The 288,358-nt window shown below is 35.0% G+C and overlaps 10 protein-coding genes across 12 annotated transcripts; 4 read left to right on the top strand and 6 right to left on the bottom strand.

The window, feature by feature from the left end:
* Positions 1 to 57,286: 57,286 nt before the first annotated feature.
* On the top strand, positions 57,287 to 64,515 carry LOC129264941 (uncharacterized). The gene is made up of 3 exons (XM_054902910.2): positions 57,287 to 57,337; positions 59,059 to 61,128; positions 61,571 to 64,515. Exons 1-3 carry the CDS (start codon positions 57,287 to 57,289, stop codon positions 61,670 to 61,672), a joined length of 2,223 nt encoding a protein of 740 aa, XP_054758885.2. The 3' UTR covers positions 61,673 to 64,515.
* An 11,622-nt stretch (positions 64,516 to 76,137) lies between these two features.
* LOC129265496 (BTB/POZ domain-containing protein 9-like) lies at positions 76,138 to 97,533 on the bottom strand. The gene is made up of 10 exons (XM_054903484.2): positions 95,018 to 97,533; positions 93,055 to 93,204; positions 89,852 to 89,966; positions 87,242 to 87,461; positions 86,662 to 86,781; positions 85,098 to 85,207; positions 84,281 to 84,470; positions 83,769 to 83,876; positions 82,482 to 82,560; positions 76,138 to 81,860 (listed from the first exon to the last, which is right to left on the bottom strand). The coding sequence occupies exons 1-10, from the start codon at positions 95,072 to 95,074 to the stop codon at positions 81,615 to 81,617; spliced, it is 1,395 nt and encodes a 464-aa protein (XP_054759459.2). The 5' UTR covers positions 95,075 to 97,533; the 3' UTR covers positions 76,138 to 81,614.
* A 6,062-nt stretch (positions 97,534 to 103,595) lies between these two features.
* On the bottom strand, positions 103,596 to 122,340 carry LOC129266001 (BTB/POZ domain-containing protein 9-like). Its single transcript, XM_064101953.1, has 4 exons — positions 122,268 to 122,340; positions 118,420 to 118,577; positions 116,575 to 116,680; positions 103,596 to 106,701 (listed from the first exon to the last, which is right to left on the bottom strand). The coding sequence occupies exons 2-4, from the start codon at positions 118,496 to 118,498 to the stop codon at positions 106,533 to 106,535; spliced, it is 354 nt and encodes a 117-aa protein (XP_063958023.1). The 5' UTR covers positions 118,499 to 118,577; positions 122,268 to 122,340; the 3' UTR covers positions 103,596 to 106,532.
* Positions 122,341 to 127,494: 5,154 nt separating this feature from the next.
* On the bottom strand, positions 127,495 to 149,884 carry LOC129265497 (L-2-hydroxyglutarate dehydrogenase, mitochondrial-like). The gene is made up of 10 exons (XM_064101952.1): positions 149,729 to 149,884; positions 144,901 to 145,043; positions 140,745 to 140,896; positions 140,297 to 140,428; positions 139,214 to 139,376; positions 137,345 to 137,382; positions 133,000 to 133,164; positions 132,168 to 132,325; positions 131,028 to 131,159; positions 127,495 to 130,315 (listed from the first exon to the last, which is right to left on the bottom strand). The coding sequence occupies exons 1-10, from the start codon at positions 149,842 to 149,844 to the stop codon at positions 130,120 to 130,122; spliced, it is 1,395 nt and encodes a 464-aa protein (XP_063958022.1). The 5' UTR covers positions 149,845 to 149,884; the 3' UTR covers positions 127,495 to 130,119.
* Positions 149,885 to 166,045: 16,161 nt separating this feature from the next.
* LOC129266003 (phospholipase B1, membrane-associated-like) lies at positions 166,046 to 180,130 on the top strand. 2 transcript variants are annotated; one of them, XM_064101950.1, is made up of 14 exons: positions 166,046 to 166,269; positions 166,930 to 167,057; positions 169,820 to 169,886; positions 170,767 to 170,825; positions 171,182 to 171,249; positions 171,737 to 171,780; positions 172,353 to 172,461; positions 172,861 to 173,059; positions 173,420 to 173,508; positions 174,831 to 174,906; positions 176,092 to 176,196; positions 176,606 to 176,701; positions 177,625 to 177,693; positions 179,251 to 180,130. In XM_064101950.1, the coding sequence occupies exons 1-14, from the start codon at positions 166,188 to 166,190 to the stop codon at positions 179,407 to 179,409; spliced, it is 1,350 nt and encodes a 449-aa protein (XP_063958020.1). In that variant the 5' UTR covers positions 166,046 to 166,187; the 3' UTR covers positions 179,410 to 180,130. The 2 variants fall into 2 exon arrangements, with proteins under 2 accessions (XP_063958020.1, XP_063958021.1); XM_064101951.1 differs by having other exon boundaries at positions 166,091 to 166,269; positions 166,933 to 167,057.
* Positions 180,131 to 181,550: 1,420 nt separating this feature from the next.
* Positions 181,551 to 203,542, top strand: LOC129266005 (phospholipase B1, membrane-associated-like). The gene is made up of 14 exons (XM_054903894.2): positions 181,551 to 181,721; positions 183,044 to 183,171; positions 188,831 to 188,897; positions 190,879 to 190,937; positions 191,544 to 191,611; positions 191,977 to 192,020; positions 192,537 to 192,645; positions 193,689 to 193,887; positions 194,826 to 194,914; positions 196,198 to 196,273; positions 197,009 to 197,113; positions 199,418 to 199,513; positions 201,388 to 201,456; positions 202,116 to 203,542. The coding sequence occupies exons 1-14, from the start codon at positions 181,643 to 181,645 to the stop codon at positions 202,269 to 202,271; spliced, it is 1,344 nt and encodes a 447-aa protein (XP_054759869.2). The 5' UTR covers positions 181,551 to 181,642; the 3' UTR covers positions 202,272 to 203,542.
* A 21,302-nt stretch (positions 203,543 to 224,844) lies between these two features.
* LOC129264942 (synaptojanin-2-binding protein-like) lies at positions 224,845 to 234,165 on the top strand (the record flags this gene model as incomplete). The annotated part of the gene is made up of 4 exons (XM_064101949.1): positions 224,845 to 224,935; positions 225,879 to 226,015; positions 227,370 to 227,483; positions 228,678 to 234,165. Coding segments are annotated over 4 exons (471 nt in total), but the record flags the coding sequence as incomplete, so codon positions are not given.
* Positions 234,166 to 236,115: 1,950 nt separating this feature from the next.
* Positions 236,116 to 241,234, bottom strand: LOC129265500 (sensory neuron membrane protein 1-like). Its single transcript, XM_064101412.1, has 5 exons — positions 241,215 to 241,234; positions 240,752 to 240,825; positions 239,422 to 239,473; positions 238,466 to 238,654; positions 236,116 to 237,956 (listed from the first exon to the last, which is right to left on the bottom strand). The coding sequence occupies exons 1-5, from the start codon at positions 241,227 to 241,229 to the stop codon at positions 237,840 to 237,842; spliced, it is 447 nt and encodes a 148-aa protein (XP_063957482.1). The 5' UTR covers positions 241,230 to 241,234; the 3' UTR covers positions 236,116 to 237,839.
* Positions 241,235 to 241,244: 10 nt separating this feature from the next.
* LOC129265498 (scavenger receptor class B member 1-like) lies at positions 241,245 to 252,723 on the bottom strand. The gene is made up of 8 exons (XM_064101366.1): positions 252,688 to 252,723; positions 248,393 to 248,550; positions 247,526 to 247,667; positions 247,082 to 247,312; positions 246,504 to 246,555; positions 244,961 to 245,030; positions 242,843 to 243,024; positions 241,245 to 241,333 (listed from the first exon to the last, which is right to left on the bottom strand). Exons 1-8 carry the CDS (start codon positions 252,721 to 252,723, stop codon positions 241,245 to 241,247), a joined length of 960 nt encoding a protein of 319 aa, XP_063957436.1.
* Positions 252,724 to 257,670: 4,947 nt separating this feature from the next.
* LOC129265502 (scavenger receptor class B member 1-like) lies at positions 257,671 to 282,315 on the bottom strand. 2 transcript variants are annotated; one of them, XM_064101947.1, is made up of 12 exons: positions 281,725 to 282,315; positions 273,125 to 273,282; positions 271,562 to 271,703; positions 271,072 to 271,302; positions 270,292 to 270,433; positions 266,152 to 266,221; positions 264,400 to 264,581; positions 262,782 to 262,900; positions 262,326 to 262,399; positions 261,010 to 261,061; positions 260,044 to 260,232; positions 257,671 to 259,533 (listed from the first exon to the last, which is right to left on the bottom strand). In XM_064101947.1, exons 1-12 carry the CDS (start codon positions 281,911 to 281,913, stop codon positions 259,417 to 259,419), a joined length of 1,665 nt encoding a protein of 554 aa, XP_063958017.1. In that variant the 5' UTR covers positions 281,914 to 282,315; the 3' UTR covers positions 257,671 to 259,416. The 2 variants fall into 2 exon arrangements, with proteins under 2 accessions (XP_063958017.1, XP_063958018.1); XM_064101948.1 differs by lacking the exon at positions 281,725 to 282,315 and adding an exon at positions 279,393 to 279,863.
* Between the last annotated feature and the right edge of the window lie 6,043 nt (positions 282,316 to 288,358).

The following is a 288,358-nucleotide window of genomic DNA, read 5'->3' as shown; positions in this document are numbered from 1 at the left end:
TTGCGGTATGAGTCACCAGCTTTTCAAGATTAACAATGACAGTCGTCTTCGAGATATCTGTATGAATGCTTTTTCTTTGACAATGGTTAGCCATATACCAACCTCCATTAGAGCTGAAAGATGATTAAGACTGATTCTGAACCAAATTCATGGCTAACAAATTAGAGCTTTTTGATGGTATATGCTGTGTGAGGGATCCATTGTGATCCATACATGTTTATGATGTCAACTCCAGCAAGTGAGTGGGTATAGGAGTAGGAGATTAATGATAGTAGTTTGAATTAGATACACAGGCGTCTTATGGATACCTCTTTCTCTTTCAAGATGGTTTTCATTTCATCAGGCCATGTTGGTCATCAGATCGGAACATGGGTAGATTGTAGTTTAAATAAAACATTGCCTGTCAGATTCATGGTAAATTTGGGGCTACTTTATTTGATTTATGTTATGAATTGTGTTTTTTTTTTTACTTTGATGAATGCTGCTGTATCCATTTACATTAAAATTCAGTAATGGAATTTCCAAATTGAATCGAAACAAAATCAAAGGAAATAAGGTAAGCAGGAGAATTTAACTCTTTACAGCAAGGTCTTGAATACAAATCATCCACTTCTATTCTGATAGGTATCACAAGCTCCTAATTTTGTTTTCAGACTTGATAAAATATGAAAATAAATTGAATGGAAAATCAGAGAGGTATTAAAGACTTCTTTAGGTAGATATATAAAGTCTTAATCGAGGGGAAGTATTCATGAATGTAACTAGAGATTTCCAGAACACACTTTTAGAAAATGTCAAAATGGCTAGATTATATTGGTCAACTGGGGCAAGTGGGCAACTAATATATTTCAATATTCTAGTAAAATGCAACTTAAACAAATGCTCAACTGTGACTAGAATAACAGTTACAATTAGCTGATCTTATCATTTTCGATAATTTCTTTTCAGAATGTGTCATGTAATAATTGCAACATTTGCTTGGAAATTAAATTTGCAATATTCTGGATACACATGTAATATTTTTCTTTTTTTCAAGGTTGATTTGGGTTTAGTTCATTGAGAATAGTATTAGAGACAACAAATCACTTTTACAAGAGCAATTTTGATTAGTAGATTTTTATCCCTGACTTCGCATCATTTGATATTTATCTCAAGATCAAGATAAATATTTTGTTTCATGTTGATGGATTTGTTCCCTAGGGGCTACAATGTAAGTATACTGCAATGTGCATTATCAGAATCATTTTGTCATTTAAAATAGCCTTTTAAGCAAGGTGAATGGGGGAGCTTTTACATGATCTTGTATGCCAATATAGATTATTTCTTATTATGATGCAGCATTCATACCAGAGCAGAGCTTTTATGAAATATTCATCTTTTCTTTGGTACCATTACAGTTTAACATGTGTCCTGTTGGCAGAGCCTTTCAAACCAACTCTCTGGAAGCTAACCATTTATAAACAATTGCTTGCATTAAGAGTAAACTCCACCTATGCAGAGTAATGGTATTACATGTTGTAGTATCGTAAACAATTTACACATTTATAGTTCACAGTCACACTCAAGTTTCGAGTTGTATCTGCTGAAACAATTAGCTGACATTTATGTTGTCGAATTTCTCATCACCGTCATTGTTAACAATATTCAGACAAACAAAGTATCATGATAATTGCTCTGCATAATTATTTTATGTTTATAGTTTATACTGTACATGACTACTCTAAATTTTGTTTACTTAATGTTGTATCCATCACTTGCAGCATTTTAGGGCAGCTTTTCTGCCCCCTATTGTTTTGTCAATGAAAAATTGGGATGATTAGAAAAGAAAAGGTCCTGAGTGGTAATAGTGCTATAAAACAGGACTGTTCCATTGCTTTTACCCTAACACTAAACTTCTTCATGTGAAAAGATCTAATATGAATAAAGAATATGAAATCATATATCTGAGAGAGATATCTGATATTGATGTTGGATGGTTTGTAGTTTTGATATTACTTGTTCCTTGTGGATGCTAGCTTGGATTGCAAGATGATAATCTTTTGAAGAATAATGTCTCCATGTTTTTGTTTTGGAGGCATCTTGTATCGGTATTGATTCAGTGTCGTAAGTTCCTCAAGCCAATATCATATTGCAAGCTATCACATACTCATCATCGGCATGGAGCAAGAAGGGGTTAGGGGTTAGTGTCATCATGAGAAATCATGAGGGTGGAGGCGGAAGGGTATATCTCCACACAGGGTTTACATCATCATGTCTCGCACTTGAATTTTTCAGTTCATTTGAGTTCATGTTTTCTTTAACTTTTTCAAATAATCTGCATAACATGAAAATGAAAATTAAGGACTAATGAAAAAGCAGAGCTTGTATTGGTAAGCCCCTTTTAACTTACATTCGCACCAAAGCAAGTGACTCAACAATCAAAGCCATTTCATTTTTTAGACTGACATACACCATACTCTCTGCATACACTTTACAATGAACAGGAAGGAAGATTCTAGATTTTTTTTTCTTCTTGTAATTCATAGAAAAAATAGAAGATAGCGGCTATAGCTTCCATCTTCCTTTGAGGGATAAAGATGAGACCTGGGGGCTGTTTCATAAAGCTGTTGATAAGTTAATACTTAAAGAATGACTGGTGAACCTTTCTTACGCGCTTAACCATTGCCAATGAATATACCAATACCACAAGAAAGGATCGCCAGTCATTCTTAAAGTCGCTCTTAACTTACGAACAGCTTTATGAAACACCCTCCAGAATTTCTAGATAAAATACATTTTCACAACTTCAGACCAGGGTGCACAGTGGCTATTCACACATTTTCAGATGTGCAACATACAGTTTTGTGATTGATTACATGTACTTTTTCCACATGCCAAATTCATCTGGAGATTGATAGTAATTATTATCAAAGCTGTCATCTCGATACAAAGGGCTCTCTGGAGCGTAGTCATTGGTGGTGTGCCTTGATCAAACCAGGCCATCATCACCAGACAAAAATTTAGAATGATAATGATCAGTAATCAGTGTTACAGATGCTAAAGATGTGATGATTACAGCTTCATATGTTGGCCAGCCCTAGGTACAGTGATTGGGAATTGGTAGGGGGCATTGATTTATTGTGTGTGAAGGGGGGGGGGGGGGTAGGGAGTGAGAGAGAAAAAAAAAGAGAGATGGGGTGGGGAGAAGGGGGGGGGGGAGAGAGAACATAAAGAAACAAGTAATTACAATGTAAGTCAAATATATATATTTTTTAATAAGCTATGTTAGTACCAGCTCATTTCATATCAGTGATATTGAATGCTCCCCAACAAAACCATAATCCCAAGTAGAGGAACAAAACAAATTTTGTTTTGAGCGAAGGCACATGAAGATCTGTGAACAATAATGATATTGAAAATACACAAGTAATTATTTGTATACAAAATTATAATGATGTGCAATTATCTCCCTTAAATCCCGATGATAGGACTGTTAAACTAATTAAAGTAAGAGATCCTCTGTAATTGACCACTATGTAAGTGCGTTCACTTGAAAGTTTCCGCAGATATCTTTTGTCCTGGATAGCCACATCCTGGAATTGCAGGGAATTTATCATGTTATATGCGGGCTCTTCTTGTTTACACTTTTACAATGAAAATACCCTGTTCTCGATTGCTATCCTTGACTAAGGACTGACCCACTAAACCAGTCCAGGGTTATACTTTGTTTCTTTTCATGACAAAATCAAGCTATATCACTCTTGTTGCTATTGGAACACTTTTATTAAAAAAACACTTAATATACAATGAGGACAAACATTTTTGTGAAATTTTAAGACCTAAATATTTATCATGGCTATGTCCCTTTACACTTACAAATGTCCACATTACACACTTTAATACTACTGTAGGTGGAAATCACCTGTTTGAACAATTTCTGTCCTCATTACATTCTGAATCGTTCTTTAAAGTTAAGCGATCTAGGGGACCGCATTACTCGATCATCTTCTGGTTTTCTGGATTGCTCTGTATGTTCATATTATCCCACTGGACCGGTCTAAGAAAGGGAATGTGAACAGGGTCCTGGTAATGATGAGTAAGATGTATACCAGACAGGATCTCTTGAGCAACATTACTAGTTGTTAATGATTCTTGGTAGTGCAATTAACAAGTCTTATCACCATTCTGTACTTCTCACAATTGACATTAAGCAAAGAGGTACGCTTTTATCAACATGATAATGGTCAAAATGCAAAAAACAAACAACAACTAATAATAAAGAAGGAAAACAGAAAGAAAATATAATAATTTAGACCTATTGTAATAAAACACTTTCTCTTGTGTTGAATTATGAGTCTACATATCTTTCGAGTAATCACCATCAAATTTACAGATAAATGCACCAATAAAGCATGCATGTCTATTTATGAACTTAGTAACGAATTAGTTGCAACAGCGTACAGTAAATGCCATATGCAAACCTGTATTTTTTTAAATTGAACTGTAATTGCATATGTATATCCAGAAAATAATTACCTTTGTTTACAAATTCCATTTTGTAATTTGATTTTCCTTATAGATGTTTGTTCAATATAGGAAGTGGTGGCTATGCTTCCCCCCAAAACAAAATGATTCCAGGAAATATGAGAGGAAACTGATGAAGATAGTTTGTAGGTCTACTGGCTATCACTGAGCAAGACCTTTCCAAATTTTGATTTCTTCGGGGAAGAGTAACAAGCTTTCAGCAAAATGCCTAAGATGGTTAATGCAGAGTTAGTGCATCTGCTCCAGAGACTAACTACTGAAATATTCACTTATTCTTAACAGAGAATACAATGTATAGATGATCTATTTTTGAAATCTTACATGCAGGTTTAATGATAGGGAACCAAATAACCATATTTACTTTGCCAAAGAATATTATGATTACATTTGACCTCCTTTCTTCAATCTCTATAATATGGCTTAAAGTGAAATAGTAATTCTAGTTTTCTTGTCCATTTTGAAATATATCATCAACCTTGCAGAATGCATTGTGAGTGGATGTGTGTTTTGGGGTGTTATATGATCACCATTCCTCTTCTTTGTTATTGTGTGTTTTTCTAAGAATATTAATCTCTTCCAACAACAAACACGATGTATATCTTTTAGAAAAGCACACATGCACACACATCCATGTTTACTTGTGTGAATTAGAGATTTCCTTTCCCTGAAAATCTTATTATCTCTTTAGAAGATTACTTCTTGCTGCGAACATTAATTAATTTGGTCTGGTTCCAGTTTTGATTTTTTGGGGTTTATCTTTTTCTGCTAATGAAATATGAAATGTTGGTCACCTAGCTGGCAACTGATGAAATGATGAACTGATGAATTTTTTTAAAGACATCTGTCATAAGCTACTGACACTCTTATATCTTATTCATTGGCTATGATCAGTATTTCAGGGAAACCCACTTAGAAGGTGCGTTATAATACCCCCAATGATTTTGTATCTTATTAGTTTGATAGTGATTTGTAGTAGATAGAAATAAATATTACAGAAAGTTAGCAAATCACAGAAAATTATCCATCTTGAATCAGTGAACAAGCTTGTGTATGTAAGGGCCGTCTGCACCATCCCGAGTTTTCAAATTAGCGCGCTATTTCTGATCCGGCAAATTATCCCGATCTGAAAAATCTCGAGATAGTTGGCGGTGCAGACGCAATTATCGCGCTAGTTCGTAGGATTAATCTCGAGATTGCAATCCCAAGTCAAATCGGGTTTATTTGCAAAATAGCGTGCTATTTTACGAATTATCCCGCTAATTCGTCGGTGCAGACGCACTCGAGATTGGACTCGGGGTAATTTATTCATGACGTCAGTCCATAATGCAATTCGCGTTCCACTTCCGCCTTGGTCAAAACATAAACACGTGCGAAAGTCAACTTTATACATGCGAATAGCGTTCATAAGCGACGATGGTGTCCCACCAGTGAATGGATTTTGGGAGAGACCAGACCGTAGGGGGGGTAGGGGGAGGCGCTCATCGACGATGGTCATATTCAATAACAACACTGACAGCAGTGTTGTCTTATTCCTTCGAAAAATGTGAGCAAATAGCATTTCTTTCCTCCTTCTCTCCCTCTCTCTCTCTCTCTGTCGTTGCCTCCTACTCCGCCATCATATTTAACGAAGAATACATCACTTCTTCACTCGCTGAGCTGAGAGGATTGTTGCATAACACCGGTTGAATTCGGCGAAAGTGCTAGTGAAAGGAGTACATTGCTTGCATATCGCGGGAAGTTATTCAAAAGCGCGGGCCGTTGAAACTCCAAGATCCGAAAGTGCGCATGCTCGTAATATCGGGCTTGTTGCCTCGCTCGAGCAGGAATCGCTCTTCGTGGGATGGTGCAGACGGGGTTTCTTGAATCTCGAGATTAATCGCGAAGAGGGCTGATCGGGCTAAAATCTCGAGATTGAGCAAACTCGGGATGGTGCAGCACCGCCTATTGTCAGGATCATGCGTTGCATTTCTAAGCCTTCAATGCATCCCAGAGAATGTTACCACTCCTATTCTATCCTTTGGTTGAAATTGGTTTCCTTCCACTTCCTGTCTTAGTTTTCATGATTTTTAAATTGACTTCCGATTCTATTCTAGTGGTCATGTGACTATAGGTGGTTTCAGACCGCCTCGAAGTTCGTCATTCCAGGTATTTTCTGATCGGGAAATTTACCCCGATCAGAAAATACCAGGTAATATTGACAATGTAAAAGCAAATTACGTGTAATCTCCCCCAAAGAAAATACCCACTAAATAGTAGGTACTTGTCAAAATTACGAGAACTTTCGCAGGGATTTTTCCAAGGTCGCAGAGGTATTTTAGCAATGTGAAAGCAATTTACGGGAACTTTTAGCCCAGTGTGTAGTTGGGTGCGGGCGCCGTGGGTGGCTGCTGAGCTAGTGATTTTGAATCTCGCGCCTTGCTTGCTTATCAGACCGTACTGCGCATGCTTGTCACTTCAGGAACTTATCCCGAAGAGTATGTTTCAGGGCGGTGTGAATGCAGAAATAATTAATGGGTATTTTTTAGCCTAAAAAGTTCTTGTAATTTAATGGGGATTCTTATGATCGAGGCAGTTTGAAAGCATGTTATCCTAGAGGGCCGGAGATCCTGAAAGGCGTCAAGGTCAGGTAGAAGATTTGCAGATTATGATAATTGAATGGACAAGTGGAAAGCAAGAATGGAGCCAATTCTCTAGAAATCTCAAGCTGCTAAATTCCCTCTTGCACACAGCTGTTTAAATCTAGTTGGCCTTACTTACTACCACTTCCACTCTGATTTGTAATTATTTCTCATTTGATTTCCGATTGAACTTCACTGCTCATGTGACTTCCCCAATACTGTATATCAATTATGACACAAATAGGTCAAGGACAGGTTTGTCTGGTTGAATTTTAGTTACTTTGGTAATGTGGGCAAAAAGGGATCATATTCTCTAGGAAACTCAACAAGCGCACTGCTAATATCTGAAATACAATTTTTTAGCATGGAAGAAGAAATCATGCCTATGTTATTACTATGTTTATCAAGCTAATTGATTCCAGTTCACTAAGTGGTACATGTATGTTGAAAAAAGAAATATGTTTCTTAATACTATTGTCTTTCCCCAAAGCATTTGTACATGAATGTACACTTCATTGTGTGATGGCTGTAAAGCAAATTGCAAAGGAATAGGCTATGTCCAGTGTATAGATGACATAGTTGGTTATTAGAAAACCCAATTACCCATGGAAAGCCTGATGTTTATAACTTACAATGAGAAAGTATCTCTGAACTATGGTTTAAGATTGATCAAGGCAACTCTTTACCCGCAAGGCATTGCATGGTTAGAAATCTAAACTCATTTGAAGGCTTTATCGGGATGCTCTGTTGTCTTATTAGCAGCGAAGCATGCATCTCACCTGTACGTAAAGAAGGATTTGGAGTCCCTCAGGCCTTTACAGCTTGGCAATCTGTTTAAAAATGGGCAAGAATCTCACGACTCGATTCAATAAAGCCTGTCAAAAGCCCACACGGTTGATTTTGCCTTCTTTTCCCCAGTGGTTGTAGCACCAAGTTGGAACTTCAAAGTTGGAGAATAAAAAACCCCAATATATTACTGTGAAATTCCTTTTAACATCTCCCTCAGGTGTGGATCGATTCTGATAGCATTTCATGACGGCGATTCAAATGTTCTTTATGTTTAGAATGGTGTTGGGAATATTGGTTTGTTTGTGTGTAAAATCTGATTGATGTTCTTAGGGCCTTTTTTTTTCACCTGTCACCTGAAGGGAAGTATTGAAAGTACATGTCGTCCGCCGTCGCCGAACCGTCGTATCAAACATACGACGGTGCGACCCATTTCAGAGAAAATCGACTTCAAAGTTTACTATAATTTCACTTTTTTTCACTATTCACGTGCGAAGTCAATGCAGTGCTGATGGCCGATACGACAGTTTGGCTGACTGCGCGCATTGAAATCGCGGTAAGTCAAAATGTTGTATTGCTCTGCTAAAGTACACGTTTCCAATTGGATTTTGCGCATTTTCTTAAAAATTTTGTATCGCCGTGAAAATCCCCTCATATCTCAGAAACTAAAATAAATTGCTGCCTAGAAATTTAGTTTTTAATAGAATAGGACTTTTACTTTCATTTTCTGCAAAAATATCAAAATCGATTTTATGACCAAAATTGACTGATATGACGATTTAGAATTATGGTAGTCAATAACAGCATCGCAAGTCAACTTCTTGTGACAAATCTTTTTTGTCTGGATATTATTCTGTTTGCCATTCTCTAGTTCACTGTCTTTGATATTTAACTTATCTTCTCTTCCTCATGATTATCACTATGTAGTATTATTAGGAGCATGAGCAGTAGTAAATCCAAATGTTAAATCCATTTTTTTCCTTGAACAGGGTTGCAGCAGTTGTCTTTATTTGATTACCTGGTACAGTATATAGGCCTAACCTCACCCCAAGCCCCAATCCAAACCCCTCTACTAAAATTCAAATATAATTAATTTAATTATTATATGCTTGTTTTTGGTTATTTTATATGTTATCTTGCCTTGCTCCCCCTCCAGGGCTGTCAAGTTTTCAAGCCTTGCTTTTGTCACACCCTTGCAACCATCTCATTAATTTTATTGTGTAACAGAAAATACCATTCAAATTGTTTATTTGTGTATGATAAATTTGATGATTTATATACCAAATTATTTGTTTATAATGTTGATGTCAAATTTTAGATATGTATTTTCTTGTCCAGATTTTTGTTTTGAAAAAAGTTGCAAAAAGCAGTAAATGAAGATATCATAATGAATTAATCATATATGATGTATATTTTTCTTCTTTGTTGCTTTTCCATTTTTGCTTTCTATATCCAACTCTTCTTCCACATGTTTCTTTGTTACTTTAAATATCTTTTCTTACTTCCATCCCTCTCTGTAATGTCAGAGCAATTAAGTTTTTCTTTTCTATCTACCAGTGCAATGCTAGAGGCCTGAAGATACACAATTCAAGTGCTGTTTTACACACTTGAAATCACTGAAAGAGGGCATAGGAGAAGGGGTTATGTTTGAAGATTCTAAAATTAGAATCGTTAAGGACGGGTCACTCATGGTTGATTCTTATTTAAAATACCTTAACCACTACTCATTCTTTTGAATATGTCCATAGATTTCCATACCTGAAGGTTTACCCCTTTGAATGATGCCCAATGTTTTACAGTTAGTGTGCAATTTCACATAATTTTTGGTTCATTCTATAGTATCTTTTTCAGTTAACTAATGGAGAGATATTTTTTATTACTTTACTGATAAGCCTTATGGCTAATAAGAAGTCTTCTTTAGATATGGCTTCCCAAAACAAATAATGCATTTTAAAACCCTTTTGGTATATTGGTCAAGCAATGAATGTATTATATTTTTATATTTTATCTATCCTGACATAATATTTTTATTTCTATTTGTCCTCAGTTGAAGTACTTGTTTGTCCATAAAAATATACAACAAATACAATGCTGGTTATTCACTAAAATAATAACGCATCTTCTGCAATTCAGTTTTAAATCTTTCTGATTAAACTTCAAAACTGATATGAGATCCTATTTCTCCTTCCAAGTCTTTCAATTTAACATATGTATCATTGTACTTTTTTATATGATTTTTAAAGGATGAAATAAAAAAGTGTTTTCATATAATAACATTTTTTTTTCATTGATGACAATATCAAAATAAAAAAATATTCTGAATAAGACATTCTGACTTTCTTGCATGTCAATCCAGTCATAGTATAAATTGTAACAATTATTTCTGGATACCTACTTTTGGAATCACTTTCAACAGCTCATTATGGTTTCGCTTATCAATCATTAAAACCTGCAAAGCAGGTCGTAAAGAACAGCCGCAAGATGAAAAATGATATAAACTACTGTACGTGCAAAGAGGCAACACATCTTCCCCTCTTTTGTAACAGACTTCACGTTCGTGCAAACTTCAGTATTTTTTAAATTTGAGTGAGAGGTGATGAAACAATAGCCTTTTAGATGTTTTTATGACCTCGTAATCTCTCGGTGAGAGAAGAGTGCGTGTGAGAGGTTTGTACAGTATGTATTGATTTTAGCGTAGTCGGGAGCAAAGAAGTTTTATCAGCTGACTCATGTTAAGTGCGAATCATATGCGTCTATCCTTCATTTGTAATGTGAAGATCAGGGCGAAAAGTGCTGCTTAATTATGCTTCCTTCATGCCTTGCTCAGAGGCATGTCCGTGTGATTAATGGGTGAAATCGTAGGAAATAATGTTGGAACAATCACATTAAAATAAATGTAATGTAGCATATGATGTGTGTGAGTGTGCAAAGATGAAATAATATTGGTTTAAGTGATTTCAGTGTCAATTTCATATTGAAAAACCAATACTTGATGTGCTCATTGATTTGATGGAGTATGATGTGAGTGGTGAACCGATTTGAACAGTTCTACTGGCAATGCAGGGTATAAGCAGAGAGAGAGAGATAGATAGAGACAGACAGGTAGATTTAAAAACGGGGGATGTAGAAGGTATATGGAAACATGATTTTCAGAGAACATGGGAATATTATTTCTATCCATTTTCGTAATTAAGGTCATATCAAGGTTGTTTTTTGCACCAGTTTTCATCTCATTGTGTTTTTTTTATTTCCAGCAACAAATAGAAAAAAATTGATTGCTTTTCATATACTGTGTATATCAATGCAATTTAATATGATAATGATACTTCTCTTTACTACTTTAGAGAAAATAAATGCATCATTGCCATAGCAATATGGATGAGTCATTTCTAGGTGGAGAATGAAAAAAATGCAATCTTTGGTATAATTGCTTGCTGTCCTTGAGTCAAAGATCATACCTCTCATTTCATGATCATATTGGGTAGTTATAGGAAGATTGACTTTTTGTGTCATAATGTGCTTTCACACTTGCATTATTTGGAAAAAAGCATCCATTATTTTCTGATTGGAGATTTTACCCTGATTTGTGAATTCTAGGTACTTTGCTGGTATGAAAAGGAAGTGCTTCTATCGGTACTTTAAAATTACAAGAATTTCAGTAGGAAATTCTTTTAGTTCTCATGGATATTTAAAATTTTAAAGGAAATCATGAGAACTTTTGATCCAATGGAAGAAATAACTTTCATCAAAATAAAAACACATTTTTTTAATGGCCAGATGTGAATATAACTAATGGAATTCTATTCTGAAAGATCTTTCTTGCTAGCACTCCTGAGTCATAATGAGGATTTTTTTAATAAGAAACTGTCATTGTACTTTTTCATGATATAAAAATGTATTTTCCAATCAAATAATTCTATTAATGTACAATGGATAATAATAACAGTGTTACTGCATGAAAATGTATAAATACTTTTTGTGTGTTGTTAGGGTTAGTGCAAATAATATTCATGATAGTATAAATGAATGATTGTAAATGGAAAATATCTACAAAGGTACATGTACTTATTGTAGTAAAAAGCAAGTGTACAAATTTAATGAGTAATGCTGTTTGAATGATTCATAATCTCTGGAAATACCTGAAAAGTGCAATTTGATTATTTTCTCACAGAAATAGGGCGATTCCCTTCATTTGAGTGATTCATCTTCGTGCGTGCGGGCACACAAGTTTGCTGATGCATGTAATCTTTGTATTGTAGTGTCGGAAATTGTCATAATGTGGTTCTAGGTTTACAAAAGGGGAAATTATGACTTTTGAAGTTGCTTCGAATTGTGTATATTTAATATGAAATAATTATAACAATGTGATGTACTGAAGCTGGATATTTCAAGGAAAATTTTCAATTTATACACACTGAATGTTTACATTACGTTTTTTAAATAGTATATTTATCATCGCATGTCTGTGGTCATGGTGGTGATTCTTTTATTTTTATTATGCTTTATCAAGAGAATTGCTTTCATTATAAAGAATATTAAATAGCATTATCAAATAGTCCAAGCAGCAGTAATGTTATTGCTCTAACATATTTTCTTTCTGATCATCATGTATTTAGAAATAGATATATGCTGTGGTTTCTGGTCTTTATTCATTACATTTATTTCGTTTTTCAAATCAATTTTATATGATTTTTATTTCAGAAGGTATACTATAGCTTAAATTGAAATATTTTGGGTATAATGTTCACTAGCAGGGAAGTTTTTACTTTGAGGAATATCCTTGATAATTTATAGTCTATGATAATAGGTGTCTTGTGAGTGGTGACCATAGTAACCCTATTTGATTAATTGGGTCTTATTGCTATTAGTATTGCCTCTCGCTTACATAACTTGCAATTAATTAATATCTGTCATGATTTCTGCAATCAATTGCCAGATGCTATTTGATGGCTGTCTGCTTCTTGCAACAAAAAATATGAAATGGTTTCGTTTTAGTTCAAATTGAAAAATACTACTATATTACAAACTTGTGACGGATATTTGAAATTGAATGTAATTATGTTTCTTGGAATGCCCCTTAGAACCAATTTATCAGAAGGAACATTTTAATCTTCATCAGTGTTGATGTACGTTGAATGCTTGTTTTTTTATCCGATTCACACAAGAGACAGTTAAATGTTTCAAGTAAACCCCACAATAAATGTAATAAAGTTCATTCACATTAAAGACAGTAAAATGGGCTGATGGGGTCATTAGATCTTTTTGTACATAACGCCTTTTATTTTTTGTCTTTTTATCTTTTAATACTCATTCAATGAGTAAGAAGAGGGACTATAATTAAGTGCAGAGTACTTTCTCCAAGGTACTGCCTAGAAAAGATTTTGTACTTATCTCGGGGGGGGGGGGGGGGGGGGGGGGTTTACATGTAATTTCTCCAAGTTTGTCTGAATCGACCCTTCCTCAATGACCATGTTGTTTTAGACTTATTTTGCACATGGCATCATCTATCAGCCATGCACAAGTGTAAAATACATTTAAAATGGCAGGAACATTTACATCATAGCCATCCACTTCATGAATGGATACGCATGGTGGAAGCGAGTAGATGTCATCCCCCTAAATTGATTTTGTAGCCCCTACCAGTGGTAGCCAGCTTGAGGATGAGAGTGTTTCCGCATCATTAGTCAAAACGTCACATTAATATTCACCTGGAGGTGACTCATGTTCGCAACTCAAGGCCAAAAAACTTGTCAGCATGTGAGCTGGTACATTGTAATGCCATTACAGTCATCAGATTCATTTACAGTAAGCCTTGGCTCGAGTGTCGTAATTGGGCTTTGACTTTGTGCACGGGTGCTGATGGGGAGGAATGCTTGTTATCAAGGGCAATGGTTTGATGAGTGGAATTAATACTGGGTGTGCATGGCAGAAATCAGGAGGAGGAAAACTCATGAGTATTGTCATTGTTGTAATCCTGCACCAGCATGTTAGTGTATATATGACAGCCTGGAATACTCATCAGCGTAGAACTGTGTCTGTGGTTATTGGTGTGTCCTCATCATCTTCCTCATCAGTGCTACTTTCATTATGTTCAATCAATATCACTGCCTGTAGTTAGTATGATCTGTCTCTATCATCATTACTTTTCTTAATTGTGCATCACGGCTATTATCACCAGCATCATCACCATGTACCATTTGTACACATCATATACCATTATCACCGCCATTACCACCTCTATCACCATCATCACCATTACCCCACCATTACCACTACCACATTTCATTATCACCAACATTATCACCACCATCATCATCATTATCAGCATCACCAATAACTTTATCCCCACCGCTATCACCTTCATCATCATCACCACAGCTACAACCTTCATCATCATCACCATGTACCATTATCACCACCGCCACCTCCTTTATCATTAACATCAAGTACCATAATCACCACAGCTACAACCTTAATCATCATCACCATCTACCATAATCATCACAATTATCACCATCATCACCACATACCATTATCACCACCACTACAACCTTCATAATCATCACCATCAACATATTCCCCACAGCTACAACCACCATAATCAACATCACCACGTACCATGTAAACCATTGTATCTTCATCCAACACTTTCATCATTATCACCTCTAATCATACTATTTATCATTTTACTGTTTTCGCCATGACCATCTGTTTCCTCCACCATATCCACCACCGTTACTGAAACTACTACCAAAACTACTGCTAGCGCCGCCACAGCTACAACTACCATTAATGTTTTGAATTACGGCTTCTTTACATTTTTCTTGTCTGAGGCAACTGAATATCTTAACTCTTTAAATGATGATTTTATCAGGTTTCCCTTTTCCAAATACACTATGTTACCATCTACTTTAGATCACATAGCAGTTTACATAAAACCAACTACTTCTGATTCTAAACTTAGCTGTGTATTCAACTTTATCTACTTGTGATCACCTTGTTTTAACTACATTAGAAATCATAAGTGGCAATCTGACAGAGGGGGGGGGGGGGGGGGGGGTCATGGTGTAAACCCCACTTAGTCCATATTCATTTGGTCTATTTGAAGACCTCTAGCAGACCAAAAAAGTCTTTGTAAGAATCTAGAAGTATAAGTAGACAAAGTTGGAAAGGGGAGAGTTAGTTTTTAGTCTTGAGCTGGTGCTGCTCAAAAGAGCTGTAGTAGGCCAATATTGTTTTTTTTTAAGAAGGATTCATTTTTGCAGGCGCTAATGTCGTTTCATCCCGAGTCTGCATGAGATTCTTTTCAGATTCTCTTGCTGTTGTGTTAACTCTTACTCTGCCAGGCCCAATACCCCTCTACTGCCAGGGATATTCGAGGGAATCCTAAATTGACCGAAATGTGAGCAGCGACTGATTTTAAAACGGTCATAATTCTTTACCCGTACGTTGTATAATAAAACCTTCTACACATGAAATGATGCATGGTTCATGGGCTTTATAGTCGTGTTATTATCTTTCATATTCGCGTTTGGAAAAATTGAGAAAAGATGCAATATTTTACATCGGTTTTTTTTCAATAAGTAAAACCTAGAAAATTATGATTTCATGAACATTTCAAAGAGTAAATAACCTGATGAATTGTAGAGATACCAAAAAATTAAGAAGATAAAATGAAAGTTCAATGTTTACCCTTTCAAATGACGTATCTATTGATGAAATTGAACAAACAGAAATAACGAAAAATAATGCTCTTTTGAATGAAATACTATTTTGCTATTCAAGTTATTTCCTCTGAAGTACGAGAAAGCGACCTGTTCGAAAAAAGGGCATTGTCGCCAATCAAGTGACCAATCACAGCGCAGCTGCGATCCCCACGCAAACACACACAATAATATATTAGAGCCATGTATCTTCAAAGTGCGGCCAACCGTACCCTTTCATTCGTGTAGTCTTCAAAATAAGACTCTGTAATTTTTTTTATTCGTAGTGTAACAAACAAAGTTATTGCCAGTCAGAAGGAGACAAAATATAAAAGAACTAAAGATGATATATTGAAATATAGATAAAGAGGGGTCGGACAGATTCAATACTTTCAAGTTTGGGGTATAAAATCCCACAAAATAGTATGGGCGTTCTTGGCAAAGTGCACAGAAGTAAGAAAAACAAGTTTATTTTTCGTGAATCAAAGAAGAGGGAATGCAAATCAGTTACAAACAAAAAAATCAATACAAATTTTCAAAAAGAAAATAGGCCTATTTTTTTCTGTATTACTGGTCTGACCAAAGTAGCCACCTGTTAACATTATACGTGACTACATTCTTTTGTTCATGCCACCAAGTCATGAACAATAGATGCCCAGACTCTCTTTCATGAGGAATCTCTAATCTGCGCTCCCTCCTGACCTATTATCTAGGAGAGTAATTTAGCACAGGATGTTCATAGAAATCGGGGCTTACGCGCGTCTTTTGATTTGACTTTTGAATACTTTCAAAGGTTCCGGTATTGATTTCTTATGGGTGACCCGGGTAAAGAGAAAACAATTTGCCCCCCTACAGAAAACTCCTGCATCCGCCCAGGGCCTCCCCAGCTCGTAGCACTATCCGTGGTAAAAGAAATAATTTGTTCAGATAACATAGTGTACAATAATATGCATGGTATAAAGAAATGTAATATTCAACCCGTTATCATCGTTATCATTTTCATTTCTACTCTCTAAAGTCGTTTTAAAATCCCCTTGATAGTGACGTCAATGATGCAGCAACTAACAGGTCGGTCTGATCGGTTTTGTTAATGTATCCCTTTCTTTCTTTTCCTCAAAACATCTGATATTACTGTATACTCCGTTTACTTTTTCTCTGACCAATGGTTTGATTTAGCAAAGGAAAAACATCCACCTTGAAAAAAAAAAAATCTTGAGACGAATAAAGCGGTATTATCGGCCGTTTTAATTATCACAATTATTTGTTTTGCTTCTTCTTATTTTATTCGAGGAGAATATTGAACGATTCATATTTTTGTGAGAAGTTTGAATATGATATTGATAAGCATAACAATGTCAATCATTCTTTTTTTTTAATGGTTTGGGCTATAAAAACACAAGCGAATATGAACCGTTATTTACCTGATCTTAAGTTTATGAAGAGAGAGTTTGGCTGCAGAAGGAATGCAATTGATATGATTACAACAATTATTTTTGAATAATAATCATAATGATGATGATGATGATTCTGATGGCAATAACATTAATAATAAGAAGGTGAAGGAGAAGAATAATGATAATAATAATAACAATAACAATAATGATAATAATGATTACGATAATAGTAATACTAATAATGATAATAATAACAATAATAAATGAATAAATAAATAATGAGTGTGATGATTGCAGTGCGATGAGAGTTGGAAATGACAGCCTTCTTTACTCATATATTTATAACGAGAACAATTTTGTGAGAATGCTAAAAAAACAAAGTATAAGACCTTTCCCCCTACCCCCCCCTCCCCCAAACCGTGCACATTTGCAGGCAGAAAAAGGCATTGACACAAGAATACTACCATACAACTGGGCGTTGTGGCGTGCGCCTGTAATCCAAGCTATGCGGGGAAGTTACAAATTGATGCAGAGGTTCGAGCCCTGGTCACGTCTTTCGGATGGTGACGTTAAAGGTCGGTCCCAGACGTAAATAATCATATCTGATTGATACACGTCTGACAAAACTCAAATACACACACACACACACACATGCAAAAGAACCGATCAATAGCTCATGAATATTCATTAAACAATAGCGAATGGGCGAGTAGCGTTGGGTGAGAGACATCGTACCGCTCTGTCATTGGTCAATTCTGAGCTGAATGCCTTCGCACACTCGCCTTTGCTCTGCCCATAGAAATATGTGTATTGCTACACACAACCTTTATATCACACGTGTCTATAGGGGAAATCTTGATTCAGATCGCGGCAATATCCGAAATCAACTCTTCAAAATAATGATGCAAAAATGCCATTTTACTCAAAAAATGTCTATGTAAACCACTATTTTTTATATAACAAAATCAATTGTGAATTCCTTGCCAATATAACAACATAACAAACACAGAATATGGTGTTGATTTTCTGGCTGTAAAATTGGTTAAACAAAAAAAAGTTACTTGGGCAACTATAGCTGCCAGTGGCACTAGAGGGCTATGGGCAACTATAGCTGCCAATGGCTCTTAAAGAGTTAAGGGATCTGTCTATGTGGGTGTATGTTAATTCCTTAGTAGGATAGGTTCATGGAATAGTCAAGCCTTTTAGGAAAGCCATCAGTAACCCATCTAAACCCTTGATCGATATACATCTTTCCAAACGCCCTTCTGATGGTCGATATTAATGTGTTCTTCCATCGAGAGCCTTGAGAGCTGTTAACTCATTCATCATCTTCAGGCAGCGAAGAATGCTTAGTAAATATTTTACAAAATCCAAGTACAAGATTGTAAACTTACCAAGCACTTTTTGCAACAAGCTTTCCACATATTGTCTTTTTTGCAAAGGTTTTGAATTTATATAGAACCCTAAAATATGAATAGTGCTTGAGTGAAAGGTGCAAAATTGTTGCACATAATCATTTCTACCTTATGCGATGCATCCGTAATTCAGAACCCCCCCCCCAAAAAAAAAGGGTTGAAATCCTTAAATTGGCAAAAATTTTGAGATAAGAAGAAAAGAGTCATTGCTATCTTTAATAAAGATTGAGTTTGAATTTGAACAAGTTTAAACGGTACATGTATGCATTGTCTCATGAAGCGTACCAATCTTATTTGAAAGATGCCGTGGTGTGAGAAATTTTATTAATGCTATATTGAAGACATGAAATTTGCCCAAGGGGAAGTCTTGTTCGGTGTAAGATATAACATACATAGCCCGAGAAAATAACTATCCATTTTAATGATCTGATTGATCTTCAAATTGACATTATTTTTGCCAATTTGAAGAATATGAATTTGTTGAAGAAGAATTTTATGTCTGAAAGAGCTTAAGTGTATGGAATTAATGCCTCTCAATGTCTCAAAGGGAAATATATGTTATGTGTATAATGTCATGGTCACATCCATGATACTACCCATTAGCTGAGCTTATCCAAGCGAACGAGCACTACACTTAGTAATAAAAAGGAGATGTTAATAACATACCCTGCTGCCATTATCTCTCTATTGAGCTCTATCGATCCATCTTAGCATTTCTTTATTTCAAGATCTAATAGTCCTCTCTCAGGGTAGGTACTTTGTAAGGATGTAAAGAAGAATGAAGAACTGTCATTTAAACTTAAGGAAGAAACATCATGACCATAAATTCAATAAATTTGAATTTTGTCAGTTTTGTTTTATCAAAGAAGATTTATCTATGAACATTATTCACCCTTTTTGTTGTATGCTTTCACTTAAAATTTTGTAATCAAAGTATTTAATAATTGTTATCTCTATTTTTTTACTTTCATATTTGCCCCGGATGCTGCCTTCTATTCATTGTGATTTACAAATCAGGTAAGAAGAAAAAGATTTTTAACTTCTATTTTCAAGCAAGGATATCAATGTTATAAGGGAAGTGATACAGAGAGAAGGAACGAGAGAGAGAGAGACAGGGAGACAAAGAGAAAGGCACAGTGATAGAGGGTGGGGGGGGGGTGGGGTGCGATAAAAAGGAGGTTAGTGATTTAAAATGAGAGTTCCGTACGATATTACATAGATGTATACAGCAAAACAAAGTACAACAAGCATGAATTTTTGTTCAGTGTAATCAGCCAAAATGAAAAATATATGGAATAAAAATGATGTAGTATTAGTAATTTGCTTTGTCTTCCCCTTTTTAATTAACCTTTCACCTTGTCATCATTCATTTTAGATTTTTAATATTTATATACGAAGAAAGGGAAGGTTTTGTTGTGCTTTGTTGAAGTCCTTCAAACTGGAAGATTGATCCCATTCAGCAGCTCCAAAGCAATCCCGGGATGAATATCCTTCAATATACAGAGCACAATCCCAATCTTCCTGCATTTCCATTTTGGAAATGATGGGCTAATTTATCAAGTTTAAAACTGATAAATTATATTGAGCACACCCTCTATCAAAATTCAGGAATTCCATTGATGGGTTTAACCCCGGATAAAATGCAGATCCACTTACCAATATTGGTAAATGAAAAGCTAAATTTGAAGTAAGAATGAGGGAAACCATATTCATCTCTCCCTGAATTAATGGAGGGGCCCCCCTGCTGCGCATTCAGATTTTTCCCAAGTCATATTTTGTTTTGATGAGTCATCGTGAGAATATGTTATTGATTTGCAAAAGCTCGTCTTGTGGCATGGGATTTGGGGAGGGTAGAAAGACACTTTTACAGGATTATTACTTGATTCACTTCACACGTTATAGGTCATGTTAACATTGTCCAAATTTTATGTTCCTTTGGATTGAAGTGATATATCTTAGCCAGATTATGTAAAATATATTTAAGTCAATTTGGCTTTTACTATCACTTATTTCTTTGATATTGAATTTTTCTTGCTTTGTGTCAGTGCAAGAAAGCGTGGTGCTTAGTGCGTTCTTGCACCGACACGAAGAAATATGTGTATATTTTAACACAATTTGACTGGTTCTTTTACTTTCAGATTTCAATTTTGTCACTTTTCAAAATGAGGCTTGAGTTTCTGTTGAACAAAAATGGATCTGAATGAAATCTGATATACCCATATTAAACATAAGCTCCCAAATCACATGATATTGATATTTGTGTGACATATATGATCATAGCTGCAAATGATTTTATGAATAGGAGCATATGCATACACTTCAAGCGCAGAGCAAATATGTTCCTCCATTCACCCAATATGTACATAGTTCATATATGGTTGAATACTTGGTATAAGTACTCTGTTGTGTAGATTTTGGATGATTAGTTTTTTGTTCATTTTGAAGTGTCATTTTGATGAAACCATATAGATGATAGTGAAAATGAATGCAAATATGAAAAGGATAGAGAGAAATGTAATCCTCTCATAATGCATTTATTTTGTCTGAAGAGGTGTTTATCGAATCAATGTCATATTATTGAATACTATGAAGCATGCAGCTACAATTATATATATCAATGCGATGTGAGTATTAGATGAAATAGAAAGGGAGGGGGGAAAAATTGGGAAAAGAAAAATACTGTGAGTTCTATGGATATAAATAGAGAGAGAGAGACAGAGACAGAGCGGGGAAGAGAAGAGAAGGAAGAAAATATTTCTATTGAAGAAAGAACTACTGTGGAATAAGAAGTGACATGTTCATATCTACATATGATTGAATGAAAGAGAGAGATATAAAAAGAGGGTGATGTTAGGGAGAGAAAGAAAGACAGACAGTCAACCAGTGGCAGAGAGAAAGAGAGTAGGAGAGATAGTAGTATTTTCTTTCATTGATATAATTGAATTCAGTCATGTTCACCTGGCCAAGGTGATGGAACGTGATGAAATGAGAGATGTCCATCTCATTTGGCCCATTTTCATTAGCCGATGTTTCCAAAGTAGCAAGCTAGCTCTGATCGGTGTCAAACATACCAATAATGACTACCCTGAGCGAGCTCATAATTATGTTACAATTTAGTCAGTTTTTCGTTGGCTTCAAAGTTTCAATTCCAATCAATCTTCAATGATGAAACGATGGGCTATTCAGAAAAATAGATGAAAGTTCACTTTTAGTTTCAGCGTAGGTTAATTTATTCAATACACCAGATCATTTCACACTATTCAAAACAGTCTATCTAGAGTATGGATTCTCTGTAGCCGGAGTATGCACTTCATGTTTGAGTAAGAATCCCCCCCCCTTCAAAGCCAAGGTTGTCAAAGGTAAAGTCTACTGGACCTGTAGTTGTTTCTAAAAGATCAGAAAAGGTAACAAATGTACAAATTATTACTGAAATTTTGCCAAAATCTTAATATAAGATAGCTGTGATGTGTTAAGATTTATTTTTGTGACATCACATACAAGTTATTTTCAAATGTGTTTATTGTAAATCCCTTTGATTTTGAATGCATTTTTTTTCATATTCATTCTTACGAAGATAGTCTTTTCTTTCATCATGAACAATAACAATGACGTCATATCTCTTTTAATGTTAAAGTTAAAAATTAACTGGATGTCACCTTCTTGGTGTACTTCCCTTTTAAGGCATGGAGTTGATCTGATCATGATCAGTTCTGAAACTAATACAATATACTATCATGGGCTGATAGAAACATGCCCTTTTCTATTCAATACAATTCTGTCATGACCATCTACCTTTGAATAAATCCAATTTGTCCTTCCCATTTTGGTGACAACTCATGGCCTTGGTTTGAGCAATAGAAATTACACTTGGTGGATTGAGGAATAACTATTTTGTCATGCTTGGTTTTTTTAAGATGATAGTAGGCCTATTCTTATAATATTTTATGGAAGGGGACATAAGTAGTGAATGCAAAAAAATAATTAAAAAAATCATATTATTAATTAGTTGGTTTTGTTGGTTTGTGTAATTGTGGTTTTGGACCTTTGAATGTGTCACTGTAACATTATCCATCAGGTAAAGCACTTGAGTCGTTCAAGTACCATAATTGCTACTTCACCAGTATAATTTCAGCAATGAAATTCAATACACAGGTGGAAAATATGAAAGTAGTATTTGTGGTTGTGATGAGCCCTGTTATTTAGGCAGTGAAATTTAATATGCTGTTAAAGATTGGAAGTGGTGCTACTTGATTCACTGATTTTCCTGTATGTTACTGGGTTAACCAGATTCACGAATTCTCCTGTATATGTTTCTGGGTGCATGTTAATTGTAAGTGTTTTGTATGTAAAAAAACACATTAATACAATCTTTAACACCATCTTCCAGCTAAATCACTGTATGGGAAATAATTCTCACAAGAGACAAGATTCATTTTATTATGATTTTAGTTTAGCCAAAGTTTGAGATGTTCATATCTGTTTGCACAAATCAGACTGCTGTTGCCATGGGAGAAGAGCAACAAAGCATTTATTTCTGACATTTATCACTCATAGTAGAAGGTTTGTGTACTTCTACAGTATTGTTCCACAGATATTGTCTTTCTTTAGATTATAGACAGCCTAATTCCTTCTCCACCTAGCCTTACAGAAGTAGCCATTTCATCTTTGGAAATCTCTTCCAAGGATGGGTAGCATGAATGATATGAAGGAGGATGAATAAGAATGATACCGTGATGCAGTTAAAAGGCTCCATCACAAATTGAAATGATTTGGTTCTACTCCAGAAAATTTGATACCAAATGATGAATTAGATATTACACAAAATACATGTAAATAATGCAAAGAATCCTGTTCCTCAATTTTCCACATTCTAAAATTCATCCTCATATAACATGGAAAAGCATAACCATGACACACATAAACAAGTGCCGATATCTGGCATCTCGTACGCCAGGGGCAGGGTATACCTAGGCGTCAGGATGTCGCTATGGTCAATCTCTAAGAATAATTGAAGAGTGTTAGAGGATGAGGGGTGAAGGGGGCCAGGATTACTCATCCCCTCCTGTACTTTACATCTTCCAGATTTTTCTTAAGGATGGCATCTTTCTCAAGCACCGGTAGTGGTGATGGTGGTGATGATGCTAGTGGTGATAGCGGGGATGGTGGTGATAGTCTTCGATGAGTTGGAGATGTTTGTTTTGATCAGGTTCACTGAATTAATGCACTTCTTTGACAGACCACTTGAATCTAAGAAGATTAGAAAGAATTTTATACACATTTGTAGACATGGGGGAAGATGATGAACATTAGTCATTTTTCGTCAGACAATCAGATGCTTACTCTGGTAGAGGAAACTGCGCCTTTTAATTGAATATTAAGGAGATATGTGGCACCTTACACATGCCGTGAGTCACCATCATCATCGTCGTCATATTCATCATCATCATCAACTTCATCTTAATCAACATCATTATCATCATCGTCATCATCATTATCTTCATCATCATTATCACCATCACTATCATTATCATCATCATTATCAACATAATAATTATCATCATCATCATCATCATCATCATCAACATTAACATCATAATTATCATCATCACCATCATCATCATCATCATCATCATCATCATTATCATCATCAACATTAACATCATCATAATTATCATCATCGCCATCATCATCATCGTCATCATCATCATCTTCTTCTTCATCATTTTTTGAATAGACATAGATGGTGTACTTCAAAAAAATCCCTAGACTCTATAATGACGTTTCTTCTCATATGTCATTTGAAAAACTGTTAACCCTCAGCTCTTCTAAGACATGCGTTTAATGCAAAATAACTGGCCATCAAGCATTTGCCTGTGATGTTTGAATGAAAGCAAATATATCTTACAAAAACAACTATAAAACATATACTTTGATGACTTTGTTTCCTCTCAGTCTGCTTCTTGAAAGTAAATATTTCCTATTAAAAGTACAAGCATCAAGCTGCAAATTATACAGGTACATACAATCAATACTTCAAAGAATAGTCTCGGTGTACATGTAAAGTTCAATGTACATTTACAGTTACTTGTTTGAGATATCGCGAGAAGGCTTTATACGTGTATATGTATATGTATCTGGACTGTTGGGAAACATTTGATGTGATGCAATTGTGGTTCTGATGTAGCATCTGATTTCTATGTAATGGAACTCTTAGAGGAAATAGGTTAATAGGTCAATAAATTGATTTCATGTCACTTAAATTGAAAATTGTAAAAGGTAGATGGATGGGGAAAAGTTCAAGATAAAATCTGAAACACTACAGAAATGCATATGCTGCCTTATTTAATTTCTTCATTTCATCTACATTTTGTTGAAATTGTGAAATATGACTGTTTCATGTGTGTTAACTCAACAAAATGTTGAAATATGTATATGAAGGACTTTTTTTTCAATAATGTTGGGGGGGGGGGGGCTTGAAAATTGGGAGGTATTTTTACAAAATTTTTGTTACTGAGATTTTCTTTTCTCAATTGAAGACACTTCAAATTCAAAGCTGGAGAGATTGGCTAGATAATATACTCATATTTATTGAGAAATTTGAGAATGGGTAATGATTATTGTTCTAGACAGTTAGATGTATGAACTAAAAATAAATGTCACCTTTTGATTGTTTCATTTATACCAACCTATTATAATATATTTCTTCTCTTGCAATTGAGCGAGCAACTTGGCTAATTTCCATCCCATTAACTCCAAAGAAAAACAAGAAAACATAAAATCACCTACAGGGATTGCATCATTAAGCAAGCCCCTCATCGCCATGGCAATCGGTAATTATCACTAACTACCGTCATGGGATGGGTGATAGGAGGTCATAGGTGATGCTCTAGATCGAGGCTCCTCGTTTGATGAATGGCCGACTGCGAGGAAAATTAGCTGTCAACAGGATACAAAATCTATTTTCGGATGTTATGGATCCGTTCCCCATCATAGTACTGGTGAGAAAATATCCATTATCTGAATATTATAGAACCCCTTCATTGCACTTTTATGTTAACCTTTATAGATCAACTTAGATTCTAAAGTGCAAATCACTTGTTCATGATATGAATGTTTCCCCATGATCCACTTTTTGATGTATTTAAGGTTCATGAAAGAAAACGTTTTCCAGGAAATTTAATATCAAGTTGCGTTCATTTTTGGATTTCATGAAAAGTATTGTTGTAAAACCTGTTTAAACATTCTTATCTGACAAAAAAATGATTATAAATCACAAAACTACAATCAGATCATATTTTGGGATTTTCTGCCCATTCTTTAATTCATAAATGGTTTTATAGTAAAAATTCAAGAAGAAAATACACTCCAATTGTGAGCAAAGGGGTGGGTTGAGATTAAAAAAAAAAAAGGAGTTGCAAATGGTGCAGAAAAAATGAAAATGTGTAAAATTGGGTTAATTTATATATTAACATGATCTATTCCTAACATTTGGCAATGGAAAGAGCAGTTATTTAGATTCCCTACAAAATCTGCAATTTCACCCGAGTCTCAGAGGGCGGTCATTTTGTAAAATCTAATCTAATTTTATGGTACAATGTACGTCCCCCAAAACCACCTGGGCCGACCCAGTTCTCACTATTTAAAGAAAAATAAAAGGCAAATCGATATTAATGCAACTTGCATTAGTCATACCAGTCTTAATATTCCCAGGTCGAGCATAAATCTAGTAGAATTCATCTACAACTGAGCTTGGCATTTTTCATTTATTTCTTTCGGGCATGGTGAACAATTCTATTTGCTGTTTAAGCTTCGATCTCATCTACTGTAGATATGAAAGTAACCTGTTTTTTTCCCGAAGGGATGTCTGTTTTGATAGTAAACATAGCTGGAGTAGAGTACTTTTAGTGCTCTGGCAAGGGTCATTGGCTTATGTTCTGTTTTCATTTCTATCATGTATCGCATCTACTGTTTTTATTTTTTAATTTTCTCTTGCAATTTGTAATACAAATAAAAATGGCAAAATTTCAATTTCGTTTATACACATCTATGAGAGTAAAGTGAATTGTAAGAATGGATTATTAGGTAATTATTTTTCATTAAACTTTGTGCAATACCATTAAAAACAAGTCCTTGAAGCATGATGAATGCAACCAAAATACTTGAAATAGACTACTAATATCTGTTCATTAACATTGGTATACAAATAGTCTATATTTGAGTATTGATTTTATATGTCTGATAAGAGATATTTAATGGAATTGAAGGTGAACTTTGTAATTCAAATACAAGAACAAAACATTTAATAATTTCCTAAGCAATGCTTTTTTTAAAAGTTTTCAATTAGTTTTTTGTGACTCATCAAATGAATTATTTTTTCTTTGGTAGCACAATGCTGTTTATGTTCTTAATTCTAATTTTGTCATTTATATGAATGATTTATGTAACAATGTAAAGAGTGCTAGAATGGGTTTATCATTATTTATAGGTAATGAATCATTGAAGAATACCATCTCCAAATTGGCCCCTTTTATTTAAATAGAGTGTCGTAATGGTGGATGGGAAAGATTCGAGGCGCCGTAATTTGATGGAAAGGATACTAAATGAGAGAGGCCACAATTGTGAGGGTGTATCGTGTTTGTCAGCACTCTAGCAACAATGTTCATTTGGTATTTACATGTTTCTGTTCACTTTCATTACAGGAAAGATGTTTTCTGTGAAAGTTTTCTTTTTTCAATGTTTTATATTTATTCTTTCATACTGAATTGCCATGGAAAATGAATTATTTGAATGGTAGTAGAATGATTTTGAGTGGCAAAGCTAACAAGCCCCTTAACTTTTCTGAGATGCTATTTCCTGAAAATTCTCACTATCTGTAGCATGGAAAATTTCTAGTATTCAATTTATTGCAGAGCATTTTAGTAATTACTGCTTTAATTAGTCTGTGTGTTAATTTTATAAAGATCTCTTCTATTTTTTAGTAGTTTTTCCCTCGTGTTGAAGTTGAGGTTGACAAGTAATTGATTCTGAAGGGGATGAGATTTTTTTAAAAACTTATTGCAAAGCATTTTAGTAATTACTGCTTTAATTAGTCTGTGTGCAATTTTATAAAGATCTCTTCTGTTTTTTCCCCTAGTGTTGAAGTTGAGGTTGACTAGTAATTGATTCTGAAGGAGATGAGAACATTTTTAATTAGATATTTTTTTGCTTATCAGAAAGGAATAGATAAATTGTGTAAATTGTCTGTTCCCCCTCATTTTTTAAACCCTTGATCTTCCGTCAAGCTTTATCCACATGTATCTCTTATTACACTGAAAAATTCACTGGATATTACCAGTCAAAAGGTGGATCATAATTTCAGAATTAATACTGTAAAAAAATAACAAAAAAATAGTCTTCTTTCTAGAAAGATGACCATTCTTTCTAGATGGTTGCTTGAATGGAGGTTTTGCTTCATAAGAACCCCTTCAGCTCACAAAGAATCCAATATATATATATATTTTTTTAATAAAAGTAATTCAGAATTTTGAGCACTTTGCAAGTGTCATGACTGAAAACGTAGTTCTCTCTTGATATAGATCTTCTCTACTTGTGTATGCACATCGTGTGAAGAATGTGGGAATGACACTCAAATTGGCAATACCGTTATTAAAAAACATGGCACGTCTGGCCCGGAATTCATTGTCAATCACCTCTCAGCTTTTCAATCACCTTCTGTGAATGTAGCCTGGTGTAAATGGGTGTTCTTAACATTCTGTAACATTGTATCTCATATCCTTTCCAAGGCCAACTTTATTGCTCGGCGCTCAGTCGATCATTATCGTATAAACGAAGCATAAAATGGCAACACCACCATGCAATCTTGCGTTCCCTTGTGATTGGTAACGATGAATCTCAACTACATAGTCAATAAAGAATGGCAGGGGAAAGTTCTTTTTATGTGCTTTTTGTTTTGTTTGACTAGATTTCAGTCACATAATCACTAAGAATGTTGAGATTCTTTTCAGGATATTTTTTTTTGCTAGATGGATTTCTTTGGCTAGATTTAAGATGTGAACACATTTATTCATGAAACTGTGCACAAATGTGTTGGCAAAATGAATCATTTAACCTGATCCTAAGCATGAATATTGATGGAGATATGATTTTATTAAAGTGGGTAAAGTGAAACAAATCCCCAAACATTAATGTGTACACTATAAACCATGTAATATGAGTCCTTGGTTAAAAGGTCGATTGGTTTATGAGCCCTCCGATCATCATGACCTTGCCCCTCAGATAGGATCCAAAGACATTGGCACACGTATCAGGAAATTTGTCCAGGGGATAAGTTGGGGGCTATCTAAATATTCAAATACAGGCAACAAAAAATTATCAAAGCAAAGCTGATCATGAGAGTGTTCTGACATTAAAAAATTAAATTGAAGGGTCTGATGGACAGTTCTTGGTCCCATTTCGTGAAGACTTATCATATTAATAACAACTGCATAATGTGTATAACAATCTGCCAATCAGATTGAAGGATGTCACTACCATTTAAATGTTATTGCAAATTTATCAATGTAACAAGTTTCATGAAATGGGCCCGGGATTTATTTTTCTGGATTACTTAAAGATAAATATATAAAGTTTTTGCCCTCCCCTCTTAATGTAAAATCTTTTTATTTTTTTCATATCAGGCAAAACCATGATAGGGAAATTCGAAAATCATTATTTTTATCCCTTTTTATTTTGCTCTCACTGTGTGTGAATGCAACTACAACAATTAAAGTGCAGAAACACCATTTTGGTAAGGTAGCAAAAAAGTGATATAATGGGAATATCAAGAGAGTACTTTTACTTTCTATGTGTGGAAGGCTGAGGAGATGTGTATTCATTTATTGGTTGTACCGTACTTATCATCCCTTATACCTGTACTTTTATCAAGGAATCTCCTTGCTTTTATCAAGCGAGATGAAAGCGTGCACATGTCATATCAAAAGCCTAGATGCATTTACCCTGAAGTTGTGGTGGATCGCAACAAAGAGATGCTGTCAATTCAAGGATAACTCATCTTCGTTTTTCATCCTCTCACACACGATTGCGCAAGTTTCATTTACTCTTTCATTTTTTCTTCTCTTTTTACTTTGTATTAGAAGAGACATGTTCATTTTGTTATGTCTGTGTCTTGTAAATGGCATCTTCTTCACAGACATTTTGTTCTTTATTCATCTACTCCCATTAAAAAAAATTATTTGTTATGTATTATGTCCCTTTGTTATGTAGGCCTATTCCCTACATGTAATAGGGCCTACTATATATTATGTTATCCAATTCATTATTTCATTAAAACTCCTGTCTTCGTACTTATTGTAATTCAAAATGTTGAAATTCTTTTAAAATTTTCACTTTTTCTCTTGTTTTTGTTTCTCCTCCTTTTAAAACTTCAGAATTTAAAATCTTTACTTATTTCTCTCTTTTCTATCTTTCTACTTTTTCTTCTCTTTGCTTTTCCTCCTCTCTCCATTCTAAACCTTTTATCTTCCCAAGCATCATTTTTGTCCTTTTCCTTTCCTCCATCTCTTTCACTTTCTAAATTCTATACAGTTTCAATCACTCCTGAGGTCTACGGCGAACCTTTCCATTCATGAAATAAAACAAGGAATGCTGGGTTGAAATCCCTTCACTCAATTTAGCTGATCCCCACTTGAGCATTAGCTCTGATTGAGAGTAATGGAGAGATACAGGGAGTGCAATCCTATTCTTAGGGGTGGGTAAGCTAAAACCAGCATGTAAGGAAAACAGAATGCTTGAGTTACTGTGGCGATATACATTTAAACTTATCGTCTTTGACCTGCGTCTCTTGATTGGTTCTCTTTTTTCAGGGGTTTAAGACGTAAAGTGAAACCAGTATTGATATGTTGGGTTTCAAGTCTTGCCTTAAGCCTGCAATCTGGTATCTACCTTTTATTTAATTGCATTTAAAAGGGTTGATTCTTTTGGCATCCTTTTACTCGGAATAGTGCATTCATTGGGCAAGTATAATGAATTAGTTTAGTTATATATGTGAGACATCCCTGCTTGAGGCTGGGAGATCGGCAGTTTGATTTAGCATGAGTAACTTGCAAGAAATATCATTAATAAACCTCACAAATGTATTTATCCCGGACCAATCCTGTCTAATTTCATCACCAGTTATGCTTCATGTCTCACTTTTATTCTCAGTCCTCTTGCCTCATTAAACCAACTTGCAAGATGCTCGGAGTCGTTCCAATTTGTGAAATAATTTCATCTAAATGTGGCTTTTAGCACCCCTGTAGAATGGCCTGTATGTTTGCTTGAGTTGAGGAGCGCCCCTGCCCTGGGCAAGAGCTTAGTAATGTAATAGGCTGTAATGCTGGATTGAACAGTAAAATGACTTATTTAGTAATTGTGTTTGACTAATGGCTTTTGTCTGTTCCAGTGCAGTAGCGTACTTTTGATTAGAGCACTATTATTGTGGAGATGGTCCATGGCTAATAGCTGAAGCGCCCAATCCACGTCCTCATTGTGATTGTTAAAATTGCAAGTGTGTAAATAGTGCCTGATGGAAGATGGAAGAAAAATCATTTTGATGCTTTTGAAGACTTTCATTGTGGTCTAGTTCATAATGTCATGAAATATGTGACTTTTTTGACAAAATAAATTCATCCACATTTTCGATTCATTGCTATTCATGTGCACCAATTTGTCAGATGTGTTTCTGGGATAGGTCCATGCTAAACTGCTCCAGGATAGAGATTTAAGATGATAAATGGATTGAAAATGAAGGAATGAATTAATGAAGAGAATAAAGAAGAAAAAAAGAGAATAAGCCAATATAGAAGGAAGGGAACAAGATGGAAATGAGACAGAGAAAAATAACGGTGCAGAAGAGGGTGGAAGAAAGATGACAAATATAGCTTGGTATAGCTGTCGAAGTGATGTACGTGATGGAAGAATAAGAGGATAAATCATGAATTAATTACAGACGGAAAAGAATGAACAATTAAAAGAGAAGATGTAGTGGAAAAGAGAAACATGTTGCAAAATCTGATAAATAGAACAAAAATAGAAGAAAGTATATGGATGAAGGGATAAGAATATTGGAATCAAGAGGAAATCTTGGCAATGAGGTAAATTTGAAACACGCATTCCCTGACAATGAATACATTGTCTGGTTTGCCAAGAGGGAAGTTATGAGATGGCATCTTTTATTATAGAAGGATATCTTCATTCATCTTTTTATTCTGTGCATTGATGCTGAGAAACAATACATGTTGCCATGGCAAAATTTTATAACATATCAGTAAGGCATGTGATTGAATATGAATACACTCAACAAACTTGTAAAAAAAAGCTTTACACATAATGAAACTGTAAATCCTGTGTAAGGTTTTGCCAGTTACCCCCCTTCTTCCCCTCCTCCCCCTTCGCCCCTCATATGACATATATAAACTTAGACCCCTTTCATAAACCCATCCTCCAATTATCCGCCTAAGAGTAATGCAGATAATTCAATAAAAACTGCATTCACAAACTCCGAAAATAATCCGCACTATTTTTTACGAGCGCCCGACCTGAAAAAGGCGAATAATTGTCATGGCAACTGCACACACCCCCTCCGATGGGGTTGTGTTGGAAAAGGGTGACCTTGTGACCGCACCATGGCAATTATCCGCATTACTTTGGAAATGCGTTCATAAAGTAAAAATCTGGTCCCGATGCCGCTATTATGCGGATGATTGCAGCATCGAAATAATGCGGATAACTCTGGTCCCGCTCCGATTTTTCAACCAAATTATGTGGATATTATCAGCATAATTGGGTTTATGAAAGGGGTATTAGTTATTCATATAAATGGGTCAAACTTCATAGTATGATGCATGGTGGCACATCATAAAATGAAGGCGAGTCAGATTCATTTGAATGCTCCGCCACAACATTTTGATGTATGATATTTTTTCAATTCTAGCCTTAATAAGATAATTTATTGAATGCAGCCTTAGCCAAATACAATGAAGAGAATGACATTGCATTTTTCAAAGTGATTTAGATATTTTGTGTTTATGTATCATTACAAATACACTGCATCTTAAATGTAAGAAGGAGTCTTCAGGGATCTATGTACCTCTCAATAGCAAATGACTAGTTTTAGATACTACCAGACGATAAGATAATGACAGGTTGATGAAGAACGCTCATTCAGGAAACCTGATCATAAAGATAGATGAAGTTGATTTTTATCTGATAATCTGTCTGTTTGTATTGCTAATGAATCTCCTAAAGCAAGGTATTCACACAAAAGAAAATATATAATTAAATTCAATATGTCTTTGTGATCATGTGTTCCTCAAATTTGATACCAGACCTGTTTCTGTGCATCTATATGGTCGTAAGGAATAGCCTGTCTTCTAGTGGCACATTGAGCCAAAAATTGTGAAGGGGCCATTTCTAAAAGTTGTGAGTTAGCAAAGCAACTGAGCAAAAATGTTTGCCTTTTGATATGGAAAACTAAATTTTGTGATAGATTTTGACATCATATTCAACAATATTACATTTCTTCCACGTAAATACAAAGCCTTCTCTGCGAGTTTCACAATAATGTACTATGGGACCATGGACATGGATGTACAATGATCTCTAAAAAATCTGTTTAAAATTTCTTGATGTCATGATGGAAGTGTGAGGAAGACAAACAAATAAATAAATAAATAAATACATATATAAAACAGAAGCAGTCAATAAATGCACTGTTTTGTGTATTTTCTAAAGTTGGAAGACATTGCTTTGTCATTCATCCAGAAATGTCCTAATGAGATCCAGAGGGAAGGGGAAGGAATTTAGGATCGGTAAAACAAGCCACTCCCTAGCCCCTGATGGAAAGCAGGCATTGGGAGGGGTGTGAGCAAGAGATCAAAGAATATAAAGAAGGTAAAGGAAGGGGTAAATTAATTGGATACAGAAGAGAATCATAGAAAGAGAGAGAGAGACACAGACATACAGAATGTTGGAAATAGAAAAAAAGAAAGATAGTTTACAGGAGCAGAGTAAAAAATAGAGAATAAAGATAGAAGATAGATATAAGATGGAAAACAAGAGACAGAGCAAATACATGAAAATTTGTGAAGTATGTTTAGAATTTGTTTGATGGACAGTATATGTTTTAAAGAAAGGAATAAGACCTTATATCCAGCTTGAAAGGAAATAATCATTCATATCTACAAGTTACAGGCAAATAATGATAACCAGCTGGAATTCGTTCATTTGATGTATTGCTTTTGGAAACAAAATATATTGAATTGGAGAAAATGATTATCAGCTATAATCAATCAATCTAAATTGGACACACTCGACCTGTCAAGATGAGCACGTTTCTTTGACCAAATAACGGAAACAGGGAAATAAAGGGATTTTATTGGTCGAACTTTTGATGGAATGCTAGGAATTGATTAATGGTCAGTTACCATTCTTGGGATTCCGTTCTTGGTAAGTAAGTTTGTTTGCATGATAGTAGGCTTTCATGCCAGCAGTCACTTTCACTAAACTTTATTGATTGAAGAGACTATCATCCTCACTTGGAAACTCTGCAGGTCCACCATATATCAAGAGCTAGAGGGTATTAACCTTAGGTGAATATCTGTGTATTAATGTCTTTTTAGTTGTCAACTAAATGTTTTAAGTTCATCCCAATCACTTCCATCACCACCCCTCTTTCAGCTCGTCAGTATCCTCAGCTGTCACAATGACTTACCAAATCATTGTTACCATGATCATCATTATCTTCAGCCTCCTCATCATTTTCACCCATTTTTGTCATTACTGTCTTTATTAATATTATCAATCCTCATCCCCCTCCTCCTCCTCATCATCACAACCATCACTACCACCCCTGCATCATCATCATCCTCCTCTCCTCATCTTACCCTCCTCCTCCTCCTCATTATCCTCATTGCCATTATCATCTCCAGGGTCATCGTCATCATCACCACCACCACCCTGCTGCATCATCACCCTCACCACCATCACCCTGCTGCATCATCAACATCTGCATCATAATATATCTTCATGTAGTCAAACTTCATAATTCAAATTCAAGACATTGTTTTCTTCCATCCTACTAACAATGGAACATTAAATTCAGTTCACAATTGAGTTTTAAACCAGGAATTCCTCCATTTATCAAGGTATTCTCATTATGCATTCAGTGTGGCTAGGCATCAATCACTTGTGTCATAATAATCTTGCGGCTGTGATAAACACTCAATCGGGAGATGGAAGGGAGATTTCCCTTATGCAATTCCCCCAAACAATCTTCATGATAAATTAGTGAGATTTGATTGTTTTTGCAGAGCCATAAAGGCATTGGTCCCTGGTGAAAGATCACAAGTGTAATGTTATTTTTACCTTTTTATAGACAATCGGTTAATAATAATTATTTAAGCGAACGTTTTGTAATGCTTTTATTCAGCAATTCATCAATGAAAAATGACACAAATTCTCTGATACATTTCCGCAAGATAATGTTATTGCATAGGTCTACATGCATAACCGAATGTAATTAGAAATTTCGCTCTTGAAATAATGTATGTGTGACCTTTGGTAAATTTTACTGCAAATCAAATACTACAACACTGACTAAAAAAATATTTGATTCCAGATCACTGCAACTCCTACCAACAGTGTATGCTTTATTCCATTCTAAAGATGAAGTGCTCTTTTCCATTTCAATGCCCAAGAGAAAATGCCTCCTTGCGACAATTTAATTACCCATGATGCAGTTGGAGGCCAGCAAGGCCAAGTGGGCATACATGCATGCTGACCAAATGAAGAATGACCGCCTAATGAAAGTGACTTGATTAGATAAAGCAAGAGATGCAGAGGTCTACAGTAATTAAACTTAAATGTGAAGAAGTTCTCGAGTTACCGCTTTCAATGGAAAGTTCAGGATTGGCAGTGAGAAAATAATTGAAAATCTTGTAAAAAAATGAACAGCAGGAAAAAGAAATGCTTTTATTGGAAAAGAGAGATGGTATAAGATAAAAGCGGACCATTTCTGAATGCATAAACGCAAGTTTTATTGCCGAGCTGCATTATTTTGATCAACATTCAATCCAGACTATTTGAGGGTGAATTTATGAAAGGGCAGCTGATTACATAACACCAAATTATCTCTTTAAAGGTCAAGTCCACCCCAGGAAAACGCTGACTTGAATAAATAGAGAAAAATCAAACTAGCATAGTGCTGAAAATTTCATCAAAATCGGATGTAAAATAAGAAAGTTATGACATTTTAAAATTTAGCTTATTTTTCCCAAAACAATGATATGCACAACTAGGTGAGTCAGTTGATGATGTCCATCACTTACTATTTCTTATGTTTTTTATTGTTTGAATTATACAATATTTCATTTTTTATAGATTTGACAATAAGGACCAACTTGACTGAAACATATAATATTGAACAATGCTAATTCCATATGTTCAGGGAGGAATTAATCGTTGTATCACTTGACAATGAGGAGAAAATTAGAATATTTCATATTTCATATAATAAAATACAAAAGAAATAGTGAGTGGATGACGTCATCAGTCTCCTCATTTGCATACCAGCCAGGATGTGCATATAACTGTTTTCTGAAATTAAGCGAAACTTTAAAATGTCATAACTTTCTTATTTTACATCAAATTTTTAGTGTTATGCTTGTTGGATTTTTCTCTTTTTATTCAAATCAACTTTTTGTTGGGGTGGACTTGTCCTTTAAGTGTACCTTCAGACTACTGTAACATGTTTTGACACATCAAAGTCTGTGTGTAAAGAAAAGGGAGATGGGATGCAGTTTGTAAGAGTGACTGACTATTTTGGGCAGATGAGGAACATATTGGATACCTTGAGGGGAAAGGATGTCCTCATGTCCATTAATAAAACAGTTCTTCTTTATGAGCACATTAATCTCAACAGATGTTAAAAGTCAATTAGTGAACTCTAATGACTGCTGCCCCATTAGATTCCAGGTACCAGCAAAGTCTTACATTCTAGACCCTTGACTACTTTAGAATGTCTGTCACATCCAAACCTCTTCAGGTTCTACCATCCAGATTTAGATTTGTTGTTGTTGTTTATTACAGTGACAACTAGTTCAAAGGAAATGCCTCTTTAACACAATAAAAAATGACATTAGTGTTACTTTTGCCTGTAACCTTTGTGACAGATCATGTTGCCAATAAAACAAGGTCTGAGAAATTTAGACAAATCCGAAACCATCACTTTTTTGCCTGTCACAGATGACTTATATATATGAGTTAAAATCAACCATTGCTTCAATCTGGTAACTTTGGATACCCTAGTCTCTATCGGTCCCATCTATGTCTCTGTAGGTCCATGCTCTAACACATCCATTATCAAAAAGGATGATGCAGTAGCTTTGAAAATTTGAAAGAGGTCATTTATATCCTCTTTGTTTTGATTTATCATGTTACTTGAAGGGTTGATTAAACTCATAAATTCAGTTCTATGTACAATGACACATATGACACATTAATGTCTAGTCAAGTTTTACTTAAGACAAAAGATATCAAACATAGTTTGCCTCTTTTTTATCAAGCGAGTGGTAGGAAATAGTGATGTTGAGTTATTTTCTGGTCAACATGAATAGCATGCAGTTTTACAAACTCGAACAAAATGAATAAAGTTACTGCTATTGGTGGACCCAATCTGCTTATGCTAAAGCTGTGATGGGCTTTGGCCAGTTCCATGTCCATTACGCGACTTGACTTATTATTCCATATTAGTTGCAATGTAAGTTGTTCAAGTGTCACTGAATATATCCAGTTAAGAATTATGCTGTGATCGCCTTGAAGTTGACATGATCTTATACTCTTCAAGGTGGATCATTATTTTTACATCAATATTCGTTTATCTTAATTTTTTACATGAATGTAATATCAGTGACCAGTGGCGGAAGGGGGGGGGGGGTTTAAACCCACACCTCTGGCTCCTTGAAAATAATAAAAAAAAGGAGTGTGGGATCAAACTCCAACACCCCTTCCCCTTTTATGAGAGTTGCACAAGCATAACAGTGACTTTTCTAGGAGGGGGGAGGACGCATTATGTCACAGCTCATCGTTATTGGGTCAAACCAACTGGTCAAATCCTCTCTTAGCAAAATGCTAAATCTGCCACTGGTGACTTCTATATCTTTTAAATAATTTTGTTATCCTTTTGGAAGGTTGACTGTATTGTATAAGTCATATTTAATTGTGAAGGTGTCAATCAACATATTTTACTGAGATATACAAATTTGCTTATTTGTTTTACATATTTCAACAAAGGCCTGCACATTTTTTGGGGAAATTCTGTGTATAATTAGTTTGTATATGAAGATCATGTCATTTTGAAACTGAATTTGAAATAACATTGTTTTACCTTTTTCTTCGTTTCTTTTTTATCTCTTTCTTGCATGTTATCCTCCCTGATGCATTCACTTCTGATCGCTGTTGAAATCAGGTAAGAAAAATATTAATCGTAAAATTCTATTTCATGGATGGGGATCCACATTTTTTTTGGGGAAAGAAGGAAGATAGAAAAATATGTTGCAGGTATGTTGCATATTTTGCTCAAGAAATGAAAAAGGAGAGAGAGTAGGAGGTGGGGGAAGGAGGAGTATGGGTAGGCACAGTACATAAGAAACAGGAAAGACACCATAAAGAATGATAAATCATCAAGACTATACCTTTGAGCCAGTGTAGGGATACAGCCAGATAAAACCAATATAGATCATCCTGGGGTGGGTAAGAACGATATCTATTGAAATTAAGTGGATGACATATTGCAAGGGACAAGTTTAATGTTACCAATTTTGTTCCTATCATGAACTGTCTTGAAAAGCGCTTCATCTCTGTCTTGCTGCTTCGTTTGGAGATTTACTAGACTCTCAAGAAGACATTTACATTATTCAGAATGTTTTCTTTATAATGTTTGGCATCGACCCTGATGTCTGCAAAGCAAATATCTCTTTTTCATTCAATTTTGAATATATATATATATTTTTACTACAAAGCAATTGTTAGGTAAAAAAAAGTATTCAAAATTAAATATAATAATATCACCCGCAATTAGCAGTTGGAATGCTATTGAAATAATTTGTTACATATGACTTTATGCTCTGTAGTCTCTTAGCTCCATGGTAACAGAATTTTGGAACTCTGATTGATTGATCCCCAAGTTCTTTAAATTGGCAAGAAAATTTGCTGTATTATTCAAGAATTATATTTATTCTAAATTAATAATATATAATTCATAAATTGGCAATCATTGTACTCCATCAAATTAGTTTATACTAATTATTAGGTTTTTCTAATTATGAGTTTTATGGGTTTTGCAATCACAGACATAATCACAATATTTACATATCATTGATAAAATTAATTAAAAAAACAAAAAAGTTTACTTGGGCTTGTATTCTGAAATCAGATTTAATTTAGACCATGGTCTAACTCTGTGCTAAGATTATAGATAGCCAAAAAGTGTCAAAAATTTTCCTTACTTTGTAGGTTTCTTATGTTTACTGTGCTCTTCTAGACTGTGAATGGTGTAGAAAGCTATCTTATTTATCCTCCAAAACAGTTAAGAATGATTTGAGAGAAAAATGAGCTGATTGAAATTGAACATTGAAATTCAACTGTTACAGATTTATGCCATTATTGGCTATACATAGTTGAACCACAACTTTAAACCAGAGTTTAAATTAAACCCGACTTCAGAATACGGACCATATTGTCTAATTCATAACAATAATTCCTGGACTGTCAATGATGAAGTATTGTATATTGAATTGAAATACAAAATATTGAATGATTGCAGATGAAACTGGTTTTTTGCACTTTTCATCATTTTTCAAGTGCAACGCTCTTTTTCAGCTTGACATCAAAAAGACGTCATTGCATTTTCATGATTTTATAACATGAACTGCGTGCATTATAAATATAGAATGTGTAGGAGGAAGTTTTTGTTGATGTTGCTTGTTTTACTAATGTCAAGTGCTTTTATAAGCTAGGGATTAATATTTTGTTGGGTATATAAGGAACTTGAGAAAGTGTTTAGGCTGCCACATGAAATTCTGTTTGAAGTGGACTGGTACTAAAAATAAGTTTTATGACCAGTAAATGTTATTAGAGTGTGTATATGAGGCCGTTCTCATTACGCTTTCTAAAACTAGTTTACTGGAAACCGATTCAGGAAACCACTTTGGAAGATCGCTTTGCTAGCGTTCCCACTTGATCACACGAAAGTGGTTTTCAAAATCACTTCACGTAAAGCGCTCTTGTTGCTATGGAAACGCTCTCAGTCGGGTGACACGTTTCTCGCGAAATTCGAAACCGCAGCATAGGCATTCTACACCTGTCGTGTGGAGTAGCGCGCTCAAAATGTGCGAAGATCGCTTCCCGAAGAATGGTTGTGTCCTCACTTACGCTAAAACCAGTTTAACGAGGCAAAGTGATCTTGAAAACTACATCGCGAGGTGGTTTTCCAAACTGGTTTGGAAAATCGCTTCCAAGACCGCTTTGACCGTTCTCACTACGCGTTAAACTAGTTTCCACTAAACTAGTTTTAGGAACGTAGTGAGAACAGCCTCTATGTTCTTCAGATTTTAAGGTCAATCTCATAAAAAAATGATGGTGATATGACTAATTAATTATTAAGATAAATTATCTTCATGTCTGATTTCTGTGATTGTTTTTTTTTTTAATGATAATAAGTAGTGTTTTAGTATACATAATACCTGTTACAAATTAAAAAAACATTTATGGAGATGATCTTACAAGCTTTTTTTTTTTACCTTGAACCCTATACTCTGCATCTGAAATTTGTTTGTAGGGGGGGTGGGGGGGCTGATAATTTTTGCAAATGGACCATTTGAGCTTTTATACCTGCCCAATAAGATAATAAGCCTACCTGGGCCCCACTGGATACAAGTTTTTTTGTCTGTTTATCCTCAATTGAGGTACTTTATTGTCCATAAAAAAATCAAAACATACAACATTGCATAAAAGTTGCTATTATGGTAACTTTGCCATCCAATGGTAACTACCATGGTAACAATGCTCATCAGCCAATCAAAATCAAGGATTCCATGAAAGTTACTATTGGATGGCAAAGTTACCATAATAGTAACTTTTATGCAATGGCGCCCAGGTCTTTTGGCAGTGTGAAAGCAAAGAAATATTTTAATATCTCCCGATTCCCGACAAATAAATAGGTATTTGTCAAAACTACTAGCAATTTCCGAAGGATTTTCTCAAATGTTGCAGGAATATTTCCAGTGTTAAAGGAATAGTTTTTAGGTGATGCAAGAATAGTTAGAGGCCTGAATGATTTATCGAGGGTATTTTTTGTGATTTAAGAGAAGTGATAATGCCTCTAGATCTCACCAGACTGGACATATCCTCTTGAAACTGGTCTAGTCTGTAAGGAAACTGGACAGGATGAGAGTGGACATAGGGAAGGGAAGTGAGTGGTCAAAGTGGGGACTGCAGGTTATATTGCACATAAACAGATCCTTTTGCTGCTTTCAAATTCACCGGCAGTTGGGGAGGGGGGAGGGGAGGATGTCATTAGACCTTAATTTGAATAATAAGCTTTTATAAAATCATCATTTTCACTTAGTTCTTTGATCAGGCCACAGGATTTAAAGAATGACCTTGGGTTCAATGAGATGTTGGGTCTTTTGTGCACTTTGTTCTTTTATCACTTGTCAATCTTAATAATAGTCCCTCTCTTATTCTATTTCCAGAAACTGTTATGAAAATGAAAGTTTGATTAAAATAATTATCCATTGGATCCAATAACACAAAGCCTTGAGATTTATCATTCATACGATTTGAACTATCAATTTCACATTAGACAAACCCAATCTGTCATAGAATTTAGTCATGCTATCAAAGTCAAATGCTTTGTGTAAAGCGCTATGGCATCTCATGAAATGTATGTCAGGGGAAATGAATTGAAGGAAGGGAAACATAATGGGGAGGAGATAGAGAAGGGGGGAAGAACTCATTATTTGACCCTATTTCAAAAAGAGGACAAGAGCTGCAGGGGTCTCTCAGGACAGCTGAGGACACATTTGGTTAGAGAGATGAGCCGAGGACCCCTGTTTTCAAAAATTTGTTAACAAGGGAAGTCCACTTTGGCATCATGTTGGTCTTGAATCATTCCCTAACCAAACCTTAAGATGTTAACGTTTTACCTTCTTACACTGATTGAAAATATTTTTCATTACTCTTGGCTTATGTGATATGTGTCGGGGGGGGGGGGGGGATAGATTGAAGTGGGAGAGTCAGAGGGTTAAATTAGTAGAATGGGGAGGAGATAGAGCAGGAGGAAAGAACTCATTAGTCAACCCTATTTCAAAGAGGACATTAGCTATAGGGGTCCCAGAACATAAATATGGGCAAACCTTGTTTATAAATTATAAAGATGAGTTTGAAACCTGTCTTGTTAAATGTAGCATAATTAGTTTAATGGGAAGACCACTCTGACATTGAAAAATCACAGTGTCGAAGAATAGTTGAAAGGTTTTAATAACAGTTATCAGTGCTGGAGGAAGGGGGGGGGGCTTTCTGAGTTGTAATTGTTTAGTTGTAGTTTTACAGCTAATTTCAAGTTAGAAATGTATTGAAGGAGTAGAGGGAAGAAGATACAATTATTTTTCTCATCTCATTATTTCCTTCCCTTTCTTCGCTTCCTACCTGTTTTTCCTCATGGTTTTCATTTCAAAATGTATCTCATTACCGTGACCTATGAATTTCTTTGACTTGCTTCTCTGACTCTGTAAATTCCTTCGGGAATCCTTCCTTATTTGATCTTGATTTAATGGTAAATAACACCAAATACAACCTCATCAAAGTGCCCTTCCAAGCGTATCCCTGTCTCAAATTGAAATACGCCTACCTCTTTGATAAAGTTGTAATGGTTGATATGATGATGATAATTTATTAGTGTGATGAAAAAAAGAAGAAGCGTAAAAATATAAGGTAATTGATAAGTTTACAACACTTCCTGATCTCTTTGGAAGACATTAACCCCTTTCAAACTGGCCTCTTCATTCCCCCCCCCCCCCCCCCGCAAACTTCTGCTGCACGCATTCCTCACTTCTCCAGCGAAGAAAATAATGTACCCTTTCGCACTGACATCTCTTTCTCGGCGAAAGTCGACGGGTGATTTGCTCGGGCGGAAGTAAGTTCTCCACCTCTCGAGGTGGAGAAGTTTGCTGGGAAAGTTCTCCTGTGTACCTTTCATACTGGACACTTTCCCCTGGTGAACTTTACCAGCGAAGTTCTCCAGAGAAAGGCACAGTATGAAAGGGGTAATATAGTAAAACTGACAATTTCACTGGAGAAAAACCTTGTAGCTATCATGTTTCTAATCAAGCTTATAAGAATTTTCCTTGGCAGGTTAATTTCCTGAGGGAGATCTTGGCTTTCCTCAACAGGTCGAGTAAATTTACTTTGGCTGCGTTTATGCGACCTCAAGCCAGAAGCATGATTTGAATCATGATTCAAAACACAAACATGAATCACAATACCACAGAATCAGCGTTTAGACGACCTTCATTTTAAAGCTATTTTTTTTCGGATTCGGGCCGATCTGGATAATGCGCATCACAGTGCACAGTTTGACAGAGGAAGTTAGGTAAACTTTTTTCGCACGTGTTTTGGCTCTCGAAAAATCAATCCTTTACCTTCCGAATTCAGTCTATTATACCACATTTTGTTTACTTATTATTTTTCTTGTCGGTTTATCGAAAATGGTGTTCGGAAGTAAATTTTAGGGTAGATCCAATTTCATATTGACACTGTTAACTCAACAACAATTGATATCATTGTCTGTTCAGTTAGTTCATTTACTATAGTTCACTTGAAGTTGAAGACATGACCCAAAAAAAAAAGATGAAAAGAAGTGGACGATGCGATGCCCAACACAGTTAAATGCATGTGACAAGAAATGCATGCATATCAAATTATGTATAAATACACTGAGCATAGCGCGCCTTGAGCTTGGCAAGAGTAAAATCTCAAGAAGCCAGACACAGTGACGTCATAGAATCATGATTCAAATCACGATTGCGTTTATACGACCTTTTTCGTTCGTGATTCTACAGAAACGTCTTTCCAAACGCCCCTTTTTCCGTGTTTCATGTTTGTGATTTGAAAGAAGTTTATTTTTACTATTGACTAAACGCAATCGTGATTCTGCAGAATCATGATTTGAATCATGATTCTAGGGTAAAAAAGTGGCGCATAAACGCACCCTTTAAAAAGTTGAAAGGGTAGTCTCTATTCTCTTTGGTAAAGTTCACCACAGACCTGAAAAAAGCCATCCAAGAAAAATAAACAATAGGGAAATGTTCTGTGGACAGGTGTTAAGCCTAATTTAAGTTTAGGTAAAGCCCTCCCCCCCCAAAAAAAAAATGAATGTCAAACTTGCAATTCATTACTAGATTATATGAATGTGTGTGCCATAAAACAGTTGTGATGTGAAAGCTGTGAAGTAATAGATGTTTTATATTTGATAAGATTTGTGATTTTGCTTTGAAATTTTCCTTAATCAGTTGCCCGATCAAAATAAAACATTTTCTTTTCTTTTTTATGTAAATCCACTTCTCAAGCATGGCATGGTCTAAAAATGTAAGGATATAATCTTTGTAGCTTTTTTGGCACCCTTCACCAGATTTGAAAATTAAGTCATTTTAAAAGAAAAATCAAATCATCGCTGAGAGAGTGCAGTATACCTAGTAAACTGAAATGTTAATTTTCACAAATAATGATAGCTGACAGACTTTAATGGTTAAATATTTGATTTATTGAGTTGATGTATTTGCCAATAATTATGCTGGTATGCAAATTATACCCGAAAAGTCACATGAATGTATCAATTTAACAAACAGTTTGGCAAATTAAAATTGATATAGATAATTTTCTAATTTCTGTTTTCTACTCAAAGTGTATCCAAGATTGTTTCGGGCCATGTGGTCTGGCTATCCACCCTTCTTGAAATAAGAGACATTTTTAGAAATATGAATTCCCCTACTGTAAAAACATCTTTGCTGCCCCTGGAGCAATTCCTTTGTGGGGATAATACATTTCTGACAAAAAAAAATTATTTTAATATTATTCTAATTTTCAAAATGTTTGAACAAACTTTTGTAGTTTTATAGATCAAATATTTTTGTGTGTGCTGAACTTCAGAAATCGTATCTCAAGTTCAACCATCCCCATAAAAAGGGTGAGAAATATGTTTTATATACCTGTCTTTCATTCTGATTCCTCAAATTAATTTGAAATTTTATTGTTAAACTTCCTGTCTTGAGCAGGAAGATAAGTTTGTCTGAAAGTAATAAATCAAATTTTGGCAATCTCCAATTCAGCATTATTACCTGCCATATATTTTGATGATTCTAATACCCCTTTCATAAACCCACCCTCCAATTAGCCGCCTAAGAGTAATGCGGATAATTCAATTTTCACAAACTCCGAAAATAATCCGCACTATTTTTACGAGCGCCCGTCCTGAAAAAGGCGGATAATTGTCATGACAACTGCACACGCCCCCTCCGATGCGGTTGTGTTGGAAAAATGTGACCTTGTGACCGCACCATGGCAATTATCCGCATTATTTGGAAATGCGTTCATAAAGTCAAAATCTGGTCCCGATGCCGCTATTATGCGGATAATTGCAGCATCAAAATAATGCGGATAACTCTGGTCCTCCTCTGATTTTACGACCAAATTATGCTGCTATTAGCCGCATAATTGGGTTTATGAAAGGGGTATGAATCGAGTTTGAATGCTCAATGTTTGGCAACACAAATGTTTATGATTAGATGAAAAATGATACCTCCCAAACCATTTACCTTCTGATCTCTCTGTGGACATATTCCAATCATTTTACAATACTTTTATGACAATGAGATTATAGAGGTACATCCTTTTTGACAAATTACATTTTTGTTCCTTTTTTTATCAGGAAGTTCAATGTTTAGTAAGAAGAATTAAAGTCAATTTGATAAATTTCTTCAAATAATTTCCCATTTCTATGTAGTAATTTTCAAAATGTTACTTTTTAAATTTTTCTTCAATGAATCATAGTAAAACAAGATTGTATTCACTTAAGTTCGGATGAAAGGATTGTTATTAAATGAATGGAATAGGTAAAGTGATTCATCTTGTACTTATATGTATAGTTGTTTATAAAGAAATGAGATTATTAAAGAAATATGGATCTATAGGAAAATGAGATTAACAAAGAATTGCAATATGATTAGAATATTTGCTCATTTTGTAATTTTTTTTAAAATAATATAATTTATCAGCAATTCAGAGGAAATTGAGCAAGTAAGGAGAGCATGAATAAGCAAAGCAATTATGGGAATGAAGGCTTATTCATAAAATTATTTTTTATTAGCATCCTAAACCAAACAAAGTTTGCCAATATCCTGAATGTAAAATGTTATGCTGCAATTAGGCATGATTAAAACCCATTAAGAACCTAATGAAAATAGCGTAGACATCATGCAATCATTATCAAGGTCATATATGGGTCATGATGTCAAGTAAGGTCACTTCCCTTGTCTTAAGCAGCACCAGATGTTTTCATGTAACTAAACATTTAACATGATAGTCATTTTCCTGCACAAATTACCATTTTTAAGGTTTGCCATATAATTTTAGCCAAAGAATTTAGATTATATTTTCATAATCTAAAAGTGTTATCATGTAATTTTTGTGTATGCTTTGCATTTTGTACATTTTACAAGCAGTTTTTCTTCAATAGCAAACTTTATGATAAAGAAATTATATTTTTGAATTGAGGAAAGGAATTTTATTTTCCAAAGTTATTTGGGAGGGTTTCAATAAGAAGGGTCTGTTTCACAGAAAGAATCAAGGACTAAGCTAAATATATTCAGAGTCAAGGTTTGAACTTATGCAAGGTCTTTCATGTCCAAGTTGGGTGGACATTATTGGCTACTTGTTTGAAGTAAGAGATTAGATTAATCCTCAACCTTTTATTAGCTTTATCATGCTAAACTTTCGATTTTGGTCACTGCCATATTAATGATTGACCATTTTTTCTCCATAGTGTAAAAGTATAACCCCCTAATTAAACTATAAGTTAAATTAATTGTAATGATAATAAGTAATACTTTGTCATGTAAGTTTAGATCTATTTAATTCATTCAACTTGGGTGTTAAAACGAAATGTACTTTTTAAAATATATTAATATATTATTGATAGATTAGTTTAATAATCAATATACCTTCCAAGGCTTGCACATAGCAATTATAACCATAGAGCAACAAGGTTACCCTCAAATGTGTATGAACTAACACCCTGTCATGTTGGTTCCAAGGTTTTGGATAAGCCATGGATTTTAAAGAAAAACATTCCCAATTGAAATTAATCTGAGCTTTGATAATCAAAGAGGAAAAGACTAATTTTGGTTTGACCACAAAATATGGGTAGGGCCAGGTATGGAAAGTTAGAGGTCACCTTGAGTCTATATATTTTTTCTGATTTGTTCTAATATTTTTTTTCTTACAGATGTTTTTTGATGAAGTGTTATAAACCAAGGGCTTTTTATTCCAACTATGGAAGTACATACATGTACATGACTGAATAGATCTGTGCAAATCAAAATTTTGCTATGACAGGAAAAGGATATTTGTATATGCTCGTGTCAGCTTTAAGTAACAAATAATTATTTTACTTTTACCATTTCATGAATAGAGGTTATCAAAATAAGCCCAATGAAAAAAATAATTTTACCTTGTAAAATAGTGATAAGACATGTTTATATGATTGGTATTGATAGAACTTATGGAGACAGGAAGAAGAGATAAACCATTTGTTCTTTGTACTTTATGCCTTTTGGGTTGATGAGTACCCCAAAGTTGAATTTGAAGAGAAAATCCTGATTCATAGTTTAGGCTATTAGCAATCCAACCAAATCCACATTAAGATTCAGGCAAAAAGATGAAAGCATTATTTTCTGATTGCATGAAAATCAAGAGGATTTCTTCGGGAGATTGGCCTTTTTGACTTTTTTCGATCTGGGAAAGAATTCTTGACCTTTTGTGAGAGCTTATGAAGTGATTTTTATCCCATTTGAAGGTGGAATCATCGTCTTCAACTAGCATTCTGTTCTAGTGAACCTGTCCTAGTTTGAAAAGATACAATGCCCTTTGATATTTTATTCAAAATAAACATTGTGTAATATTTTATAGATGCAAAGAATGGTTTGGAAAGGAATTAAATGTATTCTTAATTGCTTTGATGTAAAGAAATGGAAATTAACTTGTAGATATTTTTATTTTCAGTTGGCTGATTTATTTCCTATAGATGTAATTACATGATATTTATGGAATATTTTTAGATTTGATATTGTCATATGGAAATGATACTTAATGACTCATCACAAGGCATGCATAATTGAGGGAGAGATCAAAGAAAGAAAGAGAAAGGAAAGTCAGAGAAGGAATGTAAGGAAGGAGGGAAAATAAAGTAGAAATGGGAGAGAAAGGAGAGAAGGGAAGAATTGAAGGTGGTAAGTGGAAAAGAAAAAACAAGAAAGGAAAGACAGAGAACAGCAAAACTGAGGAAAAATTAGGAATAATTTGAATTGGAATTGAAAAGTGGAGAAGATGGTGTTTTGTTGTTGTTCTACTCTATTTATACACTGGTTATTTTCACAGGTTTATAGATTTAAAATACTGTTATTAGTAGTGACAATTTGTTGAAACCTTAATAAATTAGATGCTCTCGTATCTGATGTTATCGTTGGCAGGAAGGATGCTACACAATTAGAAGTTAACTGATCAAATCATCCTCACACTCATAAATTGAACACCAGTTTCCCCTGTTAATTAATGAGGTTATAGTCTTTACAATCAGACTCCCTTAATTTATTGCATTTTAAGTTACAACAAATTGTTCACAAATTAGATAAGATCAATGTCTTTTCAATGCCCTCCAATCAAAATCGTGATTAGATTTTGATTGTATAGGCACTTGTTTGTGTAAACATTTTTTATATTTACTTCTGGAATGTCATATATAGCATGACATACAGTAGATTATAAATTTGGCAGCTTTTTGACCTGTTACAAGACTGGATGAAATACATAAAAAAGTCATAAAAAGTCTTGTGGGAATATGGGGAAAATGTAACCAGGGCACCAAATTAAGTAGCCAGACATATTGGGACATAACGATCATTGGTAATTTCCCACCCTAACATAAAAAAATGATGCCCAACGTTATGAGTTTCCCTGCCCCTTGGTGGTTCTGATCACATTCAAGCATGCTGACCTATTTCCAGTGGGTTTTCATATTTCAATGAGATTCATATTCATGCATTCACCTCTGATACTGCATGGTGCTGATGATATATCACAGGTATGTGAAGAAGGAGAATGAGAAAGTCTTAAAGGTCAAGTCCACCCCAGGAAAATGCTGACTTGAATAAATAGAGAAAAATCAAACTAGCATAGTGCTGAAAATTTCATCAAAATCGGATGTAAAATAAGATAGTTATGACATTTTAAAGTTTCGCTTATTTTTCACAAAACAGTGATATGCACAACTAGGTGAGTCACTCGATGATGTCCATCACTCACTATTTCTTTTGTATTTTATTGTTTGAATTATACAATATTTCATTTTGTATAGATTTGACAATAAGGACCAACTTGACTGAACCATATAGTATTAATCAATGCTAATCCCACATGTTCAGGGAGGAATTAATCGTATCACTTGACAATGAGGAGAAAATTAGAATATTTCATATTTCATATAATAAAGCACAAAAGAAATAGTGAGTCGATGAGGTCATACTCTCTTTATTTGCATACCAGCCAGGATGTGCATATAACTGTTTTGTGAAATTAAGCGAAACTTTAAAATGTCATAACTTTCTTATTTTACATCCGATTTTGATTAAAATTTTCAGTGTTATGTGTGTTGGATTTTCCCCTTTTTATTCAAATCAGCTTTTCGTTGGGATGGACTTGTCCTTTAAGAAAGAACTTCAGTTGGCATAGTTTGGAATAATTCCGTGGTTCAGTGATTTATAATTATTTCTTTATTTCAAAGAAAAGCAGTATACAAAGTAACAAGCACAATCTGGGGGCCGTTTCATAAAGCTGTTCGTAAGTTAAGAGCGACTTTAAGAACGACTGGTGATCCTTTCTTACACGCTAAACCATCGCCAATGAAAATTTTGGTGTACACCATTTAACACAAGAAAGGATCACCAGTCGTTCTTAAAGTTGCTCTTAACTTACGAACAGCTTTATGAAACACCCACCAGGTCCATGAACTGATACTGGTTCAAGGCATGTTGAAATGTACATAAAAAGTTAAAAAGAGTCTGAGAAAGGAAATAAATACAGAATAAAAGAGATAAAGAGTCAAATACAGACAAGATAATTGGTTGATATTTGTGAAATAAATCTATACTATCTCTTGTTGTCATGTTGCTGAACAGAACACCATGTATGTCACCTCATATCACACCATAACAGTAGCATCTTTCTCTCTGATGATTTCCTCAAAATCTGACAACCTTTCTTCCCTTTACTTCCGTCAGTATTTCCAGTTTCCCCTTCTATTCCAACTTCATCATGTCAATCATCTCTATGAAGAGCAAGAAGGGAATACAGTGATGGTTGTATTGTCAGAATTTGTCATATGATGACACTTTCGACTTTTAATTTTATTTTTTACAGCAGGTGTTTTGAATGATAACATTTCTGCCCCCTAGCCTCCGCCCACTGCCAGTTCCTAATTTTAGGCTTATGCGAATAGGATAATTTATTGGTCAATAGATTAATTTTCATGAATATTGATTGCACCACTTTTCATCAAGTGCAAAAGTTATTTATTTGTCTGGACCATTTACCCCATGCATGCCTGTTTGTATTTGAATGGTTTACTTAAATGTTTACACCAAAAAGTTGCACAATTTAGGGCTATACATTGGTTGGCTAAGCAAGATTTGTATATTGTTCTTTTCAGTTACTGTACAAAAGTGCATAATGAGCATCCAAAGCAGCCAAAAAAATAATAATGTAGAGCTGCTTATCAAGAATTCTAATTATGTGAAAAAGACATTTGCCTCTCACCTCAGCAGATAATATAAATTGCCAGTTAAGACAGGAAGCAGCTTCATCCATTTGATTCTTCATTTGCGTACAATCAGCGGAAGAGGAAAAGTTTTGTATTCATTCATTAATAACCATCATGGAGCTTTTTAATGATTTAGGATTCAGGATAGTGTTATCAGGGTTTCCTTTTAGGCCTTGTTCCAATTAGCCTGAGTTAAGAAATACCCCACGGATTCTTATGTAGGGGAATTAAGCCAGTCATAAATTGCTCAAGATCAACTTCTGCAATCAAGATGCTATGAGGGTTATTTCTTGCATTCCTTCTCTAGATTTCACACTCGAGACAAACATTTTTGGGGGAGCCAAGGGTGATTTGTTGATGATATCCAACTATTTTCTTGCTGTTCAAATCACAGATATTGGCAGATATGATAAGATGGTATGCCAGGATTCACAGTCATATTCCAACCACCCATCAACATGAGCTAATGGAAACATGGTTCTTCAAAGACTTTTCTTTTCTTGAATTGGGCAGATCAGGCATGATATTGGTTTGAGAAAAGTCAGAGGAGTAAAAACACTTATTTTTTATCACTCTGCTAATACGAGTGTTGCTGTTTTGTAGAATTTATGGAGAGAATATGTTCCTGTGCTTTTATAAGATAAGAAATGCATTACCGGAGATGAAATAAAACGTTTTAAGAAAAACAGGATTTTTTAATACAGATTCCAGGTCCCTTGATTTTTTTTGTAAAGTGAATAATAATTGAAATCAGTTATGTCCTGTTAATGTTCTTTTTATTTTTTTTTTTCACATTGAGTTTAGGAAATCAATTAATAGTTTTTTTAAAGATTTTTTTTTCTTAAAAATTGAAGCTAGTAAAGCAGCAAAAGTCTTACAGGAATGTAGATTTTGCACAAAAATAATCTGCATAACTTTCTTTATCTCTTTGTTTCCCTTTTCTGATGCCCTTGCCTTGAAAGGCACTATGAAATTAGAATTTATAATTGAATGTAATTCAAATGTAATCAAAGGACAAGTCCACCCCAACAAAGGGTTGATTTGAATAAAAAGAAAAAAAATCCAGCTAGCATAACACTGAAAATTTCATCAAACTCGAATGTAAAATAACAAAGTTATGACATTTTAAAGTTTTGCTTAATTTCACATATGCACATCCTGGTGGATATGCAAATGAGGAAACTGATGACGTCATCCACTCACTATTTCTTTTGTATTTTATTAGGTGAAATATGAAATATTCTCATTTTCTCTTCATTGTCAAGTGAAAAAACAATTAATTGCTCCCTGAGCATGTGGAATTACTATTGTGTAATATTATATAGTTCAGTAAAGTTGGTCCTTATTGTCAAATCTGTAAAAAATAAAATATTGTATAATTCAAACAATAAAAAACAAAAGAAGTAGTGAGTGAGGGACATCATCTACTGTCTCATTTGAGTTGTGCATATCACTGTTTTGTGAAATATAAGCAAAACTTTAAAATGTCATAACTTTCTTAGTTTACATCCGATTTTTATGAAATCTTCAGCATTTTGCTATTTTGACTTTTCTCTATTTATTCAAATCAACATTTTTCTGGGGTGGACTGGACCTTTAAAGAGGAAATAACTGAGGGCGTGTAAACATACACAATAAAAAATCAAAGATCCAGAGTAAAAGATTGTAAAATAACAAAAAGAATTAGCCATGTCATTGCTTGTTAATTGAAGTCAAACTTGCAAACAAAGAGAGTGAGTTCATAAGAGCTTACAGATGTTGATAAGTGGGAGGAAAAGGAGGGACCTCTTCATCTGTAACCTGGCTTCAAGACTCTTGGGAGAGTTGTCCCCCTTTTTTATTTTTTAATGTCATAATTTGAATGATACAATTTGACTGGGATGTTTTGTGCAAAGCAACTTTCATTTAAGTAACAAAATCTTTGAATAAAATGTGTCATTTCTAATATTTTTTATCCCCAAGAAGCTTATAGAAATTCAAGCAATTTCCTCACCACAATTAATCCATTATTTAGAAAGAAAACCTTTCATGGTCTTGGAGGGAAACTATAGGTGGTTTCAGACCCGCCTTGAAGTTTGTCAGTTCCAGGTATTTTGGCAATGTGAAAGCAAATTACGCATAATCCCCCCGAAAGAAAATACCGGCTAAATAGTAGGTACTTTTCAAAATTACAAGAACTTTCATGGGGATTACAGTTGCAAGTATTTTGGCAGTGTGAAAGCAAATTACTAGAGCTTTTAGCTCATCGTGTAGTTGGGCGCAGGGTGCGGTGGGTGTCTGCTGAAATAGCGATTTTGAATCTCGCACCTTGCTTGCTTATCAGACCATACTGCGCTTGCTCTTAACTTCAGGAACTCATCCCGAAGGGTATGTTTTGGGGCAGTGTTATTGCAGAAATAATTAACAGGTATTTTTGGCCTTAAAATGTTCTCGTAATTTTACTGGGATTCTTGTGATCGAGGTGGTTTGAAACCACCTCATGATGTTTGAAAAGTAGCACTCATTAAAATCAAAAGAATTAGCCATCTCATCGCTCCTTGGATGAAGCGTCACAAAGAAAAATCTGTTGATAACAATTTACAGATGGCTATTTGGTGAAAAGAAAATAATTAGTCCCATTCAAACAAGGTAAAGATGAGAATCACGATTTTAAGAAATGCTCGAGGTATGAATGGCTCAGGTGGTTAAGGAAAGAGGGGAGGGGTTACCTTGAAAAATTTGAATGTTATAAATTTATGACAAGTATTTTTCTGTAGAAGCATGGTTGCTAGAAATTGCTTGAATGCAACAAAGATCTATTTCATGATTTTATGACATAACAGAAGTGCTCTGCAAGAAGGTTAGGACATCATTGTATACAATCCAATTTGACTTTTACTTTCTGGGTCTTGGCAGAATAGTGGGTGGGCTTTAAATGAGGTGGAATCCTGCTTGATGGATATCACTTAAAAGCTTTCCTACAGATGCCACATTTCTGGCTTTGTATGTTTCATTTGTGATTCATGTTAATGATTGTAGCTGTATAAAATCGCCTGAATGCATGCATCTCTGTCTCCTCATCCCTGAGCTTTGATCAGGGATCCATCAGGGATATGCAACAACATCCCTGGATCCCCATCATCCATCCTAATGCAGGGTTGAAGGTGAGAAAAGGAAGTCAGGAAAAGCTGAACAGGAAAGGTTTTGACACCTCTTTGCCTAGTCAGAAAGCACCAAAAGGGACCTCTTAATTCATGTTTTTCTCAATCATCCCTAAGATTTAGTGTGCATTGAAATAATAAAGATCAATTGTATAGAAAAGTGATTGTATCTTGCTTGTTGAGTTTGGATAACTGACCTTCCCTTATCATATTGCCAGGTGTGTGTTTTCTCATGATGTGTACTTTATATCTCTCAATTTTTTTAGAAATTGACTCTTATCTGTTAATTTTTCTAAGCATTTCACACCCCTCTGTCTGTGCTGTATTTGATTATACTCCCCTTTCATTACATCTGCTTTTACTTGATGTTTTCTTCTCCCTCCTGTCCTTTTGCTTCTATTTGTCATCCTCGTTCCACATCAATGGGTGGTGACAAAGCTTGTAGATAAAAAAAATCCAATAGACCAATGAAAATATTTCTGACCAAGGTATGATTGTGATCTGTAAACTTGGATGAAACTTGGACTCTCACCAATATGCCACATTCAACTTGCCTGAAATGGTACCTGTCTGTCTCCATGCTTCAGCCAACCACACCAGTAGAAGACATCAATGAATCCAATCAAACTTCCCAAAGACACTTGTGTTAGGTTATTGATGGTCCCTGCTGAACCTCACATAGTTAGGTCAAGACAAGGACTGGGTGGAAATATCCCATTTCCACTATTACATGATCCAATGTACATTTAGAAATAAGATTGGGAAGGACCGATGGACAGATTTCCTTACAGGCTTCCTCTAAATGATCCAGGGGCCTTTTGCAGAAAGAAATGAGTTTAAACACCACTACATAAATCAACTGCAAGTCCAGAAATGAGGACTACGGAGTGGTTGAAAAGGAAGTTGTGTTTGATTTTTAGATTTGAATTTGATTACAACTTTTTGTCCAACAGATCCCCAGGATTTTTACCAAAATTGACCCCCCCCAAAAAAAAAAAACACAGCCCTCTCCTTATCTATTAGAAAAAAGAGTTTTATAACACATCAAATTCAAATGTAGTAAAACGGGTCATGTCCTTGTGAAAAACAAAAATTAATGGTGAACATATGCATGCATGACAAGATATATATTGCTCTTCAAGATAACAGTTTGCAATAACATTTTACATTTTTGTCATATGTTTAGCTAAGTGAATTTTAATTTGAAATGCAATGACCAGCTTCTCAATTCAAAGTCATTATAGATGATGATTCCCTTAAAGAAATAAAGTTCATTATTAGAATATGGGTTTTTGTGAGAGAAGCACTGCTTCTTACATTACAAGTCATCTCTATTAGCCCTGGATGGTACTTGGTAATGCTGATGTTGGCAATTTACACATTACCTTACATACAACTAGCGATCTGTCATCATGATACATTTGTCTTCTTTTAACACAGTGGGAGGGAATTTCCTATAACCCTGATAACAATTTGACAAATCATAAACTTCCATCCATATCCTCATTTACAACAATAATTTTAATCCAACAAATGTTGGATTTCTTCTTTAACTAATGGGAATGAAAATGATTGAGAATTTGATTTAGCGCCCAGGAACAGGCCACCAGTCAGTCATTTGTAAAGTTGTTTGTAATTTACAAACAGCTTCATAAAACATCCTAGAGGTATGCTTGTCTCTGCTCATCTACTATTTATGAATCTCTCAGATGTAATCAAAGTATATTCACTGTGTTGCTTGTTGCACACCAAGATTTGGCTTGGGGGGAAGAAACTCATAATAGGGTCACTAGAGGCCAATTAGCCACCTGAGAGGGGGCGGGATATCTCAATTTACAAGGGCGTGGCACCCCCACTTCTCCGCACTTCCTTCCCAATGAGAAACTGTTAAGTTACAGGTAGTGTGCTGGAAATGGAATGCTTCCCTATCCTAACCGCTGTCTTACGAGCTCATCTTGCTCTGACGTCGTTGTTGTCGTTGCAGACGGCTTTACGCCCTCGGGCAAGACATTCAGAGGCCGAAGGAGTGATAGAGGGGGAGGCTCACTCATGAGATCTGATTTCCTTGTGTTTAAGGTCACGGGTGATCATGATGTCTCCATGCTACTCTTTTCTTCTTGTTGGCTTCATTTTAGATTACATACTTTTTCAAGTGGCATCAAATAATGTTCTTCTGTAGTCTGTGAGTAGAGACTCTAATATGGGTTATGGGAAATACTGTGAAATTACAGGTTTTTAACTGACCTTGAAAAAAAAGCTCTCTCAATTTCATCTCTCATGAAATAAAGTCTATGGTTCAAATCCCTTATTAAACCTGCCTCACATCATAAGCAGTGCTGTCGTCAGTAATTATTAAGCCTAGAATGCATTTTGCACAAACGTATTGTGACAAACAGAAGTAAAATGTTCACTTACATTTGTTACACTTGGACATTTTGCATTATACACAATGCATGGTATTAGGTGATGTTTTCATTGGCATGGTTTGAGACCTTCATTTAATGCGGGGGGGGGGGGGGAGATGATAGCCTCGGACCCCTTTACACTAAGCAGTCATGAAAATCAATCTAGTGATCAATCACTAAGTTTCGTGTTAAGAGGCCTCATCTTAGGAAGATGTGGAATTCTTGGCATGTGTATTTTGAACATGCAGTACAGTCTACATAATACATGAGCACCTATTGGGGCAAGGCTAAATGCACGCTTAGTAACAATTAATCACAAAAATGACCATTTGTCGCAAATGAATGTCATTGGTCAAAAATGAATACTCATACACTTATTTATGCACATATTCCCCAGTTCCACACAATTGTGTTGAACACACTTGTTCTTGCCTATATTCATCTTTAGAAATAGTGTTTGGATTTGTGAGGTAGAAGGAAAATTGTTTTGGGTTTTATATAATTTATCTTTATAATGCATTATGTATTGCCCTGATGGTGAATAAAGCCCCATATTTCTTTTAAGTACTTAATATTTCCTTCAGTTTGATTTAAAAAGTAAAAATCCTGAAACACCTGCCTCATGACAGGAAAAGATATTTTGTTACAAAAGCTTCAGGAAGTGTTTTGCTCTAAAAACAATGAATAGGGAGTCTTGTGGTGTAATAGCATTGACCTTTCTGTTTGCAAATCAACAAGGGTGATTATTATATTTCTTTAAAGCCACTCAGCAGAATAATGAAAATGGAAGTTAATAGAAATAGAATGTGTTGGAGTTATACAGAAAGTAATCCCTTGCATTATGGACTAAGCTTCTAAGTGCATTTGATGTATTTGAGCCTTTTAGTAAAGATTCAGATATAAACATGTATATATATATATATAAGTCAAATGATCTGCTTGGAGATTATAAGTAGGTTCAAACAAAGGAAAGTATTAAAACTCTATGCACACTAAATTTTTAACGAATATTTGCCCTTAGTGCTTTGTCAAATTTTGACAAATTTATTAGATTGAGTAAACATAGTGCATCATAAAAATGCGCATATCCAAAATAGTGAGCGTAAGTGCGCAAAAGAGATGACGAAGGGATATGTCATTAAGGGGAAACGAGAGAAGACAGTAGGAGAGGTAGAGAGAGAGAAAAAAAAAAGTAGGGAATGAAGAACATACTGATTGTGTAATGCATTTTCTCACTTTAAGTTATTCTAACTCTAAAAGTTTCAAGATTGTTATCAAGAAAATATTTGCCTGAGAATTTTCACCATTAAGCCGAATTAAAATCATCGCTCAAGTAGCCATTGAGAGATATAAATCTTAAGAACCACTTAGCAAAGTATCTATCTCCCACTCTACATTTTTTTAATTGGGGTTTAGATATCAGAGTGGATTTTATGTTAAAGCGTCAAATCCTTGTAATGGGTATGGAGAGGGGATGAGCCTTCTTGTTCAGACTGTTCTCAGAGCAGAGGGAGAACCTCTTCCAATTGTACCTTGTTTTTTTTTATGGGTCACCTAGCCCGTTGGAAGGCACAAGTTAACTTGGACACATTAATGGATGGAGGTATGTCTCCTGTCAACCATTTCACCACAAAAAAGGTAAACCTGACCAAGAAAGCAAACTCCAATTTCAATGCTGCTTGGCATGTGGGTAGTACTGGGTACAAGTGATACCCATGCAGGATATGTGCATGTTAATGACCTCATTCACATATTTTTCTAATCGACTTATAAGTACAAATGTGAACTTCAACCCTTTTCCATAGTCTGATTTCGATGTCAGAATGCAGCCCACAGGTTTACATTTGTTGAGTATAGCAAGCGTGAAACCTACAAATCACTCTCATTTTTTAATATTATTTTTTTAATGACCGACCATCTGTGTGAGAGCAGCTTTGTCTTGTCAATTCTAACACCCCACGTCACTCTCTCCTAATTTTGTCCCAAAACTACTTAGGAAGGGAGAGAACTCTCTGCGTCCATTCAGACTACAAGAATAAGAGTTTTATGTAGAATCATACAGTTTTCCAAGGCATCAAGGATTTCCTTCTACTCTCCGAGAACAGTCTGAACTGTAGGGTCTTTATCTGCATATTTTACAGTGATTTACGAGGAGGGAAAGTAGGGCTTGGAGGGAATATGAATAGGATGTATACCTAAATAATTGATCAGAAAATGTCTCCAAAGTTCTGATTTGCCTATGGCTGACTAATGTGTTTTTGCCTCATGACCTTTTGTATGATTGCTGTTGATCGTTGGGTGGAATTTGGAAAAGGAGGAAAGATGGAGAATATTAGGCAGTTTAAAATACCATTACTTACACATCAGCTTGATAGAGATGCATGTATATGTAAACATAATGTTTTGATGATGTAATGAAAGATGTTGAAAGATTCTTATCCATCATTATCCTGATAATATTCTGGAATTATATTGTACTTATCACAGTGGAGCAATGTCTATAAGGATTCTTGGTTGTCTGCTTACATAGTATGCACAATTATATGAAACATTCTGGTCACTCAAATTGCTAAGCCAACAGCACAGACCACTTTGAATTTGTGTTTCATTTCATGGTCAAATTAAAGTTTTGTGTTTATCTTGATATGTAATTCTTCAAATAACTAGTCATTGGTATCAACTTTATAGAACATGGGCTGTATTCAAGATTTCATCATCATGGTTTACAAACAGAAAAGTATATACTTGCCAAATTAATAAGGAGCCTGGATAATTGACCAATTCAATATTAATTCATATTTCTTATCGACTGATTTACTGAGATTGCAGTGTGATGCTTTCATAATTATTCTGAAAAGTTAGTGTTACCATTTCCTCTTATTGTCTTTCAGAACAAAGTCAAGGCTGTGATCTCCAACTTCACCAGTGCCATTGATTATGCCAAACCACCCAGACAGGAGCCACCAGTCTACAGGGCTGGCAATGAGAAGCAGGATGACGACAAGTCCGAACTGATGATGCCAAGGAAAGGAGGAAAGAAAGGGAGAGAAGGAGAGACAGAGGAGAAGAACAAGAAACCAGAGTTCTCCAATGATGTCCGGTCTTTCGCTATTGTCCTGATGGAGATGATGGCTTGGTTAAAGCAGAAGCAAGTTGATCAGGGTTTGGATCAAGACAATGCTGTTGGCTACAAAGGCCATATCCTTTGGGATAAACCTGATCAAGGGTCAGTCATCGGAGCGAGACTTGCTGGTGAGGGATGTGTCAAATCAGTAAGGGGTGTCCCTAGTGTTTTTTACTCCCCTAATGTCAGTCAGGAGAGACTGGATATTGAAGCTGGTCAACTCTTGAGTGATGGAGCAGGAAGTGGAAAGGAAGGGACAGATGATAGGAATGGCACACCAAGTCCAAAGAGGATTTACTATGCAAATCAGGGTTACGCTGTAGAGGATATGCGAGCCAGGAGGGCAATGAGTGATGCTGGAGTTTATCGTAAGATTTTGAATAAGAGAATGGACCGAACAAACCTCCCTCCAAGACCCAAAAGTGGTGTTGCTGATGTTCCTTCAAGAGAAAACCTTGACAGTACATATGTTGGACATGTAAAGGGTAAGAAAGGAGGTAGCAGGGAAGATGATGCAGAGAGGTTGATAAAACCAGATGATGGTGATGCTCATGGTTACCATAGTAACAGACATGGAGGAATGGTATCTGATTACAATAAAAATAATTTAACAGGAGATGGAAGCTGCTTGAAGGACAATCCGCGACTAGCGGCAACATTTCCACGACGTTCAATGATGTCATCTGAAATCCTGAAGAGCGAAAAGCGGCACAGCTTGTGTAGCAGTGATAGCGGGATATCATCACCTCGAAACTCTATGAGAAGTACTAATAAGTGTGGACAGAGTAAAAAAGCAGATGCTCACTTGATAGAACTGAATGACAGGGTAGAATCAGCTCTCTCTGACAGTGAAGCCACTCGAGGTACAGCGGTTTCAAAGTTGAGAGGCATGTTGGATGCAACTGCTCAGAATTTGAAGGTCAGTGAAGGGTCTACTGATGGAGATTCTTGCCATGAGGATGACTCCATGATAGAATATGGACCGAATTTCAGAAACAATCATAGGAGAAAACCCAAACAGCAACACTCTTGTCCAAGTGACACAGGAAGTGATGACTCCAAATCTGATGTTGAAAAATCATATCGGTCAAGAGTAAAATCATGTGACCAAAGTGATACAGAAAAAGAGACAGATTATGAAAGTGATAGAAGGAGAGGTAGTGGAGATGGAGCAGAGACGCGCTCCACGAGTTCCCTCTCCAAGTTCTATGTCCGCAAAAAGTCATTGACGCCATTCACAGCAGGGATCCCAGAATCGCTGACCCCACCCTGCAGTCGACCTGTCAGTAGGGCCAGCAGTGCGGCTTCCCTCCTAGATGCTCAGGACTCTTGCAGGGCTAAGTCTTACTATGAAGGCTCCAAGGGACAACGTAAGTTCTCACTAGGTGCTGTTAAACATGAAGGACAAGTATATGCCTTACCGAGTGGTTCAGCCTATGGCTACTCACATGCTACACTACCCAAAGACCACCCATCTAGAAGCAGATGTCGAACCATGGATGTTCGATCAATGACTTTGTCCAGAGCTTCTAACATTCAAGACCATCAGATTGTCATGGGGCGCAATGGATGGGGATACTCCCATTTAGTAGTTGGCGGCAGCGGTGTCCGTACGCTACCACAAGCGATGCACAATGGGGAGCACTTCTTTATCAGGACAGTTCCCAGTGGAGTCACTAAACACCATGTAGCCTATAGTCAGCAGCTTCTGAGTGCTCTTCCTTGCCTCAAGGTAGGGGCAGGTCAGGATCAACTCCTAGAGGTTGGGGACACCCATGTAGCCATCATGGAATGGCTGGTAGTTATCAGGGATTCTGACAGTTGCCTCAATAAACAGGTCAGTCAAAGATGATACTCTCTTCATGCTATTTTACTTTCTGTTTATACCCTAAATGCATGAAAATTCAGATCAATTAAGGGAAAAGATCTCTAATATTGAGTGAATGAATTACTAGTACATAACCATAACCCTTTGTCTCATTTTTAGCCTCTTAAAAAAGAAAATCATCCCTTCAGTTTAGCACAAGATGCCTGACCCAGAATTTTTTTTTTCTGGTCGCGAACTTCTTTGCAAATAAAGTTTTTATAAACCTCCCATGTATGTTTTATTTTAATGTTTATTTTTGAAGAAAATTGTAATAGCTTATTGCATGTTAGTGTTATAATAAGAGGCAATAGAAATTTAACAACTCTCATATATTTGGTGTCAGCTGTGGGATTTGAAACAATGTAATTGAAATGACTAAACACAAGTATTATTCTTGTTCTATTTAACACAGTTACTGAACATTCTGAAAGCTTGTTGGAGCCGAGAGCCATGTCCAGAGGCCAATGACGTCCACTGCATGCTGGATAATTGTGTGACAGAAGTTCCACTTTGATGAGGGCAAAGGTCACTTAGCACCCTAGTTACCCCAAAAAACATTATTTTTGGATGATTATTTTAGTACAAAAATTGTCAGCTGCAAGATGGCAATTACATGCAAGAGAATGATAAGACACTTTTCCTTTAATCACCTTACCTAAATATTTCTGAGCAAATATTGATCTGTTTTATAGTAAATTTTGTATACTAAAAGTTTATTTGTAAATGTATATGAAACACTATATGCAGACATTTTTTTTAAGATTTGTGCTCACATACAACTCACTCTAAATCTTTTCAGTCCCTCTTGTACACATCTACAAAATTGATTAAAAACAATGATGTGATGATACAGCATTTCATTGAGTGATACATACACATTCCATTATTGTGTTTAGGGGGATCACAAACATACTTATTGGTTAAATTGGTATGCATGAACATTTGCTTAAAGTTCTTTTAATAAAGATCCACATAAATGCATATTATCAAATTCCTTTCCGAAATTCCCACACATTTTAAAAACATGTCTTTTTGGCCCCTTTTCTTCATACCACCTTGAGAGTACACCATATCAATCAGTAAGGAATTATATTGATTTGACTGGAATATAAGATGTGTTTTTAACTACATTTTGTTATGCTGTCTCTATGAATGTCAGCTGAACATCCATTTCCCCATGACTGGAAAAAATGACAATGTAGATATATATGAATAACATATAGATGTTTCAATGTTAAGTAAATGCCCATTATTTTTTTAGTTTAGGAGCGGTGTTAAAATGAAACTGACAAATGGTGCCACCATGTTTTGAGAATGATTGCCTATTAACACCCTGATTTAGGTCTGTAATTTGGAAGCTTCAACATACTCTAACACCGTCTGCTGTGAATTGTTACAGAATGGCATTGCTAGACATCAGTATGTGACAGGACATTACCAGGTAAAGGAATCTTATCTAAGGTTTCCAAACTCCACATTATGAGCATGAACATGATATCCCTTGTAAACATGATATGTATCATTGATGAGGATATTGCAGAATCTGCTCATATTTACCAAGAAGCATCCATCATGTATATCATTACATCAGTGGTGTCTAGCTGCATTAATTAACTCATCGGCAGTAAACCGATCTGTGAAGTCTTGTGCTGACATGGAGTGAACTCAAAGCACTAATATCCTGGAATGTAGCTCGACAGACACTTACAAGACACCCTTAATTAGTCGTCTAAGCTCTTGGAATGACACCACCTTGGAGTGAGTCATGGTGGGAAGCCACTGAAGGGGTTATTAGCCAGGGGATAGATGGGGACAATGTTATGGTCCCATGATGGAGTATGTGTATACACTCTTTAGTAAGGATGGGGTGTTGAGGTGTTTTGATGTGGGACAGGAGTTTCTAGGCAAACCTATATTTACAATTGCTTGTATGTGTCCTGCGACTATTATACCTTCCATGACATAAAACAATTTTGATTGAATCCAGGTTTCAAGATTATTAAGAATATTCGGTCCCCAGTTATGAAGAATCATATCATATATATTACTTATATCCGTTAAACTCTAATCACCGGTACATATGTATAAAAATAGAGGGTGCAGTTCTCTCTTATTGGTTTTGGAGTTAACAGTCACCATGTCGTAAAAGTATATGGTTCTTTTACAATATAATTGAAATTCTTTATAAGATTATATTGTGTTTCTGAAATACTTTCCTATCATGACATTCGATAAGAAATGGAATCGCCAGAAAGCTGAATCATTTGATTCAACATCTAGACACATGAAATCACTGTCTTTCCAATCTGTTGTCATAAAGCCGTTTGTAATATGTTGCATAACTCTTACAACATTTTTGTGTGTGGTAAAGTGGGGCAAAACAAAAACAACTCATTATTCTTATTGGTACAAAGACAAATGGGTGGTATAATGATAGCCATATGGTTTAGTTAAACATGGGTTAACTTAGACCACACTTTTACAAAGTGCCAGGTGTCAACTTATTCCAAATTAAGAATTATTGCTATACTGCTGCAAAAAAAGTTATCAAACAATTAGCTGAGCTGTGAAATGAGAAGAATATAGGAAAATATGAAAATATAATGAATTTTAAGAAATAAGTTGATACATTATAATCGCCGTGAATGTGGAAGAAATATTATGAAACCCAGCATTCCATAGAAATGTGCTTTATAATTCTAGTTTAGACTAGGGTTAAACCTAGGTTTGATTATCAGAATACCACCTGTTATGTTTTGGTCCAATTTCAGAAGTTTTCCTCATGAGGCAAAGTGGTCGCTTTGACCCATAAGAATGTGTTTGGTTATGTAGATGGTGTTTGGTAACATGAGAATCCTCTTGTTGATACAGACAGAACCCTTCAAGGAATCTCAACAATATGCAATCAAGATTTTCAGCTCCTTGATTGCAATCTCATCGGCTACAAGAATATTAGTTTCATTTACACTACAGAAAACTAAAGCTTAACTCTAAATCTCCAAAATAGTAAAAATGATATAAAGGATGAAAATAATATTTGACAAATTTATTTATGGAATTTTTTCTTTACTACCTACTACAAAAAGTACTTGAATAAAATCATTGGTTGGTGTTTGTCTCAATATTCTGGTCTTTAGAAGATTAGTGAAAATGTTTGACTTGACACTGGTATGTTTATGATTGTTAAAGCAGGTAAAATCACATTACTTGGATAAAACAAGAGCGTGACCTATACTACAGAAGTCATTTAACCATCAACATATTCTTAAACAGGCTTTTGGATTTTGAATTTTCAGGATATTTATTAGCTAAGTGGCTAGCTAATTAAAGATTTACCTATAACTCTGAAATGTACACAAAAAAATGAAAAAGAAAATAGTGGTTTTAATCCTCAGTGTTAATGTCCCAATATCTGAATCATGCCGGAGTGATATTCTTGAAGACTCAGGCAAATTGAAAAATGTGAGGACATACCCCTCTCACAAGCCACAAGGTGTTTTCACACCCATCTTGCCACAAATTTACCTGGAAATTTCAAGAACTTTTTCATTAACTCAAAATAATTCTTTTCACATTCGCTCCTTCCAAACCAGACAAATATTTATCAGCCTGCTGCAACATGATTGGCAATCTTGTTGCAAATTATGCAAAATGATTTTTGCCTGATATAGGAGCTGTGTACTATTATACCTAAGTCTTTGGAGAGAAATTGTTGTGAAAATTCTTGTTAATTTGAAAAGTACCTTCTGATTTGCTGGTATATTATTTTGGGAATATTATAAGTACTTTGCTTTCACATTGGTAAATTACCTGGTATTTTCTTGTTGGCATCTAATTCCGATCAGAAATGACAAGGTATTAATTGTGATCAGATGGGTTTGAAAGCACATACCAACCAAATAATTGTGGTTTGAAGAAGTCTGAGGAATGGATAGTGATTAGATGAGATAGGGGAGGGGGTGGGGGGTGGGGGTTGGGTGAAATATGAAGAAGAGACCATGATTTCTTACTAACTAGACAGATATAAAATCACCTTGATATTCCTCCTACTTTATTATGTTGAGAGAATAAATCAGGCTTTCTTATACCATGTAAATTATCTGAAGCTTGACAACAAATTGTCTCACTTTTTTACATTTTCTTTAAAATAAAAGTAGCTGGTTGAGCTGTATAATCTAAAGTTTGCTCATGGTTGCACATACGTTTGCAATGTCAAATAACAAAATATATTGTTGTGTTTCGTGTGATAATTCTTTTCAATCTTGTAAAATTAAATAAATCTTTTTAATCTTTACAGTATAGTCAATTGTTTTTAGGGATGTGTTTACTGATTTCTACCAAGTTCTTCATCATCTATTTGTTTGACTGTTTTCTGTCTCTCTATGTCTCTGTCTTTGTTTATTTCTGTCAATTTTTCTTCCTCTTTCTGTGTTTTCTCCTTGCCCCTTTCTCTTTCTTTCTCCCTCTCTCCTCCTGAATAACTATAATAAATTGCAAGGAAAGTTACAGAATCATAGACAAAAATAATCATTAAATTCAAGCAAATGAAGTATCTACAAGTTTGAAATTTTAATAACATAAATGAAACATTATTCTGCAATATGTAATTCAATGCCATGATAGTTTTATGCAACTGAATATGATAAAGCTGTGTTTAGAATATTTTTATTCATCCTTATGGGATTATAGATATAAATATATAATCTACTTTGCTCTAATATATTTTGATATGAATGAGGTCTGAACAAAATAGTGATAAATATTTTTAAAGACTGACATATGGAAAAAAAAATTAGTGTACTGATAATGTATATGAATTTATTGTCCTATATTTGCTCTGAACAAATATTGTATATTAACATTTTATAGTGTCTATCAAAATCAATCCACTTCACTCATATTTTTTAAATGTTAATTTCATTTTAGCAAGGTTCTTGCCATTCTTCAATTCAGTTATGTGCAAACAATCATATTACTAGATCGACGCCTCAGTTAGTGTTTCTTACTGCACATGTCTTTATTGATATCAATTGGTAGCAAGCTGTAAAATATTCCAGATCCATGGAAGGGTATGATGTCAATAACCTTTGCATGCAAAGGTTGAACAGCTTTCACTTACCTGGCAGCGAGCTCGTGACATATTTTATAACCTGCACAAAAGCAAAGGAGCCAGCACTTGTTAACTTATGGAGCACATGATCTGATTTAAAACACCAATTTTAAATTGTCTGATAATTGAGGAGATAATTCTGGGAAGTTCTGTGAACATCAAAATGAGATAATATGCAAAGGATTAAGACCATATTAAGATCAGTATGCATCTTATTATCGCCAGTATTAATTTTATAAATCAATAGTATTTCTTAATTTGAGTTTAGGAGCTTATAAATATCATAACTATTTATCCTAAACATGGAATGTGATAGCTACTTTGATTATGGCCTTTCATGTCAGCTCATATTTCGAAAGTTCTATATTGTACTTGTAGTAATAATAGCTGATCACCAATCATATTTGAAGGTTGGGTTAACTAATGCTCGAGACATGGACCGGTTAAGAGAATTAAGAGCTTAATGATGGCTGTCTGGGAATGACATTACCTTGAGTTATGCAATAAGATAGGAAAATGATACATGGCGATGATATAGGAGCATATTTTTTGGCATTTTCGCGTATTCACACCTCGATATGCATGGGGGAAATGCCAGTTAATTACAAGAGCTTGTACAAGTATCAAAATACCTGATTAAACATTGTGACACTACAGTTGTCTCTTGTTTTGGCTTTTAAATGTATACCATTTTTTCATAGATGGGAAATTCACCCCTTAGATACTCTTTGAAAGTGTCATATTGCCAAATAATAATCATTTTGATTTGGTGAATGGTTAATAAAAACAATATTGGGGCAATCAGAATGTGATACCTTAATGAAAATGTTAAACAGGATAAGAGAAGATAAAACATATGAAATTTTCATTTAAGGTATCTAATATTTTATCAATTCGAATATAATTGTTCCCCTTAATTATTTTGTAATGGCAATATTTATTCTTTGAATGAATCTGTTAGCTTGATTATTAGGAAGGCATTGTATCCTACTGTGTATGTACAGATATTTACATATGTAATGTTATTTTCCTCTTGACATACTTTCAATTACTGCATTTTAAATTAGGACTGATTAATTTTTTTTTTGACTCTGCAATAATATCGCTGTATTCTATGTGGAATAATGAACTCATTTCTGGTCAAATTAAGAATTAAATTGACCTAGCAACTGAATTAAAAAGGCGACAGTGGTTGAATTACCGATGCTGCAATAAACCAGGGTTGGCTGATATATTTCTGGCTGCTCTCTGTCTATGAATCATTTATGATATTTTCTCTGCAGCTTATTATTTGTTATGTGGTGTCGATGTGTGGTAAATTATCACACAATTCCAATAATGCTGGCACCGAGAGGCTTTGTTTATTATACTATTGTAAGAATTGATGTAGTATTGGCTCCTATATGCTCCACAATGTTAAAAGATTATGGAAGTATTAATTGTGAATGCTGAAATCAAATTCAGGAAAGTATTTGACAGTGTCACACTCAGAGTTTGTAGAGAGATACTTGTTTCATATAAATGTATTATTGGCAACTATAAATCAGAGTTGATTAAGCACTGAAAACATGTTCATGGTTGATTATTTGTCATTATTTCTAAGTAAGTGTTCATGCTTTTACCACACTTTAAGACCTTTTTTTTGCACTTTGTTTTCATATGTTTATATTTAACTATTCATGTTTTCAATGTGTTATATTTGTGTTATGTTTGATGTCCCTTTTTCTTCACAAAAGTACTAAGATGCCATTTATTGTTTTTTATTTATTGTTGTACTGACCATAAGCAATATTAATCGCTATAAGCTGCGTACTGTCTGATTTTTAAAAGTTATTTTTTTACTAAACTGATGTATATTTAGTAAGGATGGCAGATATTTCAAAGTATTTCACTAAAGTTCATTACTGAATGATACTCTCTCACATTGTAAGAAAAGTAGGGTGCAATTGTGGTTGAGGATTGGGATAAAACTCTTTTTTTTTCTTCAAATTAAGAGCTCTCTAATTATGAACAGAAATCAATTTTTTTTTACCCATGTATAATGTTGTACAGATATTGTGTACATTTGTACACGTTTTGCACATTTTCTGTATGTTTCTATCACTTGTTTTGCATATTCACTATATTCAATCTTATAATGTTCAAACTGTCTTGAATAAAATTGATTTTTTGGTATTTTCCATCAATGCTACTTTTAAATGCTTAATGTAAGTATTTGAATTCCTCCTTTTGAATTCATGAAAATCAGGTATGAGGCAACCTTACATTTCAGAAGACAAGTGTATAAGTTGTATATGATTTTCAAATTTTCCACTGAACTTAAATATGAACTCTGCAACTAAAGAGGAATTATTCATAAGTCTGACATACTTATCGTAATATGATTTATTCCACATTCTAAAATATAGTTTAAAGTTCAAATCTACACAATTTGAGGTAAAAAATAAACATTCATGTTGTTGGGTAAAGTAGTAGGTAAAAATTTGTTTCATGGGTAAATTTTCACACAACACTGAAATTTACTCAAGATTTGGCATTATTTACCCAACACACATACATGTTCCATTTAAACCCAATATTTGGTTTTTTTTTGTAGGGTAATTAATAAAAACATACAATCATTGCTGAATTATACTACTGCAACTCATCTACATTTTTCTTGCCATATTTTGGAACTTAGAGAATGAATTGCAGATATTGATATTTACTTTTTATTACATGGATGTATTCTAAAACACTTTTCCCGATGATAACGTTTAATGATTTGTTTTAGTCATTGTAATACATAGTCAATGTTCTTTTGGGTTTTTTTAAATCAAATTTTCATTATACAAATGAAAAGCAACTATTTGCTCCTACACAATTGTTGAGAAAATTTGAGTGGAAGTGGGATGGGAGATGAGGCAAGGGGTTGGTGTATTGAGGAGTTGAGAAAAAAAATGACATTGATCGTATTTGTCTGTAGGTATCATTTGTATTATGCATTCGACACTGAATCATTGTGTGCTGAACATCATGTGTGATGTTAAATTATTGTTTTGCATTAAAAAGTAACTTGATTCTTAATCAATTGTGTCATTTCATTATTTTAGTTTAGTGTTCTTCATGGACGAAGAGGGGTAGTTAATGGGGTAAAGTTCAAATTGTCTTTAAAATTTAGATGTTGATGGAGAAAGAGTAAAATATATACATTAATAACTTTTCTTTCTTTTGTAATAATGAACATGGATAAAGGATAGAGAAGAAGGGGATGAAATGTAAAGGGGAAACAAGATGGAAAAAGAATGCTAGAGAGATTGAGAGATCGCAAGCCGAAAAGAGGGAGTGAGAGAGAGACAGAAAGAATGAGAGAGGTAGAAGGGGGGTGGGAGGTAAGTAACAGAGGGAGATATATTAGTGTATAAATTGTGCATTGATTCCTGAAATTAATGAACAATATTTACCATATTTTCACTCTGACATAAGCTGATTAATGAATTATTAACCAGCTAGTGTCACAAAATGAAAAAATGGTTTGGTCTGTTTTAATAAATGAATAAGAAATCAATAATTTCAATTACATTTTCTCTCAAATGTAAAGCTGTGAGGAATTTGTTGATCTTGAAACTCTTCATAATAGTAAAATTATATTTCTTCTAAGGAAGAAGAACTAATGTTAAATTGATATTATATGACACAGACCTGACACTAACGAAAGGAGGGAAATAGGTAATTGTTTTTAGTCGGTTCATTTAGTCGTCCTTGACCCCCTGGTTTCCAAAAACAGGATGTCCTGGATAAAAACGATCCAAGAAAATGGTACCTTTTGTCTCGTCTGAATGCTTCGAAGATAAATCCTTAGGGGACTCAATTGTCTTAAGAGTTTATAAGAAGTCCCATCCATTTACTTTCCTTTCTTCATATCTGTCTCTGTCCGTAAATTCCCTTTGCATTTCTCTTGTCTTTCAACTTTCTGTTTTCCTAACATATCACTCGTAACTATTCATCCCTCCAACAAGGCAACTTGACAAAAAAGATAATTCAAATCTTTGGTAAAGCTTAGAAATGTACAAATTGGGTACTGCGCATTAACCTACATATATTTATTTATTTATTTATTCATTTATCTATTTATTTATTTATTTATTTACTTATTTATTTATTTGTTTGATTGTTTATTTCGTTTTGTTTACCCAGGGTAACCCCATCAGTGGACTAAGCAGTTTTTCTTGGGGGCCCTGCATACAAGTAACAAATACATACATATAATAAATACAAACACTGAACAAGTAAAACAAGGAAGAACAAGAAAATATGTTCAAAGAGACAAGCAACCTGCAGGACTTACACACAGACATACTGAAATACATGTGTGAATGTAGTATAAAAGTCAGCATATATATTGTGCATATGCAAATCCATATAAGTATATATTCCCTATGATCATTATGTTTATTGATTAATTTTGTGTTTACTTGATTGCTCGTCCCTGGTATCAGTCAGATAGGGGTAGTTATTTTTAATTTAGTAGTTTCTCGCTCTACAATAAGATGTAGCGAAGGATTGCCTCGAGACTGCACTACGGGTACCACTATCCAGCTGATTCCAGAGAATGGCAGCACTATGAGAAAAGGCCCTTTTCCAGCCTGCGTGTGTACAAGCGGTACAACTACACCATTGTGAACCGAGTTTCTAGTTCTGTATGAGTGGACATTACTAGATCTTACTACGAGTTTACAGAGATATATTTAGGTGCTTCCCTGTTAAGGATAGTGTTAAATGTTTTGCATTTATGGTATATCCACCTTTCTTCAATCGAAACCCATTTGAGTCTATGGAGCACCTGTTCAATAGGTGTAGAAAAATTAACTTTTAGATTTAGATGGGCCATTTGGGCCTACATGTTCAAATTAAGTTTTGTGTAATGCCTGCACGTTAAAATTGGGTATTTATATTATATTGGATGGCTCAGAATGGAATACCAGAAATATTCCAAGAGTTTGGGCAAATATTCCACGAATCGTAGATAAGTGGATTATTGGCCCTAATGAGTGGAATAATTCTGGTATTCCATGAAATAAAGCCATCCAATATAATTATCATCTATCCCACCCCTACCAATCAAAAGGAGGGAGTAATTTGATTGAACAAGTCATATCACTTATCACATAATGGCATCATCACTTCATAAAATCAAATTTGGTCGTTGACATGCGACTTGCATGTAGTCAATTATGACGTCATTGAGTGTCATTGTGCTCTTGCTGCGCGTCGCATTGCTTTCATTGTTGTACGCATTGTATATTTCGCGCATTCACACATGCGCACTGTACAGGAGCCTATGGGATACTCTACGGATTTCGGTTCTTTTAGGGATACGCTCTGATACTGCATAGGCGATTGATGCAGACTGAAATACACGTTTTTAATGCATCGCTGAAACACTATATAGATAATACACAATAACCTAACCAATGTACTCTAGTCAGGCAGCATATGTCATGATTTACCGGCTACTTCGACAAATTGGCTAAGTCTGATTTTTCACTTTTATGTGATTGGTGACATCACAAGGAACAACTTTCAACTTGGTGACAAATTTCTAATGGTCATCTTGACCATGTTAGGGGTCAAAATAAGGTCAATAGGGGTCAATTTTTTAATTACCCCAATTCTGTCAAGTGACACATCAAATTGTTTGGCTTGTTATACTGAACAAAAAAGTGTACACAACCATATACTCTTGACATCCCATTAAAAAGTTATGACCGGAAATGTCAAAGGTCAACAAACTTTCGTTAAATGGCAAATTACACTGAAGGTGTTAAGAAAGCTCATTTTTTCCTTGTTTTTATGCATGTGTGTACTTTTTTATTTTCGATTTTGATAAGTCCATCGTCAGAAGTCCTTATCCAGAAGATATAAAGGGTCAAGACAAGGTCAGGGAAAGGTCAACAAACTTTAATTGGAAGCCAAAGTACACGTCTAAAAGCGGTTAGAAGTTTATTAGAAGTCTTATTTTTCATGGGTTCTTTATTTTGAAAAGTCTATATCTAAGAAGACATTATATATAAAGGGGTCAAATGTGAACAAAATAGATAAACAAAGATAGACGTCGAATACATTCAGTGTGGTATCATGGTATTGCAGGAATACCTTGAAACGACTTGACAAACCCTTATGCCCTTAAAATCTTATTATCTTCATGATGTGATAAGTGCAACCAGGGAGTTTTTTTTTTAGGAATTCAATTCAAGTTCAATTCATTTTCAATTTACTAGTCTTTAATTTGTAAAGAAGTATTTCCTTCATTTGCTTTCTATATTCTAATCAACGTAAATTATTGTAATGTATTCATGGTACATAAGTATATAAGTATATTACTATGTTAACAGAATAAACACATCGATTGATCAGTGCTTCCAGCTCCTAAGAAAGATGCCTAACATTTCATTTGGATTATCTGGCGAATAAGAAAATGAGGTTAGGATAGGATTGAGGGTGATAAGTTGGACTCCAATTGCTCCTCAATTAATTATAATGTATGACGGTTATATTATTTCTGACAAAGAGGCAACATCATCATCCTCATTGTAGTCATGGGTTCCATTATGCTGATGTGATATATGTTCCGACCATTATACTCGATCTCTGGAGCCAAGAAGGACTACACATTTCTGGTGCATGTGCTGTTCTGAGCTCATCATTGGGACCCTTTTGCATTTTGTAAAGTGAAATTTAAGGATTTCGTGCATACTTTTGGTCAATTATATTTATTTTTCAGTAAAAATGTATTCGACGTCTATCTCTGTTGATCTATTCTGTTAACATAGTAATATACTTATGTACCATGTACCATGAATACATTACAATAATTTCTGTTAATTAAAATATACAAAGCAAATGAAGGAAATGCTTTACAAATTAAAGACTAGTAAATTGAAAATGAATTGAACTTGAATTGAATTCCTAAATAAAACACTGAAATGCAAGTTTTCACAATTTCTGGGGGCAGCTGCCCCCACTTCCCACTGCAGTATGGCAGTGGTTTACTTTAATGACATATGTGACTATTCTTTCTAGTAACATCCAGGTAGTTCAGCAAGTAGGAAAAAACAAGAATAACAAAAGAACAAAAACAAAATCTGCATCTATGCACATTACTATCGTGAGAACTGGTATTAAGTTTAGTTTCACATTGTATGCTCTGGAAAAAACACACTTGATAAAATAGTACAAGCCATTTTAATGGCAGCACATAATCAGGAATGTGTAGTCCTTCTTGGCTCCAGAGATCGAGTCAGAATATAACATCAGCAAGATGGACACCCGTGACTGACTGCAATGAGCATGCTTGCACGATGTTGCCTCTTTGTCAGAAATAATATAACCGTCACACAGAATTAATTAAGGAGCAATTGGAGTCCAACTTATCATATCATCCTCAATCCCAACCTCATTATCTTATTTGTAAGTTAATCAAAATAAGATGTTAGGCACCTTTCTTAAGAGCTGGGAGCACTGATCAATCGATGTGTCTAGTTAACATTGTGCACATATATACCCCAATACATTATACAGCGCGTCCCAAAAAAAATGTCCCTCTGACATTGGACTGAATTAATTCGAAAATGTGGTAGGGTTCTCAAATAAATGTTTATGAGTAGAAAGCTCATTTCATGATCTAACTTCTATGAAAATTTCATTAGTCATGCTTGAGCGGTTTTGAATACACACTCTGTTACGTAACAGTGGTGCGTTTTAGCCCATTCCAAGTTTGCAGCATTGATGCATAATTTCTTCATTGTCTATGGCATGTTAACCCCCATTTTTACATCCAGGATCTGAGCAGGGACATTTCCCGAATCATATCCAGGCTCATCAAAACAAACTTGAGCATGTTCAGAACTACAAGAAACATAAAAAATTATATTGGTTGATGAATAAGGAGAATCAGTGCAACAACTTGAAAGAAAATGTGAATGATGGATGAGTAAAACAAGCTGAAAAAAGGGGGAATCCACAACTTAAAGTTAATCACCCTTTGCGAAAAGGAACTTTACCAAAGAAATTTTGATTTTTTTTTCTTTTAAATAGTTACATTGAATTAACTTGACCTCAGTATGTTATTAACTAAAAAAAAGTAATGAAAACAAAAATGCAGTATTGTTGGAATTATGCATGAAACAGACATGACCCGTTGTCTCAATCATTGTGCATCTCCAGTTATCAAACATGCAATGAACTGTCAAATATTGTTTTTGCCCTTCTGAACATGCTCAAGGTTGTGATTTGATAAGCCTGGTTAGATCATGGAGATTTCCCATGTCGGATCAGGGAATTCCTTGGTCAGAACATAGGTCCATGGTCAGAACAAGGAGATATCTCCTTGGTCAGAATGGTCAAAGGGGGTTGATACGCGAGAAAGTGTAGAACACAAAGCAGTGCTGCATGCATGCAAACTTGAAATGGGCTGAAAAGCACCACTGTTACATAATAGGCTGTGTATTCAAAACCACTGAAGCAAGACCAATGAAATTTTTATAGAAGTTAGAACATGAGATGGGCTTCCTAGTTCTATACATTTCATTTAGAATAATTTTTATTTTTGGAAGTAATTTAGCCGCATATCAGAGGGACATTTTTTTTGGGACGCGCTGTACAATACTTTCTGTTGATTAAAATATTATGTACGAAGCAAATGGATGAAATGTAAGAATAAACACATCGATTGATCAGTGCTTCCAGCTCCTAAGAAAATAAAAAATAAAAAAGTACACACATGCATAAAAACAAGCTTTCTTCATACCTTTGATCAGTTTAATTTGCCATTTAACGAAAGTTCGTTGACCTTTTGACATTTCCGGTCATAACTTTTTAATGGGAGGTCAAGAGTATATGGTTGTGTACGCTTTTTGTTCAGTATAACAAGACAAACAATTTGATGTGTCACTCGACAGAATAGGGGCAATTTAAAAATTGACCCCATTTTGACCACTAACATGGTCCAGATGACCATTAGAAATTTGTCACCAAGTTGAAAGTTGTTCCTTGTGATGTCACCAATCACATAAAAGTGAAAAATCAGACTTAGCTAATTTGTCGAAGTAAATGACATATGCTGCCTGACTACTCTACAAAATCCATCCCTCACATAGATGCACTTCCCCAAAGCACACACATGAAATCCACCCCCACACACACACCCACCCACCCATCACCACACACTTTCAAAGCTTTCTTTTGAATCATCATTTTTCATCACAAATGCTAAAAGGATCATGTAGTAGAAATACTTATATTACACAATAAATCCCGGGGGGGGGGGGGGGGGGCGCTTCCATTGACGAGTGGATACCATGCGCGACCATGAGATCTCAAAAAGCACCCTAAACATGTATTTTCCATATTCTGAAAATGCACCCCTTAACAAGTATTGGCGTGTGAAACCCTACCCTTAACAAGTATTGGAAACAAAACGATACTATTGGCAAGTATTCCCTGAATTAAACCCCTAAACAAGCATAGCGATATTCACGGACGTCGGTTTTACCTTTATCTACATCATTGGGTTTAGCGCCACACTCGCGCAAATCGTACTCAAAACACGTAGTGTTGACTTGGGGCAAAAAGTACATCCTTTATAAAACATTTTAGTCTTGATTTTTTATACCCTCGCAAAATTGACCCTAAACACGTAGCTTTCCTATCGAAATAGATACCCTTTTTCATTGTTTGTGTTTTTTGACACCCTTATTACGTTACGTACGTAACATGCCCTATCTTGAAAAAGACATCCTTTTTACGTGTTTTTTTGGTCGCGCATGGTATCCGCTCGTCAATGTAAGTGGCCCCCCCGGGAATAAATCATGAATTCAAGAGCCAAGCTGTTTTAGATTTCATGCACAAATGCTGCATACATTTTATTTGCCAGATAACTTCCAGTCCAATACATACATATCATTTATGAATACACCTGAAGTATTTGTAATAAAACATGGTAGTAAAGTAAAGACAACTTCTTTTCATGCAGTTTGTTTTCTTACAAAAATATAAGTATCTAATTTCTTTGCATCTCCAGTAAGTAATGGATCATGTCATATTATCACTTTCACATTCTGCTACATGTTTTGAATAGATCATAATACTTTTGTGAAACCTGCTGCTACAGAGGAACATGCTCAGCATGGGTGAAACAAGACACATTTAATTATTATCTGGGGATGGTTGCTCAAAACTGGTTGCAAGTCTTTTTATTTGCCAATTCACAGGAACGTGTTACATAATTAACACATGTATCTTTCTACTCAATGTCTGCAAACTTTCATGTTATTTTATGGGTGGGAAGAGGCCCTGTTAAGAGTGGAAGAATATAAAGAATAAATTGGTAGATTTGAAATTATAACTGCTCAGCAACCAACACAGGGTGATTAAAAGATACCAAAACATAATCTCAGAAAGTAATGAATGAAGAATTTACATCACACTTATCTTTTAAACAATACCTTGAAAAGTAGCAGATAACGGCCACAAAATTTCATATTTTGTCATCATCCATATTTGATATTCCAAAATCTATTTAATGAATTACATAGAAAAAGTGTTGTGAAATGATAATGAAGCAACTAATTTATTTCTGATGATAGCCATTCAAACCATACCTTCAAGAATCCTTCATATGCTCATGGCATAGACACACTTTAAATGGCATTTCAAGGATCCATCAATATATTTTGTTCACTTTAAGCTGGATCTAGTGTTACACATTAACCTAAGGTGGAGATATAATTGGTTGTTAAATCTTTGTTCAGAAACATATTTAGAATATCACTGTCCCTATAAAAAACATTAACATATGGTCTGTAATGCAACCTTTTCCCCCATAAAATCATGTTGAGAATTTTATTGTTAGAATTATCACCCCCCCCTTGAAAGTCAAATAACTAGATCTTCTGATTCTAATCTATTCATACTAATAAATTTGGTATATTTTGTTGTCATAGTACATGTACATTCCACCAAAGTTTAACACTTTTAAACAATAATATCTCATACAACGCTCTACCACAAATCATAAGTACTTTTTTTATAATAAAAGTAAATACCTAAACATTTTTTTTTAACAAGCAAGCAGCATGCAGCTTTCTCTATCATCTTAAAGACATCATGCAGTTTGAAAATTTGAATGATAAACTTATGGATACTTGTATAAATCATACTCACATATTCTTGTACAACATAAAGCTACTGGAAACAACATTGAAAAAGTGAAACACCACCTAAAATATGATATTTCATCAAACTTAAACCTACATGTAAATAACTTTTACAGCTGATAAAGACTTTATTTGTACACACAATATAATTTAGTGATATATACAAGGAAATCACATTTCCTCTCTGAGAACAGAATCTTTTATCAAAGCAATATAAATCTGAATTTACACACGAACACATCCAAAGTACTAATTTTTGGTTACAAAACAAGGAACAAACCTTTCAATTTATACCGCACAGGGCTTCTATGCACACTACATGTGTTTCTTACATCTCTCTAAGAAAGTTAACCATATAAGCAGAAGTTTTAACATAATTACATTAATAATCATGATGTTATGATAAAACATAATTACATATTATAAAATATAAGAAACACAACATCTATAGCACCATATATCAGTAAAACAATTAAATTAATCAGAACAACTAAGTTTGAATGGAATACATCATGTTTTCTAAATGGATTTGGCAGACAGTGGACACATTAAGGTTGTAAGATTTTAAAGTGATTTGGGGGATTATGTAATTGTCAGCATGTAAAATTTGTTAAGAAACAATAATCCTACATTTGTAGCATAATTACTGGAAATTCATACTCTAATCATCAACCATAACAAAACAAGTAAATAATAAATTTCTGAAGTAGCAGGGTAAATATATTTGTCTCTGTCATAAAATTCAAATGTTTCCCATTTACCTTATACTAACATTTTGGTGGTCACTCTGTTGTATTCTCTTCAAAGTCATTTATTACACGATCATTGCCATGGACTGGAATTTATGTTTAAGCTGGACACTCCCAGTCATTATTACAAACATGTTTTTATGATAACATTTTACTGTTATTATAAACTATTAATTGAGCTATAGCTACTCCCATGTGATGAAAAAATATCTTAATATTTGAACATTGACAACTGAATTATTCATTGATGGATTTTCATCAACCCTTTGTGAATATGTTTCTCTCCCTTTTCTGTTTGTATAAAAACTCACATTATGTGAGGGTGGACTTCTTCTTCAGCATTATAAGCATCAATCATGCAGAAAAAAACATTTTGAAAAGTTTAATTGCCATTAATTTTTGCATCATTATGAATTCAGCCAACGGAGACTTACAATATTACAATATTGAAACGTCAGCTTTTTTCACTGAAATATGTCTAAAGATGTCAACAATGACATATAAAAAGTACAAAATATTGTCAAACACATTGTGACCTCCAGTAAGTTCATTTACATGAATAATCACCATTTTATAATGATTTCAAAATAATCCTATATTTATTTCTATACTGCACCAGGGGCTCATGAGATTTACACACATCAATATGTCTTTGCAGGTTACTTTTTAAAACAATATCATGCCTTAAAGGAATCTCATTGTGGTGGATTTTACTTCATTTGCAAATATATGACCATATGCATTGACTGTGGAATTCCTTAAATCTAGAGCTTTTCAAAGATAATACCTAAATGATAAGGAGTATTTTAGTACTCGCTATGGCTGGATTTTATGAGCTAATGCTGAAATATTAATAAGAAGGAATAGCTATATAAACAATGCCTGAGAATTTTTTTTTCACTGTACAGTATCAAAACCTTTCAGAATATTCAAATTTATTCTGCTCTAAAAATATTGGATGAAGAGATTACCCTTAAAGCTCTCTGAGATCATAGATTCCTCTCATCCCCAGCTGAAGATAAATCAGTGTTGTAGAATTACCAAAGAAGCATTAGTATTGGTTAAAATTATATAAACTTAGTGTAATTGGAAAATGCTGCATTTTAACAAAATGTCAAATTTAAAATATTAATCATTATAACTGCCTGCCTTACATGCAATAGAATTCTTGTGTCAGGCTTGAGGCCTGTAGAACCTGAATTTTCTATGATAAGCACTACACATTAAGTGAAATCCAGGAACGTAAACACAAAATTTCTTCATCGAAACACAACTTCAATCTATTTATTAAACTTCCATGGACAGGTAATTACTCTTGGATAAACTCATATAAAGATTTATTTGTAATAGTTGTAAAAATAAAAGTTTGATTAAATGAGGAGAAAAGACAGGATGAAGGGGGGGAAAAGAGATGAAGAAGTTAAACAGGGAGAGGACGATGAGGAACCACCCCAAAAATGAGGTAAATGAAGCAGGACGAAGAGAAGAGAAGAGGTAAAAATAAGAAAAATTAAAGAATACACATCCTTTCTACATGTATTTTCCACATCTAAATAACAACTTATTCTTTCATGATAATACTGACAGAAATTTATAACTGAATATCAAAATATCAAACACCTGGATAATCAAACATAATACCATTTACTGCTATTAAGTCAATCCTTTCTGACTGTAAATGAACTAATTTGGAATTAAGATGCCACAAAAGATGCACTAAAATGCGAAATGACATTTCACACACTATGTATGCCGAAGATAAATGTAACATGGAATTTTCCTCTGTCATTATACATGTCGTATGACCATAGTAAAACACATTTATGTGTGCTATGGAAAATTGAACGAGATGAAATAGAAATTCTAATAACCTTCAATATACTAGTCCTATGCACAAAAGCAATGTTAAATCTTGCTTTCCCCATAGTACCATCTTTGACTAACTCCAGTCCCAGTGTGAGGTCAGAACAAACTCCATGGTCATGATAATAGAATACATCAAAAAAAAAAAAAAAGTTTACTTAGGCTTGTTCAGATGGAGCGCGACAGAGGTTGGTAAAATTTTTGTGTAGAAAGTCAATGAGATATCAAGCAACATTATTTGTGTCACAAAAATCTGAAGACCTGGGAAGCAAACAATTCTCATTTATTAGCATAAGTGGTGCAATTTGTACCACTGTATTCTGCTGAGCTTGATGCATATCTGAACATGCCTTTAATTAATCTGTACTTACATAGTAGCAGAAATATTGTTACTTCCATGAATAATTCAAATTTCATGATTTGACAATGATTTTGATGAAAGAACACTACTTATTTCCTAAACAAGCTGCTCTGTTCCTTGTTTTGCATCTTTGATTCAATAATATTATTTGTGGTTTACATTGCATGGCCAATCTACTTTATGAAAATAGCAATGGACAACAAGCTAGATTCTGCTCTTCTGTACTGTATATTTAAATATGAATCATTGCAGCATTGGTAAAACACAGAAGAGACTTTTCATTTTTCTTCCTGTGAATTGATGGTTAAAAGGTGACAGTGGCATACCATCATGATTATTAGACTCCTTCTACTTATATCAATTAATTTTTATATTTATCATTACCTTTCATTCTTGATACCTTTCATGTCTATGAAATGACAGGGAACAATTTAATACTGATTCAGAATCCACACAGCTTCATCATGAAGCTCTGTGTTTGCTACAACAATATCATCAAAATAACTGCTAAAGCAACACATCTTAATACTCAATCTACATCCCCAAACTGGCTGAATTCTAAACCAGTGTAATTTTTACATGACAACTCCACTTGATAGAGCTTGCAGAACCATAGTATAACTTTGACACTATTACTGTGGTCCTTCAACATGTTTTAATTTCTTCCAAAGCCACATACTAAAAGAAAGTATTGGCACCTCTGCTAGAGACAACATGGTGACCTTTGGCATGTCCTTTTGACCAATGGCAAATACGTATCCCTTAATTCTGTATATCCATTTGTACTGTATAGTAATCAAAGAAAAGCTGTGGCCATGTCAGGCAAAGCTAAGAACAGACACAAATCCTGTAACCTCGGGATTTATGCTCAGTTGCTATTTTGAAACAACCATTCTGATTGCTTGACGGTGGGTTTGTTGAACAATATGCACATGTAACAAAGATCTTGATTGGTTGATGCCAATCGCGATTGATTGCAACCCTCTCTGTTGCATATCCTTATTTTCACCAACTCTAGGCAGCTGAACCAGAATTGAAGCAGGAAAGCAAGTGATCAAACACCATGCAGTCATTACCAAATCCTTTGAAATGGTGGAGAAAGCAAGAAAATATTGCAGCGAAAACTTGTCAAAACTGTAAGAACTCAAGTTTCAATTTGTTTGGTTATCAATATCCTCTCAGAGTGGTGGTCCACCCATACTCGATGTCGGCGAACTCCTTGTTGATGAGGGTGACATAGGGCTCTGCTGAGAGACTGACCTTGATGGACAATGTACAGTGCTACTGGAGGAGGTACTGGGATTGGCAAGTCGGAGGGTTGGGCCATGGCCAGATGATGAGCTGTCATCATCAAGATCTGATGAGTGAGACTCGCCGCTCTGTGTGTTCTGTGCAGGGCATTCAAAGTGCACACAGTGGAAAACCTAGATAAAAAGAAAATCAAATATTACTGTAATTAAAATACTGTAAATACACACAAAAATATGTTTCAGAGGCTTCATATAGATTCAAATGTTTATACTACCTATTTGACACAACAAAATTACATGACAAATAAAAGGGCCTGGCGAGCACTTTCAAATAGAATGAACCAATGTAATTATACTATTCTTCGCTCAAAAGCATAGGAGTAATAACCTGGCCCTACTGACGAACCAATCAATATACCAAAGTGAGCACCAAAAAGAGGATATTTTCCAAATATTACGTAACCAAAAGTATGACATAAAAACATAAACCCAAGATAAAACATGCTAGAAAAGGCGGTTCCAATTAAAAAAAAAATGCGGTCATCTTCTTGCCAACAGATTTTTTCTGCAAAACAATAATTGAAGTGTAAATGGTAGAAAATTTACATTTGCTCAATCATATGCAATGTAAAGGTGTAACTTTTATAACTTGGTTCATATTCTCAAAGATAGGCAGCATATATTGTCAGAGCCAGAAAGTACACATTTGTCTCAAATGCCATCATCAGAGAAGAAAACCCAAAACCACCTAAAAAGAGGAAATTTTCCAAGTTTCAAAAGTATGAATGTCTTTACCTCATTAGCTGTATTCCTAGTTCCAACGATCTTGATGAAGGTGACTGGTCTGCGCTGAAAATACAATGTCTGCCAAGATCTGCAAGGAAACAGTCAACATCGATGGTTTAAATGTTGGTATTGAGATGGGTAAATGACTTTATGCATGATTGGACCATGATCTTGGGTGCTAAAGCAGATTCAAAATCATTTTGAATTCCAACTTTAGCTGAAGATCTAAATATGATAACCCCAATTTTTATTTCTAATAATAATCTCATTATTTTTATTACTTCGGCTTTAGCACAGCTACCCTGATCAAGCACTCACATATTCAAGCCTTTCAAGGAAATTCTTCCTACTAGTTACCCATTTACTACACCTGGAAGGAGAGTGGCATATATAAATGCCTTGCCAAAGGACGTGAGTGCTATGGTGGGATTCAAACCCGCAACTTCTTGGTTCAGAGTTATCCACTCATTAAAAAGGATATTAGGTCTTACTTTATAAAAATCTAGGGAATATCTGAGGTATCTCAATGAGATAAAATCATGTTTAAGTAGTGGTATCTTTTGAAAGCATTACAAAACACCCCCTGATAACATTAAGGGGGTTCTGATTCTGTTTCACAATCCTCTTCATGGTTTCATCATGAGAGAAAACTCCAATATCACTATTTCTCTCTCTTGCCCATCCTTTTCATCTCAATCTATCCCCATTTAATCTATTCTGAACCACACCATCCTTCAAATGTCTAACCTGTCTTTGGACCTTAATTTCCTTTATATCGCATTTAACATTAGCTGAGTGGTAACAAATACTTTGACGTAGAGGTAGCAAGGTACATCAAATGGGACATTTTGTCTTCTTATGCTTGGCATAATGTAGTAGACAAGAGTAGCAATTACATGCTATGCAAAGTTGCTGGGGGAGCAACAAATGTGATATTCTACCATGATTAAATGAAATGATATTGATTGTGATAATGGTGTGGATAATAATAATGGATAACAGTGATGATGCTGTTGCTAATAATACCACTGCTGATAGTAATGACGATATGATGAAAACAATGGTGGTGGAAAATGTATCTTAATATATTTTTTGTCCAAAGCAATCTTTGAGTAAATGAAGTGTTCAAAAAAGATCTTTTCATCTTATGAAAACTGACAATAATTGCAATTCTAAATTCAACTATTTCAGGAACAAAGTCACCAATATGTAAATCAAACTTGCTAGCATTCCACATTAAGATTAATGATTGAAGCAAATACATAGGGTTTTTTTTATGGGGGGGGGGTACTATACCTGCAATTATCCTTTGTTTTATCTGCTACTCTCGTCCATGTTTGTTGGTCAGTAGATACATCTACAAAGTAGCTGTATGTTCTTGCATCACAGTCCCATAATAGCAACCTGCAGGGATAGAAGACAAGATTACACCGGGGTACATTTCCATGTTTACAGTGCAATAAGCAATCAATTCCCAGAGTGCACTGTCAAAGATGAATTCTCACATATGTGGGGTGTTTTGCAAGAGTGAAGTTCCACTTCAATTTGCAATCAAATTTCTAGAAGCACACAGTATACAAAAGCTCTTAAAATTACAGATCGTCCTTTGGTATTTGATAGGACCAAGAGTTACAAACAGTATACACAATGGCATTTACACAAGACATACATTCATGTGAAAAGCCCCCAAAAACTGATGACCTGCCTATCCTACATCCAAGTTATAGTTTTCAGTGTCACTATTAAAAGGATTTCCAAGTAACATCATAGACCAATAACATGGTCTCACTGGTTACCATCTTACTTACCTAATACTGCCAATAACATAAGGTTGTGCGAGTTGTACTACAATCGAACCACTGCCTAGCTGATGGCATGTATACCCAGAGTCCCAGTCATAGTTTTTGGTGTCACCATTTAGTAGAGCATTTCTACTGCGACTGACCCCTTCAATAACACTGGCACTGGCTTTGATTGTGGCTACATTCTGCTGTGGGACTGTAAAGGAAGATTTATGAAACAAAAATATTACATCACACAAAGTCAATAATCAGCAATTGTTGATAAATACAACTTTAACTTGCAGCAAAATCAAGTTTGGAAAACAGAAATATAATCTGACTTTTCTGTTTTCGTTGTGGTGAAACATCAATATATATATTCCTCTGAAAGGGATTATGAAAAGAAATTATTCAAGTCAGAATCTTTTCAGGCAACTTGAGTGGGCAATCGTATACATCATATTTATTCACATTTGTTGCAGTGTAATTTGATGCATGCAAGAATAAGCTTGATTCAATGAGAATCACAAACCATTCCGTCAGTTGTTTTCCACTACATAGAGAACCTCATAAACATTATGGCCCGAATTCACAAAGGTAGTTTTGACAGCCATCAGTTGAACCCATGGTTTATGCAGATTCCCTGTATAAATTACGCCTATTTACAGCTTATATAAAAAATGTCCAACGCTGATGTGCGCTTTTGTCACAGTTATTTTATTCATGAGTCCACTGTTTGAGGAGTGAATCCAAACAATATTGCCTCTTTCATATTCTTCATGTACACCATAGTGAAAAACAGATTCATTTTCTCATTCAGATTACAAAAATGTTAGAGAAATACCTATCAATCCACATTCCAGTTGAAATATCCTAGTCGTATGGAACGCTTCAAATGAGACAAGATGAAATACTTTGTTGACGGTGTTATGAACTCCAATGATGCGGATGTATCTAGAGAAAGGAGAAAAAAAAAAAAATTGTACATCTTATATTTATGTTAATTTGGACTAACTATTTGTACAAGTTTTTGAAAACCATTTATGATTCCACCACATTTTCATTATAATCCTTTTGTAAATTTGTTTGTATATATCATCTTGAAATGTAGTTTGTTATGCTATGTACATGTTTTTAATGAAGACGTGGGAATGAAATCAATTCTACTCTTTTCAATTCAATTAAAATCAATCAATAAATTCAATTCAATTCAATTCAGTTCAGTTCCAATCTATTAATTCAATTCAATCAATTCAATTCTCATACACATGGAAAATTAGCATGCTTTTATATGATGATAAAAGCACAGTGTCCAATACTATTGATAAACATATGACCACTACACTTATATCGCTCTGGTCATCTCTGGGGAGTGTTTCATCAACATTTTCATCCGACAAGTTGTCAGATCTGACATCTTTCTCTGATGTTGATTGGCTGAGAGGTACTGTTACTATGGTAACTGTCGGATAAAATGGTACTTGTCGGATAAAACGTCCGACAAGTCCTTTCATGAAACGCCCCCCTGGTCACCTCAAATGTAAGGATTGGAATTATAAAATTAACAGCTGAATCAATGAGTTAGTTTTTAATCCTATACAAAGGTACTAACCGATTTAACCCTAATTAGATTAGGAGGGGGGGGGTTGATCAGCCCCACCTCGACCATTTTTGTAATTAATCCGCCACGCAAAATTTTTCTGACCGCGTCTCTCGCTGACTTTTACTTTCAAGTCTCACACAACTTTTGAGACAAAAATTGCGACTCCCGGGTAAGCGCTTGTGAAATTACGCAACATTTTGTACGTGCATGCAGACCCAAATTTGCTCAAAAACGTAAATTCATATACAAATCCAATGCAAATAGTGTTTAAGCCAACAATCATATAAGTCCCTGACGTTTTCCAGTGAAAACAATAAAATACATAACAAAACAAGTGTGATGTTGAATGTTTTAAAAAATACATTTGATCAGATTCCTATAAAGAGTCTGTAAACCAAAAATTAGCATTTTAGGGGCATTATTTAGTTAATTAGAGCAAACTATTGATTTTAAACATAAATGGGATTTTTCAAAGAATGAGATTTTACACAGAATTTGATCTTAGTTTTGTAGATTATGCCATGTGTAATGTGAGTGCCAATTTTTGTCGCGACCGCGCGATCGACAACTGAGATCATAAGAAGGGAGCTCAATCAGCCCCCCCCCCCCGTCTTCTTAGGCATTGAAAATTCCCAGTCTACTTAGGGTTAAAAGCTACTAACCAATTAGTCTTCAGATTGTTATTTGATCCAATCACTAGAATTGGTTCCCACAAGGTATAGTATAGCCTACAAACTCAGCCTGATTACAGTTGAAGTTACCTCATGAAAATATAAGTGTTATATACTAGTAGAATTGTACTCACCTACAAACCCTAGCAGGAAAATGCAAGGTCTGCCATGACCGACATAAGAATGCTGAATGATCAATTACCTTGATCCAATCATTCTCATCGACAGAAGCTTCAATGAAGTAAGAATACGACCTAAAAAATAAAAACAAACAATTATATTCAAATCAACACATCAAATTACGAATATGCAATTAAAATTAAAACAAAAATAACACAAGGTGGCATAATGAAATTTGTTATTGATTATAAATACAAAAAGTTAATTTCAAACAAGGTCTAGGCATTTTTCAAGATTGGGTAATGAAATGAAACACTTACAAAATATGAAATACTTTTCCCACGTAGCTCGGAAACATGTGGAATAGCAATATGATTTTTGTTATCGAGTCAGGTGAATAAATTCATTATAGTTCCAATCAGTGACCATCTTTCAAAGGGTCCATGGTTAGCCAGAACTAAATAAACAGTGGCATGTGAATATTGTTGAAAATGTTTTACAATAAGTAATTCATATTATAGCTAATGACGATTTAAAACCAAATATGTGATATTGTGCAGCCCTAGTCACTGATGTCTGTCGTTCCATCTGTACCTGGTATCTCTATCCCAAAGGAGGAGTCTGATGGTGTTGATTATGGTTGGTTTGCCCAGGGTGATGACGATGCCACCGGTGTGTACGTCTTCAATGGGATGTCTGGTGAAGCCGCGGTCAAGGTCATAGTTCTGACAGTCACCATCAAGAAGAGATGACCGCATCTCTCCTTTGACCACCGACGCACCATGCTTCGCTGTTCCTACATTTTCCTCTGGAACTGTGAGTGTGAAAAGATTTGATTAAAAAATTATCAACACATAAAATACCCACTAATTCACCCATGGGCTCTAGATAATGAAAGTAATGCTTAATTGTAGAACTTGCAAATAATTAACTCATCCTTGAATTATATTCTGTTTTGAAACTTTTTATGTTCAGGACAGTATTCCTCATCGTGCATATAGATAATTTTAAATCCTTATTAATATTATAGTAAAATTGACCTGATAAACATGATAATATTTTATTTTCCTTGTTACCATTGCCAGTTGTTATATTGCACCATCCTCTCTCTACCTCTCTATCAGGTAACAACTGTGAGTTATAATGATGATGATGCACAGCATTTGTATAGCGCCATATATCTGTCAAAGACATTCAAAGGCGCATTGGAGGAGCCAGCCAATCTGGGTATCCAAGAAGGGCGCGCACACAGAACTGTGACCCGCAGGTCTCTCCTCCTGATAACTGGTTGGGGAATGCAGGTGGACCACTACACCAGGGTTTCCCCCTACTCTTATTCGAATAGTGCAGTGGGTTCTTAACGTGCAAAGGTGGTGATTCTCCTCTACACGGGGCCTCCATTTAACGTCCCATCCGAGGGACGGAGTGTTTTCCACTGTAACATAGCCTGCATCTATGAAACAGGGGAGAGACGTTTACACAACGCACTGGCTTTAGTCATCCGCCCGGGGTGGACTCGAACCCACGATCTTTGGTTCGACGGGCAGACGCTTTACCGACTGAGCCAACTTCGCTCTCTAATGATTTGAAGTATACAAAGGTTATGTTTAAGGTCATTTTTGTTCCTCAAATCTAAATTTCCATAGTTTCCACACAGCACATCAGGTCTCAATCAGACAGCTTGCATAAATGAAACTAATCAAATTTTATTCTTTGAACATATAATTTTGTTGGCAATAAAAAATATTGAAACCAATCACATTGTCTTGCGCGTTGAATTCAAAAGGCATCCCCCTCAAATTTGATAAAAGCATTAAGGCTTAAATAATAGAAAAACACAACATTCAATCAATCTTTAAGAATAATAGTAAATCAGACTTTCATTTTTGAGGAGCGCGATCGCGCTCCTAAAAAGAAATAAGGAGAGCAAAAAATCGCGCTCCTAAAAAAAAAAGCTAAAATTTCACATTTTGCATCTTTAAATCCATGAAATGGCCATCTATTTTCCACAATTCCTTTAAATTATTTTGATTTAGTTGTAAACTATCAGAAAAGTGAAGAATATTCACCTCTCTCCCGACTCTGATTTGAATCAACATAATTTCAAGGAATTATGGAAAATAGATGGCCATTTCATGGATTTAAAGATGCAAAAATTTTTATAGCAGGAGCGCGATATTTTGTAAACGTATTGACCCAGGCTTAGTTTCACCACAGATTAATTAACAGCTACACAGCTATTGCATATACGATGTTAAGAAAAATCTACAATTTATCATACATGTATTGTATTGAATTGATTTGAGCTCCTCAAGCCAGGAGAGCGATTCTGAGGAGCTCAATTGAGCTCCTCAAAAAAATAAGGAGAGCGATTTAATGAGCTCCACAAAATTATAAACGTGAAGGACTGGTAAATGACACAAGTGATGTCACAGGAATAGCTATCCTTTGGGATTTTAATCAAGTTTTCTTTTACTAGTATATGGTTTATTGTTAAAAGCAAATTCTATTAAAGGTCAAGGCCACCCCAGGAGAAAGAAGATTTAAATCAACAGAGAAAATTCAAACAAGGTTAGCCCTGAAATTCCATCAAAATTGGATGCAAAATAAAGTTATAAATACTCATATTTTCACATATTTTTCACAACACAATTATTTGCGCAAGTCAGTGATACATGAAAATGAGAGTCGATGACATCACTATTTCTTTGTTTTTCTATTGTTTGAATTATATAATTTTTTTTTTTTTCCTCATTTTACAATGACCATTTTGACTGAACCACATAATGCTATAACGATGGCAATTCTATATGTTCAGGGTGGAATAAAAGTTTGTTTCAAATGACAATGAGGAGAAAATAAAAGTATTTCATATCATAAAATACAAAGGAAAAAGTGAGTAGGTGATGTCATCAGTCCCCTCATTTGCATACCAACCAGGATGTGCATATAACTGTTTTATGAAATCAAGTGAATCTTTAAAAATTTAATATTTTTTTAATTTCACATGTGATTTTGATGAAATTTTCAATGTTGGATTTTTCTCTTCTTATTCAAATCAACTCTTTGGTGGGGTGGACTTGCCGGTTAATAGATCTTGAAGGCAGAGTGGATTTCCCTTTTGACAGGTAGAGTTTTTTTTTTTTTTCAAAATGAAAGCTCTCTGTGAACACTAACACAAACTATTTCTTGTAATCTACTCACTGAGCACTCCTCTGTAGTTGAGGTCTGCATTCCTACATTCTTCTTTGATCTTGAAAGCATCAAGGATAGAGTCAGCACACAGCAGGTTGGATGGTCGCACTGTGTAGAGCAGATCCTGCAGAATTACACAGAATGATTTCATTTGGCTGATGCTTGTTATACTGTCTGTGCCATTCATGGCGGGGGGAGGGGGTTAGTTAATTTTGAAGGCATGCATGCAACAATGGATGTGTGTCTTGTCTTTCCATAAACTAATGAATCACGTTTTTTCATTGACAAATGCAGGGAATCATGGGTAAGTTTGTTTTCTCATGATTAGGTAAAATACCGAAAAATCTAAACATTTGCAATCTCTGTGAGCTCTATCAATCTATCAACATATCTATTACAACACTGTCTGTTAACAGTTTTAAATAGACCCATATTTTGTCTTCTTTAACTTATATTGCAATCGGTTCTTCTTCATGAAAACCAAAATATCCCTCTCATTTTGAACTTCAATAGATTAAAAACAGGAATAAGCCCTTGTATTAATACTTCTCCATGACAATGAACAGGATGTGCCTAATTAGTGTGACAACTTTAAGCTAATTTGATGACCCCTTATAAGAAATTTGAATGAATTTTAATCCTCTTTTTGTCATCCTTGCATAACAGTGTGAAGGTAATGTGCTTCAATAGACTTGTTAACTTCAATCCCTCTTTTTTCAAAAGTAACATCTTAAGGTAGTTAATGTTCTTCTAAATGTCTTAAGGGTTAGAATCATCCAATGGTAGTGATTTATACATCATTTTAAAGCTGATAATTTCCTATTCCAGTTGGAATATTCACAACAAAAAAAAAAAAAATCATTTTTGGTGACTTTCTGTTGGTTTTGCCATGCCTGGTCACAAAGAAACAGCATTAAATTATATCTACAGGGATCACTTGTATGACATCATACCATCACAATACAAATTGTGTGAATTTTCATACTTAAAAACCACTTATGAATTTCAAGAATTACCTTCCTACTCAATCTATCTACTGCACAAGCTGTTATTTTCGTGGGAGTTTTATTTTCGCGGGTTTCGCTAATTGCCAATCGGCCGAGAATTTAACAACACGCTAAAATATTGACACATTTATTAGGCAGTGCCAATATCCCCAAAAGCAGAACTTTGCTATTGAAAACATCCTGTGTAGTGATAAAGTTGAGATATGCACCCCCTATATTTACAAAAAATAAGGTTTAAAAGTACAGTTAGTGATTCAAAAAGTCAGCTAGAATTTCACTTTTTTTATTTCTCAAACAAAATCAGAGCCTAAACTATTTTCTAACATAATTTTATCAATATTTATTCACTCACTGTAATATTAAAATGTATTTTCCATGAAATAATTTGATTTTATTGTCATTTGATTGACTCTATACTCACGTATTGGCAGCTATTTGCATACTCATTAATATTCATAAGTCACATGACCAGAGCTTTTAGAGATTTTAGATTCTGTTCACAAAATTCAAAATTTTTGCACTTTAACCAACTTTTTGAAAAAAGGAATCTAACAAAACACCAATTCCAAAGATTGCTTAACCCTCTGGATTACAGATCAAACTGTGACGTGATGAATTTTCAGATCCAAAGGTTAAAAAAGTGAAATTTAAACCATCTTTTACCATGCTTTGTATTGTAACTGTTTTTAAAAGGGACATATTTATGTACAAAAGACACATCAGCATAGGGATTTTGAGGATATATTTGCACATGATTTGCACTAGTTTTGATTCTCTGAAATGCTGTGGAAGTGTTTCGTACATCTTCCGATCGCGAATTTAACGACCCGCGAAAATGTCGGGACCCCTGTGATTCGCGAAAACTTCTTCACGCAAAAATCTTTCTGTCTCTCTATCTATCTATACATCCGTGATCATCATCATCATCTTAAGAGTCGCAATGTGAATTGAAACCAGTAACCAAGGGAATATTTCAAGGAGCAACATTACCAATGGTTTGCAATGACTGCTATATCCAGCTCCTAAAATAACTGCAATTGATTGTCTCAGAACATATTAGCCAGTGAAAGGAATCTCAGACAAAATGTTTTGTGCAAAACTTCCTAGTTTTTGTTCTACAACCACTTGTGAATTTCAATGACTACCTGTCTACAGAAATTGAAACCAGTAACACAGAAAATGTTTCATGAAGCAATATTACCACTGGTCTGCACTGACTGCTAATAATAGCTTCCTAAATCAATGCATATGAGCATGGACCTATTACGAATGGACATTCAACAAGAGCATTTTATGACCACCACCTGTTTCCAGCTGTCAAAATCGCTGTCTAACCCTTAACTCTCTCTTTACGCGGTTTTTATGACGACCGCCCGGGGCGATTGTTTACACAAGCTCCTTTCGGCCATTGATCGTCACCGATCGATCGCTGGCCCTCTTTCGACTGAAGACGGTATGTTTTAGCCCCGATTGCCAATAGGGAAAGTCCCTACATTACCTAGAATGCAATGCGCAATTCATATCCGGTTTTTCAGTACATTATTTTAGGCTGTCTATAATGTGCGATTGTCGTCTGACCATCAAGAAAAATCTCGTTAAATTTCATCAATCCTGTGGGATTTCATGCCCAAATGAAAATCAACTTCTGACCGAAGGTAAGCGCTACTATCGACATCAATACTGTCCGAAAAAGATGCATTTTTAACGTTTTTCCGCACATTTCTCCGTCGAATTTCAACTGTTTATTTGCCGTAGATATACGGATCTGCAAGGTGATGTCAATGCATTTCATGTGCGGTTGTTTGCGATGTACGTAAAAAATATGTTTATGCACGCCTGTTTTCTTGTTTCTGCTATCATTTTCATAGCGCTAACGTTTGCTGCTGTGCGTTGCTTTAGATAAAGTGAACGAACAACATCGCAATGGGTAGGAGCAGCGTAGAATTGATTTCCGCTGTCCATCAGTGAGAGCGTGTTTTACGACCGGCTTGATGGGCGTCAGCTGCCAGCGCTCTGTTTATAAAAGGATTAGCGGTGACGGTCTTTGGCCCAAAGGAGGGGATTCGTTGAATGTCCATTCGTAATAGGTCCATGATATGAGTGACCAAGAACAAATTAGCTAGTGGTACAAATCAGTGACAAAATGTTTTGTGAAACACTCCCTAGTTTCTGTTTCTACAACCGCTTGTGAATTTCAATGGTTACCTGTCTACTCATAAGAGGTAGTCTGATGGCCCCCACAATCTCCTTGTGAGATACATCTTTGTTGGCTTGGACCCAGTTCTGAACAGCTCTGAAGATATCAATCTCACTAGCATAGAAGGAATTCCTTGAGATCACCTCCTTCAGGGCACCCTGAATCAAGAATAGGTGGAAACATGGATGCGGGGAAAGAAAGATAGCATGGTGAGATTGACGAATTAAGCTCACAGCTCGCTATATGATCCGATTGCAACCTGACTATGTAGGCTACAAATCTCATTTTGCATCAAATTTGCAACTGTACAGTAAAATCAACATAATTACAGTTCAGAATAATCCCAGGAACAGTAAATTAAAATTGTGCTTTACCGCAAGCCTTATGGTGGGGGTAAATTGGCTTCAAATCCAAGCCTACGACAAGATGGCTATGACATATCTATGATTTGGAATTGATTTCACTTTTGTTTCTACAGGGAGGCTCCAAATAGTCTGTAACTTCAATAAAAGTACTCATGCCATTACATTTTTTTTTTAAATCACAAAGACATCATATTGCATGCATTGGTCTTTACATTAATCCTATCTTTGATAATAAGATTAAAGATTTACTTATAAAAATCTGTCTTTGAGAGGATTATATGAAATCCAATCTGCAAGGTTAACATATTCTTAAGTTGAATACAGATGAACTTGTAAAACAAAAGAGTATCATCAGCAAATATAAAAGAAGATTATATATATCTCATAGGAATGAATGATTATCTGAACTAAAAACAAATGGAGTTGAATTTTACCCACTTAAACTTAATACACAAACCTTCCAATCAATATCAGCTCTGCTATTAATGAAGCTTCCAATATCCAAACTAAATTTGTAAAGTAAGTGTTCAAAGGGATAATTTTAAATGAAAAAAAAAACATTACAGACTGAGGGCACTTGATTCCAAACAGTGAAAAAAAAATGCCAAGTTAGAACTCTGATGGCTGAAAAAACATCCAATGACCACTACACTTTAGTAATATTGGAATGTTAGATGATTATTCAGTACATTTCTGACCCTTTACCAAAGCTTTAGATGGGCTTACAAAAGCCATTCAAAGCACGGCTTTGAAGGAAGTTTAAAGCTACAATAATAAAATTGAATAATCTTTTCGACAAAATTGCTCAGTAGCTTTAACCCTAAGAAGACTGGGGGGGCTGATTCAGCCCCCCCCCCCTCGACATTTTTCGTGATAAATCCGCCGCGCGAAATTTTTTGACCGCGTGGCTCACTGACTTTTTACATTCAAGTCTCGCGCAAATTTTGAGACCAAATTTGCGACCCCCGGGTACGTGGTTCCGAAATTACACAACATTTCGTAAGTGCATGCAGACCCAAAATTGCACAAAAATGTGAATTTGTGTACAAATCCAATGCAAATAGTGTTTTTAGCCAAAATTCATAAATATATCATTATTTTTCCTTTTACTGATTGAAATCAATTAATTCCATCTCATTTATGGTAAAAATAAAGTCCCCGACAATTTCCATTGAAAAAACAAAGTCGAAAAACAAAGAAATTTAGAAAACAATAAAATACATAAGAAAATAAATGTGATTTTGAATTTTTTTTTTGTACATTTGATCAGATTCATATGAAGTGTCTGTGTACAAAAAATTAGCCGTGGCGTGTTTTCCTTCAGCAAAAAATTGTGCTGCACTCAACCCAGGTGAGGTGAATGGGTACCCTTGACGCTTTAGCGCCAATATGGCGGCTCAGCTATGGCTGAAGAATTAATATGATATCAAAAAATTGTGCTGCACTCAACCCAGGTGAGGTGAATGGGTACCCTTGACGCTTTAGCGCCAATATGGCGGCTCAGCTATGGCTGAAGAATTAATATGATATCAAGTGTCAAAGCGCAGTTGAGTATATGCACATAGTAACTATAAAAATGGATGTATTAAAATTACTTATGGCTTACCTTAGACAGAGTGAGGAAGGTCTCACTGTTCATGACCTCTGTGGCATAGCGATCCATGAACTGATAGCATGTCTCCTTCAGAGAACCAAGGGTGTAGAGACTGGCCACATCATAGATCAGGCACACATTGTGGATACTGAGGATGGCACGGAGGTAATCTGAGATGGAAGCTTCAAGCTCACTGAAGCCATATTGGTGGGCCAGGCCTAAGATATCTAGAAGGTTGTCCTCCTGTGTAGAGGAAAAAGACAATGGTCAATTTTCTCTTTGGGGGGACCAGAGGGTACTGAGAATTGCCACATCACAGATCAGGTATACAATGTGGATACTGAGGATGGCAAGGAGGTAATCTGAGATGGAGGCCTTAAGCTCACTGAAGCCATACTTATTGGCCAGGCCTAAGAAGTAAGATGTCTTGTCTAGAAGGTTGTCCTCCTGTATAAGGGGAAAAGAAAATATTGGTGTCATCTCTTTTTGGCAAACTTAAGAGATTGGCCACATTATCAGGCAAACATTGCGGATATTGAGGATGGCTCAGAGGTAATCATAGATGGAAGCCTCAAGCTCACTGAACACCGGGCCTACATGTACTAGTACATTATGGTAATACTAGAAGGTTGTCTATGACTATGTTTAGGGGTAAATACAGGGTGATTGGATTTTTATCATTTATCATATTCTGTTTAAGCTAATTAAACTAATCTAATTAAACAGCCAAAGACCTTAATAAAGGCTATGAAGAAAGGGGCATATGGTCCAAAACTTTTGTGACCAGCTTTACATTCTACCAGCCATATTTATGATGAAAAACTACATGTATACAACAAGAGCTGGCTGGAAACCAGAGCAAACTTCAGCAAATCATTTGTTCCCAAGATCATTACTTCAACTTTAATAGCAATGAAACTTGAGCTTTAAAAAAGTCTCTCTCCAAGACCCCTGTTACATCTGAGAGATTCCCTACCTCGGGCTGGCCCGGGGCCTACCTCGGGTCGGAAAGAAATCAGATGAAAACATCCCAAACCTACCCCGGGCCACCTTTTAGCGAACCTACCTGAGACCACATCCAGAGGTAGTCTCGGGTAGGTATCGGGCCGGCCCTGGTCCACCGATTCGTAGATGTAAATGCACACAAGCTTTTGAACCTATCTCGGTCCGTTCGCCAGCAGTCAAATTACGTCATAGTGCGCGCTATCCCCTCCCCAGCCCCGTCGTTCTTTGAATGTTTTGCAGCATGCGACATGTGAATTGCGATTGATAAAGTCTTTGATTTGAGTGGAAAGAAGGAAGCATTTTTAACGTATCCTTTTCAAATCGATCATATCTTTAACAACTGCTGGGATCATCAGCATTCTTCCAGAATCTCGGGTAAAGGTAAAGGTAAAGGTAAAGAGTCGTTTCGACTCTCTCTGGAAATGATCGGCACATGTCCCACCCTGTCATTTCTGTGTAGCAGCCGACGAGTGTAACGAAATGTAAACAACTTCAATTAGCGCGCGCAAATTATTCAGAGCCTAGATCGAGAGCGCCCTTTGGTGTCAACAATTGGATACCGCTCGAAACCGTATCGATAGGGGAGGAAATGAACGCTGTGATGTAAAACAGACTACATTTCGGACTCGGTCCGTTCGCGAAGCTAATCCACCAATATTCCAATCAAGGTTGCAAGTGGACTCGGTCGGGTCTCGGGTAGGAAACTTTCAGATGTAACAGGGGTCCAAGTATCATGTGAAGAGAGATACAACTTGTAAAAATATTGACAACTAATCTTCATTGGGATCTGATATTCATTCCTTACAAATACATGTAATATTATTACAAGATATCTGATACTACCCACCCTTGCTTTCCAAGGCTATTAATAACCTTGCATTTCAACAGGAAGTCACTGGGAAAAAATACTGGGTGTTATGAGCTTTCATTAACCCTTACTTCAAGAACGGAATGTTTACAAACAGACCCTACCCCTCAGGAGGATAGGCCTATAGATTCTGCACCCACAATATAAACCAATATCTTATTTCATTAAACTTTTGTTTATTCTTTTTTCGTGCATTTGTATTCTCTCTTTCTACCTTTCTCTTATTTATTGTTTGTTATGCTTTTTTTGATGATGTATACAATTTACATCTCAGTTGGGTTTTCCTTGGGGTATCATAACAACAATTGAGCAAAGACTTCACATTTTGTTAGTTGGAAGTGGAGTTTTGTCTCTGCAGTATGATATAAACTTTTGATAGAAAAAGAAAATAAAGACAAAGTTATCTTTAAAGGGCATTTTTTCAAAGCTTGAAATCTTTACATATTGTCAGTCTGGCTCCAGGAATTTCAAGGAGGAGGGGGGGGGGGGGCAAATGTAGTATTGGGCGATGACATTAAACTATTGAGGGCACAATGTATGATATTATCACGTGATCTTTGACAGATCAATTCTTGAAGGATTAAAGCCACAAAGTTACCCTGGATATCTGTATGTCTTTGTAATACCAGGAAGTCTTGAAGCAACATTAATAGACACAAGTCATTCCTTCAATTCCTTCAGGGGGAGAGTTTCAACTTTCAAGAAGTGATTTGTGTGACATGATTTTCACAGACAACAGTTCTACTGTAAGCTACTAAATTCCTTACAATTGACTGACTTTGAGAAAAATCCAGAAAAAATCACTGACAGATGCATGGTGTATTGCTCCCCCAGAAAATAAAGTTCTCAAAAAGTAAATCAGGATTTGTATGTATCCTTCGTGATTTGCCCATATTTACAAATCATAAAACCTGATTCTAAGAATTGTTTTATAGAAACATACTGTATTTTAATTTTCAACACATTTAGAAGAGAAATGAGATTCACAATTAAAGACAAATTCAAAGCAAATAAGTATTGATTATCAACATGCATGTACAACAAATTCACCATGGCATTCTGCCACGTTACAATTTTCTTTTCATCTGGCTTTTATCAATGAATGTATCTACATGTTTTTTTTATTGTATTGTTTGGAAATTTTCACTGGACTCAAGTTTTAAGTTAGTTTTTAGTCTTTTTGATAATGCTTGGCTTGCCTTTAATTGAAAGCAGATACAAGCACTGTGAAAGTAACAATCTTTTTATAATTATTATTATCTAAATTGTAGAAATCTTGTTGAGTAAACATAATGACATCATCAATTTTTAGCAGGGTCAATAAAATAATAGAAAGCAACTGAAATAAGAATAGTGCATGCATACATGTACTAATAATTGAAAACAAACCATATTTTATGACCAAATTCTTTCACATGTTTAGCAAACAAATGTACATTGCTATTTAAACCTTAAGAAAACTTTTCATAGATATCATAACTGCCAGATAAAATTATAAGCAAGGTTAATAAACAAAGGGATAGAAAAGATTCAGCTGAAAAAAATCAATGCGATTCATTGGGCAACTTCCCGCATTTGTTATCTTATTCAACCAGCATAGAAACTGATCACTGTAATTTGCAGTACACATGTTTTTTGCACAAAAACCAGCTGAAGTGTACTTAATATGCTTCACATGATGTATAGTGTGCATGAATTATCGCAAGGACCCATAAATCTTTCAATCCATCTAATAATTTTGTATATTCTAAACAAGCTACTTGGAGTTAACACATAAGCAAAATATAATACATTGTTCAGTCTTAGGGGAGATCGGGGTTAGTTGGAAAATTTTTTAGACAAAAATGGCTGTAAAATCCAAATAGATTTTATTTGAGAAACAATCAATATATCAGCTTGAAGCATATATCTACAACGTAAGGGTTTCAAATGTACCCCATAAAATTTCTAACTTTATGATGGTTACTGAAAAAATCCACCTTGAACAAGACCATCGCAAGCGTTCCAACTTACCCCATACAGGGGCGGATCCAGCCTTTGCCAATAGGGGGGGCCCGGAATTTTTTTTCAGCCATATTTTCCTCGATCGGCCGCTCGAAGATGATTTTTTTGTTTCTTTCTTTGAAGGGGGTAGTCCTATGAGTCACTTCTTAGCTTTATTCTATAAATCAACATAAATATATAATATCATAATCCTTATTTTGTAATGCGAGTGCGAAGCGCGAGCAATTTTTTTTTTGAAATTGTATGTATTTTTTCCTATAATTTGAACATTCTGGGCAAAGTTTTTATCCTGAAAAAGATGTGCCTGCAACTAAATAATAACTACGAACGCAAAGCGCGAGCAGAAATTTTTGATACACGTTTTGAACTGATCGAAAAGGTAGACCTAGTGTAGTAGGTTTCACGGTACACCATGTATTCTTTCTTGGGCATATGTTGGTCCTGAAAAGGACAACCTGTTAGACCTACCTGTTAATGACTGCTTGCAGTTAGCCATGAAAATGTTACATATTTCAACAATCAAATGCGAGCGCGAAGCGCGAGCTGAAAAATTTTGACATTTCTACATAAAGAATGGAAATTTTTAATCAATTTTTGTAATCGTGAACAGGATAGCTATATAACTAAACAATTGATGCGAGCGCGAATCGCGAGCGGAAAAGTTCGAGAATTAGACCTAGAACGGGACACTCTATTCATGTTTTGTAAATCATGAAAAGGATGAGAAAGAGGGAATCTTCCTACATTAATAATTTGAGTACAAAGGGCGAGCAGAAAATTTTTGATATTGTTATCTGAAACTGGATAACTGAATGAACATGCGCGCGCGTGTTTCAGATTTAGACCTAGAATCTAGGCATTCTAAATATATCTTTTATCATGAAAATAAAAGCGAGCGCGAAGTGCGAACTTAAAATATTTGATATTCCGATCTGAAAAGGGGGTCATTTTTAGCTTTATATTTCAAACACTCTGTAGGAAAATTGTAAGGTGGATATAATATTATCATTTCTTTGAGACATAGGACCGGGACATCCTTAGGACATGTTATCATATGAATATGATGACTATCTTCCTATTCCTCTTGCTTAGCGTGAGATTAAACAAACGGGACAATTTAATTACTAAATTGATATCTTATTTATTAATGCATAATGAGGGCGCGGAATCTGATGATATTATGGCCCGAACACTGTACATTTCAAGCACTTTTATTATTATGAATAGGATGCATCAGTAATCAGTTGATATATTTTTAACCATTAATGAGAGTGCGCAGCGCGAGCAGAAAATGTTAATATTTAGACCATAAAACTGACATTTTTAAAAATCAATTTGTAAATCACACAAAATAATGATAGTTCAATTTCCGAGGAAAACTATGTTTTGTATATTGACTTCCAAACTTGATATTTAAGCTCCATGTTGAACAAGATATGTGAATCACTTAATAGGCAATGCGAGCGCGAAGCGCGAGCAAAAATTTTATATAGTGACATGAAATTTTTTTTTTTCTTCCATGTCTTCCTCTCATTTTATTCACTCGTCTTCCTCCTCTTCTTTTTTCTCTTTTCTTTTCCTTTCTTTTTTCTTTCTTTCTTTCCTTTTTTTGCTCCACCAATAAGGGGGGCCCCCATGGATCCGCCTATGCCATATACACGTACGGGGTAAGTTGGAACGTGGTATGGGGTAAGTTGGAACACTGAATGGTCAATTAAGATTTATACTACATGTAAAAACATGTAAAAACTAATTACATGGTTTTAGCCGATTTGCTTTATTTTTTTCAAGTTCAAAATATCAAAAGTGGATTTGTTGAACTTTATGTTTTCTATTATACAGCCACTCACGCAAGCTGTCTGTGTAGTAGAATTCCGCTTATTTGTGTGCGTTTAATTTTTCATGCAATTAAGTGTACTATCAGCAATTTCATGTACTTCTGCATCAAATTTACATGACAAAAATTAATTGTTTATATTTTTTAATTAATTAATTATGCAAATAAGCATATGAAATTTTCCCTAATTTTTTTGGTATGTTTTTGCCTTTAACTCTATTAAGCTAGTAGAATGCAAATTTTTGGTGAGAATATCAAATTTTACCTTTATAAAAAATATCAAAAAAATATCAAAAAAATTTCTTATGTATTTTTTGTTTTTTAAATTTGTATTTCTTATTTTTTCGAACCTTTGTTTTTTATTGTTTTTTCCGATGAACTTTGTCAGGGCCTCTTTTGCGATCATAAATAGCATAAATTAAATCCATTTGAACCAACAAAAGTAAAAATAATCATTTATGATTTTTGGTTGAAAAACACAATTTGCATTGACCTTGTACGTGGAATCCTGTTTTTGAGCAATTTTGGGTCCAACATGTACATGTACGTACAAAATGTTGCGTAATTTCGAAACCGCACACCCAGGCATTACAAATTTGGTCTTAAATGATGTGCAAGACTTGAAAGTAAAAATCCAGCAAGTGGTGCGGTCAACAAATTTCGCGCGACGGCGTAGTGATGAAATTTGTCGAGGGGGGGGGTAAAATTGACCCCCCTCCAGTTTGATAAGGGATAAGTTTGCATTAGGGGCCTACAATAGGCCTTAAATGCACACTCAGACCTACATGTAACTGAGAAACAAAACAAGCATGGTATACAATACAAGTTTAGAAGAGTGTGAAATACTGTATAAATTTGTATTCATAATTATGTTTGGGGGTAAGTTGGAACATGTTCCAACTAGCCCCTTCAATTTTGTTCCAACTAACCCCAGAGGTCCATTTGACATTTATAAGCTTACAGCCATGGCATACTAATAACCTTATTTTGTAGCTTGGTACAGGTGTCCATTATACCCCCAAACAGGCCAACTTGATCTATAAACTTCTCTGAGATAATAAACGATTTCTGAAAGAGAAAAAAATTACTCAGAAGGTGAAAAAACAAAAATTCCTTTCTAACTTCACCAGGCTTGTTGCACATGTGTTGTCTGTAATATGGTGGATGGCTGTTGATAATAGCAATAAATTGAGGGCAGTATTGCATAAATTTTAAAATTTGAAGGCGTTAAAGAAAATTACAATGTTTCAACTAACCCCGACCTCCCCTAATGTATGGTGAAGGCAAAGCCATCAGATCATATTGCTTTTTTTCTGTCCCAATATTGAAATTTGGTTGCCCCTCCCCCAAAAGCAAATCATAACAAATGTAAGGAAAAATCCACTCCAAAACAAGTTGACATAAATAAAATATGACAAAAAAGTATGGTATTGAAAAATTCATCCAAAATTGAATGTAAAAAAAAAGTTATCATTCACAACACAAATGATAAGCAAATATGTGAGCTAAAAATTTAACATACTGTTTCTTTTGGATTTCAATATAAAATATTGTATTTAAATTTTGTTGTAGAGAGCAAGCTGTAGATTGAATCCTTTGAAGTTGTAATAATGTACACGTTCAAGTTAATCTTGATTTAAAGGGGAAGTACACTCTAATAAGTTGGTTTTGATAAAGGCAGAAAATTAAGAGAAATATATTAGTGAATGCTTGATGAAAATCTGTCAAAGAACAATGGATGTACAGTACATGAATTGTACAAATTTAAAGTTTAGATTCTGTGACATCCTAGACAAGCAGCTCCTCAACAATTCCAAAAATCAAATTTTCTCAAAAATTGAAAGTGATTTTATTTGTGTCATGGATATATCATTGGACAAATCATTCATGTCATACTCATAACACAAATATTTGCATTTATTATACTCCATTAAAAATGACATGATATTCAGAAATCAGAACTCTCTTGTCCTTTATTTCATCAAACCATCACCAATATTTTTCTCTCATTTTCATGATTCTATTAAACTGACTTATTGTCAGGGTGAACTTCCCTTTTCATTCCACAATGCAAAACAAAAATAATTGAATTGCATTACGGAATCTATCATGTGATTTGATCTATCAACATGTTCATATTTTTATTAGCAGGCATATTTGTGAATAAATCACCAATACATGATAATTCTATTCAAGATTAAATATCCCTAGCCATGCCACTGATGCCTTTGAGGAAGAGACCATTAATCCAAATTACCACAAATAGCTCAAACACAAACACGAGTGTACATGTAAGAGGGAGGCTACAATATGGACTCCTTAGTCCTTAACCGATGTTTACATGTGATATGATGCTATAATAAGAACACTCGTGCTTGCGGGAGAACTCAGCCACCCAATCTGCCTCGGTTCAGTGATGGAATGCTGCTGAGTAGTATTGGCAGGGGATACTGCAGATGGCAAGACAGTGAACATGCTACATGTATTATTACATTACTGAATATCAAAAATGCAAAAATACGAGCTTCTGTGTAGATTTTCTTGGCTGGCTTATTTGGGGGTGTTTCACAAAGATTTAAGTATGACTCAGAGTCGCACTTACAATGTAAATGCCGACGCGTACATGATATGCAACGCGCAAACTTGTTGATCAATATGCAGTAGTGCGCATCCTCTTGGCATGATGTGACCAATGTGGTGATGCCTTTCAATTACTATAGACATTTAGGAGCAACACTAAGTCATACTTAAATCTTTATGAAACACCCCCAGGAGTGGATGACCACACAAAATTATGGAGATATAAAAACAGAAAGAAAGAAAAATAAGTGGTGTAAATTTGGGGTTTTGTGTGTGATTACAATAAAATAATTTTTATCTACATGTAATAATGCACAACATGGGATTTCACCCCTGAGGCATTATGCATGATGCCATTTCACAGTAAAGTCATCCAGGAGTCATGATGCTGCACCAAAGGTTTTGCCCTGCTGTACAGTATATTCACCCATGCTCTTTCTTGTGAAACTCTTAAGTCACTGAGAACACTCCCACAGTCTGCTGCGAACGTTGTAAGAATGGACTATCTGCACAATCCCTTTGATACATGAAATATATTCCTACAGGATATATTGATTTTTAATGCAAATGTTTGATAAACATATTGTGTGTGAACAGGTCATTGATGAATGAGATGTCAGTGACTGGCATGTGCATGGCATCCCTTGCAGTTTGGAAGGGGATAGTTCCTCCCAGGACTTAAATAGCACACCTACATGTACAGTATAGAGCAGCCTGCTGGGACTCAAATGACCAAACATATATGATGATAGGAGGGGGTTTCAAACATTGATGTGTATAACGTGTATTATATGTAGCTCTCAGCAGCTGGGAAGTGAGGTTGAGATCTACATGTACTCTCATATCATTTTCATTTCAATCTTCTTTGGTGTAGAGATCATTGGAATATTTTCAATTCTAAACAGTAGTGGGGGTGGGGTGGCTATTATTCAATCTACACCAAATGATGATTTGATCCATATCTGTTTAAAAAGTGTCCACTGTCTAATCATTACAACAGAAAATGTATTATCTAAGTACTATTCTACTCTACATGTACATGCAGGAGAAAGGGAAAAGAGTAAAGATATATTTTCTGCCTGCAAACTATAGGCCTACACATAGAAAATCCAACATAAACTCATTCAGTAACAAAATGAAAAAAAAAAAAAAATCCTGAAGTTCTTTCAAGCTACCCCATCTGTATGCAAACATACCTCCAACAAGTGGAATGCCTCTGGCAGTCTCACCTGCATCACGTGATTCAATATAGCAGCAGTGCTGACTTTGAAAACTACTTTAAAATAATTATTCACAAAAAACACCATTCACATGATACAATACTACGTTCATTGACATTTGACCTTGATCATGTGACCTAAAACTTGTCAGTGATACTTGATTACCCTTCTATCCACATTTTATACACTATAAACTTTGAAAGTTATGACAGCAAGAAAAAAATTACCACTAAAATGGCCCCAAAGTTCAATGACCTTAAATGACCTTTCACTTTGGTCATGTGACCTGAAACTAGCATGAGATGTTCAGTTATACTTGATGACTCTTATGTCCAAGTTTTATGAACTAGACCAATATACTTACGGAGTTATGATGGTAATTCAACAAATACCCCCAACATGGCCAAAGTTCATTGACCTTTAATGACCTTTGACCTTGGTCATGTGACCTGAAACTTAGACGGGATCTTCAAAGATATTTGATTACTGTTATGTCGAAGTTTCATAAATCAGATCCATAAACTCTCAAAGTTATGATGGTAATTCAACAGATACCCCCCTACATAGCCAAAGTTTATTGACCTTTAACATTGGTCATGTGACCTGAAATTCACACAGGGTGTTCAGTGATACTTGATTACTCTTATGTCCAAGTTTTATGAACTAGACCAATAAACATTCAAAGTTATGATGGTATTTCAACAAATACCCCCAATTTGGCCAAAGATTATTGACCCTAAATGACCTTTGACCTTGATCATGAACCTGGAACTTGCACAGGATGTTCAGTGATACTTGATTACTCTTATGTCCAAGTTTCATGAAACAGATCCATAAACTTTTTAAGTTATGATGGTAATTCAACAGATACCCCAACAGATCAACCTTATATCCAAGTTTAATGAACTAGGTCCATATATTTTCTAAGTTATGATGACATTTCAAATACTTAACCTTAGGTTAAGATTTTGATGTTGATTCCCCCAACATGGTCTAAGTTCATTGACCCTAAATGACCTTTGACCTTGGTCATGTGACCTGAAACTCAGGCAGGATCTTCAGTAATACTTGATTAACCTTATGGCCAAGTTTCATGAACTAGGTCCATATACATGTACTTTCTAAGTTATGCTGTCATTTCAAAAACTTAACCCTCGGTTAAGATTTGGTGTTGACCGCCGCCGCCGCCACCGTCGCGGGAAAAGCGGCGCCTATAGTCTCACTCTGCTATGCAGGTGAGACAAAAACACAGAGATATAATTAGCCTGTTTGCAATAGAAATATGTAATACCTATATATTTTGTACAGGGATCAACTAGTTCGGGTGAGCAAAGGATTAATAGCAAACCTACATGTTATACAATTGTCATTTTTGCAAGTCACCACATTTACGAATATAGAAATGAAAATGAATCTACAAAACAACATATCCTGGATGACTCTGATCCAAAGGAGCTTGGGGGTACATTCCTGCAATTTTTCTAAGCTAGAATCACAATGTAAATCAGATATCAATAGGAACACAAAAAACATGGCCAATGACAATGAAGGAGAGAATTCAAGCAATTTTTCATCAATGCGCTTTCTCCCTCATATCAAGACCATGGCAGTAACCTGGAGTACATAATACAATGCATACCTGGACCAAAAGTAGTACAATATAATTATATCATAAAATCATGATTGCGATCTCTGTAATGTACTCTGTTATCTATTTTCAGTAACCAATAGTTCTGCATTATCACATTGAACTTTGAAGACACATGTTTTTAACTGTTTGTTTGCATGACTGTAACTGAGTTTTAGACTAAACATCTTTGTAAAAAATGATTTAAGGTGGAATATGTGCTCTGAACCCAACCCTTAATATTCTTCCTTGGATTATTTTTACCTTGAGGTATAGCAGCTTCCAGACACCCATTGTACTTTAGCTGAACTATTTTTATGACTGGCAACAATTTTTTTATTCAATATTGTGCTTTGTACTATAAAACGTCTTTGTAAACTATGATTCTACATGTAGGGTGTAAATGATCGCCTTCTTACCTTGAGGTCTAGTAGATTGAGACAGCCTGTGTAGATGTATTTAAGGAGCGCCTCAAAGGCCTGTGATGTAGTGTCTTGGAGCTCAATCTCACAACATTCAGGATCGGACTCTCGCATTCCACCGTAGAATAGGGCTCTGTAGGATGAGAGACAGAGGGAGAGGTGGTGGGGAGGGGATGGGAGAGGATGGAGAGAAAGAGGAAGAAGAAACTATAATCACATTTTCAATGTATGTTTCATCTCTCTTATTTCAATTTTTATATAAAAATACACTGTAACTATTAAATGTACCATTAAATCTCCTTTAACACTGTAACATGTGACTGATCTTATCACTTTTAACTAATTTATTCAGTCCCAAGACAATACAAGATCTAGGGACAGTGATTTTCCGTTTAAAAAAATTGCCTTTTCCGTTTCAGAAAATCTCAAATTCCGTTTCAGCATGTCAGAAAACGGAAATTCCGTTTCCCCATAGACTTTGTACACACGGAAAAGTGACAATTCCGTTTACACATTGAATAGCAAAATCACAACACGCACACTCGCACTGGTCAAAATTTGTATCTGCTACTGTACCAACAACACAATAAAATCCGTTCTAATCGGATCTATGCGGGTGCATAAAATATTTTTACACACCCATTTTGCATGCATACATCCTCACCTTTCATATTATTAGCATTATTTCACGGTGAAATGATATTTCATCGATAATTTTGGGGGTTTTTGGACATCGTTATCATCAGTCAACGGCTTTTCCCCAATCCGCCATCTTGGATTTTAAGACCACGATATCGTGCTGTTACATCTTCAAACGTAGAGGGCAGCAACACACGACCGTGTACATGTAGTTGAACGATATGTGTGCATATGTGAAGCCCAACCCGGCCGGCCGGCCGGGTACGGCTACGGTGCGGGGTACAAACGAGTGTGCTGATGTCGAGTGCAGTCACGATGTGTGAATTGTCATGATAGTAGCGAAGTGAGATCGTGTTTTCTGGGTTTTTTTGGCCATTTAATATTCTCATTTTGCTGTGATTTTGGAGTAATTTCTGTTGCTATTCTGTGTATTTTGAGGGAAAATACGTTTTCCGTGATTTTCCGTTTGAAATGCCACTTTCCGTTTCAAAAGGCCCTTTCCGTGAATTCCGTCCGTTTTCCGCGATCGCGGAAAATCACTGTCCCTAAAGATCAAAACCACATCTTTCGTTCCTTTTCTTCTTTTTTTTCTTCAAAGTGGAACATCTCAGGGGACAATCACCCCCTTCACCTCCCCCTAGTCTAGATATGGATGTTAGTAGTTATTTGTTTTGAAAATCCTACACTCACTCATACACCACCATCAGTCCTCTCTCTTTTCACCTATAGGAGAAGGTGAAAAGAGGGAGGACTGATGTTGTTGTGTGAGTGTAGGATTTTCAAATCAAATAACTACTAACATCCAGATCTAGACTCCCTCCCCATGTGGGGCTGCCCATGAATCCAATATTGTATTGAGTCTTGATTTTTTTTAATTATATACATGTACATGTACATGTATCTTTAAAATAATGTGTTCTTATGAAGAAAAAAAATACACTTAAATATCAATAACTTCAACAAATTTTACAGGCCCGATTAATACTAATGATATTCTGATTTCATAAATAGTGGTTGATAACAGACTTCGTAAAAGTGTATCTAATATTCACGAGAAACCTAGATGAACATGTACATCATACCTTATTGAACGTTTAGGTTCATACAATGTACACGTTACACTCTGAGCATTCAGACATGACCTACTTAAATGCATTATTATGAAAGGGCAATGTGCACTTTGCATCTATTAGCATTCCTACAGTGTATATAAACCTTTTATAGGAGAGTGCTTCAGTCAGTCAAACATTAACCACACTTGGTGTAAAATGACCACTAAACTTATCATTAAATTGATACTTGAAAGTGACCATCCTTCAGATAATTGCTTTTTATTTACATGGTAACATGTCAACCCCAAAACAAAAAGAAAAAGGTACATGAACCTGATGCACTAAAGGGGAAGTTCACACTGAAAATATATTGGTTTCCATGAAAGCAGAATATTGAAGATCTGATGAAATCCATCAATGCGTATTAAAGAGACTTGAGATTTTTTATCATTTCAGATTTGTGATGTCATATGCTAGCAGCTTACCTATTATATAATACAAATTCCATAAATTCCAACTTTTAATGGAATATGATAAATACAAGTTTTTTTTTATCAAAGCTGATATAAAATGTATAGATCTGACATATCCACCAATCAAATGAAATCACTTTCAAATTTTTGAGAAAATTGCTTTTTGGGGAATTCATATCACACAACACACATGGAGGAGCTGCTCGTCTGAGACATCACAATACATGTGAATCACACAGTTCAAGAATCGAACCTTGCCTGACAAATTAATGGAATTGTTCTGCAATTATTAAAACCAACTTTAATATTATCAGGGTGAACTTCCCCTCCAATTGCTGGTATATATCATAAAGACTATAAATGCCTACTGCCCTACATGTACATGTATACATGTATCTGAGGAACTACAAAAGAATTCACACTTAGAATGGGATGTCCTTCCTAACCTTCATACTTAGTTGAACCCATTGTGTTATTCAAAATAAATGATAGATAAAAATGAAATAAATGTATTTGGCAACAAGAGACATACCGTAAACACTGTTATTTTCACGGAATTAGTTTTTCGTGCTTGGCGGTTTCAAAACATATTCTCGGGTTCTTGAATTTGCGCTGTACACTCCATAATCACAAAGTCACTTCCTTCTTGCCCATCTGTCAATGGTTTTAGTTAACATTTTAGTAACGAAATTGTATTTTCTGATCATAATTCTATCTCTAAAGCGGCACAATTCAGCATTGTTTTGATCCAATCATGAGCTTTTGTGACATATAGCACAAATTTTCTTTGCAGGGTGGACATCGGGGAAGGCAAAATGGAGGCGCTGCTGGCCTGGTATGGATGGCCGAGGACCGGGTAAAGACCAGTGGGATTACGGCTATTTAAAGTGCATGGGATCAATCTACAAATCTGGGCAATCCACAAGACCTCTTCTTAAAAACTAAACAGATCTAAACACTTACCAATCAAACAGCAAAAGCAACTTATACTTCGAGCAAAATCATAATTTGAATACTGAAAAAAAATGATCACATTGGAACAAATTCTCGCGATGCATATGATTTTGGAGCTCAAGCTTGCTTGCTTAAATGTTACCCTCTATACAGGTCAAATTATGCAGTCTCTTTGCCAAAACGATACACACAATTGAACCGCGGTTCAAAACTTGCATTATAAAAATAGATGCTCATAAATTTGTGTGTTTTTAAATTCGCGCTCACCGATCTTGCCGCAAAAACTTCCACTTTTACAGTAATTGTGATCAAGAAGAAAGAACAAATCCCATTGCCCATTTCAATTGCAAAATGATCAATTTACAATGTACTTGTTAACATCAAAATTCATTGAAACTTCCTTAACTTTTATTTCAAGAACCCTTGTACATGTAGATAATTGTACACTGTGTTTTATATTTTTGTAAGTTGTAACTCTTGCAAATTTTGTGTATGACAGGTAGGCCTACATGTAAAAATGTAGGTCAGTAAAATATGAGTATCATACATGTACATGTATGCATATATATAGTTAATGAATAATCAGATCTCTTTCCTACTTATTAAAAGGTCTCAGATCCAGTCTGGACTACCGGTGTAATAATTATTTCCCAAGCTGTATACTTCTTTCTTTTCATTGTTCCTGTCTTCCCTATTTTTCTCCCTTTTTATAATTTTTTTTCTTTGCTTTCTTCCTTTTTATTTGTTTTTCTTAGTTCTCATTGTTCCTCATAACAAAAACTAAATTGAGCATTTTAATTAATATTGTTGGATCAATAAAATGTTCATGAACATGCAGGGAAGAAACAAACAGACATAACAATCAAGATATTAATTAAAATTCAAATCTTGACAAAGAATGAAAGCACATAAAACCACAGATCTATCCTTAAAATATTTCATAGGTTGCAAGCCATCTCCCTGTGGTGCTAAAATAATACATCGATTGACGTCAAGATTGATTTTATAGCATCTGCTCTTGGCTGGCAATAAATCACACACACTAATATGGCAGAAATTTTACATTTCATTGTTTCACATCAAGCAGACTAGGTAGGCCTCTAGTATATAAAAGATGTGCAATAAAGAGACAAATGCATCTTAAGCCTGACAATGCAATGCATGAAACTGAACATTCGATGTGGACAAATATTGGATGACATTTATTATTGAATTAAAGTTATATTTATATTAAGAATTTTAGATGCAATGCATACTCTCGTTTCCCCAGGTTTACTGCCAACTAATCTCTGTCACATGACATTCAATACTTGAACTTACCATAAATAACTGAATGTACATATGTAGGCCTACTATAATTCTGTAAATAATACTAACCTTAATTTAAAAAATAAAATTATATTTGTACATTGTAGTTCCAGCATCATAATTTGAAGGGGTTTCTTGAGGAAAATGTAGTCTCATGTTTTATCACGAAGTACAATCAACTACCGTAAGTAAAATTTAGAAGCTCAGAGGTACAACAATTAATGAAGGATAAACCTTAAATAACTTCTGACCACATTGTGGCAGCATTGATAATTATGTTCAGATTAACTCGTAATTCAGGAGGGCAGCTTCTATATATTCATGAAATGCAGTACCACTATTCTACTGCTCAGTAAATGATATTGTGTACATGTACATGTATTTTGTTTTACTGTACATGTATACACACAAATTGGTAATTGAATATTGTCACAATGTAGACCTGTATGAATTATGATTACCTTAAAGGGGTACTCCAGGGTGAAAATAATATGATTTGAACAGATTAAGAAAAATAAGACAAACAAAACACTAAAAATTCGATCAAAATCTAACAAGGAAAAACAGATTTTCATTATTCCGGTGAAACAGTTCTGCATGTAGGCATGTCTTCATGAATATTCAATGAGCAAACTGATGAAGTCATATCCCAACTTGAATTTATAGTATTTTATCATATGAAATTAGGTTTATTCAATTTTTCCTTCAAGAACCAAAAATATTGGAATAACAACTGATTAAGTGCACTTCATGTATATATTAATTGCTGCAACTTATCAGCGGCGTAACAGGGGTCGGTGGCCAGGGGGGGCAAGAGCCAAAAATTTCCCGGTCATATCATGGTATGAACAGGCGTAATGGTGTAATGCAGGGCCAGATATTGCATATCGGGCGGAATTTATCTTTTTAAATTATACATTTTTAATACAAAAATCCAATTTTGTGATATCCAGAGAATAATATATTCACCCTTCTCTCTTTCCATTCCCTTTTTTGTGGTCTGTACGCCACTGTGAACAGGATTCTTTGCGGCAGTAGCGTGAAGAGTAAAAAAAGGAAAAAAAAAAAAAAGGGGCGCAGTATGGCGCATGTGCTATAAAAGCTGCTTAATATATAAATCCTGAGCGAGCGAAGCGAGCGAGAAAAAAATCACCTTTTCATGAGAATCTAACTTTGAGATATGTTTTGACATCATATTTAGTAAAAACTCATATCCTACACTTTTCCTTTGCTTTCCTTTCCTCCTCGTTTTTTGTTCTTGGTTGTAGAACTTTTGGGGGCCATGGCCCAACCCTACCATACTCATATACGACAGTGCGCTATGCGTTTGGGGTCCGGGGCGGGGCCCCCGGAACTTCTTGTAATCAAAGCCATTTAAACCTCACAGATTGCCACTATTTTTAATCAAATATCGCGGGTATATACAGAATACAGCTTTTACACAACACATTTATTCAACCCAGTTGCGTAATGAACCAAATATTTTGAGGGGACACAACATACATGTAGCAACATAGCAATGCTTGCCAGCGAGCAAAGCGAACTGAAAAAAAAGATTGCCTATTGAAATTAAATTCTAATTATATGATAGATTTTTTTATTCAGCAAAATATACATTTCATTGTTTCCATTTCTTTCATTATACGTTGTCTCCTATAATTTCTTTTATTTCCTCTTGGGTGTGGAACCAAGACCCCCCCACGCCTGTACGCCAGTGATTGAATGTAAAGCTTATGTAGGAAGGGTCCCTATGGGGGGAGTTATAAAGCCATTTGAAGGTTATAGATGAAGAGCCCCTACTGCGTGGGGTCTGGGGCAAAGCCCCGGCAGCTTATTTGCATAAAATTTAGCAAGCTTATAGCATGCAATGTTGTATGCAGTCCATCTTTCTTCCCCCTCTTTATTTTCAATCCACGGCAGCCCGGTCATGTTATTAAGTTTTTTTTTCTTGTCCCTTTTCTTCGTTTTCCAATTTAGCTTTTGACTAATTCCATTCTAACTTCATTTCCCGCTATCTTTAAATTTATTTCCCATCATGCTATTGCATTTTTATTTACATAGGTAAGGCCTATCTCGGAATGATTCGTTGTTTCTCAAATGTTCTTCTTTCGTTCCTTTTCCTGCTTTCCTTCCTTCCTTTTCCATTAAAAAAAATATTTTATCTTCGTTTTCTTTTCACTTTTCCCTTTCCTTTTCCTCCTTTCGCTTTCCCCTTTCCTTTCCCCCTTTCCTTCCCCTTTCCAGAGCTGCCAAGTTGTATTTAGCATTTTCAGTATTCTTATCCCCAAAAATCAGTATTTTGACAAAAAAATCAGTATTTTTACCGTGTGAGATAAATATTTTGTATTTTCCCCCCAAAAAGTGTATTTCATAATAAAATGCTTGGCGCACTCGCCCATCACGGCGCTCAAGCTGCATGCAAGCTAAAATGTGCACTGCTCTTGCAGATGAAAAAAAAAACAACATTGAAACTTGTGTATATCTCACCCTGGTTTTTACAAAATGATTGAAAAAAAACACCATATTTGTGTACGTTTTATGAAATAGAGACATATAGAGATGATTTTTCTCAATAAATTTCGATTTTGTAAAAAAATAAATAAAAAAAAACGTACTGCCGTATTTTGGTTGCAAAAACGTACTAAATACGGAAAAATCGTACTACTTGGCAGCTCTGCCTTTCCCTTTTTTTCTCCCTCCCTTTTCTCGTTTTTTTAAATTTTCCTGGTACGCCACTGCAACTTATTTCATTACAGGGGAGACATATTATTCACACATGTACATGTATGAAAAAATTAAACAATTATGATTTCTTGTAATGACAAAAAGAAAGTGGGAATGTGACATCATCAGCCCATCTAATGAATATATTCATGATGACGTGCATATAACTGTTTTTCACAATATATTACTAAACTTTTATTAAATTCCATGGAATCCATATCTTCCCTCTCTATTATCAGATTACAATGAAATTTTCAGCATTTTGCTTTGTGAATTTTACTTTATTTATTTAGACGGAAATATTTTCAGCCCAGTGCATCCTCTAAAGGGACAATCAAACATGATGAGTTCAGCTTTAATTTTACAGCAGAAATGCAAAAAAAAGGGCAAGTAAATCTTTAAAAAAGGGAAAACAAATTCACAATTTTGTTTTAGTGATTGAGAATAGAATAAAGAGGATTTTTTTTTTTCCAATAGAAATTTGTCAATTTTCTGTAATTTATACATTGTTTGCTGCCTGGAGAGTCAAATTAACCCACATACATGTACGTGCATGTCTACATGTACATGTATGGGCATATATTGCAAAAAAATTGAGTAGATGCTTGGGTTAGACTGTACAAAATATAATCTACACATGGATACATCTACATGCAAAAAATATTGCAGTATCTCTTTATCCTATTCATGTACATGTTTCAATCATATGTGTGGAATATGAAAAAAAAACATACTGAAAGTGATGCTATTTGTTGATTTGTAAATTATAAAAGTCATTTAAAGGGGAATCCAGGCTTGGTCATAAAATGTAGTGTTGGACAGGAGAAAAATAAGTAGAACAGAATGTTGAAAATTTGAAAGAAATCAGACAATCAATAAGAAAAAAATGACATTTTAGCCATTTTATGTATCGAAGTACATGGAAGAGTACTCCTTGCCTTACATCACTGCAGCCAATTTGAAGTCTTCATGGATATCGGTTATTACCAATATTTACAACTTGTAAAAATTCATAAATTTTTATTGTTTGTCCGATATTGCTAAACTTGTCAGATTTTTCTTTTTCCTCTAAAAACAAGTTTAATTTGGGTTAGATTCCCCTCTAACATGGTACTATTTCTAAATTGACAACGAAATATAACACCACTGTTTACAAATTGGCAACTTTTGTTATTGTTATATCATGATATGCAATTTTTTCAAAGTATGAAAATAAATAGAAAATCAATAATTGTTGCCAATTTGAGGAAAGCAGATTAATCTTGATTACGGTCCTGTTTCATAAAGACTTCCTATTTATGCACAATTTCTATAAGTTAAAGCCAATCAAAGTGATTTCATCATTTCAGTAGTAGTGTTATTGCAAATTTGTCATTGTAACATGTTTTATCAAGGAGTTACATGTAACTATGTGGCCTATTGATTTAAAATTGAGTGAGAAGATACATGTAACAATGATGATGTCATAAGGTCACATGCAATCAAACTGGGATACTGAGGGATATTGCTTGCCAATATGACTAATTTTGGAACTTACATGTAGGCAAACTATTTAATTTAAAGAAAGGTTTTTTTAATACATGAAGGAGCACTGTTTTTATAGCACTGGGTGAGTGACACATGTACATGTACTGTACTGTGTATGTACATGTATGATGCTTGCAAGTGTTTTGTGGAAAAATATATATTAAAGTAATGCTGTGAGATAAAAATAAATGAAAACTCAACATGGCATTCTGTGTGCTTCCAAAAATGTGTGCAATTTGTCTTTTTTCTTTAAAACACGTATGCATCATGATAAAAAATTTCATACATGAATATTTTCTGATAATTGATGCTTAAATGCATTTTCCTAAATATTAAGGATGTTCCACAGTCAAAATGAAACCCAAGTCATTTTCACCAAATTTTGCACAGAGTTACTTTAGAACCTAAATATTTAAAAAAAATGCAAAAATCAACATGGGTTCTTGATTTTTTGCTATCCTGCTCTGAAGTTCACCAAATTGAAAGTTCTCGAGAATTATGCAATCAAAAGCACTGGGAATTTTTAGACCTAACAAGATCACAATGTTGGGTTTAAACCATTATTACTCACAAATAAAATCCATGTAAATTTCATCAGATTTTACAATTTAGTTCAGGATTGTATACCAAAGATGGCAAATTAATCTATATTGATATATCCATTTGCACTTTTAAGGTTAGAAGCACCTTCAATTCTAAAACAATGAGGTGAAAACGACAAGATCATATCCAAAATATTTGAAATTCTGTAACAAATTTGAGAAGTACAATAAATGCTGCAATTAATACAAAATCCAGGTCATTTTCACCAAAATTTGCAAAGTTGTAGAGGAAAGTATACTTAAGAGGTGTGGACATTAAAAAAATGGGGGTTCATGCACTTGTTTTCAAAGTATCAGCACTTTTGTTGAAGCAAATGTGATTTTAAAACACACCAAAACGCAGAAGAAAGTACTATGAAGTTGTAGAGAAATTTTGAAAGTTGGTCCATGGATTATTTTCAGCTAATAGCTTCATAAAATAATACATTAGATCTGCAGTTAGAGAGCATATCACGGGAAAAAAAAAAAGATGATACGTGAAGCTGATTTGATGTCACTGCGCAAATATGCGCAGATCAAGATACGCACAAACATAACTGGGGAACATCCTTAGATTTATGAAAAATTTCAATTGTTAGCAACAAGAAATTTATAAATTCGGACTTTTCCTAAGTTTTTCTGACCTCAGTTTTCTGAATACCGGATTCAGACCGGTGACCGGTCCATTAGAAACCGGGAAGAAAAATTTGACTTGACTCAGCCCTAAAATTAAATTTTTGCATCTCACCTGAAATACTGACATCTTGCAGCTAGGATGACACGGTGTGCATGGAATTTCTGATTTTCCACAACAAGAGTTATATCGCTGTATTCCTCATTGGAAAAAAGATGACCTAAAATGGACATAAGTTGAATGATTTTTTAATGGCACATGAACAGGTATGAGATAAAGTGATTCCTAGGGAAATATAACCTCCCAATCTTGATTTGAATATTGAATATAAAAACCCATCTTTTTCCATGTACCGGGATGTGACTAATTAAATAAAGTTATATGTCTAAACCATGTGTACAATTACATTACAAAATATCAAAGATAGAAGATAAACTACATACTACCCCATAAAAATTAAAAAATACAAGAAAATATAGATTGATTAAAAAATATCGAACAAAAAAAATCACACAAAATAAAAAAAAAGTATCAAAATTCCAAATAAACATCTATCATCATAAAAACTATTTTTAAGCAAATGTAAACATAGAAAACACTAACACGGATTGAAGATAAATACCAGTTGTGGTAACAATCTCAAAATAAGTTCAAACAGAATCCAATGAAATTACCACTTAAGTGTTGGTATATATAAATAAAAAATATGTGCCAAACTGCTCTGGAAGAAAATGTGTTATTGCTGAGAAATGAGCAAAATAAGCATAGAATTCCATCAAATGTGGGGTATTCTTCGAAGCAATATCAATACACTGTCCAACATATGCTTTTCTGTGTTAGTGATCATCAGTATTATCGATTTTGAGCTAAGATTTCATGATTTTACAAAGATAAGTTTACAATAATGTACCAGGTGTCCGTCTTACAGAGAGTTACGATTGATCCAATCAATCTTAACTCCATGGAAATCCATCAGTATCATAATTTTTTCTACAGGAAATTTGCAAAATGTCCTTTGTAAACAAAGGACATCGCACCAAATTGTCAAGAAATCAATGAATTTACGGATATACATTCATATATAGAATTTTGAAAAATAAAATTGCATTTTATATGTTGACTTTGCTGGCTTTCCATAGTTGCGATTGATTGGATCAATCACAACTCTTTGTAAGACGGGGCCCAGATCTAGATGTATGATAATGTGGTGGTAATAAACCTTGATTTAAAAGACTTTCTTATGAAATGATTGTTTGCTTCAACTACTGTCTTTTACCTTTAAATGCCCTCCTGTTTTTTTTTTCTCAGCATGCATGCAGGCTGAACATGATCCGATAAAAGTTCCCATAAAAATGTGCTCTCATTGGACAGGGGTGTGAGGCTCGGGGCTTGAAACCCTTAGCCATTTCTAAGGGTCATTTGACCGTAAACAAGTACCCATGTCTAAGGATTTTTCTCAAAATACAGACCCATGCCTAAGGATTTTCTTTCAAAATATAGACACATTTTCCAGATTAATTCTGCTTTTTTTAAACAATGAGACCATCACAAAATACATTATGAAGTCAGTGCTTTTCCTGGGGACACTTATAAAGTTTTTTTTTCAGAAACGGACCCATGTCTAAGGATTATTCAGTTGACAAATAGGACCCATGGCTAAGGACTTCTTGCAATAGCAAGACCCATGTCTAAGGATTTTTTTTCTAAAAAAATGACCCACTGGAGCGGCACATCCCCGTATGCGAGTACCCCCCCCCCCCCCGGATTGAACCATTACATGTAGCTCTAATTTCATAGAAAATGGAAACACAGACTATCCTTAAACCACATAAATAAATTACGATTTGCAGATGTATATGATGTACATGTACAATCTAAATGTATAGCATGTCTTATAAATATTCCATTTACTACAGGGTATAATAAAACCTGCATTTGTACCAGGGCAGTTTGACTTACCTATATCTTGTGACAGAATATTGGTGTGTTCTACTTCCCCCATCGGGGTGGATGGACTTATACGATGTGTATCACTCATGTCTCAAAGAAGAGATCAAAATTATTCCTCTATGTGTCTTGGAATAGGAAAATGATCCTTCTTCTCATTACTGCAAAGACTGAAAAGAAAGGAAGAAAAATTCCTGACATAATGATAAGTGAAATGTGCTATAATATGGGGAACCACTGGCTAAAGACAGAATACCTTGATTGCTTTGTGAATTCACTAAATTTATTATTTAGAAACAGTTCCAAATCTCATTGAATAGACAAAGAGAGAACATTTTATTTTTTTTCAACTTCCCAGGCCCCCCACCCCCTGTTCAGTTAGAACCCACACCCACAAATCCGAGTTTTCGTTCAAAAGTTATATTCTTGTATCATTTTTTACAATCTACATGTAATATCGAGTTTAAATTGACATAATTCTGACAAACGAGAAAATCTAAAATGATCATGGTAACACATTAGGTATAATTACATGTATTTTGCATATTTTCCTATTTGATCAATGAGTATCGATTTCAATTCATTTATGATATACCCTTTGTTACATAATTAATGAAATATCTTTATTCCATAAAATTGCTGATTTTATTTCTAAATATTCAAAACATTTGATGAAAAATTATGATTTCAGAATCAATTCTCTCACATCTAAGGAATTGTTGACAAAACAAGCAGAAGACCATTCGCATTGTTTCAGACTTTGTGTCAGCTGAATTTTGGGTGCGCAACAGTGACATGCCTACTTATAGACGTCTTTACAATATATCGCAAATTGCTTGTCTTCATATCATTAATTGTCTTTTACGTGCGTTCGGAACTTGTCGCTCGCATAGATTGGCCTGGATATCAAAAAGTCTTGAAATTCAAGGGGGGGGGGGGCACTCAACCACAAAGTACATGTATGTGCCGCGGGCAAGACATAAAACGGGGGCTTTGGAACAGGCTTATTGTAAAAAGGAGGGTCCTTGGGATGGGCTTCAGAACTACAAATGTTTGTGAAAAGATGGGAAGAGCTTACAGCAGTGTTTACGTCGCCATCTTGATTTCTTTGTCTTCCGCTTGGCGACAGCACGCAAACCGCGCGATTTCCGTACTGTCGCCAAGTTCAAGTTCAAGTTCAATTTATTAAAAAAACCAGACATATTATGAGTACAAATCAATTCATGATCAGATGGTACAAAAGAATACATGATACAATATGAACGGTTTTCTAGGACCCCGAAGAAGCACAGCTTGTGAGTGGGGCCCTATACCTCTAAATAAGATGTAGATTTAAATGTATAAAATGACAAAGGAGAATACATAATAAACAGATATATCGACTACAAATATGTACAAAATGTACATTAAACAACGTGTCAGCACAAACACACTCACACACACATATGACTAGGGTGGCCAACTACGAGATGGAAGAAAAACTTTCTAAATTAACTAAGATAATAGATTGTCAAAGAGGTATTTTTTACATTGCACTTTAAACCGATAAGAGTTGTACAGTTCCTAATATCAGAAGGTAACCTGTTCCACTCCTTGATACAGGTTGTTATGAAAGAATTTAAGGATACATTAGTTCTTACATAAGGTCGGTGGATAAAGTTATGTTGACGTGTATTGTAATTGTGTATCTGAGAGTTAAGGGGAAATAAGTCTTTTAGTTGGCAAATTGGAAGACAAGCGGAAGACAAAGAAATCAAGATGGCGACGTAAACACGGCCGTAAGCTCTTCCCATCTTTTCATATCATTTTTTAAATGAATTCTTCTTTAAAAATGAAATCAATATCGCAGAAATATCGGAAATGAAGTTGAACCTCATGTACATGATTTAGGGCTAGATCTTTTAGAGGGAAAGTAGAAATCTCGGGGGCGAAAGTTTCAGGTTTTGTGGCCGTACGTGCATGACTATGCCTAGTGTCCCAGGCTTCATGGCCTACGTAGTCGTAGACAGCTGGCAGTCGTCTGTTTCGAGGAGTTTTTTAACAATTTTTTTTTTTTAATTTCTCCTCATACACAGACGGCTCGCTAGCGTGCAGCCACCATTAGGGGACTTGCAATGCAAAATCCCCCCGTCGGGGCTCTTCAATTTTTGTCTTTAATGAGTAAAAATTTTAAAAATTCACGCGACCAAAATGCAAATTAATATTCCCTCTTGGCATCAATTGCCAAAAAACTGAGAAAAATCAAGTAAAAAGGAACAAAAACAGTGACTTACCTCGGCTGTCGCGCAAATTCACTTCCCCGTTTTATCCGATCATAAGTACATAAACATATGGCCATTGAGTCCCCTGTACAGATCGCGCTTGAACTTCGGTCTCTGTATTTGGTGAGTGAAGCCAACGGAGTTCAGCTGAACAACCAACATAACAGAGACCGAAGCTTTTGGTCTAACGTAGTCGTAGAGTAGTCAGTAGATGACTTTTAGTTTTACTCCCCAGAAGCCTCCAGGCTACTTCTGACCTCAGTGAGACAAAATTTTGGGTGGAAAAATCATGCTTTTGTTGGTGTGGTTTCTTTTGTCCTTTTGCAAAGCAAGTCTCCAATGTGGAAGATTGTCTCCCGGTATTGGAGTCTCCCATATTGGCCGTGCGCCTCTACTACTAGTAGTAGTACTACTACTAGTAGGGTGTCTGAAGCCACACTGAAAAGTGTCAGCATAAAACAGGCTAATTTAGGGGAAAATATGGCACATTTTTTCGGGGAAGTTCAGGCTACTAGAAAAATGTGATCTGAATTGATTATTAACTTGTGTTTGGCATGTATGGAAAGAGAAAATTCAGGGGCTTCTTTTGACAGTAAGGACAAGTTTATATGATCATTTTAAATAAGGATTTAGAGATAAATTGCAAACCCTTAATTTTGTGTGTGTTGAAATTGCCATTTCTCCATGCGTTTTCTATGGGAAAATAAAATTTCTGTTTTGCACAATTTTTTTCACTTTGTCGCAATTTTTCATTGTGATCTGGTTTCCAAATCTTTATAAAAATCATACCATCAGATAGAGCATGAAAAATCCTATTGGACTCTTTATGGACAAGTTTTTGGCATTAATAATAAATTTATAACAGCTCTCGAAAGCTAAAAATTTGGATTTGTGTGTGTCCATTTCTTAACTACACAGTCTATGGCAGAGAAATGCTGAAAATTTACCTAATTTCATTCTTCTTTTTTGCAGCCAATAATTGGATTTTTTTCAAAAATGTTACATTTCTGTCAGTCTGAAGGTAATTTCTCTTCAAATTCACAAAGAAAATGTGATATTTTCTTGAAATAAGAAAAATAATTTTTTTCTCCAGACACCCTACTACTAGAGTCTAGGCTCTACTGTCCATAGCCTAGGCATAGGCCATCATATGATCATGATACAGTACCGTAATCAAACTCAAAGTACGGTACCGTACCGTTAACATGGTTAAAATTAAGTGCATAATTTATTTGTGCCCCTTTTATTTGGAGTGCTATTGCGACCCCTAAATGTCTGCCTAGTATAATACACGGACAGGTCCTGGGCTCCGCCTCCGGCCCGAAGCGGGCCGGAGCTCCCTGTGTTAGGCTGGAGTGTAATTCCTCTCGCGGCCCCGGTCCGAATGCGGCCCACGACATGCCCGGCAAAGACGGACTGAACAACTCGTCTCGGCTCGCACTTGCTCGGCAAAATTTTGAGTCTTTTTCAATTTCAATTTCAGAGAGAAATCAATGATGAATGAATTATTTCTGTAGTGTAAAACGACATGAGAAAATATGACACGTCAGGCTAACTGTTAGACCTCTTAGTATTTCAAAAATGTTGCAAAATGCTTACCAAACGTTAAAACAAATTCAGGCTGCTAGAATTTGAACTCCGTGATCTTGCGCTGTTGTTGCTGTGAGCTAAATCGGACAAATTACTCACTTTCGCCCTACCCACTGACGTGTGATTGTAATTATTCATACGCTGTTAATGATATAGTTATCGAAGAAACTGTGCTTTCGCCCTCCATTCTCTATTTTTATAGTATGAATTGCTTACCTTAATGCGAAGATAATATTTTGTCTATACTTATCCAATTAATGTGTTTTTCACTCATTTGAAAAAGTCAGAGTGACCACGATTTTTTTTTTAGTCCTCAGTGATTCGGCTCTCCATTGAAAGATTTATGCGGCGTATCTGGGAAAAACTTGAAAGAGGGGAAATCCCTAGCTGCCTCAGCAAGATCGTGAAGGGGCAGATACCAGTGGGGGCGTTTCATCAATATTTTGTTTTGATCCCTTTTGATTGGCTAGAGGAGCGTAAATCTTATGGTAAATGTCATATTTGCCAACAATCCCTAACTCCGGAGCCCCAACTGCAGTTTGTCAAAGTATGGAAGATTTAGTATTACAAGAAAAAAGTGAGTTGTAGATTAGAATAATTCAATACGGGATTAGAATAATTCAATACGGGATAAGAATTGTACGAAGCTTCATAACTTTTTTTATGATGGAGCAAAGCCTGAGGTCATATAGAATAATGAATTTTGAGGAGTATGAAAAGATTACTGTTATCAATCCAGTTTCCTCTTATCTCTCTTCCGGGCTCTCTTAAACTTTCCATTTTATTTTCACTTTTAATATTTTTCTTACTCTTTTCCTTATTTGTCGATCACCTTTTCCCCTTTCTTTAAAAAAAAAATATCTTCTCTATTTCTTAATTTTCTCTTCTTTCCCCTTTCTATCCATTTATTCTTTTATACTTTCTTTTATTTATTCTCTCTCATCTGTTCTCCTTTTTGTTGTCCATTATCATTTTCTTTTCTTTTTTTCCCGATCTTTTATCACTTCTCTCCTGAATCCTTTTTCTAATATCCTCTCCTTATTTTCTTCCCCCTCTCAATCGGGTACTTTCTTTGACTTTGTATTGTAAATGTTGTCTTGACAACTGTGCTTTCCTCTCAATCACTATACTTTAAAAAGAATTCCAATCTAGAACATGAGCAAATCATTAGTAATGAAGTCCCAACTGTCTACATGTAAACTTTTGTCTGTATTTTTGACATTTTGGACCTGTTGCAAATGTGTAGTTAGCAATTAGAGTAAGACAAAGTCACAATATCTGCAACATGTTTTAGAAAGTAGTGGCGCAGATAAATATCTAGTTCATTTAGTATTCATGATAAAGCACTAATGCAAAGTGGGAAAATGAAACCAAACTCGAACAGAATTAAGAGACATCACAGCACATTTGGAAGCACACAAAATTTTATTCTCATGATTTCTCTGTTTTTCATTATTAATATAGAGCGACCTCACTGGATAAACCTTAAGAGCATTCAATATTTAATCAGATGTAAAATTAAATGCAAAAAAAAAAGAAAAAAAGGAGAACAAACTTTCACAACAAACATGAAACTTCACTGTTATTCCTGTCTGAGAATAGCCCTGCTTCTAAATGTCTAGAAAACTCAAACTGCCCATTTCATTCCAGTATAATGTTAAAGGTAGTTACTTGTGAGTCATGTTAGATGTTTTTATCACATCATTAAATGGCATAAAAACATAACAAATATATGTTTTGTCTCAGCATGCAATGAAACAACAACAAAAAGTAGTAAGACCTCTTTATTTGGAATAAAAATTAAGCAGAAATTTACATTTACTTTGAAATGCACAAATTCTTCAAAAGGTGATACTAAGATGTGAGATTATATTTATACATCAAATAAATGTTTCTTATATTATTGGTTGCAATGTAATGATGAAGTCCTGTTTGTTAATAATCAATTTCATTGAGTATAAAAGTAGAAAATGAACAAGACAATAATGTACAATTCCAAACAAATCATTTACCAACTAGGTTTACCAATATTATTTAAACACACGATTCTATTCATTTACATGGAACAGAAGAGTAAAAAGCAAAAACTGCCATGCAAACATATAAATGAAATACCAATGTTCGGTGCTTTCATTTTATTCTGATATTCAATCAGAAATCAAGAAAAGAGTTTTCCTGTATTGAATATGAGCTATATTTTGAAGGTCAAGTCCACCCTAGAAAAAATGTTGATTTGAATAGAGAAAAATCAAACAAGCAAAATGCAGAAAATTTCATCAAAATTGGATGAAAAATAAGAAAGTTAGGACATTTTGAATTTTTGCTTACATTTCACAAAACAGTTATATGCACAACACAGTTACATGCAAATGAGAGTCAATGATATCCCTTACTCACTATTTCTTTTGCTTTTTATTGTTTGAACTACAAAATATTTCAATTTGTACAGATCTGATATTTAGGACAACTTGACTGAACCATAAGAGGTAATACCACATGTTTAGGGAGGAATAAAACTTTGTTTTACAGGACAATGAGGAGTAAATTAGAATAGTTCATATTTCATATAATAAAATACAAAAGAAATAGTGAGTGGGTGACATCATCAGTCCCCTCATTTGCACACCAATCAGAATGTGCATAATTTTTTGTGAAACTAAGCTAAACTGAAGTCATAACTTTTTTACTTTATATCCAATTTGATGAAATTTTCAGTGTTATGCTTGTTGGAATTTTCTCTTTTCATTCAAATTAACTTTTTTTGCGGGTGGACTTGTCATTTAAGTAAAAAAAAGGAAGGAATTTCAAAATATGTTTTCTCAAGTATCAGAGCATAACCATATTAAGCTGCATCATGCACTTCACTGAAAATAATAATTTCTTTCAATGTTTTTTTATATTTCATGATTGAATAAAATTCAACCCTTCTATAATTATGGAAATTAGTACTGATTATAATTGTGGGTAACATTCACAGTATAAATATACAATCATGAATGTCTGATTTCAATATGACATTGTGTAAAAACCATGACAAAAGTCACATAATAATCACAAAGACTTCAAGTAGTGTCACACAGAAAATGTTGACTGAATGTGCTTGTTACTTCACAAGAAATTTAAAGTTTGAATTTCAAATTTTAAAAAGGAAATAGCAGTACTATCCCTGAAATAAATATTAGACCCAATGTTACACATTGCACATAGATAATTCCATACATGAAAAAATCAAGACCTTTATAGTACACTTCAAATAACATGATTTTATGAAAATACTAGATCTATTTCATAAATATCATTTCAGTGAATATTCATTTGTGAATTTTAATACACAGGCTTGTCCAGACCACGTTGTCTGAATAGATTGATTAGGTACGAACACATCATTGATGATGAGTTGGCTTAAGACTATAAAGCCAGCTTATAAATGGATACATCACTAAAAAGTGATATATGAGCTTGAATCTTTGAAATACCACAGAACTACACAGCTATTGCCAGCTTAAATTTCACAAATAAAGTGGCACAGCTATTATGAGCTTCAAATCCATAAATAAATCTACACAGCCAAAATATGATTTTTTTTTCAACAAGAGAGCTGCATAGTTTTTGGTTTCAATTTCACAAGATGGCTACATATCTTTGAGCTCGATTAGTCCTAAGTCAAGTCATAATCAATTATATATTTTGTACTGGAACATAGTGTGTATTTGTAAACTAGCTATCAAATGCCATTTAGTTTCTGATACTATAGGAAGATATATAATGGAAACAATAAAGGTAATTCATTAAAGAAGAGCATCATATTAATAACATTACATAATTTTACCAGAATTCACTCTTTTTCAAATAATGTGACATTGATAAAAGAAGTGTACATTACATCAATAACTTATACAGTGATGCATAAAGTTACAAAATTCATACAAAGTTTACTACCTTATGCAAATACATAGTCCCAAAAATCATTTGATGATATTTCTACAGGCTTATCTTTCATGAAATTAGTTGGTGAAATTTCTTTTTTTAAAGAAACATATTACGATTGTCAACAAAATTAATTTATCATTGCTCTGAGACAGTCACATGTAGGTCACATTTTCTAATTTCATAACATTCCTTAAATAAAATAACATTAAATACTTTTGTGCATGTGTGTTTGAATCAAAGGAAATACATTCTTGTTCTTGTAGACATTTCAAGTACCTATCCTAATATAATACACACACTCAACCTCACACCAATATGCAAATGACACAAAATAGTGTAAATATGTATATATATAAATATATGCCTGCATCCTACGTAAGGGCGAAGTCTATGAATGTGTTTATTCCGTCATAATACACATATAGACGTAAAGACGAAGGTAGAGGGCATTAAGGCGCATTACGAACAACGAAAGACGAAAAAATTTGCCTTAAACACAGATGTAGAGAAATATATATATATAATCATTTACATTGCTATTACCTATATATTTGTTTTATAGTACTGTGTTCTCAAATACAGTTAATATGTGTTAATATATGGCAACAGTGTGCAGTAACAATAATAAAATAAGGTGACTACGTTCATCCAAATCCATCAAGTGCCCCCAATACAGTAGTACAGAAGCCATCTATCCCAAAGCTAACATAGAGGGCCTCTTGACTACTTATCCCTAACCCAGTGCCAATCCCCTGGCTCCCCTCTTCATCAACATCTAGATTTTCCTTTTTTTATTACTGCCTTGAAAAAGCAAGGCATCACTCAAAAATGTTATACTGTAGGGGGTTGATTGAGAGGGGAGATGAGGGGATTGGCCCTGGGTTAAGCCCCTGTTACACCTTCACGGACGCAACATGGATCATGGTTGAGAGGTCATTGTTTATGTGATCCCAATCAAATTTGAATAGTCTATGATTCAAACAACTACATGTTTTTACAATCCCGGATTTGCACCGTTAAACTAATTCATCTATATTTCATCTTTGCATAATTTTCTTGACCTTATAATGACAATTAATTTCATTTAAATCTAATTATAAATATTTCAGACATTTCCACGAATTCATTGCAATTTACATGATGTATACTGTACAAACATTAATGAAATAGAATTTCACTTCTCGATGTACTGGAATGACTAATCTATCTACACTCCTTTTTCTATATCATAGTGCACCCGTCTTACTAAATCACACACTGAACCCCAAAACAAGAAATCAACCTGTATAAACTCTCTATACAAATTAACATACATCGGATAAAAGCTATTTAATGTACAGTATAAAATACAATTGTTTAATAATATTAAGTGCATTTTCCATTTTCATGAGGTACAGCTTACATCTGTATTTGTAAGACTATATGTAGGTAAGTTTTTTTTACCAATGCCACAATAAAATTTTGCCACAATTTTTTTCGTCTTCCTGCAAGTCAGAGCAGTCTAAGACTCAAAGAAGACTTCTATAGATATATTTCACTTCATTTCTTTCACAAAAGAAAAACATTTCATTTAATGAAATTCATTTGTATTTCAGATTGAGTTTGAGATTTTTTTCACCTATTATTGTCAATGAAATTCATATTGTTTGCCCAATATCATTATCTTAGTTCATAGTGAGACACAGAGATGGAATCAGAATTCAGCCATATCTGATATGGCCAGAGGCAAATAATTTTTAAAGGATGTAAATGCTATAAAATGGTCTTCAAACACTATATCTCCATCATACTTTAGGCTCAAATTTTTGCCTTGTATACAAGGTGGTTATGAAGGTCAATTATAAACAGGATTCACAAAATATTTGCAAACCATTTCTATATTTTATCAAAAATAAAAACGTTGCCACAAATGATTCATGACTTTTGTTGACATTCATATTCCAAATAAATCACCTTTGACAACAGACAAATTTCTCCTATTTTCTGTTTATCCATGGAATCAATATGGACAAGGCAGACAAAAGAAAAACAATTAGCATTACACTAAAATATCAAACATTCATCCATATCTACGTGGAGTAAATGTATATTTTGAGTTGTATGGCAGTGTGTAACTTTTCTATCTAAAAAATCAAATGTTGGCACACAGGACGAAACTCAGCTTCTGGCCACTGCAATTCTATTACCAATATAATCTATAACACCTACCTACAGATTCTGAAAATCATAAATCCATCAATTTTTCTTAAAGGCATAATATCACTTTATCACATCTAGGTACATTTGCATGGTAGAAAATGAATGAACATCACTTTTCTCAAATCATAGTATTTGAGTTTAAGTCCTTCTGTTCATTACCGGTAAGCTGAAAATATGCTTGCAAAAATAAATGTAAAATTGATTCATCTACATTGCAAGTGAATCAAGATTACATTAGGTGTGTAAATACAAAGCATTAAATTCTCTCTCTCTGAGGATCCGGAAGGCATGTTCAGACATGATATGATATCATCAACAAAGCCAAGCAACATATTATTTACAATGTAAATAGGATATGTGGCTACAATAGTTTGCCGAGTCAAGAGACATGATTTTGTCATCTGGCTAAAAAAAAAAAAAAAAAAAAAAAACATATATAGACCCATTTACATTGTCATAAAGTTTGCACAAATATGAGTAGTTTTACAATACTGGAGAGGGAAAGTGTAACCTCAGACTAAAAATATAAATTCCTTCATAAAATGCTCTGAACACACTAATTTATCAATAAACATTCATGAGATATCCATATAACCAGGGGAGGTAGTTCAAGCGGTCTCCAATGATATGAACATATTTTGAATTTTTTCTTATGTATGGGTTTCTATTTGCATTTTTATGAATTATGCTTGGTGTCCACCATAACAAATATTACATGAGTTAGAGAATTAGCTAAATTTCTTCATGCAAAAGTTCAACATTTCAAAGTTTTTAGTTTGTGGTTACATATGATTGTATTCTGCCAGTAAACCATGGCTGTGTTAATTTCTTCGCAGATTTTTTCTACCTCTGAAAATGCGTGGAACATTTGTTAAACAGTGTCCAAACGTGGACACCAAAATGAAAATGGCTGCCACATTTAAAAAAATCTATTTTGGATTGATTTTATTAATCTGTTTTTATAGAACTTTGTGCTATACAGATTTCTGTATATGGATGCAGAACACGTGTTACCATGGACACCAAATATTTCCCCTAATTTAGTACCCAGAATTTATTACATTTAGTAGATTTTGAAAGCAATTTCTCATTGTTTATCCATTATTCAAGGAGTTCTTCAAATTGAAGAAGTTTTACTAAGGTATCTCATTTGCTAGTCCACATTCTAGCTGCACTTTGGAACATTTGTTACCCCAAAACAAGGTGGACACCAAGAGTAACGCATGTTCCACTTTGGAAATGAGTAATTTGAAACCTTTAGTTACAATGTATTTGCAATTTTTGCTATTCCCTGCATACTTGACACAGTAGCAACATAATTACAACAATGAGAGCAAAATACATATGAAATATGTTGATTAGTTGCATAACATGTATACCCTGTTTGAGCATGTCGCATTTTAGTGTCCTCAACTTGACTATTTTTCCCATAAAAAGCCTTGCAAAATGAAAATGACTTTGTCTTTGGGCCTAATTTTACCTGTACTATCTCTACATCATGAGATAAGGATCCCTTTATAAGAATCAACACATTTGACCTTAAAATATATGAAATATGACATGTTCAAAACTCTGTTGGAGAATCTCTTCAGTATCATAAAAATACTCATATGATTCCATCACTTTGTCCATGAATTTTTGGAAAAAGCCTCTTATAGTTGATAGGCAAATTTTCTCATCATGTCTGAACAATATAAATTTGCATATCTTGTCATGCTGTCTCCTCCGGGCTTCATATTTTAAAGGTGTCCTGCACCTTATCAACAACCATCTTGGCTATGGAGAGAGAGGAGGTGGCCGCAGGGGAAGGAGCGTTCCGGACGTGAAGTACCCTAGATGCTATTCCACCAACTCCGATGTCAAAGACAAAGTCGTCCACCAAGTTGCCGTCTGTGTCCAGTGCCTGAGCTCTGACTCCAGAGGGACCCCTGTAAAGGAAGAACATACAATTAAAGAGCAGGGAAAATTTGAAATCTTGCCAATGAGACCAGTTGCCACATCTGAAAACTAAGAATAGGGTGGTGTTTCACAAATATGTTCAAAAGATGTGCATGACTTTAAGCACAGCTGGTGACCTGGGACCCAAAACAGATTAGAGCTTAGTGCTTGACTGTTCAATTGATTTGTATGATCCATTTATACATCTTACCGTTCTTACATTTATCCATATGTTCATTCCTTCATTCTATCACTCACCATGTGGCATCAGAAACTTTGATGTCACGGAAATAATTTTCAAAGAGCTTGACGGGTGATGTATTCACTGATTTATCTTTCGATCCCTCCATCCCTCTTCCTCTATCTAACCATCTACCTACCCATCTTTCCATCAATCTAATCCATCTAACCATCTTGCCAATGAGACAAGTTGCCATTCATCTGTCCATCCATTTATCACTTTAATCTGTTACTCACCTCATGGCATCAGATAATTTCGAGATCACGGACTCAAGGAGCTAGATCAGTGCTGTTATCAGTTAATGATCCATTTTTTTTCCTCCCTCCATTCATCCATCCATCCATCCATCAAATATCCTTTCCCTCCTTACACTGAATTATTTTATCATTTAATGATTCACTCCCTCTATCCCTCCCTACATTCATTCATTAATTCATTTATCCCATCATTCTATCACTCACCTTGTGACATCAGAGACTTTGAGATCAGGGACGTACTCCTGAAGAAGTTTGACCTGAGCTGCATAGTTGAATCCTCTGTACATCTCTCCAAGTCCATATCCAAGATGGCGGAAGGCAAGTTTTCTCAGACCACTGGAGGTATAAATTTATTATTAAAAATAGTAGAAGCATGGTTTTACTCACTGATCATGACAGCCCATTGGCTGAAATACATTCAGTTCCAAAGTAAAGAAATAAAATCATGAAACACATAGAGTAATACATACAATAAGTCACATCAACAACAACATTGCACAGAATAAGATGTTTTGTCTTCGTTATGTATCACAGAAATATTACTGTATTTTTACATAGGAATACAATTTTCTAACTTTTGAAGAGTCATTTCACTCTGAATGGACCCAGAATCATCTTAGAAATAGCATTTGGTGATTGTTGTCAGAAAATTTATGATCATTCTTATTGTTGATCTTTATATGACCAACAATAACTCTTACAATGTCAGTTAAATGGCAGTTCCATGGGATGTTTTATGTGGTTCCAATCTGTAACTTTGGCATCACTATGTTGCCAGAGGAGGTTCTCTGTAAAAAGCTTAACTATAACTTCGTCTCTAAAAAGTAAAAATTTGAAAATTAGCTCATCTGAAAGAGTGCTCTTGTTCTTCATACTGCTATAATTTGAAGTTGTAAAGAAAAGATGATTCACAAGAGTTTTTTTTCAGGACAGCTTGGAAGTTCTTAAGAGATTGCACAGTGTGAACATCTCATGCATGAGTGAACCCAGACTCTAAACCTTGTTTTCTCCTTATTCTTTGAATCTCTCTGAATTTCTTCTACATTCAGTCAATCACTTGAGGGGGTTATCTTTTTATCAATTTTGACAAGTTACACATAATTTTAAATGGTGTGTTAGATCAAGCTCGATAAAAATACCGAAATTCATTTTGGGTGACTTATTGTTCGTTTTGGGGTGACAGGTCACATATAAAATGACTTAAAAGGCATTTTGAGGTTTGACCCTGTCTTAATATCTTGTGGGTATGTTTGTGATTGGGCGGGTGTAAATTCAAATATATCATATACATCATATAGCCCTAATGGATTATCTCAATTCAAGAAAAGATAATTACATCCTTACCTAAATGAGGCAGCATCTATCATGTCCTTCAAACTAAAATCAAGAAGGTTGTAACCTTCTCTTTTCAGTGCTAGAACAGCATTAGGACCCAGCCATATACTACCATCAACTCGAGGAGTGAAGTGTACACCGAGAAATGGAAACTTGGGGTTGGGAACCTGTTGAAAAAAAAGCCATTTTGAAATACCACTGATGTAATGAAAATGATAAACAAATGACCACTACGACAATATAAATCTCATCACAAACCTTCATAAAGCTGAAGGTTCTATCAATTCTTTTCTGGGATAGGTCACAATATTAATGAAAAGATCCCTTAAATCTGACTTGTCTTTTTTTTCTAAATTTCTACAGGGATACCATTGAAATGATTACAATGTAGATTTTTCAATAGACAAATATAGATCTGTCTTTTGGTTTCATTCAGAAAAATTGGCTTAAATAAACAAACATTTAATGTCTTGGATGCAAGTTTATTGCATGCCTCCATAAATACTTATGGCAGTTTACCTCATTGTTTAATAATGAATATTTTCTCATCAACTTTGTTTAATTATTTGTATCATTTTTGAATAATATTTCTCTGAATAGTTCCAACTGGGCTTGTGTGTAGCTGGATATACATGGATATTTAACAGATAGCATATGATGAAACTTTAACACACACACTCAGTCTCATGTTTCTTACTGTCTCTCTCTTCTCAACAGTCTTCTCTCTGTCTTTTATCTCTCTCTCTCTCTCTTTATCTCTTCCTCCATATCCGCCCATCTCTGCCTCTCTCGACCTCTTCCTCTATACCTTCTTATACTTCAGAAACAAAAATGAACTTACTGGATAGATATTGCCATTTACGAGGTAATTTTTTTCTGATTTGAGTAGGAGGTAGTCGCCCCTGAAAGGCACAATCCTTGGAATCTTGCTACAGCCAGACATCTCTGCTACACGATCAGAGTAAAGACCAGCACAGGTCACCACATACCTGCATCTCAGTGATTTCTGTTTAGAGGATACAAGGATCATTGGTCAAAAATCTGTACAAATATTTCTTGAAATATTAACCAAATTTACTTGAATACCCCTGAATAACTATATTTTAAATATTGGATTTACAGTTTTCATTGACCACAAGCAATCAGAAGAGGTTCATAATCTGGTTATTAGAAATGTAAAAATATAATAATTTCTCCTTTTTACAACTGATATATTGCAATCTAGTTGAATCCCTTTGCAAAAATAAGGTACAAATAAAGTACTGATAGTTCATCCTGCGCTTAAATTTCAGTTTATTTCTTCTAATAAAGAATGAAATACTAACATAGTGTAGTAGGTTTCACGGTACACCATGTATTCTTTCTTGGGCATATGTTGGTCCTGAAAAGGACCACCCAATCTCGACGTTTCGACAAGTGTGTTCTTGTCGTCCTCAGGAGAATGAGCAAAGTTTGTAAAAGCAGGCCTTATATACTCTGTCGAAGTGCCGTATACACGGTATCTCGCAGGTACATGTCTCTGATTGGCTAGATAGGTCACATGACATCCACATGTGCGGACGTGGGTGACAACACACAAATTGGGCGCGCAAAACCAGCGACGACCGGAAATTGCTGTCAGTTATCATTCCCGCTAGGATTAGCATGAATGACAAAAGTCACCACTTCCGCCCATACACTGCAGTGCTCACACGTGTGTGGAATGTCCGGGTAGGCTAATTAGGCAAATTAGCCTCTTTGTCTAGAACGGTGAGCCAGATATTGCTAAGTTGGAGGCCGCTGTCTTGAGGAACAGTGTTATGTTCCTCAATCTCCAACGCTTCTCTGACTCTCCGTTGATACCAGTAGGGGACACGGGTGACCAGTCTACTCTCATCCCAAAGAATCCGGTGATCATGTGTATGGGCATGATCGATGATTGCAGATTTCTCCCTCTAGTCTCTCCTACCATGGGCCTTGTGTTCCTTAATCCGAGTGTTAAAGGAACGACCCGTCTCTCAGATTGAAGCTTATTTGAGGAACTATGACGAACCTCAATGTCGGCTTCTCTCAAAATCCTCTGAATTTTGTGAGAGGCTGTTCCCAGATATGGAAGAACGACTCTCGCCTTGGGTTGTCCTACACGAGGGTTCCGCGAGGGGGGAAGCTCAGTGCAGATCTTATGTGAGGGGTAGTTGTTACATTTCAAAACACGTTTGATATGCTCAAGCTCACCTCTCAGGTGGATCTGGTCACTAACCTCATGCGCTCGTTTGACTAACGTCTTGTTGATGGATCTCAGCACTGATGGGTGGTGGAATGAACGATAGTTCAAGTACCGATCAGTGTGAGTAGGTTTCCGATAAACCTGATGGGATAGGGATCCCTGTGCCGTCCTCGTAATCTTTGTATCAAGAAAGGGGATAGACCCCTCATTCTCCATTTCCATGGTGAACTTGATACACTCGTGTTGAGAGTTGAGGTGCTGTAAGAAATTGCTAGTTTCCTCAGCACCGTGTTGCCAAACCACAAAAGTGTCGTCCACATATCTAAGCCACACTTTGGGTTTGTGGGTTGCTGACTGGAGAGCCGTCTCCTCGAAATGTTCCATGAACATGTTGGCTACCACTGGGGACAGGGGAGACCCCATGGCAGCCCCTTCCGTTTGCCTGTAGAATGTGTCTCTCCATCTGAAAGAGGTGGAATTGAGGCACATCTCAAGCAAGTCATGGATCTCTAGAGGAGACAACTGTGTCCTGTCAGGGAGAGTTCTGTCAAATTTCAATCTCTCAAGGATGATGGCGCAAGCATCCTTAACTGGTACACTTGTGAACAATGACTCAACATCAAAGCTGATGAGGAGGTCATTGTTAGAGACGTTCATCTGACAGATCTGCTCAACGAAATGTTTAGAGTTTCTCACGTGATGCACGCCCTGACCAACAAGAGGCTGTAAGATGTAAGTCAAATGCTGAGCCAGTGCGTACGTGGGAGATCCTCTAGTAGACACAATAGGTCTGAGTGGAGTGTCTGGTTTATGAATCTTCGGTTGCCCAAAGATTATGGGACATAGACCAGACGAGCTCCGGAGTTGTCGGTAAATGGGTCTAGACAAGACATCCTTCCTCTGGAGAGAGAGGAGCTTATCATTAACCCTACGTTCGATGGCCGGTGTGGGGTCTCTAGGAAGTTTCCTATAGGTCCCCGAATCCAGTAGTCTTTGAACCTTGGTCTCATAATCCAATCTGTCCATCACAACAGTAGCATTACCCTTGTCTGCCTTGAGAATATGAATGGAGTTATCCTCTCGGAGACTAGCAAGGCCTGACTTCTCGGCTTTGGTGAGGTTAGGCCGAGGTGGGTTAACCGAAGTCAGTACTTGTGAGATTTGGATACGCACTGTGTCTGATTGAGACCGAGTAAGATGTCTGAGGTTGGGTTCAATCTTCTGGATGAATTCTTTTCGGTTTACTTGCTTAGGAGCCATAGCAAAATTAAGTCCCAATGAGAGGACCTGATGTTCATTCTCCGACAACTGACGTTGACTGAGGTTGACAACAGTTTTGCTAGGATGCAAGTTGTGTCTAGGCTGGCGGTTGTGTCTCGGCTGGCGGTTGTGTCTCGGCCGACATTGAGGTTCGTCATAGTTCCTCAAATAAGCTTCAATCTGCCCTCACTACACATAAGGACAAGCGCAACTCCAAGGACCTCCCTGGAGTTTACCGAATTCCTTGTGAATGCGGTAAAGTTTACATCGGAGAGACGGGTCGTTCCTTTAACACTCGGATTAAGGAACACAAGGCCCATGGTAGGAGAGACGAGAGGGAGAAATCTGCAATCATCGATCATGCCCATACACATGATCACCGGATTCTTTGGGATGAGAGTAGACTGGTCACCCGTGTCCCCTACTGGTATCAACGGAGAGTCAGAGAAGCGTTGGAGATTGAGGAACATAACACTGTTCCTCAAGACAGCGGCCTCCAACTTAGCAATATCTGGCTCACCGTTCTAGACAAAGAGGCTAATTTGCCTAATTAGCCTACCCGGACATTCCACACACGTGTGAGCACTGCAGTGTATGGGCGGAAGTGGTGACTTTTGTCATTCATGCTAATCCTAGCGGGAATGATAACTGACAGCAATTTCCGGTCGTCGCTGGTTTTGCGCGCCCAATTTGTGTGTTGTCACCCACGTCCGCACATGTGGATGTCATGTGACCTATCTAGCCAATCAGAGACATGTACCCTGCGAGATACCGTGTATACGGCACTTCGACAGAGTATATAAGGCCTGCTTTTACAAACTTTGCTCATTCTCCTGAGGACGACAAGAACACACTTGTCGAAACGTCGAGATTGGGTGGTCCTTTTCAGGACCAACATATGCCCAAGAAAGAATACATGGTGTACCGTGAAACCTACTACACTATTCTTCTTCGCCATGGAAACCTTCAGAAAGAAATACTAACAGTAGTTAAAAAAAAAATCACTTGTCAAGTTATCCATGAACCTGGCAGTTAGAACACACCAATGCAGCTGTACGTAGTTTCTTTGTACTTCCAGAAAAATGGAGAGCTACTTGAATAGATTTGTTTCGAGCTTTATGGCAAAACTCATGCAAGGTTGTTTAAAATAATTAAAAGATCATTGATGATTAAGACCCCCCCCCCCGTACTGTCATTACCACGGCAACACAGTTTCTGACAAATCTGGCCAAAAACAGAAGCAGTTTGATCTGCAATGAATTTGCTGGCTTTTTGGCCATGATATATTCTAACCATGGCAACACAATTTACAAGACAGGTGAAAAATATGTCTTGCACATTTTTTCTTAAAGACCAACGTATGTGCCAAATTTCATGAGAATTGAGTAAAAAAAAACTGAGGAAGTAATTTGAACTGTAAAACTTTAACCTAATTTTGGCCAAAGTATTGTTACCATGGCAATGCAATTTCTGACACATGTGAAAAATGTGTCTTGCACATCTTTACCCCCAAAACAATGTGTGTTCCACATTTCATGACAATTAGTTAAAAATACAAACTGAGGAAGTCGTTCCAACTGCAAGATTTTGGAATGGACCAATTGCCAGACCACCTGACTGAACAACCGTCCACATTCCAAAATACCCCCTTCAAACTTTGTTTGGAATGGGTATAAATATTGCAAAAAATGAAATTTCTTTACATCTCCTGTATACTTACACCAGACTTGGCTTGCAGGGTCACGGGATGTTGTAAACCTTGACAAATAAATAAACACAAAAACAATAATAAGTACAATTAGTAGATAGCAAGATATTAAGATATCAAATTAGTTTCAGCCATGTGCAGCCTATCCAGACATCGTTTAGCTCTGATGATAGGTCAAACTTAGAGCTAGGACAATCTAAATTTGGTCCAGATCATGGGATGAATCAATATACTTGTATAGTATCTTCTCCATACTTTTTACACGGGGCATATTGTATATTATCTTTGAACCTGAAATGCATCCAACACCTATGACAGATATAATATCACAATCTTGCATTAATTTCTGAGTAAACTGACAAAATGTACTTACATTTTCACAAGAAATATTAGTTTTGTCACTTGTATTTTGTTGAATTACAACAGCGCAATAGTCTACAGTCCAAAATTATAAGTTAGCAGGGTGGAAGGAAGTTGCCACATAAAGTGATATTCAAAATTACAGAAATACATGAATATCAAGTTCATCATAACACTTCAACCCAAAAATTAATGACGATACTATTCCTTGGGTTAACATGCTATGAATAAAAGCAAAATAGAATATGAGATATTCAAGAATTATCCATAGTACCCACTGTTTAATATCTACTGCTAATTTTTTTCTCAAGTATAACTGCTTTATGAAAGAAAATACAAAGTTTGTAAAATCATTATATTATCAACCTTCAAGTTTTATAAATCGACCCCCTCTCTCCCTTTCTATTGGTAATTCATAGGTTGATAGTAGATCATCTCGAAGATTCAAGGGAGTTTTGAAAGAAATCGCAATGAGAAAATTGAAAGAAAGATTGAATTGAATAATTCCCTCATGATATGAGGAGAGTAGGCATGCAATTGATTGCATCTTCATTCACCCTTTGACTGGTGAATTCTGTCATTCCCAAAGGCTTTGTCTAGGGACCATCCAAATCCAGTAGGCAATGTGGTATTAAAATACAACAGATATATTATCCTGCTATGAATATTGTTTTATCAGATTTAATTTCCCGCTAACTTCAGATTTTTTAATCATAAAAGCCGACCCAGATAGATTCTTTCAGTGAATTCTATCACAGGCAGAATGAATACCTTCATGTTATAATGAAGTGAGCCTCTCCCATTCAAGATGAAATCTTCATGAAATTATGATAGCGATGTGAGAGAGAAAGTCGACATTGCCTTGAAATAGGTTTGGATTTGTGTTAAAGAATAAAAGTGACCAATTTTAGGCAGAAAAAATTCCTTGGTTGGCATTTATAAGTTTAGGTGACAGTGTAGCCAAAGAGCACTACAACAGCCTTCTAAGATAGTATAATATTATTCAAATTGAACCAAAACTTTGAACCATCATCTATAACTGATTTTTGAAACAATTCAAACATGCATTTATTGATCATTGCGAAAGTATGATTGCCTGGAAAGATAAAAACTTTTGTCAGGGGAAAATATGAATAAAGAGTAAACATTTTTTAATCATTTAAATAATTTAGAAAAAAGTGACTGTTAAACCTTTTACTTTTGGAAACAACAAAATAATAAATATTGAATTATACCAGCAGGAATCTTGAAAGCAGAATAGTTGCAATGAAAAAAAAATCAGGAAAATCAAAGGGGGAGGGGGCAGATTTCTAATTTACCAAAGTTTAAGTGTAATTGTGCTCTATGCTGCGCATCGTACTGCTGTCATTGTTGTACGCATTGTATATTTCATACATTCGCGCATGCGCACTAGACTGTTGAATACGGTCTCATATTCAATGGCAAATTTTGTACAGGAGCCTATGGGATATTCATTTTTAATGTATCGCTAAAATGCTCTATATAAATAATACTTGTTACCTTCTTTTGAGCCAGTTTTGCCTTCTGTTGTCATGGCAAAGTTTGTAACCTCAAAGTTGGTGAAGATACTGCCTCCAAGCCTCTCAAAGTTCTTGCCATAGTATTGTGCAACCTGGCCCCAGTCAACTATCCCAGTGTTTGGAGAATGGATGGCCTTTACACCCTTAAGTAAAAGCAGAAAATTCATATCAGTTTAATAAACACACATATAAATACCCTCCCTTTCATACAGAACATGCAAAAGCACATATAGCACATTTGTACATGTATAGAAACCTTCCATTATTCCATATTACATGTTACCTGTTGAAAAACAATTAAATAATTACACTTTTTTTTTGTTACACATAATTATTATATTTGTAATCTGCAATTTATTGTTTACTAGTGGGTCTTTCTTTTTTCCTCCTTCATTCCTTTTTCCCCTCTTTCCTTTATATTTTGCTACACCCTCTCTCTATTCTCACCTTTTCACAGGCTTACTCTTGCCGTTCTTGCTCCCCTTTCTTGCTCCTCACCTGCTTTTTTTTATATAGGCCCCTATATATAAATTTAATCTGTCTTATTACATGCATCTGCTCATTCTATTTCTTCTAATACTATTATTGCATTTTAAACATAATGTATATTTTTTTTCTTCTTTAATGGTCACTGCATGTTATGTATTTATTTATTTCTTTGTTATGTATTTAAAAAAAATGTAAACTCACATTGTTAGTCTTCTGACTTTTTGATGAGTATTGTTTAATAAAACCGAATTGAATTTGAATTTGAATTTGAAAACCAACATATTATCTTCATTCCTCTTAAACATATACATAATGCCCCTACCCCATCCCCCTCTCATCTTGGGCCGGATTCACACCACATAAAAAGGTGTCCAAATTTTTTGTGCTGGCCTCAGTCCTGCATTTTGATAAGAGAGATCTGTTACACACAGGTTGACAGTGGAGTGAGGCTGGCCTCAATCCACTTTCAACAAGTGTGTAAGAGGGCCCTAAGATTACTTGTATTGCATCACCAACACTATGATAAATGATTCTTGTTGAAATGCAGGATTCATAGCATTGTAGAAAATTGTACCTTGCAATATGGTTCCACTTCTCTGATCTCATCTGAATTCATGATCCTTAGTCCCTTCACACCATTTTTCTGTCCTCTTTCATGCAGTGCATCTAGTCTTGGTATTTCCTCTGCATTACGTGCCACAATAAGCTGGACAGGAACAAAGTTTTGAGTAAAATAATTTCATGGAATTGAAATAGCACTATGTAGCTTCATGATTCAGTACCTTGTTGCAGCTTATAATCAAAAGCCTCTGGTATAGCCATTTTGATCAAATTTTCTTTTTTAAAACATCAATTTAGAATGGGTCAGCTTTACAGTATATTTTTTGTAAAAGAATTATAGAATACATTCTAAATCACATGAAGCAATTGAGTCTTTCATTTTGGGGGGCAGTTTTCTATAATTGGACCATGAAGTCTAATTTACAAATTTATTTTAGCTCAAACAATTAACATCAGTATACCTTTCCACATCTTTTGTAGGGAAGATTATGCTCATCTAGATACTTGTAGGCCAATTCTAAACCTTCTACACAGAGTTTAGCCTTCAGAGACCCAGGGGTGTAGTAAATCCCAGCATGGATAACACCACTGTTGTGACCACTCTGATGCAAAGCTGTAAAGTTCAAAATTCATGAAAAGAGATACGATTATCATTTTTTTGTCTCCTCTCCCAAGAAGTCTAAATATTTCTTATTTGGCTTTTTAATACTGGAAAATCCATTCATTTTTACTGGTTTGTGCATACTTTCTGTGCTGTCACATTGAGGTGTCATATCAAGAGAAAAGTCATTATTATACAGTGCATCCCACAAAAAACTAAACCGAGGTTTAGCGATGATTTATCATAACTTAATCACAAATACAATAGTCAAATGACCTATCATTCTAAAGCTTAGATGTCCTCTTTTAGCTGGTATAATATTCAAGATTTTTCGTCCGCGCATGAGTGAGTAAAAACAATATGAAGAAATGATAGCAATAAGTCATTTGGCGGGGGGTATCAAAATTTCAAAAAGAAAATCACATGCCTAAAAAGTTCTATTTGCTCTTTAATTTGATAGCCAAATCGCAGAAAATGGTCAAGAAATAACAGTTATGTTTCTTTGAAACAATGCTTGTATTTCAATAATTTCAAGAAACATACGTGTTTTCACCAGTTCCCCACTGAAGCAATCGCATAGTTAACAAGACTTTCTGCATGGCTGATCGTCAACAAAACGGAGTGGTAAGTCTAAAAGCTATCCTGTAAAACCTCTTCACTTTATGAAATTATTGGAATTCAAGCCTTATTTCAAACAAACAAAAACTTTTTTATTTCTTGACCGTTTTCTGTAATTCAGGTATCAAATTAAAGAACAGATATTGAACTTTTTAAAAATGTGAAAAAACATTTTGGTTTCCTTTCTTCAAATTGTTTTTGCTCACTCATGCATGAATGACAAATAACCTAAGTTATTTCAAATGAAAGAGGAGATCCTATACTTTACAATGACAGGTCATTTGTCTATTATTGCGATTAAGGCATGATAAATCATCTGTAAATCTCGGTTTCGTTTTCTGTGGGACGCACTGTATAGTGCGTATCTGTGCATTCACAATTTTCTACAATTAAATCGTACTGAGTATAATATGAATAGAATGTGAATGGAATAAAAATAGTGAAACAAATCTTTACCTAATAACATTGATATCTCATGAAGGAATTAATGTGACATATTTGCCAGGAAATCTAGTTTCCCTTTTTTTAGAACCCACTATCTATATTACAAAAAAACAACTTGACTGATACCTGGAACAATTCACTTGCATGATCAATTTTAATACACCAATAAAAGTTTTGTTCAGAGTGATAAAAACTGATAAAGCCCTGTCAAAAAATGGTTGAATTAAAGGAGAATGAAACCCTCGAAACTAGCTGAATCCATATCAAAGAGAAAAATCAAAGAAACATATTGTTGAAAGTTTGAGGAAGATTGAATGAATAATAAGAAAGTTATGAGCATTTGAATATTGAGATCACTAGTGCCATGTAGATCCTCCCATCGGCAATGCGACCAAGATCTGTGATATCACACACGTACAACTCCTTCATTACTTTAGTACTTATTTCACTTATATTCTCACTTTTATAGAGTCTATCACAAGGTTAGGTGTTTTCTTTATGAGATGACAAGTACAGAGGTTTCACAACATTATATCATTGATGAATCGTTTGTCATATGATTAGAATGAGCAAAAAGAGATGTTTTGGGGTATATTTTCAGTGTCCGAATGGGAGAGTTGTACGTGTGTGACATCACAGATCTTGGTCGCATTGCCAATGGGAGGATCTCCATAGCATTAGTGATCTCGACATTCAAATGCTCATAACTCTTTTATTGCTAGTCCTATTTTACTCAAAGTTTTGTTGATCTTATTCTTTGATTTTTCTGCTTTCACAAAAGCTAACTTGCTCCAAGAGTTTCATTCTCCTTTAAATGATCAATTGAAATATAGAAAAGTAATGTTTTGATTTGGCATACCGTCAGTAACCTTGCAAATAAAGGATATGCACTGATTTACGTTGCTACTTAGATGACAAAGAAGAAGTATTATGAGTGAGAAATGATCATGGTAGCAAATGATCTCTATCTTGTGAGAATGTCTCGCAATTGATATGACACAGTGGTTTCTTTTCCTCAAGAAGAGCGTTCGAAATAAGACATGATTTTGAACTGATCTATTACCTTTGAATTTAAACTGATTTTTTGTCTCTAACCCCCAAATTTAAGATACATAGTGTCACCGTACCGGTACTTCATCTACAATGCACATTTTCAAGAGAAGTGTTCTCAAGAAAGAGTGTTGTAAGAAGACTCATCTGCTATGAATTCTTTCTTCAAGAACTCTTCTCTTGAGTACCGGTATATCAATTTTAGATGAAGTATTGGTACTATATGTTAGAGTTCCCAACCTTTCAAACTGATAATTAAGGATTATCTATATTTTAAAAAATACACAAAGAAAAAAAATCAGCATTTCTAATAGGAATTTGCAGTGGGATAAGCAAGACAATTCAGAGAAACCATGCTTTGACTGTCAAAACACAGATTCTTTCCTCCAACTTCCCAGGGAGATGAAACAATGCTTATTTTTATCGGCATTCAAAAGTTAATTAAAAGATATAATTTCAGCTACATTTTAGATGGAAGTAATGCAATGTTTGGTTATGTAAATGGGGGGGGGGGGGTGGGGTAGTTGTTAAGGATTTTTCTTGGGCAAGTTACTTCATAAATTTTATTTGTGCTTTTCTATATGCTTCTTTATGCATATGTATTCTGTAATTATAATGTACAACTGGGATAACCTCTTTCAAGCTCCTTTTAGCGTTTTGTTTTTTCACATATTTTTCTTATCATTTTTATAATTTCACATTTATATACCTGTTTACTATGTGATTAAATCCATTAAGTTTTTGTTTGTTTGAATGTATTCATTTTGCATTGTGTATTATCATGAGAAATGAAATATATCAAATTCAAATCAATCAATCATATTAAACATGTTGGGAGGTCTGTTGTAGTGTTGTTGAAATTCCATAGGGTTTACAAGGACTTCAGAGGGGTGAGAGGAAAACATGTAAGTGTGACCTTGAACATTGACCTTTTGACCTCAAAATCGATAGGCTTCCTTAGATCTATGCTAGTATCATACACACCAATTTATTTGAGCCTAGGTTAGGTTAAACTGAAGTTATCACATTTACAAGGACTGCAGAAGGGTAAGATGAAAATATGTCACCGTGACCTTGACCTTTGACCTCAAAATCAAAAGGCTTCCTGGGATTTATGCTAGTATCATACACACCAAATTATTTGAGCCTAGGTTAAGTCAAACCACATGTAAAGTTATCACTTAACAAGGACTTCAGTAGGGTAAGATGAAAACATGTCAGTGTGACCTTGACATTTGACCTTTTGACCTAAAAATCTATAGGCTTCCTGGGATTCTCGCTAGTATTATACACACCAAATTATATGAGCCTAGGTTAAGTTAAACTAAAGTAATCGTGTTTACAAGGACTTCAGAGGGGTAAGAGGAAAAAATGTGTGACCTTGAACATTGACCTTTTGACCTCAAAATCAAAAGGCTTCCTGGAATCTATGCTAGTATCATACACACCAAATTATATGAGCCTAGGTTAAGTTAAACTGAAGTTATTGCGTTTACAAGGACTTCAGAAGGGTAAGATGAAAACATGTCTCTGTGACCTTGACCTTTTGACTTCAAAATCAATAGGCTTCCTGGAATCTATGCTAGTATCATACACACCAAATTATATGAGCCTAGGATAAGTCAAACTAAAGTTATCGCGTTTACAAGGACTGCAGAAGGGTAAGATGAAAACATGTCACTGTGACCTTGACCTTTGGACCACAAATCAGTAGGCTTCCTGGAATCCATACTAGTATCATACATACCAAATTATATAAGCCTAGGTTAAGTCAAACTTAAGTTATTGCATAAAAACTTACAAGGAAACGTTAACGGACAGACGGACGGACACCGAGCGTGATACCATGATACTTCCCATCCAGGTCGGGCATATAATAAAAAAGTGATATAAGTGATACTTACAAAGTTGAGACTCTTTCTCCACTACGGCAAGTTTAAGATTCGGCTGCCTCCAGATCAGCTCCTGAGCAGTTGCAAGACCAACTATCCCACCTCCAACGATACACACATCAAAATCATTACTTCTTTGGGATGTGGCGTATGATCTGATAAAAAAATCAGACACAATAAAATCAATCAGGGGGAGTGCCTATTGTAAGCACTAATTATATGGGAAAAACAAATATGTTGAATATCAATGAATACTTGATCAATGCAAATATTCAAGCCTTCAATTATAATATGAATGAAAATGTGACGTGAATGAAGATACGATTTGTCAAAATATATTCATTCAGCAGGGTGTATGGTTAAAAAAAATCATTACATTTTCCATAACAAACATATTTTTCAACACTGGCAGATCGGGGGGCACATCTGGCCCGTGAACCCCCCCCCCCCCCCCCTTTAGAGGAATGATCAAAATTTGTAATGTAAATTTGCCGTTTTAACACAAGTGTGCCCCCCCTTTGAAAGCGAGGACTTTTTTTTTGCTTTTACAATTTTTCGTGGACGAAATGACCTTAAATTCTGAAAACCCTTTTTTTTTTGCTTGTCAAATTTTCCTCAGGAAAATGTGTCCCCCTCCTTTGGGAAAATCCTGGATCTGCCCCTGTTTGTCAAATTAATTCAACAAATATTTGATTAAAACAGGATGATACTCAACCCAGTGCCAATTACCACTTGTTTGAAGAAAATAATACAATAGAAATCTCAGAGAAGGTGACATTTGGTGGGTGTGTTTTATCGGCAAACCTTGGCAATATTGTTAGGTGGTATTACAAGCAATAGACAAGGACCTCATGAATTATTTTTACTCTTCAAAAGCTACAAAAAAAGCATGAAAGCTATCCCAATGATCAGGACCAGGTCCAAGGAAAAGAGTTAGCAAAACGAGATTTACACAGATTTGTCTCCTGTTGAAAAAAAGTGGCACTGTTCGGTATGGTACCCCAAGTCAACGTAGTGCCCCTTTTCTGTGAATATACAGTACCAGTCAAAAGTTTGGGTACACCTGTAATCAGAACTGATTTTTTACAATCATTTATAATTTATTCACTTAAATGCTCTTCAAACACAGTGACAAATTAGTATCAAAATAAAGGGTAATTATAAGGCTTCAAACTGACTTCAGTTTGAAGATGAAAAATCATTTCAGAAAGCACTCGGGCGTGTCCAAAGACCCCTCTCTCAAACTGTCAATTTAAGTCAAATTAGGATTTTTGTTCTTTTGCATTTTTAGGTTTAACTCTGTGCATTTCACAATATTTTATTGGTTTTAAGAGATGAATCTTTCAATATTAATTGATAAGTAAACAACAAACATCGTGTCTGAAGCAAACTAAGATACCCTGAAAAGGCCAGAATTAACCAGGAGAAACAACAAGACTTCAAACAGGATAGTTTTAGGTAAACAACAAATATAACACTTATGATAGTAGAACTCTTCAGACACAACCATAGCTGTAGCGCTAGCCTTTCCCGGAAGTCCCATTTCCCTACAGTACATAACTAGGCTAGTTGTGAGTAATCATCAAAATGCTTAGTGTGCAAACTATAACAGTGCAAACACTTACAACCCTAGCTGGTTTAATGTCTCTCTTTTTTTTTTCTTCTTCTTTTTCTTAGCTTAAAATAAAATTTAAGGTAAGATTCATGATATTTATTGGCTGATGCAAGTATTTAAAAAAATCTAAGTTAGCACTGCTCATGATATTGTCACCCTCTATACGCGTTTTGTAGCTAGGCGACGATAACAAAGACGGCAAGATGGCGACAATAACAGACTGTGAGTAAACGCTCCTTTACTTTTAATATTTTTAATAGTTTTTTTAGAATATTATTTTAAAATATGACTCTTTACTGCGAAAAGGTCTAAATGGTATTGTAGCCCATGATTTATTCTACATGTACATAAGTTTGGGCTCAAAACCATCAGAAAACGAGTACAGTAATCAGAGTATTTTGGAGCAACATTATTGTTGGCAAAATACTTGGTGCATGTAGAGCAATGGCATCCCATCCCTGGCTCCGTGGAGATTAAGTATGTCAGTGATATGACATTAATCTCCAGGACCCTCCTGGCTAGGCTAACCTAGACCAAAAGCTTCGGTCTCTGTTATGTTGGTTGTTCCGCTGAACTCCGTTGGCTCCACTCACCAAATACAGAGACCAAAGTTCTAACTCGATCTGTACAGGGGACTCAATGGCCATATGTTTATGTATCAAGTTCGGATAAAACAGGGAAGTGAAGTTGCGCGACAGCCGAAATAAGTCACTGTTTTTCCCCCTTTTAAGTTTATTTTCCCCGTTTTGGTGCATTTCAGGCCAAAACAGAATAATAATCTTTATTTTGGTAGTTCTTTTTATGGTAGTGGATCGTATTACCGAACACTTTTCATGAATTCAATCATATCAAACACATTATTCTCATAAAATTCACCAAACTTTCACCATAAATACACAATTACCTACAAAATATAAATATGTAAAAATTTTGCCGAAATCGTTTTTCCGTTTTACATTATTAGCTTCCAATCGGACCCCTCTTCGCATGTGAAATATTTTGGTCATAATTACCGAACGTGTGTTTTCTATGGGAAAAGTTGAGAAAACAACAAAATCACGGATGACCATATTTTATTATTTTTAGAATATTAAGACTTTGAAAATGTGTTTTTGACCATTTTTTATCATCTTTCTATTCAAGTTCTCTTTGGATGTTGCAAAATTTTGAGCGTATGAAATTATTTTCTGATGCGCGCGTTCGGAATTACAAGGCCGGTCGGTAATACAATCACTCACTATATATATTTATTATTTTTATGAAATAAAGACAAAAATCGATGAGCCCCGTTGGGGGGATTTTGCATTGTTAACCCCCTAATGGTGGCTGCACGATAGCGAGCCGTCGGTGTACGAGGAGAAATTAAAAAATAAAAATGTTAAAAAACTCCTCGAAACAGACGGCTGCCAGTGCCAGCTGTCTAGGCTAACCCACTCAAACTAGTAGTACTAGTACAAGGTTAGTAGGCTAATAACCCAGCCCCAGGGCATGCAGGGGGCAGGGAGCTGTCGCCGCCAAAACCCTGGGGCCCCGTTTCTCAACACCGTCATAAGTCTAACTTCTTGACTAAATCGGAGATAGTGAGCTACTTGTCCGCTAACCGTTTCACGAAGCCTTCTTTACCAAGATCGGGTACAACAACCTCACTAAATATTTATGACACCTCCGAACCTGTCATAACTTCTTTCTTAATGACGTAGTGGCATCACGTGGGTAGACTATGTCTATGACATGCGAAAGTGCCTAGAAATTTTAAAATTACAATCTTACATAATCAATCATAGAGGTTGAAATTACATCACAAAACAAGTGGGTTAATGCATTCAATGATAATTGTAATACAAAGAAACTATAAAAACTGTTGGTAAATGCCACAAAACCATTCATTTTGAAATAGTAAAATGATTTAATCGATAAAGATTCTACCACGTCAGGCCATCCATAACTGAACTCGTATTTGTTGTTTTCAGACCCCTATTAACAGTTGGATGAATTCTATCTCTAATTTATGCATGCATATAATTTGTCCAATATCGTATCTTTCGGTATCAATGATTAAAAATGTATCGTTAATCTATATTTTGATGACGTTTGAAATCGTAAAAATCCGTATAATTATCATCATTTTACAAAGAAAATCGTTATGGTTTACTTTCGTAAACTATTAAAATTGGGTATCCCGGGGGTACCCATCTCAACGTCCACAAGTGATTTTTTAGTCATGAAATGAATTATTCATAATTTAATTTTCTCTGCAATTGAATGCTTCAGTCTTCATGGTCTAAGTATGTATGATGCATAATTCACCTGTGCTATTATTTTGAAAAGATTTATTTCCCAATCTATCATAATATTTGCAATTTTGTCATAATTTTTCTTTTTGAAAATTATGCAATTTTGTGACTAAGGCTACGTCTCGTCTGCTCTTTTTACCGATAGTATCGATATCAAGGTATTCTAGTTAGGAAGCCTTTCGAGAAACAGGTTTAGTAAGATTGGAACTAACTCTGTGGTTGGTGGATATAGTAAGATATGACTAACTTGTCCATGTGTTGAGAAACGGGCCCCATGCCTCTAGTGGCGGGCTCTACTCTGGACCGGGCCTAACCCAGAGAGCTCCCGCCCGCGCAGCGGGCGGGAGCCCAGAAGCTTACCGTGTATTTTACCATTGTCACCGGACTAGGGTGATTTATGGTCTAAATATTTCTCCAAATGAATTGTGAAAACGGAAAGTATACAATTACCACGATTATATGGATGAAGGTCTAACGAGTGGCAGATTCCTGACATCTGGGCACAGTCTGGAACCTCAAAAAAACGAAAAGTTCTCTCCTTCTACCCAGTCTCGATCGGCCATTTTGTTACGATTTTTAACAAAAATGGCCGATCGAGACGGGGTAGAAGGAGAGAACTTTTCGTTTTTTTGAGGTTCCAGACTGTGCCCAGATGTCAGGAATCTGCCACTCGTTAGACCTTCATCCATATAATCGTGGTAATTGTATACTTTCTGTTTTCACAATTCATTTGGAGAAATATTTAGACCATAAATCACCCTAGTCCGGTGACAATGGTAAAATACACGGTAAGCTTCTGGGCTCCCGCCCGCGCAGCGGGCGGGAGCTCGGAGCTCTCTGGGTTAGACCGGGCCCGGCTCGCGACTAGACTAGCATGACTAGCGACAGCGTTCGCAAAGGCGCAGCTGAGAACTGAAATACCACCACAAACCTATTTTTAGAAGAATACCGAACAGAACTTAGAGAACCATTTGGTGAAGCTAACAACGGAAAACATCTGTCCCAAGTCTGCTTTCGGAGCAAATGCATAATATTGAGCCTTCCCATTTTTGTGAATGTCAAGGATAGAACAGGTATTGGTACCGGTACGGTGAATTGGACTATACAAATAAAAAGAAAATTAAATGAAAAACATGCAAGGGGGCAGTGCAGCCTGCTCTAGAGTTACGCCAAAATGATATGGCTTTTCAAGACTGGCACAACGACATTTTTGAAAATAAACAATGTGTAATTTACAGGATTTTCAAGGACACCCATAACTTAGAGCCTTATCTCATACAACTTAATGAAAAAGATCGAACATATCTCTGTAAATTTAGATGTGGCAGTCATTATTTGCCTTGCGTCAAGGGTCGTCACGGTTATGAAGGGGTATTCCTAGACAGAATAGATTATGTAATCTTTGTAACCTGGGTAAGATTGGTGATGAATTTCATTATTTATTTGAGTGTTCTTACTTCAAATTAGACAGAAGCAAATATATTCCCTCTCAGTTTGCCAAACATCCAAACACTTTAAAATGCATAGTCTATTTAATACTAAAATTCCCAAAACACTGTCAAAACTTGCCAAGTTTGTTAATATTATTATGACACAGTTTCGTAGATAAGTACCAAATGTATATACCTGTATATTAACCTGTTATTATATCCTTTTTCTATCTCTTTTTGTTATTCATGTGTTCAACAGTATTATCTTTTGCATTCAAGGCTTCCTTCACCTTTTTTGCCATCTTACGTTATAGCTTTTTATATTTATTCATGTTTTGTTATGTATGTATTTATGTACGTATGCATACTATGTATGATGTATGTATAACTGTGTATATTCTCATACTCCGAAAGGGGTCGACAGAATAAAGTTTCAGTTTCAGTTTCAGTATATCAAACCAAATTTGATATTTCCAAATTTTAGGTGCTCCAAAATATGAGATATATTTCTCAAATTGGGTAAATTATCTAAGAGTAGCTAGTCTACTGGTGGCCTATACTTTAATCTATCTGTTTACCCACATGGCCGGGGCCCGTTTTAGTAAAGTCTCGTAGGCCAACAGGGGCCTCTGTTCGTAAGGAAACCATATATGTATCTCATATGGAGCCATATTTAATGACACATGGGATCTCTCAGGACACGCTCTTATGGTTTGCAACAGGGATATCCAATGAGAAGAATATATGCCCATGATTTAGATTTTTTGGGGTTTTTTTTTTTGGGGGGGGTCTTGGTGCATGAATCTGGAGTGGATTGACCCTTAAGGGTAAATCTTGGTCAACCTTATTGGGTACCAGATGACTGGGCATACTCACATGGATAGAATATGAAAATGCCCACAAGGGTAACACAGCTAGTGATAACCTGTGTTAAAGGACAAGTCTACCCTAGAAAAATGTTGATTTGAATAAATAGAGGAAAATCAAACAAACATAACTCTGAAAATTTCATCAAAATCGGATGTAAAATAAGAAAGTTATGACATTTTTAAGTTTTGCTTAATTTCACAAAATAGTTATAGAACATCCCGATCGGTATGCAAATGAGGAAACTGATCACATCACTCACTCACTATTTCCTTTGTATTTTATTATATGAAATATGAAATATTCTAATTTTCTCCCCAATGTCCTGTGTAAAAAAGTTTTATTTCTCCCTGAACATGTGGAATTAACATTGTCTAACATTTTATAGATCAGTGAAGTTGGTCCTTATTGTCAAATCTGTAAAAATTGAAATTTTTGTATAATTCAAACAATAAAAAACAAAAGAAATAGTGAGTGAGGGACATCATCGATGCATGTGACTAAATTGTGCATATTACTGTTTTGTGAAAAATAAGCGAAACTTTAAAATGTCATAACTTTCTTATTTTACATCCGATTTTGATGAAATTTTCAGCATTGTGCTTGCCTGATTTTTCTCTATTGATTCAAACCAACATTTTTCTGAGGTGGACTTGACCTTTAAAGACTAAACGGAACATATATTTGGGTCAATTATTTGAATAAGATGGAGGTAGAGTATACGTGGATGGTTAACACAATGGCCAGGGAGATACCGGTTGAAAGTTTGGATATATCTCGACCACATTGGTACCTGATGGGAGTAATGGACATATCAGTACGAATAAATATTAATATTCTCCATATGGATCTGTTACCCATTTCCCCAACTGAACACGAACAAATGGTGAAAATCTGAGAGAAAACTCTTTAGGGATACAGCCCGGTTTATTTCCAATTCGTCCAATTGCCTACTCGTCTACTATCATATGGTCTATCATCGGCTCGTCCACTATCCACATGGTCTAATTGCCATACGTACACTCACCATATCGTACAATAACCAGTTGGTCCAATAGCCATTTAGTCCATATACAATTTCGTCTAATTGGACTAAGTGTTAATTGTGCAAAATGAATGAAAATGAAATGGATATTAGACCAAGTGATTATGAGACGAAATGGTGATTAGACGAAGTGATGATTGGACCAAATGACTATTAGACGAAATGTCGATGGACAGAATTACATTAGACTAAATGACGGTAGACCATGTGGTGAGTGGACGAGTTGGCAGTAGACGAATTGGCAATTTGCCGGGACAAATCAAATGGGTACCAGGTGGGAATAAGCTGGGTATGCCCATATGAAATGCACATATGAAAATCCCCACATTTCCCCATCTACTTTACTGTGGAGGTGTCTTGGTGTAGTGGTTTAGTCACTTGATTCTTAAACCAAGAGTTGAGGGTTCGAATCCCACCTGGCGCTAATGTCCTTTTGCAAGGCTTTTACCCCTGTTTGTCACTCTCTACCCATGTGTTAAATGGGTACTCGGTAGGATGTGAGTGTCCAGTGCACAGATAAACGGTTGCCTGGCCAGGATACTCTCCAGGGAGTGGAGATGGTGCACTTTATGTGTGGAACAGTGATGGATCATATGACCGGGGTAATAATTTAATTTTTTTATCAATGTGATTATTATTACTATTATTATTGTTGATATTATTATTATCATTCCTCTAAACAGGATCAAGTCCGTATTTTTTCTTGAATAACTTTGCTCTAACAAAAAGCACCAAGTAATTTCAAGTGCAACTAAGAACTTTACACTACTAATGTCCGAGAGTCTTTCTTATCAATCTGGTTGTGCCCAAGATAGCTGCCTTCTGAATGTCGTACATCCGAAGATGAGGAGAGATCTTGGTTATGCAGGCTTCCATTCCCTTCTTCACCATTCCTGAGTGACCAATGATGACTGGTGTGACCTTTGCCTTCACGTTCCACATCCTCTCGATCTCAATCCTTAGGTCTTGATACTTGAGCCGTTTATTATTATCATTATTATCATCATCATAATTATTATGAATAATAATATTAGATTTGTAAAGCACAAGTATCCACCTTGTTAGGTGCTCAAAGGTGCTCCTATATTACCCCGGCTAAACTAGTCTACCGATTCCAGTGCTCACTGCTTTTTGAGGAATTACTTTCTGCCGGTAGCCATTCACCTCACCTGGGTTGAGTGCAACACAATGAAGGCAAATTTCCTGCTAAAGGAAAACAAGCCATTATTATCATCATTATTCTTATCGTCATCATTCACATATTTGTTATTATCCTCACTATATTTATCATAATTGTCATTATCATAACAATTGTATTATTTAATATACCATTATTATCATCATCACATCATCATCGCACTTATTGCCTTAATTACTCTTATAATCATTAATTACAAAATAAAACAGAGCTCCAAGGTAATATAAATATGTAATTCAAATGTAATTATTCAACAGTTGAATAAATTCTTGAATTGAATTACACTCAAAATTTTCAGATCAAGCAACAACTTGATTTTTTTTAATATTGAAAAAATACAACAGACTGTAGAAGAAAAAGAAAAGAAGAGAAGATAAGAAAAATAGTTATGATAATTGTATAAGCAGTAAAGGTAGCGATGGTGATGAAGGTGACGTTATTTCATTTCATTTCATTTCATTTATTTCCATTTCTGGTAAAAAACATTCAAATACAATCAAATATTTACAAAAAGAAAACATATGAATATAAATACCAAGAATATGGGGGAGCCAACAGAGGCCATTGGTAATGATCATCATTGATAATGATCATCATCATGATAATAATGATAATAATTATGATGGCAATTATTTCATATATTAATTTCAAATAACAAATTGTTTCAATTTGTATCATCCTGAAGCCTTTTCCACATTAAAATACTGGCACAGGTCTCTTAAGGACGTTCCACAGTTATATTTGTGCGCATTATGATCTGCGCATAGTTTACACTCTGCGCGCTGACGTCACAATGGATGAACAGGTGATTAATTAGCTGCGGGTATGAGCTGATTTTTCTCATCTTCTGCACTTTAACTACAGATCCGATGCGTTATTTGATGAAGCTAAAAAAATGAATTATTCCATGGACCATTCAAAAAAATGTTCTCTACAATTTCAAAATACTTTACTCTGCAGTGCTGCCAAGAATCACGAATACTACCCCGAGTTTGAATAAATGGTAGAGTGGTTTTGATTTTTTCTTCACATAGATACAAAGCATTCGGCCCATTTTTGGTGTTTTAAAAAGCACATTTGCTCTAATAAAAATGCTGATAGTTTAAAAACAAGCACATGAACCCCTATTTTTTAATGTTTGTACCTCTTAAGTATACCTTCCTCTACAACTCTGCAAATTTTGGTGAAAATGACATGGATTTTGAATAAAGTACAGCATTTATTGTACGTTTGTAGTTTGTTACTGAAATTTTACATTTTTTAGATTGGGATTGTGTTATCTTTTACGCCATTTTTAAGAACTGACAGTGCTGTTAAACTTAAAATTGCAAACAAATAGCACTATTAATAGATTCTCCATTCTAACGATACAATTATTAACTCTCTTGCGAAATTTGATGACTTTTTCATGTATTTTGACTGAGTAATGGAGGTTTAAACTCATTGTAGTAATCTTGGGCGGTCTAAAAATGCCAAATTCTTTTGAATGCGCAATTCTTAAGAACATCAATTTGGGTGAACTTTGAAGCTCTATAGCAAAAAATCAAGCACATGGACCTATGTTAATTTTTGCATATTTCAAATAGTAAGGTTCTAAAGAATCTATGTGCAAAGTTTGGTGAAAATGACATGGATTTCACTTTAACTGTGGAACGTCCTTAAAGCGGATGACAGTATAAATACTTTCCGCTTGAGTGAGCAGCACAAGTTCATGAAAAATGATTTGCGCAAGACTTAGAAATAGTTATTTGGATAAACGTAGACGTTTATCACAAAGAGCCAGAGGAGTCGACCCTCGGAGGGAGGGGGTGATCCCCAATATATTGGCGGTCAGACATATTGATCCCCCCGATAATAGGCAACTTGAAATATTTGTATTCACTTAGATATGCCACGTATGTTTAAAAAAGCACTGGAAAGTACTATAAAACTATAAAATTCTTTTAAACTCACAAAAGTTTCAATTTTTGGAGGCGATTCTGTATTATTATCGGGCGCGCAGAGAGGGAGGAAAATTTTGATATTTTTTCACATTTGTCCCCACCTAATCAGAAACATTGATCGACGCCCATGTGGAGAAAATTGATTTAAATATATCCTTTTCCTTTCTAACTCGTTTCTTTGCCCAAAACACTTCATAGTGCGCCACTGCTCTTAATTCCCACCAACCAAGACCATTGCGATAATATTTACTTTGTATGTAGCATTGATTCGCATGGGTTTGATTTTTCTTGTTTTTCTCCGGTTTTTTTGTCATGCCTGAGGAAAGTGTGGAGAAACAAATATGAAATGAAGTATGAAATGTAAACCCCTTTTAACTGACAAAAATTACTTTAAAAATGTTGGAGGTGTCTGGAATGAACGCTTGATTATATTAATTTGTTTCATTTTGTGTCCTCAGAACCAGCTGGTACATACATTGACGACAGTAATGTTTGGAAAGTAACATTGTCCATCTTAAAAAGTTTTGTTTACCTAGGGTTTCAATGTTAATTCGGGAAGCAGACAAGATATCCGTTTTATTTCCATTGATGAAAAATGAAAAAAAATATATAAAGAGTATACGAGAAATTTACAGCACGGTCAGTTGATTTTTGCCTCTTCACCTTACACAACGTGAAAACAGGGCCACCGCTAAGGGGGGGGGGGGGGTGCGACGCCCCCTAGTAATGTGGATATCGTCGGTAAATCAGTGCTGCCGTTGGGAAAAATGAAGAAAAGGAACGAGAGGGGGAAAAAGAAGGGAGAAAGGGAAAAGAAAAAGGGAAAGAAGAGAAAGAGATAAAGAAAAAGAAAGAAAGGGAGGAAGGAAGAAATAAATAAAAAATAAAGTGACAAAGAGAAAGAGGAAAACAAAAGAAAGGAGGAAATCAGTAAGAGAAGAGACAAGGTTTAAAGTAAATATGCCTGTTTGTCGGTGTAATTAAAGGTGCGGAGTCTGAGATGTTGGAAAAATGATAAATTGTCTGCTATACGCAAGCCTAGGGCTGTTGAACTGACGATTGTCGGGAAAATGACAAACTTTCCATGTGTCGGGTCACGCAGGACTGTTCAAACTTCTCCATGTACCTTGTTCTTGCTCGGTACCTTTACCTTTGTCGGTAAAATAATGTCAAATTGCACATGTTATCGTTAAATTGTAATTTATTTTGCGCAATGCGAACGTGGGGAGCTCTCTGTACAGACCGGGGTACCGACAATTAATGATTAGAAAATCCCGGTTTAAGGTCTAAGTGTCAAAATATGTTCAGCTCGTGCTTCGCGCTCGCATCGTATATTTAGTGAGATCCATACCCTCTCCACAATTCTCCTTTATGTTGGACAGTGCTTAAATTTCCATCAGAATGTCAAAATTTTCCGCTCGCGCTTCACGCTCGCATTAAGATACACAGCTTGTTGAATTGCATATGCCGCATCTGACTCTGTTCTTTATATAAAAACGTAAAAAAATGTTAAGTTGTCAAGTCAAAATATCAAAAGTTGTCAGCTCGCGCTTCTGTACCGACAGTGATAAGAACGTAATGGTCTAAAGTCTAAATCTAAAAAAAATCAGCTCGCGCTTCGCGCCATATATTCAGTGAGATCAATATTCTCTCCTTCATCTGTTTGGACAGTGCTTAAAATTTCCCTTTCGGGTCAGTACTATACAAAAAAAATCAGCTCGCTCTTCGCGCTCGCATTATGTTTATTAATTAGATACACAGCTTGTTCAATTACATATGCGAAATCTAAGTTATATAGGCATAGTATTCATACAAAGAGTGCTTAGAATGTCAAGTTTTACTGTCGGAAATCAAAATTTTCAGCTCGCGCTTCGCGCTTAGATCAATTGTTTAGTTAATATATCCATCCTCTTTATGGTTACAATCGAGTTTTCAGGTTAAAACATTTTTTTTTTAAGCTAGCGCTTCGCGTTCTCATGTTTGGATTGGCGAGAAATGTCACTGCGAACAGGTCTTTTTGCTGGCCAGTGGGCCTATATTAAGAATTTCAGCTCGCGCTCTGCGCTCGCATGGGCCGTTTAATAGGATACCCAACAGTAACCTAAGTAGTTTATTATTACAAAAGTGTTAATAATGTTCAATTTTCAGGTCTAAATAAATTGAATCGCGCTTCGTGTTCGCATGGTAATTCATATTCAGGCCGCAATAAACACCTTATCTTGCTTCTAAGAATAAAAAATTAGTTAGGACTAACCTCTATAAAGAAAGAAAAAAAAAAGATCAGATATTGGCGGCCGCCAAAATATATGTGGTTGAAAATATTTTCGCTCTGCCCCCCCCCCTCATTGATGAAAGCTGGAACTGCCCCTGGGTATGACGAAAGAAAAAGTGTCTAAGGAGGATGTAGAACAAAAACGAGATTCATTGTCGCCGGACGTCGGTAGTCAGTAACGATATTTGTCGGTAGTCAAGGCCTCCACCCACCCCCCCCCCCACTTGAAAAGGCCTAGCAACGCCCCGCGTGAAAATTACATTTTTTGCGCAAACCGATTTCCGCGAGCTTTAAAAAAATAGACAGCGCACACTTAAGCGTAACATTCTGTCAAAAATCATACCTTCATCTTACACCTGAGACAAAATCCTAAAAATATATTTGGAAAAATATCCCCATGTTGTATTTTTTTTAAATCTGTTACTAATACTCACTGTACAACATATTTTCTAATACAATGCGTCATATGAAATAGTCGTTATTGACATAACAAAAATAAATTTTCGTAATTTTGTCACCAGGACAACATGAATTAATTTAAAGCCTTATTATTTCGTTTAATCATATTTTCAAAACTTTGAATTGAATATTAATCTTATGTTTTGTTTAAAATTTATTCACATATTTTACAAATAACAATATCTTAATGTGTATTTATAATTAGGCCTACATATTTCATTAACTGCATGATATGATGGAAACTGAAATTATATGTTTAAGTTACTTGTTTCAGTGGGGTTTTTACAAATTTATTTATTAAAACCATCTTTATAACATGTTCGGATAAAATACACTGTTTTTCAACACGGTCCTGTTAAATCGAAAATATCAAGCAACAGTAAAAATGCATACAAAACTTAAGTTAAAATACTAGGTATACTTAAAGGTCAAGTCCACCTCATAAAAATGTTGACTTGAATCAATAGAGAAAAATCAGACAAGCATGATGCTGAAAATATCATCAAATCGGATGTAAAATTAGGAATTTATGACATTTTAAAATTTCGCTTATTTTTCACAAAATATTTTATATGCACAATTTATTCACATGCAAACGAGAGAATCGATGATGTCCCTCACTCACTATTTCTTTTGTTCTTTATTGTTCGAATAATACATTATTTCAATTTGTGCAGATTTGACAATAAGGAGCAACTTGACTGAACCATAAAATGTTAAACAATGGTAATTCAACATGTTCAGGGAGAAATAAAACTTTGTTTCACAGGACAATGAGGAGAAAATAAGAATATTTCATATTTCATATAATAAAATACAAAAGAAATAGTGAGTGAGTGATGTGATCAGTTTCCTCATTTGCATACCGACTGGGATGTGCATATAACTGTTTTGTGAAATTAAGCGAAACTTTAAAATGTCATAACTTTCTTATTTTACATCCGATTTTGATGAAATTTTCAGTGTTATGCTTGTTGGATTTCTCTCTTTTTATTCAAATCAAATTTTTGTTGGGGTGGACTTGTCCTTTAATGTACAATAAAAGTTGCAAGAAAAATAGAAAGAGCAGGAAGATAGAATCTGAGGATGCAGAGTTCAGGGAAAAAATCATAAAAGAAACAGAGAGGGGTAAGATAGAGATAATGTGGTTAAGTATATGATAGAAGTATAGAGTGAGAGGAAAGAAAGGAGTGCAACAACGTAATACAGAATTAACTATAATTACACAATGAAATATGGATAAAATATCAGTCTACTGTCAATTTTAAAATACTTTTTGTACGACCTCTTGAAATGTACAAGGTTTGAAATATTCTGGAGTTCATTTGGCAAGGAGTTCCATGTCTTTATTGCACTATATTTAAAGAATTGAAACATTCAATATTTTGCTTAGGTAATACAACATTCAGTGAAACAGCATTTCGTGTATACATTCCATGCATATCTGTAAATAGTTCAATATCATTACAGAGTCTAATAGGTGCAAGGCCATATATACATTGATAAGCTAAAATACATAATAAATAATCCCTCTTTGTATAAAAAGATTGCCATTTCAGTTTCTTCATTAAATCTGTACAACTAATAGAAAAATCATATTCCTTCATTACTATACGTGCCGCTCGTCTTTGCAGTCTTATGATAAGTTCCCTGTTTTTCAATGAACAATATTCCCCCAAACAGAACAAGCGTAATCTATACATGGCTGAATAGTTGTTTTATATAAAGTATTCAGTAAATCTGTTTCAAGAGTTGAACTTAAATGTCGTAAAGTATGTAACTTAAATGATATTGATCTACAAATATGTTTGACATGGACATTAATGAGATTATTATCAATTTTAACACCTACTTACAGAATTAACTTGTTAGAGTTGCTCACCGTTAAGCTTTATATCAAGTTTTACTTTGTTTTTTTTTAATAAAGAGTTGAAATAAACATTATACTAGTTTTAGTAATATTAATCTTTACAAAATTGTCTTTATACCATTTATCAATTTCATGTAAACATACCTGTTAATCGCGTTGAATGTTACTTAACTTAGAATCGGAAATGTACACAATAACATCATCAGCAAAATTATTACAAACAGCAGTCGAAATTCATTGTACAATATCATTTATAAATCCATTGTACAATATCATTTATTAGGAGGCTGCACTCTACGAGCTCCGCTTTTTATATAGCAGCCTCCTCCATTTCTAACCTGATATGTAATAATCTTCAATATTTGAAATATGTTTTGTTATTTGTATGTCAAAGTGTACAAAACAAACTGTAATTGTTGAAAATGGAAATAAACGAAATGTAAACAAAAGGAAAATAAATATAAAAAAATAAATCCGGGCCTAACACTCCCCCTGTGGAATTCCAACTGTAAAAAAAATAGGGTTTGACTGTTTTCCATGACATCTTACTGATTGCTTCCGATTTGTTAAGTAAATTTTGAACCACAAAAGTACCCCATATTTACAGATACCCCATACTTTTCTAATTTAAATAACAACATTTTATGATAAATTGTGTCAAAGCAATTTGATATACTGTATCTGAAAACAAGCGCCTATACCATTTCGTGATTAAGTGCATCATACCAGTCATCTATAACACGATGGAGACAATTTACTGTAGAGTGATGTTTTAAAAAAGAAGACTGATCAGAAGTTATCAAATCATTGTCTATTAAATAAGAGTGAAGACATTTTTGATCTAATTTCTCTATAATTTTGGCAAGATGGCATACAACTGAAATCGGTCTATAATTTGAACATGAATCCTTGGGCCCCTTTCCTTTATAGATAGATGTTACTCTTGAATAATTCCAGTCATTAAATACTAATCAATTTTTTAAAGAGTAATTTAAAAAAATACAAGTCAACGACGAAAGTATGAGAGATTGTGATTTTTCAAGAAGTTTACTATCAATCTCTAAAATTTGCTAGTGCAACAAGTATGAATACATTTTGGGTTTTTTTCAATTCGGTTGTTTGCAATGATTAAAAGAATTAGTAAAATTTCGTCCAACATTGGCAATGTGTTCGTTAAGTTTTTTAAGACTTAGGTCATTATGAAAAGAATTTGAATATTTGCCAGTAGCCAAATTAAGTTCTTTCCAAAGCTTTATGGAGTCATTTTGAAACTTAGATGAAATTTCAATAAAGTACTTCATTTTTGCTTCACGAATAGACGAGAGAACTTTATTTCTGATTTTACGATATTCATCTTCAAGTTCCTCATCATCAGACTTGTCTTTAAGGTAGTCACGTTGATATAAGTTCGAGAATATCATTAGTCATCCAAGGATTATATATCGATTCTTTAGCCGTACTTCCTTTATAGGAGCATGTCGATTACAAAATGATGAAAATGCTTCCTTCCATTTTAACCCTATCTGATCATTAATAACCGAATTGTCATATTAATTACCATTAAAATTGCATAAACCTCACATTTACTAATATCATCAAGAAATGAAGATTCATCAAACTGTTTGAAATCTATAAACCTGACTGTTTTATGTTGCAATTCATGAACATCAAAATTAATGCAAGTAAAATTAAGGAGGAGAGATCACGGTTACGTCATTTTTGAGATGGTTTGTAGAAGGCGGGCTAAAATTGATGACTTGATGCGGTAATATATTTTTTTGCTATGGTGTAATTGACCCTTTAAGTTTTTATTGTACAAGTATACATATCATCATTATGGAACTGCTTTAATGTAAATTTCAAAGTGTAATATGAAAAGGACAACAATGTCACACGATGTTTTTACAAAAATCCATACTTAAATGATAGTAGAAATGGTAACATTATTTTGAAGGTTTACCCCGTTTTGCTCAAAAATAGGACCGCTGGCTTTCGTACTGTCAGAGCGTCTAAAAAGCTCTCCAAGTGCCACGCGAAAGTTAGGATGCCTAACGATGTAAATGATAGGGTTCAGACAAGAATTACAGAGTGCCATTACTCTGCACACATATTGAGTTGGAGTGAAAAAATACTTGATGGAGATGAAACCAATGTTGACACCGAAGAAGAATATTTGACTTGGTAACCAGCAGATGATGAATGCGATGATAACAATGAGCATGAGCTTAATGACGTGATCACGAGCTGCCAAATGTACAGAACGTTGGGTTCCCTTAACGGCTTTCCTGAATGTTTTGGACTCCCTGTGGAGGACGACAGCGATCGAAGATTGGGTGACTGCGAGTATCAAGGTTGGGATGATGAAACGAAATAGCAAAATGAAACATCCATAGACCGCCTTAGCTCTATTGGTACTGAACAAGAATGAACAAGCATTCCTGCTGCTGTCTACCCCATAGGATGTGAAAACGGGAATTCCAAAGAGAAGGCTAACAATGAACCACATCAATTTGACGATCAAACAGACACGGCCTTTGGTGACATGGCGCTTGAACTGCAACGGATGTACAATGGCAAAGTAACGATCACAGGAGATGGCTACGAGGCTATAAGTGGATGCTCCAAGACAGATCCACATCAATACGTTGCTTCCACCGAAACAGCAGTAGACGTAACCTAGCGTTGAGACCGGAACAGTCCGATGAGCTGGGAGGGGAATCATCAGAAAGGACGCCAGAAGATCAGCAGTGGCCAAGCTTCCAACCAGGATGTCGGTAGAGCGACTTGCTGCACGACACTTATACAATACGAGAATGACCAAGAGGTTTCCAGCCATACCAGTCACTGCAGACATCAGTTGCAGAATCAACCACCAATGCCAAACTAAAGGATGCCATGACCATACTCTTAACGTGTCATTACCATCATCCGTGTCGAAATACTCAGAGGATGAGGCAAATGTAAAGTTCATCGGGAAGGATGATTCGATAGACATATCTTCTTGACTTTAACAGATGTCACTAGTTAAGCTTACTCGACGTATGAAAGGTTGCTTTTCACTTACAGACGTACTGTCACGATCAGCAAAACTGTCAGTATGTGATTAAAGTAGGGCACGGCCTAATGTTAATGAAAGGGGAGAAAACAACCTTGATACAAATACTTTAGAGAAGAGCAGGCCTAAGACTGAATGTGCTAATACTGAGCCATGGAATACGCCATCTATTGTTTTTCAGTATGTGTTTTATTTGGACTTAAAGCTATACACGCGTTAGAACATTCATAAGCTAGGTTTGAAAATAAGTAATCGAATGAATTCATAAACCAGAATTTTTTGTAGGAATATCACAATTCGACTGCCCTTAAGTTTCGATTAATCTACAGAAAAATGGAACCCTAGAAAACTTTTAACAAACACTGATCATCTAAATATAAAATAGATGCTCATCAAATCTCAAACATCAACTTCACCACTTACAATAGTTTACTAATCTTTGCTTCTTACATACAGAAATCTGATAGTAATTTAAATGAATTGGAATTTGAGAATAAGAATAGTAAAGTAGAATATAATCACTTAAAATCTGACTGAAAAGTGATGATTTATTTGCATGAAAGAAAAAAGGAAAGTGAAAAAAAATCTTACCGTATACAGATCAATCGACCGTTTCTTATTGGAATAACGTTGAAGCACCTTTTACGGCTCTAAAAGTTACATGACATCGATGCATCTTCTCAAATTCCTGTTTTATCCAAAATACCTCACTTTCATTCTTCTTATATACCATATCAATCCAACAGCCAATAATTTTCACTCGATTTTATTTTTCAATTTACATCCCAACAATTAAATTGCCACTTGAACCCCGCCCGTGTATCGATAACTCTATTCACAAGAAACTTTTAATTTCCTGTGAGCCCTTGTAAAAGTGATGCCTGAACTTTCTATATTTAAACAGATGAAAGGAAACTTGAGTTGCCAACGGAACACACTGCGTGACAGCCTTGTATTAAAATACGTGCGTATAATAAAATAAACCTGCCGAAAAATTCATGGTAACCATGACAATCAATAGTGAAAAAAAATCTTCATCGGCCGAACTTCATTTTCTCCTAAATCAAGTCAACTTTCATCGCTACAACTTAACCTTCAAAACTCATTAATTTGTAGCGAAACTTTACAGGAAACGTAAAAGGTATACCAAGTGCAAACTTTACTAAAATTTGAACGAAATAAGAGTCTTGCAAACAGACGGGCAAATATCATAACGTGACAGTTATATTGTGAATGGTATTTGAGAATCGAAATGAAACTGCCAACCAATCAAAATGGATATGATTATCTATGGAATCAATATTCGTAACAAATGTGTCTGTTGCATAAGAAAGGTATATTTTAAAAAGCTTCTGAAATAATAATAATAATGATTTTAAAAAGGGATTTTATTTCTACGGCATTTAATGAACCAATTGTGATTATTTTATTCCTTATGCCGAAGCCGACTATTTCTATTTTACTCAGGTGCTTTTATTTACTGCTAAACCTCGATTGTTGGCGGTGAGGCCCTTTTCAGATTTTCCTATTTTGGAGCCGGAGATTCGCCATTGTCATCTTGCAGTCATGGCAACGCATTAAGATGCGTCTTTTACAGTGCGCTTCCTCCATCTTCAGCGCATTGATTTCTTTGAAAGGTGAGTTTCACAATCCGTATGTTCATGAACAGAAGTTTTTTTTCACGACTGTTTCAGAAACAGATCTTGAATTCTTTTTTTTTTGGTCACATCATGGGCACTGACTAAGAGTGTGACATTTTTTTTGAGCTACGCTCCTTTTAAAATTTACGATGTTATCTCTACGGCATTTAATAAACCAATTGTCATTATTATATTCCTTATGCCGAAGCAGACTATTTCTATATTATATATATATATATATATATATATACATATATACATTAACTTACATTAATAAATGAATCCGTAAATATACTAAGTGAGTAAGAAAAATAAAACATTTACTCCTCTTAAGTAGCCTGTGTAAATGAAACTTGTACATATACATTGTGGGAGAGTATATACTCTCCAAAATAATTTAATACCGTTTTACGTGGTATATACAATCTGGAAGTATCCAAGCATAAACATATATCATGGAAATACGGTGTCAAATTATAATGAGACAAAATACTCTTTCAGGATGAATTAAAAAATGTGGATCATGGCAGTTTTTGTTCTGTTATATTGAAGATTTCTTTAGGTGTATTTGTTTTTTTCTTTATTGGTATACATTTTTTATTAAGGATTTCATTCAAATGATGTACATAAACTCAAGATAAATACCAAACAAAAATACAAATCTTCATGTTATATCAACGAGAATATAAAAAATATTGACTAAAAAAATGAACCAAATAATGATGGAATTAAATGCCTTAAAATATATTTTTATACCCCCCGAAAAATAACTAAACTGAGCCCCGACCCGCTATGTAACCTAGTAATAATTGATATTGAATAATTTTAAGAAAAAGAATCAGCATAATTTATTATCATTATATCCCTGATACCATTCTACATCAAGCTTCAGCATATATTTACATAATAATGCACACATACACACACCCACCCACCCGCACACATACATACATAAACAAACATATAACCAGATATGTTCATGAACGTTTACTTTTTTTGCGATATAGGGTATAGACAAAAAGAGAATCTGCAAATCAGATTGATAAAAGAGAAGGGGAAATAGAAAAGAACTGGTACAAAATCAATCATCAACATTCACACTGTACCAAGATTCACACTCACACCACTCGAGACACATCCTACCCGTTTACACTCAAATCCCTATTCACCTTCAGTTCATCCCATTTCTGTAAATGTAAACTTAACTTGCCTAACTTCGTTGTCAGTCGACTTTCACCCTCTATACAACCCGTAATTTATGTATGTACTTTAATGTATACACGAATATCAATTATACACACACATAAACATATGATATAAATCAAAGGGGTTCGAATTGATGTAGTTTTATCAGTGTTATGTATCAGTTTTTATTCTGCCTAACAGCTAATTACTGCTTATACAAATAAAAGGTTACAAGAAGCTTGCGTATTTGTTAAATGATATCAAGTACGATCGATAAATTTGATAATCAGTCCAAGATCAGAGTTGGGTACAATACAATTAAATGTTTCTTTATGGTGGGATTCAAAGTGTAACATAAGTCACTAAACATTCAAAGCGTTTCATATCCAGGTCGCTTTGATTACGTTGACAGTGTTGTAAATAAATATGGCGAAAATATTGACCGGGTTCGTGGCTATTTGTGTAGTCTTGATGAATTTTCATCTCGGGAAGAATAATGTCAATGCAGGTAAGACCTTGAACTTACTTATTTGTTCATCTTAAGGACGTTTTTAGAATGAAAGGAAAATTAGTTTCAAGAGCAACCTAATGGGGGTTAATTGGACCTAATTAGTTCTCCCGATGTTGCCTAATTGCTTCGATAGATAATTGATAGCGTGATATATATATATATTTTTTTTATTTATATAACCCTTTTTTTCTTTTGTTTTCCTCAACTTCCCCCAAATAAGAGGTTGCTGTTAGTAGTTCAATCTTTTAGCTTCACAGCAACGTTATTTCAAGTGTAATGGTAACCACTTTTTGTTCAAATAATATTTCCATGTTAGATACACTCTAAGAAAGGAAATGTTAAATCAACATTTGAAAGGTTGGAGGAGTGACAATCTTTATATGTTATATCCAACCTAGCTGAATCCAACAATTTAAATGTTTGGTCAAACCGCTTAAATTGGTATAACTGCAACATTAAGAAAAGGTTGTCACTCCTCTAAGCTTTCAATTATTGATTTAACATCTCACTTTTAGAGTGTACAAATATGCTTTTAAAACATGGCTACCATTCATGTTGACGTTAAATATTACGTTGAAAATATTTCAAGAATTGAGGACAATTTGGGTTCAAAATATACAACTAAACATATCGTCTCAATTCTTTTTGCATATGCAGCAGATGATAAGTACATGCAAGCATATAGCAGACTGGTCTCTGCATTGGAAGATACCATCGATTGGAATGAAACTCTCAAACAACTTCCTGGGTTTGACTGCTACCAAGCACGTCCACTTCACCTGCCGGTATAAGATAATATAGGGAGTTTTTGCTTCCATGAATGTATTGTTAAATGAGTTGTTGCTTCCATGAATGTATTGTTAAATGAGTTGTTGCTTCCATGAATGTATTGTTAAATGAGTTGTTGCTTCCATGAATGTATTGTTAAATGAGTTGTTGCTTCCATGAATGTATTGTTAAATGAGTTGTTGCTTCCATGAATGTATTGTTAAATGAGTTGTTGCTTCCATGAATGTATTGTTAAATGAGTTGTTGCTTCCATGAATGTATTGTTAAATGAGTTGTTGCTTCCATGAATGTATTGTTAAATGAGTTGTTGCTTCCATGAATGTATTGTCAAATGAGTTGTTGCTTCCATGAATGTATTGTTAAATGAGTTGTTGCTTCCATGAATGTATTGTCAAATACCTTTTTATGACAAAGCATAACCAAGAAGACTTTGTCGAAAGTTGATGAATCAGAGCAGCATGCAGTTTCGTCATTGACTCTAGACAAATGACATAATTCAAAAATTTTCATCAACTCCGAAACTCAGGACGGAACTACTGTTCCGGCTCACCAATTTTCGACAAAAGACCTCTCAGCTGTTCTTTGTCATTTGACGGGCATTTACTATTTCTCGCAGCCGTCTCCGTTGCAGTTGCGAGAACTCTTTAGTTGATCAACTGTTGAGAATTAAATGAGTGAATATATTGAATGTCTTTATCTAGAAATTTTGTTCTCATTCATCATAAGTAAATAAATGTAAGGAAATTATAAACACACACACACACCCACCCTTACACACACCCACACACACACACACACACACCCACACACACACACACACACACACACATATATATATATATATATATATATATATATATATATATATATATATATATATATAAATATATATATATATATATATATATATATATATTTATATATATATATATATACTATATGCAGTGTTATGATTCTTACTTTTATGACTGAAATTTCTATCTTGGACAATAACTTTAAAAAATAGTATTAAAAAAAAAACACTGTCAAACACACAAAGATTACTACATTGTGTGATTTAAGTTAAGGAATTATAAAGCTGCTAATCAGAATCTGATGAATATAGAATAGTGTGAATCGAATGGGTATCATTGCTTAAATATTCCTATCCATCTGTTGATGTGATCATGTTGTTATCAACCTGATCAAATAGTATTTGATTTAATTAACATGTTTGTATACTTCTCTTATGGCTAAAATGATTATAATGATGTACAGAAATATTATCATTACAAAATACATTACCGAAAAGCATTATATTATTGATAAGTGACGATTCTCTGTTGTTCGAATCTCGGCCGTTCTTATAACACTTTCTTATTTTACTAAAAGAGATGTGGATGGAAAGTATACGTATCTGTTTTTTTGTTTGTTTTAATGAATAAAAATGTGAGGTAAAAATAAAATCGAAGTTGGGCTCCGCAATATGACATGCTTTCGAATGATGCTGGCTTTAAAGGGTTTGTTGATGGTACTGTTATTAGGTTCCTTGTCATAACCTTTAACTACGAATTAAACAAACTTTTCACTTCAAGTATATCTCTTTTAGCAATGTGTATTTGATCAGTGGGTGTCTTTATTTGATAGTACTCCAGAGGGTAAAAAATTGATTAGATAATCCCTGGATCAAGGTTCAACTAGTCATTATAGATAAGATAATCCAGATAATTATTTGAATTTTGTCTGTCCTTATTTTTCTGAAAACGTCAATGAAAAGGGGTGTGTGTTAGGAGTTGTTCTTTATCACTGGAATATATTTACAGGCATTAACAACATTAACAACAAAGTTAGGAAAAAATATCAATAAAGATGTTGTATCATTATTCTACATTCACTTTTAAGCTTTTTTACATTTGTTGTGCATAAGTTAACATTATTGTTGTTTCCAAAGGACACATCTTATGTGGCGATACGTCTTATATGAAACTCGACTTGATGAACATTATTAAACTAAAATGAGGTTAATTAAATGAGTCCACTCGGCAATAGTTGTATTAAATGCCTGATCACCTCCATTGACAGTATAACATTTTAGTCTCTTTAGATATGTTAGGTTTGTAATCTCTAGTTAAAAAAATAGGCCCACACGTTCACTGTATTCTCCCCCCACACACAACCCAGTTTGTTCAATTATAATATGTTACAAAAAGAACCGATTACAACTACATGAGCTCTAAAAAGGGGATATAATATGTAGTAATAATCTGTATAGCATATTGATAACATGTAATTGCCGCTTTCACTAAAGACTTCCCCGACACTTTCCTCATTTAAGAAATGTCTCAAAACTTACCTATTCTAATTTTCGGTACGGTTTCTAAATAATGTTCATAATTTTGTCACTATTTTTGTTATGTTTTGCACTCCCTATTTGTGTTTCTGTTATTCTTTTATTCTTTAATGCGCTTTATCTGATCAAAAGGCGCTATGTAAAGGAAATGTATTATTATTATGATTAATAAGTTTGCTGCGCATTTTCAAAAGTTACACAGCGGAGAAACAGTTGTTACTTCCACTATTAAAGTGATATACAAAACAAAACACACAGAATAAAGCAAAATACACAAGGGTGTGTAACAACATAACTGTTACCATGGTTACGGCTTGGTGTTACTGAACTACCCTGTCTTTGCTCTTCCTTCCTCTCCTTCCCTTTTTTGTTTTGTTTATAATTATTCTTTTCTATATTCACTCCAATTGTCATTTTAACGATCTGTAGCCTCTTGGGAGAGAACTAACATTTTCATGTGATGCCCTTCCTCCTTCGGACGAGATCCCAACTTCAGGTAATCAGAATCCTCCTTGTTCCCAGACAATTTTTGTGTGTCCTTTCATGAATCAATCCTCCAATCAATCTTGATTTTCAACATCTATAGTAACAGATATTGATGGTGACAATCGAATTTTGTTGTTGTTGATGATGATGATGATGGTGATGATAATGTTGATGGTGATAATGATGCCAATGATGCCAATGATGGTGAACATCATTTTGTATAGCGTCATTTATCTTAGGAAACACTCAAGGCGTGGCAGTAGCTACGCTACAATCCCAAAATATTTCACATGTTATTCATCACAAAGCTGCCGAAAAATGATTATTTCTTTAGTTCAAATTTGAAGACCTCAAGGTTGAAAAAGACTTTTCATCCGAATGGATAAGAGTGAATTGGTAAGCGGAAAAGATATGACACGTCATAACTTTACCCTTAGGATTATGTATAATTTTGAAAAAATGTCGACAGGCGAAATAAATTTATATAAAGCAAAATATCATTGTAGGGACCAAGAATGCTACTCGTTGATTTCTAAAAGATGGATCTATAGAGAAATGACCGATAGATCCTATATGAAAAAGTTGGTAAATGACGATAAACTAGTACCAAAGAGTCGCCGAAGGTTTCCATTTTGTTTAACGAATATAGGCATATGACTACATTTTTGTGCAAACAATGTAGTTTAATTTGGGGAAACTAACATAATTACCCAATGTCTCATCACTATGAATGTTAATTAAAATGTATTTGTTTCTACTTCACTTGATCAAGGCAATCAATAATGATCATCAGAATAAAATTCAAATGTTCATAAACGAGTATTTTAAGAGGTAACCTTAAAAAACAAGATTCTTCAATGAACTTATCCTGTATTTTATTGTCAATATAGCTCACAGAATTCGGCCGGCAGACATCAGGGTAATTGGTGCTATGGGGGACTCATTAACGGTAAGTATGCGCAAAAACATTTAAAAATTGACAGAGATTTAATCTTAAACACTTATTGATTGAACATTATTTTGATACATTAATTGGTACCTATGCCATCCCATTGTCATGATTGTTGATAGGGCAAATTCATTTTAACTTACTTTAAATTTTAGGCGCTTCTCCACATACTATCGACTGTTATAGAAATGTAAGTAAAAAGAAACGCAAGATGTAATTGATAGAGAAATACTTACAAAAAAAATCCAGAGTAGGGATTTTATTTTTAATATCTCGGTGATATAAAAGTAGGCCTACTACTGATCTTTCCAAGTAAACATAATATTTTTCTTTGGTATGTATTTTGGTACATTTAGGCAGCAAACGGAGCAGGAGCATGTTTTCTTCCAGAGCTTCTCTATATGTATAGAGGCCTAACATTCAGGTATACTCCTTTTTTAATTTCTAGAAAATATTTTTTGCTTACAATAGTTTCTTGGCGTCCCCTCAAATTTCAAGGGTTTGACTTCCTGTTCATCTGAAAGTCTGCAAAAAAGAGGGGGAAATGCAGCCACTCTGTAAAATGATCGGTGATGAAGCCTTCAAGTTGAATTTATATGAAATGATCCAAACTCATACACGTCTTTTTCATCAAGGTAATGAATACATTTGAAATAGAGCTCAAGTAATAACTTTGATATGTCATCCACAAAACTGGTATAAAGGATTGGTGTAAGAAAACTACTACAGAGACTGACCACAGTCTTTGATGTAAACGTGTATTGGATTTGAATATTTCTAATATATATCTTAGAACGACACGAAAAAAATTGATTAAGTTGTAACCTTGCTGTAAATGATATTGATTTTTGCTACTCTCTCAAGTCTTCATGAAATGCTTTGAGTGTATTTAATCTGTTTTATATTTTCAGCCACGGAGGAGATGAAAGCTTTGAAACAAATCCAACTCTTGCCAGTAAGTGCTGTAACATAATTTTAACACAATTTTCATTTTAAAGTTGGTGGGAGCTGGAAAAATAAAATACAGTCCATTATAAGGAAAGTTGTGGTCTGATAGGAAATTATCTTGATTGGAATTTCAAGTAATGAAATTTAGTAAGAACGTCAATCATTTTCATATCATTATTTACGAAAATAACTTAGGATAAAGAGAGCATTATAATTAATTTGGTGTTCCTTTTGTTCCACAAAGGCCAATAATGAATAAGGTTTACGTCATGATATTATACAAATATCCTATCGAACATCCCCCATTGAAGACTACAATAACAAAATGATAATCATTCATTGTAACTAACTCTCCTGATAGAATTACAGACAATATAGTCACTTTTCTTCATTCGTTCAATTGTAGAGGGAAAACATAAGTTTATCAAAATAAATGAATGAATATATTCAAAATAGACGAATTTCTGAATTACAAATCAATAAAGAAAACAAATACAAGAAGAATAAATATATTGATTATTTTCATTTCTACTAAAATGTCTCTATTTTTCTTTTTATTCATTCCGCTTTCTTTTATAGATATTCTGCGGAAGTACAATCCTGACCTCAAAGGTTACGGGGTGAATACAGGAATGTGGTACTCTGATGATTCAAGTATGAACGTGGGGCATCCTGGAGATATAGCTGCGTGAGTTTCATCACAAAATGTTGATAACGATAACGAACTCCTGGCAACAGTGTTCATTGCTTATGAATTGATTTTATCTGTATCAATTGCAAGAGCAAGTCCTATCATGCAATGTGATAAGACGAGAAGAGTAAACTACATCGTCCAATATCGTGAATAAAAAAGTGAAATGCTTGGTTTTATTCCAAATACAAATTCTAGCTACTCTGGCTTCATATTTGCAAAACTATCATTCTTACAATTTTATGTATACGAGCATTTTACGATGAAATCCATTAGACAGAAGGGCAATTGAATGATCGAAAATTGATTATGAATGTAATCTATTCTTTTGTTTCACAACAATCATCATGATTTCGTTTTCTTAAAAAAAAAATCACGTTCATCTCTGAAATTCAGTGACATGCCTAACCAAGCCCGGTGGCTAGTATCAAAGATGAAAGCTGATCCGCAGATCGACTACGAGAATGATTGGAAGATTATCACCTTGTTCATAGGAGGTAACGACCTTTGCGATTGGTGCGATAACAACGAGTACTACTCACCAGAAAACTATGTCAAGCATATCCATGAGGGTCTTATGATTCTTCACGATGAGGTTTGCTATTTAACTTTGAATTCTTATATTATCATAGGAAAGTTGCCGGCGCCATTTTCATTCATGAGTAGAGATGTTCATGGTGACGAAAAATACGAGATTTGAAAGTGTAAAAACAATGTGGAGAAAAGCGATGGAAAATCAAATTACATACAAACGTAACTACGACATTTTATAAGCACAACAATTGGTTTATATTCTGACTTACAAACACCAAGCCATCCTACTTCTAATTGTAATGATATTGATAACTCCTGTTACTTTATTTCCAAATCCACTTATAACATGATAAAGAGCTAACGATAAATAATGGCTGAAATGGTGTCATTCCCCCCCCCCTTTTTTTTTAAATATCCGCAGATGCCACGAACGATCGTCAATGTCATAGGTACGATTCGCGTTTCTGAAGTAGAAGTGTTAAGGGCCCCAATATGCGATATATTCCAATGGTAAGTTGGATTGCTGCATTGATATATATATACAAATGTCGTTTAAAGTAAATTCTACCTTGGGTATTAAAAAAAAAAACTACCGACGTTATTTACGTATAAACAATTAGTTGATACGTTACATCACAATATATCATTTAACAAAATTTAATGCAGAAAGATTTTCTCGTACCAACGATGAGGCTCAGATTAACATACCAAACATGCATGTATCCAGCTCCCCAAGATAACACTGTGCTAGACTCAACCCAGGTGACGTAAATGGCGACCTGACACGATTAAATCCTTGAAATGCCTCTGTAAATGGTATATAGCCTGGCTAAAACCGGGGTAATAATATCCACGTCCTTTGGAAGCATTTTGGAACGTTATACTATAATACAAGAACTGTGTATTATTATCGTTCTTATTGTTTTTGAAAATCACGAACCCATCCGTTGAGGATTTTTACTAAAGTTTCAACTTGACGGGATCAGCTCATTAGAATGTATAGGCCTATACCATACTCGGTTTCTGACGAAATGATTGGGTTTTGTTTCAATATCTGAAGTACTGTATGTAGACAGATACCAACCATCCTTGAATAATTCATGATTAAAGGAGAATGAAACCTTTAGAACAAGAAAGCTTGTGTGAAAACAGACAAATCAAAGAAACAGATCAACGAAAGTTTGAGAAAAATCAGACAAATAATGAGAAAGTTATGAACATTTGAATATTGCGATCACTAATGCTATGGAGATCCTCAAATTGGCAATGCGACAAAGATGTGTGATGTCACTTGTGAACAACTCTCCCCATTACTTTAGTATATATTTCACTTAAATTGCCTCTTTTAACACATCTATCAGTAGATCATGTGTTCTTTCTATAGGAGGGCATGTAATACAGATTTTTAAAGAATACATCATGGATAAAGAGTTTGTATCACCACAAGAAAAAGCAGAAAGAGACATTTTGAAGGTATTTTATAGTCCATCAAAGGGAAAGTTGTTCACATGTGACATCACACATCCTTGTCGCATTGCCAATAGGAGGATCTCCATAGCATTAGTGATTGCAATATTCAAATGTTCATAACTTTCTCATTATTTGTCTGATTTTTCTCAAACTTTCTTTGTTCTTATTCTTTGATTTTTCTGCTTCGACACAAGCCTACTTATTCCAAAGGTTTCATTCCCCTTTAAGTATTTATAATAAAGTTTAGAATTACAAATTTTCATTTTCATTGTGAAAGCATTATAAAGAACAACCTTTGGCTATATTTAAGAAAATGCCCCATTAACTTGATGAATGGTTTTGATTTTCTTTGTGCGCTATAGGGCATTTTGTCCATGTGCATTATTTTTGACCCCCGATGAGCGAGAGAACTTTGATAATCTCACCAAAGCTTACCAAGTGAGTAAAGAATTAGAGTCGGTGCAAATTCACATCTTATACCTAATTGTCCGTGGTTTAAAGTAAAATTTCAAATTTTCATATTTATTTCTATTAAGTTTAAAGGACAAGTCCACCCCAACAAGAAGTTGATTCAAATAAAAAGAGAAAAATCCAACAAGCATAACACTGAAAATTTCATCAAAATCGGATGTGAAATAAGAAAGTTATGACATTTTAAAGTTTCGCTTAATTTCACAAAACAGTTATATTCACATCCTGATCGGTCTGCGAATGAAGAGACTGATGACGTCATCCACTCACTGTTTCTTTTATATTTTATTATATGAAATATGAAATATTCGAATTTTCTCCTCATTGTCAAGTGAAATAACAGGTATTTTCTTCATGAACATGTGGAATTAGCATTGTTTGATACTATATGGTTCAGTCAAGTTGGTCCTTATTGTCAAATCTGTAAAAAATGAAATATTGTATAATTTAAACAATAGAAAACAAAAGAAATAGTGAGTGAAAGACATCATCGACCGTCTCATTTGCATGTCACCGAGTTGTGCACATCACTGTTTTGTGAAAATAAGCGAAACTTTTTAATGTCATAACTTTCTTATTTTACATCCGATTTTGATGAAATTTTCAGCGTTATGCTGGTTTGATTTTTCTCTATTTTTCAAATCAACATTTTACTGGGGTGGACTTGACCTTTAAGTAACCATTTGTGATTTACCTTTAAGAAAATATCGTCATCGACAACATAAAAATGTTTTGTATTAAAAATGGCTTGTTTATCCGTAGACAATCTACTAATGGCTTTGGGAAATAAACGTTATCGAAATTCATATCATACAAAACGAAGTGATTTTTTAAAATGGAAACGAAGTCTGCTTTTAATGTATCAAAATTGTACTAAGTGCTTTGCTTTTTGCTGAATAGGGCCTACTATTTTTTATGAATATGAACCACGTGCAACCTTTTTTTTAGATTGAATAGCATTTGAAATCTACTTTTATTTGAGTATGTGTAATAGTTCATAAATGAGTCTTTCTAGTCATAATGTTATCAGAAGACTAGTCAATTTTATGTAATTATTTTTGAAATGTGTGGGGAAGAGTTAAATTTCCAAATGCGAATGTAGCTGTTATATAATGAATATTGTTAATTTTCAACTCTGTGTATGTTCTTTAGGAAGCACTGGAAGAATCGATAACAAATGGGCAATATGATGATAAAGAAGATTTTACAGTTGTGTTGCAGCCTTTCTTACATGAATCAGCCGTTCCATACACAGAGGTATGATATGTGTTGAAGATATGACGTGCTATGGTGGCGGGTTGCCATGATAATGCCTATCTTATCCATGACAAGATCTAAAAAAATAAAGAGAAATGAAAACATAGAATTGTCTATAATGATGCGATCATCGACTCATGTTATCATGTGATTTAGAACAATGTACTAGATTCATAAGTGGCGTTCGTCTTTGCCCCCTCTACTAATATAAAAATTCAGTGAAACAAACCAGATTAGAAGACAATGTACTGTATTAAATATAAAAAAATAAGAACACCTATCTTAGTTTTGATTGCATTATTCCATTTTACTATCTTTAGAAAACAATTCGTCATATTCCTTTCGGTTAAAAACTAAATTCATAGCAAATGTCATTAATCTTTCATTTTTTTCTCATGACTCCCAACAGAGCGGTGATCCTGATTTCTCATACTTTGCGCCAGACTGTTTCCATCTTAGCGCTAAGGGCCACGCCCAAGGTGGTCTTGAACTTTGGAAAAATATGGTAAGGAGGAACTAAATGTAATGACTTTTCATATTAAAAGAAATCTCATATAGACCATTATGAATGATGTCAATTTGGGCTTACTTAAGTCCAAAACTGACAAAATAAACATCTACCGACTAGCATTATCATTCGAAACATAATTTTACCATTTTACCATTTGTTCAATTCAATTCACAATGGTTTATTAAGATAAAAACTTCCATCGCAGCACAGAGCCGAATTACAAAAAGCTTTTACAATATAAAAGATCGAAATCATAAGGAATAAGCATAGTGTGGAATATAACAACGAAAACACAATACAGTATAGCCCTGTCCTTGAAAAGTTTAATTGTAAATGTAATACCGTTTAAGTAAAAAACCTCAACAAATTGACACCTCACAAATCCCCAATTAAAGAAAAACAAAATGTCATGAACACATTGTTATAATAATTCGATACCATATTTATGTGCTATGTCTTCACGCTTGGATAATCAGGAGATATTTTTTACTGTGATGTAAAGTTCCATTTGCGCCATAGATCATAGATCATTTAACGTCAATGAACTTTGGCCGTGTTGGGGGTATTTGTTTAATTGGTATCATAACTTAGAAAGTTTATGGATTTAGTTCATGAAACATAGACATAAGGGTAATAAGTACAAATGATTGTTTCGCACATGGCACAAGTCTTGGGTCACATGATCAAGGTCAAATGTCATTTTGGGTCAATGGACATAGTATTTTATTATCATATAAATGTTTTATTCTGTGAATAATCATTCAATAGCTGTTTTCACTGCTGCTATATCAAATGGCGTAATGCAGGTGAGACTGCCAGAGGCGTTCCACCTCGGCGTTCCACTTGTTTTTTTTTTTCACTCACATGGTATATATTCATGTTTGCCCTTGAAAATATTTGATCATCTTTCATTACAGATTGAACCTGTGGGTGGAAAGGCTACTACCTGGTCTCCAGACAAAATTAACCTGACATGTCCGTCTTCGGTATGTACATAGATGGTTCCATGACATTTGCTTCGACGACAATGCTCCGCTCTACACTCTTAGAAAATTTTTCCTTAAAATAAAAGAAGTTCCTGCAGCCGAGTCTCGAGAACACCTGTAATCTTACCAGATTGCGTAATATTACATTATATCATGTAAAATTACAGGAAATTGGTATTTGGTGTATGGAACCTTACAAATTTCCTTAAATAAAACACCCTTTTCCCCTTTTTTTGTTAAATTGCAGAAAAATTCCTGTTTTATGAATTTACAGAATGATTTTATTATTGCTTTCTGCAAAAATCTTCTTTTTTTCTGTAAAATCAGGGTTTTTTAACAGTGTAAATTCCACACACTAATCGAATGACCAATTTCAACCCTGGGTTGAACTATACCCTTCCCTAAACCTATATAACCCTAAACTTAATATAAGACCCCATTGCAATCCTAACCCTAACCCTACATCTTAGACGAAATAAAGCCAGAAGCAATTGTCGCAGGTGCAAATGTCGTGTCAAGATATATAAACATTCTATATCTAAGAAACTGGGAGAATAATAAGGATAATTGTATCCACATGATCCAGAAAACACTAAAAGATGTTAACGTTACATGTGACTTCAACAACATCATGGCTACTCATGATGTCAAGACCTTTTGAAAGTGTTTCTTTTCCCCCAAACACATAATTGAATTAAAAGTTAAGATATGTTGCTAAAATTTAAAATCTATATCCCAACTTAAATCTATACCATTACAGCGAATCAGCGATGAATCGACATCTTTTATGGCTTTCTTCAAGTTGGATTAAAGTTCCAATGGGTATTAGCCGTAATACGTATGATTTAGTTTTCCTCGAATTTTGTATTGTTCGGCTGCAAAATATAAAAAATATGGAAATGTGAATCAGACCGTTCGATATTATTTTGCTGTATGTTAATAACACATGTGATGTAGTTTGCTAATAATAACAAATAAATGAATAGGTTGATAAATGTATCCAACTGGCATAATTTATCTAAAGACATCAGAAATGCACCATCTTTGAATTGCTTTAAGACAAAACTTAAGAAAAAACTTACATCTGGTCCCTAAATTGAGAGATTTTCTTAGTTAAAGTTGTGGGTTGATTGGTTTGACGATTAATTTATTGTTTCATTTGATATAATGTATATAGTGTTGCCCAGGTTTGTTTTTCTTTTTCCCTTGTTATGTAATGCACTTTGTAAGGATAAGTTGTTTTTATGTATCATGTCTTATTGTCTATATGTCACGATGCACTCGTCACAAGCACTGCTTACAGAGTTGCTACCTCTATTGTGTTGTTAAATTTTTGATATTGTATTAATTAATAATTTTATCTTTGGAAATAAATGTTGAATTGAATTGAATTGAACTCTCCTTTATCTATGTTGACCTTAATTATTTAGAATATAATTTATAATCTACAGTTTGATTAAGAAATAATGAAAGTTTAACTCAGATATTCTTTTTTTTTTCAACAAAGATATGACGTGTGCTCACGAACCATTTCCTTCTTTTCAAATTGATACACAGGAGTTTCCTTATATCTTTACCAACGTGAATAGCAGACCTCAGTTTTGGGAGCCAACACAGCCAGCTACAACAAGCAAATCATCTAGTCCAATTGGAGCTGGAGTATTATCAATGATAACAGTTGCACTAGCAACTAAACTTCTAGCTACTCGTCACTGATAACAAAAACGATATAAAAATGGATAATATATGATATGGGCCATGCATGACTGGTACACACCATGAACTCACAAACCCATGTCAATAACAGGTTGAAATGGTTAGGCTCTGATTCACAAAACTTTTTTATCGATAAATCAGGCCTACTGAATTGCTCTTAGCCAATCAAATGTTACCATTTCATTATCTTGTGACAGGAACTGGGAATTTGTCACGAATAACATATTGTATGGAACAGAGCCCAAAGTAAAGCTCTGAAATTGTCGACTTTGATTTGACAATAATCATCTAACTAAAAAGATCTGGATGTTATTTCACATTAAATAATTTAGCATCTATCAGACGACAAGGTTTTCCTTAATTTAAACAAACTTGAGCATCTTATATATTTTGTAGGTTGATGCAAAGTACAATTATGTTTATTTTGCTACAGATGGCGGAAAATTTATTGCTGGTATAAAATTACGTGAACTACTTCTCAAAAGATTGTGAAACATCCTTTTTTCTGACACCCTTCACCTATGTGTGTACTGTTATAAAATAGAATTAATTTAATCATAACTGCATGCAAGGTTAGGTGATACGATATTGGTGACCTAGTTTAATTGCGATTAAACATTCAAATATATGATATATAAGATATGTCTGTTTTTCCAATAAATGATTTCTACTGTTAACTTTCTGTAAAAAATAAAGAAAAAATAAGATGTACATAAGACAAGCTTTTATGTTGTCGTGTTATTTTTTAACTCTTATTTGATAAAGTAGAAACAAAATATTCCCTTTCGTCACTATTCATTTCTATGACCAATGCTCGTGTTTACTTAGCATTTAAATTAGAAAGTATGTATTAACAACGGAGAGTTTTGCAGTGTCATAATAAATAAATGAACCAAATAATAAGTAAACTATCAACAAACACCCAAACATTCATGTTTCTTTCAAACGTAGCACACTAACTATACAAATGCTGGAGGTTCCTTACCATAATGCTTTGACTTGGCTAACTCATTGTATACGCCAATCGCACTGGCTTGATTGAAATTCTCATGCAGAAAAAAAGGAATTACACAATTTTTCATTTATTGTTGTTGAATTAACTTCTATAAAGGATAAAATAATTTCTGAGACTTCACAGGATTTCTCACCAAACTTACTGAATGAGTAAGGGAATGGGAACGATAGAGAGAGAGAGAAGATGAAAAGAATGGGAAGTGGAGAGAGAGAGAGAGAGAGAGGGTTATGTGATCCTCATTATGCTCATGGTCATATGAAATCCTCTACATGATGTTTTGGGGTAGACCTAAATATGTAATTTTACGCTTTTACTTGGTCACATCTTGTAATTATAACAGGTCGAATTTGTACCAGAACTTGGTAAATTGGGTGCAACAAAAGACATAAAGTCGGAAAGGGTTGTGTTATTAAACATCTGAATATTCGAATTTCCTTGACATGCAATAAAGATATTAATTTCATTTATGAATTATACCAAATGACGGAAAACATAGTTTATCACTATTTCATGGTCGAGGTATATTTTTCTCAATACATATTTACAAAACTTGAAGATCAAGGGCCAGCCAATGTCAGTATGTTACGTTGTAAAGTTTGAAGGTTATATTTCAAACATAACTGAACAGAATAGAATTGAAATAATATATTGCAATTAAAGGAAAATTAACTTTACATCGGTCAGTTACAAATAACTATACGAAGTTATTAACTCTCCCTGAAAATAACATAATATACCGTAATCAATTCATTTATACAACATAGTATCTTTACGGTAAAGAGTTGGCACGATACACCAGATTTTGTTTGACAAATAGTCAATCGTTCAACCCCGTTTTCTTCTTGCTCCACACAATTGATATGAAAGAAGGCGTTATGGGGGTGTGGTGTGTGACCTGGAAAAAGCACCAGTTTGAAAAACAAAAGTTTGCATGTCTAATTTGCTGTGTTTCAAAGAGATACTATTGCCCCAGGTCACGCAATACGCTAATTAAATCAATCTATAGGTAGCGCCGAATCAGATAAATGGTCATAAAGTCATCAAGTACCATTATGGTATTTGCATAGGTAACGAGACCCATTTAAGGAATCTATGTATAGAGAAAAGCAAAGGAACAAAACGTCACGAATATTAAGCTATTTGTGTCAGTTGGAATAATTCTTTGATAGCGAGGGTACTATTCACTGAGTGTTATTCTGTTCTAGATGTTTTACCTAAATGATGGCAGGAACCTTGAGATATACGATTTTCTTGGCTGCTATATTGTTCCATCTTAACTTCTGGCAAGCACTTGGAGGTATAAACATTCTCTTTGATAAATGCTGTGTTTACTCGATTGATTTGATATTTTATTTTTCTTTCTTTCACAGTGCACAATATCTTAAACAGTCCGTTTGGTGAGGCATAAGGATTATATTATTAACAAATGGAGTCTGTGCCTGTCCACTCAAAATAAAGGAAGACATAATTAAACAATTATTGAAAATTATTTATTATTATAATTTCTTTCTTTCTTTATTTATTCATTTATTTATATTTTATTCAAAAACACAGCTATAGAACATAAACATGATCAAATATACATTAAAACAAACGAAAATTAACAAAGTATAACGAGTTATAATCTATAGAATAAACGAAAAATAATTAAGACAGACAAACAAAGAAGGAAGGAATAACAGAACAGAGTTTATGTTTTGGCCAGTTGGCATCCTCAATTAAAAGAATTGATAGAATTGGTGGGAGTTTATTGAATAGGGAGCTTGCTTTATATGAGAAGGATCTTCTTTTGAATTCAGTTTTAGGGAAAGGAATATAATTAGGAGAGAATTTAGTCCATAGTCCGTTCAATGGTTAATAGTGCGATGAGAAATTAGCGATTTTGAATAATTCGGGGCTATTAATAATTTTGAATATTAATTAATAGTAGTGATATTTTAGTCTTTGTTCAACAGATTACCAATTTAGTGTTGTAAGAATTAGGTGTATAGTGTGGTGTACTGTGGTGTTAATATTAATCTCGCATATTTATTTGTAATTTCTTGTAGTTTGGATAGATTTGTTTTTGAACAGTTTCACCACTTACCACACATCAATTATTGTTGTACGGAATGACTCCGTACACTAATAATCGATGTGATGTAAAATTAAAGAAAAATCTAAAGTTATAACAGTTTTATGATGTATTAAGTGCTTTATGAGGCGAATACATCAATTGTACGGGACACTTTAGTACTATGTTCATAGCACGTCAGTTGTGAGTCAAGTATAACCCCAATATATATTTTTTTGTTCAGTCAAAATTCCATTCAATATTCAACTATCAAAGTTTTTTAAATTGCGTTTTAATGGCATTCTGTTTATTCTTCATAATCTTTTTTTTTTCGGTTTGCTGTTCGATTTTTTGTTTCTGCAATCATCATTTTTCATGCGAAATTTTACATATTGTACTTCTCTTTCATTTTTCCCGGCATATTTCCCTAGTTTGTAAAGGTTTGATTTTGAACATATATTTACTCTTCCATTTCCTCTTATTCTGCATGATTCACAGAACATATCCAGGAACAAAATATAGAGATTAAAAAATCTTATCTCTTTCTTGACTTCATTATATTCTAGATGAGCGATTTGAAGAGGCTTACAATGGTCTTGTTGATGACTTAAGTGAAATCATGGTAGATTGGAATGAAACGCTGCGGAAGCTTCCTGGCTTTGAGTGTTACGAGGATAGACCACTCGGTATACCTGTGAGTATGGCTGTGTGTCTTTGTGTGTGGTTTGTGCTTGTGTGGATTACAGGGGCGGAAATCTCTCCCAAAAGGTAGGGGGGACACAGGGGCGGATCCAGCCTTCGCCAATAGGGGGGGGGGGGCGGAAATTTGTTTTAGCCATATTTTCCCCGATTGGCAGCTCCAAGATGATTTTTGTTTCTTTGAAGGGGTAGTCCTCATTAGTCACTTCTTAGCTTTATTATTATAAATTAATATATTATATCATAATCCTTATATATATGATGCGAGCGCGAAGCGTGAGCTAATTTTTTTTGGAAATTTCATGCATTTTTTCCTAAAATTTGAACTGATTCTGGGCAATGTTTGTTATCCTGAAAAAGATGTGTATGCAACTTAATAATTACTACGAACGCAAAGCTCGAGCAGAAATGAACTAATGGAAAAGATACCTGTTAAAGTAGCATTTAACAATCAAATAATTCGAGCGCGAAGCGCGAGCTGAATTTTTTTTGGACATTATCACCTAAAGAATGGAAATTCTAAGCACTTTTTGTAACTCAAGCAGAATAGGTATATAAGTAAACAATTAATGCGAGCGCGAAGCGCGAGCGGAAAATTTCGAGAATTAGTCCTATAATATTTACTGAACGAGACACTCTATTCATGTTTTGTAAATCCTGAAAAGGATGAGTATTAATAATGCGAGCGCAAAGCGCGAGCAGAAAATTTTTATATACGTTTTGAACTGGTACCTGTTGAAAATGTACCTGTTAAGGACTGCTTGCACTTAGCCATGAAGGCGTTACATATTTCAACAATCAAAAAATGCTAGCGCGAAGCGCGAGCTGAAAAATGTTGAACTTTCTAAAGAAAGAATGGAAAATTTTAAACAGTTTTTGTAATCGTGAACAGGATAGCTATATGATTTAACGATTGATGCGAGCGCGAAGCGCGAGCCGAAAAAAAAAATCGAGATTTAGACCTAAAAATGGACCACTCTGTTCATGTTTTGTAAAAAAGAATGAGTAATATGGCATGGGGTCTTCCTACATTAATAATGCGAGCACAAAGCGCGAGCAGAAAAATTTTGATATTGTGATCTGAAACTGGATAATGATTTAAATTAGAGAACAAGTTGAGTATCTGAATAAACATGCGCGAGCGTGTTTCATATTTAGACCTAGAATATATAAGCATTCTAAATACAACTTTAATCATGAAAATCAAGAACTTTGATATTCCGATCTGAAAAAAGAGTCAATTTCAGCTTTATATTTCGAGCGCTTTGTAGAAAAATTGTAAGGTGGATATGGATCGCACTTAAAAAAGAGCTGACATTATTATTACTTTGAGTTTTGGCATAGGACCGGGACATCCTTACGACATCTTCATATTCCTCTTGCTAAGCGCGAGATGAAACAAAAGGGACAATTTAATTATTAAATTAATATCAATTAATGCCTAATGAGGGCGCGAAATCTGATGATATCATGGCATAAAAACTGGACATTTCACTTTTGTGATTATGCATCAGTTAATATTTTTTTAACCATTAAATGCGAGCGCAAATCGCGAGCTAAATTTTTTAATTAACGGTCATGAAAAGGGGATTTTAAGTAGTTTGTTGTATAATCAATATTAAAACATTTATATAACTCGCCAATCAAAATGCGAGCGTGCAGCGCGCTTGCTGATACGTCTTGACAATCAGACCTGAAAAGGGATATTCTGACAACTTTATGGAATACACGGAAACAATAGGTACCTGATAAATCAAAATTTGCGAGCGCGCAGCGCAAGCAGCAAATGTTAACATTCAGCCAATAAAACTGACATTTTTACAGAGCACTTTTTAAAGGACAAGTCCACCCCAACAAAAAGTTGATTTGAAAGAAAGGAGAAAAATCCAACAAGCAAAACACTGAAAATTTCATCAAAATCGGATGTAAAATAAGAAAGTTATGACATTTTAAAGTTTCGCTTAATTTCACTAAACAGTTATATGCACATCCTGGTCGGTATGCAAATTGATAGACTGATGACATCACCCACTCACTATTTCTTTTGTATCATTTATTATTTGAAATATGAAATATTCTAATTTTCCCCTCCTTGTCAAGTGAAACAAAGTTTTATTTTTCCCTGAACATGTGGAATTACCATTATTTTAACAGTTTATGGTTAAGTTAAGTTGGTCCTTATTGTCAAATCCATAAAAATTGAATTATTGTATTATTCAAACAATAAAATACAAAAGAAATAGTGAGTGATGGACATCATCGATTCTCTCATTTGCATATCGCTGAGTTGTGCATTTAACTGTTTTGTGAAAAATAAGCGAAACTTAAAAATGTCATAACTTTCTTATTTTACATCCGAATTCGATGAAATTTGCAGTGTTATGTTTGTTTGATTTTTCTCTATCAATTCAAATCAACAATTTTCTGGGGTGGACTTGACCTTTAAAAACCAATTTGTAAATTACACAAAATAATGAAAGTTCGATTTCCGAGGTGAAATATGTTTTGTATATTGACTTCCAAACTTGATATTCGAACTCCATATTGAACAAGATATGTAAATCACCTAACAGGCAATGCGAGCGCGAAGCGCGAGCGAAAATTTTATATAGTGGCACGAAAGATTCTTTTTATTTTCCAAGACTTCCCCTCATCTTATTTTATGCACTCGTCGTCCTGCTCTTCTTTTTCTCCTCTCTTTTCCCTCCTTTTTTCCTTCTTTCTTTCCTTTTTCTTTTTTTGCTCCGCCTAGAGGGGGAGGGGGCGGGCCCCTCGGCCCCCTGGATCCGCCTATGGGGACAAGGGGCGGGAAAATTTGACAAGCAAAAAAAAAAGGTCATCATCGCCAAAGTAAGGTCATCTCGTCCCAAAATACATGTTTTATTTCGATTTAGAATGATGTATACCATCATAAAAGACCAAAAATAGTAGGGGGGACATTTGATATTGTGTCCCCCCTACTATTTTGAGTAGGGGGGACACGTCCCCCCTGTCCCCCCTGGGATTTCCGCCCATGGTGGATTATGTAGTTGATAATACCCCAGTCTCATTTTCTCTTCCGCAGCCGTACGGCGAGTCGAACAGCTGTTTTAAGTATGTGGTTGAGGGGCATGTGCATTAGGTAGGTGTGTGAGATGAGGTGCGTTAATGAGTAGCTCAGGTCGGTGGGTGAGGGGGTGTGTGTTAGAGAGTGGCATAGCTAGGCGGGTGAGGGGAGGTGCGTTAGTAAGTAGCTTAGGTAGGTGGGTGACTGTGAGGGCATGTACGTTAGAGAGTAGCTAGGGAGGTTGGTGAGGGGAAGTGCGTTAGTGAAGAGCATATAGGTAGGGAGGTGCGTTAGAGAGTAGCTTAGGTAGGTGGGTGAGGGGAGGTGCGTTAGTGAGTAGCTTAGGTAGGTGGGTGAGGTGTGTTAGTGAGTAGCTTAGGTAGGTGGGTGAGGGGAAGTGCGTTAGTGAGTAGCTTAGGTAGGTGGGTGAGGTGCGTTAGTGAGTAGCTTAGGTAGGTGGGTGAGGTGTGTTAGTGAGTAGCTTAGGTAGGTGGGTGAGGGGAAGTGCGTTAGTGAAGAGCATATAGGTAGGGAGGTGCGTTAGAGAGTAGCTTAGGTAGGCGGGTGAGGGGAGGTGCGTTAGTGAGGAGCATATAGGTAGGGAGGTGCGTTAGAGAGTAGCTTAGGTAGGTGGGTGAGGGGAGGTGCGTTAGAGAGTAGCTTAGGTAGGTGGGTGAGGGGAGGTGCGTTAGTGAGTAGCTTAGGTAGGTGGGTGAGGTGCGTTAGTGAGTAGCTTAGGTAGGTGGGTGAGAGGAGGTGCGTTAGTGCGTGGCTTAGGTATAGGTCGGTGAGGCGAGGTGCGTTAGTGAGTAGCTTAGGTAGATGGGTGAGGAGAGGTGCGTTAGTGAGTAGCTTAGGTAGGTGGGTGAGGGGAAGTGCGTTAAGTGAGTAGTTTAGGTAGGTGGGTGAGGGGAAGTGCGTTAAGTGAGTAGCTTAGGTAGGTGGGTGAGAGGAGGTGCGTTAGTGAGTAGCTTAGGTATAGGTTGGTGAGGCGAGGTGCGTTAGTGAGTAGCTTAGGTAGATGGGTGAGGAGAGGTGCGTTAGTGAGTAGCTTAGGTAGATGGGTGAGGGGAAGTGCGTTAAGTGAGTAGTTTAGGTAGGTGGGTGAGAGGAGGTGCGTTAGTGAGTAGCTTAGGTATAGGTTGGTGAGGCGAGGTGCGTTAGTGAGTAGCTTAGGTAGATGGGTGAGGAGAGGTGCGTTAGTGAGTAGCTTAGGTAGATGGGTGAGGAGATGTGCGTTAGTGAGTGGCTTAGGTATAGGTTGGTGAGGCGAGGTGCGTTAGTGAGTAGCTTAGGTAGATGGGTGAGGGGAGGTCCGTTAGTGAGTGGCTTAGGTAGGTGGGTGAGGGGAGGTGCGTTAGTGAGTAGGTTAGGTAGGTGGATGAGGGGAGGTGCGTTAGTGAGTAGCTTAGGTAGATGGGTGAGGGGAAGTGCGTTAAGTGAGTAGTTTAGGTAGGTGGGTGAGAGGAGGTGCGTTAGTGAGTAGCTTAGGTATAGGTTGGTGAGGCGAGGTGCGTTAGTGAGTAGCTTAGGTAGATGGGTGAGGAGAGGTGCGTTAGTGAGTAGCTTAGGTAGGTGGGTGAGGGGAAGTGCGTTAGTGAGTAGCTTAGGTAGGTGGGTGAGAGGAGGTGCGTTAGTTAGTGGCTTAGGTATTGGTCGGTGAGGCGAGGTGCGTTCGTGAGTGGCTTAGGTAGGTGGGTGAGGGGAGGTGCGTTAGTGGGTGACTTTGGTAGGCGGATGAGGGGAGGCAAGTTCATGAGGGGAATAATGCGATAGAGAGTTGGTTGTATACACATGAAAGCTGGTGGGTTTGATAAGACTTCGATATCAAAAACTAAAACAGTTTTTTTCTCTCACTCTGGAAAGGAAATAAAAAGTAGCATGCGAAAAGGCAACGAGGTTAGGTGGTATCACGATATTATGATTGCGATGATAAAAATATGATTCCACTGATTTAAAAATTCGGGAGTCCAGTGATAAACCTCCCAATTTAAGGTCAAGTTACTGCCAAATGATTAGTGGAACTGATTAAAGGAAAACAAATAAATATGGGAACTATGCAAATGGGCAATATTGTGACAAGAAGTATCATAATTTTCTATAATTCAAATTTACTCTAACAAATAATTTATTTTCAAACCATTTCAAATTAACAGATCACACTTCGCTGTATCTTTTCACTGGATGATATTAAAATTACTGCAAAGCATTAGGGTTATGGCGATTAAAGAAACACGAATGAAATGTGTTTTTACAACGAAATCGCAATTTTTATTTGATCACATATTTCATATATACAATACACGGATAAGGGCATACTTTTTGTCCATATCAATAACATAATGTTCAGCTGGAATATTGACTAATAAGGAAAAGAACAATATTTAACAATATTTTAAGTTGTGTACATTCGACCAATTTCTAATCTATGTTCATTTACAATAACAAATAATGTAATTAATAATCGCATTTTAAACATTATTATATAATATTATAAAAGAAAGTTGTACCATAACCCCCTGTTTTTCTTACAAGAGATTGGCTAATTCATGTGGTTGTATCTTCTGTATATAGGTAAATTGATTAGTATAGGTTTTCATTTTTTAAGGCCTTAGGCAAAAATCTGGAATTCCCCTGCACCGTCACAACGCCGTCAAATGAGATTCCTGCATCTGGTGAGTATTCGTCTATACAATAACTCTGCTTTTCTTTTCGAACAAAATACAAACGCAGATCTCAAAATCGCTGTAATATAATGAAATACATGTACGATATAGTCTAATAATAATAATAATAAAATTACATTCTATTACGCATAATTCACGAAGTCTCTATGCGCTTCACATGAATTAAGTATCTCAACTAATAATATATTAGACTTTCCAATCATTACCAGTCATTGAAATAAATGCTATTGTCATGATCATGATTGCATATAAGAAAGAAAACAAAAATAAAAATGATACCGAACCATGTGGAAATGGAATTGTTTAAGGTGAAAATACGTTTTCAAAATACATTATGTACTAAATAACAGCAATATTGAAGCAAAAATCTTTTATTATATGACAACCATGCAATTTTTAGTAAATTGCATTTGGTGAATAAATTGTAATTTCTTCTTTCAAGTGTATTTTTACATTAATTTTGAATGTAAATAAAAAAGAAAGAAGAGTACACTGGTATACCTATTATACCCATGGGTACAATTATAAAAGATTAGGCCTACATAACTTTTAGCATGAAATGAAAATTATGCAAAGTTGAAAGAGAATATTCATGCATGTTTAAGAAAACATAAGACATAGAGAATAGAAAAGACATATGACATGGAAAAAATCACCCAAATCTCAATATTTCTTAAATAATTCGTGAACAGTATACTTAAAGGGGAAGTTCACCCTGACGAAAACTTTGTTGTAAATATAGCTAAAAATAATAAAAAATATTGGTGAATGTTTGAGAAAATCCATTAAATAAAACTATTAGAATTTCAAGTTTTTAATTTGTGACGTCGTAAACGAGCAGCTCCCCCATATATTTATGTAATATAAACTACATACAATTCATTTTTTAATGGTTCGTGATGACTTAAGTTTCATTTTCTTTTTAGGAGAGGGAGTGAAATCATTCTGGTATTGATATACTGAAGATACAATAAAGATCTTTTTCAATTTTCTGAGAAAATGACATTTCATTGATTGTTTACTATACGATATGGAGGAAGGCTGCTCGAATATGACGTCACAAATCAAATGATTAAAATTCTAATATTGTTATATATTTTTTAATGGATTTTCCTCAAACTTTCCCCAATATTTTTTGATTATTTTTTTCTGTTATTTTTACAATAAAATTATGTCAGAGTGAACTGCCCCTATAAACCCATACTACAAAAATCGATTTGAATTGATTACATTTAAAATAAAGCGTCAGTATCCTGCTATCGTGTACTTCATATATATCAAAGAAATATACCCCATTGCGACATTACTGCAGACATACTGTACGTGTAGCATTATTTAATAACATTTTGTCAGTCATCATCATAGGATAAATAGTAGTTGGAGTTATGTCAGTACCCAGATAAATACAGTATATATTCGTTCCAGCTAACTTTCAAGAATTTACCTTTATAAATCCAAATGTTATGTGCATAATTCGTACAGTTCACAAGTATTTGTAAATAGCTTTCCAAATTTGTTTGATCTTTTTTTACCAGGTCCTGTAGCGTAGTGACCACATGGCTAGTATGGGGAAAATCTTTGAAAAATCTTCGAGCGAGCGAAGCAAGCCGGCAGTTCTTTGTACCTTTTTTATAAAAAAATCTACTCTTCTGTTAGATTTTGACATATTTAGAAAATATTATAATATTCCACTCTTGTTCCTTACCTTCTCTTTCTTTTTATCACCTCTTTCCTTGGTCATGGACTTTTTTTTTTTTGGGGGGGGGTCCTTGCCCCAACACCCCCATCTGTACGCTGATGACCAGAACAGGGATATTTGTTTCAAAACATATGAATCTTTAATATTGATATACTTGAAAGGTTCTACAATTACCAGAACAATGATTTTGTTTCGAAAGAACTGAATCTTTAATTTTGGTTCCACACTTCCACTATCTCCATTATAGTGTTATCGATATTTTCTTTTTAGTCCATCGACTACGTCCGGCTGATATCAAGGTCATTGGCGCAATGGGAGATTCCTTATCGGTGAGTACCTGTAAGAGCGTCTTGAAATTAAGTACCGAATTAACACTGATAAAACAATGATAAGCTGTGTACTTACAGAGATATTACGAAGTTGCTGTCAAGTTGTGGCCTCTAGATTTTAGAATAAAACTTTAAGTCAGCACTTTAAATTAAAAAAAGGTAACCGATATCAAGTAAGAATGGAACATGAACGTTTGGTTAAATACTAAACGAAAAGTTTGTTTGATTGGTAATTTTTCACACAAAAATGTGTATTAAACCACGAAGTGTTTAGCGTCATTTAGCCCCCAAAACGTTAATTTCCTTCATTAAGCAGTAGTGGATGATTTTTTTCATTAAGAATGTATAATTATAAATACAAAATCATGTTTTATCGTATCTTCGTGGAGAGGAGGTCAATAGTAGCTCATGGGCTGGAGTAAATATGCATAGAAAAAAATGATTGTTTTCCAAGATTCAAAAGAACCTACAAATCAAATAAAAGTTTCAAAGAAATTTTCCAAAAAATCAAATATTTTGAATAATTCTGACACACCGATTTTCATTTACTTTACGTACGTACCAGTAACTTTTTTTTGCCATATAAACCTTTATATCACATACCAGGCTGCTAATGGGGCTGGAGCTTGCTTCTTACCAGAATTAGCATATGAATACAGGGGTTTAACATTCAGGTAAGTTGCACCAAACAAAAAGTCTTACCAAAATGAATGTCCTTTTCCAGGAGAAAGTGAAAACTTAGATCCCGCTTTTGATGGTTAAAAACTTCTTTTATCATATTGGGAACTCGGGCACTTATTTTACAGCCCAAATCGGTCTGGATCAGTTGCAGGATAAAATAAATCACCTGACGAATTAATTTCGCTCCATGTGACACTTCTGTACATTTTATAGAAATGGTATCCATATGTAGTTGACTGATACAAGCTGATAGTTTCAGCCTGATGTACGATTTCATTCTGAAATACTTTGATAAGCGTCCATTAAACAAACCTGTTGTTTAATACGTTTTCATTTGATTATTTGTTCTCCTATACAGTCATGGAGGTGATGAAGGCTTTGAAACTAATCCGACTTTGGCTAGTAAGTGTCGAGAGATTTTGTAACCTATTCTATTGCAGTCAGGATGAAAAGAAAACTTCTAAATTCCTCGTGTTTCCATGATTGAAATATTTCCCCCACGAAGGACCCATTTTTTAAATCTATAATTTCATTATTATTATTAATATTATCATTATCATTATTATTATTATTATTGTTATTTACCGTTCTTATTTTCAGTATCACCATTATAATTAGTGTTGTATTACCATTATCATTATTACTATTCTTTTACCTATATAGGGCCTATTTATCCAATTTGATTTCTGAAAAAGCCTATGAAGGGATATGGGACTTAATTGAATTAATATTGATATTGATCTCCTACGTATGATCATTATTTTATTTCTTTATCATCATCAGTTAGTTTTTGTTAAAATTATTATCAATATTGATATCATTATCATCATCATCATCATCATCATCTACAACAATATCATCATAATTACATCAGTGTCAGTATCATGCTTATGAATTTTATTATCACAATCCAATCAGATGTTCTGCGAAAGTTTAACCCGGGTTTGAAGGGATATGGATTGGAGAAAGGACGCTGGGACTCAGTAGAGGCAGGGATGAATGTTGGCTATCCCGGTGACAAAGCCAAGTAGGAATACTATTTTTTTCTTATTTATCGTTTATTTCGTTTCCCACCTAATTAAATTATATATTCCGTAATTATAGAGCTACAAGTTTTATATATCACCCTAAAATCTGAATGGCCTGTTACTGTGAAATGTGCAAAGAGGGGTATGGTATTCGTCAGAAATGGGTCGACAATCGACACTGTGTGATCTATGACTACTCTCGTCGAGTTTTTTTATTAAACAAAGTAATTAAAATAATACATAAAACAACAACAACAACGCAGCTATGACATTGGCATGAATATATACTGCTGTTTGATTGGCTGGAAGTTGTATTGACGTCAAATCTCATCGCGCTGTGTCGAAGACCCGTTATAGACCGTTGATTATATTGCTTTTGGTCTACCGGAGTCGATGTGATAAGAAAAGAAGTTTAAGCTCGGTGTTAAGATTATACCATAAAAAAAGAATAAATGTTGAATATGAACCAATGATGTAGGACGTTAGCAACATATTTGAATAATTCCAGAATGTGATAAGTTCCCATTTCGCAACTCCTCTAAAAATATCGATCGAAACAGTTAAAAGGTCAGTGAGTGGAAACATCAGAAGCTCTGAGGGTCACCGGAATGGCGCGATTGCAACGTTTACCCCTAGCGCCATTTCCTTATTACACCACAGTATAATTGCCAATTCGTCTATTGCCAACTCGTTCACTCATCATAGGGCCTACCTTCTAATGCCATTCCGTCCATCAACATTTCGTCTAATAACCAGTTAGTCTAATACCAATTTCCTTTTTATTAATTTCGCCCAATTAACACTTAGTCCAATTAAAACCAATTAGTAAACGGACTAAAATGACCAATGGACCAACTAGTTATCAGACGAAATGATGAGTGGACGAAGTGACAATTAGCCATGTGGATATAGTGGACGATTTGATGGTAGACCAAAATGATAGTAGGCGGGTTGGTAATTGGACGAATTGGCACTAGACCAAATGAAAATAAACCATTATGATACTGAAATGGGCTGACATTACTCTTTTATTTCTTTTTAGTGACATGCCCCACCAAGCTGACTGGCTGATCCAAAAGATGAAAGCTGATCCTGATATTGATTTTGAGAACGATTGGAAGGTCGTTACCATTTTTATCGGTGGAAATGATCTGTGCGCCTGGTGTAACAATCTTGATTACTACTCCTCAGATAACTACGTCAACTTCATCCACGAGTCGCTTGTGATTCTTCATGATCAGGTAAGTGATCCATTTATTTAAGGAAAATTATAGCACCGATGACTTTTTGAGAACTCTTTGTACATTATATCATACAGTAACTATTCACGAGTCATTGAGGCCGCGGCCGGCTCCCCGACCCAATCGGAGGAGAAATCCAAGGGTCACCTGCAAGCATCACTTCACTGTCTTATTCCTTATATGATACGATGGTACAGAAGTGTTAGATTAAAAGTAAAGTAACATCAAAATTGACAAAAATAATCTTCACAATGGATCTTTAGATTGTTCGGAGGAGAAATCCAAGGGTCACCTGCAAGCATCACTTCACTGTCTTATTCCTTATATGATACGATGGTACAGAAGTGTTAGATTAAAAGTAAAGTAACATCAAAATTGACAAAAATAATCTTCACAATGGATCTTTAGATTGTTTAGACTAATGGATTGATGACCAGTAAAAACCACCAGTGGCCGCAGTGAATTTCATCACATTTCCTCTTCAAATTCATTTTAACTCAAGGTCCCTTATGAATTTTATTATTTGAGAAGAAGAGAAGCCACATAAATAACAGGACCAGCATCTTAAATGAGCATCATAAATTAAGATCCGCTTTTAATTTGATTAGCATGGTATTAAACCCAATTTTCATAGTGTTATTTATTATTTAAAATAAATTTATATTTAAGTCAACATCGATTATATCCGCGTATTTTCGATATTTCTGTATGTCCCATATGCTGTTAGTATTTCCCTTTTTCACGTTTTTATTTATTTTCCGTTTTATCAAGTCGTACAAACAATGTATCTCGTACAAAATTTCTTAATTTGATTGCGTTGATTTATGATCCATTGCTATAGGCCGAGCTATACATTTTAGTGATAATGTATGTTGAAATTTTGAGAAGAAATATGAAATGAATAAAACTCTGAGAATTTTTTTTTTCACTACCTTTAGATGCCAAGGACAATCGTTAACGTAGTCGGTCTCTTACAAGTTTATCAAGTGGATATTTTGAGAGGCACAATCTGCGACATATTTCACTGGTAAGATATGCCTTATGAGACTTACAACCTACGGTTTTGTGTGCATGTAGCCTGTAGGTCAATTGATGTATTTGGGTGAGGGTGTGTGTATGTAAAGTCCACCGCATACCTTACGACCACTATCCGATTTTTGAACAAATCGCATTTTACTAATTTTCTGAAAATGTGAATAAAAAGTATCATTTTATTTGAGGTTGAAATTAACTGAAAGAATATTAATATAACAATTTTGGATGAATACCAGCCTCTATTTGCTATTTTGGAGTAAAGGTCAAATTGCTTTCAAATCGTTGCCAGTCGTGCTATTGCTATGACTTCATTAAGACTAGATATTAAAATCAATTTTATTCTAATAAAGATGATGACATAGCTAACAGATTTGAACATAGGTATTCGTATGATGATTTAGAACATTACACAGTACAATATTCCATGTCTCAATTTTAGCAACAAATTCTACTACGTTTTATATAAAAATCAGATCGCAGATCAATCGTAAGGTGCGCGGTGCCGCTAAGGGTGTGCGCGTACATGAAGGCGTGAGGGTGCGTGTGTGCATGGAAGAGATCTATAGGCATATTAAAATTATCATATGCATGTAAAAATTAAATTAACATTTAAAACTAGTATATATACTAAATATATTAGTTTAAAAATTTAATTTATTTTTTCAGTCAATACTCTATTTACTACATAAATGACACCTGTAGTTGTAATATAACCATGCATGTAATTTGTTCGTGTTTATTGTCAGTTTAATAATTATGTGCATATGATATGAATTTGAAATCCAGATGGAAAAAATAATGAAGTATTCATGTTCTAAGCCTGCTGAATGTTTTCATATACACGAGTTTATAAATTATTCGATGAAACATTAAATATGAATAAAATCAAACTTATTTGTCTGAAAATTGAATCACATCATTAAACATTAAAAGATGTTAGTCATTAGGAAATAGTGATGGGTGTATCCTCGAAATGGAAGAGAAGGAACTAGAACACCCAGTTCTAGAAGAACAGGACCGAGAAATAATATAATAAGTGCGTTTAATAATATTTTTATTAGAAAAAAAAATCTTTCACTTATTAAAAAGCACACTTTTTTACACTAAGTCTGCTCAATAAATCATGGGATCGTATATCTCTTTAATAAACGTGAAAGGAAAAATAGATCTAAAAATAAAATTGCTAATTATCTAATCAAAGATAAAAAAATCCTCATCATATTCGAAATCCAACTAACGAAACATTGCGATATTTTCTCCCCTAAACTGCAACAGGGCGTTTTGTCCTTGTGGAATGTTCTTAACGGACGAAGAACTAAAACGATTCGAAGATATGAACAAGGAATATCAGGTATGTGGGATCATGAAAGAACTCCTTGATATGGGATAAGTGAACAATTCTTCGCCGTATGACAAGAGTAAAATAATTTTGCAATAAAGTGGGAGCGCCCGATACAAGAAGAATATATAGTGCCAAGAAATCAATGGCTCAGAAAGTGTTTCAGGTAATCTTTCAGGAATTGGGGCTATATCATTAGAGGTGAATGGTAACTGTACTGTGATGTAGAACTAGTTATGTTCAATGCGGAAAAATGAATCAAACCCATCCATCACCATCATTGCGGATATGTAAAAGGGATTGCGCATAATCAATTTATCTGAATTTAATCGAATTGAATTGAATTCATAAATCTCAGTCATAATGTATCGCGCATCTTGAGAGCCACACACACACACACAAAAAGAAAATGCCTACTTCAAAGTACCACGATTAGACTTTTCTCTTTTTAAAATTATCGTCCATGAATTCATATATTATCTATTGATAGATTGGTTTTTTGAAGACTGGAAAATCTTATTAATTAGAATCTTAAATCTGGAATCTGTTTCAAAATTGGAATTTGTGTCATAATGGAGTAAGTCGACATTGGACTATCTTATTCTGTGACTGCTATTCATTTAATTAAATAAAATCTCAAATTGTGAATATGATGAAAATAGTGTACCATTATATTTACCAACGATTGATCAATTATGACATTTCTAGTCTTATTTAAAAAGAAATAATTTATCACTTACTCGGTAGGTAAAACTTAGGGAAGATATTAACAGCGGGCAGTATGACGACAAAGATGATTTTACGGTGGTTTTACAACCATTCCTTCACGAGACATCAGTGCCTTTTACAGAGGTAAGTGAAAATAAAGCGTGGTTCTAGGAGGAGCTTTGGGGACTGAAGAACTCCCCCCTCCCCCCCAAAAAAAAGAAAATCGCTGAAGCCCTCTTAATATGCTTGACCAGAAAAAGTACTATGTATGCCATAACAAGCGTATATATGTATTGAGTAATGCAGTATTTTATTCATGCAGTCAAGTACTCTAAAATCAAAGCTTTTACTATTCAAATTCAATTTTTTTTCGCTCGGTCGCTACAAGCTCCCTCGCAAAATAACATCTAAATGCACAATACATTAATGCTCTCTTAAAGTGCAAGAATAGTAAGTCAGTGATCCCCTGCATGGCCTGCAATACAACAGAATACCCAAAACGTTTTTATTTCAAATTTACCTCCCTACTTTTACCAACATGAATAATATTGCCGTTTTATTATCGATTTTGTCTACTTTTGTAAAATCGCTCCCTCTGATATTTTTTTCTTTATTGAGGATAATTCTTGTTTAAATAAAATAGTTTGGTCGCTATATTCTTCGTGATCGAGGTTAAAATTAGCTATTGAAAATCCTTGTTTAGATTCAGGGATGTGGATCCATGTTTCGGAGGGGATGGGGGGGGGGGGGGGTGAAAAGATATCCGCGCGGTCTGCGCGTCAAATTTTAAAAAATAATTTTTTCACAATAAAGAGACCCTCCAAATCTTGACAAAGTTTGTATGTTAATTATATCTTAATGTAAAGTATACTGGTTTATAGTGCTTTTCCGATGCTTTTTCAGACATTTGTTTTTGCATTGAAAACTATATTTTTCAAGTTGTCAAAATTATTGAAGGAGCTAGTCGATGTTTGTCCCCCAATATGTTCATGGGGAACGCCCCCTCCCTCCCCCTAGGATTATAAAGGGCAACGATCATTATGGTCATGGTCTTTTGCAGCCCAGCTTCATGTTGAGTATCCCTTTCCCTCCATCTTAGATCTTTATAATGTATATGATAATTTGCTTATATATATTACTCTGATTTATTACTTAATTTCATGACATCTTTATGAATTTTGTACCTTTGTTGGAAATTACAAATAAGAATTGAAAATGAAACTGGAACTGCTATGTGTTCACCAATCCTGGCACTCGGATTGTCTATGTAATGAGATACAATCATAATCCCGTTCAAGAGGAAAACATGGCGCTAAAAACATTTCGTTTCCAAGTCAATGTACACCAAATATTTTTCCTCGCGCTACGAGCTTTTATTATTTTCATGACATAAGCCTCTTCTTTTTCTAAAATCCCCACTCCACCATTCCCACCATTTTTGGTCTTCTAAATAAAAAAATATATAGCTCGCGCTTCGCATCACATTCTTTGATTAGTGAAATACGTATTATAATGTATAGTTTTAAGTCTACATCAGGTCCGTGTTATCTGTGATTGTGTTCTCCTGTGATCAACTTGCTTCTTTTTTTTTCACATTTTGGATGGTGACAAAGTTTAGTTTTGAAAGATAAATTAGGTATCTCGAATATGTTTTGAAATTCTCCTTCATTTTCGTTTTCACTCTATTTTAATGACGACCTTTACATAGTCAAATCTATATAATGATAAAGTTTCTATTTTCAAATCACAACACAACTTACGTCTGTTATCGATGATAATTGCCATGACAACCTTATCGAACAGAAACCTGTCGATTATCACAAAAAAATATATATTGTCTGTGCAGTCAATTATCTCACTATCCCTGAATAAAACAAAAAATATGACCATTGGTTATTATTCTTGGACGAATCCAATATTCTAAAGAAAATAAATTGCTGTCGGTAGCTTGCTTCGTTTGCCGATAGAAACAACAATGATTTGGAAGGCAAAGAAAGTGCAAATACACATATATGCAGCTGTAACATCGATCGACTGTTGTGTTTTACGGTTTTATGATGGTGATGATCCTAAGTACTATCAAACAGACACAAACATTGGGCGTTGCGTTCGCTCGTATTAAATGCAAATGTTTTGGAAAGCAGAGAAATTCATCACGCAAGATTATGACACAAGAGGTTAAAGAGACCTTTGAGAGCAAATTATTAGTTTACTCTCCGGGAGGAAAAATATTGTTTTGGAGATCAATCAAAGTGCCATGCAGAGTGAGCTAATTTTTGGCCGGAATATTAATGGAAAATATATATATAAATCTCATATTTTACATCTCTCATCAGTAATTCTTTCTCTGATAGATATTCTGATTTTCTCAACATAAGGTCTTGATTTGAAATTTATCTGTATTTTCTTAATGATTTCTGATTTTCATTCTTTTTAACTACCCTGCAGGATGGAGATCCAGATTTTTCATACTTTGCCCCAGACTGTTTTCATTTCAGCGCCAAGGGTCATGCGCAGAGTGGACTAGAACTTTGGAATAACATGGTAATATAATTACATCAATCAAGAAAGAAATTATTCTTGTTTATTGTAAAACACTTCTAGTCTGTTTAATCCCAAATCATATATGATCCTATCATTCGGTGATAACAAAGACATTGCATGATAGACTAAAAGCTTTACAGGTATTTAATCTTTTACGATGTCTTTACCACTAGCTACATACGGGCAGTGGCGTAACAGCCCAATCGGCTGGCAAAAAAAACCGGGGGAAAGGAGAAAAAGAGGGAGAAAAAAAGGAGAGGCGTAGTAGAAGAAGAAACTAGTGTATATTCTATTATATTAAGTTATGTATATAAATATATATATTATAATATATTATATTATAATATATTATATCATATAAATATTTTTTTTTAAACTTTATGAAACATATTTTGCTGAGGGTCTATGACATTGTGTTTATCATTCCTGGTGCTCGCAATTTCTGTTTAATGAAATGTATAATCCTGTTGTCGGTACTAAAACATCCCGTTTTCAAGTCAATATACACCAAATGTATTTCCTCGCATTTCGAGTTATTATTTAATGTAGTGACATGCTTCTCTTTCATGACTTCTTAAAGAGTTAGTGCTTACGTTCGCATTTGTGGATTGGTGAGGTATGTCTGCTCTTCATGAATTCCTGAAAACAGTCCTTAACATTTTTTCTTTACTTGTCTGAATACTCTATCAAAAATTTTCAGCTCGCGCTTCGCGCTCGCATCATTTAGTAAGTGAAATACGTATGGTCTTATTGAATTTCTACAAACAAGCTTGAGAATACCCCATAACGGTCATGTTCTGCAATACAGGGGTCTGCAAATCTCTCTCATCCAGCTCAGTGTGTCCCACTCACCCCTGCTCACAGAAGAATTCGTCTCAACTGGGCCCGGGAGCACGTCAGATGGACCAGACAGCAATGGCGTAGAGTTCTGTTCACAGATGAGAGCAGATTTTCCCTTGACCACAATGATGGACGTTCGAGAGTCTGGAGGCGACCAGGAGAGAGATTTGCAGACCCCTGTATTGCAGAACATGACCGTTATGGGGGAGGCAGCGTCATGGTGTGGGGAGGCATCACCTACGCCAACCGTACTCGTCTCTACGTGGTCCCAGGGGGAGCAATGACAGGAGTGAGGTACAGGGATGAGGTCCTTGAACCTATAGTGGTGCCATTTGCAGAAAATGTGGGACAAAACATCATTTTCATGGATGACAATGCCCGTGCCCACCGAGCTAGGGTGGTGACCGAGTTCCTTGAGGGCAAGGGGATTGAGCGTATGGAGTGGCCAGCGAGGTCCCCGGACTTAAACCCGATAGAGCACGTCTGGGACATGATGGGGAGGAGTCTCGAGCAGCTCGAAGCCCATCCACTTGGACTGCAGCAGCTGGGTGTGGCTCTGGAGGCTGCATGGGATGCACTGGACGTCAGAGACATCAATCGCCTCATCAGCTCCATGAGACAGCGCTGTGAAGCCGTTATTGCTGCAGGAGGTGGTCACACTCGTTACTGAACTGCCTGAAAGACACTCAGACATTCGTTTTTACCACTTCATGTCGGTAGCTGATACCCCTCGGGGCCCACTTTTCAGAATGTGCAGCGATGCGAGAGACATTGTGCAACAACTGAAACCACCCATGCGTGAAATTGATTACAGCGTGTTTAAGGACATTTAGGACAGTTGTACTGAGGTATTTCCAGAAATAAAACACCTTGTATAAAATCTTTATGTACGTTTTAAAAAGTGGTCCTTAACTTTTTTTGAGTAGTGTATATCGTTGTAACATGATTTGTGCTCAATTTATCATAAACAGTGTTTAATTGGTAAGCGGTTGTTCCACAATATATCAAACATGCATTTTTTGTTGTATTTTCAGATTGAACCTGTTGGACAGAAACGAGAGGAATGGAATCCCTCTGTGACAAACATCTCATGCCCAACTGAGGTAACTAAACCATACAGCATAGCCTTCTCTCTCACTTGGGTAGGAGTAGAGGCTGGGTAGGGATGGCAAGGGGGGGGGGTTCTTGTTCGTGTCACTGTTGTTATGGACCGTTTTCCTTGTGACCGGAGGAGAAGAATGTAATCTATACATGTATAGTATCAACTTGAAGTAAATACTACTGTTTGATATTGATTGCATGGGGCAGGCCCTAATATGTTTTTCAAATGCGAAATCATGTTGTTGTTTTTATCTTATTTTAGTATGCATCATTACAGCCTCCCCCAATTTCATTAATAATAATAATGATTATGTATGATGATGCATTGACTGTTCATTTTTTCTACAAATTGATTCAGGAGACAAATGAAATTCGTGAAAAATTATGAAGTGAAATCCTCAAGTAACTCGCATTCTCATTCTGGTTGTGGTTAGCCTAATTTTATTTTAGTTTCAGGAACATAATCCAATTCTCTATATACATACAAAATATAAACTAAAATGATTAGCTTTTTGTCAAATAAATTGAATTTCTATTACAAAAAAGGCAAAATTCTTATTTTTTTAAGACGATCGTCTGAAAAGGTTTATCTCTTCATTTTTTGTTTTTTGTGTGGGCAAGTCATTCTCTCTTTACTTTTCGTTTCGTTTTGCATTTTTAGGAGTTCCCTTACATCTACACAAACTTGAACAGCAAACCAGAATATTGGGATCCAACGCAACCCGCCCCTACAACCGAGGGTAGTGCCAGTATCTTTCAGATATCTCGTGTTTTTGTTTTCTCTCTCTTGTGTATTGTAGCTTTACTCCGGAAATAAATATCAATTTCCCGCCTTATTGGCATCCATAAATATATCGCGGGGTAATATTTTGAACACAATTTTATCTCTCATATAGAGGGATTGTGATTATCAAAGTATTTTAGAAATGTGAGCAGTAGGCCTTTATGGCATTTCCTATTAACAGCCACTGTAAAATGCAAACTCAAAAAGGGATAACTCTTTTCAAAATAAGATATCTTTTAAGCTTTTAAACCTCTGGTTTGCGTAACATTTGTTTCTAAACTCATCGATTAACTTACGTGTGAAATGTGATTGATCCACCAAGTTCTGTCTGTACCAGTGAGCATGCATCAAAATAACAGCTTAGGTCCATAGTGCCCCCTTTCGTTATTCATAAGATGTGATCACTCATGCAACCATGACATTGTTACAATAAATTACGTTCGTACAAGATTTAAGATTTTGCTAGAAATATCTGAACAAACTTAAACTTTATGGATATTACAATTTCAAAACAAGGGTTACAGAAACGATGAGAGTTTTTTTTCTCAGATTGAGCTTTCAGAATCTTCAAAGATATGAAGAGTCAGGAAGCGTGTAAGGGTGTGTCACACTATCATTAAAACCTGGGGCCCGTTGCAGAAAGAGTTGCAATCAATCGCAACTCTAAAAAACATGCGTAACTTCAATGATTTTCAACCAATGAACAGCGCTCATTTGGGACTTGCTATTGATTTTTTGATTTGCGTTTTACACAACTCTTTCTGCAACGGATCCAATATACCAGAAAAACGGTCGTGTTTCATAGAGACTTTTTTATGATAACAAATGCACAATTTCTATAACAAGTTTACTATCAGCCAATCACATTAAAATAATGCTTACAGTAGTTTTTACAAATTTGTTATTCTAAGTATGTTTTGTTGGTTTTAAGTGTTTTGATAAGTTTTATTGATTGATCCCAGATCCTGTCAAAAATCTGTGTCGTGGAGCCCCGAATGACTCTTGAGATCACTTAATCCCCAACAAGGAAAAGTGAGTCAATAAAGTGTACGAAAAAATAATTATTTTTCTTATTGCTCAGATATGATTCTTTTAAAAGTTATATGATATTTTAAGAAAAAAAAATTAGGGGATTTTTTGCGTGTGTTTATTTCTTTCATAAAACTATGCAATTTTTTGTATATTACAAATCCTATAGGCCTATGGTAGGCCTATTTTGTTTATTTCGTGAACAATAATTCTTTGGCGTATAAATTTATGGAATGTATATATTACGGGACAGAAAAAAATTATTTTGTAAATTATCACTTTGTAGAGATATTTTTTTTTAGTTGCTTGATTTGCATATGAGAGATTGAAAGGAGAGAGGGGGAGGGGACAGGGGCGGATCCAGCTTCCGCCAATAGGGGGGCCCGAAATTTTTTTCACCCATATTTTCCCCGATCGGCCGCTCAAAGTTGATTTTTGTTTGTTTCTTTGAAGGGGTTGTCCCAGTGGCGTAATGAACCACCAATTTTGAGGGGGCTCGATACGGCGTATTGCGCAAAATTGATAAGTTGCGAGCGAGCAAAAATTTTGATATTTTTATTACAAAAATCAAAGTTTGTGATAGATTTTTACATAAAAATAGGCCTCTTTTTTTTCTTGGTCGTGTAATATTGGGGGGGGGGGGGGGGAGCGTCCACATGTCCACTATGGAGCGTTGTGGCCCAGTGGATTAGTCTCCGGACTTTGAAACAGAGGGTCGTGGGTTCGAATCCCAGCTATGGCGTAATTTCCTTCGGCAAGAAATTTATCCACACTGTGCTGCACTCTTCATGAATTCCTGAAAACAGTCCTTAAAAAATTGTCTTTACTTGTCTGAATACTCTATCAAAAATTTTCAGCTCGCGCTTCGCGCTCGCATCATTTAGTAAGTGAAATACGTATGGTCTTATTGAATTTCTACAAACAAGCTTGAGAATGCCCCTCTTCAGGTCTGAATTTCAAAAATTTTCAGCTCGCGCTTCGCGCTCGCAGAACTTGATTAGTGAGATACAGCTGGGGTAATGATATCCAAGTCCTTTGGAAGCGCATAGAGACATTATTCAAAATTGTGATATGCGCTATACAAGAACTGTGTATTATTATTATGTCCTAACAGTAATTTCTTAGCTTTATTCTTAATAAATAACATAAGAGTGTATATCTTATTAGCCCTATTTAGATAGTGCGAGCGCGAGCTAAACACTTTGGGAGTTTCATGTATTTTGTCCTGAAAATTGAACATTCTGGCCAATGTTGAACCTGAACAAGATGCGTATGTTACTAGATAATATAGGTTCTGGCTTGATCGAAAAGGGACCTGTTAAGGATGTTTTTGCAGTTGGCCATTAAGACGATGCATATTTTAACTATAAAATAATGCGAGCGCAAAGCGCGAGCTGAAATTTTTTTGACATTCCGACCTAAAAAATTGACATTCTAAAATTGTTGTAATCATTCACGGTATAGGTAAATAACCAAACAATTGATGCGAGCGCGGAGCGCGAGCGGAAAAAAATGAGATTTCAGACCTAAACATGGGACACCCTATTCATGTTTTATAAATCATGAAAAAGGATGGGTAATTTGATAGCTTGCTACATTAATAATGCGAGCGCAAAGTGCGAACATAGTTTTTGTATCTTCTGATCTGAAACTGGATAATTTTAGCACGTTTTGAATAAAGATCAAGCTGCGTATTTTAATAAACAGGTGTGCGCGTGTTTTAGAGTTAGACAGAATCTCGGCATTCTGAATACATTTCATTTTTTTTATCATGAAAATCAATAATGCGAATGCGAAGCGCGAGCGGAAAATATTTGATCCGGTATGAAAAGGGCGAATTTAAGCACTATCTTAAGCACTGTGTAGGGGAATTGTAAAGTTGATGTGGATAGCACTTAATAAAATGATGCGAGTGCGAAGCGTGAGCTGATTATTATTATTATTATTCTTTTGACCTAGGACCAGGGGGGCGTTTCATGAAAGGACTTGTCGGACGTTTTATCCGACAAGTCCCATTTTATCCGACAGTTACCATAGTAATAGTACCTCTCAGCCAATCAACATCAGAGAAAGATGTCAGATCTGACAACTTGTCGGATGAAAATGTTGATGAAACACTCCCCTGGACATTCTAGGCATAAGGACATTTTTAATCATATGAAAATGATGACTATCTTCCTATTCCTCTTCCTAAGCGCGATATGAAACTTGTCGACATTCTTTTCTGAAAAAGGGACAATTTAGTTATTAGGAATTCATGAAAATTTCATTATCATATTTATTAATGTGATGGTTGAGTGAAATTTGTTGACATTGAGGCCTGAAAACTGGATAGTTTAAGCACTTTTGTAATAATGAATAGGATTCATGAGTTGATGTATTTGTAAAAATTAATGCGAGCGCAAATGGCGAGACGAAAGTTTTGATTAACTGTCATAAAAGGGGGATTTTAACTAGTTTAATTGCTATAGAATTAGTTATAAAGAATCTTATGGAATAAACAAAGACAATATGTTAGGCCTACTTGGCAATTCAAATAATGCGAGCGAACAGCGCAAAAAGCTGCAAATGATATTTACAACATAAAACGGACATTTTACAGAGCACTCATTTAAAAAAAATCAATTTTTAAATCAAACAAAATAATGAAAGCTCGATGTCCGAGCTGAAATATGCTTTGTATATTGACTTCAAAAGTTGATATTTTAAGCCACATATCAGCCTATTGAGCAAGATGTGTATCTCATCGAACAGGCAATGCGAGCGCGAAGTGCGAGCGAAAATTTAATAGTGACATGAAATATTTTTTAAAATCATTTTCCAAGACTTCCCCTAACCTATATTTATTCACTCGTTTTCTCTTATTTTTTCCTCTTCTTTTTCCTCCTTTCTTTCCCCTTCTTCTTTTTTTTTTCTTTCCCCTTTTTTTAAATTTTGTTTTGCTCCGCCATAGGGGGGGGGGGGGGGAGGGGGGCCGCGGCCCCTCGGGCCCCCCTGGATCCGCCTATGGGAGGAGGTACTGTGAGGAAAGGGAGAGGTGGGCCTGGGGAAATTTTATGAGCGATTACGCATCTATACTTGTATATAGAATAAATATCATTTGCAACTAATAAAACTTCAGAGAGAAAGAGTAAAAAGCCAGGAAATGAACGGGCCCTATCGGGGCGAAGCTATAGGGAGAAAGGAGATGGGAGTGTGAGAGAGAGGAAGAGGGGGGGGGGGGTTATGTCCGGAATTATGTGTTGCTCGCAATGAAGGGTGCGATATCTAGTATGTTAAAAAAAAAGGAATGATTTGTTTCATGGTTTAGGCTGAGGCCGGACAACCCCTCATCAAAATAAGCTATGCTTTACGAAAATGAATGAAAACGAAAACATGAGTGAATAAATAAATTAACTAGCGATAAAAAGCAGTCGGTAGATTGACCTTTTTAATCATTCAAATTTTATAATGGATTTTTTCCATATTCAGATGATAATGATCATTTTGCCATTTCCTTTCCTTTTTAATTCTCTTCCTCCGTTGTTTTTTGTCCGAACTTTCGGGGGGGGGGGGCATGCCCGGGGGCATGTGCCTCAAACTCTCCAAGGTTCCCCTCCCCCACCATATGCATATGCAGAAAAGAAAATGGAGGAAATTTAAAAAAAATGAGGAGAAAAGGAAATATTAAGGAAAGATATTAGAAGTTATTGTGGAGAATTAAAGGGGGAGGGAACTTATGTAAGGAAATACGTAGTCCTGCAGGCCTATTTCTAGGGGTAACAGCGGGGTAATAGACCAATATACACTCCTCCCTACATTCTTATACCGTCTTGGGTGTCGTTGTGACATATGTATTTCATGAAAGCAAGTTCCTCCAAAACCAAGATGCCATGCAAAACCTTGCATTTTCATCTCCCTGTGAGACTGAAAAACAGCCCTTCGATCGCTGAAATTCATGCCGACGCAACTAACGCAGCGCGACGCGACGCTGGGAGCTGGCGGTTTCGCGATTCGGTTAATGAATCATGTACGGCACCGCTGGCTAGCTTGAGTATTTTAGACCCTCCCGCATTATAAATTACAAGATAATTATCGAATATTAATCTGGAGAATAGGAAGTTTGAACCAAAGATGGAGCTCAGGGAAGAGAGAATAGATTTACAAAGAGGAAAAGCAGGTAAGATGCTATTAAGGAAGCGATAGAAGTGACGATAGGATAGTTGTAGCCAGCCCAAGGCATGCATGATGAGCCTACAGGAAATCGTGTATAGATTGCACATATCCTTTCAATTAACTAATGTGTTGTACCACACGTAGAATTTTGTGTATGGTTCGGTAATGCCGGTGTTCAAGGCCCTATAATACGTATGGCAGTGTATCCTATTACCGGACACCTTTATTTCAGTGCTTTAAAAATGACAACTAGAGGAAATACAATCAAGAAAAATTTGCACTCGCTATTCCAAATATGAAAATTATGGCATTATCGTGGTTTATGTCACCAGTCCATTCACTGCCGTTTATTTCGTCAGCGGTGGTGACATCTTTCCACTCCCATTGACTTTGTACACAACGAGCGCACACACACCGACACACACGAGAAGAGAGGTGACAAATTTCACGATAAGGCCAAAATTATGAATATTCGTGATATTAATTGATATTTAAAACAAAATATTATTAACCAACTGTTTTCTTTGCATGCCATTGCACTTGCCGCACGAAAAACAATTATTTTCGTGCCTGACAAATTACATGATTCCGGACGCGTGCTGGAAGGGTTATGATATTCTTCATTATAATGATGTAAGAAAGAATTCGTGTGATTTTTTTTCATATATCATATCATGCATAAATTCGAAGTTTTTGTTTGCTTTTTTCATAACGAATCTGAGCAGATGTTGGTAATAAATTTGTGTTTGCTACCCGGGGGGGGGGGGGGGGGGGGGCCACTTACATTGACGAGTGGATACCATGCGCGACCAAAAAAACACGTAAAAAGGATGTCTTTTTCAAGATAGGGCACGTAATAAGGGTGTCAAAAACGCTAAAATAATGAAAAAAGGGTATCTATTTTCACTAGGAAAGCTACGTGTTTAGGGTCAAATTTGCGAGGGTATAAAAAAAGTAAGACTAAAATGTTTTATAAAAGATGTACTTTTTGCCCTGGGCAAGAGTCAACACTACGTGTTTAGATTACGATTTGCACGAGGTGTGGGAGGTGGGGCTGTACTTAACCCAATGATGTAGGTAAAGGTAAAACCGATGTCTGTGACATAACAATTGAAATATCGCTGTACTTGTTTAGGGGTTCAATTCAGGGAATACTTGCCTATAGTATTGTTTTGTTTCCAGTACTTGTTAAGGGTAGGGTTTCACATGCCGATACTTGTTAAGGGGTGCATTGTCAGAATATGGAAAATATGTGTTTAGGGTGCTTTTCGAGACCCCATGGTCGTGCATGGTTCCACTCGTCAATGGAAGTGGCCCCCCCCCCCTGGGTTTCCTAACTAATTTCATTTTTTCTTGTTGGCTCCACGTTCCATGGCACTTTCCAATATTATGCTCGTTCGTATCGTGACGCACATCAACTTACATGACTTAAAAGCGATGCGCTGTCGATCGTCGATGGCTCTAATAATCACGATAAACCTCGCACACGGGGGTACCTTAGTCCTTAGCCGTCGATGATCACCCACAATACACCACACCTGAATATTCTGGAATAAATTCTCGGGCAAGTATGGCAAGCATGACGTGACAAATGGTGGTGCCTTGGTGATGGTGACTTTTTACATGATTGCTATTAATCCTAATGCTAACCTAAGCTAAGATTAAGAGAGCATGAATACTTGTAAGCAAGCAATCAGAGGACCAATGGCTTAAGGTCCTCTCCGAGGCACCTGGTAATGATTAGATCTAATGGCAAATGCCTCAAAAGGGCACTGCACTGTCGCACTAGCCAGGAGGCTCCTGGATATTAATGTCATATCACTGACGTGCTTAATCTCCACAGAGCCAGGGACGGGATGCCATTGCACTACATGCACGTGCACCGAGTATTTTGCCAACAATAAAGTTGCTACAAAATACACATTTTCTTTAGGGTTTGGAGCCTAAACTTATGTAAATGGGCTACAATATCATTTGGACCCTTTTGGCACTAAAGAGTCATATTTTGAAATAATATTAAACATAATATAATTGAAAATATTAAAAGTAGAAGAGCATTTACTCACAGTCAGTTATTGTCGCCATCTTGCTGTCTTTGTTATCGTATGAGGCGCCGAATGTACCATTATTATATAGAACAATTATTTGTTATATAATCATTATTTATTAAATAATAACTATTATTTATATATAATTTACATTTTATTTGTAAATAACTACTATTATATAAAATATCATTTCTAATTATTTATATATAATTCCAAGTAATACTTCATTATTTGTAAATAATAATAGTTCGACATTCCATTATTTATAAATAATGATTATTTGTTTTTCATTATTTATAAATAATGATTATTTGTTTTTCATTATTTATAAATAATGATTATTTGTTTTTCATTATCTATAAATAATGATTATTTGTTTTTCATTATTTATAAATAATGATTATTTGTTTTTCATTATCTATAAATAATGATTATTTGTTTTTCATTATTTATAAATAATGATTATTTGTTTTTCATTATTTATAAATAATGATTATTTGTTTTTCATTATTTACAAATAATGATTATTTGTTTTTCATTATTTATAAATAATGATTGTTTTTCATTATTTATAAATAATTTGTTGAGTTTTCCATTATTTATAAATAATGATTATTTGTTAAATAATGAAAACGTCTACTTCATTATTTATAAATAATTTTTTCGAGTGCACCATTCTCATTATTTATAAATAATCATTATTTAATGTTCGAGTTTTCCATTATTTATAAATAAAGATTATTTGTTAAATAATGAAATATCTACTTCATTATTTATAAATAATAATTTTGTTTCAATATCCCATTATTTATAAATAATCATTATTTATAAACAATTTTTACAGTTTGCCATTATATACAAATAATCATTATTTATATACAAATAACCATTATTTATTAAATAATGCCATTATTTATTAAATAATGCCATTATTTATTAAAAATAATGGAAAACTCGCTATAACATGCAAATGTGGGACCGCCCATGATATGAATATTCATGATGCGATTTCCTTTTTCGTGATTTTTCTTCACAAATTTTTGTCCATTTCCTCTTCATAATGACATTTCTTGAAGCAATTTTCTAGGGATATGGTCTGATTGTAATATTCTTCATTTTCTATATAACTTCGTCTTCGTAGAAATATCAAAAAGTGTAATTTTATACGATTTTTCCTACAGTTCACAATCCCCATAGGCGCGCGTGTACGGTAGGGACAACCGGTGAATCGACGGATTGCTCTTCATCGAAATACTACGTTGGTTGGTCCCCGGAAGTGGCGGGCGGAATTTAGCCCGAATCCTCGATGGAAGTCGATCAAGTGCATATGAGCTGAGAGAGTGAAATATCAGTGTACTTGTACAGGCCCTTCTACTTTTTATAAATATTTCTTGTTGCTTTTTTTGTTAAGTTAATTTTTCCTGGTGTAGAGATAAGTTTCAGTTCTAATAATGCACTTCAAATACATTTTGGAGTGTCTGTTTGAGGCGTTTGGGGCGATTTCACCCTGGCCCCAAAATGCTCGCAACGACAATACGGGGGCATGATGACCCCTAAATTTTTAAAAACTTATTTTTCTATTGAAAATTATCACAAAATTCACCAAAAGTGTGCACGAAAGCCTTCGTATTTCACTTTTAAAACTCCGAAAAGTGCCCAAATGACAAGCTTGGTCGCTTCGCTGTGTCGCTTTCAACTTGAGAACGTTTACGCGTCTGCTCCCCCCCCCCCCCTCCTCCGAAAGAAATTCTGTATACGGCCATGCTCTAAAGAGCCTGGCACATTGATTTATGTATACTTTCATTTTCATTATTTTTATCTCATTATCAACATGGCCTTACGCAGAATTTTTTCCAGCGGGGCCGGGGCCGGAGCATGACGCGCGTAAACTTTCTCAAAAAAATCTTGAAAGCGAGACAGCCACGGGACCAAGCCCAAATGACAAGCTTTGTCGCTTCGCTGTCTCGCTTTCAACTTGAGAACGTTTACACGCGTCTGCCCCCACCCCCCCGAAAGAAATTCTGTGAACAGCCATGCTCAAAAGAGCATATGGCACATTGATTTATATGTACTTTTCATTTTAATTATTTTTATCACATTATCATCATGGCCTTACACAGAATTTTTACCGGGGGGGGGGGGGGCAGCTAGGACGCGCGTAAAGTTTCTCAAAAAAATCTTGAAAGCGAGACAGCGACGCGACCAAGCTCAAATGACAAGCTTGGTCGCTTCGCTTTCTCAAGATTTTTATGAGAAAGTTTACGCGCGTCCTGCTCCCCCCACCCCCCGAACAAAATTCTGCGTAAGGCCATGATGATAATGAGATAAAAATAATGAAAATGAAGTATACATAAATCAATGTGCCAGGCTCTTTAGAGCATGGCCGTATACAGAATTTCTTTCGGAGGAGGGGGGGGGGGGGGAAGCAGACGCGTAAACGTTCTCAAGTTGAAAGCGACACAGCGAAGCGACCAAGCTTGTCATTTGGGCACTTTTTGGAGTTTTAAAAGTGAAATACGAAGGCTTTCGTGCACACTTTTGGTGAATTTTGTGATAATTTTCAATAGAAAAATAAGTTTTTAAAAAATTAGGGGTCATCATGCCCCCGTATTGTCGTTGCGAGCATTTTGGGGCCAGGGTGAAATCGCCCCAAACGCCTCAAACAGACACTCCAAAATGTATTTGAAGTGCATTATTAGAACTGAAACTTATTTCTACACCAGGAAAAATTAACTTAACAAAAAAAGCAACAAGAAATATTTATAAAAAGTAGAAGGGCCTGTACAAGTACACTGATATTTCACTCTCTCAGCTCATATGCACTTGATCGACTTCCATCGAGGATTCGGGCTAAATTCCGCCCGCCACTTCCGGGGACCAACCAACGTAGTATTTCGATGAAGAGCACTCCGTCGATTCACCGGTTGTCCCTACCGTACACGCGCGCCTATGGGGATTGTGAACTGTAGGAAAAATCGTATAAAATTACACTTTTTGTTATTTCTACGAAGACGAAGTTATATAGAAAATGAAGAATATTACGGCTTACCTTTAGAATCCAATGTCATGAATCGATTACAAAAATCTCTAGATTTTAAAACGAGAAAACAACGGATACGACGTACCGGTACTTGTTAACTTTTTTAGAAATTACGTTTTTGAGATAAAAGCGGATACATGGATACTAAGATACGTGGATACACATGGATACGAGGATACGTGGATACTGGGATACGTGGATACTACTACCGTACTGATAAATGGATACATGGATACGAAGATACGTGGATACGCGGATACGTGGATACTACTACCGTACTGATAACTGGATACATGGATACGAGGATACGTGGATACGCGGATACGTGGATACTACTACCGTACTGATAACTGGATACATGGATACGAAGATACGCGGATACGTGGATACGAGGATACGGGCAGCTGGGATAATGTTTGTGGATACGGGGGAGGGGGTACAGGGGAGTATCCAGCTTTCGCCAAAGGGGGGGGGGGGGGGTGGAAGGAGGGAGAGTCGTGGGGGTATGTTATACAGGGGAGGATCCATGCACCCTTCGCGAAAAGGGGGAAAAGAAGGGAGAATCAGAAAATATTTTCATCCACATTTCAGTCGGTCGATCTGTCGCTAAAAGTAGAATTTTGTTGGTTTATATTCTTTTCTTGGTTTAACATGGCCCAGTGCAGTACGTGTCTCAGTCATCTTATTAAAAAAATCATTTTCAAGACAATACAGGCATATAGCTCATTTTTTTGTCCTTGTTTAAACACTTTTCCTTTTCCTTTACGTTGTTTTTCTCCTTTCTTTTCTTCTTTTTTTTTAATATATTTTTCTTTTCTCTTTTATATTCTTCCTTTCTTGTCCATTCTATTTTTGTTTCTTTTTTAATTAAAAGAAAAATTGTACAGGCCTACCTATTTTTTTTTAAATCAAATTCTTGTGATTTTCACAGTAAATTATAAGACAGAAAACTGGACTTTTGGTTCGTATAATTAAAATAATATATACATGTATATACCCTTCTTTTTAGAATTGTAGAGCAATATTTTTGCTGTTTTTTCTCTATAAATCTAGAGATTATGATGAATATGACATGGATTCTGAATGTTTAGGAGGATAAATATGAAGCGATTCGTATAATATAGGCATAGCTCATTTTCTGTCCTTGTTTGAACCCCGCGGGGGGGGGGGCACTTACATTGACGAGTGCATACCATGCGCGACCAAAAAAAAAAACACGTAAAAAGGATGTCTTTTTCACGATAGGGCACGTTATGTACGTAACGTGATAAGGGTGTCAAAAACACAAAAATAATGAAAAAAGGGTATCTATTTCGCTAGGAAAATTACGTGTTTAGGGTCGAATTCGCGGGGATGATAAAACAAAATTAAAATGTTTTATAAAGGATGTCCTTTTTGCCCCAACACTTCGTATTTAGAGTCACGATTTTCGCGAGGTGTAGAAGGTGGGGTCGTACTAAACCAAATAAGGTAAAGCCGACGACCGAAGGACCCGTAACAATAAAACATTCCTGTACTTGTTTTCCTTTACGTTGTTTTTCTCCTTTATTTTCTTCTTTTTTTTTTTAATATATTTTTCTTTTCTCTTTTATATTCTTCCTTTCTTGTCCATTCTATTTTTGTTTCTTTTTTAATTAAAAAAAATTGTACATGCAGGCCTACCTATTTTTTTAAAAATCAAATTCTTGTGATTTTCACAGTAAATTATAAGACAGAAAACTGGACTTTTGGTTCGTATAATTAAAATAATATATACATGTATATACCCTTCTTTTTAGAATTGTAGAGCAATATTTTTGCTGTTTTTTCTCTATAAATCTAGAGATTATGATGAATATGACATGGATTCTGAATGTTTAGGAGGATAAATATGAAGCGATTCGTATAATATAGGCATAGCTCATTTTCTGTCCTTGTTTGAACCCCGCGGGGGGGGGGGGGCACTTACATTGACGAGTGGATACCATGCGCGACCAAAAAAAAAACACGTAAAAAGGATGTCTTTTTCACGATAGGGCACGTTATGTACGTAACGTGATAAGGGTGTCAAAAACACAAAAATAATGAAAAAAGGGTATCTATTTCGCTAGGAAAATTACGTGTTTAGGGTCGAATTCGCGGGGATGATAAAACAAAATTAAAATGTTTTATAAAGGATGTCCTTTTTGCCCCAACACTTCGTATTTAGAGTCACGATTTTCGCGAGGTGTAGAAGGTGGGGTCGTACTAAACCAAATAAGGTAAAGCCGACGACCGAAGGACCCGTAACAATAAAACATTCCTGTACTTGTTTAGGGGTTCATTTCAGGGAACATTTGCCAAGAGTATCGTTTTGTTACCAATTCTTGCTAAGGGTAGGGTTTCACGCGCCAATACTTGTTAAGGGGCGCATTTTCAGAATATGGAAAATACGTGACTGTTTAGGGTGCTTTTCGAGACCCCATGGTCGCGCATGGTATCCACTCGTGAATGGAAGTGGCTCGCGCTTCGCGCTCACATTGCCTTTGTAATGATTCCCATTCAAGAGAATTAAATGACATTTCATATATCCAGTTCTGAAATCAATTTGCACACAATGTTTTAGCTCGCACCTCAAGCTTTCATTATTTTGTTTGATTTACACAAATTGTTATATAAAAGTTTCCAGCTCGCGCTGCGCACTCGCATTGTTTGATTTGTGAGATACCTATCCTCTTTGGAAATTCTTTCCAAAATTTGTCAAAATGCTCCTTTATCATGTCAATATACAAAAAATTAAGCTCGTGCTTCGCGCTCACATTTAATTGTTCGAGACACACAGCTTGTTTTTTAAGGCGGTTTTCCACTAGGGCGCGGACAAGACCAGGAAGGGTTGCGGAAGCTACTTTTGTCATTTCGGCATGCTGTCCGCAACCAAATTCCGTAAAAGATTATGCAAATGATCTTGTCCTAGGACACGACCAGGACTGTCTGCATATTGTCGTAGGACATTCCTGGAACTGTCCTGGGACAAGATTATCGGCGCGGACAGCATGCAGATCGTATTAGGACAGAACCGGAGACATTTAGGACAACGTCACGAGTGGTAAATTTAAGGACGAGGACAATAAGAATAATTTTCGGACAAATTGCGAATACTCCAAGAAAATTATCGTTCATATATTTTTTTTAAATTAATTTAGGGGTGTTATTTGGGGTTTGGGGTGCGGTTTTTTTTAAAGAAACATTGATTTTCTTATTAAATCCGATTTATTAGTAAGTAATTAATTCGTCATGAAAGTACGCTATTAAAAAAAAAAAATCGACTACAAAGACGATGTAGGGTTTTCTTTTATTTCAAATCAAATTGCATACATTGGTGGAAATCCCTGGGGGACAGGGAGACGCTTCGATCCCCTCACTTTTTGGAATTTGATATCAAATGCCCCCCCCCCCCACTTTTTGGAACGAGCAAACAAGAAAAAATGGAAAGAGAGGAAAAAGAAGAGAAAAGAGAATAGAAAATGAAGAGGGAAAATAAGAGGAGTAAGACGAGTGAATAAAATAAGATGAGGGGGGGGGGGATTTCATGTCACTATTTTAAATTTTCGCTCGCTTTGTGCTCACATTGCCTAATCTATAATATACATAACTTGCTCAATAGGCTTATATTGAGCTTAAAATATCAAGTTTTGAAGTAAATATATGAAATATTTCTCGGACACTGAGTTTTCAATTTGTTTGAATTACAAATATATTTTATAGTTTTCTGTAAAATGACTATATTTTATGGTCTAAATATCGACATTTTCCGCTCGCGCTGCGCACTAGCATTATTTAATTCGTCAAGTAACTATTCTCTTCGTGTATTCCATATTTTTTTGAAAAATATCCCTTTTTAGGCTTATCTGATTCTGAATAGTATCAGCTAAAGCTGCGCACTTGCATTTTCATTGGGGAGTAATGTATACCTATATCAATTGTAACAAATTATTTTAAATTCCTCTTTCTTGACAGTTTATCAAAATTTTCGGCTTGCAATTTGCGCTCGCATTATTTTTAAAGTATTCTTTAAAGTATATTAACCCATGCATCCTTTTCATGATTACAAATATCCAGTTTTTTTACCTTGATATTAATTTCGCGACCTCATTGGGCTTATTAGATTAATAAGTAAGATAATAATATTTTCATTATTTCCTAATAATCATTGTCCGGTTTTTTTTTCAGAACGGAATATCGACAAGTTTCATCTCTCGACAAAAACAAAAATGTCCTTAAAATTTCCCGGTCGCAACTGGAAATATATGTATTGATAAAAATATCAACTTGCGCTTTGACTCGCATCATTTATTAAGCAGGATCCATATCCAATTCGTAATTGCGCTTAAATTAACTTTTTTTTTGGGATCGGAAAATCAAATATCTTTAGCTCGCGGATCGCGCTCTTATTATTGATATTATGATAAATAATGTAATAAGAATGTCCAGATTCTAGGTTTGAATCTAAACACACGCACGCATATTTATTTAGATACGAATCTTGTTCCAGTTTCAGATCAGATTATCAAATTATTAATGTAGGAATGTTATCCATTTATCCACTTATCCATCCTTTTCATGATTTACAAAACGTGAGATGTCGAATTTCGTTTCGGCTCGCGCTTCGCGATCACATCAAGTGTATAGTCATACCCCTATCCTGTTCGTGATTTTAAAAGGTGCTTAGAATGCCCTGTATATAGCTGGGAATGTAAGAAATATTCAGCTCGCGCTTTGCGCTCACATTATTTGATTGTTGAAATATGTAGGCTAAAAACAATTGTGTTTGTCGGTGTAATAGTATTCACTTTTTGAAAGCAGATTTTGTGCATTTTATACATGACAATAAATTATCTCGGATCTAAGGTAACTTTAAAAAGACTGCATATGTTAATAGCAAAGTCGAGGCTCCCTTTATAACATTACTTTCTAATAGTTTTTTCCACAAATTAATACATATATTACAAAAGAGGAAGAAAACGGGAAGTTAGGATGCAAATTGCATTCGACAGGCACATGCAGACCAAGGGGCGAGGTGGTCTTGCTTACCCCTTTAAAAAAAGTACAAACAGAAGAAATATAAGTAAAATGGAAAGGGAAACTTAAATAATGATATGGTGGAAAAGAAAAACAAAGGGGGAATGTCGTGCTAATACGGCCCTCCTCTCCCTGCTGCTGGCTTATCCCTCCCAGTATTAAAGAGATATACAAACAGCACAAAAGAAATAGGAATTACAGGGGCCGCGGAACCGGGGGGGGGGGGGGGGCTGGGGGGCTTCAGCCCCCCCCCCCCACTTTTGGCTCAGCCCCCCCCCCCACTTTGAAAACCGTTCCGCGGCCCCTGGATAAACAAAGGAGATGAATGAAATGAGGTGAAATAGAATCAAGTAGGAAAAAAAATCGCGATAATGAACAGAAAATAATTGGCCAAGATTGTAAATGTGTAAGATTAGAAATATCAGTTTTAATTTTTGGACGAACTTGTGAATCCAGTGTCTAATCGCCTTTGCCTCCTCTTGTACCAATTAAAATATAGACTAAAAAAGAAAATGTAAATGGGCAATTCCAGGAGGCCGAATGCGATCTCTACGCCCTATTGGCTGCGTAAAAAGGAAAAATGGAATAAATGCAAAGAAGAGTGGAAAAGAAGAAAAAGAGTGAAGAAATTTACAGACGGGAAGATATCAGTGTTTCAGCTAGGTCAATTTGTTAAAATTATTGGTTCATTTCGCTCTTCATGCTTTTAATACTTTAATTAAGAAGATTGTGCACGCTATTCATTTTTACGAAAAATACTTAGGTCTTTTCGTCCTTGATGTTTGAAAGAAGTTCGCGCTCATATTTTATGTTTATGAGAAACATGTTCTGTGCACGACTTTTTCAGGAAGGCCTTTTTTTAAGAGTCGTGGCGTATAGTGGTTCTGACTCCCGCCTTGTAAACGGAGAGTCGTGTGTTCGATTCTCACCGCGGTCTATATACCGTCCTTTGGTAAGACGTATTGCCGGCACACCTTGCCACTCTCGACCCAGGTGCTAAATGGGTACCCGGTTGGATGCGAAAGTTATTGGATGCTTGAATTTGCAAGCGCCATTTCGAGGCTGCGATGAATGCAAGGAATGCTTCCCAAGATGTGGAAATTGTGCACTTTTCATGCGGGATTGAAATGAATCATGGGACAATAATATGCTGTAAATCGTTTTGAGCCGTTCTGAGAAATGCGATATTTATAAACATGCTATCATTTATTATTATTTCTTATTAATAAAATATCATTCACGATCAAACAAAGTGCTTAAAATGCATTAGGAATATAAACTTGAATTTCTGTTTTTTCTTATATTCCTTTTTCACATTTTTTTCTCTTTTTTTATTTCATCTTTCTTTCCTCGTCTCATGCCGGTCTCACGTTCATGCCGGTCATTAACTTCAATAGATTACGTAATCACTATTAAATCTTAATCCCTCCTTTCAAGAATTTGGGGTATTAATCTTACACGGTATCCCTATAGTCTCAAAGGCATTCACAGGTGGTTCTTTATCAATGAACTGAAGGAATTCTGAAGTGACATTTTTTAACATAATTAAATCGAATTACATGTGTTGTGCAAGCACGTCATATTTCAAAATTTCCAATTGTTGAAAATAAGCGTATCTTTAAATGTCATAACTTTCTTATTTTATATTCGATTTTGATAAATTTTCAGTATACTGCATTCGAGCAAGACAGTATCTAATTACCAGTTTATTAATAAGGTGATGTTGTAACTGTAGGTATGTCGTGTATGCATTTTTCGTTACAGCATAATCGTAGATGATAATAAATATTGGCAATTAAACACATTATTTAACGTAAATTACTAAAGAATTTTTAATGCATACAACAAGACCCCCCCCAAAAAAAAGCAAGGAATGTCCGTTTTTAGGTCTAAATTTATGTACAAAACGTACTTAAAATATGAAGTTTCCGATCGCAATAGGCCCTATAACATATTTTAAATCGCGCTTCGCACTCGAATCAGTAATATTGTTTAGTCAGATATAACATTCCTGTTCACCATTTCAAAAAACGCTAAGAAAGTCATGTCTTTTCATAAACCGGTCAACTTATTCAATTTTTAACTAGGTCTAAATTCATAAAATATTTATTTAAAAAAAAAATCATTTTTGATAAAAATTAAGATATAGAACGAATCATATAGGACTAATACTTATCCGTATTTATAATCAGAACGAGACATTCACATTACAACCCACCAATTAAAGTTTAATCCAATTCATGCTTAAAACGAGATATTATATCATAGGCGTCATTGCATGCCGATGTTCTGTTACAATTGCAGTTCTCCATGCTCTCTTGATAGTCTTCTGGATGTATAAGTAGGAAGATAATTTTTGAAAAGAAGTAAATTATATGCCAATAATGCAATATATCATTCACAAAACTTTGTATTGCACTCCCTTACTTCATATTCCTATTTTTCTTCATTCTCCTCCTCCGTCTTCTCCTTTTATCCTATTTTCCCCCTTCTGTAATTCCTCTTCTATTTCTCTTCATCAAGTTCACTCTTTCTATAATTTTTGAAAAGAAGTAAATTATATGCCAATAATTATAAATAGAACGAGTCATATGAGATAATTTATAATCAGAACGAGACATTCACATAACAAGACATAGGAATGAAATTAATTTGTTTAAAAAAAGGATTGTGATATTGGCCCTATGATGTGTCTCGTTGCAATTACCAACAGGAGTGAGTGAAATTAATTGTCGAATTGTAACCAATGTTTTGAAATTGATTGGTCATTTTAATATAACCAAAACGTATATCGTTCTTATTATCCCCTTACTTAACTATTTTGTTGTTCTCTGTTGCTCGTGTCTTATTACTTATCACTGAGTTGTACATGATTGTAATTGTTTTGCGAAATATAAGCGAAAAACTTCCAAATGTCATAACTTTCTTATTTTACATACGTTTTGATGAAATTGGCTTGTTTCTTATTTCTCTATTGATTCAAATCAATAACTTTTTGGGTAGACTTGACCTTTAAGCTGCATATTCGTACATGTTATTATATTAGCCTTCTTTTATGTTGACTGAAAAATCTATAATAATCCAAATAGTTTATTTATATTTTGTTTACTGAAATCAACTTAATTAAATAAAATTAATCCTAAAAAGGATTAAGATTAATTGGTCAAATTGTAATCATATGGGCTTAGGGAATTGATATATGTCTCGTTATAATTATAAAGAGAGCAGCCAATTTTTAACGATTCACTGATGAAAGTAGCCTTTTCTATCTTTTCTCTCAAGAAAAATACAGATTAAAAGTGACGATGTCAATTATCTGAAAATAAGGTAATTAGGGTCTGTGATGCTTCGTTCTAAAAGTACACTTAGTATCATGCACTTCTTCATGTGTTTTCCATGTTCCAGAGTATCAAAAACTCCTTGATGTTCTTATCCAAGTATCTATGTATCTAAGTTTTCATGTAGGCATGTGCCCGTAGCCGCGTATCCAAGTATCCATGTAACCAAAGGTATCTAAGATCCCCGTATCCACGTATCCGCGTATCCACGTATCCAAGTATCCAAGTCTCCAAGTATCCAAGTATCCAATAGTATCCGCGTATCCACGTATCCACGTATCCGCGTATCCACGTATCCACGTATCCAAGTATCCAAGTATCCAAGTATCCAAGTATCCAATATCCAAGTATCCACGTATCCACGTATCCGCGTATCCACGTATCCAAGTATCCAAGTATCCAACAGTATCCAAGTATCCACGTATCCACGTATCCAAGTATCCAAGTATCCAATAGTATCCAAGTATCCACGTATCCGCGTATCCACGTATCCAAGTATCCAAGTATCCAATAGTATCCAAGTATCCACGTATCCATGTATTCATATCCATACATGTTTTAATATAATAGTATCCAAGTATTCTGTATCCATATATAGATATCAACGTATATCATTCCTTAAACAACATCATCAACATAATTATATACCATTGCACGTGTCCTCGATCACGCGCCCCCTCTTTGATCCCTTCATATATATCATCCCTTTTTAAGTCCTCTGATTATTATATCACCTGCCATTACTTCACTCTCTCCTACTACATCCACCACATTGGACAAGTCGTGTACTCCCTCTACGGGGCCATCCCCCCTCCCCCATCTGCCCCCTCCCCCCATCCTTTATCCATCTCCCGATCCGATTCCTGCTTGTCGCCGGGGACTCTTAATTCACTCACGAACGTAGAGGGCGACAAAACTGATATCGCACCACACCGGCAGCAGCAATTAGTAGGTAATTGCTCTTTTGTAATCGATTCATGACATTGGATTCTAAAGGTACTCCAATATTACAATCAGACCATATCCCTAGAAAATTGCTTCAAGAAATGTCATTATGAAGAGGAAATGGACAAAAATTTGTGAAGAAAAATCACGAAAAAGGAAATCGCATCATGAATATTCATATCATGGGCGGTCCCACATTTGCATGTTATAGCGAGTTTTCCATTATTTAATAAATAATGGCATTATTTAATAAATAATGGCATTATTTAATAAATAATGGTTATTTGTATATAAATAATGATTATTTGTATATAATGGCAAACTGTAAAAATTGTTTATAAATAATGATTATTTATAAATAATGGGATATTGAAACAAAATTATTATTTATAAATAATGAAGTAGATATTTCATTATTTAACAAATAATCATTATTTGTAAATAATGAAAAACAAATAATCATTATTTATAAATAATGAAAAACAAATAATCATTATTTATAAATAATGAAAAACAAATAATCATTATTTATAAATAATGAAAAACAAATAATCATTATTTATAAATAATGAAAAACAAATAATCATTATTTATAAATAATGAAAAACAAATAATCATTATTTATAAATAATGGAATGTCGAACTATTATTATTTACAAATAATGAAGTATTACTTGGAATTATATATAAATAATTAGAAATGATATTTTATATAATAGTAGTTATTTACAAATAAAATGTAAATTATATATAAATAATAGTTATTATTTAATAAATAATGATTATATAACAAATAATTGTTCTATATAATATTGGTACATTCGGCGCCTCATATTATCGTAGCCTAGCTACAAGACGCGTATACAGGGTGACAATATCAAGAACTTAGATAAAAAAATACTTGCATTGGCCGATAAATATTATGAATCTTACTGCATCGGCCAATAAATATCATGAATCTTACCCTAAAATTTAAGGTAAGATTCATGATATTTATCGGCCTACATTTTTCTTCATTGCCTATACAATGAATTTGATACCAAAATTTAATCATTTATGAATTCATTTTTCAGATGAAATTAGGTGATTGAATAATTTCATATAAATGGAAATTATATCATTTATGTCCATTTTAAACATTTAAAACTTTAATTTGTCATTTTTTTAATGTGTTTGAACAATGATGTCAACCAAAGCCAAAGTGGCTGTTGGTCTGTTTTTGTCTCGCCTGCATAGCAGAACGACACAGGCGCCGCTTTTCTGACGGCGGCGACGGCGTCATCAACATTGAAATCTTAACCAAGGTTAAGTTTTTGAAATGTCATCATAACTTAGAAAGTATATAGACCTAGTTCATGAAACTTGAACATAAGGGTAATCAAATATTACTGAACATCCTGACTGAGTTTCAGGTCACATGACCAAGGTCAAAGGTCATTTAGGGTCAATGAACATAGACCATGTTAGGGGAATCAATATCGAAATCTTAACCAAGGTTAAGTTTTTGAATGTTGTCATAACTTCAAAACTATGTGGACCTAGTTCATAAAACTTACACATAATGGTAAATTCTTATCACTGAAAATACTGCCCGAGTTTCAGGTCACATGATTAAGGTCAAAGGTCACTTAGGGTCAACGAACTATGGACATGTTGGGGTTATTGGAGGAATTGTCATCATAACTTTGAAATTTTATGGATCTAGTTCATGAAACTTGGACATAAGAGCAACCATGTACAGTATCCCTTGATATCATATGCGAGTCGCAGGTCACATGATCAAGGTCAAAGGTCACTTAGTCTTAGGGTCAACGAACTTTGGCCATATTGGGGGTATTTGAGGAATTGTCATCATAACTTTGAAATTTTATGGATCTAGTTCATGAAACTTGGACATAAGAGCAATTACGTATCCTTGAAAATCGTGTGTTACAGGTCACATGACCAAGGTCAAAGGTTATTTAGGGTCAACAAACTTTGGTAATGTTAGGGGCATTTGTGGAATTGTCATAACTTTAAAAGTCTATGGATCTAGTTCATGAAACTTGAGCAGCAATGTATCCCTGAATACCCTTTGTGCATGTCAGGAACATGGCCAAAATCAAATTTCATTTAAAGGTCAATGAACTCTGGCCGTGTTGGGAGTATGTGTTTAATTGGCTTAATAACTTGGGAAGTTTATGGATCTAGCTCATGAAACATCGACATACATGTAAGGGTAATCAAGTATGAATGGTTGTTCTGCACATGTCTTAGGTCACATGATCATAGTCAAAGGTCATTTGGGTCAATGGACATAATATTTTATTATCATATTAGTGGTTTCTTCTGTTAATTATTCATTAGCTGTTTTCGAAGGAAGCACTGCTGCTACATCGAATTGCGTAATGCAGGTGAGACTGCCAGAGGCGTTCCACTTGTTTATGTAAGGTGCAACTAAAAATCAGGTGATAAATTCAATATACAGTCGGTGCTAAGATCTTGGAAAGAGTTCCATATCTACTCCCTGCCCCCAAAACAAAAGAATATTAAAACTTCCGGTGTACTCGCTTTCGGTTTTACTCTCGAAACCTTTTTTTTCTGAGATATGAACTCACCTTGATGGAACTGGAGTCAAGATCTCTGACCACTATAAGCTACATGTGTATGCTAACGAGAGAATGCTGATAGCAGACAGTACATGTAGTTCAACTTGATGTCTGTGGACAATTGCATGCTTGGTCCTGCACAAAAAATGTACATTTTGGTATGCATTCCACATTTCCATCCTAAATGTTTTAGAATAGGGCTAGATATATTATTTTAATCCTCCATATATATATTTTTTTCAATTTTAGCTGGGGTTACATACGGAACTTGCCCAGTATTTGCATTCTTTTCAAGGTTTTGCATCTCCATCAAAAGTAATAGTAACACTACTATAACATTTTTGTCTCGCCCACCAGAGGTGAAGGCGAGACTTAGGGATCCAAATGACGTCTGTCGCAAGTCCGTCACAAACCTAATGACACATAACTCCTCAACTGTATTTCGCTTTTCAACCAAACTTGGATTGTAGATGGACTTGGGGGACCTGCATCTTATGCTGCAGTCGGAGGTCACATGGTAAGGTCAAAGGTCATTTTCAGGTCAACGTTAAAGTTTACATGCAAGACTCTCTTATAACACCTAACTCCGCAACCGTAAGTCGCTTTTCAACCAAACTTAAATGGTAGGTGGACTTTGGAGACCTGCATGTTATGCTGCAGTCGGAGGTCACATGGTAAGTTCAAAGGTCATTTTCAGGTCAACGTTAAAGTTTACATGCAAGACTCTCTTATGACACCTAACTCCGCAACCGTAAGTCACTTTTCAACCAAACTTGGATGGTAGATGGACTTGGGGGACCTGCATGTTATGCTGCAGTCAGAGGTCACATGGTAAGGTCAAATGTCATTTTCAGGTCAATGTTAAAAGTTTACATGCAAGACTCTCTTATGGCACCTAACTCCGCAACTGTAAGTCACTTTTCAACCAAACTTGGATGGTAGATAGACTTGGGGCACCTGCATGTTATGCTGCAGTCGGAGGTCACATGGTAGGTCAAAAGTCATTTTCAGGTCAACGTTAAAGTTTACATGCAAGACTCTCTTATGACACCTAACTCCGCAACCGTAAGTCACTTTTCAACAAAACTTGGATGGTAGATGTACTTAGGTCTTAGGCAACCTGCATGTTATGCTGCAGTCGGAGGTCACATGGTAAGGTCAAAGGTCTTTATCAGGTCAACATTAAAGTTTACGTGCAAGGCTCTTATGACAAGTGTTATTCCATCCCAGTAATTTCACAAAGAAGTTTCGATACAATTCTGTTGCGTGCCCTCGCAAATCACAATATTTCTGGTTATTTTCATAAGTGGGCGAGACACAAAATCGCTTTTGCCTTGTATCACCTTATCATTAATGTGAATTTAAAGCAATCTTTCAAAGAACAGTTATGATAGCCTTCCCACCATCTAGCAGGTAAACCCAGAATTTTTTAATGAAATATTTCCTGTTATTTCTTCAAGGACTCGGATTCAACATCAAAGGAGGGGAGGATCAACCCTTGGTTGCTGGTGATACAGGGATCTTTGTAACTAAGATCAGAGAAGAAGGGGCGGCTGCTAAAGATGGAAGACTTCAGAAAGGAGATAAGATTTTAGAGGTAAACTACTGTTGTGTGATTTAGGTTGCCCCGAGATTACTTTGTGGATACCGTGTTCTGCCAATATTCTTGCCCTTTTTTTAAATTCAACAAATGGAGGTAGCAGAAAAAAAACATGAAGTATGGTAAGGCATGGTAAGAAATCATATATTTCTCTCTGATTTTTATGAAATTTTTTGCACACTTGCTCATAAGAATATAAGGTATATTATATCAACTGATTTTTTTTGGGTGGAATTTAAATGCTATTCAAGTTTAATTTTAAGTTGAAGTGTTAGGTGCGCAGACATAGTGCCCCCTTCATACTGAAGTCGAATTTCTAATTATGTATATTTTTTAGCAGTTGACAGTTATTTACTTAATTAAACATGTCTTTCAGTAACACATAATATATTTTATTGTATTAGATATAGATATAAGGGAACTTATTTTACAGGGCCACATGGCTTGCCCTTATTTAGTTTCCCTTTTTTTTTCATTTTCAAATAATTTAGCATGTAATACCCTTTCTTGTTTTCATTGAAAGGCATTCTGTAAACTGTTTATATTTTACTTTTATGAATGTATATTATTGCATGTATTTAATTTGTATTGTAATGAACTGTTTTCATATGATTATGGAAATGATCAAACAACACTTCCTTATTAATGAATAACGTAATACATTGTAAATATTTCCATTATCAAAGATGCAATTTGGCAGTCAGTTGGTGATTAGGATTATTTATCTGTCAGTTGAAATGAAAATTACACAACAAATGGTGAATTAAAAAAAATTTCATGAAGATATATTTCTTTGAGCAGAATGGGTTGTGTTGGGGGGGGGGGGAAGAGATTTCCAGATATGCTACATGTACGTCATGTATACACTGCTTTACTTATATTTAGGAGTTGCTGGTGAGAGTTCCCATATTACTGGGTAGAAACTAGAAAGTACATGTAATTGTGATTATAAAATGTGTAATCATGGTTGTGTAATTTGAAATCATGTGGCTTTTTACTGAAAAGTTACTTGAAGTCTTGGAGAATACCAAGTGGTTTCTTACACTGACCCATGCAAAAAAAAAAAAAAATAGCCATACACCAATAACCCCTGTCTGTATTTTTGTGCGTTGTGGCCCAGTGGATTGGACTTAAGACTTTGAAACAGGGTTGTGGGTTTGAATCCCAGCCGTGGCATAATTTCCTTCAGTGAGATATCAATCCACAATGTGCTGCACTCAACCCAGGTGAGGTAAATAAGTACTGGCAGGATGTAATACATGTAGGAGCGCCTTGAGCTCCTGACATGTAACAAGCTATATTATTATATATTAGGTATCGAATCACTAATTTCCCAACTGTTTTTCTGCAGATTAATGGTGAAAATGTCCGATGTGTACCTCATAAGAGAGCAGTAGATTTATTTGTTAGTGCTGGTGAAACAGTCAAACTTTTTGTTCAACACAATGCGGAAGCAGCTCTTAGGGTAAGTCTTGATATCAGTAAAGTTCAATTATGATGCCATACATTGGCAAAAGAATTGAGTAATGGAACTGACCTCTCTTTGGCTTACCTGTATGTTCATTAATTGATATATTACCAAGATGTCTTTCAATTATAATTTTGTCAAATATTACATGGCTGCAGATTCAATCTGAACATATCAATTTGAAAACAGCTTGTCCTATCTTGTGTAAAGTTTGTGATGACTAGTTCCATCTTGACAAATAATCTAAAAACAATAGATAGTCGAACTCTTATCATTAAAATAAAGACCTATTCCCTCACTATTGCCAAGATTTTAATCTGGTTATCATGAACATATTGACAAAATAGAAGATCAAATTATAAGTGTGGCTGCCTCTAGTAAGAGGAGTTTCCAAAATGATCAACTAATAGTCATGTGCATGTAGATGACAATATTCAGCTTTATTTATTCTTTTACTAACACTGAACTTTATTAGCTCATTAGACAGCAGAAAGCAGTTAGCAGCTTACATTCGGAGTAGCAGTAGTGGTAGCAGATATCATTTTGTCATTATAATTGGTTATATGCCAGTCATTAACACACAGAAAGATTAGATTAATACATTTATAAAATGGAATATCATCAGTCACTCTTATCTTATTTGCCATTCATGTTTTAAAAATCATAGTCAATTTTCAATAATTGATAATAGAAATTATTAAAGCTTACCAAATGAGGCTTCTCTGATTTTACTTTTGTCGTACGGGCTTTGCACTTTGTCCTTTTGCTACTCAAACAATGAATATTATTGATGTTTCAAAAGGCATGCAACACCAATTATTATTATTACTATTATTATTATTAATGATAATAATAAGCGCAAATATATGGCAACAAATTGGCAACTGAGATTAAAATTAACTATCCCAATCTCATTTGCATAATTTACGTTATTATTTATAAAGTGAAAAAAAATTGTATGTAAATATCAGAACAATTTTTGGTAGCATAATGCATAGTAATAAAATTTACCAACGTAGCACTCATCTAGACTTATTATTTAAAAAAAATTTCTTTGCATGTACATAGACCTGTGGATAAAAATAGGATATGATAGTGAATAGATGTCTGCATGAATAGTTGTGTACTTGTGTTGCTGGCCCAGCCATACATGTATATTGAAGACACTTCTTTGTTAATCTCTCTTGGCAGAAAAAAGTGGAAGAAGCCAAAGCCAAAGCTGCAAAATCTGGAGAAGGAGCCGGTGTACAATGGTTAATTGTCATAGGAGCAGTCGTTGCCGTGGGAGCATTTATCTGGTTTCGCACGAGACGACGTTAACACTGTGCTAGATCCTTAGAGTATTCAGATATATATTTCTACCATTCTACTTTATCACTCAACTTTGATTTCTTTTATAAATGTAAAAAAATGATACTTTGACTATAAAAGGAATGAACTTTGAAACATGAAAAAAAAGAGAAACTTTGCTTTCCTTGCCATGCACATCGAGTGATACGGTTTAGCAGCAGATAGGGTATAAAGATTGGAATCATGTTTGTCTCATCTTCACCATTAATACAGCATGGATAGAGTTCTGACAGGTTGCGGAAACTAGGATTAAAGAGTTTTTAGTAAATTACAAAAGTGGACACATGATATTCATTGATTCATCTTGACCCAGCCGATTTGGAATTTAGATCATATTAAAAAGTGGCATTTTGTATGGAGGCATGCTTGACAGTTGTGTTCATTTTTGTTCAACCTTTGTTATTTCAGCCTTTAATTCAGGCCTGCTTCAATGTCTACTTTGTTGATTTTTTTTAGTTAGATCTGATAGGACAGTATCTTACATGCAGGTGACGAAAACGGAATTCTCCTTTTTTTTAAATCTTCTGGGAAAACTTCCACATTTTGTTTAGGAATTTTTCTTCATGATATGAACAGGTCCCATCTTCAGGAGAAATGTGACTGGATCATATAAGTCTTAATCATTAGATTGTCTTACTTTTACTGTAAAGATTGATTTTGAAGATCAGTTTGATTGGGTATATCTCATCTTACACATGTCCTATAACTTGGTTACCTTCAATTTTCTTGTCTTAGCTTTGTAGATCTTGTAATCAATATCAAATGACATGCTAGTACTATAGTAGTACATGTACATGCTTTTGAAATCTAGTCACATAATTGACAGAGAAAATTTGAAATTGAATTCTATCATTTGTATTTGAAAACAGGTTTCATGAAATAGGGCATTGAAGTAGTTATCTGTATCACATTAAGGTGGTCTTTCAAATGTTTATTACTGGCTAGCTTACCATTTTCCTTTGATTTTAGAGGTCAAAAACGTAGTATTGTCCATGATAATGTATACCTGTCTAACCATTAAGCTGAAGGTAGCAATTTTTTTCAGGCAAGTTTGATTAGATAGATTTCTTTTTTTTGCTTGCAACTCAGGGATGTGTTTGCTTGACTTTGCTTTGGTATTTGCATGGAATTATTATTGTTTTGACATCAAAATTTCCAAATTGTCATCTCTCCCAATCATACATTGACTGTGGTTTTTGCCTAGAGTTAGTTTGTCAATTCTGTGATTTAAATGCTGTGTTCCCATTTGCAAATCTAAGCATGTCATTTTCTAGATAAAAAAAATCGTACATAGAAATTGACGATTGGAATTTACTAGTGAGCCTATTTCAGAATTTGGGCTTTTATTCCTGAAAATATCAAACTATTTTTTTTTTAAGCATTATTTTTCTGTAAATATTTAATTGCCAAGAGAAAAGAAATTTGTCGATGTCTTTCAAGGATTTTATTGGTAGTATAGCATTAGTCTGATTTAATGAACATATTAATTTTTTAGGAACTGCACAGAAAATCATTAGGCTAACTAGATGGATTCTTGACCAAAAGCAGTCAAAATTAATGTCTCCGGCATTGCCCGATCTGAAATATATTGCTCAATTTCTATAAATAAAAATAATTTTCTTATGCATTCATGAACTGACCTTTGACCTCATGACCATAGAATCTAAACAGGTCATCCTCCCTCATATATTCCTTTACTAACATAGTATGAAGTAGAAACATCAGACTATTTTCTAGTCATCATGAGAACAGATTATTTTATGACCCTTGACCTATGTGACCCCAAAATCTAGTCAGGTCATAATCGATCCTATATCCATACATAAGCCAAGTTTAACCACTCTTTAGTTATTGTGAGAATGATAACAGGACCGATGGATGGGCCTGAGAAGATCACCTTCATTAGCTAAACGTTTCCTGTGTAATTTATTTTCAAGAATTAACTCACGTGCACTCATGTCAATATCCTGAAATACATTTGGAATACTAGTAATAGGTTTGGGGGAGCAATCAGTTAGATTTTCTGTGATGGGCATTTATATGCAATGTACGATTGCATATGTGCACAACCAAACCCAGAAAGGATTATGACTCTGCAAGAATTTGATTTCATTTTGACATTCCTTTCCCAATGACATTATCTGCACACCTTCAGGGCATTTTAGATCACATGCACATTTGAGTTAAAGGAGCTCATTTTAGTTGCTGCTTAGTTGCTCAAAAGCCTCTTCCTAAATCAAGCATTATGTACATTTTGCTGGGGAGCCACTGTCTTTACAAGATGGACATGATTTTACATGAAAGCACATAAAAATGGTGGTTTTCATGGCAGGGAATTGTAAGTGGGTAAGGGTAAGGAATTTGCCAAAATCAGGGAAAATTGTATAATTATCACCCTATTATGAAAATGAAATATCTGAGGCATCATTTAGGGAAGGGGGATTATGAAAAAAATACTGGGTACCGGTACTCTGAATCAAAGGATGATTTCTTGCTTAGACTCCCATTGTGAAAGTTCATGTAAAAGCTTAATATCTAGATTGTAATGACAAACAATGTTCCGAGGATATTTTGAAATAATAGAAACTGATTTTTAGCTTACACAACGCTACATTTGAGGTAGTACCTGTAATTATTAATATATGCAAAAGAAGGGTTTCAACAATTTTCATCATCTTTTTACGTATTTTTACTAGATTTACCACCTATTTATGTATTACTAATAATACCACCGAACCACATACTTAAATGTATGTATTACTTGTAAAGCTCCATAAGGTACATGTACCAGTAGATCATTGTAACAAGTTGAGTGGTATCGGGTCAGGTCCGAAATGAAACAATGTTCTACTTTTACATACCTGGGCGTACACTTAGATGAGTTTCTTATAATCATCTCCAGTCAATTGAAACATCACATGTAAGATAATGTTTTTCCATCAGAATTAGAATACTGCAAAGTCATTTATTTCTATAAATGTACTGATCATTGTAACCTCTCCTATTGTTTGAGACAAGGGTGAACATATATCTATTTAGTATGTGATATATCTAGGAGACAATAAAAAATTTAATCTATATTGACAGATGGGCTTAGAGAGGGTAGATGATATCAGAGGGTAGATGATGGATATATTTGAATGTTGAGTTGTAAATAGGCCTCTGACAATCACCAGTGTGCTTTACATTTATCCAGATATGACTGTTCTTCATATCAATGTAAGTTATGCTCTTAATTTTTTTCCCTCCAGAATATTTAATGAATCTTGTAATTTCTTATCTATTGGTTTACTGCAAGTCCTATAATTCTGACCAGTCAGATGTGGTTGTTGTCCAACTGTAAAAGGGATGGTCCGGGCTGAAAATAGTTATATCTAAATAAATAGAGTAAAATTCACAGAGCAAAATGCTGAAAATATCATCAAAATCGGATAACAAAGTTATTGAATTTTAAAGTTTATCAATATTTTGTGAAAACAATTATATGTGCATCGTCATGAATATTCATTAGGTGGGGTGATGATGTCATATCCCCACTTTCCTTTTTCTTATGTTATTACATGAAATCATAAATGTTTCATTTTTTATACATGTGTAAATGATGTGTCTCCACTATGATGAAATAAGTTTCTGCAATAACTAACGAATGCACTTAATCAGTTGTCAATCCAATTGTTTTAGTTCTTGGTTGAAATTTTTTTAATAAACCTAATTTCATACAATAAAATACAAAAGAACAAGTGGGGATATATGACATCATCAGCCCACCTAATGAATATTCATAAAGACATGCCTAGAACTGTTTCACCTGAATAATGCAAATCTTTAAAATTCGATAACTTTGTTATTTGATATCCGATATTGATCAAATTTTCAGCGTTTTACTTTGTGAATTTTACGTTATTTATTGAGATAGAAATATCTCCAGCCTGGACCATCCCTTTAATTAAGTGCTAGTGTTTGGGTCATATTGCATTCAGTGAAAATTGAGATTCAGTTACTAGTAGTTGTCATTTATATGTGTATAATATTTACATAATACTGTATGTTTTCTCAATAATTGATGTAATAATTCTGAATAATTCTTTGTTGTCTTTGCAATCAATTTGGAATACTGATAATTGATTAATCTATAATGTAAATTGGGGACTGATTTGATGTGTATTTATCTGACTTCCTGTTCACAATATGTCTGTGATCAGGGACATGTGATTGATAAACAAATGTCAGAGTGATATCTGTCGTCTATTACGTCAGCCACTATGACTGATTAACCTAGACGTAAAATGTTTCCAAGGTAATTGGTTATATACCAGCTTGGCGTTTACCAGCAAAAAATTCTGTCCTGCCGAGTTCCTACGGGAGTTACGACAAACAGAAACAAATAAACAGTATTTTATGCATTAATTTTTGCAGTATGCAAGACCTGCTGTCAATTTAATTTCTTTTTCCAATACAAAAAAAAACCTATTTCCTTTCAAAATGGGGTAGCATAGGTGGATAATTCAATGTCCAGTATTATTTATGAAGTGACCTTTATGACAATTTAGTTTTTCTATGATCTGTAAACTCCAGGTCATATTACTATCAGTAATTTAATGAGATTACTATTCTGTTTGTGTAATATAGTTTGTGCTTTCAACACTAACACTCAACTTAAACTCTCCATAGTTTACATGTAGATGTCACTGCCATATTTTTTTTGTATTCATTTGATTTGGTAGATTGTTGATTGGGTTGCGCAAATGAAAGCATTTAAGACATAAGAATGATTTTTATTCACAGCAATATGTATGATGCATCTTTTTAGTACTGATGTATCCTTCAATCTTTGCATATTCTCTCTCTAGAGTAAGACTGATTTTGAATATGTAAGTTTAGTTAGTAGGTTGTAGATCATTATAGCTTTGGAATGGTTAGAACCATTTATTGACAGTATACACTGTATAGTTAAAAAGAATGTTAATCTTAAACTGCAATGGTCATACTTGGCTAAGGTCAAGGGTCATCTTTGACCATTGGAGAATGTAAGTTATAAAAACCATACTTTGCACCATAATGTACACATAGATGTAAAAACAATCTTTATATATCTTTTAAATTAGATGAGGATGGAAAGGATTTGTAATTTAACTTCCGATTTGAGAAATCTTACGCTTCTGGAATGAAGGCTAGGTTGCAAAAACAATATAGTATTGTTTGTTGAATGTATGTATGACAGAAAGGTATTGATATGCTCATTATGATATATCAAAATGGAATATATGAGTATTAAAAGTCGATTTTGATGTGCTAATCCAGATCCATGATGGACTGGTTTTGAAAAGCATGATGCGTCATTTCAGTGATGTGTACTTAATTGAGTGTCATATTTCACAATATGCATTATTTGATATTGTTTTGGATGAATTACTTTTTGTCTCGCCTGCATAGCAGAGCGAGACTATAGGCGCCGTTTTTCCGACGGCGGCGGCGGCGGCGTCAACATCAAATCTTAACCTAAGGTTAAGTTTTTGAAATGACATCATAACTTAGAAAGTATATGGACCTAGTTCATGAAACTTGGACATAAGGTTAGGTCACATGACTAAGGTCAAAGGTCATTTAGGGTCAATGAACTTAGACCATGTTGGGAGAATTATTTTCAAAATCTTAACCGAAGGTTAAGTTTTTGAAATGACATCATAACTTAAAAAGTATATGGACCTAGTTCATGAAACTTAGGCATAAGGTTAATCAAGTATTAGTAAACATCCTGAGTTTCATTTAGGGTCAATCAACTTTGGTCAAGTTGGGGGTATTTGTTGAATTACTATCATAACTTTGAAAATCTATGGATCTAGTCCATGAAACTTGGACATAAGGTTAATCAAGTACCACTGAATATCCTGTGCGAGTTTCAGGTCACATGACCATGGTCAATGGTCACATGACCATGGTCAATGGTCATTTAAGGTCAATGAACTTTGGCCGTGTTGGGGGTCTTTGTTAAATTACCATCCTAACTCTGAAGGTTTATGGATCTAGTTCATAAAACTTGGACATAAGAGTAATCAAGTATCACTGACCATCCCCTAAGAGTTTCAGGTCACAAAACCAGGGTCAAAGGTCAGTTAAGGTCAATAAACTTAGGCCATGTTGGGGTAATTGTTGAATTGCCATCATAACTTTGAAAGTTTATGGATAGAGTGAATGAAATGTGGACATGGGTGTAGTTGACAAGTCTTAAGTCACCGTTCAAATGTCATGTATGGTCAATGAACGTGGTATGATGTCATTATATGAACGGTGTTTTTGTGAATTATTATTTTATAGTAGTTTTCAAAGTTAGCACTGCTGCTATATTAAATCGCGTAATGCAGGCGAGACTGCCAGAGGCGTTCCACTTGTTACCTCATAGTATGACAAAATATGAACCAGTATTGATGATGGTTTTAGATCTTGTAGGTTGTGGTGATGGTGAAGATGATGGTGATGACAATGATGATGGACATGATTGTAGTGGTGGTCTTGGTGATAGCGATTATGTTGATGGTATGGTGTGGTAATGGTGATGATGGTGGTGGTGGTAATAGTGATGAGGACGGTAGTAGAGTGTGGTGATGATGGTGGTACAGGTAGTAGTGATGATGATGGTAGTGGTGTGGTGTGGTGTGGTGACGGTGATGATGATTATGATGGTGGTGGTGGTAGTGGTGTGGTGATGGTGGAAGTAGTGATGACGGTAGTGGTGTGGTGATGATGATGGTGTGATGGTGGTGGTACAGGTAGTAGTGATGATGATGGTAGTAGCGTGGTGATGGTGGTGGTACAGGTAGTAATGATGATGATGGTAGTGGCGTGGCGATGGTGATGAGGATGCAGGTAGTGATAATGGAGATGGTTTAGGTAATGAAGTAGCGAACCCAGGATTTCATGAAAAAAGAGGTACAGAAAGTAGGCGACTGCTTAAGAAATATCTGAGAAGAAAATTGTCACCTTGATAATGTCACCTTGAAATGGTCTTGTACCCTACCCCCAGGCGTCGATGTGTATCCGATGGATGATGATGGCGATAGCAGTTGTGGCAATGGTAATTAATGGTGATCTTGACAATGATGACGGTAAGGACCAGTAAGATTGACGATGGTGATGGTGGTATTAGGTATAAGTAATATTGATTACAATTGTGATTATGATGGTGATGAATATTACTAAATTGCAAACATCAAATAGCTTCCGCATTCCACATCATGATTACTCTGAACCTTAATAATTCATTATATTTTCAAACAGAAATGGGTTAGAGAAAGAGGCTTTATTGCAATCGAAATTTGTTATATTCATATAGCCTATGAAATATAAATAAAACTTCCATATAAATACACAACAAACAAACACAAAACAATTCTCTTGTTGCTTCGAATAACTGAGCTATGAACAAAAAACAGATCTAATCAAATTATATAATGATTTTGATCATTCAAATGATTTAACAAAGGAAATATCTATCAATCTGGTAAACATTCTCAAAGGAAAGCTCACTCTGATGAAAATATTGTAAAAATAGCAGAAAAAATAATGGTGAAGTAATAGTATGAAAAAAATCATTCAAAGATTAAAAACGGCTATTAGGATTTTTGATTTGTGACATGCGAACAGCTATTTTTTTTTGTTCACTCAGTTTAGACAAGAGACAAACCATTTCACACCCGCTCCAGAAAGAAACTAATTTCTAGTCATCACCAATCATTAAAAAACTTTAAAGTTATGCATTTTATATTACATCATATGACAGCTGCTCATAAATGCCGTCACAAATCAAAAACTTGAAGTTCTAATAATTCTCTTAATCTTTGATGGATATTCCTCACACTGTTTTCCTCGTATTGTTTATCACTTTTTCTGGTATATTTAGAAAAAACTTTTTGTGAGAATTGAATTTTCCTTTTAAGGGACGCAACATTAGATATCTGGGGAGGGGCTGGAAGTTTTTCAAAAAACAAACTTGACTTGCTATATGAGCCCCCCAAAAATTGGCTCACCATCAGAGTATAAAAAAAACTTGGTCCACTGACAAATCATCTGAAAGGTGCAAAAAAAATTGTCTCAATCGAGTAAGGGTGAAAAAATTTGCTCAAAAAAGAAAGAAAAAAAATACATCAACCCAAACTTCCAGCCCCACCCCTGGGTATATAATGGTGCGTCCCTAAAAGGGCAAAATGAAGGGAAATCAAACATATCATCAATAAATCTATTAAATTATGATACATATTTCTGTTTGAATTTATATGAATACATTCATATTACACTTTAGTAGTACTACATTATGTACAACATGGACCTCTTGTCTTTCTTTTCCTTTCATGCGTACTGATGTCCAAATGTTATCCTGTGGAAGTCCAACTTGTTATTAAAAACTTTTTAACAAGAAATTAGATTTAAATATAAAGACTGTATTCAATGTACATCCCTCCGCGATAACCCCCCCCCCCAAAAAAAAAAGTATTAATAGCGTTAATTGATACATGAAATCAGATGGTGGTTAATCAATTAGTATATTCGGTGTATAGCGCAAAGCTGTATCCAAATGAAAGGGGTGGCCTATAGTGACCCCTTTTCTCCATGAAAATGAGAGAGGGTAATTTAATGAGTTACATGACTTGGGAGTTGGAACTCTCTATTCAATACCAAACCCTAATCTTCTTTTCAAATTTTTCCGCTTCTATTTTTTTTATTGCTTGAAAAACTATGGCTCTTGGTTGCACCCATGCCCCCTCCCCATAGTCTGCAGGCACAGACCCTGATTGAAACTTTGATCAGCAAGTGTGTCTCCACAAAGACTAGCACGTACAAAACTTGCTGTTTTAATTCGAGAGGGCCTTCAGTACACAATGCATGAGTAGGCTGCACATTCAGACCTTTAACTCGAGTGAAGGGTTTGCACAGCAGACCACCCTCCCCGCACCGCTCCCAGTGCATTGGACATGACTATGGGTTAGAAGTTTTTATACACTGTTACGACTATGTGCTGAATGTTGGATTAGTATAGTCAGTCTTGGTTAACTCGTGAGATGAGGTGACCGGTGCCTTGTGATTTTCAATGTCGTCATTTGCTTTATAAACGGCAGAATCTTTTTTCTAAAACAGATATTACAGAAAAGATAAAATGTAAAGGTGCATTTTGTATTATCTGTGTAAATATTGAAATCGAAAACTCAAAGATGCATCTTTATTAAGGGGTTAAATACTTATATCATGTATAATGAAGATAGTGTTGAACAGAATGGGAGGGATGGCCTGGTTATCTTATCTACTCATGTTATCTCGCACGCATGATTTTTTTTGTATGATAGAGAATCGGAGCATGTAAATATCAATATTTTGGTAAATCGAGGAATGAGGGATCGTCAATAATTGAGTAAGCGAATCGCCTGCTGTATTCGAGAAGAACGGAGTAATATCAATTAGGCCTATACTAAAATCATGTACAGTTCCATTAAATTCTTACCTCAAAATATAATTTCTTTTGACACCGCTCACTCGTTACGCTAGCAATAATTTAAATTTCTTCTCTTTTTATGGTTTAATATAATTTAGCTTAGTTTAATTATTTTTCATTTTTTCAAAGAGAATAAAAACGATCTTACCTCATCCTTTTCTGACATTTCATGAGCCCTTTTTTCAGCAGACCGCCGCTTGACACTGTCAAAGATGATAATGATGGAGAATATGATTCCGGAACAAATCGATAACCATTGCACAGCGATACCGATATTAGCCGTCATGACGAATCCGGTATTGTAATCGTCGACAACCTTGTCGTCTGCTTCTACGCTCTGTATTGAAATACAAAATAATCCTTTCGTTTCCTACTGTTATTTGTAAAGAAAAAATATTTTAAAATGTATCGAATTCATTTGGTTTGGTTCCAAAAAACTTTAGCGAGTTAATATGGCAATTGTAATATTTTTAAACTTAAAACCCATTTGATTTCAAATTTTGCTAATGGATATTTGTTTTAATTATTTCCTGCTCTTCAATAGATTAGGGTTAGTTTATCTCAATTTTCTAAACTATATGACCTCAATATATTTTAACAAGATTAATTAACAGAGGAAGAAGTACGTATGCTTTAGTACAGAAACTGAGATGCTTGTCCTTCAATGTTTCCTACTTCATTGAAAACACGGCTTTATTCGTAATAAGGTCGGCCTAAACTTTACATAATTATTCCAAAGCATTTGAAAATAAAGGGAGCTAGTGTTATAAATCCAAAATATCTCTCGGAATCGAGCATTAAAAGAAGTTGGAACTATTGAACATTTTGATGACCGCAAATTTATCTACCTAAATTAAATTCAATTAAATAATCAGATAAACATTTTCTGTCGCATCAGGGATAATCGGTATATAAATTATATACGTCTATCTAGGGCTAACTCAGTATTATACAATGAATCTGTTTTTACATTTTAGCCGAGTAAGTAAGTTAAGAAAGGCTGATTGTTGAAATTATCCTCATTATTTTAGCATAAATCTAATAACTGGGACCCTGAAATCATGAAGATAATTTTTGCCTGACTATATGAATGATTTTTCTTACCTGCTCAAACCACGCAAGAGGTAGAGTTAATTCCCGAACGTTTTTCACTGCACTGTATGAATATAACGAAAACATAATCATAAGATTTTTAAGAAATTTATATTATTTCGAATAGAATTATTCTGTATGTCGAACGGTGCAAGATGACAACCCTGAACGTAACCACGTTTACCAAATGAATAAGATGAAATCAGAAATTAATTTAGTGAAGGTAATTAAGGAATAAAAGTCTTATCGTGCAAGTTAGCATTGAGAAGTCGTCGATATTTATGTTTCCTATATCATTATCTGTCTGTTTCTCAACCTTTTAAAGCACAGGGTCATTACGAATGATGGTCTTGGTGATCGCATGTCATAGATACACAATACTAAGATATGTTTACGCTTTATGAAATATACATGGCATTTAATTTTCCGCCTTTTAAAATCCTGCATTCAGATTCTATTTTATATCACAGGACAAATGATTACAACAAATCTCTCCGGAACTGGAATATGGTATCTTAACCTCATTGTTAATAAAACTTGTATCTATTGTCACATAAAATGAAAGATTATATCATAAGACATTATATTGCGTAAAAGATGCGATAAAAATATAAGATTTGTGGATAAAACCTACAATCAAAATGTCATAATTAAAATATTCGGGTCCTCGGCAAAAATTGTATATATTAACATTTTGTTGTATAAAGCTACACGGCTCAGATCATGGATGGGGCGAAAGTTCTAGTACACAATTTCCGAATTTTTCTGATATGAAATATGATCACTTCATTGAGAGGGGAAGATAAATCAGTCTAAATAAGCTGTTGAATTAAGACATTTACAAAAATGCAATGGATAAAACAGATTATAACGATCACCATAAAATCACTACACGTTGAATAAGCCAGTTCGTAGTTCTATTCTGTGCTTGCATGGTCAGAAGGTAATCTAACCCAAATGGCATAGCACCAAGTCTGAAGTCTTGATTATTCATGTATTCTTTTGAATTGTGCTTATAATTAGATAGATCAGTTGGCCAAATACACTGTAATAAGATGCAAATGCATTCAAAGTAGAAATGTATACAGTGCTCTTTCTCACCTGGTCTATCAAATTTCTGCATCCTGCTATGTCAGGCATGCGTACATATATAACATCTTACTTTGAAATTTTGCCTATGTTTATGGAAGAAAGGAATGGTCAATGCACATGAGGTAACTATATACGAACTTGTCTGTTGGCATGGTTGAGACAAATTAAACTAAACAAAGCTAGACAGATATCGGATATAGTACGATAATAATGTTATGTAAAAAATGAAATTATGATGGTATATACTCACTCAATTAAATCATCTTGTGTAGTTTCCATGTTAATCTGCAGTCTGACTTTCAAAACATATGGCATTCCCATTAACTAAACAAAACAAACGAAATGAATAAGATTCTGAAACAGCGCCATAAACTGTAAAACAACATTAAAATGAGAATGAAATGAGATATGGAAAGAATTTTTTTTTTTGGTGTTTTAGACAATTACAATCTAGCAGAGAATGTACTACAAGTACACCCATTTATTGATATATTTAGATATATGGATGTTTCTTTCTTGGCAACAGAGTAATAAGGTATTCTCAAAATGTGGATAATGATAAACGATGCTATATCTGACACACTTCTGGCAAGATTTTATGTTGCCATGCACAGGCAAGAATTTATTCAAAATTATACAGAAAATTTGAATAGAATAGTTTGGTAAACAGGCCTATCTGATGTAGAGTAAAGATTCTTATTTCTACTACTCACTGGTTCAATGTCCATAATGTGTTCACGAAGTTATTTGACTGGATTCAAGCCCTCTACGGCATTAATTAGTGAAGGGTCTCCTTCATAGAAATGTGGATTCGAGATACTTGATGGACTACCTGAAAGATTAAATATTCAAATATGTATATGCAAATATCAGAGATATATCAATAAAGACATAAAAGACCATGGCCCATGAAGAGACACATGCTTCAATTTTGATAAACCGACTGTTATCCGTTGCTTGTCCCCAACCTTAAACAACTTCAATTTCTTTTTATATTCTAGAAAATTAATTTTCGCATACAAAATGGAAACTGCACATAAATGGTCATAAATACAACATTTTCAATCCATAAATAAGTAATGATAGTGCACATCAATCAATATACAACAAACAAATTAAGTGTATAAAATGCATGGTTTAAACTTGCACGTCCTCTTTCTGTCCAATACTACTACTAATTTTGAGCTATTGCACATCACAAATTTCTTTGTTGCAGTCACTGAAGTGGCAATCAGTAGATCAGCGTATAAAATATCAGTATTGTGTTCTTGTATATAAAATAATGAATGATTTAGTTCCAAATTATTTAAAACCTTTAGTATGTAAACGGCCCGTGAAATACAGGACACGGTTTTCTTTACGATGCCCCCTTCAGCTTCCTAAAGCTAGAATTGAACATAAAAGAAAATCTTTCGCATATGTCGGACCCAAATTATTTAATGCACTTCCTTCAAATTTACAAGTTTGTACCTCCTTGTTAGTTTTTAAAAAATTATGCAAAGGCCTTTCATACGAATTGATAAAGAGCGAAATGATATTTCATTGATTTACAATGCTATGTATGTTTAAATTGTCACTTCCCACTCTATATTTTGGTGTTAATTGTTTCTGATGTTAGATATTTTGTATTTTGTATTTTTGATGTTGTTTGTTGTTGTTGTTCATAGTTATCTTGACATGTATTTTAAACTGCAAGGCGCCTTTGTAAAGCAGTTTTAAGAACTGAACAGGCCTACCCTGCAGTATAAAATAAATAAAACAAAAATAAATAAATAAATAAATACTTTTACTGTCTAAATTCAGATTCAGATTCAATGCACTATATTTCTTAGTCTCACTCTAGCATGTCTCATATTCTCTATCATTATATCTTTGAGTTTGAAATTGGGTTGTGTGTTGATATGTAATTCTCAATATACTTAAAACAGAGAGACACACACACCCACCAACCCACACACACAGAATTGCAGTGACCGCCACATGCAAGCCAGGATAGATTGTATATACAGTGAAGGGAGATATATTAAAAAGAGCTAGCAGGGATGCGTTTATTTACCAGTATTTTTTCTATGATGAAAAAAAAAATGATTAAGAATGACACACAAAAGAAATGAAAATAATATTTGTGTCGTTTTTTGTTTCGTCCTTTCTCCAGGGTCTATCTTGGGAGCAGGATGCGACCACCCCCTATGGATTTAAACTAGTGAACAAAGAGGAGCAAAAGCCTTTTACTCCTCATTTTTCATCAATTATTGAAGAAACATAGGGAGCAGTCGCCCCTTTGCCCCCCCCCCCCTCGAGGCATCGCTCCATCAACCTGTAATGTCAAAATTGTTTGTACCTTGACGACATGGATCTTGCCTCATGTATCCTGATACGCCACACAATTCAGGATTACCCGAGCAGTAGCCCGCGTTGGGTGGATAAACGGTGGCATTAGACCACGTGTGTGGGGCAAGCTTGAACCTCAACAGCGGAATACCTCTGAAATTGACGTCCTTCTCGTAAACGTAATCCAGAGACCTGCATTTATAAATTAGATTATCACTAACACTACAACTCAGATTGGTAGGCCTATATACACAGCATGATTGTCGTCAAACTAAATGGATGCCGTTTGTATCCCATGCAGGACCCTGGTGGCTGGACGTGAAAGCTAGTCATTGTTTATTCATGAAAACCCGTTGCTTTGTAGGGAAAAGTCTGATTGCTTTCGGGTTTTCGGCTTTTTAAAAATGTATGCTTATGTTTGGCGACCTTCTATCAATAATCATGTTTCAAAACATGAATGCATATATTAGGCGTAATACACATGTGAGTGTATACGAATGATTCACCATTAAACGTTGATAGGCCTATAATAAAAAGGTGTTTGGAGTGGGTTGGTAAAACGCATCTATTGTGCGGGTTTACCCCAGGCCTAATTATACACTATAGAGTACCGAAGTGTGACGTCATAAATTTTCACTTTTTGCATTTCAGCGTTTTGTATACCATATTTTGGTAGATCATGATGAAAAAACACCACAGCCCAAATTTGGTGGGAATCAGTCCATGGGGCCCCAAGATATGACTTCATGAATACATAATTAGCCCCATTGAAGTCAATGTATTATTGGCCTGGTTCCTAACATTTAGAACCAGGCCAATAATACATTGACTTCAATGGGGCTAATTATGTATTCATGAAGTCATATCTCAGACCCCCATGGACCGATTCTCACCAAATTTTAGTAGTGGGGGTTCTTCATCATGCCCTACCAAAATATGGTATCAAAAATGCTGAAATACAAAAAAAGTTTTTTGTGACCTCATCACTTTGGTACTCTATTATACTGCACAGAAATTGCTTTGCTAAACTTAAACCGTGCATATTTCAAAATGGCATAGGGCCTACTTCTGCATCGTTAGTAGATTACATGAAGCCATTTGAGCGTATATGTACAGATGGGAGTTTTATGGTGACTAGACTAGATTGTTGCCGTCGATGTTTCAAGGCATTCCTATTTGTCAAGCAAATTACAGACCCATATTCCACAGGCCTACTGCGAGTTAAAATAAATAAACGTAAAAAATACAACATAAACTGATTATAAACTGCATGATGACAAAATAATGCGGCAACCAAACTGTGGTTGTTACTGTATTAAGACATATATTCATTTAATCTAAGAATATTAATTATATTGATCACATTTAACACGTGCTATTGATAGATATAAGAAATCCCATGAAAAAAATATTTATCTGAAACAAAATATTTCAAAATAAGATGTTTGAATTCACATTTATTTATCATTTATTTATTTATCCATTCATTTATTTATTTATTTATTCATTTATTTATTTATATTTATATTTATTTATTTGTTTCTATCATAGAGGACAGGAGAATAAAAAAATATGATCGTAACCAAATCTTCATGAGATATAAAGTAAGTAAATCAGACACACAAATTATAGTAAACACAATCCAATCCTTCAGTGGTAGATTATAACCAACTTGCACACCTGCAGCAATTAAAAGGGAACTTCATCCTGACCCAGAGATTGTTGTAAAAATGAGAGAAAAAATAGTAAAAACTATTGGTGAAGGTTTGACGAAAATCCATCAAAGATTGAAGAAGTTATTAATTTTTTTGTGACGTCATATGCGAGAGGCTTCCCATGTTTTGTGAATTACAACAAACAATGAAAGACAAATTATTTCACTCCCACTCCTGAAAGAAGAAAAGTTTTAGTCATCATGAACCATTAGAAATTTATATTTTGCATTTTATATAACATAACATAATGGGGGTAGTTTCTCGTATATGGCGTCACAAATCAAAAACTTTAAATTCTAATAACTTAATCTTTAATGGAAAACCTTCAACATCATTTTTAATTTTCTTTCTGATATTTCTACAGTCAACTTTTTAACAGGGCGGAGATTAATTTCAAGAGAAAACTTACTTACCTACAATATTCAGGGTTGAACATGGTAAGTTCTTCGGTTTTCTTCACATAAGGGTGAAACATGGTTCCATCTAATCGATATAAAAAAAAATCTAATACAAAGTAGACCTAGACATGATGGAGGAGAGTTTAAAATATAATGCTAGGTAAGATCATAGAAAAGGTAAAGCACATCCATACACACTCACCCAAACTTACCCCACACACCCCACCCTTCAATATTTATGTACATGCATACTTTGTTTTTTAATGGAGTACATTAGCTCACACGCAACACACACCCACTTAACCAAAACAATCTCACATCTATCTCACACCCTCATGCGCCCTTTTATCAACACACATATTTAACACACACATTGCACGTACTCCTAAAAATACCGAACTATAAAGATAAAGAGCTGACTACACGTTAAGGACGCTTATTACACGCCGCAAATTCACATACGCACACATACAACATCCACATACAATGAAACATCAATCCATCGACCTGACATCTCGATAATTTGATCCCTATGCTGATATCTGCTTGATATACTTTAGTTTCAGTTCAATTAATCATTTAAGAGCAAATATTTTAAGAAAATGGTTTCAAACACTCTACATAGGGTTAGTTGGAGTTAATTTGACTAAAAAGCAATTGAATTCCATCTTAATGTAGGGTAGGTCTACACATTTCTTAACTAAACAAAATTCGAGGTTGTATAAGAGAAAATTTTGCACTTACATCACTGTCTAATTATCAATTAAGAAATTATAAAATATCACTAAAGAATATTTCCAAAGGTTGTTTTATCAGATAAGAGGACCCCTTGTACTTAAGTGGAATTATTATGCAAACATTACTGATCTGAGCTATTAACTGGAGTCAAATATAGCTATATATTACGAATGCGAATTTTGCACTTACATCACCCACTTTTGTTAAAGAAGTTTTATAGAATAACAACATAAAATATTTCCAAAGGTTATTGGGTAAGATAAAAAGAAAAACAGGAGACCGTCAACAATGTCCAAGTGCATTGCAAACAGTTGACCTCAGTAATGAACTAGAGTAAATCAGTATGACGATAGGCCCCATAAGCGATAAATTACATATATACTCGATTATTGAAAAACAGGGAATGCAAGTGTTTAGCAATATAAATACTAGTACTATTATCAAAATTTGTAGTAGTAGTATAGTAGTAATAGTGGTAGCATTGGTAGTAGTAATAGTAGCAGTAATAGTAATCGTATTATTAGAAAGAAGTAGGCCCAGTACTACTAGTAGTAGCATAGACGTACTAGAAGACATAGTAGTAGTAGCAGCAATAGCAGTAGTAGTAGTAGTAGTAATAGTAGTAGTAGTAGTAGTAGTAGTAGTAGTAGTAGTAGTAGTAGTAGTAGTAGTAGTAGTAGTAGTAGTAGAAGTAGTAGTAGTAATAGTAGAAATAGTAGTAGTAGACTAGAGTAGTAGTAGTAGTATAGTAGTAGTAGTAGTTGTGTTGTTGCTGTAGTAAAAATCATAGTAGAAGTAGTAGAGTAGTAGTGGATATTACTGAAGTAGGGACACTCTTCGTGGTCATCATCGTCACTCGAAGAGGTCTGATTCTGAGGAGTTAAGTGGGAGGGAATCATTTATATGGCCAGAAACGGAAAAAAAAACCGATAAGCCATGTTCAACCATGCTGGTACAAGATATTGATAAATTAAACTTTTGTTCTCAACGCACAAAGAAAACTATCAAGAAGATGAAAACAAAATTAAGAACATACCTGTTCCCCTGATGGCATTGGCCTCTTCTGACCACCACCAATCTGTCGTTGGTTTACCCCAGTAATTTGAGATTTTATTTTCTTCAGAAATAAAATTATTTAATATGGAGTCCCATATGATTATATTCAGTAAAGAAAAAGTTTGAAAATCACCTTCATCCAGTATGAAACAAAGTGCAATGGACTTTCTCCGTGCATAATTGTTGAGGGCTCAAACTATATTTGTTATCTTGGAGCAAAATGTTCTGAAAAACATTGAGCATGTCGAGATACAAGTTACAAATTATTCTCTATGATATATTTATTCTGAGAAACGACCAGATACTTTAGTGCGATATTCTAAATTAGTGATTTTCATTTACCGGCGACAGAAAACCTGGTCTCATCCACTCCTTTTGTTCCTCGTTTTCTTGTACCCAAAACTCGCCAGTCGATACAAAACGCTTCAATGGACCCCATCCCAGTCTTCTGTAGCCCCACATGAGCTCCCCGATAGTTAGATTTAGGGTCACCTCTTCTCCGATCAGATTGAGAAAAGTATTCATATCACTCTTAGTCTCATTTGAATCATTACGACCAGCAAACACAGAAGCCTGACAATAATGATAAAAATTATAATGATACAGGAGTAATGATAAGAACAACGACAACGACATGTCAATTCATAAACAAATACAGCAAATAAGGTAAAGATAAGAGTTCTTTGGAAACACACGTTCATCATTATTTCACAAATTATATATATATATATGTTTATATTTGATGTTGATATGACACAATTATTTGTATTATTATTTCTCTCTTACCAGCATCATTATATTTGGGGTGATGATGCGATCAGTTTCTGGGCCGACCGATTTCTCAGGTTCAAAGAAATATATATAATGTGGCATGAAGGTCAAAGTCCCATTGCCGTGAAATGTCAGGTTTTTCCGGTCTACAAACATCCTATTTAGACAATTAATAGTGAAAAAAAGGAATTAATAAATAAGTGAATAAGTAATTAAATAAATGAATAATTAATTTAATAAAGAAATATAGAAAGATAAAAAGAAAGTGTGGGTTCACAAGGGAGGTAGGGGAAGGAGGGAGGAAGAGATAAAGAGGGGGAGAGGGAGAAAGAGATAGAGAGACAGACAGACAAAAAAGAGAAAACAATGAAACGACCACTAAAATGTTTATAGGTATGGATAAAACAATATGTGTCATATGATTCTTTTAGAATATGCATTTATTGGTGTTGTCACAACACCAACACCAGACTTCAAAACCATACTTAAAATCACCCATTGTTAACTATTAAGGGATAACCAGTCATGGTTTCTTCGAGTGGTCTTTCTTTAGCAAGAAGATAATACCACAATTTGAGCATTGTGATAATACACTCTAAAATAAGAATAGAGTGCTCCATAAGGGTAATTATGTGTCCAACCATCATTGGGCATATTTATTTATCCAGTGTTATGAAAATTTTGCCCATTTAACTTTACTGGACAATATGCTTCCCGCATTGGGTAAAATACTGCCCAAAATTGGTTGGACACATAATTATCCTCGTGGTGGTAAAAATTTTACCCAATATTTTTTACAGTGTATGGCAGGGAAAACGTCTTTAAAGCAGACATAAATGTCATACTTTAACACCTTTACATAAAAATTCATAAAATATTTACTTGTAGACGTATGGTCCCTTATCTTCGATGATAGGCTTGGCTCCATTCTTGAATTCTTCTGGATTTTGAATATCCACGATGTAATAGGATAAAAACGTTGGTAATGTTGGATGCGCCCATTCTTGATACACCACTGAACTTTCATCTAGGATCATCATCTGATAAAAAAGAGAAATTTTTAAATAAAACTCATGATCAATCTCATAAAAATTAACATTTTATGACATGTATAACTTTTGATTTTAGCGTAGTGTAGTGATATCCTCAAAAAGGCCGTGCCGTGAAAGGGTTCTGGGGCATAATTTGGGGTGATAAAAAATCTACAGTGAAATTTTATTCAACGTAGCATCAACACAATTTCTAAGAGATGTAACATATGGTTGGAACTAGGCCTATAGTTAGGCTTCCATACGAATCACACCGCGGCCTATATAGTATCCTTAGGCAAGGCGTTAATCCATACTTTGCCACTTTACATCTAAGTGCTAAATGAGTAGCCGGTAGGATCATAAACGAAAGACTTTGTGTAATATGCCTACAGCGAGAGTTTGCAAAATCTCATTGGAATGCTTCCTAGGAAGTGAAAAAAAAAGTGTTTACATTGTGTTTGAGGACATGTAAGAGTTGAATGCCGATTTAGAATAGGCATTTCAATATCTCCCGGCGGGTCGAATTAAACTTAGGGCCTTTTCACACGAGAATCTTGAATCATCATGATCAGCGGCGTAACAGGGGTCGGTGGCCAGGGGGGGGGGGGGGGGGGGGGGGCAAGAGCCAAAAATTTCCCGGTCATATCATGGTATACACTGGCGTACCTAGGATTTTCCAGATTTAGGTTGCCCCAAGATTACTTTGTGGATACCATGTTCTGCCAATATTCTTGCCCTTTTTTAAATTCAACAAATGGAGGTAGCAGAAAAAAAAACATGAAGTATGGTAAGGCATGGTAAGAAATCATATATTTCTCTCAGATTTTTATGAAATTGTTTGCACACTTGCTCATAAGAATATAAGGTATATTATATCAACTGATTTTTTTTGTGGAATTTAAATGCTATTCAAGTTTAATTTTAAGTTGAAGTGTTAGGTGCGCAGACATAGTGCCCCCTTCATACTAAAGTCGAATTTCTGATTATGTATATTTTTTAGCAGTTGACAGTTATTTACTTATTTAAACATGTCTTTCAGTAACACATAATAGATTTTATTGTATTAGATATAGATATAAGGGAACTTATTTTACAGGGCCACATGGCCTTATTTTAGTTTCCCTTTTTTTCATTTTCAAATAATTTAGCATGTATTACCCTTTCTTGTTTTCATTGAAAGGCATTCTGTAAGCTGTTTATGTATTTTACTTTTATGAATGTATATTATTGCATGTATTTAATTTGTATTGTAATGAACTGTATTTATATGATTATGGAAATAAATGATCAAACAACAACACTTCCTTATTAATGAATAACGTAATACATTGTAAATATTTCCATTATCAAAGATGCGTTTTGGCAGTCAGTTGGTGATTAGGATTATTTATCTGTCAGTTGAAATGAAAATTACACAACAAATGGTGAATTAAAAAAAAATTTCATGAAGATATATTTCTTTGAGCAGAATGGGTTGTGTTGGGGGGGAAGAGATTTCCAGATATGCTACATGTACGTCATGTATACACTGCTTTACTTATATTTAGGAGTTGCTGGTGAGAGTTCCCATATTATGGGGTAGAAACTAGAAAGTACATGTAATTGTGATTATAAAATGTGTAATCATGGTTGTGTAATTTGAAATCATGTGGCTTTTTACTGAAAAGTTACTTGAAGTCTTGGAGAATACCAAGTGGTTTCTTACACTGACCCATGCAAAAAAAAATCAAAAATAGCCATACACCAATAACCCCTGTCTGTATTTTTGTGCGTTGTGGCCCAGTGGATTGGACTAAAGACTTTGAAACAGGGTTGTGGGTTTACATCCCAACCGTGGCATAATTTCCTTCAGTGAGATATCAATCCACAATGTGCTGCACTCAACCCAGGTGAGGTAAATAAGTACTGGCAGGATGTAATATATATACATGTAGGAGCGCCTTGAGCTCCTGACATGTAACAAGCTATATTATTATATATTAGGTATCGAATCACTAATTTCCCAACTGTTTTTCTGCAGATTAATGGTGAAAATGTCCGATGTGTACCTCATAAGAGAGCAGTAGATTTATTTGTTGGTGCTGGTGAAACAGTCAAACTTTTTGTTCAACACAATGCGGAAGCAGCTCTTAGGGTAAGTCTTGATATCAGTAAAGGCATGCAACACCAATTATCATTACTACTATTATTATTATTATTAATGATAATAATAAGCGCAAATACATGGCAGCGAATTGACAGCTGAGATTTAAAATAACTATCCCAATCTCATTTGCATAATTTACGTGATTATTTATAAAGTGAAAAAAAATTGTATGTAAATATCAGAACAATTTTTGGGAGCATTTATCTGGTTTCGCACGAGACGACGTTAACACTGTGCTAGATCCTTAGAGTATTCAGATATATATTTCTACCATTCTACTATATCACTCAACTTTGATTTCTTTTATAAATGTAAAAAAATGATACTTTGACTATAAAAGGAATGAACTTTGAAACATGAAAAAAAGAGAAAAACTTTGCTTTCCTTGCTATGCACATTGAGTCATACGGTTTAGCAGCATATAGGGTATAAAGATTGGAATCATGTTTGTCTCATCTTCACCATTAATACAGCATGGATAGAGTTCTGAGAGGTTGCGGATACTAAGATTAAAGAGTTTTTAGTAAATTACAGAAGTGGACACATGATATTCATTGATTCATCTTGACCCAGCCGATTTGGAATTTAGATCATATTAAAAAGTGGCATTGTGTATGGAGGCATGCTTGACAGTTGTGTTCATTTTTTTTCAACCTTAGTTATTTCAGCCTTTCATTCAGGCCTGCTTCAATGTCTACTTTGTTGATTTTTTTTAGTTAGATCTGATGGGACAGTATCTTACATGCAGGTGACGGAAACGGAATTCTCCTTTATTTTGGAATTCTGGGAAAACTTCCACATTTTGTTTAGGAATTTGTCTTCATGATATGAACAGGTCCCATCTTCAGGAGAAATGTGACTGGATCATATAAGTCTTAATCATTAGATTGTCTTACTTTTACTGTAAAGATTGATTTTGAAGATCAGTTTGATTGGGTATATCTCATCCTCTCACACATGTCCTATAACTTGGTTACCTTCAATTTTCTTGTCTAGCTTTGTAGATCTTGTAATCAATATCAAATGACATGCTAGTACTATAGTAGTACATGTACATGCTTTTGAAATCTAGTCACATAATTGACAGAGAAAATTTGAAATTGAATTCTATCATTTGTATTTGAAAACAGGTTTCATGAAATAGGGCGTTGAAGTAGTTATCTGTATCACATTAAGGTGGTCTTTCAAATGTTTATTACTGGCTAGCTTACCATTTTCCTTTGATTTTAGAGGTCAAAAATTGATAGGCAGTTTGGTATTAAAGTTTTCTGTTGCCTTTATTACCAAATACATATTTTGATGTAATATCCCACTCTTCATTTCTACTTGCAATCATCTTTAACGTAGTATTGTCCATGATAATGTATACCTGTCTAACCATTAAGCTGAAGGTAGCAATTTTTTCTGGCAAGTTTGATTAGATAGATTTCTTTTTTTTGCTTGCAACTCAGGGATGTGTTTGCTTGACTTTGCTTTGGTATTTGCATGGAATTAGTATTGTTTTGACATCAAAATTTCCAAATTGTCATCTCTCCCAATCATACATTGACTGTGGTTTTTGCCTAGAGTTAGTTTATCAATTCTGTGATTTAAATGCTGTGTTCCCATTTGCAAATCTAAGCATGTCATTTTCTAGATAAAAAAATCATACATAGAAATTGACGATTGGAATTTACTAGCGAGCCTATTTCAGAATTTGGGCTTTTATTCCTGATAATATCAAACTATTTTTTTTTAAGCATTATTTTTCTGTAAATATTCAATTGCCAAGAGAAAAGAAATTTGTCAATGTCTTTCAAGGATTTTATTGGTAGTATAGCATTAGTCTGATTTAATGAACATATTAATTTTTTAGGAACTGCACAGAAAATCATTAGGCTAACTAGATGGATTCTTGACCAAAAGCAGTCAAAATTCATGTCTCCGGCATTGCCCGATCTGAAATATATTGCTCAATTTCTATAAATAAAAATAATTTTCTTATGCATTCATGAACTGACCTTTGACCTCATGACCATAGAATCTAAACAGGTCATCCTCCCTCACATATTCCTTTACTAACCTAGTATGAAGTAGAAACATCAGACTATTTTCTAGTCATCATGAGAACAGATTATTTTATGACCCTTGACCTATGTGACCCCAAAATCTAGTCAGGTCATAATCGATCCTATATCCATACATAAGCCAAGTTTAACCACTCTAGTTATTGTGAGAATGATAACAGGACCGATGGATGGGCCTGATAAGATCACCTTCATTAGCTAAACGTTTCCTGTGTAATTTATTTTCAAGAATTAACTCACGTGCACTCATGTCAACAGCCTGAAATACATTTGGAATAATAGGTTTGGGGGAGCAATCAGTTAGATTTTCTGTGATGGGCATTTATATACAATGTACGATTGCATATGTGCACACTCAAACCCAGAAAGGATTATGACTCTGCAAGAATTTGATTTCATTTTGACATTCCTTTCCCAATGACATTATCTGCACACCTTCAGGGCATTTTAGATCACATGCACATTTGAGTTAAAGGAGCTCATTTTAGTTGCTGCTTAGTTGCTCAAAAGCCTCTTCCTAAATCAAGCATTATGTACATTTTGCTGGGGAGCCACTGTCTTTACAAGATGGACATGATTTTACATGAAAGCACATAAAAATGGTGGTTTTCATGGCAGGGAATTGTAAGTGGGTAAGGGTAAGGAATTTGCTAAAATCAAGGAAAATTGTATAATTATCACCCTATTATGAAAATGAAATATCTGAGGCATCATTTAGGGAAGGGGGATTATGAAAAAAATACTGGGTACCGGTACTCTGAATCAAAGGATGATTTCTTGCTTAGACTCCCATTTTGAAAGTTCATGTAAGAGCTTAGTATCTAGATTGTAATGACAAACAATGTTCCGAGGATATTTTGAAATAATAGAAACTGATTTTTAGCTTACACAACGCTACATTTGAGGTAGTACCTGTAATTATTAATATATGCAAAAGAAGGGTTTCAACAATTTTCATCATCTTTTTACGTATTTTTACTAGATTTACCACCTATTTATGTATTACTAATAATACCACCGAACCACGTACTTAAATGTTTGTATTACTTGTAAAGCTCCATAAGGTACATGTACCAGTAGATCATTGTAACAAGTTGAGTGGTATCGGGTCAGGTCCAAAATGAAACAATGTTCTACTTTTACATACCTGGGCGTACACTTAGATGAGTTTCTTATAATCATCTCCAGTCAATTGAAACATCACATGCAAGATAATGTTTTTCCATCAGAATTAGAATACTGCAAAGTCATTTATTTCTATAAATGTACTGATCATTGTAACCTCTCCTATTGTTTGAGACAAGGGTGAACATATATCTATTTAGTATGTGATATATCTAGGAGACAATAAAAAAATTTAATCTATATTGACAGATGGGCTTACAGAGGGTAGATGATATCAGAGGGTAGATGATGGATATATTTGAATGTTGAGTTGTAAATAGGCCTCTGACAATCACCAGTGTGCTTTACATTTATCCAGATATGACTGTTCTTCATATCAATGTAAGTTATGCTCTTAATTTTTTTCCCTCCAGAATATTTAATGAATCTTGTAATTTCTTATCTATTGGTTTACTGCAAGTCCTATAATTCTGACCAGTCAGATGTGGTTGTTGTCCAACTGTAAAAGGGATGGTCCGGGCTGAAAATAGTTATATCTAAATAGAGTAAAATTCACAGAGCAAAATGCTGAAAATATCAAATCGGATAACAAAGTTATTGAATTTTAAAGTTTATCAATATTTTGTGAAAACAATTATATGCGCATCGTCATGAATATTCATTAGGTGGGTTGATGATGTCATATCCCCACTTTCCTTTTTCTTATGTTATTACATGAAATCATAAATGTTTCATTTTTCATACATGTGTAAATGATGTGTCTCCACTACGATGAAATAAGTTTCTGCAATAACTAACTAATGCACTTAATCAATTGTCAATCCAATTGTTTTAGTTCTTGGTAGAATTTTTTTAATAAACCTAATTTCATACAATAAAATACAAAAGAACAAGTGGGGATATGACATCATCAGCCCACCTAATGAATATTCATAAAGACATGCCTAGAACTGTTTCACCTGAATAATGCAAATCTTTAAAATTCGATAACTTTGTTATCCGATTTTGATCAAATTTTCAGCGGTTTACTTTGTGAATTTTACGTTATTTATTGAGATAGAAATATCTCCAGCCTGGACCATCCCTTTAATTAAGTGCTAATGTTTGGGTCATATTGCATTCAGTGAAAATTGAGATTCAGTTACTAGTAGTTGTCATTTATATGTGTATAATATCTACATAATACTGTATGTTTTCTCAATAATTGATGTAATAATTCTGAATAATTCTTTGTTGTCTTTGCAATCAATTTGGAATACTGATAATTGATTAATCTATAATGTAAATTGGGGACTGATTTGATGTGTATTTATCTGACTTCATGTTCACAATACGTCTGTGATAAGTGACATGTAATTGATAAACAAATGTCAGGGTGATATCTGTCGTCTATTACGTCAGCCACTATGACTGATTAACCTAGACGTAAAATGTTTCCAAGGTAATTGGTTATATACCAGCTTGGCGTTTACCAGCAAAAAATTCTGTCCTGCCGAGTTCCTATGGGAGTTATGACAAACAGAAACAAATAAACAGTATTTTATGCATTAATTTGTGCAGTATGCAAGACCTGCTGTCAATTTAATTAATTTTTCCAATACAAAACAAAAACCTATTTCCTTTCAAAATGGGGTAGCATAGGTGGATAATTCAATGTCCAGTATTATTCATGAAGTGACCTTTATGACAATTTAGTTTTTCTATGATCTGTAAACTCCAGCTGATCGGGTCATATGAGATTACTATTCTGTTTGTGTAATATAGTTTGTGCTTTCAACACCAACACTCAACTTAAACTCTCCATAGTTTACATGTAGATGTCACTGCCATATTTTTTTTGTATTCATTTGATTTGGTAGATTGTTGCGCAAATGAAAGCATTTAAGACATAAGAATGATTTTTATTCACAGCAATATGTATGATGCATCTTTTTAGTACTGATGTATCCTTCAATCTTTGCATATTCTCTCTCTAGAGTAAGACTGATTTTGAATATGTAAGTTTAGTTAGTAGGTTGTAGATCATTATAGCTTTGGAATGGTTAGAACCATTTATTGACAGTATACACTGTATAGTTAAAAAGAATGTTAATCTTAAACTGCAATGGTCATACTTGGCTAAGGTCAAGGGTCATCTTTGACCATTGGAGAATGTAAGTTATAAAAACCATACTTTGCACCATAATGTACACATAGATGTAAAAACAATCTTTATATATTTGTTTAATTAGATGAGGATGGAAAGGATTTGTAATTTGACTTCCGATTTGAGAAATCTTACGCTTCTGGAATGTAGGCTAGGTTGCAAAAACAATAAAGTATTGTTTGTTGAATGTATGTATGTATGACAGAAAGATATTGATATGCTAATTATGATATATCAAAATGGAATATATGAGTATTAAAAGTCGATTTTGATGTGCTAATCCAGATCCATGATGGACTGGTTTTGAAAAGCATGATGCGTCATTTCAGTGATGTGTACTTAATTGAGTGTCATATTTCACAATATGCATTATTTGATATTGTTTTGGATTAATTACTTTTTACCTCATAGTATGACAAAATATGAACCAGTATTGATGATGATGATGGTTGTAGATCTTGTAGGTGGTGGTGATGGTGAAGATGATGGTGAAGATGGTGATACTGATGACAATGATGATGGACATGATTGTAGTGGTGGTCTTGGTGATAGCGATTATGTTGATGGTATGGTGTGGTAATGGTGATGATGGTGGTGGTGGTAATAGTGATGAGGACGGTAGTAGTGTGTGGTGATGATGGTGGTACAGGTATAGTGATGATGATGGTAGTGGTGTGGTGACGGTGATGATGATTATGATGTTGGTGGTGGTAGTGGTGATGGTGGAAGTAGTGATGACGGTAGTGGTGTGGTGATGATGATGGTGTGATGGTGGTGGTACAGGTAGTAGTGATGATGATGGTATTGGTGTGGTGTGGTGACGGTGATGATGATTATGATGGTGGTGGAAGTAGTGATGACGGTAGTGGTGTGGTGATGATGATGGTGTGATGGTGGTGGTACAGGTAGTAGTGATGATGATGGTAGTGGCGTGGTGATGGTGGTGGTGATGATGATTGTGTGATGGTGGTGGTACAGGTAGTAGTGATGATGATGGTAGTGGCGTGGTGATGGTGGTGGTGATGATGGTGTGATGGTGGTGGTACAGGTAGTAGTGATGATGATGGTAGTGGCGTGGTGATGGTGGTGGTGATGATGGTGTGATGGTGGTGGTACAGGTAGTAGTGATGATGATGGTAGTGGCGTGGTGATGGTGGTGGTGATGGTGATGGTGGTGGTACAGGTAGTAATGATGATGATGGTAGTGGCGTGGTGATGGTGATGAGGATGCAGGTAGTGATAATGGAGATGGTTTAGGTAATGAAGTAGCGAACCCAGGATTTCATGAAAAAAGAGGTACAGAAAGTAGGCGACTGCTTAAGAAATATCAGAGAAGAAAATTGTCACCTTGATAATGTCACCTTGAAATGGTCTTGTACCCTACCCCCAGGCGTCGATGTGTATCCGATGGATGATGATGGCGATAGCAGTTGTGGCAATGGTAATTAATGGTGATCTTGACAATATGACGGTAAAGACCAGTAAGATTGACGATGGGGATGGTGGTATTAGGTATTAGTAATAGTGATTACAATTGTGATTATGATGGTGATGAATATTACTAAATTGCAAACATCAAATAGCTTCCGCATTCCACATCATTATTACTCTGAACCTTAATAATTAATTATATTTTCAAACAGAAATGGGTTAGAGAAAGATGCTTTATTGCAATCGAAATTTGTTATATTCACATGGCCTATGAAATATAAATAAAACTTCCATATAAATACACAACAAACAAACAAACACAAAACAATTCTCTTGTTGCTTCGAATAACTGAGCTATGAGCAAAAAAACTGAGATCTAATCAAATTATATAATGATTTTGATCATTCAAATGATTTAACAAAGGAAATATCTATCAATCTGGTAAACATTCTCAAAGGAAAGCTCACTCTGATGAAAATATTGTAAAAATAGCAGAATAAATAATTGTGAAGTAATAGTATGAAAAAAATTATTCAAAGATTAAAAACGGCTATTAGGATTTTTGATTTGTGACATGCGAACAGCTATTATTTTTTTTGTTCACTCAGTTTAGACAAGAGACAAATCATTTCACACCCGCTCCAGAAAGAAACTAATTTCAGTCATCACCAATAATTAAAAAACTTTAAAGTTATGCATTTTATATTACATCATATGACAGCTGCTCATAAATGCCGTCACAAATCAAAAACTTGAAGTTCTAATAACTCTCTTAATCTTTGATGGATATTCCTCACACTGTTTTCCTCGTATTGTTTATCACTTTTTCTGGTATATTTAGAAAAAACTTTTTGTGAGAGTTGAATTTTCCTTTTAAGGGATGCAACATTAGATATCCGGGAGGGGGGGGGGCTGGAAGTTTTCTAAAAACAAACTTGACTTGCTATATGAGCCCCAAAAAAATTGGCTCACCATCAGAGTAAAAACAAAACTTGGTCCACTGACAAATCATCTGAAAGGTGCAAACAAAAAATTGTCTCAATCGAGTAAGGGTAAAAAATTTGCTCAAAAAAGAAAGAAAAAAAAAATTACATCAACCCAAACTTCCAGCCCCCACCCCCTGGGTATCTAATGGTGCGTCCCTAAAAGGGCAAAATGAAGGGAAATCAAACAAATCATCAATAAATCTATTAAATTATGATACATATTTCTGTTTGAATTTATATGAATACATTCATATTACACTTTAGCAGTACTACATTATGTACAACATGGACCTCTTGTCTTTCTTTTCCTTTCATGCGTACTGATGTCCAAATGTTATCCTGTGCAAGTCCAACTTGTTATTAAAAACTTTTTAACAAGAAATTAGATTCAAATATAAAGACTGTATTCAATGTAGTTACATCCCTCTGCGATAACCCCCCCCCCAAAAAAAAAAGTAATAATAGCGTTAATTGATACATGAAATCAGATGGTGGTTAATCAATTTGTATATTCGGTGTATAGCGCAAAGCTGTATCCAAATGAAAGGGGTGGCCTAGTGACCCCTTTTCTCCATGAAAATGAGAGAGGGTAATTTAATGAGTTACATGACTTGGAAGTTGGAACTCTCTATTCAATACCAAACCCTCATCTTCTTTTCAAATCTTTCCGCTTCTATTTTTTTTATTGCTTGAAAAACTATTGCTCTTGGTTGCACCCCTGCCCCCTCCCCGTAGTCTGCAGGCACAGACCCTGATTGAAACTTTGATCAGCAAGTGTGTCTCCACATAGCACGTACAAAACTTGCTGTTTTAATTCGAGAGGGCCTTCAGTACACAATGCATGAATAGGCTGCACATTCAGACCTTTAACTCTAGTGAAGGGTTTGCACAGCAGACTACCCTCCCCGCGCCGCTCCCAGTGCATTGGACATGACTATGGGTTAGAAGTTTTTATACACTGTTACTGGTTACGACTATGTGCTGAATGTTGGATTAGTATAGTCAGTCTTGGTTAACTCGTGAGATGAGGTGACCGGTGCCTTGTGATTTTCAATGTCGTCATTTGCTTTATAAACAGCAGAATCTTTTATCTGAAACAGATATTACAGAAAAGAGAAAATGTAAAGGTGCATTTTTTATTATCTGTGTAAATATTGAAATCGAAAACTCAAAGATGCATCTTTATTAAGGGGTTAAATACTTATATCATGTATAATGAAGATAGTGTTGAACAGAATGGGAGGGATGGCCTGGTTATATTATATACTCATGTTATCTCGTATGCATGATTTTTCTTTGTATGATAGACAATCGGAGCATGAAAATATCAATATTTTGGTAAATCGAGGAATAAGGGATCGTCAATAATTGAGTAAGCGAATCGCCTGCTGTATTCGAGAAGAACGGAGTAATATCAATTAGGCCTATACTAAAATCATGTACAGTTCCATTGAATTCTTACCTCAAAATATAATTTCTTTTGACACCGCTCACTCGTTACGCTAGCAATAATTTAAATTTCTTCTCTTTTTATGGTTTAATATAATTTAGCTTAGTTTAGTTATTTTTCGTTTTTTCAAAGAGAATAAAAACGATCTTACCTCATCCTTTTCTGACATTTCATGAGCCCTTTTTTCAGCAGACCGCCGCTTGACACTGTCAAAGATGATAATGATGGAGAATATGATTCCGGAACAAATCGATAACCATTGCACAGCGATACCGATATTAGCCGTCATGACGAATCCGGTATTGTAATCGTCGACAATCTTGTCGTCTGCTTCTACGCTCTGTATTGAAATATAAAAAAATCCTTCCGTTTCATTCTGTTATTTGTAAAGAAAAAATATTTTAAAATGTATCGAATTCATTTGGTTTGGTTCCAAAAAACTTAAGCGAGTTAATAATATGTCAATTGTTATAATATTAAACATAAAACCCATTTGATTTCAAATTTGCTAATGGATATTTGTTTTAATTATTTCCTCCTCTTCAATAGATTAGGGTTAGTTTATCTTAATTTTCTAAACTATATGACCTCAATATATTTTAACAACATTAATCAACAGAGAAAGAAGTACGTATACTTTCGTACAGAAACTGAGATGCTTGTCCTTCAATGTTTACTACTTCATTGAAAACACGGCTTTATTCGTAATAAGGTCGGCCTATAAACTTTACAGAATTATTTCAAAGCATTTGAAAATAAAGGGAGCTAGTGTTATAAATCCAAAATATCTCTCGGAATCGAGCATTAAAAGAAGTTGGAACTATTGAACATTTTGATGACCGCGAATTTATCTACCTAAATTAAATTCAATTAAATAAACAGATAAACATTTTCTGTCGCATCAGGGACAATCGGTATATAAATTATATACGTCTATCTAGGGCTAACTCAGTATTATACAATGAATCTGTTTTTACATTTTAGCCGAGTAAGTAAGTTAAGAAAGGCTGATTGTTGAAATCATCCTCATTATTTCAGCATAAATCTAATTAATTACTAACTGGGACCCTGAAATCATGAAGAAAATGTTCGCCTGACTACGAATGATTTTTCTTACCTGCTCAAACCACGCAAGAGGTAGAGTTAATTCCCGAACGTTTTTCACTGCACTGTATGAATATAACGAAAACATAATCATAAGATTTTAAAGAAATTTATATTATTTCGAATAGAATTATTCTGTATGTCGAACGGTGCAAGATGACAACCCTGAACGTAACCACGTTTACCAAATGAATAAGATGAAATCAGAAATTAATTTAGTGAAGGTAATTAAGGAATAAAAGTCTTATCGTGCAAGTTAGCATTGAGAAGTCGTCGATATTTATGTTTCCTATATCATTATCTGTCTGTTTCTCAACCTTTTAAAGCACAGGGTCATTACGAATGATGGTCTTGGTGATCGCATGTCATAGATACACAATACTAAAATATGTTTACGCTTTATGAAATATACATGGGATTTAATTTTCCGCCTTTTAAAATCCTGCATTCAGATTCTATTTTATATCACAGGACAAATGATTACAACAAATCTCTCCGGAACTGGAATATGGTATCTTAACCTCATTGTTAATAAAACTTGTATCTATTGTCACATAAAATGAAAGATTATATCATAAGACATTATATTGCGTAAAAGATGCGATAAAAATATAAGATTTGTGGATAAAACCTACAATCAAAATGTCATAATTAAAATATTCGGGTCCTCGGCAAAAATTGTATATATTAACATTTTGTTGTATAAAGCTACACGGCTCAGATCATGGATGGGGCGAAAGTTCTAGTACACAATTTCCGATTTTTTCTGATATGAAATATGATCACTTCATTGAGAGGGGAAGATAAATCAGTCTAAATAAGCTGTTGAATTAAGAAATTTACAAAAATGCAATGGATAAAACAGATAATAACGATCACCATAAAATCACTACACGTTGAATAAGCCAGTTCGTAGTTCTATTCTGTGCTTGGTCAGAAGGTAATCTAACCCAAATGGCATAGCACCAAGTCTGAAGTCTTGATTATTCATGTATTCTTTTGAATTGTGCTTATAATTAGATAGATCAGTTGGCCAAATACATTGTAATAAGATGCAAATGCATTATGTATACAGTGCTCTTTCTCACCTGGTCTATCAAATTTCTGCATCCTGCTATGTCAGGCATGCGTACATATATAACATCTTACTTTGAAATTTTGCCTATGTTTATGGAAGAAAGGAAAGGTCAATGCACATGAGGTAACTATATACGAACTTGTCTGTTGGCATGGTTGAGACAAATTAAACTAAACAAAGCTAGACAGATATCGGATATAGTACGATAATAATGTTATGTAAAAAATGAAATTATGATGGTATATACTCACTCAATTAAATCATCTTGTGTAGTTTCCATGTTAATCTGCAGTCTGACTTTCAAAACATATGGCATTCCCATTAACTAAACAAAACCAACGAAATGAATAAGATTCTGAAACAGCGCCATAAACTGTAAAACAACATTAAAATGAGAATGAAATGAGATATACAGTATTTGTTTGTGTTTTAGACAATTACAATCTAGCAGAGAATGTACTACAAGTACACCCATTTATTGATATATTTAGATATATGGATGTTTCTTTCTTGGCAACCGAGTAATAAGGTATTCTCAAAATGTGGATAATGATAAACGATGCTATATCTGACACACTTCTGGCAAGATTTTATGTTGCCATGCACAGGCAAGAACTTATTCAAAATTATACAGAAAATTTGAATAGAATAGTTTGGTAAACAGGCCTATCTGATGTAGAGTAAAGATTCTTATTTCTACTACTCACTGGTTCAATGTCCATAATGTGTTCATGAAGTTCTTTGACTGGATTCAAGCCCTCTACGGCATTAATTAGTGAAGGGTCTCCTTCATAGAAATGTGGATTCGAGATACTTGATGGACTACCTGAAAGATTAAATATTCAAATATGTATATGCAAATATCAGAGATATATCAATAAAGACATAAAAGACCATGGCCCATGAAGAGACACATGCTTCAATTTTGATAAACTGACTGTTATCCGTTGCTTGTCCCCAACCTTAAACAACTTCAATTTCTTTTTATATTCTAGAAAATTAATTTTCGCATACAAAATGGAAACTGCACATAAATGGTCATAAATACAACATTTTCAATCCATAAATAAGTAATGATAGTGCACATCAATCAATATACAACAAACAAATTAGGTGTATAAAATGCATGGTTTAAACTTGCACGTCCTCTTTCTGTCCAATACTACTACTAATTTTGAGCTATTGCACATCACAAATTTCTTTGTTGCAGTCACTGAAGTGGCAATCAGTAGATCAGCGTATAAAATATCAGTATTGTGTTCTTGTATATAAAATAATGAATGATTTAGTTCCAAATTATTTAAAACCTTTAGTATGTAAACGGCCCGTGAAATACAGGACACGGTTTTCTTTACGATGCCCCCTTCAGCTTCCCAAAGCTAGAATTGAACATAAAAGAAAATCTTTCGCATATGTCGGACCCAAATTATTTAATGCACTTCCTTCAAATTTACAAGTTTGTACCTCCTTGTTAGTTTTAAAAAATTATGCAAAGCCTTTCATACGAATTGATAAAGAGCGAAATGATATTCCATTGATTTACAATGCTATGTATGTTTAAATTGTCACTTCCCACTCTATATTTTGGTGTTAATTGTTTCTGACGTTAGATATTTTGTATTTTGTATTTTTGATGTTGTTTGTTGTTGTTGTTGTTCATAGTTATCTTGACATGTATTTTAAACTGCAGGGTGCCTTTGTAAAGCAGTTTTACAAACTGAACAGGCCTACCCTGCAGTATAAAATAAATAAAACAAAATAAATAAATAAATAAATACTTTTACTGTCTAAATTCAGATTCAGATTCAATGCACTATATTTCTTAGTCTCCCTCTAGCATGTCTCATATTCTCTATCATTATATCTTTGAGTTTGAAATTGGGTTGTGTGTTCTCAATATACTTAAAACAGAGAGACACACACACCCACCAACCCACACACACAGAATTGCAGTGACCGCCACATGCAAGCCAGGATAGATTGTACATACAGTGAAGGGAGATATATTAAAAAGAGCTAGCAGGGATGCGTTTATTTACCAGTATTTCTTCTATGATGAAAAAAAATAAATGATTAAGAATGACACACAAAAGAAATGAAAATAATATTTGTGTCGTTTTTTGTTTCGTCCTTTCTCCAGGGTCTATCTTGGGAGCAGGATGCGACCACCCCCTATGGATTTAAACTAGTGAACAAAGAGGAGCAAAAGCTTTTTACTCCTCATTTTTCATTAATTATTGAAGAAACATAGGGAGCATCGCCCCTTTGCCCCCCCCCCCCTCGAGGCATCGCTCCATCAACCTGTAATGTCAAAATTGTTTGTACCTTGACGACATGGATCTTGCCTCATGTATCCTGATACGCCACACAATTCAGGATTACCCGAGCAGTAGCCCGCGTTGGGTGGATAAACGGTGGCATTAGACCACGTGTGTGGGGCAAGCTTGAACCTCAACAGCGGAATACCTCTGAAATTGACGTCCTTCTCGTAAACGTAATCCAGAGACCTGCATTTATAAATTAGATTATCACTAACACTACAACTCAGATTGGTAGGCCTATATACACAGCATGATTGTCGTCAAACTAAATGGATGCCGTTTGTATCCCATGCAGGACCCTGGTGGCTGGACGTGAAAGCTAGTCATTGTTTATTCATGAAAACCCGTTGCTTTGTAGGGAAAAGTCTGCTTGCTTTCGGGTTTTCGGCTTTTGTTCAAAATGTATGCTTATGTTTGGCGACCTTCTATCAATAATCATGTTTCAAAACATGAATGCATATATTAGGCGTAATACACATGTGAGTGTATACGAATGATTCACCATTAAACGTTGATAGGCCTATAATAAAAAGGTGTTTGGAGTGGGTTGGTAAAACGCATCGATTGTGCGGGTTTACCCCAGGCCTAATTATACACTATTATACTGCACAGAAATTGCTTTGCTAAACTTTAAACCGTGCATATTTCAAAATGACATAGGGCCTACTTCTGCATCTTTAGTAGATTACATGAAGCCATTTGAGCGTATATGTACAGATGGGAGTTTTATGGTGACTAGACTAGATTGTTGCCGTCGATGTTTCAAGGCATTCCTATTTGTCAAGCAAATTACAGACCCATATTTCACAGGCCTACTGCGAGTTAAAATAAATAAACGTAAAACATACAACATAAACTGATTATAAACTGCATGATGACAAAATAATGCGGTAACCAAACTGTGGTTGTTACTGTATTAAGACATATATTCATTTAATCTAAGAATATTAATTATATTGATCACATTTAACACGTGCTATTGATAGATATAAGAAATCCCATGAAAAAATTTTTATCTGAAACAAAATATTTCAAAATAAGATGTTTGAATTCACATTTATTTATCATTTATTTATTTATTTATCCATTCATTTATTTATTCATTTATTTATTTATATATATATTTATTTTTTGGTTTCTATCATAGAGGACAGGAGAATAAAAAAATATGATCGTAACCAAATCTTCATGAGATATAAAGTAAGTAAATCAGACACACAAATTATAGTAAACACAATCCAATCCTTCAGTGGTAGATTATAACCAACTTGCACACCTGCAGCAATTAAAAGGGAACTTCATCCTGACCCAGAGATTGTTGTAAAAATGAGAGAAAAAATAGTAAAAACTATTGGTGAAGGTTTGACGAAAATCCATAAAAGATTGAAGAAGTTATTATTTTTTTTGTGACGTCATATGCGAGAGGCTTCCCATGTTTTATGAATTACAACAATCAATGAAAGAGAAATTATTTCACTCCCACTCCTGAAAGAAGAAAAGTTTTAGTCATCATGAACCATTAGAAATTTATATTTTGCATTTTATATAACATAACATAATGGGGGTATAGTTTCTCGTATATGGCGTCACAAATAAAAAACTTTAAATTCTAATAACTTAATCTTTAATGGAAAACCTTCAACATCATTTTTAATTTTCTTTCTGATATTTCTACAGTCAACTTTTTAACAGGGCGAACGTCCCCTTTAACATTTATGTTTTCTCGGAGATTAATTTCAAGAGAAAACTTACTTACCTACAATATTCAGGGTTGAACATGGTAAGTTCTTCGGTTTTCTTCACATAAGGGTGAAACATGGTTCCATCTAATCGATATAAAAAAAAATATCTAATACAAAGTAGACCTAGACTTGATGGAGGAGAGTTTAAAATATAATGCTAGGTAAGATCATAGAAAATAGAAATGGTATAGCACATCCATACACACTCACCCAAACTTACCCCACACACCCCACCCTTCAATATTTATGTACATGCATACTTTGTTTTTTAATGGAGTACATTAGCTCACACGCAACACACACACACTTAACCAAAACAATCTCACATCTATCTCACACCCTCATGCGCCCTTTTATCAACACACATATTTAACACACACATTGCACGTACTCCTAAAAATACCGAACTATAAAGATAAAGAGCTGACTACACGTTAAGGACGCTTATTACACGTCGCAAATTCACATACGCACACATACAACATCCACATACAATGAAACATCAATCCATCGACCTGACATCTCGATAATTTGATCCCTATGCTGATATCTGCTTGATATACTTTAGTTTCAGTTCAATTAATCATTTAAGAGCAAATATTTTAAGAAAATGGTTTCAAACACTCTACATAGGGTTCGTTGGAGTTAATTTGACTAAAAAGCAATTGAATTCCATCTTAATGTAGGGTAGGTCTACACATTTCTTAACTAAACAAAATTCGAGGTTGTATAAGAGAAAATTTTGCACTTACATCACTGTCTAATTATCAATTAAGAAATTATGAAATATCACTAAAGAATATTTCCAAAGGTTGTTTTATCAGATAAGAGGACCCCTTGTACTTAAGTGGAATTATTATGCAAACATTACTGATCTGAGCTATTAACTGGAGTCAAATATAGCTATATATTACGAATGCGAATTTTGCACTTACATCACCCACTTTTTGTTAAAGAAGTTTTATAGAATAACAACATAAAATATTTCCAAAGGTTATTGGGTAAGATAAAAAGAAAAACAGGAGACCGTCAACAATGTCCAAGTGCATTGCAAACAGTTGACCTCAGTAATGAACTAGAGTAAATCAGTATGACGATAGGCCCCATAAGCGATAAATTACATATATACCCGATTATTGAAAAACAGGGAATGCAAGTGTTTAGCAATAGAAATACTAGTACTATTATCAAAATTTGTAGTAGTAGTATAGTAGTAATAGTGGTAGCATTGGTAGTAGTAATAGTAGCAGTAATAGTAATCGTATTATTAGAAAGAAGTAGGCCCATTACTACTAGTAGTAGCATAGACGTATTAGAAGAGGTAGTAGTAGTAGCAGTAGTAGTAGTAGTAGTAGTAATAGTAGTAGTAGTAGTAATAGTAGTAGTTGTAGTAGTAGTACTAGTAGTAGTAGTATAGTAGCAGTAGTAGAAATAGTAGAAGTAGTAGTAGTAGTAGAGTAGAACGCATGGGTGTCGATCACGGGGGGGGATGGGGGGGATATATCCCCCCCAATATTTCAAGTGGGGGGGATGGCCTGTATTATCATCCCCCCCAATAATTTAGGGTAGAAAATTTATAATAATGATGATGAAAAAATGTAAAGGTTTGATCATGATGATTATAGTGATGATTATAGTATGCCATCAATCAGTTTGTTTCCCTTGCAATTCGTGAATATTGTTATTAAATAAAAACATTCTTTTCCAGGACTTTTAAACAGATGGGTGGAGGTTCAAGATGAAAAAGAATGAAATGTTTATGTATATGATATTTTTTAACACATGACATAAAAGGACCCTGACGAAAAACAACTTTTGTTGATAGGGTGTTCCATCCCACCAGTGGTAATATGATCATATTTTACAATTTTTTAATAAGTGAAATCAATTAATGGTTTCAGAAAGAATAATCATTCATTTCTCTCTAAAGCGTATCTTCGGATATGAACATCAGATTTTTTTCCCCATGTTATTCTTGTTATTGTTATGGACTTGAATAACTAAACTTGATTGGCTCTTTCTTATTTTGGCAAAAAGAAATCTCTTTTGAGTTTGGAAAGGGATGACAGTTTTGCATTCTATATGAGCACACTCATGCGGTACATAAATTTCATTTTAACACATATATTAGCTGATATTACACACTGATGGTTCAAGAAAATATTGGAGAAATATCATAACATGACAGTTGAGTTTTGATTGTTTTTATGTTTGTTTTTGTTTTATGCACTTATAAAGCATTTAAAACATGTTAAAATCCAGGGTTAAAATCGTCTAAGGAATGACAGTAAGCCCGATGGCGCACGAGAAGCCACACAGTTTGTAATTTGTGCTAGTCTTAATTTGTCCGAATCTGCATTTTATCATCATGCATTAAGAAGAAAAAAGATATCGCCAGTCGGGTTAGATTTAAGAGAGAAGTTGTATACATCATGTCCAATAAACAGATCACTTTGTACATGGTCCAGACAATTTTTGTCAGTTTTTCTTTCGTATGAGTTTAGAATAGGCTTACTTGTAACACAAATTGAATTTTCAAAAAAAAATTATAAGTACAGTACACTGCAATAATGAAAGAATTTCCAAGAACACAGTGGCGTAACTACGGGGGGGGGGGGGGGCATGGGGGCACGTGCCCCCCAATCGGCTGGCCAAAAAAAAAACGGGGAAGAGGAGAAAGGAAGAGAAACGTAGTGGGAATGAAGAAATTATTGTTCATTATAATGTTATATTATAATAATGTTATGTTATAATACATAAGAAACATTTTTTCATAACTTTATTTTGCTCAGGCCTAGATTTCTTCATTGTTCCCGGTACTCGCATTGTCTGTTTAACGTTTTTAAGTCAATATACACCAAATATATTTCCTCGCACTTCGACTTATTATTGTTTTATGTAGTGACATATGGTTCTTTTTCATGACTACTTAAAGTGATTGCCCCATTTTAAGGTGTTAATATAAAACATTTCCTGTCCGTGCTTACGTTCGCACTAGTAGATTGGTGAGATATGACTGCTCTTCATGAATTCCTAAAAATCAGTCCTTAAAATGTCCCTTTTTCTGATCTGAATATCAAAAATTTTCGATCACATTTGTTTAGTGAAATACGTATCGTATGGTCTTTAATAGTGAATTCTTACAAACAGGCCTTAGAATGCCCCTCTTCAGGTCTGAATATCCTAGATTTTCAGCTCGCGCTTCGCGCTCGCAATATTTGATGAGTGAGATGCGTATTATCATGATTACAATGACTACAAAAAGTGCTTCATGTGTTTAGATGTAGCAAAATCAGCAAGCGCTTTGCACTCGCATTAGATGACTATGGTGAGATATGTATACTCTTAATGGATTCCTAAAATACAGTCCTTAACATGTCCTTGTTTGGGGTAAATATTTACAAAAATTTCAGCTCGCGCTTCGCGCTCGCATTGTTTGTTTAGCGAGACAGGTATGTATCATGATTACAAAAATTTGCTTATAATGTCCTTTTTTGGTCTGCATATCAAAAATTTTCAACTCGCGCTTCGCGCTCGCATTATTTGAGCAGTGAGATACATATCCGTTTAATGGCACTGTCCTTGAAATGTCCCTATTAGGTCAATATACCTGGCAACTGAGCGCGCGAAACTAAGTGACTCAAAAATTTTGCTGGTACCCCCCCCCAATGCCGTGACTCACGGTACGCCACTGCAAGAACACCATGCATATCAACCACTCCCAAATGTCCTAACTTGTGATTTTAGTGGGGGTAATGTTGAAAGATCCCCATCCACAAGAACATTTGTGTCAATCATCCCCCCCAACCAAGAATACCGATCGACACCCATGAGTAGAAGGGTAGTAGTATAGTAGTAGTAGTAGTAGCAGTAGTAGTAGTTGTGTTGTTGCTGTAGTAAAAATCATATTAGAAGTAGTAGAGTAGTAGTGGATATTACTGAAATAGGGACACTCTTCGTGGTCATCATCGTCACTCGAAGAGGTCTGATTCTAAGGAGTTAAGTGGGAGGGAATCATTTTCATGGCCAGAAACGGAAAAAACCCCGATAAGCCATGTTCAACCATGCTGGTACAAGATATTGATAAATTAAACTTTTGTTCTCAACGCACAAAGAAAACTATCAAGAAGATGAAAACAAAATTACGAACATACCTGTTCCCCTGATATCATTGGCCTCTTCTGACCACCACCAATCTGTCGTTGGTTTACCCCAGTAATTATCGATTGCATTGACAAGTTTCTGATCAGCAACACCGTCAAAAACATTGTACTCGTAGAGCAAAGTTGCGTTGAACTGGACAAAGGAGAGATTTTATTTCATTTCAAGAGGTGACTCTCGATAAGCAAAGCAAAATTGTTTAGTAGCGGATATTCATCACCACAGAATTCACCGTTTATTACATTGTGTTATCTAAATTTACGTATTCAAGTTTTGTTTGATAATAATTAGATATGGGTTGATGGCTTTTAGTTTCCTTATGTTCCTGCAATCATACCATTTTATTTTTATCTTGCCTTTTACCGACCATCCTATTCAAAATTGTAATTTACTGGAATCTACATAATAAGCTCTTTAAATTGTCCAACCCATATCATATCTCACGTGGATTGGAGCCGATCACAAGCAAGTTGCGTGTTGAGATTTTATTTTCTTCAGAAATAAAATTATTTGATATGGAGTCCCATATGATTATATTCAGTAAAGAAAAGGTTTGAAAATCACCTTCATCCAGTATGAAACAAAGTGCAATGGACTTTCTCCGTGCATAATTGTTGAGGGCTCAAACTATATTCGTTATCTTGGAGCAAAATGTTCTGAAAAACCTTGAGCATGTCGAGATACAAGTTACAAATTATTCTCTATGATATATTTATTCTGAGAAACGACCAGATACTTTAGTGCGATATTCTAAATTAGTGATTTTCATTTACCGGCGACAGAAAACCTGGTCTCATCCACTCATTTTGTTCCTCGTTTTCTTGTACCCAAAACTCGCCAGTCGATACAAAACGCTTCAATGGACCCCATCCCAGTCTTCTGTAGCCCCACATGAGCTCCCCGATAGTTAGATTTAGGGTCACTTCTCCTCCGATCAGATTGAGAAAAGCATTCATATCACTCTTAGTCTCGTTTGAATCATTACGACCAGCAAACACAGAAGCCTGTCAATAATGATAAAAATTATAATGATACAGGAGTAATGATGATACAGGAGTAATGATAAGAACAACGACAACAATGAATATCAATCAAGTTAATGAATATTTGTTATCATGTCAATTCATAAACAAATACAGCATAAGGTAAAGATAAGAGTTCTTTGGAAACACACGTTCATCATTATTTCACGAATTATATATATATATGTTTATATTTGATGTTGATATGACACAATTATTTGTATTATTATTTCTCTCTTACCAGCAACATTATATTTGGGGTGATGATGCGATCAGTTTCTGGGCCGACCGATTTCTCAGGTTCAAAGAAATATAAATAATGTGGCATGAAGGTCAAAGTCCCATTGTCGTGAAATGTCAGGTTTTTCCGGTCTACAAACATCCTATTTAGACAATGAATAGTGAAAAAAAGGAATTAATAAATAAGTGAATAAGTAATTAAATAAATTAATAATTAATTTAATAAAGAAATATAGAAAGATAAAAAGAAAGTGTGGGTTCACAAGGGAGGTAGGGGAAGGAGGGAGGAAGAGATAAAGAGGGGGAGAGGGAAAAAGAGAGACAGACAGACAGACAAAAAAGAGACAACAATGAAACGACCACTAAAGTGTTTATAGGCATGGATAAAACAATATGTGTCATATGATTCTTTTAGAATATGCATTTATTGGTGTTGTCACAACACCAACACCAGACTTCAAAACCATACTTAAAATCACCCATTGTTAACTATTAACGGATAACCAGTCATGGTTTCTTCGAGTGGTCTTTCTTTATCAAATTCAAATTCAAATTCAAATTTATTTATTTCACTTCCATCAAACAAAAACAAATTGTATACCATATATAAACATAAATATTTGTATCCGTTGCAAAAAAAAAATAATGATACATATGTTGTGAAAAAATACTTAGACAATTTGGGCAACACATTGTAGGTTTTAAATATGTATACTATTTTTCAATAGAAATTAAATTAAGATGGAAATGGGGGGACCCACTAAAAAGCAATGCTTGTACAATGTGGGCCCCTCAAAAAAATAGATAACACAACAAATAACACAATAACAAAGTATAAATACAGATAATCAAATGAGAAAAAAATAAATACATGAGAGGGAAATACTCACAAAATAAATACAAAGTTATCAAAAATATAAAGTTTGATAAAGGACAAAACAACCCGTCCTAAAAATATCCACCCTTCCCCACCCCACCCCCCCCCCAGAAAAAGAGAAGAAAAAAGGGGAGAATGCCCTGAGAAGATGGATGGGTGCTGCTGTACGTAGATATAAACACATGCCGTCGTGGACTCAAGCAAACTGGATTCAATGATGTGTATAAAAGGAGAAAAAAATATATAAAATAACCTGGAAAGAATATAATGCACGAAGAATGTGATTGATGCCGTGAACAAATAACCGGTAGGAAGGCGGATAAGCGGACAGGAGAGGAGAAAATAGAGAGGATAGACGCAAGAAGATAATATCACAATTTGAGCATTGTGATAATACACTCTAAAATAAGAATAGAGTGCTCCATAAGGGTAATTATGTGTCCAACCATCATTGGGCATATTTATTTATCCAGTGTTATGAAAATTTTGCCCATTTAACTTTACTGGACAATATGCTTCCCGCATTGGGTAAAATACTGCCCAAAATTGGTTGGACACATAATTACCCTCGTGGTGGTAAAAATTTTACCCAATATTTTTTACAGTGTATGGCAGGGAAAACGTCTTTAAAGCAGACATAAATGTCATACTTTAACACCTTTACATAAAAATTCATAAAATATTTACTTGTAGACGTATGGTCCCTTATCTTCGATGATAGGCTTGGCTCCATTCTTGTATTCTTCTGGATTTTGAATATCCACGATGTAATAGGATAAAAACGTTGGTAATGTTGGATGCGCCCATTCTTGATACACCACTGAACTTTCATCTAGGATCATCATCTGATAAAAAAGAGAAATTTTTAAATAAAACTCATGATCAATCTCATAAAAATTAACATTTTATGACATGTATAACTTTTGATTTTAGCGTAGTGTAGTGATATCCTCAAAAAGGCCGTGCCGTGAAAGGGTTCTGGGGAATAATTTGGGGTGATAAAAAATCTACAGTGAAATTAAATTCAACGTAGCATCAACACAATTTCTAAGGGATGTAACATATGGTTGGAACTAGGCCTATAGTTAGGCTTCCATACGAATCACACCGCGGCCTAGTATCCTTAGGCAAGGCGTTAATCCATACTTTGCCACTTTACATCTAAGTGCTAAATGAGTAGCCGGGAGGATCATAAACGAAAGACTTTGTGTAATATGCCTACAGTGAGAGTTTGCAAAATCTCATTGGAATGCTTCCTAGGAAGTGAAAAAAAAGTGTTTACATTGTGTGTGAGGACATGTAAGAGTTGAATGCCGATTTAGAATAGGCATTTCAATATCTCCCGGCGGGTCGAATTAAGCTTCACACGAGAATCTTGAATCATCATTGTGATCAGCGGCGTAACAGGGGTCGGTGGCCAGGGGGGCAAGAGCCAAAAATTTCCCGGTCATATCATGGTATACACTGGCGTACCTAGGATTTTCCAGAAGGGGAGCACATTTTTTGGAGGATATTTCGTCCCCAAATAAATTTGACAAGCAAAAAAAAAAAAGGTCTTCAACCAAGAAAAAAGGATTTCTTACCAGAAAAAAAATTTGACAAGCAAAAAAAAAAGAAGAAAGGTCTTCAGGTGACTCGTCAGGGGGGCAGGGATACGTCCCATGCATGAGTTGTGACTCATCAGGGGGGCAGTCTGCCCCCCCCCCCCTTAGGTACGCTAGTGATGGTATATGAACAGGCGTAATGGTGTAATGAGGCGACTATTTTGAGAAGGCCAGATATTGCGTATCGGGCAGAATTTATCTTTTAAAACAAGTTGCGAGCGAGCAAGAATTTGACCTTTTCAATACAAAAATTCAATTTTGTGATAGATTTTTACATGATATCCAGAGAATAATATATTTCAATCTTCTCTCTTTAGATTCCTTTTTTGTGGTCTGTACGCCACTGTGAACAGGATTCTTTGCAGCAGTAGCGTGAAGAGTAAAAACTAAAAAAAAAAAAACAGATGCCGTTGATAAATTTTGACAGATTTGCGCATTTCCCGGCGTGGCGATTGCACAAATTCCGTTGTTTGAACAAAACCCGGCGAAATTTTTCACATATACCGTTGTTTGCACATAACACGGCTCCACACACCATTTACAACAATTAAGGCATAAGCGATGTTGTGTCACTTTTGAAAGTGAACAGAAATATCGTGATTTGCGAGGGCACGCAACAGAATTGTATCAAAAGTTCATTGTAAAATAACTGGGATGGAATAACATTTGTCATAAGAGTCTTGCACATAAACTTTAATGTTGACCTCAAAATGACATTTGACCTTAACATGTGACCTCTGAACACATGGCATGCAGGTCTCTTAAGTACAGCTACAACCCAAGTTTGCTTCGAAAGTGACTTACAGTTGCGGATTTATGTCATAACAATTCATGACCTCAAAATGACCTTTGACCTTACAATGTGACCTCTGAAAGCGCCATGATATGCAGGTCTTTAAGTACAACCCAAGTTTGGGTGAAAAGTGACTTGCGGCTGCGGAGTTGTGTGTCATAGGAGAGTCTTAATTGCACGTAAACTTTAACGTTGACCTGAAAATGACCTTTGACCTTACCATATGACCTCTGACTGCAGCATATACATGCAGGTCATCTACCGTCCATGCAAGTTTTGTTGAAAAGTGATCGACTTACGGTTGTGGAGTTATGTGTCATAAGAGAGTCTTGCACGTATAAACTTTAACATTAACCTGAAAATTACCTTTGACCTTACCATATGACCTCTGACTGCAGCATATACATGCAGGTCATCTATCATCAAAGTTTGGTTGAAAAGTGACCAACGGTTGTGGAGTTATATATGTCATAATGTTTGTGACGGACGGACGAACGACGGATCGACGGACGGACGACATTTGGATCTTTTAGTCTCGCCTTCACCTCTGGTGGGGGTGGTGGGCGAGACATCTGCTCGGGGAGACTAATTAGACCATCTAAGATATCAACCCCCCCCCCAAAAAAAAAAAAAAAAAAGAGAATCTCGTTCAAATTGAGAAACATACTTTCGACAGCTTTTCTAGAAATGTATCAGTATTTTCTATCACACAGAAATAGAAGCGTAATATGGAAGCAATCAGCAACAAGCATAGGCGGCGGATGTTTGAGGTGGGGGACGGTCCCCCTTAATTTTTTTTATTGATAACCTTTATTTTGCTTGTCAATTTTGTTTCCTGTGTCCCCCCTAAATTAAAGTGGACCCCCCTAAAATGTTTGTGGTCCCCCCTAAAATTTTGGTTGATAACTTTTTTTTTTTTTTGCTTGTTAAATTTGTTTGGTGTTCTCCCCCTAAAAATTAGGTTGGTAACCTTTTTTTTGTTTTTATTTGCTTGTGAAATTTTTTACCTCTTTCCATCCCAAAATTTCAGGTGGACCCCCCCTAAATTTTTTGGCTTCCGCCGCCAATGGCAGCAAGACTAGAAATTGTACATTATTTTGGATCCTTTGAGGTAAGTATCAACGCGAAAATTGAGAGGGTGCAACTTGGCAACTTTCAAAAGTCTCAAACGCATGCAAATCCGCTTATGAAATGGATGATCTTGTTTATCATACAACATGACAATAATTGTGCAGTCTTGATCTTCTTTGCACAATCTCGCACACATCTTCTTTATTTAAAACACAATAGCCGCCACACATTCATCGTTAACGAAATTATGATAGTACACATTTTTAAGGTCTTGTAAATAATAATCCGCTTTTATCGCTTAATACATCGGAACGACGTGTCTAAGCGCTTTACAGATATTTACCCTGGTCGTCGGATTCAATCAGTCATTCCCGCACACATTGTGTGCACATCCTCCACTCCCTGGGGAGTATTCCAGTCAGTCGCCGGTGAGGCGCACACAGTACTGGGCAAGCTAAATGACTTTCAAATCCTACCGGTACGAGTCGTACGGGACATTTTGTCAACAATTTCTAGTCTCTTAGCTGATTGCTTGATCAATGAAAATTATTTTTTGGGTAAATAATAAAGGTATAGTGGGTAGTCATGTGAAAAACTGATTACCAACAAAATATATTTGATTATGGCTGAATTAAGGGCGAAAATATGTGTCGACTCAGAAATGTCCCGTACGACACACAACATTTTCACCTCTAATTTACCCATGGACAGCATATTTTTGTTGGTTGTCATTTTTTCATATGTCTACCCAGTAGTACTCTATTATTACCACAAAACAAATTGAAGTTCTTCGTTTGTTTGGACAATAGGTTGAAAAATGTTGCGAAAATAGCTGATTTGTCTAGCATGGAATCGCCCTTTAGCACCTGGGTCGAGAGTGGCAAAGTGTAGATTAACGCCTTGTCAAAGGACGTCTTATTTAAATAAACACGAAAAAAAAGAAAAAAGCTTCTAAGATAAAAAAAAGGGGATATGACTATTGATAATGTACAAGAAATTTCTGATTACTTTGATATATATATATTTTTCGGGGGAGAATCATTTTCTCTGAACCAATTTGATCTTCGTTCTATCATCCAATCGCTTAAATTTCTTATTGTTACGTAACGAGTAATGTTATTGCGCAATATTTTCTTTACTGTTACGTATATATGATCATCACAAACAAGCGTTACTATATGACTATATTTGTTTATGTTACCGTGTTTACACTTAATCGGCTTTTGGTTCAGAACCAAAAGCCGATTAAGTGTAAACAGTATATGTCATTGACAATGACAATGACATTTATTCCCATGTCACCCCTAGAGTGGGTATTGAAGAAACAATCATACAAATGTACAAAATCATAAATAGTATTTCATCAAGTAATTTACAAATCATTTAGAGTACATTTAGAAAAAAAAAATCAATTAAAAAGAATAAAAATTTTAGCATTAAAAATAATTGTATAATTACGGTTGAAATAGTACCCTGAAGCTTCAAAAATATAATCAAAGTTTACATATGATAAAAAAAAATAAAAAATCATAGTAACGACATCATAACATCGTTGGATATTAAACCACAGCCTTTAAAAAAAGCTCAAAATATTATATTTCGAGCGTAGCAAAGTTTAGAAAAATTTGATAATTAGGCCTACAGTTGAGATAATGGATTGATTAAAGTTTAAAACCCCAGCTTATTAACATTATAATTAGCATAAACATTTGTCTAATAGAAGGCAAGTAATGGCATCAGCATATCATTGGCTGTTATACCACTATTCAATTAACAGCTCAAAATATAGGATTTCGAGCATAACTTATTTAGAAACGAAGCATAATTTTCTTGCAAAATTTTACAAGGTTGGAACGGATTTTTGGTTTTTCACAGTTAAATAGTTGATTCATTTTTAGTGTATTCGGTCTTTCAGTGTAATATCTTTTAAGATGAAACTTTCTTTCTTTAGCAAAAGAAGGACAAACGAATATATAGTGAAATTCATCACCAATTGATTGAAGGTTGCATAATGTACAAAGTCTCATGTTTCTTTGACGGTTTTCATATCTTCCTGAGGTAATAGGAAGTCGATGATTTCCACATCGAAATCTACAAAAAGTGATTCTATCTTTTTTATTCATATTAATGAGGTAACTTTCTAGACGAAGATTTTCTTTAAATATTCTGTAGTTAACACACTGAGAGTTTTCGTTTATGAACGTAAACCAATTTTGCAACTGTGAATCCTTTATTCGTAGATCTACAGCTTGCTTTACCCAATATCTGCTCGAGGAATCAGAAATGCCAAATAAATTCCATGCCCAATCTATCAAGAGTTTGCTTTATCTTTGTTAACCAACTTGTCTGATATATACCTTGATCATAAAGTATCTTTACAATCTCGTAAATCATATTAGACATTTCTGTTTTACTATTGTGAACTAATCCATACCAGAAGTTTATCATTCTATTCTCAATATATTTCTCTAATTTGAATCTTCCAAGTTCGCCTAAAACCATGCAGTTTGCCGTTGATTTATTAATGTGAAAGGCGCGCAACCTCAGCCAGTCATCATATCATAGCAGCAGCATCTGTCTGAGGATGCGCTCTCTGATTGATATGATACCACACATTGTAAACTCCTGGGGAGTGTTTCAACTTTTTTTGTCCGACAAGTTGTCAGGTTTGACATCTTTCCCTGATTTTGATTGACTGAGAGGCATTGTTACTATGGTAACTGTCCGATAAAATTTGACTTGTCGAATAAAATGTCCGACAAGTCCTTTCATGAAACACTCCCCAGAAGAAAACGGAGGACCGTCGAAAATTCGAGTGAACAATAAAACATTTATTGGCAATCAAAGCATTATCTTCAGCATTATTTTGTTATATATATATATATATATAAAAAATAAATGTACATATTTTTTTCGCGGGGGGGGGGGGAGAGGAGATTGACACAAATTTAGTGATTTCGTGATTATTTTAGTGATTATCAACTGAATGCACTCATAAGAAATTTACACTTAAAAAAAAATTGCAAAATTTAGATTTTCAAAAGGCGCAAATTGCACCCTACAAGATACTCCCATGTACAGTTATTTTTTTTTTCATTTTAAATCATCATATTATGAACTTAACAGTAGTGCTTTAACAGTTTAAACAAGCATTTAAAATCTTAAACAACAAAGTTAATTTTGATATTTTATATTCAATCTGTGAATACTTGCTTTCAACAATTAAACAATAACTCATTTTTATATCCTATGCTGACCAGGGATGATGCAAAAAAGGCGCTATAGAAATATCAACTATCAAAATATTAATATAGTAAACGGTGTATACAGCGTTCTTACTGTGCAGTATTGCACTATTATTTTGCACCATTTAATATGAAAAGTTGCACCTCCTTGCTTGGTGTATAAATTCTATGAAGTGATTATTTATCACTTCATGAAACAATGTAAAAATAAAAATCCATAATATGGCTTCTGTTTAGCTTACCGAATCGATAACTATCTTGTACATCGAATCCATTAAAACCGGCATGAGACAGCCTGACACAATGAGACCTATGGACAGAGTCATGAGGATTCCATAGAGAATCTTCCTCTTAAGAGAGAATGTAGCCTCAGTCATCTTGGATTGTTAAGATCAAACCTTAACGAGTTCCAACGATACTTGATACTGAGTTTTCTCTTTCGAGAGTCTCCGTTTTATGCTAAGACTCCTGATTTTTCAAAATGTTGAATTTCATGAAGTTGATTTGTTTACAAGTAAGGTCAATCAGTTGGAGATAACACATTTATTATGACGCTAATCCCCTATAAGAATGGACTGATCCATTATCAAAAGCAGACCGCCACAATAACTTCACTATCATTGTATAAATACACATAACTATCTTTGGTTTTTTTAATTTGTTATTACAAATGAGTTCTACTTCGTGGGAGGGCGGTTCCTTTAATTCGCTCTGCACCCACAGCCCCAAAATTTGAGCTTCCATTTATTTCCCGCTTTATATGCACACCCACCCAAGCACCCTCACCCTCCCCAAAAGCACCCTCTGCGTTTAATGCAAGATAACAAAACCAGAGCGGACTGGTCTCTGATCCGGTGTGAGCGAGCCTTGAAAAAAGTGGCTTCAGTTGATTTAAATTATATGCAGATTACAGAGGACGATAGGGTAAATTAGCAATGATCTAAACTTTAGAAGAAAAGGAAAAAGAAATAAAAAGATCAAATAAGGATATAACAGTCCAGAATTTGTTCAATGAAATATCATTTTCTCACTGGTAAAAGGTGAGATGAGAATTAAACCTAAATGGGATCATGATTATCGGGATTAAGGGTGCCTTATGACATAAATAAGTCATCACAGGCCACACTATAAACTCCCCAAAACGTGGAAATAGCACAATGATGCAAACTTAAAAGAAAATATTGCAGAAAAGAAAGATTTGGAATAATCTTTAAGATTATATTGGGACTTTGGGAGATTCAAAATTTTGAGCAAAATTCATATTTCAAATATTTATTAGATTGATATGGAATCAATATGATTTAAAAGTCTCCTATAAACGGATGCAATTGTAATGTGTGGAAAATATTGCTGTCCTATATAACTTGCCTCTAAGTTTCATTAGCGGCAAAGATTTGGTCAATGTCATCTGATCTCAGTGACTCATTGAAATATACGGTATTTTTGTACAATCCCCCGCTTCCACAAAGACACTAGGACATGACCCCCCATGACCCCCCACACACACACATTCACGTCAGTGTATTAAAGGATGTTTCGATTGGTTTATGATCAATAAATGAAAGTATTATAATCATTCTTTCATGATGCAGCTGATATAACCTTTGCAATAAGCTAAATGTAAGATTATATAGATTGAGCGCATTTTTAGAATGCAAAATTGGGCCAATTTAAACACTCTGACTGCATTTAAAGATCTATACGCATAAACAGTGGTATTAATCACTTGATGATTTAACAAAATATTGTTTCTGTCTTGAAAAGTGTGTGTGTGTGTGTGTGTGTGTGGGGGGGGGGGGGGGTGGGGTGGTTGTACATGCCCTACCCCCTCTCCGAAAAGAGGGGGCGGGGGTATCCCCCATCCCCCGATCTACACCCGTGGAATGACTGACTTACTCTTTAAAATATAATAATCGTTTTAATTTATTTCATATTACATTTTGTGTGTCTCGTCTTATGTGACAAAAATTGTTGATGAAAACAAATTTAATAATGGATTAATGTTTAAGCTCCCTTGACATGCAAATGCATAATATCTTCTATTAATATGTATGAGTCTTTTCTTCACCATTTCATTACCTGTTGGGTCTCATCTGCATCATATAATTTTAATATTTTTCTACTTCATTTTTTCTTGCATTTGTCTGCAGTGTGCTAAGCCCCTCCTCCTTAAAATCAATAGATTATTATTTTTTTGTCTCTTGTGATGTCAAAGGATGCAGAAATAAACATACAGTTGTAACTTGTGCTCAGAAGTTAAAGGGAACCCCACCACACCTCAAAGGACGCTCCCAAACAGTCTTGAGGAGTTGCCATGTATCAATGATCTACCTGATGGACTCCTAGTCAACGACAAGACTGTTCGCCGATGATTGCGTCATTTACACTTCTGGCACAAATTCTAATGACTTTAAAGTCCTCCAAGACGATCTGTCAAAACTAGAAGAGTGGCAGAATAAATGGGCCATGTCTTTCAATCAAATGTGTCATCATGAAAATACCATACAAGGCAGTACAAACATATGCAGAAAGAGATTACACCTTCTGTGGCCAAAAACTACAACATGCTCTTACCTTGGTGTTGACATGGATAACAGGATGCGATGGGACGCCCAGATCATCAAAGTCTGCTCCAAAGCTTCCAGAGTACTCGGTTTCCTGAGAAGGAACTTCTGGTCTGCTCCCAAGGAAATAAAACGACTTTCCCACCAAACTTTGGTGAGACCAATCCTGGAATACGCCTCCCTTGCATGGGCTCCCCATTATAAGGATACCCAGAAGATAGAAGCCATTCAGAGAAAGGCAGCTCGATTCTGTATGGGGAATTACAGACGAACCAGCAGTGTCACAACCATGTTACGGGCCTTAGAATGGGACTTATTGGAAGACAGACGGAAACAAAGTTGACTTTGCCTAATGTTCCAAATAATAAAAGGTCTTAGTCCAGCAAACCAGCCTGCAGACTAGGGTAAATAGTATCAAGCTCCGGCGACAGCTATGAGTCAAAAGGGATGCTCATAAATACAGCTTCATCCCTCGAACTACTAAAGACTGGAACGAATGGACACAACTCTAATAAACTCATTGGATTCCTTCAAATCTAAAATCACCCCAAAACCTAGTAAATAAGTAACCTACTTGCTCGGTGATCACACGTCTATTAACAAAGTTGGCGGAGTACAGCAAGTTTGCATATGCCGACTCAACCCAAGACAAGACAAGACAAAATGCACTTCTTCATGTTGAGTGTTGAACCCAAAGAATGCACCCCTTAATAAGTATTAGCGTGTGAAACCCTACCCTTAACAAGTATTGGAAACAAAACGATACTCTTGGCAAGTATTCCCTGAATTGAACCCCTAAAAAAGTACAGCGATATTTTAATTGTTACGGTCACGGACGACGGTCATCGGTTTTACCTTTATTGGGTTGAGTACGGCACCCCTCCCACACCTCGCGCAAATCGTACTCTAAACACGTAATGTTAGGGGCAAAAGTACATCCTTTATATTTATTTTTTATACCCTCGCAAATTTGACCCTAAACACGTAGCTTTCCTAGCGAAATAGATACCCCCTTTTTCATTATTTTAGTGCTTTTGACACCCTTATTACGTTACGTACGTATATATCTTGAAAAAGACATCCCTAGCTTTTACGTGTTTTGTTTTGGTCGCGCATTGTATCACTCGTCAATGTAAGTGCCCCCCAGAGGCGTCGATCCTGGGGGGGGGGGGGCGATCGCCCCATCAATGAAAATATTGGGGGGGGGGGCAAACATATCGTTTTGCCCCCCACCCCCAATAATTCCGGATGTGCACAAATAAAATAAGATTGTAATGTTCAGCAAGCGAGATTTAGATACACAACTCGTTCTTTATTTCAAATCGTTCTCAAAATGTCCGCTTTTCAGATTGGAATATAAATTTTTTTAGCTCGCGCTTCGCGCTCGCATCATTTCTGTAGCAAAACCCATACTTTTCATGATTAAATAGGTGAATAGAATGCCCCGTTTTCAGTGCTAAACCTCAAAAGGAACTCCCGCTTCGCTTTGCAATAATCTTTTGTTGGATATATAGCTTGTTCTTTATCAAAAAAGTCCATTAACTGTCAATTTTTTCAGATCGAAATATCAACATTTTCAGCTCGCGCTTCGCGCTCGCATCTATTGTTCTTTTAGATACCAATCTTAATCATTGGTACCAATAATACTTAGAATATCAAGCTTTCAGGTCAGAATATAAAGAAATTTTAGTCCTAAACAGGTACCCTTTTCCTGTTTTAAGGTCAGTATACTAAAAAAAAAATCAGCTCGCGCTTCGCGCTCGCATTAATTTGTTGGTGAGATAGTCCTAAACAGGTACCCTTTTCCTGTTTTAAGGTCAGTATACTAAAAAATATTCAGCTCGCGCTTCGCGCTCGCATTAATTTGTTGGTGAGATACGTGTCGGTATCTCATAAGTCATATATATGCCTATGTGTGTGTGTGTGCGTGGGTGAGGTTGTTTGTTTTGTATGATCGAGCGCCTTTGGAACGTTGATTCATGATTTTGCCCCCCAATCTGAAAAATGGATCGACGCCCCTGGTGGCCCCCCGGGGGTGTTGAATGTAGACAACAACCATTCACTACACCAGGAAAACAGATTTTATCATAATATTATCACCTCACTTTAAAGTTAAATATGTAAAATATGGCAAAACTTAAAGACTTAAAATATGTTCACTTTCTGGTGGGGATAACTAACTTTTGAGCACCACTGTAACAATGCATGATGCTGCAACTAGATAATTATGTGTCATTGTTAAGGCATCACAAGCCCTCACAAGGATCGAACCAGTACCTCTGATCTGAAGTTGACCGACTTAAAAATCAAGAGTCAAGGCAACAGTATATCTTGACAGAACTGATATCGGCCTGTATAATGCTAATAGGAAAATAATGTTATTTATTTAATGTATTTATTCCTTGTCTCCTTCAAGATAAATTTGTCTGGCTAACAATCCGTCTTAGCATTGCCTTCGAAGGTGGGAGGTGTCTATATTTGTAGTGAGATGGAGAGAGAGATAGAGAGAGGGGAGGTGACAGACAGACAGAGAGAAATGGAGAGGTAAAGAAGGGGGGGTCAGGAGGGGAGAGTGCATAGAGAAAAGGGGTGTTTTTTCAGTTTTGAACGCGGGCCGCGCGTGCACTCGTTAAGTGTATCAAAACACCGATTTTCAAAAAAGGGGTAGTTTTGAATGACTGGTCAATGGTCAGTCGCAGGGTCAAATGTATTTAGGGTATGTTTTTTTAAAGACTAGCCAAACGTGTCACTGTTCATGGTATGTTTTTCCCCAAGCTTTTCCCCCGGGGTCATATTCTGGCGACAACTTGTTTAGGGGCCAAAATGTGTAAATAAATCCCGCGAATCCATACCTAAAGGGGAAATTCACCCTGACGAAAACTTTGTTGTAAAGAAAGCAGAAAAAATAAGAAATAATATTGGTGAAGGTTTGAGGCCAAATCCATTAAAGGTTAAGAAAGTTTTTTTTTTTTAGAATTTCAAGTTTTTGATCTGTGACGTCATAAACGAGCCGCCGCCCCATGTTATGTAATATAAAATGCATAACATTTATTCCTTAATGGTTCGTGATTTTCTTTTTAGCAGCGGGTGTAAAATCGTTTGTTGATATAATGAAGTATCAATAAAAAAAAAACATCTTCATTTTTTTTGAGAAAATGACGTATATTTCATTACTTTTTACCAATCGATAATTATGTAGGAAAGCTGCTCGCACATAAGGTCACAAAGCAAATGATTAAAATTATGATAACTTTTTTTATTCTTTGATGGAGTTTCCTTCATCAATATGTGTTTTAATTAATTTTTCTGCTATTTTACAATAAACTTTTTGTCATGTTGAACCAATTATTGTCATTTAAAAGAGATTCGTGCGTCAGCGATAATATGGACAAAATATAATTTTGAACAATAAAGTAAAAAACGTCAAACCCTCATTATACCCTATTTCGGGGAAAGGGTGGTGTGAAATATATGACCCAAAAGCCAGGTTGAGAGAGACAACGACTTATGTCGTAATTACTAAGGGTTTTGATAAATTCAAATAAACACCCCTGAAATTATATACAAGGGGCCTAAGTCCACAGTGTGAAAGTCTCTCTCCTAATATATGAGGATTGGTATGTCTAAGAGGGGGGCATGCGAAGTCCTACATGGATGGCTTCAGGGACCTGACCCCCACCTCCCAAAGAAGTAATTGAACCGAATAGGTGAATAAATGAGAATAAATAAGTAAATGAATAGGTGAAAGGAACGGTCATGTGCAATTCGAACTGACTTTAAAGTATTTTTTCAATGGTCCTTACTATCGCAAATAAAAGAAGTATGATTTTCCCCTGCTCGTGGCGGTATTAATAACCCCTACAAGACTTTCATTTCATAATAATACAAACTCATCAGTCTCTGTCAGGACTAACCACATAAAGGTAAACCCTTAAATAAATTGGTGTCACCATGCAAAGTTTTACAATCCTGATGTGAAATTTTGTTTCATAAAAAAGAAGAGGAAGACAAATCAGATAAGTTATGAGAAAATTGTGAATGTCCAATCTTGGTTAATAATCACCTGAATATTTGCAAGCAATCATTCAAGTCTCTCTGCCATTGTCTTCTATAAATATTTCTTTTTAATGAAATAAAGATCTTTGCATTTATCACACACAATAGCCTTATTGTATTAAAGAAGGAAGTTCACCCTGAATAAAAGTTTCTTGTAAAAAATACCAGAAAAAAATTATGATACTGATGAAAGTTTGAGGAAAATCAATCAAAGGTTATAGAGTTATTAGAATTTGAAGTTTTTAAAGGTCAAGTCCACCCTATAAAAATGTTATTTGAATCAATAGAGAAAAATCAAACAAACATAACGCTAAAAATTTCATCAAAATCGGATGTAAAATAAAAAAGTTATGACATCTTAAAGTCTCGCTTATTTATCACAAAACAATTATATGCACAACTCACTGACATGCAAATGAGAGAGTCGATGATGTCCCTCACTCACTATTTCTTTTGTTTTTTATTGTTTGAAATATAGAATATTTCAATTTTTACAGATTTGACGATAAGGACCAACTTGACTGAACCATAAAATGTTAAGGCGATGGTAATTCCACGTATTCAGGGAGGAATGAAACTTTGTTTCAAGGACAATGAGGAGACAATGGGAATAAATCATATTTCATATAATGAAAAACATAAGAAATATAGTGAGTGATGTCATCAGTCCCCTCATTTGCATACCGAACAGGATGAGAATATAACTGTTTTGTGAAATTAAGTGAAGCTTCAAAATGTCATAACTTTCTTATTTTACAACCGATTTTGATGAAATTTTCAGTGTTATACTCGTTGGATTTTTCTCTTTTTATTCAAGTCAACTCTTTGTTGGGGTGGACTTGTCCTTTAATAATTGAGACGTCATGTACGAGCAGCTGCCCTATATAGTATTCAATATAAAATGCACAATTATCATTTTTTAATGGTACATGATGACTATTTTTTTTCTTTCAATAGCTGGGGGGGGGGGAAATAATTTGCCTGTTGATAATTTGATACTGAAGGTAAAATAAAAATAATTTTCAATTTATTGAGAAAATAACATTTATATTATTTCATTACAAGTATGGTGAAGCTGCTTGCATATGTCACAAATCCCCCCAAATAAAATTTTAATAACTTTTTTAATATTTGATGGATTTTCCTCACACCATCGCCAATATTTTCATTTTTTCTGCTACTGTCAAAATTAACTTTTTTTTCAGTGTGAACTTCTCCTTCAATCATATCTATCTAGGTAGCACAGACAATTCTTATTTCCTTAATTGAGACAAACATGCAGAGGGTGTAAAAGGGTTCTCAGATTTGGTTTAGAGAGTTCAGACGTGCGCTGCTGTAGTGCAAATAAACCGTATCAATCTTTGACTTTCAGATAAATTTTGGCTAAAAATGGTAACAACCATTAACAGAATTTTATTCATAAAAAATGTTGTGAGTGAAAACATAGCACAAATAAAGGTATAAAAATAGGCACATCAAGTGTTTAGGGACCCTTTCTGGGCCCTGTTACATAAAATTTACTATTATGGTATCTTTGTCATCCAATGGTAACTACCATGGTAATGTTGATCAACAGCCAATGAAAATTAAGGATTCCATGCAAGTTACCATTGGATGGCAAAGTTACCATAATTGTAACTTTTATGCAACGGGGCCCTGATGAAAAAATCACCTATTAGAGCTGCATGCTCTGACCTGTTTTTAATCTGCTTCTTTAAAACATTAAGTACAAACCAGTGGAATTATCAACATTAAATGAACACACACACACAAAAAAATCACAGAACACAATGTAAGTTTGTTTTTTTCATTTATTTTACAAAGGAGTATTGTGGAGAAAATGCATCATGTTTTCATATCATATAATGTATAAGAAAAACCTAGAAGATGGACAGTATGAACATATACCCACACTGCCATATCAGTTCGCTACACAAATTAAACCTGACATATTTTGGGGCATTTGCATTGTTTATGTATTATACATAAATAAACATAATTAAAAAAAGCATCTCTAATTAACATCTGGGTAATATTACAAGAAATAAACCATTTGATGGAAATTCATACACAATTATAGAAGTGTCATTCTTGACACACAAACACACACTCATACACTCATATCCACACACAAAATGATGTGCCCTCTCACAGAACAATACAATTAGAAAATGGCAAAAGTTCATCAGTTAACAAATTTCAATAAAATTACAATAAAGTACGATAACATTGAAAGTACAATAACATTGAAATTACCAGACAATGATAAAATATTTCATGAAATATTAGGTAAATGAATTGCACTAGGATTGTTTTATTCTTTAGAGATAAATGGAGTCGTGATCATGCTTTCAAAATGAGTGTGTACATAATCCAATCAAATAACAACCAGAATGTCTGTAAGAATAAATGAAGAATATGTGCCAAAAAATTCTTGAAGAAATTGTGTACGTAGTAGCTAAGAAATAAACATTTAATTAAGACACAATGTCAGGTATTTTTCCAAGCAATAATAATACACTGTCCCACATATGCTTATCTGTGTCAGTGATATTCAGTGATCACCAAACCGAATTCTCCTGAATAAA

The sequence above is a fragment of the Lytechinus pictus genome, chromosome 7 (assembly GCF_037042905.1).
Source record: "Lytechinus pictus isolate F3 Inbred chromosome 7, Lp3.0, whole genome shotgun sequence".
In the NCBI taxonomy this organism is placed as follows: Eukaryota; Metazoa; Echinodermata; class Echinoidea; order Temnopleuroida; family Toxopneustidae; genus Lytechinus; species Lytechinus pictus.
The sequence above is the reverse complement of the archived record's forward strand: the minus strand, read 5'-3'. Positions and strand labels throughout refer to the sequence as shown.

Bases quoted from the DNA above. Each gene is read 5' to 3' on its own strand.
- LOC129264941 (XM_054902910.2), top strand. From the start codon at position 57,287: ATGACGAAGGGATATGTCATTAAGGGGAAACGAGAGAAGACAGTAGGA. The intron at 57,338-59,058 runs GTAGAGAGAGAG...ATTGTCTTTCAG, and splicing joins GAGAGAAGACAGTAGGAGAG to AACAAAGTCAAGGCTGTGAT. The intron at 61,129-61,570 runs GTCAGTCAAAGA...TATTTAACACAG, and splicing joins ACAGTTGCCTCAATAAACAG to TTACTGAACATTCTGAAAGC.
- LOC129265496 (XM_054903484.2), bottom strand. From the start codon at position 95,074: ATGGATCGCTATGCCACAGAGGTCATGAACAGTGAGACCTTCCTCACT. The intron at 85,208-86,661 runs GTGAGTACAATT...TCCTTTCTCTAG, and splicing joins TTTCCTGCTAGGGTTTGTAG to ATACATCCGCATCATTGGAG. The intron at 82,561-83,768 runs GTATAGTACCCC...GTTTCCTTGCAG, and splicing joins AAAACAAAGGATAATTGCAG to ATCTTGGCAGACATTGTATT.
- LOC129266001 (XM_064101953.1), bottom strand. From the start codon at position 118,498: ATGAGTGATACACATCGTATAAGTCCATCCACCCCGATGGGGGAAGTA. The intron at 116,681-118,419 runs GTAAGTCAAACT...TGTCCATTTTAG, and splicing joins TATTCTGTCACAAGATATAG to GTCATCTTTTTTCCAATGAG. The intron at 106,702-116,574 runs GTGAGATGCAAA...CTCATCCTACAG, and splicing joins GCAAGATGTCAGTATTTCAG to AGCCCTATTCTACGGTGGAA.
- LOC129265497 (XM_064101952.1), bottom strand. From the start codon at position 149,844: ATGGGAAGGCTCAATATTATGCATTTGCTCCGAAAGCAGACTTGGGAC. The intron at 140,897-144,900 runs GTAAGTATCACT...TGAACTTTACAG, and splicing joins GGAGAAAGAGTCTCAACTTT to CTTTGCATCAGAGTGGTCAC. The intron at 139,377-140,296 runs GTACAATTTTCT...CTTTTACTTAAG, and splicing joins AAGTGGAACCATATTGCAAG to GGTGTAAAGGCCATCCATTC.
- LOC129266003 (XM_064101950.1), top strand. From the start codon at position 166,188: ATGGCGAAAATATTGACCGGGTTCGTGGCTATTTGTGTAGTCTTGATG. The intron at 169,887-170,766 runs GTAATCAGAATC...TTGTCAATATAG, and splicing joins GGACGAGATCCCAACTTCAG to CTCACAGAATTCGGCCGGCA. The intron at 173,060-173,419 runs GTTTGCTATTTA...AAATATCCGCAG, and splicing joins TTATGATTCTTCACGATGAG to ATGCCACGAACGATCGTCAA.
- LOC129266005 (XM_054903894.2), top strand. From the start codon at position 181,643: ATGATGGCAGGAACCTTGAGATATACGATTTTCTTGGCTGCTATATTG. The intron at 192,021-192,536 runs GTAAGTGTCGAG...CAATCCAATCAG, and splicing joins AACTAATCCGACTTTGGCTA to ATGTTCTGCGAAAGTTTAAC. The intron at 192,646-193,688 runs GTAGGAATACTA...ATTTCTTTTTAG, and splicing joins TATCCCGGTGACAAAGCCAA to TGACATGCCCCACCAAGCTG.
- LOC129265500 (XM_064101412.1), bottom strand. The intron at 239,474-240,751 runs GTGAGTATATAC...ATATTCATACAG, and splicing joins ACACAAGATGATTTAATTGA to TGCAGTGAAAAACGTTCGGG. The intron at 238,655-239,421 runs GTAAGAAAAATC...ATTTCAATACAG, and splicing joins CTCTTGCGTGGTTTGAGCAG to AGCGTAGAAGCAGACGACAA.
- LOC129265498 (XM_064101366.1), bottom strand. From the start codon at position 252,723: ATGACCTGTTTAGATTCTATGGTCATGAGGTCAAAG. The intron at 245,031-246,503 runs GTAATATCCACT...TATATCGATTAG, and splicing joins CGAAGAGTGTCCCTACTTCA to ATGGAACCATGTTTCACCCT. The intron at 243,025-244,960 runs GTAAGTAAGTTT...TTATAAATGCAG, and splicing joins TTCAACCCTGAATATTGTAG to GTCTCTGGATTACGTTTACG.
- LOC129265502 (XM_064101947.1), bottom strand. From the start codon at position 281,913: ATGGGGAGCCCATGCAAGGGAGGCGTATTCCAGGATTGGTCTCACCAA. The intron at 271,704-273,124 runs GTAAATATTTTA...TTGTCTAAATAG, and splicing joins AAGGGACCATACGTCTACAA to GATGTTTGTAGACCGGAAAA. The intron at 261,062-262,325 runs GTGAGTATATAC...ATATTCATACAG, and splicing joins ACACAAGATGATTTAATTGA to TGCAGTGAAAAACGTTCGGG.